At 36.4% G+C, this 288,358-nt stretch overlaps 1 protein-coding gene across 3 annotated transcripts; it reads right to left on the bottom strand.

The window, feature by feature from the left end:
- Positions 1-118,936: 118,936 nt before the first annotated feature.
- Positions 118,937-281,693, bottom strand: ADAMTS20 (ADAM metallopeptidase with thrombospondin type 1 motif 20). Of its 3 annotated transcripts, none has more exons than XM_072765508.1 (39): positions 281,477-281,693; positions 280,766-281,127; positions 268,779-268,941; positions 247,498-247,757; positions 233,929-234,012; positions 233,304-233,428; positions 231,898-231,938; positions 224,564-224,669; positions 222,396-222,542; positions 219,371-219,512; positions 217,877-217,981; positions 211,948-212,093; positions 210,667-210,785; positions 210,370-210,506; positions 208,061-208,178; positions 205,562-205,657; positions 201,439-201,605; positions 201,158-201,287; positions 195,161-195,287; positions 193,485-193,695; positions 193,187-193,351; positions 192,546-192,710; positions 191,222-191,341; positions 190,528-190,635; positions 189,374-189,538; positions 188,979-189,269; positions 188,126-188,287; positions 186,603-186,779; positions 160,353-160,520; positions 151,265-151,438; positions 151,020-151,190; positions 148,087-148,287; positions 147,365-147,494; positions 147,058-147,152; positions 146,878-146,972; positions 146,223-146,356; positions 140,014-140,105; positions 123,239-123,343; positions 118,937-120,486 (listed from the first exon to the last, which is right to left on the bottom strand). In XM_072765508.1, exons 1-39 carry the CDS (start codon positions 281,565-281,567, stop codon positions 120,397-120,399), a joined length of 5,685 nt encoding a protein of 1,894 aa, XP_072621609.1. In that variant the 5' UTR covers positions 281,568-281,693; the 3' UTR covers positions 118,937-120,396. The 3 variants fall into 3 exon arrangements, with proteins under 3 accessions (XP_072621609.1, XP_072621608.1, XP_072621610.1); XM_072765507.1 differs by having other exon boundaries at positions 210,604-210,785; positions 281,477-281,692; XM_072765509.1 differs by lacking the exon at positions 190,528-190,635 and having other exon boundaries at positions 210,604-210,785.
- Positions 281,694-288,358: the final 6,665 nt, after the last annotated feature.

Raw genomic sequence — 288,358 nt, 5'->3', positions numbered from 1 at the left:
GTTTTGTTTTAAAAAATCACAAAATGAAAAAAAAATAAAAATCACAAAATATTGTTTGGGTCAAGCAAAACACTGTTGTCTTGATTAACAGTTCCCAATGGGATCTCTGACTCAGAAGCTTTCTTATACCACTGCCTTGCATCCCTCCATTTTCTTTTCTTTTATTTTTTTTTTTAATGCCTCCCTACGATGAAAATGCTAAAACATGAACACTGGGCAGACTGGCACAGTCATTATCATGGTAGTTTACTTAACTGTCATATTAAACAAAAGCAAACAACAACTCATTATTCTTTGACAGCATGTAGTATGTGCCCAATGTTACATATTGCATATATGCAGATGCTTGGTCTTTTACTTTGGTTCTGATCATGAAGAAAAATTGGAGGATAGAAAAAAATAGAAAGAAAAAAGGAAAATATCACCAAGCTACCTTTGTCTGGCATCACATCTTTGGCTGGCAAATACAGTCCTAGTTTATCCAGTCTATTTTCCGTTGAGGATTTTATAAACTATCTCTTTATAGCCTTTACCAGATGTTTAAAACACTACATAAATCTAAAAAATTTATAAATTGTCTATGCTAAGAAAGTGAATAATGGGAAGAAAGAGTTAAAATGCATTTTAGATATTCCAAGATTTAAAGAGGAAAGTCTAAAATCTACATGATTCTCATTTTACTTAGGACAAGGACGCCCAAGAAATGTAATTTACTGTCAGAGGAAAGAACTATTTCTTCTTCCTTGCTTCTCTCTTCACACTGAGATCTTTTTTCAGTAGGAAATACTAGTTGAGCTCTAGCTGATGTATTGTGCTTAGAAAAGAAATGCAAAATGACTGTTATTACCTTCTTAAATACAGGCAACAGCTTCATATCTCCACTTACTATGAAAGAATAAACTGTTTTAACTGCCATTTTGATCTCATGATGTGTTTAATAAAAAGCATGTAACAGTAAATGGTAGTGTTTGGTTCATGTGTTGACATAAATCAATTTATAAACTCTAGGTTACATTTAATGAGTATTTTACATTTCGCAAATAGCACACTGAGAACAGTTCAAACATTACCGCTTTTTATTTCATCGCATTAATGTCAACAATGAACTTTGATGTTCTATGATGTTAAATCACCTCTAAGGCCTTAACTTATCATAGAACCATCTAGAAACCCACTTATATATAGAAGTTAAGCGAATAAATCTGAGAATGATTTATTGACTAGGCATTTCAACTTTGTAAAAAAAATGCAGAAGAATATAATAAGATTAACATGAAGTAGTTCATATATATATTTTAAACATAAATACATTTCTTTAGGAAGTAGAATTTTAAAGAATGATTTTATGTCTTAGAAAAGTGCAACTTTTCAAATAATTATATTTTAGGCAATATTTTTAATGTAAATGTGGAAGATGATATTGGAATAAGCATTTTAGTTTATTAATTTTTATGAGCTCCCTACACATGGTATCTAGACAATGAAAGGAGAATTTCAGGGATATGGGAGCTATATTACATGGCAAAAAGAAATTAGACAAGACTAGGACTTTAGATAATGGATTACTGAGTCTATATTTAATAAAGCATGAAGTTTAGATTATGCAATTTGAACATGTCTGAATTCAGTTCGCCTTTGCTATGCATTTGGTGTGTGACCTTCAACAAGACACACACTTATCTCAGACTCAACCGTTCTCACCTACAAAAGGAAGATAATACTATTTAGTTCACAGGGTTATTTTGAGCTTGACTGAAATAACAGTGTGATCAATTGGTACTTGGTTAGCACACAGTTAAAAACTAATCGATTGCTGTGGCTTAGTAATTTATCCAATAAGAAGTACGTAGAGTTTTCTTTTTGTGAAGGATGAATAGAATAAAGGCTTTTATTCTGAAGAGTTCAGAAGTGAAGGAGAGAAGATGTAAATAAATAATCACAGCAAAATATACAGAAATATGGACAAGGTAAGGGGCCATATAGGACACCAACCAGCCTTGAGTCATCAAAGCCATTTGAGGGAGCACCATTTATACCGGGGCCTTAAAAGAGATGAAGAGTTTGTCTGATACTTAAGAAAAGATGAAAACACTCATGTGGATCCAGAGGAGGTCGTGGGGGATCTTTCCAATGCGACAATATGTGGAGGGCTTAAACTCATAAGCCCTATGTAAAAGGTGAATAATAATTTTTTTAAAGATTTTATTTATTTATTCATGAGAGAGAGAGAGGCAGAGACACAGGCAGAGGGAGAAGCAGGCTCCATGCCAGGAGCCCAATGCGGTACTTCATCCCGGGTCTCTGGGATCACAACCTGGGCGGAAGGCGGGGCTAAACCACTGAGCCACCCAGGCTGCCCAAAAGGTGAATAATTCAAAAAATTAGGGCCTCCTGAGGTTAATCACTCCCAGGTCCCATTATTAAGTAGTATATTTCTTTTACAAAGCAGTAGTATAGGAATCAAGTCGGCATTTATCGAGCACCTACTATCTGAAGGCTATGATCTCAGAATACAATGATGAGCAAACCTTACAGTTCCTGCCCTTAGGAACCTTAAAGTATAGTAGGGGAAATCAATATCAATTTGAATGAAACAATTCTAACATCTTCAAAGAAGTGCTTGGTGCTAGAAGAATGACCTACATTGATTTGACCTAATAGAAGGTGCCATGGACCTGAGATCTAAAGTGTGAGTAATGGTTAAGCATAAAGGAGAGTCTATGGCAGATTGAGGTATAGAGGCCCTACTGAAGAAAGAACAGGTATGTAGGAACTGGTTGGAGTGAAAATTATGACAGACCATAATGGAAATAAACAAAGAACAACTACATGAGAACAAGCAAAGGCTATTTATTCCAAGCTTGCCATAGCAAGAGAGTTAGCTACTGTCATTGGGGTCTTGGCAGAGACTCAAAGGCAGGCACAGGAGAAAGCTTTATAATGGAAAAAAGGGAAGGCTTCAGGTGTGCCCTCATTGGGGTTTGATGACATGGGGAAGTTGGAGGCAGGCTAATTAGAAATGGAGTATCCTATGTGATTGATTAGGAATGTGTATTTGGCTTTCTTGGGTTGGTCCCAAGTTGGGAGTAGGGGCAAACATTAGGGAAATTAAATCAGTTATTAATTAAGTCCGGGCCATTTGGGGCCAATTGTTGCAGGGGTTATTGTTTGGCTTCCTGGACTAGTAGCTATAGATAATAATCCAATATTCTACAAGTCTGCCTTCTACTTGGGCTGGTTACAGTAGATAATGGATTAGTTTCCTGGGCTGATGACTGAAGATTGTGGGTCAGAGTTCTATTTTTATTTGTGATTTGGCCATTATCTGTATATTAAGTCTATTCTATCTATGCATATCAATATGGATATCATCTATGAACCAAATGAAGTAAATATGATACAATTAGCCTTGCTTGAGTATGTGACCTTACTGATATCGAGCAACTCAAAAACTCAAAACATCAGGAAACAAGGAAATCTTTTGAGTCCTATAGTTCCATCCTGACAAAACAGATCAAAAATGTAAGAACATATGGTACTTATTACCCAGGAAGAGCAAACATGCTTAAAACAAAAACACTTTATTTCTTTTGGTTACTCTGTTCCTTACAAATTACTTTAACAAAAAGTGGAGGAAAAACTTTTTTTTAAATACAGTATATAAGGGCCTGAGAAAAACATATAATTATCTCTCCTGCCCTAAATTTAATTCCATTTATAAAGTTTATTCCTACACAGAGTAATAATTTCTGAAATATTGTGTGCCTATTTTAAAGCTTACAACTTTGTTCCACACTCCTACTCCAGATCCAACAGCACAAAAATTTTTAGATTGCTGTTGAGTTCTAACACCTCTGGAATGAAAAAAATTAAACAGTAATTTTAGATATTTCTTTTGGATGGTTTTGTACCTTGAATTATTTCTTTCCCTCAGGGTAGGCTTTGTTGATGTCTCTCCTTTAGCCTTCCTCCTACCTTTTCTCCCTAAGGCTCTTCGATACCTGTTTTCCAGCATTGGGAGGGGCCCTCTAATCTCTTAGCGGTGGGGTTACATTCATGAGGAACTATCTGTCTCATGAATGGCTTCTTTCAGAAACCTCTTTTTTTAAAGAAAATTTGGGAGGTTCTATAAATTGGATTGTTTACTTTTTAATTTTTTTTCTTAAGAACTGAATATATTTGAAATTTTTAACAAGGACATTATTTGGATTTTAGCCAGCTAAAATGTAAATTCCATCCAAAAAGACTGAAATGATTAGCATGGAAAGATCATTACAAAACTCATACAAACATATAATTAAAAATGAAAATCGATTTTCTAACATTTATTATGAGTTTTGTCTCGTTGGGTGGTAATTGAAGAAATTCAGAGTTTCTCAAGCCTGAGCTATTTGAGGTACTTACTTTCTAATGATGTTCTTGCTGTTTCTGGGTGTGACACGTCATCACTACCATGGTAAGAATGAATTCCAGACCTACTCTAGGTTGGCACTAACATAATTAGGTTTGAGATCCACAAGGAACAATTCTCAGTGCCAGGTACATGAATTAGCATATGTACTATTCTTTCCTCAGCTCTAGAAAATGATTCTGTTTTCTCCCATTGGAAAAACTCCTAAAGAAACATGTTTTGTCTTTTTTGATTCTTTTCTCTGTAACAGCTTACAAAATTTATTCAAGGGCCACAAGTAGGCATCAAATCTAAGCTCCACCATGTAAATATTATATTTTTAGGACATAATTGGCAATTTCTTTCTTCTCCTCCCTGTCCTTCAACCTCACACCAGTTAAATCTATATACCCTCATGTGTCTTCACATTTTTTCAATTTTTCTTAAATAAAAGGAAGTTTTCCTTCTCTATTCAAAGGCCAACTCTTTACCATGTGAACAAGTTCCCACCACCTCTGTCATCAGGGACCTCACTTCATTGCTGATTTTTTTTTTCATTGCTGATTTTTAACTCATGCTTCCTCAACCTCTCCCTATAAAGGATCCTTTCCATGAGCACTTGAAAATGAGTGCTTCCCATATTTATTTATTTTTTTAAAATCAATCCTGGACCTACATCACTCCTACTTATTCTATTCCACTTCATAACCAAATTTTAAAAGGCATTTTTTTCATTCACTCAAATATAATTTTATTGAGTGTGTGCTTTGTACTAAGTACTATTTAATATTATGTGCCAGGTAATACTCAAAGACCTGTGAGAAAAACTCACAACAATAAAAAGGAAATGTTGAGAAATGCAACAAGGTGAATAGAGGACAGTAGTTGATAGTAGATTTCAACTGTAATTTAAATAGGGTGGTCTAGCAAAGCCTCATTGAAAGGAAATTTCTTACATTCTTATTTCTGTTTTGAGTTTTCTGTTTTCTAACATTTTGCTGAAACACAAGGGTTGAGAGTTCAATGATACATATTCCCCACTTTATGACATAATATCATTGGTGGTCCTTCCACTGCTCATGGTTTAATTTCATTTCATGTTCTTTTCAGCTACACTGAAAACAGATACTCTGATGTGTTTGGGATGTTTCCTTGGACATGTGTTTGTATGTATAGGTGGAGGGAAGGGGGGAGAAAAATAGGGGAGGGAAGAAGGGAGAATTAGTATACAGAATAGTTGCTTTGTGTTCTCATTTCAAATTTTGCTTTGGCATTCTATTTCTAAAATGTGTTGTAAATTATTGCATATTATATGTAAACATGTGTATAGTTTAAAGAATAACAACATAATGAATATCCATGAATCCACTATTTGGTTTAAGAAATAGAAAATTAGTAAGGAATTAGAAGTCCCTACATAGCTCTTCTCAGATTCATCCCTTTTCCCCTCAACAGAGGAATCCACTACTCTGCAGTTTATATCAATAAGTCTCTTACTTGTCTTTACAGACTTGGACAAACCTGTTAATATATGAAATATATTGTACAGTTTTGCCTGTTTTTGAAATTTAAGTGGAAACAAAGACATTAATCTTGTTTCACTTGCTTCTTTTGTGGTTCTAGTGTTTAAAGTAGTAAACCTTTTTTAAAAAAATATTTATTTATTTATTTATTTATTTATTTATTTATTTATTTATGATAGAGAGAGAAAGAGGCAGAGACACAGGAGGAGGGAGAAGCAGGCTCCATGCCGGGAACCTGACGCGGGACTGGATCCTGTGACTCCACGATCGTGTCCTGGGCCAAAGGTAGGTGCTAAACCGCTGAGCTACCCAGGGATCCCCAATAGTAAACTTTTTATCAATATTTTTACTTGGTTCTAGTACATAAAATTTTTATTTACATTTACTTATCATGTATTTTAACTTCCCTTGAGTTCTTTATAAGTATGTTTTAAAACTTTCCAAATGTATGGCGTTTTCCTAATTTTGGTTTCTGTGGTCATTGATTTCTTAATTATACTAAGATTAGAAAATAAGGTCTGTGCGATATTAATCTTTTAAAATTTGGTAATGCTATCTTAATAGCTAAACACAATTTTCATAAGTTCCGTATATTTGAAAATAATGAGCACACTGGAGCAACTAAATAAAGCAAATATTAATGGACATAAATAAATAAATTGAGAGTAATACAATAGTAGAGTACTTTAACACCCCACTTACATCAATGTATGGATCATCCAGACAGAAAATCAATAAGGAACCAATGCCTTTGAATGACACATTGGACCAGATGGATATGAAATATATACACAGAACATTCTATCCCAAAACAATACACATTTTTTTCAAGAACACATGGAACATTCTTCAGAACAGATCACATATTAGGCCATTAAAAAAAGACCTAAGTAATGTCGTAAATAAATTTATGACTGAAATCATACCATATATCATTTTCGATCACAATGGTATGAAACTAGAAATAAATTACAAGAAAAAAAACTAGAAAAAATGCAAACGTGGAGACTACACAATATGACACTAAACAACCATTGAGTCAAAAAATCAAAGAGGAAATTTAAAAAATACATGAAGACAAATGAAAATGAAAACACAGTGGTCCAAAATCTTTGGGACACAGCCAAAATAGTTCTATATTTCAATACAGGCTTACCTCAAGAAACAGGAAAAAAACTTAAAAAATAATCTAACCTCACATCTAAAGAAATTAGAAAAAGAAGAACAAACAAAGCCCAAGGTGAGTAGAGGAAAGGAAATAATAATGATCAGGACAGAAATAAATGACATAGAGAAAAAAAAAAGTAGAGAAAAATCAATGAAACCAAGAGCTGGTTGTTTGAAAAAATAAATAAATAAAATTGACAAACCCTTAGATTCATAAAAAAGATATATATAGAGAGAAAGAAAGGCCCCAAATAAAATTAAAAATGGGAGAGGAGAGGGATCCCTGGGTGGCGCAGTGGTTTGGCGCTTGCCTTTGGCCCAGGGCGCGATCCTGGAGACCCGGGATCGAATCCCACATCAGGCTCCCTGTGCATGGAGCCTGTTTCTCCCTCCGCCTATGTCTCTGCCTCTCTCTCTGTCTCTCTGTGACTATCATAAATAAATAAAAATAAAAATTAAAAAAAAATAGTTTAAAAAAAAAATGGGAGAGGAGAAATAAAAACTGACACCACAGAAATACGAAGGACTTTAAGATAATAGTAAAAAAATTAGATGCCAACAAACTGTACAACCTAGAAGAAATGGATAAATTCCTAGAAATGCACAATCTTTCAAAACTGAACCAGGAAGAAATAGAAAGTCTGAACAGACTCATTACAAGAAACTGAATCAGTAATTTCAAAACTACCAACAAATAAAGCCCAGGTCCAGGGGGATTTACAGGAGAATTTTATCAGATATTTACAGAAGAGTTAATAACTATTCTCCTCAAACTATTAAAAAAAAAAAAGGAAGAGAAAGAAAAGCTTCCAAATACATTCTACATCATTACATTAATACTGAAATCAGACAAAGATAGAACAAAAAAGAAAACCATAAGCCAATATCCCCAAAGAACATAGATGCAGAAATCTTCAACAAGATATTAGCAAACCACATACAACAATACAATAAGATGATTCACCACAGTCAGGTAGGATTTATTTCCGGGACGCAAGGATAAGGTCAATATTCACAAATCAACCTCATATACAACATCAACAAAACAAAGGATTAAAATCATATGATCATCTCAGTCAATAAGAAAGAGCATTTGACAAGATTCAACATCCATTCATGATGAAAACTCTCAACAAAATGGAGTTAGAGGGAACATACCTCAACATAATAAAGGCCATATGTAAAGAATTTGCATCTAACATCATCCTCAATGGTGAAAAACTGAGAGCTTTCCCTCTAAGGTCAGGAACAAGACAAAGATATCCACTCTTGCTACTTTTATTCAACATATTACTGGAAGTCCTAGCCATAGCAATAAAAGAAATAAGAGACAGCAATATTGGTACAGAAAAAGTGAAACTGTCACTATTTGCAGATGACATGATATTATACATAGAAAATCCTAAAGACTCCACCAAAAAACTATTGCTAAATTCAGTAAAGTGGTAAGATACAAAATTAATACCCAGAAATCAGTAGCATTTCTATATGCTAATAAAAAGGTAACAAAGAGAAATTTAAAAACCCCACTATTTATAATTGATTCAAAAAGAATAAAACATTTAAGAATAAACTAAGTCAAAGAGTTGAAAGATCTATACTCCAAAAACTATAAAACACTGATGAAAGAAATTGAAGATGATACTAACAAATGGAAAGATAATCCATGCTCATGGATTAGAAAAATTAATATTGTCAAAATGTCCATATTACCCAAAGCAATCTAAAGATCTATTAAAATACCAACTGCATGTTTCACAGAACTAAAACAAATAATACTAAAATTTATTTAGTCTTCTGGGAACCACAGAAAACCCCAAATAGCCAAAGCAATCCTGAAAAAGAACAAAGCTAGAGATATCACAATCTCAGATTTCAAGATCTACTACAAAGCTGTAGAAATCGAAACAGTATGGTACTGGCACAAAAATAGGCACATAAATCAAGAGAACAGAATGGAGACTCCAGAAATAATTATATGGTGAATTAATCTATGACAAAGGAGGCAAGAATATACAATGGGGAAAAGATAGGCTTTTCCATTAATGGTGCCAGGAAAACTGGACTACTTTCTAAGATCATACACAAAAATAAACTCAAAATGGATTAAAGACCTAAATGTGAGATCTGCAACCACAAGAGACATAGGCAGTAATTTCTCTAACATCAGCCATAGCAACATTTTTCTAGATAGGTCCCCTCAAGCAAGTGAAACAAAAGCAAAATTAAACTATTGGGACTACATCAAAATAAAAAGCTTTTGCATAGCAAAGGAAACCATCAACAAAACAGAAAGACAACCTACAGAATAGAAGATATTTGCAAATGAAAAATCCAATAAAGGATTAATACCCAAAATATGTAAAGAACCTATACAACTCAAATCAATAACAAGAACCATCTGATTTAAAAATAGACAAGGGACCTAAATAGACATTTTTCCAAAGAAGACATCCAGATGGCCAACAGACATGAAAAAATTCTTGATACCATTAATCATTATGGAAGTGAAAATCAAAACCACAATGAGATATCATCTTATACAGAGTGGGGTTAAAATAAAAATTACAAGAAATAACAAGTAGTTATGAGGATGTGAAGAAGGAACCCTTGTGCTCTGTTGGGGAAGAAGATAAATTTGTACAGCCACTATAGAAAGCAGTATCAAGATTCCTCACAGAGTTAAAAATAGAAATACCATATGATCCAGTAATTCCAGTAAATCCAATAATTCCAGATCAAAGAAAATGAAAACAGGAATTCAGAAAGACATATGTGCTATGTTTACTGCAGTGTTATTTACAATAGCCAAGGTATAGAAGCAACTTAAGTGTCCATCAATAGACAAAGAAAATGTCACACACACACACACTGCAATATTATGCAGCCATAAAAAAGGATGAGATTGTGCCATTTGAGACAACAAGGAAGGACCTAAGGTATAATGCTAATTGAAATTAATAAGATTGAGAAAGACAAATACCATATGATTCCACTCATAAGTAGAATTTACAAAAAAAAAAACCATGAATAAATAAACAAAATGCATTAGACCTATACATACAGAGAACAAATTGATGGTTACCAGATGAGAGGGAGTAGGGGACTGGGCAAAATGGGTGAGGAAAATAGGGAGATACAGGCCTCCGGTTATGGAGTGAATAAGTCACAGGAATAAAAGACACGACTCAAGGGATATGGTCAATGATCCTGTAATAGTGATGTAACAGGATAGAAGGCAGCTGCACTTGTGGTGCACATACCATAATACATAAACGTGTCAGATCACTAGGTCATACACCTGAAACTAACGTAACATTGCGTGTCAAGTATACTCAAAAAATAAAGTTGATTTTATAAAAAACAAAGAATGAGTGAATCCCAATTGTTAGCTTGTATCACCATCTTCCAAAGCTTTTCTTTCTATCCCGTTTCATTTTCCATAAATTATGCAGTATTACTATTCTTTTATGATTTACCTACATATTTACCAATATCTTTAGATTTTTTTTTTGCATTCCAATACATTATTTGGGATTTTCTTTTTTTGAGCTTGAACACCTCATTTATAATTGCTTTCATGAAAATCTGTTGGTTTTCATTAATGTGATTAAGAAGTTGGTGATCAATATAACTACCATTCTTTTATGACCTTGCCTTTTTTGTTTCAGTTTTACTATAATTTTTTATGAAATAAATTTACTTTTATTTTTATTATTCAGCCCAGTGAATAAAGTTTCACTGGGCTCCTGTGTTGCAGTGTTGATGACTTTCAACAATTCTGGAAAATCTTCAACCATTATCTGTACAGATATGACTACTGCTTCCTGTTATCTCATTCTGCATCTTCAATAAAATGTATGTTAACCTTGTTATTTTATTATCTTCAACTCTTAGGTTCTTGTAATTTTATATCAACATTTCTACTTGGTTTTATGAACAATTTCTTCAAGAATAATTTCCAATTTTCTATATCTAAATATAACTAGCTCTTCATTGGTCATTTTACTGTACCATTATATCTTCTCAATTCCTAGAATTTGGGGGGTTTTTTTGTTTGTTTTCTTTTTCTTTTTTGAGTCATCCTATCTTGCTTCTCTTTAATTTCTTCAAACAGATTAGGTAAATTTGTCTCTCATGATTTCAATATTTTATATTTGAGAGTCAGATATTCCTTGCCTTTTCATTGTCTTTCACTTAATGATTTCCATCTGTTTTATGATTTTTGAGTGTAAACTATTCATTTTCTTTAGAACTTCTTAAACTTTAGAAACAGCATTCCTCAAATAGATTTCACCTTTGCTTTGGCAAATTGGCTTTCAACTAAACCAAAAGGATTCTAAAGTGAATTTATATCCTCACCTCTCACAGACCCCATAGAAAGTATTAATTTCATTTGGGGAATATAAATAATAGTGAAAGGGAATATAAAGGAAGGGAAAAGAAATGTTGGGAAATATCAGAAGGGGAGACAGAACATAAAGACTCCTAACCCTGGGAAACGAACTAGGGGTGGTGGAAGGGGAGGAGGGCGGGGGGTGGGGGTAAATGGGTGACGGGCACTGAGGTGGACACTTGACGGGATGAGCACTGGGTGTTTTTCTGTATGTTGGTAAATTGAACACCAATAAAAATTAATTTAAAAAAAAGAAAGTATTAATTTAGGTTATCAGTTCATTAGAAGGCTGCCTTCTGGCCATGAATTCTCAAGGAGACTTTCTGTTATACTTTCTACAGCATATAAATCTGAAAATGATTTTCCTCACTCATCTTCTGCACAATTGGTTTATTTCTGATACTAAGTATTTTGTCCTTTTAGGCTCTACTTTTATGATGAGGTCTCCAGTTAGAATCCTAATCCCGGAAGGGCCTTAATCCTTATCATTTGTCCTTTTTCCTTTTCAGCTAACAAGCTGACTTAACATTCCTTGAGCTGAGCTGAAATGCTTAGAGCAAAATTAATCTTTGGTATTTACTCATCTTACTGAATATTTGCTTTTGCTTTATTTTTGGTTTCTGAAGAATTTTCTGCATGCTAATCAGCAATGCATTTAAAGAAAAACATTTTTAAAATATTTTTATTCAGCAGTTTTCCCTTTGGGAAGTTTAATCAGATAACTTATTCTATCATATGCTAGAAACTAAAGGTATTATTTGGATTGTTTTTTCTTATTTGAGTTAGTCATAATTTTTTAAAGACTTTTTATTTATTTATTCATGAGAGAGAAAGAGAGAGAGAGAGGCAGAGACACAGGCAGAGGGAGAAGCAGGGTCCATGCAGGGAGCCCAATGTGGGATTCGATCCCGGGTCTCCAGGATCACACCCTGTGCTGAAGGAGGTGCTAAATCACTGAGCTACCCGGGCTGCCCTAAGTTTTTAAGATCAATCCATGTTGCCACTTCTCTCCTAAATGTCTTCTGATTGGAGTATCTTCGACTGTGGGATGGAACATCTGGATACCCATATGGGGAAAAAATGTCTTTCATTATACACAAAAATTCACTAAAATTTGGTTATAGGTTTAGATGTAAAATCTAATAATATGAAACTTCAAGAAGAACATAAGGTATTATGTGGTACTTTGGGGTTAAAAAGATTTCTTAGGACACATAAAACACAAACCATAAAATTGAAAAAAATTATATGTAATCAAAAGAACTTGTGCTATTAAAAGATACTAATAAAAACCATAGCATTTTACCCTATTCATGTTTTTCCCCATGGAAATGAGCTGAGTTACCTGGGTAACTGATGACAAACATGGGTCAACATTTCTCACCTCGGTTGGACTAATTTATCTGAAGTCCTAGCACAGGGGATTTGGTCTTTTTTTCTTTCTTTCCATTATTCTCTCCAAGCAGGTCAGGTCAAACAACTGAGTCCATTTGTCTGCTTTACAGATTCAAATTTGTCTTCAGGTGGGACACAGAAAAGAGCAGGACCATTTGAGCCTCATATTAGGCTTTGTCTTATAACTCAGCTTTTATTAGTAATAAGGATGATATTTTGATCTTCCCTGTGACTCATTAATTTGTTTTGTTTTTTATTTGGTAGATTATTAGAGTGAGGCAGAGGATACTTTTTGGAGGGCATCCTTTAAAAATATATATTGTAGATTCTTATAAAGCAATAGAAAAGCATGAACTTGAGGGGTACCTGGGTGACTCAGGGTTTGAGTGTCTGCCTTTGGCTCAGGTCATGATCCTGGGGTCCTGGGATCAAATCCCACATCAGGCTCCTCGCAGGGAGCCTGCTTCTCCCTCTGCCTAGGTCTCTGCCTCTTTCTCTGTCTCTCTCATAAATAAACAAACAAACTTGAGATACACAGTAAAATAAATTTCAAAAATTCAATTATGAAAAAAGGAAAGGGTTACAAAACATTATAGTATAGTACTACTTATATAAAGTTTTAAAGCATGAAAACTCCTGTAAATTTTAGTGCATAATCATGTTGTAAAATTATGGAACTATATAATTATGGAACATGATAATGATAAACATTCACTTAATAATAGTTGTTTCTTTTTACAGAGGAAAATAGGACTACCCAGGAACTTCTATTTCATCAACAGTGGTTCATTTTTCTTTTAAGTTCTGATAGATCAAGATTTGACCAAAATGTTGCTGCATACATAAATGTTCATCATATAATTTCATATTCTTGTATGTTTGAAATATTTGAGTAAAGAATAAACTAGAACAAAACATAAATAGTATCAACCAATTCCCTTGCCCAAAACTTTAAAATACCTTTTCATTCCACTTCAGATAAAATCTAACACCAATGCTCAACTGGGTAGAAGTAATAATCAGACATGTCAAATAGGATGGCAATATAATAAATGCATTCTAGAGTATTAGAGGTGAGTGACATCTTAGGAACCATCAGAGTCAACATTTTCCCCATCTAAATAAATAATTACCCAAATCAGAATCTCCAGGCATTAGAGCCCCAGGAAACTGTTTGTGGTTTTTGTTATAACTAAATTTTTTGTTTGGTTTGGTCTTTAATTTCCCCCAGAAGTTTCTGATAACTTGCCAGGTTATAACTGTTGATTTCTTCCATTTTATAGGAAAGAAAGCTGAAGCTGAGAGTAAAATCATTCAGAGAAGAGGAGCAAATTCACATTTACTGAGCACCTATTATGAACTGTACTAGGGTCCTATATTTCATTAAACATAGATTTCCCTTAGCAACCATTAAAAGTAATTTTTTTCAGATTTCTTTCTTACTTTTGAAAATAATTATACTGAATTTTTAAAATATAATGCATGCTGTTTATAAAATGTTTAAAATTTTAAATATAGAAAAATATAAATTAGAATAGCTTGTATTGATTATTTTATATTCCTCACTCTAGATAAACACTTACAATTTTGAGCAAACACCTTTTGGCTATATATTTATACATATGTTCAGGTATAATTAAATTTGCAGAATTATTTTTCCTTGGGATCAGACTATGAATCCAGTACTCTAACATTTTATTTAAAAATGTGTTAAATAAAAAAAATGTGTTAAATATGTCAATAAACATATCATGGAATTGAATATAAGTGTCTTTACCACTCCCTACTGAATGGAAATTTGAAGTTTGGTGATTTTTTTGTTGTTGTTGTTTTAATGTATATAATCATCACCTTTGTGCATAATCTATAATTCAAAGTTCAACATGTGTCAAGTTTCATCTTAAGATCTAGACATAATTAATTCGATTTATATTCCACAAATTATGGGGAGTTCAGTGCCTCTCCAAGGATTTCTACATATTCAGGTAGGGTATTACTTTCATCATTAGTGGTAGGTTGAGTTCCTGCTTCCACTGACTTGGTTTAATGATCGTTTCATCATTGTTTGTGTTCTTTCTCTTCTGTTCAAATTCATCTTCCTAAATATCCTCCCAAAATATCCTACTAGCAAGTTACATTTGTGGGAGGCATAGAAGATTTGAGGAGATGAAAGGAACTGTATCATAACAAGTCAGACAAGTCCACATTTTATGTGTTCATGTTGTTAAAAATGGGTTGGCCATTCTTAAACTCAGATTTCAAAGTTCCATCACGCCACTTCTTCAATTCTTCTGAGTTTTATCTCACATTCCCATATTACTGTTGATTCCCACTGTTGACAGATGGCTTTCTCATTGTGACCTTACCTCCAACCCAACTAGAACAATTATGGTATTTTCTATCAGACAGCTCTTCCTAAAGGGTAGATTATTTTCAAAATTGGTAGGATTATGTCCTGTGGGTTAATTTTTACCCTAATATCCGCTTGTTTGGCTCTTGTATGCTTAACTTCTTAGAGCAATTTCTTAGAAATTTCTTATATAAATGGTATTCATTTAATCTTTTACATTTTGATACACATACCAAACTACCATTATGAAAATTTGTACCAATCCTTGTATTTTCAAGTGAGCTTCAATGAGTAGACTCTAATTACAGTGCTAGCGATTTAGTAGGTGGGACATTCAAACTCAGCCTCTTGCAGTTATATCCCTAAATAGTATTGAAATTTATGATCACCTTAGATGTTGTAAGGTTCAACTAGGGTAACATGTGAATGTAGAAGAACCTTAATATATATATCTAAGTACTAAATGAGAAATTATACATTGTCCACATTACTACTACAAATTGTGTGACAGCACTAGATTATTCTTATTTGTCCACTTTGATCTTGTAATGCAGAACTTCAGCATTCTTATACTACTTATTGCATCGAAATTAAACCATTCTAGACACGTGGATAAAACCTACCACATACTGTATGAGCTTTTTTGGGTCCTTTCCTAAAATCTATACATTTTTCCTTAACATCATGAAGATAAATTTGCAAGCAATTTACTTCAGTTCTCTATACACTGGTCCTGTATCAGTAAATGTGCAAATGTTTCTTCTATCTTACATTTGAAAAATCAATGAAAATAGCATCCCATTAGTGGAAAGAGCTCAGTCTTTATAGTTCAAACATATAAGGTTTGAGTTATTAGTCTCTAACTTATTAACTATATAATATGTGAAAGTAACTATGAACCTCATTCCTCATCTATAAAATAAGTAATGGTATCTGTAAGATTTTTGTGATGATTAGACAGGAAACAATAGGTCAAAACCAATGTGAATATCCTTGCCATTCAAAACACAACAATTTCCTCTCTTATCCTTTATGTTTACAATTAACTGCTTCTTTTAACAATGACTCAGTCCATTAAACATGGAAAAAAACCCATTTTAGAGACTTGATAAAATGATAGAGTAGAAATAGCATATGTTGAAGTCAAATATATCTTGGTTTGAATACATTGAATGTACTCTGCTACTTCTCAGCTCTGTAACTTTGAATAAATTATTTAACCTTTTTTAAAAGTCTGCTTCTGACAGAGCTGATAAACCTCACTCCTAGGGTTGTCATCAGACTTTAACTTAAAAATGGCCCAGAGAAAGTTACACATAGTTGACTCCTTACTCCAACTGAATGGATGGTGTAGATTGACCTCTGTTGTTTTTTAAAGCAGTTATCAACTCAGACCTAAAAATATCAAATTAGTCTGATCCATTAAAATATCAAGTATATAAACTATCTACTTTCAGTCTTGATCTGATTATAAATGTACCTCAGGAACAGAAGACAAAAATCCCACAAATGTTTTATTTCACAGTTAAGTCATCCATGTGCCAGTTACAGATAAGCCAATAAACAGTGACATCCACATTTTGGGGACCCGTCCTCTGACATATTGGTCAAAATATTATGCAATCCCTTACCTAAAGTAGTCAAGGCAACTGATTTGCAACCTGATTAAAAACAGGAAAGAATACAGTAAAATATTTGAAGAGAAAATTAATAGTGTAAATGTTCTTCTACTTTTTGTTGAAATAAAGCAAATTATTTCTAGTGGTGCCACATATGGAGTTCTCGTCACCATCTGCTCATTTGGGAGTCACATTCTTAAGGGACCAACAGAACTTTGCTTTTTATTTTTGTTAAGAGAGGCATAATTATTAAATGAGTAAGGCTAAAAATAATTAGTATATAGATAGCATTCCTTCATTGTTGAGCTGTTTTAAGAGGGGATATGTGTGTTTCATCTTTCCCTTGAAACTGCACTATCAAATACCACTCTCCATGAAAAACAACAATGTCTTCATCTCTGCCTTAGCCTTTGGGACTCTGTCTTGAATCCCCAAAGAGCCTATAAAGAGTGCCCGTCGTCTAGATGGATGGAGAGCAGGTGTGCAAGTGTTATTCTCATGGGCACTTTATCCTCCAGCTGAAAAGTGCTCAATCTGTTCTTATGTCACTGGTGCAAACCCATAAAATCTGAGAGTGGGGGTCCTATATGTTCATGGAAAATGATTTAAGCCAAGCAATTAGGTCTGGAATGATGACAATAGCCCAGATCTCCAAATCGGTATGCTATCAGTTTTGAGGTCCTCACAAAGTTGATACTCATTAATATCAACGATAGGTTTATGTTGACTACTTCCTCCCCTGCAATGACAGCAAACTAGTTCAGGCCTCAGTGAAAACAACAAAATGACCCTGGAAACAAGAGCATTAAAGCAGATGACAAGAAGAGCTACTATTTATTTCTAAGCAGTAGTCGAAGAAAAACTGCCAAGAATTTTCAGAAATGAGTAGCTTGTTTTGCTTACTCTCAGACCACCTACTGAAACAATGAACACATTTTAATTGCTAAATCGTAGAATTAATTTATTCTTATTTTTTGTTTCTTTTTTAATGAGGAACCCAAGACTTCCAGAAACCAGAAAAAGATGACTGATACATTATTTGTGAAATATAATTTAATAATTTTACTTTGAGTGGATTTATATCTTATCAGATATACTAAGATTATTTGACTTCAAAATTTACATGCCTTGTTTGTGACAAAGAAAAGATAAGTTGAACTATATAAATCCTTCTCCTTCTGAAGAATTTTTTTACTGTGAAGTACATCAGTACATAGAAAATAAGTGTCTCTACTAGAAAACTGGAAAATAACCCAAATACATTCTTTTGTGATTTAATTTTTAGGACATAGCATGTAAGAAAATATCTTTTGAACAAAGAGTTGTTATGCTTATTAGGGTCCTAAGACAACTATCAAAAATTGATTTAGCCCTGTTAAAGCAGCAAAAACAATTTCTGTGGGAGATTTTGAAAGATACTCCGAATCATGTGGAAGGCTAGAGAATGGAGCCCTCAAATCAAAGGGAGGCAGGATGGGTTGAACTCAAGGCAAATCAGGCCACACCACCACACACCAGCAGGATTATAAATTTGCACCATTGAGCACTGGAGGTTCAACTTGCTTCACTAGCACAAATGATGCTGAGCCCTGGACATCACCCCTGCAACTCTGAACACTCCTGTCACTTGACTCCTAGATACTGAACACTGCTTCCAACACCACTGCCCCCAAAGGAACTGGCCTCATCTCTGCACAGGGGCCTGCGAAAGTAAGCAGGGAGTTTGGTGGGTTTTTTGGTTTTTGTTTTTTTGTTTTGTTTTGTTTTTTTTTGTTTTATTTTGTTTTGTTTTAGATTATATGGCAGGAGACAATGAACTCTTCTTTCCCCCTAAAACCAACAACCAGCCACCTCAGTTCATCTTGGTACAATAATAAGATCATTGGTTTTTTCCTACTTGAAACCTTAAGAATGACTCCTTTGTAACAAAATGCAACATTGTTCATATAAATCCAAGCACTCTTACCCTCTCAACAAAGGAAGCACCTCAATTCCTCATTAGGAGGAGCTCAATTCCATGTTCAGAATTTGTCTGTTCCTCCCCTAGTTCCATCAAGATACTGATTAAATATTATACCAGCTATGGACAAAATTATAAAGTTAATAACTATCCCAATATGTATGCTATATACAATGACAACACAGGAAAAATTATGAAGGTATATGTATGCACACACACACACGTGTATAAACTGAAGTGCACACACAAGCACATGGATACATCTGCATGTATATGAATGCGTGTAAACATACACATATATAAGCATATAAGAAGTGACTATAACTTATTTCTACAGTTTGTCAAAAGTCTTAGCTGCATATTTAAGTTCTTTTTCTACTTTATAATCCAAGTTCCTTTAACTCTGATGTACACTTCAATTGGTTGGGATCTAATCTAATAGTAATCCTATTGTAGTATTCTTCAACATTTTGTATCAGATGTGGCAATAAAAGCAAGTATCCCCAGAGATTACCTGTGTTCCACCCACAGTCCTCTTCATCCTCACTGACTAGTAGCTACCCCATCTCTCTCTGACAGTAAAGATCAATTACCTAACCAACATCTTAAATCTGTTTTTGCCTATTCAGCCGATGGTGTGAAAAACCCCCAAATGATAGCTAGCAGTTTTATTTTCCAAGTCAATAGAGACATTGTGCGTCGTTTGGTTAAAAAAATAAAACAACAGAGCCAAGAATCTTGGGAATAGAAAATAAAAGACATTTTGTGAGTGAGTTATTGGTATGAGAGATTTACCACGTCCACCTTTTTATTCTCTGACTCCTATATCATGTCTACAGAAGAAACATGATAATTATGTTGGTCACTGGTTCAGAACATACCCTTGCCTGCAGGACAGCATCCCAACCTCACAAAGCATTGTTCCCAGATGGTGGAATATAGGAGTCTTTTATAAAGCACTCAGCCATTTCATAAGGCCAGCTGCTTATAGGAAATGGAGTCTTCCTAAGAACAGCAAATTTATGGGCTCAGCTCTAGGCTTTGAAACTTTAATTGTAAAATGAGGATAATACATGTGGTATGAAATATGATAATGGCAGATAAAGCATTAGTAAGTCCACTGATAATGGTGCTGGAAGCAAACTCACATTTAGAATAAGTATCTTCCAAGGAGAAGAAATTCAAATAAGTGCTTCCACCCATAAGGAAAGCAGTCCATTATAATCAACCAGCCATCGGGTAACTAACTAGTTGCTCTAAGACTATGGAATCTCTTGGTAGGTTGCTACTGCTTGTAAAGTGAGAAATCAGGGATGGCAGTACCTGAGTCAATCATAGTGAAAGCAAGTCATTTTGTTGAGTCCACGCAAGCCATTTATCCCTGAGAATATGACGCTTTCCATCAAGGCCCTCATCTACTCTGAGGCGATAATAGAGGAGTTTTTTTTGCATTTGAAGGCAACGTCTATTACACAAAGTTATAATACTTTATCTCTGATCAGAAAGGCTAGCACTTTTGATTATGTCCAGATCGAGAGAAGGAAAGGAGTTTTACTTAGCCTAGACTGCAATACATGAAGTTATTCCATTCAGAACTTCTGCTACTCTGCCATGAACCATTGGCAATGACTGAGAAATGAGGCTTAACAGCATCTACAGAACCTGTCAACAAGTGTGGGCTTTTTGGTGGGCACTCACACATTCTAGGATTATTCTAGGAATTTTATCTCCATACTCTTCCTAAAAATTCATGAGTCACAAACTTAAGATTTGTATGTATGCTTGATTTAGCTATCATCTCTACTTCCACCGAAAAATAAAAATGATGATGGTTACCAGAGGGAGGGCGGGTGGAAGGATGGGTGAAATAGGTGATGGGGATTAAGGAGTACACTTATAATGAGCATTGGATGATGATGATGTACAGAAGTATTGAATCACTAAATTGTACACCTGAAACTAATATTATGCTGTATGCTAACTGGAATTTAAATAAAAGCTTTTTAAAAAAAGAAAGAAAAAATATTTTACTTATTCTTACACTAGCCAAATATCCCTTCTTCATTATCATACTTAATGGGCTCTAATGCATCCACAGGCCATTTCCAGCTGGTGTCAGAACATAAAGCTGTATTTATAAAATAAATTATTTTTTCTCATCTTGGAGAATATGTCCATGAAACCATAAGTGGTGTTGAATATGGACTCACAAAGCAGCAGATATAGGAAGGCAAAAAGTAAGCACTTGGTTTATGCAATTTATTTTTTTTCTACAGGACCATTCCAGATCTAGGCCTATTTTTTTTTTCACTTGTACTTATTGATGAAATACTGCTTAGAATGTCTGACTGTTTGTCTATGCAGATTATAGAGCATTCAGTTCATGTTAGGAACCTTAGGTTGAATGGTCACTTAGGTGTTAAATGTGTACTAGATTAACACTGTTCAAAGGTAAACAGTTGCCACAGAATTTAAGGCTGGGTTCTGAAATCCGAGGGCCCTCCACTGGAGCACTTTTTCCACGGGTTCAATCAAAACTGGCCTTTTAGGCCAAAGGTAAAAAGCTTATATTTATACGTCAGTGCAATATACCTCACTTCCAAAATGCAAAGAAACTCACTGATTTCTCTTTCAGAGTAGCAACCTCCTAACTTTAAAGGGGACATCTTTACATGCCCTAACCATATAGATTAGGGATTGGCAAACTAGAGCCTACAGGTCGAATCTACCAAGCCTTTTTTTTTTTTTTTTTTTTTTTAAACAGCCTGTGAGCACTGCTTAAAGGGCTAATACTGTGAGCTACCGGTACCTACATCCTACTTGGCTCTCTAGTGAAGCTCTTATTGACAGCATATATTGGATCATGTGTTTTTATCCATCTGCCAATCTCCATGTTTTGATTGGAGAGATTAATCCATTTACATGTAATCTAATTATGAATATGGAAAGATTTACTCCTGTCATTGTGTTTCTTATATGTTTTAGTTTTGCCCTTCATTTCTCAGATTGTTTTTTGTGTTCAGTTGATTTTTTTGGTAGTAAATATTTAAGTTCCTTTCTCATTGCCCTTTGTGTATATTCTATAGCTCTTTTCTTTATGGTTGCCATGGAGACTTCATTGAACATCCTAAAGGTAGAACACTCTAATTTGAATTTATACCACCTTAACCTCAATAACATTCATAAGAAGCCTGTTTCTCTATAGCTCCATGTCCATCTCCATACAGCTTTGAGTCATTGTCTCATGTCCTTTCATTTAACTTTGCAGACTCCCTTCTGTATTTCTTGCAGGGCAGGTCTACGGGTCTTGAACTCTCTCAGCTTTGGTTTATCTGGGAATGTCTCAATTTCACTTTCACTTTTGAAGGACAGTTTTACTAGATATAGGATTCCTGGCTGACAGCCTGGGGTTTTTTTGTTTGTTTGTCTGTCTTGGTGTTTTGTTTTTTTGGGTTTTTTTTGTTTTGTTTTTTGTTTTTTTGTTTGTTTTTTTTTTTTTTTTTTAGCATTTTGAATATATTGTCCCACTGTCCGCTGTTCTCCAAAGTTTCTGATGAGGAATCTGTTGATATTATTGAAGCTAGTTTTTATGTGATGATTCACCTATCCTGCTGCTTTTAAGGTTCTTTGTATTTGGCTTTTGAAAATGTGATTTTATGTCTTGGTGTGGGTCTCTTAGCCCATCTTATTTGGAGTTCATTGAACTTCTTGGATGTATATGTTCATGCTTTTCATCAAATTTGGGGAGTTTTCATCCACTATTTTATTTTGATCAAATATGCTCTCTGTCCTTCTCTCTCCCTTCCTCTTCTGGGACTCCCAACATGCATATGTTGGACTAATTGATGGTATCTCTCAGATCCCTTAGGCTCTGTTAGCTTTTCTCAGTCTCTTTTTGGCTCTCAGCCTTGATAATTTCCATTGTCTTTTTTTCAAGGTGATGGATTCTTTTGCCTGCTCAAGTCTGTCTTTGAGTTGCTCCAGTGAATTTATTTCAGTCATTGCACTTTTTGGCTTTTCAAAATTGTTTAGGTTTTCTGGCTCTTTGATACTTCTATTTGTTCACACATTATTTTGATTTTCTTTATCTTTCTTTAGTTCTTTGAATGTCTTTTTAAAAAATGTTTAATAGTCTTTTTCTAGTATATCTGCCATTGGGTCTTCTTCAGGGACAGTTTCTGTTGATTTTTCTTCTGAATGAATGAACGTTTCCTGTTTTTTGTATGACTTGAGATTTCTTTGTTGACCACTGGACATTTGAACGTAATATCATGTTAACCCTAGAAACCAGACTCTCCCCTTCCCCTAGAGTTTGCTGGTTATTGTTTTTGTTTTTTATTGTTGCTGTATGGCATCTCCATGCCGAGGATCAGCCTGAGGTATAAATGTAAGGTCTTTTAAAGTCTTTTCTGAGCCTTCTCCTGAGTACATATGGTCACTTTCAAATTTTCCTTATATATGCAGTTTTTGAATGTTCTAATCTTCAGTGTCTGGCTCTTGAAAGGGAAAGAGAGAAAAAAGGAAAGGGAAAAAGTGCTGGCTGTTAAATTCCCTGGAAGTCCCTTCAGTGGGAGAGGGAGGAGGGAAAGGACTTACAACGTTGGTTGGGGGGAGGGGTACAATAACAATGGATGCCTCATTGTCTACACTTCCGTGACCTGATGCAGCAAACAGCAGTCAGAGCACAGATCCCTGCTATTTGGAGGATAGGGTCCTTCTTACCTTTCTTGGATCCCAGATGCTATTAACTTGCTACTCTGTGACATGTGCGCACAATTGCCTACCATGTGGCTGATGGGTAGCTGCTACTGTGCTAAGAGCTAAAATTGACCAAAATTAACTACAACCTACCATCCAAGCCTTCCATTAGAAGTTGCAACCCTTCAATAGACTGCAAAATTCCAAAATAATTACACCAGACAGATTTTGCCAGTGAGATTTTTGTCTAGAGGGGGAGACCATTTCTTGGTGCATCCTCTTGTCATCTTCATCTTGTAACGGTTTTGCATCCAGGTTTTAGTCAACCAGCTAAGTAAATTAGAACTACTTTTACATGTTTAAATAGCACATGGAATTTCTGATAAGTGCTCACAATGTGCAAACTCACCCTTAACTAAACAATGCTTCACTCTCATTTGTCTAGCGTTCTTTTAATTCATTTTTACAAATACGCTCCAGATATTTACTGATACAAATTAGCATTCTTTGTAGTTCTCTTTCAGCTTGATTTGTAATTTGCCTCCTTTGTTAATTGCCTCTTTTAGACAAGAGCTGTAGTATGAAGTCATGATAAAAAAAAAAAAAAAGATAGTCCACACCCTCAAGGAGTCTCTAGTTTGGTGGTATTTTTATTATTTAATCCACTTAAGTAAAATCCACACTGAAGGACTGAAATCTATTGGTCGAAAGCTGTTTTTTAATTGAGGAAGATTTTGTACACTGGGAGATATTTTATAAAGCCTGGAGCTATTTTTGGTTGTCACAATTGGAGGATGCTAATAGCATCTAGTGGGAAGAAACCAGAGACACTGCTAAATACCCCAAAATGCACAGGGTTGCTATTCTCTCCCAACAACAAAAACTCATCCAGCCACCAAATCAACACTGCTGAGAGACCTTGATATCCAGCTTACAATTAATTGACTGTTTTCACTCCCTTATCAAGAATATTTTATTATTTCTTAATTATCATTCAAAATATATCTGAGGATATCTGATTTATCTGACTCCTGATGACAAAAGTGCAAATGAAGACACTTAAACTATACTTTATGTAAGTTCCTCAGCAAATTTCTTGTATTTAGAGTCTATTGGATAGGAGTCAGTTTAAAAATAATCTGTTCAACCACAATGATATGCTTGACTTCAGGTGAGACAAGCATATTTTAAACTCATAAGGACAGATTGCTAACTAACCTAACAATTAGTCTTCTGTTGAAGCAAAACTTCCCTTGAAAAGTTAATAGTAGTCACTTATTACTTTTAACACTTATAATTTTGCATTCTGTATTTTCTTACAGCCATATAGAACCCCTACCTTGTGCATTATTTTACTTACCTAAGTGAAGGAAAGAATTATATTGTTGTTAATATTATTGCATCTCCATCAAAGGTGTTTACAAATTAATTACACTTGCACTTACACTAATACTCATCATCCCTACCTTCTGATTCTGACTTTCAAACTCATAACCTTTTTTAATATTTTTGTAGATATGCACAAATCAGATATATAGTTTCATCAAACTGCTGGATACAAATTATATATTTCAAACTCCATTTTATACCAGGCTTTAAAACCTCATTTCTTCATAAGATCTGTTAAGTCTTACAATAAAAAAAGATGATACTATATAACCTAAGGAATTTTCAAGATTAATTTCTAGTCAAATCCTTCTTAAAAGATTTATTTCCTCAAACAAATAAAGACAGAGCTTAAAAAACATGATGCTCTTTGGGAAAGCTTAGTGGTGAAAATGTGTTAATGGATTAATTGTTGCTCCAGGGGAAGGTGTAATTCACATTCTGAGAGGAGCAGCTGTTCCATGATAAATGTACCGGGAGTTACACTTCTGGTTTTTGAGATGACAGACCACCTGATCGACAGCTAGCAACTCTTGCTAGAGTTGATCAGATCAAGTTTTGGTGGGTTTTTGTTGTTGTTTGTTTCTTTCTATCCCCTGGAATATGGCTAGTTACATTAGCCTGAAGAGCCTGATCATTATGCCCTTCACGTAGCAGTGGTATTTCAGCTGGTATTAATTTTGTTGTCAAAGATACAGTTGTTGTAGGAAATATTTTGAATTTTTAGTACCATCTGGTGTGCTGAAGGAAGAAGTAGTGCTCTGAGCATTGGCATCAATCCACTTTCTAAGTGGGTAATACTAGTGCTTTGAAAAGGGGGCTATCAAGATGGGAGATGAGAGAGTCATTAATTTAAACTGTTTTCATGCTTGCATTGCACTACAAATACTGCAGTATACCAATTTAAAAAAATTTGTATGTGTGCATGTTAAAAATCCTTCAGAAGAGCTTATCATTTATATGTAACATTGGTATTCTTAGTAGTTCATGTCCAGAAACTTAGATATACAATAAAATAAAACTAAAATGGTAGCCATCACTGAGAAAAGGAAGATGTGTCAAGGTTGGACTATGCCTTATTGAGAGAGGCAATAATTTGGTATTTGGGGTTAAGTTGGTTTTCCCTTCCATCATTCTTTATTATCAGATATCTTATTGCAATGTTCACTGAACTCATATTTTCCCCCAAATAGATACTGAGTCAGTATAAACTAAAAACATGCAATTACTTATGACATAATTTCTTTTGCCTCAAAGAGTTAGGGATCTTTTTTGCAATTATTTTTTCAGCACCTCGAAGTTCCCCAGAGATCAAAATATAGTATAAATAAGATAGTCAGGCATCTGCTTAGGACACGAGTCTACACAGGGTACTAAAATGTCATGGGAGGGCAGCCTGGGTGGCTCAGTGTTTTAGCGCTGCCTTCAGCCTAGGGTATGGTCCTAGACACCCGGGATCCAGTCTCATGTCAGGATTCCCTGCATGGAGCCTGCTTCTCCCTCTGCCCGTGTCTCTGCCTCTCTCTGTGTCTGTCATGAATAAATAAATAAAATCTTTAAAAAATAAATATAAAAAAATAAAATGCCATGGGAGAATCATACATGCAATAAGATAAAGAAAATATGTATACCAGAAAACTTATAGAGAGAAGTATAGATGGTAGCAGGGATTCTTAATTAGGAAGTTTGGGTATAGGATGAGGAACACTCTCAAGGAGCATACTTAAATAACAGATTCCTATTCAAGTGATTTTTTTTGATAAGTGTATTGGCTTTATTTATGGAGTAAGATATGATTTAAGGGATCCATGGCTAAATTTTTATAGGGCACAGTTTCAATGATGATGGTTTACTTCTTTCCATTCTCCATGTAACACTTATGCTGTTCTCCAAATAAATGGTGAAAACTTACCTAAAGAGTATCTTTTTGAGCAAGCACAAAATGATTACCTTCCCAGAGCATTTACAGGTTTTATGATAACCCTTAGTCACAGAGATAATATATGAAATGTAAAGTCCTCATGCAAATCCCTATAGGCTAAGAGGTACCTCTGAGACTTAAAGTGCTATGAAATTTCCAAGGAAAATAGACTTTTTATTCAGTTGGTCTGAATTACAGAAATGGACTGAATTACGGAAAAAGCATCATAAAAGAACAGATACTTTAGCTCAAACTTCAGAAAGAAATATTTCAATCATGAGAAAAGATGTCTGGGCAGAAGGAAAATATGAGCTAAGACTCAGAAGAAAATGCAGAGTGTTTTTGAATAAGCTGATAGTCTAACGTTGAGGTATGAAGTTTTTGTAGGAGAATAGTGGAAAATAAAATCATAAGAGTTGGATATAAACAGGACATGAAATAGCTTAAGGGGTGGATTTGACTATTTATTGGAAAACTTCTAAAATGTTTGATATAGTATATAGCAACCTGGCTACAGGTAGAAGGATAGATGCTGGCAGGGGATAGAGAGAGAGTAAAAGTGGGTAACTCATTAAGTGGCTACTGCAATGATTTAAGTTGATGACGGTTTAAGAGTTGATAACTTGAATAAAAATAAATGAAAATGGAAATGCAGAGATAAACACAAGCAATACTTTGTAGTTAATGGCAGTAAGACTTAGCAACAGAACAGATACTGGAATTCTAGTGGGTTGGGGGAAATTGAAGAATGATGGAAAGTCTACATGGCAGATGGGAATAAAGCAATCAGGAAATGAAGTGGTCATGGAAAAAAAATGTCTAAATGGTGATATGATGAGTAGAGCTTGGTACATATTAAGTTGGTTTTCATAGGACTTAACATCGTTCTCTCCTTTGTAGCATATCATGATAGAGAGGCATCCTGGTGAAATTATAACTACCATTATTGAGCAGCCATTGTTCATCAGTTATAATGTAAGATGTTTTAAAGATGCATCCCTTCCTAACCTCAAAACAACTCCAGAATATAAATATTCACCCATTTCCATTTTAAGACGATGAAACTAAACTTCTGATAGGTTAAATTATTGAATCAAGGTGATGTTAATAAAAAGGAAATGTAGAATTTAAATCTATGTCTACATGACCTTATTAGACAGAAGAACTAAAATATGATGAGAAGAAGATAGTCCTGGGAGTCTATTAGAAGAGCATTACTTCAGATGGGGGATTTTATCTCCAAACTAGAAAAAAATAAGGAAGAAAGACTGAGAAATTCTCCTGAAAGATTTGTTCTATACAGTTAAGATAGCACATGACAGTCTTCTGATTGATGGCCAGTAAGTTGAAGTCTTCTGGTACTTTCAGGACACACCTGATGTCAGAAATATTAAATTCTGAAATAGGGATTTGAGAATTGAAACTATACTGCATCATACTATGTTTTATTAACTTATGAGGTTGGGCTATTATTTTAAGAATACCATCACTAAGAAGAAGACTCCGTCCCTTCCTAGCTTGATTAATTTTATCTATTTTGTTGTTTTTAAATAGGAGGAGATGTTGGATTAAATAATTTTATTATAGCTTTTAGATAAGCATATATTTATTATTTTCTTCTTTTAATTTCCCTTTTTTGCCATCACTTACAGTTAGTCAATCTACATGGGTTCCCCATTTTATCCCCCTAGATTATCTCCTAAAGCTTTCCATTTGTCTCAATCCCCCATACTATTGCCCTCTTCCATCTACTACTGGTCTTGAACACATTCTTGTTGTTTTACAAGCCAGTCTCTCCAATGCAGCCCTTGTGATTATTTAAAAGTGTAAACATCTCTTGCTTAAAACCCTTCAATAGATTCACAACATTTTTGATAAAGATCAAAATCCATAAAATGACCCAATGAAGTCTGTGGGACTTAAGTCAGTGGATATGTCAAAGAGTGATGCTGCCTTCTGGGGCTGTCTTTCCTATTCAGGATCATGAAGGTTGGGTATATCCATGACTACAAAAAGGACACAATTACTGTCAATTTCACTTGGATTTTTGACACATTGTTTTTCCATGCTTCTTGGGATTGATGCCAGTTTTGGTCTTTAATGTATGTATCCATGGACATTTTAACTGGAATTCAAGGGAAAGAGTTGACAGAGCTAGGAACCAGCATTTTAGATTTTCCATATTCAGCTAGCAATCCTCATTGCTGTTTCAAAGGACTGTAGTAGGTTTAAATCTTTGGTGAGCAGATGTTAAGTAAGAATCAAAAACAAGTAGTTGAGGTCATGATTCCAGGAGAGCTAACTTCCTTTTCTTTCCATATTTCTCTCTTCAGAGTTTGAGAGTCAGATTCAGGCCCTCAGGATATACAGATGGAAGGGAATCCTATTCTAGAAACAAGCCAACATAAACGCTTTGTTCAGCTAAAATCTGTGTGTCTGTATACAAAAAAAAACTTTAGAGCTCACAATTGTATAAGCAAGGGTGTTATATGTACAAGCTATTCTATTTTGTTACACAGTTTACATCAAACTTGAATTCAAAACATGAAAGCATCTCATTTTTTTTTATTTTTCCAATAAATAAAATATTTACCACCAAAAGACCTCTACTTTGTTCCATGCTCAAACTATTTCCTGAGGTTTAAAGTCACCAGAACATACAAATAAACTGTTACAGGAACATACTGAGAAATGAAAAGGAAGGTGGCAAGAGAATGGGCCTAGAACAACCTGACCAAATTTTAAACTTATTTTGGAGATAAAAACATTGAATGGAATTCACCACAACAAGGCTAGCAAAACACTTAATTTCTCTCAAGAAAGAGTGAGCAGGGCTCATGTTTTCTGTGTTGAGCAGGGCTTCTCCTTACAATACCCTTTCTTTGATCAAAACCCTTGCCATATACAAGGTATATGCCCTTGAGTAAATGGACATACAGTTTGGAGGGTCCAATAGCAAAATATTTCCCTACCCGGTCCAAAAAATTGGCTATTTAAGATGTTGCATGATTTTGGAAAGATGATGCAAATTTCCCCTCCTGCTGGCCCCAAATACATCAATCCTGGGGGTATAGCTCAGGGGAAGAGCATTTGACTGCAAATACATCAATCCTTTCCCCTACCCTCCTTTCCCAACTTTTTTGTGACTGAATCTCAAATTCTAGAACTGAAAGTTCATTAAATATGCCTTCTTTGCACTGAAAATTCAAGTTTTAAATTTGTAAACACCTAGGAAAAATGGCAAATTAGATTGCTAACAACAGAGTAGTAGTCTGAAGAAATTAGGTGTCTAGAAAAGGTTTGGGATATGTGGGACACAGCTCTGTTTTCCTCTCTGAAGTATTTCTCCTCAGCCTAAGCTTTGAGCCCAGTAGAAAATGAAATGTCCTTAGATCCTTGGATTCATCAGTGATCCTCAGAGAACAAAGAAGGTATAGGTGTAGGAGGTGGGGTGGTGGGGAGAGGTGCGAGGACGTGTACGAGGAGAAAAAAGAGGAATGTCAGAGCCTACACATTTGAATTTCTGCTATACACCAAGCCAAATCACTTTGCCTTTTAATACCACAGAAATAAGAGACACCTCTAGGCAGTCCACATAGAAGATCCTTGTAACAATATCTTAAGAAGCCTCAGACAGCACCCAGGGACAGAAAAATAAATATAAGAGTTTAAGCTCCGTCAGTTTCATGCAGGAACATCAACTCAGCAGGGACAAGACATGAAACAGACCTATGGTTCAAACATACCAGTGAGTATCTAGACTATTTCCTGAAATGAACTTCTTGGATATAAATAGCATAGTAATACAAATATACATACTTTTTACTAACCTAACTTTAAGATTTCCGGACTCCGCTTTGCAAAGAATCTGAAAATGCAATGCACTTGCTTAAGGAGAATTGCTTTTTGAACTTTAATGAACATTATGGCTAATGGAACCATGCTTTACAATTCTACTTAGAGACAAGGATAGTGAAAAATAATGTTTTTATTGATAATCCCTTTTCATTTGTATGTTACACATAGACAAATCCTTCGCAAATGAATGTAGTAAGAAACACGACAGCAACAGTTAATAATAATGTAATAATGTTACCATTATTAACTGATCAAACATTCACAGATGCATCATTACTTTATGATCATGAATGACTGTAGTGGTCTCTTGGACACTAGGAAATTCAGAAAATTTTTAGATGACATAAAGAGACAATTTTATTTTTTTAAAAAAGACTTTATTTATTCATTCATTCATTCATTCATGATAGGCACAGAGAGAAAGAGAGAGAGGGGCAGAGACACAGGCAGAAGGAGAAGCAGGCCCCATGTAGGGAGCCTGACGTGGGACTCGATTCCAGGATTCCAGGATCACGCCCTGGGATGAAGGCCGGCGCTTAAACCACTGAGCCACCCAGGCTGCCCAAGAGACAATTTTAAAAGCTTTTATTTTGCCACACAGAAATAAATATTTTAGCATTCTGATGTATTTTCTTCTAGCATTTTTCCTAGGAGATGGAGTGTGCAGTTGGTTTTCTGATTGCGAATCTAAATGAAAATAACATCTACAATCATCCTGATTTGAATAAATGTTTTGGTTCATAATCACTGAAAAGATATTTGATCACATTTAGTAAAAATTGTTAAGTTTTAAATGTGATAATGTTATTAAAATTATGTTTTAAAAGTAAAAAAGTAAATTTTAATAGTTGGAATGGTATGAGGACTTGGATTTCCTTTAAAATATTCCAGAGTGAAAAAAATAAAAAAATAAAAATAAATAAATAAATAAAAATAAAATATTCCAGAGTGGGGGGACGCCTGGGTGGCTCAGTGGATGAGAGTTTGCCTTTGGCTCAGGGTGTGATCCTGGTTCAGGGATCGAGTCCCACATCAGGATCCCTGTGAGGAGCCTGCTTCTCCTTCTGCCTATGTCTCTGCCTCTGTCTCTCATTAATAAATAAATAAAATCTTAAAAATACATAAATAAAATAAAATATTCCAGAGTGGGATGATGTGAAGATAACAATTGAAGAAGAAAAAAAAAATGAAGAAGAACCATGATACACGGAGGTTCACACACTATTTTTTAGTAGAAGGTTTAAAATATTTTAAGTTGCAGTCTAGGATTTGTGGTATATTTTACATACATTTATCAATACCTTTCACCTCACTAATTTCAACTTAATTTCTCTATTCATTTATTTCTATGCTGGCTTGACCTGCTAAAGCTGAAATAGGTGTGTAATGTTATTCAAACTACTGTGTGTTTGATTAAATTTTTTCCAAGATGTTTTTTGTTTTATCCTGAAAATTAGGTGATTTATTCTAATAAAATAGGTTATTGTTCTTTCTTCATTTATGTGTATACAATATTTTATTGACAGATCTCTAGTCCCACTTAATTTAAGCCTTACGTTTTAACTTCCACACTTATTTCTTCTGTTTTTGCTGGATAATTCTTGGGCATCTTTTTGTCATTCTGGTGGTTGTTTAATTTCCCTAACACTTTGTCTTTAGATTTTTCTACTTTAAAAAGTCTTTTCTAAGTAAACATGATTATTATTAAATTGAGTAAAACTGATTGTTTTCTTTTATTAATACTATATTTAAAATTCTAGTTTTCATCTTGAGTTTTATATTTTTCACTTACTAATACTCTATGTGGATGGATACACATATGTGTATGTACAAACATATGGACCAGTTTCATTTTCTTTTAAACTCTGCAGAAATTTGCTAGTTATATAAACTGCTTTTAGTTCTAATAATAATAAAATTTAAGTACTGTAAAACATTCCATAACCTTGTTTCTATAAATTTGAAATCCAGGAATGAAAAAGTGTAGCTTAACTTTATCCTATAGAACATTAGAAATTCAACATATTTTCATTTCCCTCTCCACATCCTGCCCATTTACCATTATTTGTTAATGTAACATAGGGTGTTGTTTCAAAATATTGTTATTAAATGGTTTATACATGAAATCTTCCCTTTCAGGTTATTTTGATTTATAATTCATTTATGTAGAATGCATAACAAAAGTATTTAGATAACATGTTTTATTAACTTTAATGCTTATCTGTACTTTTTACATTATGACATATCTTTTATATAAAACATTATGGTGTGTATATTGTAAAGCATTACAAGACACAGAACTTGAATCTCTCTTTGTATCATTAATTTCTAAATCTGTGGTACTAATAGAATTTATATGCTTCAAAGGATTCTATAAGAAACTCTAAGAGGGGGGAACTCTTCCCTACTCATTCTATGAGGCCAGAAATACTAAGATACCAAAACCACTCAAAGACATTACAAGAAAAGAAAGCTACCGACCAATATACTTTGTAAACTTAAGAATTTTGCATTTAAGAAAAGTTAGCAAATGGAATCCAGAAATAAGTTTTAGCAGATAAGTATATCAAGTAGAGTTCATTTCAGAGATTCAAGGTAATTATATCATTTGATAATAAATCAATACAGTTTACCATATTAACAAACAAGAGGGGAAAACCATATTTGCTCAGGAGACACAGAAAAATTGGTTGGAAAAATTTAACACTCGTTCATGATAAAAATAGTAAATCAGTAATACACAGGAACTTCTGCAACCCGATAAAGGCCATCTAACATAAACCCAGCAACATATTTAATAGTTTTCTACCGTAAAACAAGGAGGTTGGCTCTCATCCCTAGATAGACTGGGAAGGTAGAAATAAAACTATTTTTATTCATAGACAATATAATCACCTATGTATAAAATCCTAAAGAATTCACAAAAAAACTAGAAATGAGAGTCTAGCAAGTTCATAGGATATAAGATCAGGGATCCCTTGGTGGCGCAGCGGTTTGGCGCCTGCCTTTGGCCTAGGGCGCGATCCTGGAGACCCGGGATCGAATCCCACATCGGGCTCCCAGTGCATGGAGCCTGCTTCTCCCTCTGCCTATGTCTCTGCCTCTCTCTCTCTCTGTGACTATCATAAATAAATAAATAAATAAATAAATAATTAAAAAAAAAAGGATATAAGATCAACACCTTTTTCATTTCTAGGTACCAACAAAAATTAGAATTAAAAATTTTAAATATCATTTAGAGCAGCACCAATAAAATTAAATATGTAAGAATAATTTAACAAAATATGTGGAAGATCTATCTATTCATGATACACTAGAAAATATCAGTGAGACAAACTGAAGATCTAAGTAAGCAGAGTTAGATTACGTATATGGATTGGAAGACTTAACATTGTCGTGGTGTCGGTTCTCTCTCTCTTGATCTATAAATTCAGTGCAATTCCAACTAGAAGGCTATATTGTAGAATTTGAAAGATGCATCTAAAATACATGAGGAAGTGTGAGGAATACAGAATAGTCCAAACAAATTTGAAAAAAGAAAAACAAAGTTAGAGAATGTACCTTTCTGAGTTCAATATTTACTGTAAAGTTAGTAACTGGGACGATATGTGATTGGCATAAGAATAGTTATGGATGGAACAGAGATATCACAAATAGATGCACAAGTATTTGATAAAAGGATTTTCAACACATGTTCTAAGGTAGTGAGGAAAGGATAGTCCTTTCGTTGAATGATGCTGAGACAATAGACATCAATGTGGAGAAAAGAAGAAAGGTAGAGAGAAAGAGAGACAGAAACAAGGGAGGGAGAAACTGTGATCTTTACCTAACAACATACCTAAAAATTAAAATGGATCATAAATTTAAATGTAAAAGCAAAAACTATTAACTCTCTAGAAGAAACCAGGAGGAAGGCTTTGAATTTTAGAGTATGCAAAGATTTCTTAGCTCATAAAAAGTACAAACCATAAGCAAGAAAATTAATAGATTGAACTGCATTGAAATTAAAAACTTTTGTTCTTCAAATGGCACTTCATGAAAGACAATCCACCGGGTAAAAGAAAATGTATTCAAAATGCATGATAAAAGAGGGGATCCCTGGGTGGCTCAGTGGTTTAGCGCCCGCCTTTGGCCCGGGGTGTGATCCTGGAGTCCCAGGACCGAGTCCCACATCGTGCTCCCTGCATAGAGCCTGCTTCTCCTTCTGCCTGTATCTCTACCTCTCTCTCTACCTCTCTCTCTCTCTCTCTCTCTCTCCTCATGAATAAATAAAATCTTTAAAAAAAATACATGATAAATACATGATAAAATAAAATCTCAAAATTCAGTTATAAGACAAGTAACACAATATGAAAAATGGGTTTGAACACTTTTCCAAAGATCGATGAATGATAAATAAACATATGAAGCCATACTTAATATCTTTAGTTATTAGGAAAATGCAAATTAAACACAACTAAGTACCATTTCATGCTCATTAGAATGGCTGAAATGAAAAAGACTGATAATATTATATGCTGCCAGGGATGGGGAGCAAATGGGATTCTGATACATCGCTGATGGAGATGCAAAATGATGTAGTCACTTTGAAAAAAAGATTGGCAGTTTCTTAAAGCATTGAGTATTCACCTATAAAATGACCCAGTAATCCAACTCCTAGGTATTTGCCAAAGAGAAATGAAAACCTATGTTCACACAAAGATATACACCAATGTTCATAGCAGCTTATCATAAAAGCCAAAATGACAGATACCTATCAACTGCTGAACAAATCATGATTTATCCAGAAAATGAAATACTCAGCAATAAGAACTACTGATACAAGCAACAAGAATCAATCTCAAAAGCATTATGCTAAATCAAAGCATATACTGTATGATTTTACTTATATCACATTCTAGTGACAAAAGTAGATAAGTAGTTTCCAGAGGCCAGAACTGGAGGGAAGGAGTTGACTATAATAGGGGCATAAGGGATCTTTGTAGTGTTAGAAATCTGTATATATTTGTCCAAATATAATGAAATGTAGAGTTTAAACTGAATTTTATTGTATATAAATCAATGAAGCTGACTTCAAAGAAGTCTTCTAAAATAAGACATTTCAGACAAAAAAAAAAAAATCCAGCAAGTTACTATTACTCTAAGCACATCAAATTTGAGTCACTTTACATTATCCCGCAGCAATGAAGGCAGGACTAGGAGATGGAAAGAAACTAATGCATTTATTGATATCTTAATATATTCAAGTATTTACCGAGTAGCTATTATGTATATCTAACATTGTGCGAGATAAAGCAGATACAATAATTAATCATAGCATTGATCTTCCTGTGCCTCAAATTTTAGTTGAAAGATGGACCCAGGGCAGCCCCAGTGGCCCAGCAGTTTAGCGCCACCTTCAGCCTGGGGTGTGATCCTGGAGACCCAGGATCCAGTCCCAAGTCAGGCTCCCTGCATGGAGCCTGCTTCTCCCACTGCCTGTGTCTCTGTCTCTGTCTCTGTCTCTCTCTCTCTCTCTCTCTCTCTCTGGGTCTGTCATGAATAAATAAATAAAATCTAAAAAAAAAAAAAAAAAAAAGAAAGAAAAAGAAAGATGGGCCCATAAACATGTAATCATTTTACCACGAGGGCAAATGTTGAAAATATTTTGGAAGTGCACCATATGTATAGTGGGCAGAGTGGGGATTTGACATTAGCCCATTCCTCATTTTATTAGGTAACTCAATATATAGTGATCTGTTGATTCAGTTCAAGTGCTCTTGACAGAGCTGCGCCCTGTGCCTAGGACTGTCACTGTTGCTAAGAGGGCTGTGCTCCAGGAAGCACCCAGTTTTTGTAACTATTTCATCTTCACTGAAATTACTTGGAACTCAGATTTGAACAGGTCACCCTTACCTCTCCTTTAGTAGGACAAGAGAGTGAAAAAGGGAACAAGTCACATGATTGTCTTACTCTGGGACGTGAACATCTCAGTTAGCCTTGGCTGATCTAAGGCAGCAGCTGACCATTGTGATAATGTTCTGTTGACAGGATCACCCAGTCCAATCTCTTGGGGAGGGTTAGTATCGCCTCAGACTCCTCCTCCCTCCAGGATCCGGGGTTTTGGCAGTGGCCTTAGTGCTCTCCTTTGACCACAGCTCCCAATTCTCCCACTTGCTCCCCCTCCCTGGGCAAGTGTATTTTATCTACTGAGCATTTACTGTTGAGCCTGACAACCTTTTTTCCCTTCAAAGTATTAGTGCTTTTCCTTTCATGAAAAAACTTTCATAGATTAATTGCTTCCTCTTTTGTTATAAAATTTCTTGGAATGTCAAACGTATTGAGGAGCACAAGCTCTTTAACTCCCTTCTGTCTCAGGGAATTAAGATTCCCAGCAGACTGCAGGCTTCCTCCCTAGTATGCTCTCTGCTTTAGCAAAAAAATTAACACGTGGTTGAATGATGAGTCAGTGATTCTCATTCAAAGTAAGACTCCAATGTTCCAAAAATCCATATTTCAGTCATAAAATGTTTTTCATCTTCTTTACAAATATGAGAGAGTTTCAAAACTATCCTCTTCAAGTAAAATTATGAGTCATAAATAGAGTTTATTTGTATATTTCTCACTACTGGTAGCAAAAACACACACACTTATCCCCCATATGGATAGCTTCATACTCTTCTTAGTTACAAACACAATCACAGATCTTTTATTTATTTTTTTCTTTTATTTTTTAGATTTCTTTGATCCTTACATGCGACAGTAGCAGAAAGTCCCATTTCCTACCCACTTCTTGTCTAAAAACTCTAGGGGCTATTGAAAGGGCTCACTACATCTTATCTTTCCTTACTTGTTTTATTTTCTCAAATATCCTGACAGATAATATTTGTCCACTAATTGGAAGATTCCATTTCCTTGGTGATTTGGTAAAGAGTGCCCTACACATGCATGCGCTCCTGTGTGTCCAGCTTTAGGCACTCCTCTCTTTTAGTTCAAATTTCCCAGAAGAGGGATCCCTGGGTGGCGCAGCGGTTTGGCGCCTGCCTTTGGCCCAGGGCGCGATCCTGGAGACCCGGGATCGAATCCCACATCAGGCTCCCGGTGCATGGACCCTGCTTCTCCCTCTGCCTGTGTCTCTGCCTCTCTCTCTTTCTCTCTGTATGACTATCATAAATAAATAAAATTAAAAAAAAAAAAAAAACAAATTTCCCAGAAGCTCCCACTGCATAAACCTAGAAGCCTCAGACTCTATTTCTTTCTGGCAACCACATGCATTCCACTGGGGTCATTCTTCATACCCAGAACTATTAGAACTCCCCTTCAAAGGGACACTGCCTTCAGCAATCCCAAAGTGATTTCCTGTTCTCTGCACCTTGATATTACTGGTGATTTTTCTTGTTAAAAAAGAAACATACACATTTCTGGTGGGACAACGCTTTCCATGGGATATCTCATTTGCGAATGGGATGGTGTTGTATACACATGTATATAACATACTTATATGTATACATAACTATGTATATAAGTGTATGTGTTGGTTTGAGCTCATTAATTGACAAATGCCTGTTGAGTACCTATTATATACCAGCCACTAGATACAAAAGTTAGTAAGGAACAATCTCTAAAGGAATGTAGGAAATCATATAAGCAACTGTGATCCTATATGAAAAGTACTATTCCAAAAAAAGAAAAAAAGTACTGTTCCCAAGTTATACATGGAACATAGACACCTGGAACAACATGCAAGGATAAGTTTTACAACCAAGGGGCAAATTCAGTAGAATCCTGACACTATTGGCAGATTTTGCTTCATAATCATGCCACGAATAGGTCTTTTGATTTCCTTCTTATGTCTTAGATTCCAGAATACAGAGAATTATTTTGTTTTTAGTTTTTTGTTATCGTTTTATTTCAAGAGCACACATATTCTAGTTTAGTGCTTGCACCTTTATTTCTAGTTAAAGCATATGGAATAATCTAAATAAGAATATATTTTATAAAGCTTGAATAGAATGGACACATTGCATTTTGGGTAGTGATGATATAGGGGATCAGTATATGGTCTCTAAAAGTTTTTTTTTTTTAACCTCAATTTAGTTAAAACTTCTGGCACAATTTGGTACATTCAATAAGACCATTTGTCAAAACATGTGCTGACCATCACTTAAAAAATACGAAGCATTTTATAGATTCATAATAACAAGCACTGAGAAGTAAGCTTATTCTACTCTTTTTCATATTGGCATCTGTAATTCTATATAAGCACAGACAGTTGGCAACCATAACAAAAGATCCAAATAGTGTCAACCCCAAACACACGAAGACATGCAAGTTGTTTAACAAATTTTCATTATTGTTGTTCTATTTTGACACAATTTTTTAAATATTTTATTTATTTATTCATGAGCCACAGAAAGAGAGAGAGGCAGAGACACAGGCAGAGGGAGAAGCAGGCTCCATGCAGGGAGCCCAATGTGGGACTTGATCCCAGGTCTCCAGGATCACATCCTAGGCTTAAGGCAGCGCTAAACTGTTGAGCCACCCAGGCTGCCCAATTTTAACACAAAATTTTGATAAAGGTTAGAAATCTTGGTAGGTTTTTATTTTTCTTAGTAATGAAGGATTTATTGTTTTTAATATTCTATTTTGGATTTTTATTATGAACATTTACATCAACAGGGATGAAGAGAGAAATAAAACACTTCATAGCTTTAGTATATAAGGATTTGAAGATTTTTAGAGAGAAAGTACACGTGCATGTATAAGTGGGGGAAGGGGCACAGGGAGAGGGTAAGAAGAGAGAATCCCAAGCAGACTTGCACTGAGCACGGAGCCCCACGTGGAGCTGGATGCAGGACCCCAAGACCATGAACCGAGCCAAAATCAAGAGTCTTATGCTCAACCAATGGAGCCACCCAGGAGCCCTAGTATATAAGGATTATAATCTATTTTTTGTAACCGAAAGTTACTGACCTACTAAGTTCTGGGAACTTGATCAGATGCTGGGCAAGACCGGAAAAACCATGGAAGTGGTTTAGCCCCATTTTACTTGTATGCGATTGTGTGTACGTCTGAAACACTACATAAACAGGTCTCTACATAAAACTTCAATGACTACTTACTTGTTCCTTTAGCGGACTGAATAATTTTGAATGGAATAAATACTTTAATGAACTTCATCATCATTGCATGATGTCATCTGGGGTGGAGTCAGAGAAGAGTGTGGAAAGAGAGCAGGCTAATATTTACCTCTGTAATCCTTAACCCAATGTCTGAGTTTAATAACAATTTTCAAAATAGAGTAAGATGCTGTATTTTCCCTATTGTGATTCCACTTGAAAACTTCGGTTTGATGGGTACCTTTTTTGCCAGCCAGAACATTGCTGGGGAAACAATACTCCAGTCACAAGCACTAATAAAACGATTAGGTCAGAATGGACATGTGTAGGCAGTCTTGGGGGCATGTGTATGCACCTTGTTGGAAGAAGGGTTTTGGCAAGATGTTGGCAAGATGAGCATGTATTGGGCAACATGTTTATAGGATTTGCAACAGAGCCTCCAGGGAAACACCAACAGCAATATTTGCTCAACACTACTTTTAATTCTTTTAATGTTCTTTCTTCTAAGAAGAAGTAAATACAAAGCCTTTGGCATTTGTTTTGTTTGGTTTTAAAGTAACAGCTACCTTGTTAAACCTCAAGTTTGACGGTGTGCGCTTGTATGTCAGGTTATACTAGTTTAGCTTTGTCAACTTGTAAATGGGAATAATTCAAAGAAACTCCCTAAAGTAAAGCTCAAAGTGAAACCAACTTCCCCAAGTACCAGGAAATAGTCATCAGAAAAAATAAGACTGCAACATTTGGTAAAACTTATTTTTCCCATCCTCTTGAACCGTATTTGTTTTATTAGTATTAAAAATTACAGTTGTGTCAGTTCTGCAGCTGATAGCGGTTGGGTTCAAACCAGAGTCAGTGGCAGCTGCAAAAATAAGGAAACATCTCGTCTGCTGCCATGAGAGGATTAGAGTGTAACTCCCAGCAAGCCAGCTTCATGCAGACTATCTTGGGTTTATCATGTAAGAATCAAAGTCACATGTCCCTGCATGAGCCATGTTAGCTGAAAACCTTCCAGCCTAATAAGCAGAGAAACGTAACCACAAAAACCATGAGGCTTTCTACATTTCAAGGACAAATGAGTGAGGGAGGCATTCTCTTCATACAGAGCAGTTTCTACCCCAGAAACCTGTCCTGTCCCATTCCTGGAGCTCTTAATTGCCCCCTTACCTCTCTTCAAAGGTTCTCCAACCAGAAATTGGTTAGGTAGTTGCTTCCAATAATACAGGGCTCTCCTCCAAGAGAAAAGTAGAGTCTGCTCTTTGGCCTCTACTGCTAATTCATAACCCCGAGACTAGTGTTCAAATGCTTTTGAACCCATAAGCACAGCAAGAAATCCATTTTCATCCAGATCCAGTAAACATATAAAACTGTAGCAAGAGCTTCATGAAAAATATTTACCTTTACTACATGTGATGCACTCTGATAGTTTCCATTTTATTGTATTGCTTAATTTTTATATGGTTTTTGCAGACCACCAAATTGACTTCATTACATACAAATACATCATGACCCACAGTTTATAAAATACTGCCAAAGTTCATTACGTTTCACGTCCAGCTGTGCATCAAAATCACCTGGAGAGTGTTCTTAAAACAAGAAGCCAGGGCCGGAGAGGGGAGAATGGGGGAGTGACTGAACTGAAAGCAGCCAGACTGTTTCTCCCAATTATCTGCTGAGTGACCTTGGATAAGTTACCTAAGCTCTCTGAGTTTTAATTTTCTCACTTGCCAAGTGCTAATCTTTCGTACAGATTTGTTCTGTGTACGAAATGAATTACCAGCAAAATGCTTTGCTCCAAGTCTGAAACACGGTAAGGGGGCATTAATACTATTTTTAATAGTAGGCTGCATTACTGATGTCTAACAGGGATTTTTCATAACAGGCCCTAATCTGCCTTACACGCTGTGCCTTTCCTAGAGCCAAAAGTGGATTAGAACTCAGCCACCTCATTAATACTTTGCCTGGCTAGTAAATTGGAGGTGCCTAAATAAGGTAATAATGAGGTGACCAAGTCCTAACCTGATTTTGGCCCCCGCTAGAGGTATTAATGAGGTGACCAGGTTTTAACCTGTTCTTGGCCTCATATAGATGTTGGTTTTCAAAACAGGTGAGAACCTGTTTTGAAAAGGCTATTAAAAACATCAAATCATGAGCCTAGGGTTTTTTTTTTTTTTTAAGGGAACATGAATGAGAGATATAAAAGAAAGAACAAGAAAGTTCATTAGAGGCTCCTAATATTAATCTTTCATATTGCCCAGTACCAATTTTCCTAAAGGACTAACGTAGACGGCAATTCACATTAAGTAAATAGTTGGGCTTCTCCAGTGAATAGTTTTGTGTTTTGACTTTTTTTTTGGTTTTTTTGTTTTTTTTTTTTAAGATTTTATTTACTTATTTGAGAGGGAGAGAGATAGTGAGAAAGAGGACGAGCAGGGAGGAAAGGGAGAAGCAGGCTCCCTGCTCAGCAGGAATATGGGCCTCAATCCCAGAACCCTAGAATCATGACCTGAGCCAAGGGTAGACGCTTAACCGACTGAGCCACCCAGGCGCCCCGGTGAATAGTTTTTAATTTAGCACAATGTTCTAAATCCATAGGTCCTAAATTGAATCAAGTAGCAGGTATTTATTGGAAAAACCAACACTAACCACGCTAAATTAAGTGCTATGAGGATACTAAGAAATTGTGAAAGGTAGTCACTCCCCTCAAAATGCTTATAGTCCACTTGACAGAAACTGCTTTAAAAGATAGGGTATTAATAGAAATTTTGCAGCACAGTAAGACCAACAGATCAGGAGACAGTTGCCACTGAAAAAAGAGTTTGTTACTCACGGTTCCCAAGCAAAGGAGGGCATACACAGCATGAAGGCCCACTCCGAGAAGCATTTGTAAGGAGGCAGGGAAATAATGGGGCCAGGAGCTTTACCGCAGTTTCTACAGGAAGAAACAGGTGAGACTGGGTAAGCAGATGTTGGATTGGCTAGTTTGAATGATTTTAGCATATTTAAGATGTAAGAGCTCTCCCCAGGTGTCTGATACCTGGCCCAGGGGTATAGGTAGATGGTGCTCAGAGTGTAAAAGCGCAATGAAGGAATTGGTTGGTTTGTATTTGAAAAGCACTCTTGCAGGTGAGTATTTACCGCCTCTAGGAATTGGCTAAACCTAGGGAGGCAGTCTCTCCAGGGTCAGGAAAGCCTCAGATGTCAAAGCACCAGAACACAGAAAATAAAAGACATGGTTAACACAGAAACAACCCAAAACTGGGTAAATATTAACAACACAGTTTATCACTAATAGGTGTAACAAATACTGAAAGAAATTGAGGAATTTAGAGAGAGAGTTCTCAACCACGGCTACACATTGGAATCAGCCAGAGAATTGTAAAAATACTACTCACATCCCTATCCCAGATTCTGACTTAATTTGTCTTGGGTGCAGCTGGCTTCGGGAGCTTTAAGAATTCTCTAGGTGACTTTAATGTATAATCTAAGTTAAAAACCACTAATTTAGAGCAAATGTGAACAGGACATGTGGAGACTAGTATATTTGGACCTTTAATACTCTAAAGCTGGCCAGTTTATGCCTCATCTTTTGCAGTAGAGAGGAGGGAAAAGAGAGAAGGAAAATAATAGATATAATGGATCTAACATGTATTGGGTAACTGTTAGATGGCAGGTCCATTTTAGGGACTTCAAATACATTATCTAATTTTCTCCTAAAAGCATAAAAGAAAAATAAAAATTCTTCCATTTTACTGAAAGGAAACTGAAACTCAGAAAGAGTAAATGATTTGCCTATAATCTAAGCTAATATGTTGATTAGTACATATTTCTTCTCTTCCAAATTCAAATCTAGTTATTTTTTTAAAGAGGAAAGACTGTTTTCTTCCCAAGAAAACATTTGATAAACCAAACATAACTTTTTCCTTTCTATCCAATTTTAAATACTTCTTGCCTTGACCAAATACCAATTCGTTATTATTGCAGAGAAATCTGTAAACCTTGGGGCGCCTGGGTGGCTCAGTGGTTGAGCGGCTTGGCTCAGGTCATGATCCCAGGGCCTGGGATCGAGTCCCTCATTGAGCTCCCGACAGGGAGCCTGCTCCTGTCTCTGCTTCCGTCTGTGTATCTCTCATGAATAAATAAATAAAATCTTTTTTTTAAAAAAAGGGGAAATCTGTGAACCTTGATGCAGCCGCTATTTCTAATCTTTTTTCTGTCTAGCATCTCAATTGCTGTTAGGCTTTACCCTCCCCTTATCCTGTCTGGTTATGGCTAGCCTGGGAACAACTTAGTTGGGGATAAAACTGGGCTTCATCCAACCATGGTACTCCAATATTTTATCAATAATGATGAGGCTATGGGTTGATCACATGACCTAAGCTAAGCCAATCAGAGTATTTCCACGAGACTCCAACTGTAGATGTTGGAGAGTGTGTTTATTCCTTGAGGATTGTAGGCGGTAAGCACGGAGACCAGACCTTCCTTGATATCCTGTCTCAGGCATGAGAGAATGAGGCCAACAGGAAGAAAGATGAAAAAACAAATAGATGTTTGGATAGATCCAAGAGATGGATAAGCTGCTATTATTGTTTGAGCTTCTGGATTTAATCAGGCTTAAATGCAAACATCTCCACCCATGGACTTAACAATTGTATGAGCCAATAAATTTCCCTTTTACTTAAGATGTTTTGAATTGCTTTTCTGTCATTTGCAACTGTTACTTACACAATCAGATGTGTCCAGAAAAGTACACTTTATTTGGGGCAAAGCCCTATTCAATTTAATGAAGGGACTCAGTGAATGAGCTCAAGAACAGTTTGAACTAGAATGTGCTTTTCTTTTTACATAGACAACTTTTGCCTGCAGTTTGCAGGTTCTCCAGATCAAAGTGTAATATAAGACTGTACTGCAAGTCCAAAAATCAATGACATATTATTTTGGAATGGTCCTTTAGAAAAGAAGGCCTGAGATCCCGATGACAAATCAGCCAGTCAGTTAAAATCAATTACTAATCATCTGCTGTGTGTGTCAAGAAGTATGAATTGTACGGGGAGGCTCCAAAGATAAAGAAGCTCACTGCTTGTGGGAAAAATATAGACCCAAAATAACCAGTGCTATAAAATAATGAATACATGGTAAGTTGCCAAATAAGCAGTATGAAAATATTTTAGAGCTACATATGTTCAAAGGAATGAACAATAGCTGTAGGATGGAGGTGGTTAGGAACACTCTTTTTTTTTTTTTTTTTTTTTAAGAGGCTGTGTAAGCTGACCTATGCCTTGCAGAATGGGAAGATTTAGGAGAGAGATTATCTTTGCCTACAAAGAGAAAATTCCATATAACATAGTTGGGCTATATCTGAAGAATCTAATACTAGATTTTATTAGTTCAAGAATATAATACTAGACCAAAGGAAGTAGAATTTAATGTAGCATAAAAAAATCTCTTTACGTCTCCCCCATACCATTATTTCTTGGTTTTTATTCTTCAAAGTGAAGAAAAATCCCAGCTTTATTAAAAATATAAGTTACATAATGATCCAGACAGTTAGAATTCTTGCCCTTAGGTTTAAATCTATTTAAGAAATAATCAGGGAAGTAGAAAAGTCATTTTTAGTAATACCTCTAGTACAGGGCACCTAATTCAGATTAAGGAAAGTCCGAGTAGGATGCTTAGAAAAAACAGCATCTAAACTAAAATTTTGCTGAAGGCCAAGTAGGCATTAAAAGATTCTGAAATGAGATGTGACATTGTGAATCAAAGGAAGTTCAAAGTGGTGATAGCAAGGTACCTATAAGAGTAGAAGGGGTAATGAATGAATGGGTTTAAACTCTGTAGAGGAAATAAAAAAGGCATAAGGGTGCCATCAGCCAAGAGCATGGGCCTTTGGGGTGCCCCACATACTTTCGGGGAATCTGTGAAGTCAAATAATTTTTATAATAATGCTAGTACATTATTTGCCTATAAAGGCTCATTTTCTCATGAGTGTATAGTGGAGTTTTCTACTGTACATTTGGCAGATCTACATAAAAGAATGAACCAATATGTTCCAAATAACAAGTCATGATGTTATAAAAATCACTCGTGGATAAAAAACATATTCAAGGTGCAAGAGAGGCCAGTGTAACAGACTACCAAAAAAAAATTACGAATATGGTTTCAGATTCTATATGACAACTGACTTTTAAGAAACTCCCACTTTTTGAATTTTGATATAGTATGAAAGGATAGTCATAATTATCTAAAACGGCTATTAAAATACTCCTTCCTTTTCCAACTCTGTATGTGTGAGACCAGATTTTCTTCAAAATACTCCAACCAAAATAACAGATCACAACAGATTGAATGAAGAAGCAGATATGACAATCTAGCTAACTTTTGTTAAACCAGACCTTTAAAAGAGGTTCAAAGTATAAAGCAATTCTACTCTTACAAGTAATTGGGGGGGGGGGGGGGCAGAGGACTAGTTGTTTTGCATAAGAGAAGGGTTATTATCGGGATGCCTGGGTGACTCAGTGGTTGAGCATCTGCCTTTGGCCCAGGTCCTGATCCCCGGGGTCCTGGGATCAAGTCCTGCAATCAGGCTCCCCATGGGGAACCTGCTTCTCCCTCAGCCTATGTCTCTGCCCCTCTCTCTCTCTCTGTTTCTCATGAATAAATAAATAAATAAATAAATAAATAAATAAATAAATAATCTTTTTTTTAAAAAAAAAGTTATTACTGTTACTGTTTAAATAAATTAAATATTTCAATTTTTTTCCATTTTGATTTCTCATATAGTAAATATGGAGAGGTATAACCCACATAAGCTCTTTAGGGTCATCATAATTTTTAAGTGTAAAGAGATTCTGAGACTAAAAGTTTGAGAATGAGGGCCACAGGGGTTCTGTTTCATGTCTATTTGAGATCTCTTCTTTTTTTTTTTTTTTTTTTTTGACCCTGTGTGATTGAGGTGCACTCAGTAAGCCCATCAATAAATGTTGAGTCACTTCACTTCCCTTCACTCGCTGTTTCTAACTGCCCATTGTTGTATGCCTGAATGAATAAATGGATCTTGCTTTCACATCACTATCAGCTTCTGTTTGTCCTGAATCCTCATTTCCCATTGATAATGCGTCAAAAGTAACAGCTGCTATTATGACAATTTAAGAGAATCATGTAAGGATCAATAAACAAGATCAAATTCACAAATGCATCTGTATCTCTGCAGAGCACTCTGTCTTGATAAAAGCTGAAATTAACTGGGGAGACTGTGCTGTTCCCCTGCGGGTTTCAGTGTTTTACACTATAAGAGGCAAGACTAAGAACCTAAAAACATTAGAACATTTAAAGGTAGCAAAAGTTATGACTTGTTCTCCAACTCTGAACCAAATACTTGTGGAAAAGATTATAATGAATAATCCCTTATCTGTAGGGGGAAAAAATGCCTGATTTCTTTCTCTGCTTTGAAGCCTCTGATGATTTCTGGCTGTTTGCCCCACATTTTGATCTTTGGATAAGGATGCTGTCCTCCGGGCTCCTTTCCCTCTGAGGTCCACCAGGAATGTCTGTCTGAAGGCTTTTACTGGGATTTTATATTTAACACTTGGCGGGTAAATGATTTCAGGAAAAGTGTAAGCGTCCGCTCACATGCAAGCTCTGTGACCCTCTGAGAAAAGACCTGGACATGGGATAGAGTGGCACGGGGGGCAAGAAATGACATTTACAGCAAGGACTCAGAGCAGGCTCTGCTCCTCACCTCCCTCCTGGCCTGTGCCAGAAGGTTCCAGCAACCCTACAGTGGGCTGGTTCAAAGGCAGCATTAGGCTGCCCCTTGGAAAGGGTACAGTCCTCTCTTTGCAACTGAGTTGAGATGACCTCATTCTTTTCAGTTATAAATTTTGGCAAGTTTGATTCCATGTTATCAGTCAGAGGCCATCATTCCTTTTAAGTCCAAATGTAGCTTCTGCCAAATTTTGATCAAACAGAAGTCTTTCTCATTCTTTTCAAATAGTATTTTTTTAAGGCATGCTCATTTCAGATTGAATTAAAATCAAGCTTAGTAGCAAAAAATGTTTGTTTGTTCTTATTTGAATTTGTCAAAATCCCTTTAAAGTGACATATACAAAAAAAAAAAAAAAAAAAAAAAAAAAAGTGACATATACAGTAATCTTCCAAAAATTGTTTCTTCTTCTTGCTTTTATTTGTAAAAAATTGTATGTTTGTATCAATGTCATATATGAATGTTTCATTTTTTCCAAGCCTTTTTAAAATGTATTTTTAAAAATGCAATAAGGATGGTTAGTCAAGCCTTTAACAGCTGAAAAAAATTATGCACAATTATATATGAAATACATGAGTGCCCTCTCTTGTCCACTTCAAAGTAAAACAGTTTTAGTAATCAAAGAAATTTCTCTCTGTAGTGGCAGGAAACAAAATCAACCATGTCTAACATAAGCTATTTGTCTTCCTTCTTTGAAAATCTGTTACATAAAGGCATGGCATATTCCATTAAGAAAAGAGAAACTTATTAGCATAAAATGAATTTTAAGGTAAACACAACATTTTTAATAAGAAGTTAAAATGCTAGCCTGTGTCACACAGCATTGGCTCCAGTTTTAATTTTTCTTTTTTAAGTCTCAGGGGGTATGTTGAATTCAAGTAAACCTGGTTTTGAAAATGAGTTTAATTTTCATTTTGACTGAAGGATTGCACCATAAGCAAGTTCTAATTTCCCAGGATGTTAAACCTGAACAATAGAATTCTGATTTTCACTTTTTTTTTTTTTAACAATCGAATGAAAAGCAACAAATAAGCCTGTTGTTTGGAGCCAGTAATTTTTTTATATTGCTGCCCAGTAATGAAACTGCACAAAAGGATATGCTATAGTGCTATTAATGTTAAAGAATGTTTATTAACCATTTCTAGAACCCTCCTGTCTCCCCCAAGAAGTTAGTGAAGTGGACAAAATATACATAGGTTTTTGTGCCTGGTATGGAAGGCCGATCTCGGGTAGAGATTTCAGGATAAAAGGATCATAGATCAGAAGAAATTCAATGACCAGGACTGACATTCATTGTGCCTTCAATGAGGGTAGATGAGGATGCTCAGCTGCAGTTTCAAGAATCAAGCCATTTCCATTGCAGCTCCTTGAACGTTTTGAGTAAGTAAAGAGAATATTGGACCTTGCTCAGTTTTCTCCTAGAGCTGATGAAGTCGTTTTCATCATAAATTCTTCACATCTTATGAAACACGTTTCCTGAAGACATGGAGGGAAGTTGTATTTATCAGAAAGGGCTTTTGAAAGAGTAGCATGAGTTTCTAAAGATCTAAGGATCTAGACCCTTCTCGGCTCCCATCCCTCACCCCCTCTCCATGGTTTTATATTCTTGTCAAGTATGCTAGTTGCCAAATGAGGTATCGTAGTGCTACTACCACTGCAAAGGTTGTGAAGACTTCCAGCAGGTCATAGAAAACTCTGCTAAGGGTCATATCTCCCATACTGCATTGAAGAAGAGAGTCCCTTAGTGGCTGGCTGTAGTAGCTATTGGCAGAGTCCAGGATTACACGTTCAAAGGTGATGGGACATTCATGTCCTTCTAGGATATGGTGTTAGTGATGTTATTCAAATAATTTCAATCAAAATCCCACTTCATAAAGAAGGCCTGCAAAGTATGCTGAGAGTGGGATCACCAGCAGCAGAGGTGAGCCTACTGCAGTGCCTTTATCAGGAAAATCCACATAGTGACTAGGGTTATCTTCACAACAACCCTGGAAAGCGGAATCTGTTATCATTACCGTTTTACCCAGAGTAGTTAAGTAACTTCACCAGTGCACCTGCCAAACTCCGTTGGATGGAGCTAGAGTTTGATGTGAGCTGTCCGGCTCCAGAGTCATAGCTCTTCTCACCACACTGAGCTACTCTTTGGGGCTCTGTCCAAACCCCACATCCTCTCAGAAGCTTTCTCAGTCCTCTTAGCTGAGCATCATCTCTCTGTTCTGAACTCTCATAATACCATCTTTGGTTTTCCTCTAATGCCAGCTTTCGTCTGCTGGTTTCATTGTTTCTTTATTTAACACCTAATTTGTAAGGTCATCAGGGCAGTACCCATATGTAATTCATTTTTGTAAGAAAGGGGACTCAGAGAATTGGGCTGGTAATTCACAAAACAGCATCTTAAATAAAGTTATTGGACTTATAAGCTCTCACCAGTGTATTCATTCATTCTATTAATATTTATTAAGATCCAAAGATAGGGATCCCTGGGTGGCTCAGCGCTTTGGCCCTGCCTTTGGTCTAGGGCGTGATCCTGGAGTCCCAGGATCAAGTCCCACCTTGGGCTCCTTGCATGGAGCCTGTTTCTCCCTCTGCCTGTGTCTCTGCCTCTGTGTGTGTGTGTGTGTCTCTCATGAATAAATAAATAAAATCTTTAAAAAAAAAGATCCAAAGATATAGCAGACCTGTTTCTAAGCAGGGGGAGGGGAGAGGGGGGCAGTGATAAGTCAAACTGCAGATGAGCTTTAATGATATAACTAATGGATTAACCGTTCCAAGATTCAGGTCTTCCATTAATGCATCTTTTTAATTAATGGTTAGTTATTAATAGAAAAGTAATTTGCTGATCTACTTGACATCATTACCAACAGAGTAACTCAGAGATTGTCCATTGTATGTAAGAAGCTTCATGGGGAACATTTTAAGGTAAAATGTAGAGGACGTGTACACAGAAAAAGGAAAAAAAATCATTTATACAATAGCAGTGGACCAACAGTGCGAATAATACAGAAATTTTTGAAGTTAGGATATGGATAACCACTTGGAAATGAGCTTCAGATAATATTGTAGAAAACTATCAGAAAGTATGCAGAGATGTGGAGTTCTTAAGAAACAATGAACCGGGATCCAATTCTGTTTCCTTCATCCAGTAAATCAAATATCCTTCTCCTTGGGTTCAATTTGACTGGGAAAGGTGAAACTTATTTAACATTATTCCTTTCTGGGTGAAGTTTCCCCCCCCCCGCCCCCGCACCAAAGAAGTCTCTATAAGGTACTGTCCAGACCTGATCCTGTTTATCAGCTAAAATTAAACTGAAATAGTCTCAAGTTGTTTTGACTACTGATGGATGAGATTTGGAAAATGACAGTCTGGGGTCCATGAGAAATTGCAGTTATGCTGAATTGATGATGACTGTGTGTGGTACCCACTTTGATTTCTTCTGCTTGGCCCATCTCAATAGATAACTTCTAGCAATTTCATATTTGCAAAACAAAATAATCTGACAATTTGTAAGGGTGGGAAAGGATGTTGGTTCATTTCCCTAAAGATCTATCTCATAGAAAAGCCATATATATGAAAAAGAAATATAATTCAATGTTTCTCTGCCAGAAGAGGCAGCCAAATTTTTATATTGTTCCGGGAAGAAAATGATCTTTCTGCAATTTCCATTTACTCCTTCTTTACCGAGCCTAGAACTTTACTCTTTTGGAGATGGCAATGGTATTGCAACATTTTCAGGAAGTGAAGCTTTAAAGCGCAAAATTTATTGCACAACCCCCCAGCCTCCCTCATTTTTCTCAGTGGAGACCCATTGTTGTCTTTAGCTTCTCTGCTCTGGGTTTTGGCTTCCTGGTTACCTACATCCTCTGTCTCTGTCTTGAATGACCCTTCACCGCAACACTGTGGTATTCGCTGTAATAACAGGTGGGCCAAAATGAGCTCACGCTGATTAACACAGAGCATGTAATTTTGTAGGAATTTTATTATAATTGAGCAATAATTCTTGTACCTATTTTTTAAATTTATCTGGAAAGCAAATTATTGTATTTCCCCAAGGCTTCCAATAACATTATCTGTTTTTAGGAATTCTTTTTCATGCTGGTACTCTAAGCTAATGAGCTCAATAGTCTTGACAAGAAAAAAGATGAAAGAGGTAGAATGGTTTATTTTTAGTCCAAATCTGGGTTTATTACTGTAACAATGTGTCCCTATTGTGCTCCCTGAGAGCATCCAAAATAATCAGAGTGGAATAGGTAGGAAACTAAATTGAGAACCAATAATCTGCTAAATAGCACCATTATTTTACCCCACTAACCCTCCTTCTATCTTTAGGTACAGGAAGAATAAACATTAGTTCTCCCATTCAGAAGCTTACTATGGATTATTTCCTTGTTTATTTTGTCCTGGATAGGTTGCGAAAAGGGATGACTATCAGGAAAGGTCTCAGAGTGCAAAGGTGAAAAAAAAAATTGTTTCTGTATAGATATTAAAATATGCTTTAGGGATGCCTGGGTGGCTCAGTGGTTGAGTGACTGCCTTTGGCTCAGGTCATGATCCTGGGATCAAGTCCCACATTGGGCTCCCCACAGGGAGCCTGCTTCTCCTTCTGCCTATGTCTCTGCCACTCTCTGTGGGTCTCTAATGAATAAATAAGTAAAATCTTTGTTAAAAGAGTATGCTTGGGCAGCCCCAGGTGGCTCGCCGGTTTAGCGCCTGCCTTCAGCCCAGGGTGTGATCCTGGAGATCTGGGATCAAGTGCCACGTCGGGATCCCTGCATGGAGCCTGCTTCTCCCTCTGCCTGTGTCTCAGCCTCTCTCTCTGTCTCTGTGTCTCTCATAAATAAATAAATAAATATAAATAAAATCTTAAGAAAAAAAGAGTATGCTTTATACATATCCTCTCATTCAATGCTCATAACTTAGCCATGAGTCAGTTGATACTGCCTCTTATAAGTGAGCAAACAGTTTTCTAGAGGACAATGTATTCCAATCTACTATTAACAGTTTTTATCTGTTTATTTTTTTAATATTTTATTTATTTATTCATGAGAGCCACAAAGAGAGAGGCAGAGACACAGGCAGAGGGAGAAGCAGGATCCCTGCAGGAAGCCAGATGTGGAACTCGATCCCGGGACCCCGGGATCATGACCTGAGCCTATGGCAGATGCTCAACTGCTGAGCCACCCAGCCATCCCAGTTTTTATCTGTGTAAATGTTACAATTCCAAGCAGAGATTTATGCAAGAAAAACAGTTTTCTTCTCCACTCCTCCCTCTCCTCAGCTGCTCTCTCTCACACACACAAAGACATATGTGTGTGCATGCACACACTAGAAAAGTATAGACCTATACCACAAGGCTCAGGAAAGCCTAACATCCAAATGGAAATGCAGTTAAGCTTCTCAACCCCTAGTGGGATAGTTGAACTCTCAATAGGATTCACAATTAACTGCCCCAAAAGGTATTTCTTCACCCCCGCACACTAGGCGTTGTCTCTGTTGCTCCTCACGTTCCATGGAGCCATCCCTACCCCTCTCACATCACCAGTTGTCCCAGCCAGCTTTGATGATTTTCCTATGGATTCTAATAATAAGTCAAGTAGAGCATCTCCCTGGCCTTGGGGAGATGATTGCTAGCTCCCTCCACACAGTAGAAGCCCAGTCGATGACAGAACAGAACATTTGCCTTCTCTTCTTTGTTCATTTTGTTATTTCTCCAGCAATCCAATGACCTCTTTCTTTCCTAATTTGTTTTGTGCTCAGCGGCTTATCAACGTTGTCTCTTCCAAACTGCATAGATCAAACGATGCTAGATTCTTGTCATTTGGGGAGAAGGTAAAAATAGCTCTAACTAAATCTCTGCTGGGCTTTGGAGGAAGCTAAAATATGTTCATGTTTCTTTCAAATTAACTGGCTGGCTTCGTTCTTCGTGTCTGGCATGACAGTAACGCGCATCATTATTATTACTTTTTATCAACAGCGTGGCAGTGCTTAGATAAAGCAGGGCAACCCCACTCAAACTTTTCCTCTCCTGGACGAAGACAAACCAAACAGCATGTTTTTTGTCAGTATGGATTTTTCCCCATCAAGATAGTCCTCAGCTCAGTTCTATGTAAATGTTATTAAACTCCACATTAAACAGCGTGTGGGGGGGGGGGGGGGTACTGAGCCCAGAAGTGCTTGACAGCTAATGAATAAACATATACTTTATTTCTAGCAAGTCTTTTTTCAGAAAACGGTGCCCGAATACTTTTGGAAAAAGACCCATTTATTGTGTTTTAAAAAACACATATGCTAACATGGAAATGCAAGTAAACCAGACAGAGTGTCACTCCAGTTCTTGAGCATATAAGTAAACGTCTGATTATTTTGCCTGAAGAATGTCAAAGGGACTAAGTCCCGTTGAGTTCAGAGAAAATGCTGCTGCCACATTTCCTGCTCCAATCCCACCACTCGAGAGCCTAGTGTCACTTACCCATCTCAGGCACTCTCTAGAGTGCATATCTCTTTTTCAAAACACAAGGACTTGTGAATACAAAGTTCAAAGGGCTTTCCAAAGCAGAGCCAATTTAGCCCTTATTTGGAAAGAGAAACATGGTTTAAAAAAAAAAATCTAACAAAGACAGGAGGTATACCTAATATAGAGCTTTCATCCCTCCTCTGTCTGTGTATCTTGATTTGTCTTACTTGTTGGCTTACATTATTTTACTGCTTCACCAAACATATGTGCCTAGATTAAAGAGTTTACCTTCCTTTAGTGTCATGGTAGAATAAAGGATTACTTTTTTTTCTATCTCACTATTACTGAATTTATTCTCCACATGTCCATAATTTATCCAGGGGATCTCAGGCAGTCAATGGCCAAAAATATTAGCACAGAAAGCTACTTACTCTACATGTACAGCATTTGAATATACATTCAAGTGCTGAATGGGGAGCTAATAAAACTAGAATGGCAAGTGTGATATAAATATTATATCTATGCGGAATTTTCAAAAAGCAAGACTACTTCTAACACCATGGTTTTTCCTGGTTTACCAAAATAAGAGGCACTATTTTGGTAACAACTACTTTTATGGATGGCTGAAACTTACATCACCCGCCAAGTACAATGAAGCATTTGAGAGCTGAATCCCTGAAACGATGAGGACCTGCTCCAGAGGAAATCCAGGGCAGTCATGGCTGGTGAGTGTTTCGTGGACAATGTCCTGGGCTCATCTTTGCATCATCACCTTGGCCCTGAACCTGTGATTAACAACCGGTCAGCCTGGGACTGGGAGCCTCTTAATGAACTCTAAGCTTTAGAACAAAGCTATCATTCTAAGGAGTAGTTTAGTGTGTTATAATGAACTGAAGGAAGGCAGAAAGTAAAGGCAGGGAGACACAGGCACTCTGCTGGAAAGCAGAGTCATTAAAAATAATGAGCAGTCTTCCACTTCCTTCTTTTTATTAACTTTCTGAAAGGACAACCCGACACTTTATTATTTAGCACAGTCTCCACTTTTACTAATATCCGTTAGCAGATGGCTAAGAATTTTTCCACAACATGCTCCATAAGACTTAGAACCACCCTGGAAAACACTCACGGTCTTTTCCCTTTTTTGTTTTGTACATCTGAGAATTGCCTTTTCCAAGAAGTGCCTCTAAGCTAAACAAAAATTTGCCACCCGTCTCTCCTTCTAAAATACTCAAAGGTAGCATTTTAGGGGGAGAGTCGAAAACAGAAAGCAAGGACAAAGAAAAAGACTTCAAATGCTCATCCTAAAGTACTATTCATTCTGAATTTCTCCTTCTAGTCGCCCCTGCAAGGCTAATTTATGTCTAGGAATCTCTAGGAATGGTGTCGACACTTAATTGCTGGCACTGTTACGTATTCGGAATTCTGATAGGAGAAGAGAAGGCTGAATGAACCGGATGGTTGGTAAAAGGCCAGAATTTTAGTCTGGAAGAGATTTCTAGAATGAATTATGAAGCTAACTGCTCTGAGTTAGTACTTGGAGAACTGCTGCCTTAGTGCCAAATAGCAGAGCTGAACTCTGATCTTTTTCCCTTGTAGTTAATAACTTAAGCCAAGCTTTTGATCAAAGCAAAGGAAGCCCAACAGCTGAGACCCAGGGAAATTGTTGGCTTGACCAGAAGTCTTTGTGATTTGTGGATCCAAGCGACCTAGGCTTCTATACAGAAGCAGAGTGAGAAAGGAAGTACTATTTGAACACCTATTATATGCCGGGCACGTGCCAGGTATTTTATTTATGCTATTTCACTTAGCCCTCACACTTACCCCTAAGGAATTGGCTTTTTTATCCATGAGTGATATATAGAAAAGTTAGGATTCATCCATCCATCCATCCATCCATCCATTCAACAAATGTTTATTGCGCAATAACCATGTTCTAGGCGTCATGCTGGATGCTGGGGATACAATAAGTGAGACAGACACAGTGCTTTCCTTTACTGAGCTCAACAGTTTAATGGAGATGATGGGTATTGCATAAATATTCAGAAGCCCGATGAGCATTACAGAAAGGGCAGCAGGTGCTTGAGCAGGTACAGAAAATAGGTGATTTATTCAACTACTGAATACAGGATTATTGGAAGCCCACAAGAAGCACTAACTTTGAAGTTTACTGAAAATTTTTTTTATAAAGATTTTATATGTTTATTCATGAGAGACACAGAGAGAGAGAGGCAGAGACACAGGCAGAGGGAGAAGCAGGCTTCATGCAGGGAGCCTGACCTGGGACTCGATCCTAGGTCTCCAGGATCATCACACCCTGGGCTGAAGGCAGATGCTCAACCGCTAAGCCACCCAGGCATCCCAAGTTTACTGAAAACTTTTATCTTGCTTTTCTGGAAATGGTCTATAACACAGACCTATAGCTATCGAATTCCATGTAACTCAAGGACTGAATTTTTTTATTTTTTGAATTTTAATTGACTTAAAATTTAATTCTAATAGTGATAGAGGGTTAGTAGCTACCATATTTGACAGCATAAAATTCCCATGGGGCTGACAGTATTCTGAAACTTGTCTCCTCTACCATTGCCTTTGGAGAGATTTGGTGTGAATCAGTCTAGGAAGCCTAAGGAATTTGTTTCTACTATAGTTATATTGAGAACCCTCCAATTTACAGGAGCATTATATTTCTGGGTTGACTCCAAGGAAGATATAAGGTAACTCTAAGAAATCAACTCCATTATACGCTCCAATCAGATTCAACCGTGACTAGACCTGGATGAGTTCTTATACCAAAGTATTCTACTGGGGTTAGTCAATCTAGAGATAATTCAGTATTGGGTTATTTCACAATAACAGGGTCCCAGGTTACCCAGCAACCCCTCAGATATGGTGAGTCCTAAGCTCTGCTTTAACCCCGGTTAGAGGAGAAGATGAAAAGGCTGATTGGCCTCTGATTACCTCTGCGACGTAAGAGGGAAGAGGATTCAAGTCTTCTCCAAGGTCAGAGCAGTAACTGTAGGAAACATCATACACTTGCACAAAAACATAAATACAGGCACATGTATACTCACATGCAGGCACATACACACACTTGCCTTTGGATGTTGGTGTCTCTGAGTTAATGGTATATGCTGGACATGGTTATTTCATTGATAGTTCTAATCAGGAACTGAAGTAAAAAGGTGTTTTAACTCTAAATGGAAATGGAACTGAAAATGCTTTAGATCTTTTTGCCAAAGCACCTTATTATTTGAGCTTGTTTTATATTCAAAAGATGCTATCTATCAAGCAATAAATAAAATTAGTCCTGTCAGATACTTAATTATTTATGATAAAATTTACTACATTGCTGCTGACTTAGGCTCCCATATTTGATCAGTCTCTTAGCCTCAGAGACATATTCTCTTAGTTCCACACTATCTTTTATAATACCATACAGTCAGATATACTTTATTTTATATTTATATGAATTATTTTCTATTTTATACAACATTTTATATTGCCTCTTGGATGAAAACAACTATTTTTCTTTCTCGCTGCTTTGCATGGACTGAATGCTATCTACTTAGCCAGCCACTTGACCTCACGCTGCCCCCCACCCCCAACTATGAGGTGATGCACCGTGCTTCTGACATTACTACACCTTATTACTCACTCAGGCTGTTACTAACAGACTACCGCCTCCAGGCTTACCATGCAATCTGGCAGCCACATCAAGAAGGAACAGGAATCAGAGTCACAATTATCTCTTGCTTTATTCTTAAAGAAAGGAAAGGAGTCAGACCATTAAAAATGTGATACATATTGTATTTTAGTATGCTTGCTAGTTGCCAATTATCTTCTCAGAAATTGGTCTTATGCAAGCACTATTCAGCAACAAATTGGCTTGGTGCATGACTGACCTCAGATCATTTCATGAGATAGTGGCAATAAAAGCTTCCATTTATTGAAAGCCAATAATGTGCTAAGATATTTATTACACACATTCATCATTATATCAGTTTTCACAACAACCAGTAAAATAGAAACAATTATTCCGGTTTTTCAGGTGAAGAAACACAACATCCATGAGCCAACACTAGAGTAAGATCACACAGTTTGGAAGTCAGAAACTCATCTAATTCCTATCTAACTCCATGCTATTCCATTTCATCTTTCTCTCTTCCTGTGAGTAAGGTCCTTGGGAGGAGAGAGAAATGAAAGGGAAAGGAGCAGGTAAGAATGCCAAGTTATCCCATTTTATTTTTCATTTATTTATTTTTTTTAGTTATCCCATTTTAAAACGTCTTTCAGTATATGTCCCTTACCTTTGCTTAGCACAGTGAGGTAATTATTGAATGAAATACATTTTTAAAAATCTGTTCTCAATATTCATCTGAAATACATCTTTTGAGCATGTATTATATATAAGTGTTAAGTACTAGAATACTGGGGAGGACAAGAAAATAAAGGTCCTTGCCTTTGAGGGCTTATATCTTGGTAGAGAAAACAGAAAAAGCAAATCAATGAACAATATAATTCCAGGTGGTACTGAAAGATGTGAGGAAAGTAGAACAGAGTGACGTGATCTGATGCCCTGGAGTGACTGTGAGGGGCAGGAGTGCTAATTCAGATTGAGTGGTCAGGAACTGCTCACTGAGGAGATGGCCTTTGAGCTAAGAGCTGAATGCCAACAAAAAAACATCGAGATCTATGAGGCTCTTGATGTGCCAAGGAGAGTATGCCAAGCCAAGGGAGCGTCCTACCGCATGGACGGTAGGGGAGGGGAGGAATCAAAGATGCTGCCTGGAATTTGGTTCCAGCAACTGGCTAGGACATTGGCCATTCACTGAGACTGGAAGACTTGGAGGAAGTGAATGATGTAAGGGAAAAACGAGTTTTATTTAATTTCTAGAAGGCATTCCTGTAATGCTCACTTTTACCAGGTAGACTGAAAAAAGAAATCTTAATTCTAGTGATTTGATATGAAGATTTTACACATTTAGTGAACTCAGATATTTCCATTTGAAACAAACAAACAAACAAAAAACAAGGAATGCTTATAATTATTCTTTTATAATTATTTCTATTTTGAAGTTTGCCAAAAGGTACAAACTTGCAGTTTTAAATATATAAAGTCATTGGGATGGAATGTCCAGCATTGTGTTCGTAGTTAATAATTCTGTATTGCATATTTAAAAGTTGCTGAGTAGATTTTAAGTGTTTATCACAGGAAAAGAATTTGTAACTATATAAAGTAAAAGGTGTTAACTAGACTTATTGTGATGATCTTTCGCAATATAGACAGATATCGAATCATTCTGTGTACCCCTGAAAGTAATAAATTGTTACATATCAATTATAAGTCAATTACAAAAATTAGCTCTATTTTATCAGCTTTAACAAAAGAAAATATGGAAATGTCATTTTGACTTTTTCAGACTCGATCTAGAATATTTTTTTAACTACTCAATAGGATTCCTGAATATGTTTGGGGTTTTTTTTTAAGAGTTATTTATTTATTTGAGAAAATACAATGACTTAAAAAGACTGTTCTGGAAGACACAATATCATAGCTAGATTATTATAATGCAATAATTGCAACACAGATGGCAAGAAAGAGAATCATCTATCCTTTGTGGGGAAAGGAGTCAAACCTCTTAACCTAGTCTTGGAAGACAGTGTTTCCTTAGCAGCCAAATGTTGGGGTTGTGGGAAAGCCATTCTGGGCCAACACAGACACAATAGCTTGAATTTGAGGGAAACACAATCTGCCACATAATTAAACATTTTTCAGGAATATGCACCTTAAAAGAAAAATAATAACTTAAAAGGCTTGGGCTCTGATTTGTCTTGAAGTTTTGTTGAGTTTTATCTAATTTCCTTTTTTTTCCCTTATATTTAAGACTACTTGGGAACATCAAAAATGATAGTAGAATTTTAAAAGTAGATTGACTTTTCAAGTCATTACTTATTTCTTTAAAACTATTCCAAAGATATTATTTGACAATTATAAACTTTTCTACATATTTGGAGAACTATTCATTTGTCAGCATTCTGTTGTTTGTATAGACTGAATAACTGACAGTTGGCTGAAGTTTTTATTTATTTATTTTTTTTTTTAAGATTTTATTTACTTGTGAGAGAGAGAGATTGCACACAAGAGATAGGGGAGAGGGATGCCTGGGTGGCTCAGCGGTTAAAGCATCTGCCTTTGGCTCAGGTCATGATCCTGGAGACCTGGGATCAAGTCCCACATTGGGCTCCCTGCATGGAGCCTGCTTCTCCCTCTGTCTCTGCCTCTCTCTCTTTCTGTGTCTCTCATGAATAAATAAATAAAATCTTAAAAAAAAAAAAAAAAGAGGTAGGGGAGAGGAGAGGTGGGCAGAGGAAGAAGCAGACTCCCCACTGAGCACTGAGCAGGGAGGGAGCCTGGGATCAAGCCCTGAGCCAAGGCAGATGCTTGATGAAGTTTTTATTTTTTAATTAAATATTGTAGATTTGTGCACTACTCTCCTAACTATATCATTTTAATATAAATGCCTTGTCATTGTAACTTTTCATGTACTTTGGGATTCTATAAGTAAAAAACACATTCAGATAATTTGAATATAAAGTCTATCTTAACTAGTTTCTTGACCTAATGATTCCATCTCCCTAAGTTACTAGGAATACTGATTCTATTTAAAGATAATTATAAAATCTAAATAATTTAAAGCCTGTATGACTTGGTCAATTTCTGCTGGCTAGTAATTATAATAATTAATAATATATATTTGCTAATGACAGTGGTCTAGATAAATTCTAATTTCCCTTCTATACTTAGATTTAGCTGGTAGTCATTGTTTATAGTTTGATGATTTCTCCTGATCCTAATTGTGAAAGCAGTGGAGTATGCAAATTACCAGAAAAATCTCCTACTGATAAGCTATGCAAATGAAACACCAGGTGAGTAGATATATTCTTTTGTGTCATTAATCGGTTGATTAAACTCTCCTAAAATGCAAACTGACATGGCTGACCCCACCTTTTAAGCCTCCAAAGGATCATTTATGTTGCCAGAAATGTAGTCAAGACAATAAATGCATATTCTGTGTGTTTCTTTTTAAAAGCCCGAAGGCAAAAAAAATAAAAAATAAAATAAAATAAAATAAAATAAAAGCCCAAAGGCTTTTAGTTATCCCTGTGAAGACCCCATTCTATAGTCTATCTATAATAGTATTTATGATAATAGCATTCGAATCCCAAAGAAAAACCTGGGGCGAGTGAGCTGGCTGCACGACAGGCAACACAACAGTAGATGAGTTTTCCAGACAACAGTTCTGAGAAAGAAGACCTCTAGAAAAAGAAAGGGAAGGATTTCAAGCATTGTTTGTTTTCTTTTTTAACTTGGCTTTTCTACACTCCTTCTTCTAAGATGCCATTTGTACATACAAATCACTTCAGTTTATTTTTAAAACCCACACAGAGAGATATTGTTTTGTTGTGGTTACATCCTAGTCAGTAGAGGCCCAAAGCCTCCCATCGTGAGAGGAAATGAAACCTGGCTGAGTCTTTAAGAGGCCTCGGTATACATGTGGCTCCTTTCATCTCAGGCTTGTAATTGCTGTAATTCAGCCCCAAGCTTATTTCCAAAGGTAGCCTACTGAGAAAATCCTCAGTATCTAACCCAGGATACATTCAAGAAAGTCCCACAAATGAAGCAAAGATTGCACTTATGTTAACAAGCAAAAGGACAAAGTCCCTTTCCTCCCTCATCTGATGCTCCTTCAGTTATATCAGTAAGCTGAATTGCAGAAGTCATCGCCCTACTTGGAGAACCAGGGCACTTTGATAAAACACAACGAAACATCAACAGAGATCAGATCCCAAGGCTTCCAAATGAATTTTTTTTGGAGGTGCGCGTACCTGGAGAGGGTTGCGTCACAGATTATATTCTCTCTGTAATTCCTGCTGTGTGCCTGCATTGGCCTAGAATGCCCTTCCCACAATCCTAACACTTCCTGCTAACCAAATGCTTTTCTCCCAACATTGGATTAAGAGTATCCTCAAATTCGAGTCCCTTCTCCCAAAGGGTAGAGGATTGCCCTCCTTTTTACTACCTTTGCAGCAAGTGGTCATTATGGTGTGTTACTGTTTTTACAACCTGGCCTCCAGAGCAGATGAGACCGTAAATTCCCTGAGGGTGGTGGCATTCCTGTCATGTCTGTGTCCCTTGTGCACACCACACCCTAGACCTGAATCCATAAGTCATGAGCTGCGGAAGCATGGTCTATGTGTCCAAATTTAGATTCAGAAAACTGGATCCCTCTACTGCTGATTCTTAATGTCTTCAGATGAGGATACAGTTTCTGACAACACTATCGAGTGAGTACAAACGTGTCTCCCCCAAATGGGGCATTTAAGCGCTTCAGAACTGCGGGTGTTCCTCAGAAACAGAAGAGGAAACTAATAGTTAAATAAAGTGAACTGAGGAAGGAGGGGATTAAATTATTAAAAAAGAGTGATGTGAAAAATCTTTTTTTTTTAAGTTTTTTTTTGTTTTCAAGAGAGAGAACGCACCAGCAGCGGCTAGGAGCAGAGAAAAAGGGAGAAGTAGACCCCCCACTGAGCAGGAGCCAAACCCCAACCCTGACTCCCCAGCAGGGTGGTGTAGGGTGGGGGGTGGGCATCGATTCCAGGACCCTGAGATCATGACATGAGCCAAAGGCAGATGCTTAACCACTGAGCCACCCAGGTGCCCCTCATGTGAAAAATCTTTATGAACTATCAGCTCTTACGCTGTCATTTTTAGAACATCTGACAAGGCTAGCAGATTTCCCCACATCCCTTTATTCCTTTTTGGGCACTGCACCTGCAGATTGCCTAAAACAATGTTTTGGGTTATTTGGGAGAGATTATTCCATCCTTCTTTGTAGAAATGTATCTTAAGAACCTTTGTGGGACACTGCTACTCTTGTACCACAGTCTCTCTAATGCCTATAATCGCCTGTAATTAAACATATGTAACAACGGGAAATAAAAATTTAATATAGAAGCAATTGCTAAATCAAAAATATTTGAAATCTTTCTTATTTTGGGAATAAACCAAGATACAGATAACATAGAATTGCTCACTAAGCGATAGGAGTCATTGTGCGCATAGATCATCAAAGCATTCTAATAATTTCAAATCATTTGTTGAACTTTAGGAATTATTGGTGTGCTCTTTCATTTGATGCCATTGTCACTAGTTCAGAGATGCCACCATATGAACTAAAATTGGACAGAGGGAGCCTGATTTCTCCCCATTAAATTGGTAGTGTTAGGTTCCTGCTGATACTATAGTACTGCTGGTGAGAGGGGGGCACTGAATCTACATCCAGACACTTGACCCAACCAGCATCACTCACTTCTGTCTGTCTCGTTACATGCCTTGCCACTCTCATCAACTCTGGGCCACTCCAGAGCAAGAGATGAGTGACATGGATGTTGCTGTCATTGGCCATCTGCAGCTGCTGAGAGTCACCCTCACCTGCAGGCATTAAACACCTGGGCTCAGTATCCTAAATCATTTACCATCTGGTACGGAAGCCCTGAATTTCCATACTTGTGTGGCCGGTATGTTTGTAGAGGTGCTTACCAGCTGAACATCAGCACTGTCCAGAAGGTTCTGGTCTTCATAAGTAACTAAACGATGAAAGTCTAATTTTCTTAAATTAGCCAAGTAATCATCTAGAGCCTGCATAATAATTTCTAGAAACGTGGCTTTGACCCTCATGAACATGAAATGAGAAGGTGAAATAGACAACTACTTACATCATCCAATTTCCATGAATCAAATAAAAATGAGTGCTTAGTACAAATCAAGAACTAGCTATATTTGGACAGCCCAGGTGGCTCAGTGGTTTAGCTCCTGCCTTCAGCCCGGAGCATGATCCTGGAGATCTGGGATCAAGTCCCACATTGGGCTCCCTGCATGGAGCCTGCTTCTCCCTCTGCCTCTGTTTCTGCCTCTCTCTCTCTGTGTCTTTCATGAATAATAAAAATAATCTTTAAAAAAAAAAGAACTAGCTATATTTTATCTTGTTTAATCCTTATATCATCTCTGTTTTGAGATATTACAATCATTTATAGGTGGGAAAGCTATGAAATTGCCCAAGGACCAGCACTCTGGAGGTGGAAAAAACAGAACTAAAATCCTCGTGACCTGTCTTCAGAGTCTGTGCTTTTAACCACTGTGCTCTACTGTCTTCCTAGTAGGTAAAGTCATTTTCTCTAAATGATCAGCTGTGTGTGGTGAAATGCATAGAACTCTGGCTTGAGTTCTGGTCTCATCACTTACTCTTGGAACTTTTAGCAAAGTTATTGCATCACTGTAAACTTCAATTTTCTCATCTCTAAACTGAAAAGCATAAAACTTCACTTGAAACAGTTGTTGTAAGAACTAGGTAATATAATAAATAACATAACTCTATTGTGCCTGGAACATAAGAAATCTTTGATAAATATCAGTTCTGCAGGCTAAAAACAACACCTCTCGGGCTGCCCGGGTGGCTCAGCGGTTTAGCACCGCCTTCAGCCCAGGGCGTGATCCTGTAGACCCGGGATGGAGTCCCACATCAGGCTCCCTGCATGGAGCCTGCTTCTCCCTCTGCCTCTCTCTCTCACTCTCTCTCTCTCTCTCTCTCTTTCTGTGTCGCTCATGAATAAATAAATAAATAAATAAATAAATAAATAAATCTTAAAAAAATAAAAACAACACCTCTCAACACTGTCAAGCTATGGCCAGATCTGGGTTTTTGCCATAATTATAATGACAATCATTCTCTAACTACTACATATGCAAGCTTCATGACTTGACAGGCGCTGTTCTTCATCTTTCACTTACATTTGATTCATTCAATCTCACTCACCTTCAATATGCATGAGGTTTTATTATTATTTATTATTATTATCCCCATTGTACAGGTGAGGAAACAGGAGCAAGAAAATGAAGAAACTTGCCCCAGGTCACCCACAGAGAGTAAGTGGTGGGGCCTGGATTTTCATGCAGACAGCCTGGCTCCAAAGTCTGCGCTCTTAGCCACTATGTTCATTCTTAGCATTTACTAGGGTTTCAATAAATATTTGTAGAAAGAATGTATCATTCCTAAAATTGCACAATTATTGTTTCTCTTGTTAGCTTTAAGCCTTCCAATCCCTAAGTAATATGAATCCTAATGGTAGACTGCTATGATTTTTTGACTCGAACTCATGAATTCTTTTTTTGGTCCCATAAGGATGACAGATTTTGATAGAGAAAGAGAGAGAAAATTATAAGCAACAATAAATATGACTAACAAAGACCTATTTAAGAAGCTATATTAAAACATGAGATTCCAAAATTGGGTTCCAATTTTTCATCAAATGGATAAGATAAAACACAAATCTGAAAATAATTTTATTGCCATTCATCTTTTAGTCTGGATTGTCTCAAGATGAATCAAATTATTGTAAATAATTTTTAATGTCTTTGTGCATTTTACAAAAGGAAAATCTTCTTTGATAAAAAATATATTTTTTTAAAGATTTATTTATTTATTTATTTATTTCTTATAGACCTAGAGAGAAAGAGAAAGAGAGAGACAGACACAGGAAGAGGGAGAAGCAGGCTCCATGCCGGGAGCCCGATGTGGGATTCGATCCCGGGACTCCAGGATCGCGCCCTGGGCCAAAGGCAGGCACCAAACTGCTGAGCCACCCAGGGATCCCGATGAAAAAAAAATATTTTTGATTACTTCACCTAGATTGTCCTTCAACTGGCAGTTTAGAATTTGCTTATACACCGTTGTCCAAGTTAGCCATCTATTAGATACAAATACTAATAAACCTAGTCTTCCTAAACATAAAAACACATTGTTCACCATGGTTCTTTAATCTCTATTGGTGCTTTGGGGAACTTATACAAAAAAGTGTAAGCCCAAAACAAACTTCTGAATGTCTTCAACGATTTTTAAGAGATAAAGCTTTCCTGGTTAGATTTATTTTCTCTCATTTATTGACATTATCTATGAAATCATTCCATGCATTGAATTTTCCACTAAATTTGCTCAAATTTATTGCATTGGGAAACCATAAACCTGAGAAATGGAAATAGATTTTTAACTATATTATCCTTTATGGTGGTAAGAATTCCTTTTAGACCTGAGAGGTTGTCTAATTGACCAAAGTCACATAACTAGTCATTTCTGAAGCTAAGAGTCATCTCAAGGCCATCTCAACCCAAAGCTGCAGTTTTACGTACTCCACATGTGTCCAAATGTCAGACTATCCATAAAGTGTTCTGTGGAAAAGGATAGGATCTGAAGACTGTCAAGCCTCAACAAACTAATACCCATGTCAGTTTTTGAAGCAAAAGTTCTTCACGGGAGATCCAGACAATGCTCATGGCTCTAGGTTCAATTTTGAACCCTTGGGTAAAAAGCACCCATCTTGGGTTTGAGTGTTAACAAACGAGAAAGCAAGTACAACTTATTTTGAGCTTTAGAAGTGCTTTCAAGTGGAAAATTCAGAAGTCCGTTTAGAAAGGCAAACTATATACTGGTATAATCATGAATTCTGGAGTCAGACTGTCCTAGGATAAGCCTTGCCTCTATCTTTATTGAATCTCCTCTTAAATCGCTTCATCTTTAAGGGCTGCTGTAAAAATTAAATGAAGTAACACATGTACGTGCTGAAGACAGTGCCTGGCTGAAAAATCTCCAACCCTCCCCCAACTTCCCATCTGCCAGCTGTTTGATGTTGGGCAAACCAGATACTTCTCTATGCCTCAATTTCAATTCTTTTTATTTTTTTCTTTAAAGATTTTATTTACTTATTCATGAGAGACACAGAGAGAGAGAGAGGCAGAGACACAGGCAGAGGGAGAAGCAGGCTCCATGCAGGGACTGGATCTGGGTCTCTAGGATCATGCCCTTAGGCCAAAGGCAGGCCAAACCGCTGAGCCACCCAGGGATCCCCTCAATTTCAATTCTTATGTAAAAGTAGGAAATAGGATCCCTGGGTGGCTCAGTGGTTTAGCGCCTGCCTTCCACCAAGGGCGTGATCCTGGGGTCCCAGGATTGAGTCCCACATTGGACTCCTTGCATGGAGCCTGCTTCTCCCTCTGCCTGTGTCTCTGCCTCATTCTCTCTGTGTTTCTCATGAATAAATAAATAAAATCTTTAAAAAAATAAAAATAGGAAATAGAATACAAATTTTAAGGGTTTGTAATAAGAATTAGGAAACATACAAAATTTCTGACATTTAGGAGGTACTTAACAAACGGTAGTTGTGAGTACTAAGCAAGTCTCAATTCTGCAACATACACTGTGTATGTATATAGTGTCTTATGTTTAAATTTTACTCTACAACTTTTAAAAGAGCTCTTGCAAGGCTAAAACGCAGCAGGGAAAAGTAAACTTGTACCTAAGCAATGTCGATGTATATTTGAATGAGAAAAATAGTTAAACAAATTTGGTTATTTTAGCTTAAGTTTGTTCAGAAGCAGTTAAACCGCAGTCCTAGATTAGGAGCTGTTTTTAAAGATCAGTCATCCAAATGATTTTTTTAAAGGTATCTTTAAAAACTCAACATTATAGAAAAGTCACAAACTCCTCCTTTTGGGTTCTGAGTTAGTCAAGCAGAATCCTTTATAATTTGAAAAGTAATTTTCATATCTGTATGTTCTGGATGTTCCTTTTGATCCTTTTGAATTCCTTTTCTTGATTTTGGTCCCTTTGAGCTACAGTCAGTCTTGAAATGATTCATTCATGATTTTGTGCCAATAAAGGAGGACTTCTTGAAGTCTTTCTTGACTTTTCTTGGCTTTACTCCTGTTCAACACAGTACTGTTTCACAATGAGCACCACCTGAGCAAGAGAAACTATTTTTTTAAAGCTTGCTATTTTGTTGAACACTATAGAAAAATAATAAAAATTTGACTTATAAAAATATAAATACTATCTATACTCTCCCCAAACTTAAGAAAACAAAACATGCAAACTACAAGCTGATGCGGTTTCATTGTCGGACTCTATGTAGACACAAGATGGCTATAGCATATCCAGATCTTTCATATTTATCCCAGAAGAGTGATGCCAATGTACAAAGTCCCAGATCCATTTGGATCGGGTTTTCATTCATGGGTTTGAGTCACATGCTCATTCCTAAATTTATGCTAGAAGGATGGTCTTTGTTGATTGGTTTAGGCCTAGGTTACAAAACCTCCCGTAACTGGTCAATGGGGTCCATCAAACCACCTAGTCAGAGAGGGGAAAAAGAGTTGGATCCCTAAACCAAAATCAGAGGTGACTGCCAGATGAGTCAACAATCAATGCCTATCATTAGACATTCATACTATTTATAAAATCAGTTCAAGTTTCTTTCTCATGACCAGAAAGTATAGTTCCCATCCTAGCCCCTGACATGCAATAGGCATCAAAACAGTACACTTCTGCAAGCTTTATTCCCCTTTGGTTTCTTCTCAACACAGTAGGAAAGTGATCTTGTAAGGGTACAAATTAGATCTTGTCAATCCTAGTGTCTTTCCAATTCACACCAAGTAAAAGCTAAACTTACTGCAAATGACCCAAAAGGCACCCCACCCTGTTCTCCCCATTACTTCTCTGCCCTCATCTCCCATCTCTTTATCTGTGCTCTGCTTCAGCCAGTCTAACCCCACCACTGCTCCTCCAAAATGACAAGACAGCTTCTAGTGTCCCTTTGCCTGGATAGTTCTTCCCTGAGACACACATGAGGTTCACTCCTTCTCTTCAACTTCCCTTCAGTAAATCTTTCCTGGCCAGCCTCACTCTGTTCTATCTACTCCATAAACTCCCTTTCCTTCTTCCCTGCCTCATTGTTCTCCACAGCCTTTATCACCACCTGAAACACCTATTTATTTATTATTTTTTAAAAGATTTTATTTATGTGAGATAGAGAACGAGCAGGAGAGGGGCAGAGGGGGAGGGAAAAGAGCAGGAAGCCCGACGTGGGGCTTGATCCCAGGATCCCGAGATCATGACCTGAGCCCAAGGCAGACACTTAACCAACTGAGCCACCCAAGTATCCCTATTATTTTTGTTGTTCCCATCACCAGAACACAAGTGTTACGAGGTCAGGGGTTTCAGAGGTTGTACTTCATGACTCTATCCATTGAGTAAATATCCATTGAATGAATGGATGGTGTTCCACATCTTTCATTTATCCCTCAGGCCTAAGTTTGGGAAATGTCCCCGGGCACTCCATGCCCTGGGAAAAGTGAGACACTCCTAGCCTGTACTTCAATGGCACTTTCTCCATCATTCTGGTCTCTATAACATAGATGCTATTACCTTCACTGACTTGTATTCCCCTAATACCTAGCACAGAGATATGTAAATAATATGTAAATAAAGTTGAGTGAAGGGGATCCCTGGGTGGCTCAGCAGTTTAGGGCCTGCCTTTGGCCCAGGGCGCAATCCTGGAGTCCCAGGATCCAGTCCCACATGAGCCTACTTCTCCCTCCTCCTGTGTCTCTGCCTCTCTCTCTCTCTCTATGTCTATCATAAATAAATAAATAAATAAATAAATAAATAAATAAATAAATAATCTTTTTTTAAAAAAAAGTTGAGTGAATAAAAATGTTTTGGGTATGGCATTAACAATGAATGCTCAGAAAGATTTCAGGAAATCTTACATCACTGTCAGTTATCACAGAGAAAATAGTAAATTCACATGAAAGCAAGTTTTGTCACATGACTGTTTTGGCTATTGTATCATCTTGCTCATGAGAAGTTCAGTATATACCCTGATGAGCCTATTCTAAATCAAACCAAAGACTCAAACTTTTTCTAGCCATTCATGTTTTCTATTTTTCCTTCAATGCCCTTGCTCCAACGCACACAGACACACACACACACACACACACACACACAGAAACAGTATCATCGAATACAGCATATTACAGCAATACGTTCAATTAACATGAGTATAGTGACAGGAACCACAAAACTTCTAATTCTCTACTGCTTTCACAAAGTGTTCTGAAGAGTGGAATAGGAGGTATAAGTCTGATCTAACATAAGAGAGAGTGGGAGGGAGGAGGGAAAGGCCCAGAGGTGATGCAGCTACATAGACTCCAACTTTGGCCCAGTAAACTAGGCTGGTCTCCAGCATGACTCAATTTGAAGCCCCCTCTGAAGGCTTGGCTAACATTACTTCCTGCCCCAGTCAGACTTGGCTCAAGAACTGGAACAGGCCAAAACCTGCTAAAGAGCCCATTAGTAGATCCAACAGGAACTGGGGGAAGGGAAAGAGGAAATAAGGCAAGAACTGAAACCTTCTGTTAAAACAATATTAATTCCCCATAAATGTCATCTTTTATCAACAGAGCTCACATTGAAGACTTGTGAAAGGTCTGAAGTTCTAAAAAGGATTTTTTTTTGTGCTGGACACCCTTCCATGCCCACTATACCCAATATAAGACCCAGAATAATGTTAAGTTTCTAACTATTATAAACCTAAAAGTCTTAGAACACCAAAGTTCCCCCCAAAAAAACAGGATCCAAAATAATGTGACACAATTATTCTAGTCCATCAAGACTATATATGAGTAGTTTGTAGATATTTTGTAGGGACATTTGGCTACAGTTTTAAAGAAACAAATGCATTTATAAATGTCCAATGAATCAAGACAGAAGCCAGTTACATGTGGAATTGTGCTGAGAAACAAATATAAGTTGCTCAGAACATCAGCTTCCCATACTGTTTTTAAGACCTTCAAGGTAAACATTGACTTTTTTAAAAATTGCAGGGCTATATACCTAGGGTATTGGGAAACTTTTTGATTTTCTTGGATGATAGTAATATTATAATACTATACATCAAAAAAGATATTCTGAGATACTGAAGATGATTCATTTGATCCTTCTGACAGCTCTATGGTGTAGGCATGTTAACGTTACCCTGGTGTAGACAGCTGAGCAAACAGAGGCCCAGGGAATTTAAGTAGCTGTCCTCACACAGAGAGCAGCCTGCAGAGCCAGAACTTAAACCCACGCTGCCTGGCTCCTAAGATCACAACGTCAACATCTCACTGTACATCTTCTCAGTGAATAACAGCCATTTTTAGTAATCGCTGAATCCTTCTAACATCCAGACTAAGAGATTCTTAAACTGAAACCCAAAGATGCTGCTTAGACATTCAAGGTATATCCTCCGCCCTCTAAAAGGAGCTAAATCTCAGTAAGTTAACTGCCTTACAGTTGGGCCATCTGTATGTCCTTCCCAAATTCCCATTCTGTGATGATGTGCTACTTTTTGGTTGTTCTTCGCCTTGGTTCTTATTCATATTTCACACTATTACATGTGTTCAATTTGGCTCTTGCATCTTCCTATCATATCAGGGGGAAAAAATGATTTTGCTTCACACTTCTAATGTGACTTATCTCTCAGAATACACTTACGATCTGCTTTCCTCTGTTCTGCAGCTGGGATAAAACAGTCCGGAGGCCTAGAATCAATCTGAATATTGACAGTTCCATAAACAAATAAACAATATGCTAGAGTGTCTTATAGACACATTTCCCCCCGTGGGCCATGACCAAGAGTATTTATGTTTAGCAACACTCCAAATGAAGATTTTATAACAATTTCTCAAAATGACCGAACCCATCCTTAGGTTCTTCTCAGTCTTTTGAAATAGTTACAGTGCTGTACCAGGCATTTGCAACACACAACTTAGCTATCTTTTGGCTATTTAAGCTTAGTTGAACTAGGACTGGAGATTAATGCAGACCCATTGTCCTACATTGTTCTAAACCAATCAGTGCATTACTAGGGGAGATTTTTCGTGTGTGTGTGGGGCGGGGTGGGGGGGGACTAGGGGAGATTAAATAACCACCATTGTCAGCTTTCTTTCTGTCTCAACTATGATTTTATGAGCAGCAGCACCAAAAGTTATTGTAAGGGAGCTGGGATATCTCACTCATTGGTCTCTATCCAGACTTAGCTAAAACTTAAAAGGCAAAGATGATTTTGATTTTGGAATTAATTCAACAAATATCTGTTAAGTATAAATTATCCACAAAATAGTGTGGTAGGCTGTGGAGATACAAGAACAAACAATAATAATTAATAATAGTAATGGTTACTATTTTTACCTGTTTCTATGCTAAGCCCTGTGCTGAGCACTAAAAATTTATTTCATTTGATCCTCCTAACACTATGATAATTATATTATGATGATCCTAGTACACCATTTTTATAATGAGGAAACTGTGCCACAAGTTAAATAACTCATCAAAAGTTATACAGCTATTATGTGAAGGAGCTGGGTTATAATTCCGACTTTAGTCTGAATCCAGGGTCCTCACTTTGAACCACTCCATGGACACAGACATTTATAGGGTAGAGATGAAACAGATGTGCATATAAGTTATTTATTTATTTATTTATTAAATACTGTTTCTGCTTGTTCTTAGCCCACAGATTTAAAAATCTCTCTCTGGGTGTGCCTAAGTAGCTCAGTTGGTTAAACATCTGACTCTCGGTTTCGGCTGAGGTCATGTCAGTGTCATGAGATCCACCCCTCCATTGGGCCCCACACTTGGTAGGGAGTCTGCCTGAAGATTCTCTCCCTCTGCACCTCCCCCCGCCATGTGCACGTGCTCTCTCTCTTTCCATATCTCTCAAATAAATCAATCTTTAAAAAAATAAAAATATATATTAAAAAAAATCCATCTCTGGTAGACACTCTTAACCTCCATCAGTGTGGGTGGGGCTAAGGGTTCTGCGCCCCAGTGTCCAGAGTTCAGCCAAGCTTGTGTGGTAGCTCCACACTGAGTAGTATCAGAACCATTGCTTCCAGGCTATTATAAGGCAGCAGAATGATAGAAGCATCTTATCCATGACTACGTGGTGTTGGATCTTTTACTATCACTTCTGTTGACTAAGGCGACAGAAACAATGGCTGTTGTTTGTTGTTTGTATACCACTGCAAATGCTGGAGTGTAGTGTCACATACCATTTCCCCTGTCAACCAGTATTTTACCATTGGAGCTTCACAGTGGACTGTCATCCTGATTTAAAAAGATTTACCTAAAAGACAGGGGCTATAGACTCCTGGGAAATTCAGGTCTTCATGGGTAATGTTTTATTTCTTTTTAGTATTGGAGCTATTGGCTAGAGATTTAAAGCCTAGAATCATGGCCAGATAATAAAGTCTTCTAAGCCACACTAAAGAGTTTGGGATTTATAGCTTATATCATTTTATTCCAAATGCTAACACCCTAACATGGTTTCTTCCTACGATCTAGCCACACATTTATACTAACATTTGATAAAGTCTCTCTTTCCTTGATCGAACTTGAGTCAGACTCCTCAGAGTCCCTTTTTGATTAGGCCCATCCTTAGGCTCTGTCCTTGGCCTACTTAGGCCAGTCTTAGCAAAAATTCTACTCGGTCAGTTTAATGATGTCTTATCACTCTGGCTTACCTTCATCAAGAGTCCTGTCAGGTTACCCAGAACCCCCTTAGCTTTGGTATTCCCTCTTAGTGATTTTCTACCCACTGCCCCTTTCCCCATACTTTGGTTATAAATCTCTACTTATCCTTGTCTTATTCAGAGTTAAACCCAATCTCTCTTCCCTAATGCAAAACTCCCTTGAAAAAAAAATGTTTCCTACCATCTTTAGCAAGAAAAATTTTTCTTTAACACTTTTTAACGCCTTTCTTCTGTTTCATCAAAAATATCTTTTGGAATCAACTGCTTTTTGTGAATTTTTTATTAATTGTGACAGATTTGCCATTTGCTTCTGCAGAATTTTAAACTTCATATCATTAACTTTCCAAATCTTCACAGAACCAAAAGAAATTGATTTAAAAAAAAAAATATGGACTCAGTAGAATTATATCCAGTAAAGCTGCTTAGAATATTTTATAAATAAGGGTCTGAAATCTGTCAAGTCCCAGAATAAAGCTTGCAAATAAACCCATAATGATTTTCAGTTTTCTTTGATAAGGAAGTAATACTCAATAGTGTAAAACAAACAAAAAAATTTGGTCTGTAAGTAAGCTCAAAGTCAAGTAAAAGAGCTGAGCATCTTTAATTTGAAAAAGAAATAATAAATAAATGACAAGTAACTATTAAGGCTCAGATCAACTTGTAAAGTTACACCATTTTTCCTAAACATGACATTGTTGATAAAGTAGTTTTAAAATCTTTTAAAGGAATTTTCACATAATAAAGATGTTGTTTTGAAAACTGTATTTCAATCCAGAAAGTGGGACTTATTATAATTATACCAAAAAAAAAATTTCTTTCACTAGAATGGTTTTTCACATTTCCTTACTTACTTTCTGAAAATATGTATTGGTAGGTTACCATCGGATGGACCAAACCCAGAGAATGGAGAAGACCATTCCACTTTCCTGCCTTAATCTCCTTAATCTGATTGTTCAGGTCACTGGTACAAGGATCTAAACCACATTAAAATTACTACCTGGGGGGCATTTCTAACTACTAATGAGATAAACAGGATGTGTCGGTTGTAATTCTAAAAGGCTTGCATAACTCAGCTAGGGCCTCTGGCAGTTAGTTTTAAACTTCAAGATCTTCCTCTCCTCCTCTTCCTCCTCTAATGTTTCTTCAAGAACTTCAAGCAAGCATAGGAGCAGACTCATTCTATATAAACTCTACCTAAAGCCTACTTTTAATGATGGCAGGGGGTTGACAGACCCTTCGTGCAAGGATATTATTTTATGGGTGGCTCCAACTATTGCTATAGGGAGCTGCGAGTAGACTTTCTCTAGGGATGTGGAGGATGAGGAAGAAAAATTCCAAAAGATTTTGTTGTGCAAGTTCCTGAAACTATGATTGAATTTTCTATAATTATGAAAAAGATCAAGCATCAAATAGAAATAATAAATAACCAAGTACCCACAACTGACATTTATCACATGTTGGCATTTTTGCCTTAATGTTTTAAAATCTTTTTTTAAAAATAAAGTATTTCAGATTGTTGAAGCTTACCGTGTACCCTCTCCTCAGTTCTTTCCTTCCCAGATGTAACCACTGTCTTAAATTTGTAGCTAGTTATGTCCATAAATATTTTATATTTTCATCACAAATGATACATTCATTAACAATATGTTGTATCTTTTGTATGTTTTGAAAAATTCTATCCTGCACATAAAATCTTTGTATACTTAAAATTATATGCCATATATATATAATTCTGGTTGGTATGTTTTTAATGTTCCATATTGCTTTGTACCCATTTTCTCCTGCTGATGGACGTTTAGGTAGTTTCCAACTTTTTCCTATTATAATAATTCAACTTTGATGCTTTCAAACTGAACACAAACAATTTCGCAGAATGTCAACATCAAACATGGCCTTTCTGTGAGTGCAATAGATCAGAACACAAACTAGCAGTGCTTACTGTATTATCATGCCTAAATATAGACAAAAACATGGACACTGTTCAACAAAAATGACCAAAATCCCTTTCTAGCTAATATGACTGACAGCTTCTTCTTTACCAATCACAGCTTTAGATTCATTCTAGACTTCTGTCCTTCTAAATGAGATTTAATAAAATACGTGATCATTCATTTATCCCACTCTTGTACAATTCAGAGCAAAGCCACACTTCTTCAGCCCTAACACAAGGCTAAATCCATAAATTCTTTCTAGCCCCTCTTACTGAGCGCTTCCTGGTTCTCCAAAGTGAGCATCGTCCTTCATGCAACAAGAAACCCAAACTGTTCAACCTTAGGTATGTTCCTGGTGGCCTGTGGCTGAAGAGCATGGACACTAATGAGGTTGAACATCTTTTCGCACTTACATTGGTCAGAATAACCATCAGAGGCGCGAGTTGATTTTGTCTCCAAGATGATCAGATAAGCCAAAGCTCTCTAGGATCTCCTTGTTTTATTTTGCTTTTTCTGAATTGTCTGTTTATACCTTTTGACCATTTTTCTATTGCCTTATTTTTCACTTTGTTATATACATATTTTTTCTAGATATAAAAACCTTCGTAGATTGTACTTAAAATTTATATTTTTATTTAGTCATCCTTAATTATTTTTTAATGGTATGTGATCTTTGTGACCCAAGAAATTCCTCTTTATATAAATGCCATGAATATATTCTATTTTTCTTCTACTCCTAATACTAAAGTTTTGCTTTTCTTTTTTACAGTTTCACTACTAATCTTTTATAATTTATTCTTGTGTATGGTGAAAGGTAATAATATGATTTCATTTTTTCCCCAAGCTGAATAAAAAACTTTTTAAAAAAATTTTTTTAAATTTATTTATGATAGTCACACAGAGAGAGAGAGAGAGAGAGAGAGGCAGAGACACAGGCTGAGGGAGAAGCAGGCTCCATGCACCAGGAGCCCGACATGGGACTCAATCCCGGGTCTCCAGGATAGTGCCCTGGGCCAAAGGCAGGCGCTAAACCGCTGAGCCACCTAGGGATCCCCTGAATAAAAAACTTTTTAAAAGTAGGCTCCACATCCTGTGTGGGGCCCAATGCAGGGCCCAAACTCACAACCCTGAGATCAAAACCTGAGCTGAAATCAAGAAATAGATGATTAACCCACTGAGTCACCCAGGCACCCCTGAATGACAAACTATTCTGATAAAACAAACTGGAAAGTCCTTTCTCTATAGCTATACCTGACATTTATCAAGTTTCCAAAGATATATGAATCTGGTTCTTGATTCTACCTGTCTTATTGTTTTTTGTGTTTTTTTTTTTTTTTTGTCTTATTGTTTCATCTACTAAAGATCTATTTATTGGGGCACCTAGGTGGCTCAGTGGTTGAATGTTTTGGCTCAGGTCATAATCCTAGGGTCCTGGGATCAAGTCCCGCAGGAACTTGATCCGCAGGTTCTCAGCAGGAAGCCTGCTTCTCCCTCTACATGTCTCTGCCTCTCTCTGTGTGTGTGTCATTCATGAATAAATAAATATATGTGTGTGTGTGTGTGTGTGTATTTTATTTTATTTTTTTAAAAGATCTATTTGAGAAAATGATAGAGGCAGGTAGGGGCAGAGGAAGAGGAAGAGAGAGAATCTTAAGGCTCCACATCCAGCAGACAGCCTGATGCAGGGCTCAAACTCCCAACTCTAAGATCATGACCTGAGCTGAAATCAAGAGAGCACACTTAACCAACTGAGCCACCCAGGCACCCCATGTCTAGAGTATTAATATACATTAATATACACTGTTTTCACCATCATTGTGCCTTATTCTTTTCCTTCAAAATACTTATATTTTGTAATTAAATGTTTGTGTGTAATGTCTAACTTCCTCATCAGAGAGTAAGTTCTACATGGTAGACTCAGTATTTTGCATGGTGCCTGATACACAGTAGAGAAATATATATATATTCTCTACTACTATACTCTCTACTCTCTCTCTCTCTATATATATATATATAAATATATATATATATATATTTATATATATAAAATTTGTTGAATGGATGGATAAATGAGTGTAAGAATAAATTAATATTATAATAGAACCATAATATGAAGTCAAATGATCTGACCTTTATCTCCCTACAGCCTCCTGCTTGTCCAGTTCTCAACTCTTCTAATTTGGGCAGGTTATTTGACTCTACAGATGTCTTCTCAATTTACTTCTTCCTGTTTTTGCGGTTCCTCAGAAAGAGGAGTTCCAAGTTTGCTCTTATCACTTCATTTTTTATTTCATCTCACCTATATTTTATCAAACAGAGATACTTAAATTTTCACACAGTGTTTGCAACTTCTTCCTTCATTTCATAATAATAACCTTTGTACTAATAGAGTGAGTACTATGGGCCCAGGTCCGCTCTCTATATACTATAAGTATATGAGCTCATCTAATCCTCACAAATTAACCATGGGGCAAATGCTCTTTTATGGCTATTTAAAAAGGAGGGAACTAAGGGACAGAATTGAGGCAGCTTGCCTAAGGAAACCCAGCTACTGCATGGTTAAAACACAATGTGATCCCAAGCCATTCAGATGGAGGGAAGGAGAGAATTTAAAGTCTGTGTTTAGGGCAGCCCGGGTGGCTCAGTGGTTTAGTGCTGCCTTCAGCCCAGGGCCGGATCCTAGAGACCAGGGATCGAGTCCCATGTTGGGCTCCCTGCATGGAGCCTGCTTCTCCCTCTACCTGTGTCTGTGTCTCTGCCTCTGTGTGTGTGTGTGTGTGTGTGTGTGTGTGTGTCTCATGAATAAATAAATAAAATCTTAAATAAAATAAAGTCTGTGTTTATAACTTATTTTATATCGACATTGTTGATTCTATATTTTGAAATGTATTTCTAATCATATGACTTTTATAAAGGTAATTTATTACTCACATTATTCAGTGGTGGGTCTTGCACATTATTCAGTGGTGGGTCTTGCTTCATTCCTGCAAACTGTGGAGCTGACCTCTCCAAGCCTGCACAGCTATACTTAAAACCCTAAAGGAAGAAAGATCCTCTCTCTGTCAGAATCTCTATATTAAAAAATCTCTATATACACATGCACAGATACACATTACCGTCTCTTCTCTGAATTCCCTATTTCCTCTGGAGTCAGATGTTACGTTGAAAAACTGCCTTAGGCATTGCAGGGGCTGGGAGCTGGCAGGTGAAATCAGGAGGAGTCAGCAAGCACCACTAACCCCCCTTAACTAACTTGCCCTCCCCTGCACAGATTTTCACCTCTTCTAGGGAATATTTGTTGAGCCTACTCTTCAGGTCTTCGTATGCATTACAGTTGGGGTTAGAGTTTGTAGATTTAGTTTGTATTTAATAATTTATTGTTCTCAAGCAAGTTCCCATTGGTTTGTCTTTTTTTTTTTTTAAGATTTTATTTATTTACTCATGAGAGACACACACAGAGAGAGAGGCAGAGACACAGGCAGAGGGAGAAGCAGGCTCCATGTAGGGAGCCCAACACTGAAGGTGGCACTAAACCAGTGAGCCACCGGGGCTGCCCCTCCAGAAAGGTTTAAATCTCACACCTTTCAGTTGGGATCCCTCATCATCTCTGGGCCACTCATATCCCTGTGCTGTTTATAGACTTATTTTGTTTAGTGCATCTTTACTGTACTTTAAAGGGGTTGAGGAGGATGGTAAATTAAATACATGTGCTCTATCTGCCATCTCAAATTGGTGATCAGAATAGAAATAACTTATAAATCCTTGAAACAGATTTCAAATTTCCCTAGATGTGTCATTTGACTTTTAGAAGTATAGAAAAATTAATTTATAAATGAATACCCTAAATAAAATCATGGAGTAGGTAATATTTTGCAGGAGTTTTTCATGACTTCTCACTTGCTTGTAATACATTTTGCCACTTGCTTTCTTTTGCTCATTTCATTTTGGAATTACTTTTCCAGGGTAGTGCGATTTTTTTTTTCCAGAAAAGGTGAAACAAAGAATAAAATACTTTTCTAAAAATTTACTAAGATAGCAATGTATATTTTTAAAAATCTGTCTACAGCTTATAACACAGCTAGTTCAATCTATCAACTTCAAGCAAAGTATAGGAAATTACTTTTAATAACTTTTTTTTTTACTGATTACAAGTAGTTCATGTTCATTATAGAAAATTGTAGAACACGTATAAGCATAATGAATGAAATAAAAATAAAATTATCTCCTAATCCTATTATTAGAATGATGAATTTCTTGAATCTCTCCTTCCACGTGACTTCTCAAAGTGTTTAATAATGATACCAAGAGGGATGCCTGGGTGGCTCAGCGGTTGAGTATCTGCCTTCAGCTCAGGGTATGATCCCAAGTCCAAGGATCGAGTCCCACGTCGGGCTCCCCGCATGGAGCCTGCTTCTCCCTTTGCCTGTGTCTCTGCCTCTCTGTCTGTGTCTCTCATGAATAAATAAATAAAATCTTAAAAAAAAGTAATGATACCAAGAAATGTATCAAACATTTTGCTCATCTGGTCTTACTAATGCTCAGTCAGTAGGTTACTTTCTTATAATCATACAGAGATGTGCCCTAATGAAGACTTTAGAATTACTTTTCTTTTTCAAAGGCATAAGTTAAGCTCTAAAAGATTTGACAAATCATAATTTTTTTTTATACACACTCTCTCTCTCTCTCTCTCTCTCTCTCACTCTCTCTCTCTCTCTCTGTCAAAACAGGGATTCTTCAGCCATTTGGTACTAACCCTAAAAGTCAGCAATTCCAAACCTGGTTTGTCTGTATTTTTCCTCTTTTTGTTTGTTCAAGTAAGATTTGAAAAATGCATGTGGGTTTTGAAACTCCTGCTGCACCAGCCACGATTTCCCATAAAAGGGGGAACATTTATTTGTGTATATGAAGTCCTGGACAGCAGTACTTGGTCAGACGTGAGACAGATGTATGTGTGCACAGCTGTTTGTGTTTAAGGACAGAATACAGACATAAATAAGGTTAGATATCCTTGGTTTGATGCTAGAATATTTTCATACACCATATTCAAAGGAATATCTGTCATAACTGAAAACAAGGGGAAATTTATCAGAAACAGAGCACAGACCCTTTCCCCAGAGCCAGGATAAACAAAACCAATATGGGCCTATCAAGCTATGGTCTTGTAAAATAAACTTCATTGTACAAAAGAAAACCACCTTATTTATTCATAAAAATATTGTCAGATATTAAAGTCAGATAGTACTGTCTTCTATGAAATTAAAGAGTAGAGCTAGATTTTTCTGGCTTGTCTGTCAGGATCAAAATTGCCATTATGTTTAAACCTAATAACTCTAGAAAAGAATGCTTCATGAAAGAGTACCATTGCTGTTTTTGCCAGTAAGCGTTCCTAAGACAGACTAGCAACCTTTTTCTTTTCTATGAAAAAAAAAAAAAAATTTATATTGAAATCAAACTGCCACTTCTGTGGTATATTTCAATGCAAAATGATTCCCAGAAAGATGGTTCTCCCTGCATGATACAAAAAGCACAGAATAAAAATGACAAATCTGAGACCTAAGGTCACAAAGAATTTTAGAGAGTCTTAGAATTTGTTTTATGGCTATGATGACCCAAAAATTTGAGGAGAGCCTCAGAAAAAAAAGGCTAATGGGGAATTTTACTAATTCATTTATTTATTTAAATTCTCTTAGCCTAATCTGATTAAGAATCATTTACATTACATGCTAGCTGGAAAAATAACTTATTTGTAAAGCAGAATCCATTCAAATACGTTTTTCTAATGGATGGTCTAAATAATACTCATTTTCACACTATATCTGCCTAGATTTTCACATCTCAAGTCCTCTTTTCCCTCTCCCCAGGTCTTCCCTCCAGAAAAATCTCATTAAAAGTTCAGAGCAGGCCTTCAAAGTAACTGCATACTTTGTTTAGAAGGTACTCTTGTTTTGATGAAAATCCTAAAACAATTCCTTTAAAGGGTTTGTTTAAAAGAATCCAAGACACAGAGATATCCATAAGACTGAAATGCTATACTTTATTTACATAAGTTTGGACTTTGAAGAAGTGTTTTGTTTTGTTTTCTTGTCAACTCAATAAATCATATTGAGAATCATGGGTGACTTACAATGTTCAAGACCCAAAGAAGACAACTTAGTCTGTCCTTTTAACCTCACTCTGGTAACTTGGCCATTATTAGTTGAAGTCATATGATAAAAACAGAGGACTAAAAAATAGAATTTGCTGTTGCAATCTTTGCCTGGATAATCAAGGTATTTCACACTGTGTCTAAAGTGGATACTTGCTAAGCTTTTATAGGTCTTCAAAAATTGTAAAATTTCTTTAATATGTATAGGTAGCACTTGCATAGCATCATTTTTAGAAGTACATATTTTGTGTCATTATATGTACAGAGATATATAAGGGGGAATCAATGGAAAGGGAACAAAATTATGGAGCAATGAAAAGTCCTTTTTTTCCCCTTCTAAACTTGAAATTAATACGTGAAACGGTGTTAGTTAGAAAGAAGTTTATACTTTAAAATAAGATGCGCTTTTTATTGCCATAGATAAATGGTGGCATCATAATTTGGAGGGGGAAAAGCTTGCCTAAAGACTTAATATTTCCAAGAGGAAGCTTTTAAATGATATTTTGCATGAACATTTTTAGAGTGTTTGTTCATTTTCTGATTTGATTATTTTATTCTCAGTCTATTATTACTCAGAGTATTGTATTAACAATAAAGACAAAACCACTAGCAGAGAAAGAAAATTTGCAAACTGACAAGGTAAGACACGATTTCAAGTCAAAGGAAAAATCATGCAATCTATGGTGAGGTAAAGGATTCTTCTGACACCTTCTTAGTGCCATGCCCACCAGCATTACTCCTACAACACCTGATGACAATGGCTTCTTGGGTCATCTGTGCTTACCCCCACTGCATTTGTACCACGAGCTCCATGAAGAAAGACAAGACCTTCTCTTTTTTTTAAGATTTTATGTATTTTTTCATGAGAGATACAGAGAGAGAGAGAGAGGCAGAGACATAGGCAGAGGAGAAGCAGGCTCCATGCAGGGATCCCGATGTGGGACTCAATCCCAGGACCCCAGGATCATGACATGAGCCCAAGGCAGATACTCAACCACTGAGTCACCCAGGTGCCTGCCCCCAAGACCTTCTCTTAAGTCATCCTTTTTTTTTTTTAAAGATTTTATTTATTTATTTATGAAAGACAGGGAGAGAGGCATAGGGCGAAGCAGGCTCCATGCAGGGACCCCAAAGTGGGACTCGATCCCCGGTCTCCAGGATCACGGCCTGAGCCAAAGGCAGGCGCCAAACCGCTGAGCCACCCAAGGATCCCCTTAAGTCATCCTTTTATTCCACACGCAAGGACAATGTTAATTTTGCAGATGAAAGGAGCCAGTGCTCCCACATGGAAAATAAGAATATGTCACATTCCATCTGCGGGTGTCATCACTCCTGAGGATTCCACAGGGAGCCTCCTTCTTATCGCTGGATCATCACTCCATCCTGCTCCCACAGACATGTGTCATAAATAGACCCTCTTCTTCTTCAGTCCCTCCCCCTATGACCCTGTGCCAACACACACATGCATACACACACATACCACTTACTCTAAGATTCCTGAGTCACCCAGCAGAATAACTAGATCAGGCTCTGACTTCTTCCTGCTGGGCCTGGGCAGTCTCTCTGAAGCTCAGCCATTGGTGCATTTGACTGTAGAATGTTGTCAAGTGGCTGCTTCCCTACCATGACCCATCAGTGGCCTGCTTATCTAGCTCCTGGCCAATGAGATGCAACCAAGAACTGTGTCTACCTCATTTTAAATGAAATATCCCAAACATACAGAAAATTATGATAGAACAGATAACTGTGTGTAATCACCATCAGTCTTATTAAATCTCAATATTTTGCTATATTTTCTTCAGATCTCTTTCCTTTTTAAAACATAGTATATAGGGGCACCTGGGTGGCTCAGGTAGTTAAGCATCTGCTTTCGGCTCAGGTCATGATCCCAAAGTCCTGGGATGAAGCCCCACATCAGGTTCCCTGTTCAGTGGGGAGCCTGATTCTCCCTCCCCCTCTGCCTGCTGCTCCCCATGCTCTTTGTGCTCTCACTCTCTCTCTCTGTCAAATAAATAATTTAAAAAAATATTTAAAAAAATAAAACATATGGTTAAGCTCCTCATGCCACCCACCTAGAACCCATCTCACACCCCTGCCCATGACATATATGAAGGTCAACACTAATCCACATTTGGTGTGTATTATTCTCTTGCATGGCTTTGTACATTTACTAGAATTGAATGCATCTATAAACATTGTATAAGTACTGACTTTATTTTATTTGTTTATTTCATACAAATATGTAGGTTTCATATTTTACATTTAATTCCACAACTTTTCTTTCAACATGATGTTTGTGATTTATAGATGTTGATTTTGAGTAATCTCCATGTTTGTACTCAGAACTATATAAATTACTTAGGAAAAAAAAGAAGAAAAAAATAAATTACTTAGAACCTAAAATGTGCTCTTTATAATGTTTATGCATTCTGGAAGGAATACATTCGTTGTAAATAACTAAAATCTTTTTCTAAAATATAGCATATAACTACAAAAGCACTTCAAAAATATGTCTTGTTGTAAAACTGCCAAATTAAACTTCATATTTGCCCATTTTACTAGTAGACAAGCCATTATTCTGTAGGAAATTTCCCCAAGAATGAACAACTAGGTTGATATATGACACTGAATGGCATACTTATTCCTGACTTGTAAGATACCAAGATTCTGGATAGCTGCCAATATCCATCAGAATAATTTAGAAAAAAAAAGAGTTCTCTTCAACAAAAATATTTTTTAAGCAAACAAGAAAAAGAAAAAGTAAAAATATGCCCATATATTTATGCTATTAATATTTGGAGTAAAATACACTGACAATATTAATTTTAATTATTGAAATGCTATTTGATACTTGGAAAAATATAACTACTTTTCCTCAATTTGTATGAAAGAGTATGCCTAATATATTTTTTAAAAATAAGTAACAGGGCAGCCCTGGTGGCTCAGCGGTTTAGCGCCGCCTGCAGCCCAGGGCGTGATCCTGGAGACGCTGGATCGAGTCCCACGTCAGGTTCTCTGTATGATGCCTGCTTCTCCCTCTGCCTGTGTCTCTGCCTCTCTCTCTGTCTCTATGAATAAATAAATAAAATCTTTAAAAAAATAAAATAAAATAAGTAACATACTGCTTAGATTTCCTAAATCCGTTGTAAAACATAAAAACCATGAGAGAGCAGAAGTGAATGAAAAACCCACGGATTCACATTTTTTAATGAAAAGCCCACAGATTCACATTTTTATTCTTAAATTAGTGATGCAATGATAGTAAAGAACAAAATATAAGAAAGAAGTAATGGACAGAAGTTAGAATATAGAATCAGCTTTTTTATATGTTCCACTACACATTGTCTAAAAGCTTATATATTGTTGATTTTCAACCAACAATATTTATTAACTAGGCTTAGAAGCTCCCTTTGACTTGTAACATATTATTAGCATTGGCATTAACAACAAAAGTTACATCCTATTGAGTTTTTATTATATTCCAAACACAATATATAGTGTACATAGTATACACATAGTGTATATACACAGATAACATTATATAATAAATATTGCATAATTTTCTTGATAATCCAGTTAGAACGGTTTTCGTGGGATTTTTTTGGTTTGGTTTTTTATTTGGTTTGGTTTTTGTTGTTGTTGTAGGTGCTGCTTAATTTTATGGTTTGGGAAATTGAAGCTTAGAAAGGTGAAGAAAATTTTCCAAGATCAGCCCACTAATAAGTGGAAGATCCAAACCCAGACCTATATAATTCTAACATAAGGTTGCCAAATTTAACAAAATTGGATATAGGACAAACAGTTATTTTGAATTTCAGATAAATAATAATATTTTTAGTGTAAGTATGTCCCATGCAAGATTAGGGACATTTGTATGCTAATTGCATATAGTTTATCTGAATTCATATTTATCTGGGAATTCTATGTTTTAACTGGCAACCCTATTCTGAAGCTGATCCAGAGTCTTAACTCTCTGTTATTCTGACTCTGAAGAACTAGAAAGATTACCTTGGACAAAGAAGGAGACAACCATTATTTTGCTTTTCTAGAAAAGTGAAGGTCAGTTGTAATTGTCTAGTTGCCCCTTCAGCACTACCCAATAGTTCAATGGTTCTCAATTTTTAATGAATGTAAATATCACCTAAGGTGCTCATTGTAAATACATATTCTCGGCCAGAGTCTTTGGCTAAGCCTAGGAGTGTGTATTTTTAACAAGCACTCCAGATGTTTCTGATGTAGGCAGTCCTTGGCCTGTTGTCTGAGAAATAGCGAAATAGCTGGCCAAACTCAAGAGAAATGTAATGTCACTTGAAAATATGCTAGAAAAAGTAAAAATCATTTTAGGGGCCATGTGGGTAAAATCTGACTAAAATTATTAGAAATGCAATCTGGAAAAACATAAGTTGAAAAAAGATCTGATTGACCTTCATGTTGTCATGACACCCAAAGGTCAATAGCGTTTTTTAAAATGGGGTGACCAACTAAACCAATGCACATTTGATAGTCTACTATTGTTCTTCTGGTCACTGGCCATGGGAATTAAGGATGATGCCCTTGAACATGCTATAATACATCATATTTTAATATTTCCGCTCTTCTACTGCTAAGTAGCTCCTTTCCACACAATGCCTCTTCTAGCTATTAAAGTTGGCCATTAAAAAAATAAATAAATAAAGTTGGCCATCTGGGGCAGAGACAATTCAATCATTCTGATCTCCTTCCAGATTTTGAATTACTTACTGATCTTTAGAATCATCATACAGATTAATAAAATAAGAATCAATTTAAGTAAATTAGTGCAATTAAAGGTTTTTCTTTTTTCCAGAGAGTGGGAGAGGAGCAGAAGAAGAAGGAGGGAGAGAAGCTCAAGCAGTCTCCATGCCCAGGCATAGCTTGACTCGGGGCTTGACTTCACAACCTTGAGATCATGACCTGATTGGACACTTAACCAACTCAGCCACTCAGATGCCCCAAGCTAAATATTTTCCTATTAAATGCCATAAAGGAGTTCAAATCCCAAGAAATTTTAGAAAGATATAATCAAATTACTTTGTTTAAATTACTTTGAGATTTCACCTCTCCACATTCTTTCAAATGTTACCTGTGGACATTTTAGTATCCACATTCTTAAGCACTGAAATACACTTCCTTACTAAATGTACAGCTTACTTAAAAAAAAAATCTTATTTCAATAATTTGATAATAGTGAGGCCCGAAATTGGGGAAGCAGTGTTAGACATGGAAAGGAGAGACCAAATAATAAAGACATTTTGGTAGTAGAATCAATAGAACTTGGTAATGTATTAAATATGTGGAGTGAGTATAATATTAGTTTTTCTCTATTGTTATTATGATCATTTTATTACTAATTCTCCCTTGCTAAGTAGTATGATATGCATCGTTTTGGTATCTATTAGATTGTGAAGGATTCATTTTCTTTTTTCATTTAGTAAGATGATGGCTGGTGTGGGTCTTCTTTTAAATATTCACTCATAACCATAGTCACACTGCTCCTAATTTGCTGTTTTATCCCTCCTAGAAAGAGCTGAATGCCACCAGGAGACGATAGTTGATCAAAATCTTTAAATGAATGTTAATTTATATGCTACCCAAAGGATTTTCTCAAGTTATGTATCCTGAGAGACAACATGAAGTAGGTTTGAACCTGCCATAACTCTCAGAGCCATGGCCCCAGTAAATAGGCACAATGAGTCTCCAGAGACATTATTAGGTATAAATTATTTCCCAACCTATGTTTTTTTCAGGATTCTGTCCTGGACCTGATATTCCATCAATACACATGTACACACATTCTCACTTAGAATACTTTCCCCAGGGGCTCCTGGGTGGCTCAGTCAGTCAAGTGTCTGCCTTAGGCTCAGGTCATGATCCTAGCATTCTGGGATAGAGCCCGGTTCCCTGCCAGCAAGGGACTCTATTTCTCCCTTTCCATCTGCCCCACTCATGTGCTTTCTTTCTCTCTCAAATAAATACTTTTTTTTTAAGTACTTTACATAAAACAAAAACAAAACAAACAACAGTGATGAAATACTTTACGTTAACATATTCTGAACCAATGGTGGAAGAGAGGTTTCTCATTTCTTTTATATAACTTAAAGCAGGAGCATTGAGTAACCATTTTCTTCCTTCACAAAGTCATTTTGTTATATGTCATCTCCTTTTTCTAGATAGCCGAGTTGCTGGGTAAATGGGATGATGCTATTCTGTCCTTGCTCGGAATGATATATTCCCACCAGTAGAGAGCATGTGTAATCCCACCTACCTGGTGAATTCTGAGTCCTTTTCCCTTCCACATGAGTTTTTTTCTAATAGGTTTATTAACTGTTTTCAGAAATGCCTATTAGGACTTTAAATAGGATTGCATTGAATTTATAGATAGGGAAGATTGCCAAGTTAACGAAATTGAATCTTCCATTTCATAAAAATGGCCTTGTAATTCCTGAAACCATCTCTCCACTTGTTTAGGGCATCTTTATTTTATAAAGTTTCTTTTTCAGTCTAGGGTTTCCGTTTGGTTCTTTTTATGGTTACCTTTAAAAAAAAAAAAAACAGAATTTCCATTTCTCCATTGAGATGTTTACCCATTAAAAACATCTATCTTTCTTTCTTTCTTCTTTCTTTTTCTTTCTTTCTTTCTTTCTTTTTCTTTCTTTCTTTTCTTTTTTCTTCTTTCTTTCTTTCTTGTCTGCCTGGTTGTTGTTTTTTACTTTATTGAGGACAGTTATATTACTTTTAAAAAACTTTGTCCAATAGTATAACATGTAGTTCATCTTCATTCAAACTATTTTTTTTTTCCTCTTGAGAATGTGTTTCTTCTTCTTGGTTTTGTATATTTTGGGTATTTTGGGTAATCCTGGATTAAATCTGGATATTATAAATTTAAAGTTGTGGAGATTCTGGATTCTGCTTTCTCTGGTGAGCATTGCCTCTTCTGTTTAGCAAGTAATTGTCTCCACTGGGCTTGAACTTCAAACTCTTCTGGATTTCTTGAGTGGCCTCTCCAGTCCAGTTCGGACCTTCTGCTTTTAGTGGGCTGCTTTGCATCTACATGCATGATTCAGGGGGCAGCAATTTGGACAGAGAGAATTTAAGGATCCCATTTTTGGCCCTTACATGTGTGAGGTTTACCCACCCTCCAGGGGATCAGGTTTTTAGATGCATTCTTCTTCTTTTTTTTTTTTTATTATTATTTAACGATTTTATTTGAGAGAGAAAGCACAAAGCAGGGGTGGGGCAGGGTGGCCAGAGGAAGAGGGAAAAGCAGACTCTGCTCAGAAGCCTGACATGGGGTCCAACCCCAGAACCCTAGGACCATGACCTGAGCCGAAGGCAGAGGCTTAACCAATTGAGCCGACTAGGTGCTCCTGGGTACATGCTTCTAATTCAGCTGGCCAGGACTGGGTCTTTCCACATGGATTCCACTCCCTTCTCTGTATCCCCTGGATGGCTCTTAGTCCTGGAGAAAGGCTATCAAGAGAGGAATTCACTTAAAGAGAGCTCCCTGTATTCCCTCTTTTTTTTTTTTTTTTTAATTTTTATTTATTTATGATAGTCACAGAGAGAGAGAGAGAGGCAGAGACACAGGCAGAGGGAGAAGCAGGCTCCATGCACCAGGAGCCCGACGTGGGATTCGATCCCGGGTCTCCAGGATTGCGCCCTGGGCCAAAGGCAGGCGCCAAACTGCTGCGCCACCCAGGGATCCCCTGTATTCCCTCTTTTAAGGATTCTCTACCAGGTCTCTCTTCTGTTCACTACCCAGTACCTTCAGGTAATTATTTTATGTATTACTTCCAGATGTTACAATTACTCTCTATAGATTTTTTTTTCCTTTGGTAGAGTCTTAGTCTATTATTTTAAGAAATAGAACTCTCTACCTAAAAACTGATCTTCCCAATGACAAAGATATTATTGAATCTATGAATTCAACTTGGATTTACTTGAAATACTGTCTTTACCCCAGCTGAAACAAGTCCTTTAATTATTGGTGAGCCCAACACGACTAGACACTCAATTACTCAGTGTTGATCATTCGTGAACATCTAAATTCCAAGAATTCTTTATGTTTCCATTACACCATAGTTTTTCCTTTTCACTATGGCCATTGACCTACAACATCAACTAGTAAAGTTAGAAGTAATAAACTCCTGGTCATTGCTTTCAATAAAAACAAATAGGAGAGAAACTAGCCAGTTTTGACTATAGTGAGATTTAAGAAATTCCACAGGATCTGCTTTCCTTTGCTAACCTTGATCCCTGTCCCTGTTTGAGGTGTACAGCCTGCTCTTCCAAGTTTGTGCTTAAAACTACTTTTAACCTCTCTCTTTTTATTTGGTAGATTCACCAAATTATTCATTGCATATTTATTTTCTCAACTGTTACTTCTTCCCAATTGTATTTCTTCTCCACTATTTATCTCTATTTTCCATGTTTACTTCACTTTTAGTGGACCACCTACCAAGCCTATTTAGCCTACCCCAATAAAGTTTTTTTAATTGAGCAGTCCTAGTATTCTTCTTTCATTCTTAAATATCTATACATTTGTGGCAGAGAGGGTTACAAAACCCTAAATTTCTTTCCTTCTTGACATCATCCATTTTCTCCCAACCAACTTAGAGTAGTTCTTTTTTTTTTTTTTTTTTTTGAGTAGTTCTTGAAATAGTGTAAATATTTGCTTAGGATTTTATCCGAATACCCCACTCACTGAGACATCAGTGGTAAAGAAAACAGCAGGGACATGTCACAGGGAATTTTCTACATTCTACAACCTAATGACTAAAGGGAATCTTTATTTAATTAAAATTTTATATCTGTCTTATTTCCGCTCATAAACAACGCTGAATTTCTCAGGGCCCTTATTTGCATTTTCCATTTCCTTTACGTTAATGATGTCTTGAATTCTTGGTTAGACCTCATCAGAAAAGTAATTTTCCCTTGAGTATGAGGAGCAAATGAAGTATACCTCTTAGACAATACTCTAAATTTCCCAAAAGCTTCAGAATAAAGCAGGTCACTGCCAGGCCCATCATGAAGGGATGTCCAAAATCTCATAGGTCTAGACATTTAATCAGAGAGGTCAGAGAAGACAAATAAGCTGTCAATAATTATTTTTCTTAATGTTTTGGGTTTTTTAAATCTATACGTTAAAGATAATTTTCAGTTCTATATAAATCTAAAATAGTTCTTCAGCCATACTCTATGTGAGACACTATTTAATACTTTACAAATATTAGCCCAAGTGTGCTGGGTTCTATTAATATTCTCATTCCATTAAAGCTCAAAAATTTGTAAAATATCATACACCTACATTTGGCAGAGCTGGGGCTTGAATCCTAGTATTTGGCTTCAGAGGCTGTGCTCCCATACACTATACAACACTGTGCTATCTTAGTACGTGTCACTTATGTCCTAATAGAGAAGAGTACTCACCAACAAAGGACTCAAACCCAACAATAAATGAACTAAGAGATACTAAGATAAAGCGCTCAAAAAAATCTTGGAATATATAGTTAACTGTAAATGAGTGGTAATAAAGTAAATGGGAATGCATAATGTAAGGATCAGTTTGCATCACATGAAATTGCCGTTTTTATATGTCAAAATGTCTGAACAATAACAATTTCAAAGGGTTCAATCAAATATTAAGTCAGGATACTTGAAATAGATATTCAAAAGAAAAATGGGATAGTAGCTTGGAATTAAAAACATTCGTTGTTTTAGCACAATCTGGGAGTTAGTGAGATGTGGCTGGGTGAGAGGGCATAAGTGAATTATTCTTAAAAGGTCCCCCTGTCGACGAGGAAGCATGGGGAAGTAAAACTGTGCTCAGGTTTTAGCTTAGTGAGGAGACACACAGCGGGAACAAGAATACCTTAGTGTGGTAAGCAGTGGGTTGGTATCTTATTTTTGCAGAAGAGCAGAGAAATATGTGTTTGATTACAAGCATCAAAAAAGGAAGGGTGTTTCTGGGGAATTGACCTTCACTGCAAGCAGGTAGCCAGTGTCTGGAGAACAGGCAGGTCAGGAAGGGTGGTGGGTGTTGAGGACCCCACCCTTTGCAAAGCCTGTTGGGAATGGCAAAAAGGAATTTCTCACACCTGGTCAGAGCCTTACTCTCTGTGGGTGGTATCATCCCCAGCTGTACCTAATCTAAATATGCTAGTGTCTTTTATGAGCTGCCTCTGGTAGAACACAACAATGTAAAAATATTGTGACCTAAAGAAATTGCCCTACTTTGAACCCTAGGCAAAGTTGTAAACATTGCTGACATTTCTTGAGGGGGATTTGATTGTATTTTCTAGCATTCTTTCTTAATTGGTTTTGACTGGACCGAGACATACTAATGACTACAGAATTCTTAATAGTTTCTACAACTTTCCAAAAGTCTTCAAGAAACTAGAGCACACTACTAAAACTGCTTGAAATAAAAATTTAAGTATGACTTGAATGCTTATGACCATGAATAGTTAGAAGAGAATTTGAGATAAAATCAAAGAACTATATTTGTCTCTAATGTCCATTTGACTTCCCTTACTTATTGAACAGGATGCAGAGTTATCATGCATTCTATGCTTGTGTAGTATTTGGAATACCCTTGAAGAAATGGGGTTTCCTTTTTACTTTTTGTATAGAATTAGTATACTTAATAGAAACGACACACTTAGATCTAACTCCAGGATTATTAAAGAGGGAAATGGAAAATTCAGAAACAGGGAAAATACTAATTTGAACACACTGTTTGATATGTTTATTCTAGCATTGTATACCAAATATAATGCAAAGAGAAGTTAGTATGTTAATAAACTCATATTAAAACAGAGTGAAAATAGAAAGTTACTTAAGTAGTAATATGATTTATGACCTTCTGGGAAACGGGGGCTGGCTAATTGAAATCATTTGAGCCTGTCATAGGCCACATGTCCATAAGGATGCTTGAAAAAGACAAAAAAAATATAATGTATGCTAGCAAAAAAATCATACCTACTGCTGGGAGTCAAATGGTCAGTAATCTATTTCTACTAAAAATGGATGAGGTTCAGAGAAGATAAATCATTCCATTAATGACAATGATCAAAAACAGTTAACCCTTGAACAGCATGGGAATTGGGCCACCAACCCCAACACAGTCAAAAATCTCCATATAACTTTTAACACCCCAAAACCTTAACTACTAATAGCCCGTTATTGACTAGAAGCCTTATCGATAACATAGAGTTAATTCACACATATTTTGTTGTTATATGTATACTGTATCCTTACAATAAAGTAAGCTAGAGAAAAAATGTTAAGAAAATCATGAGGCGGGCAGCCCTGGTGGCTCAGTGGTTAGCGCCTGCCTTCGGCCCAGGGCGAGATCCTGGAGACCTGGGATCGAGAGTCCCACATCAGGCTCCCTGCATGGAGCCTACTTCTCCCTCTGCCTGTGTCTCTGCCTCCTTCTCTCTCTCTCTCTATGTCACTCATGAATACATAAATTTAAAAAAAAATAAAGAAAATCATGAGGAAGAAAAAGTACATTTATAGTACTGTATTATTGAAAACAATCCATACGTAAGTGAACCTATGCAGTTCAAACCCATATTGTTCAAGGGTCAACTGTACTTTGATATGTTTAAGTGATAAATTACAGCCTCCTTATACTCTGGCTGTGATGTGAAAAATACTAAGGAAACAACCCAAAAAAGAAAGAATGAAAAGAAAGAGATGATGAGGGCTGTTGAGTTGACACACTTTAGGTAATGGAAAGGGTAGCAGGAGCTGACTGCAGACAAACTAAAGCCTGAATCTGTTGAGAAATGCTCTGGGTTTTTGGGAAATTGATCTTTGTTTTACCCAATATCTCAGTAAACATTCTGGAATGTGCTAGAATTGTTTACATCAGCCACTTGCTTCTCAGGAGCCAGCCAGTTTTCAGAACAGCCAGATGTGAGGGAGATCAAGAAATAAAGCCTTTCATGAGAATTACAAAAGGAGCTTCTCTATCCAGTAGCATCCTCATTCCTTGTTAGTGATATTCACATTCCGTGTCCTTTGTCATTAAAAACATTTCGCCTCTTCCTCTGTTGGCACCTCTCCATCAATAACCCTATCACCTCATTGTAACAAGCATGATCAAGTTGAACTACAAGTAGAGTGGATGCCAGAATTAACTGCTAAATTAGCAAGTGGGAAAAAAATTTTAAATAGCAAAGTCAAAAAGGTCTCAAAAGTAACATCATACACATTCTTTGTGTCGGGGAGGAAGAACTTCCTCTGCCCCAGGGTCCTTCTAGCTGGACTTAGAATCAAATTGACATGAGACAAATAAACAGGAAAAAATGAAATTCAATAGGCTAATGTACAGGGAATCCTCAGAGACATGAGATTCCAAAGACAGTGAGGCAACATGAAGCATCTTTGGGCTACGGAGAGGGGCAGGGCCTGAAGACAGCCCTGAGCAGGAAGGTGAAAAGAGGTGTTGGGAAAAACAAAGGTTATCCTATTATGCAAATAAATCCCTTGGGTAGAGGGGAGCCGCTTCCTGGTACAGGCTCTCCTTTCCAATGTAAATTTAGGCTACTGAGGAAGAGGCAGAGAGCTTGTAGGCATCTGCTGGGTTTTAATTCCTCTTAACTCAAAATAGTCTTTATGACATAGTGGCACATTCTGGGTGTCTCATCCTGCACCCCTTCAACTGAAAAATGAAAAGTGATCAAGATGAATGTCTCTCCTTCCAGTTTTTAAATTTTACTGATAACAGATGAGAAGTCAATGATTTTGCAACAAAGGAAGCCTAGATGAAATTAAAAGAGTGGAGATTTTACAGATCATAAATCATAAATTTACTGATCATAAATCAATACGATGTAAAAAGGTAATGGGGAAACTTAATTACATAGAACTAGCTGGAAATTAAGAGCTATCTTTCTAAAGAAACTTTAAATCACAAGGAAAAAACTAAAATTTCAAAGCCATGTACAGTAAAAAGAGATAACATTATACCAAAATATAGGATAGAGCTAAAGCAAGAATACTTTCAAATTTAAAGAAGTTACACGGTGTAAAATTAGAAAAAGACCAGCAAAATTAACCAAGAGAAAATACATAAACAAAGTTAATAACAAAATTTAGAAAAGGAGAAATAGAAAACAAAATATTTAAGAAAGTATAGATAGACCCAAATTGCATTATTTGAAAAGGCCAACAAGAAAACAATTCCTAGCAAGATTGATGAAGGGGAAAATACAGAAAGAAAAATGCTGTAAGTTTAGAAATTAGGAGAAGATACAATTAAAGAAATTTAATAAAATAAAAAATAAAAAAAAGAAATGAGAAGATACGCGGTTGGTGATATACGAGTTATAAAAGAATGCCATCTACAAATTATGATGGGCATTTTCAAGACCCATAGGAAACTAATTAATTTGCAAAATATAAAAAATTTACTCAAGTAGGAGTAGCATGCTTACATAAACTGGTTATAAGACAATGGATTTACAATGTGTGGTAGGTTCCTCACAGTACGCACATCCCCACCCTGGTCATCCTGTATTTTTTCACCTCTTGACTTTAGGCTTGGCAGTGAGACTCTGTTTAACCATTTACTCAAACTATTTAGTTTCTTCACTGGTGGATACAGAGATCTTCAGGAAAGGCCTAGATGCCCCGCTGTAGGGAGCATTATCAGCAGATGGCCTCCCGCTGTCAGCTCCTTCGGTGTCAGCCTCAACTGCAGAGAAGCACTGCACCCAAGTCCTTCTGCCCTTCCTAGTGCCACATGCATCTGGTGGTGTTGTGCCCAAGATTGGGAATCCGAGAAACCACCAAGGAGCCGACATGATGCAAGCACACGAGGGTTTATTTACAAGCTCGAGCTTGGGTCCAAGTATGCTCCATACAGCAGAGCAGGGACTTGGACCCCGAAGTGGGTTACAGCTGGGTTTTTTATGGGCTGGTCTAGGGGATCTTCAGAAGGGGTGGAGGAATTTTTTCCATTCCAATATGGGGGAAAGGGTGGGGGAGTTTCTTAAGATCTGATATGGGATTCCCTGCCTAGGACATTCTGCAGTTTTTCCTGTAAAGTTCAGCTCTTATTCCCAGGGGCCTAAGATGGCTGTACTTGTGCTAATGCTAAACTTGAGGTGGAATGGCCTTAATTTTTCTTGGCCTCCACAGTGGTTGGGCAAGTTCTAAACGCCTGGACATTTCAATCCAACCTAGACAATTCTGTTGGCAATACCTGCTCCAGAGCCCCCTGCCAGTTGGCAGAGAACTTGATGGGCCTGAGTTTCAGTCACTCTCTCCCTCTGCCCCATTCACCTACCTCTGGGTCTCTCCTGCTCCTGAGCTGTGGCCTGTGATGGAAGCTCGACAGATCACTGTCACCTCAACCCTGTCTATCAGAGATCGAGCTCTGTTCCTCAGTTTCTAACCTCTGTGCAAAGGAGCTCAGATCTGTCAAAGGTTTTCAAAGGATGGTCCGTGGAATGCTTTGAAATAGGTCTGTGTTTCCTAAGAACCAAGATACCACAATACAGTTTTTCTGCCTATAAGGCCTGCAGGCTTAACTCCTGGCCGGTACATAGCGGAATCCAGCAAATCTGTGGTAAAGAAAACAACAACAGTGATTTGAGTCATCACACCAGACCCCTAAACCAATACAAGCTTTGCTCATTTCTATTCCCCCAGCAGAGATTCTTTCTGCTTAGGTAAACCCAACATTGGCCTGTGCCCACACTCAAAATCAGCAAAATCTCCAAGCGGGAAACAAAGAAAAGAGCAAGAGACTATTAGCTCACCTCAGGAAGATTCTTTCTCTGGAATTTTAGTTGCTCGAAGAATCTGTACTTATACAGCTGCCCCATGACTTTAAAAATAGGATTTTAAAAAATTATCCAGCTTCTCTAGTTGTTACAGTGGGAGTATTGGTTATGTGGGAGGTCACACATCCTACTCAAACCGGAAGTCCCGGTAATTGGTACATCTTATTATTATTTTCCTTCTTGATCCATTCCACTGCCAAGTCCTATTGATTCTATGACCCCAAGGTTGCAGGAATCTTGTTCTATCTTTTTCTTTCTGTGGCCACCACTTCAGTTTGATTATCCCAACTTTGTTAACAAGGACACCAGTTTCTCCTGCATACCTCCCTAGACTCCTCTATAGACTAATCATGGTTAAACACAGATTTAATGACTTTGATTACCAGCTAGAATTTTCCCATGGCTTTTGCCACAGTTTAATCAAAAATTTGCCCCAAGATATCTCTTGTTTTACGTTTCCTATTGCTCACGCTTCACTCGAACCAGGCTCGTTAGTGTTCCATTACCACGCTCCACAAATTGCCACTATTTGGCCTTTGTCCGTGCTACTCTCTCTGCTTGACAAGTTATATTTTATCACCTTCTTTCTAAACATCTGCTTATAGAAATCCTCCTCATGATTCAAGTCACTGTTTAAATGCTGCCTCTCCCATGAAATCTTCATTTAAGCACCAAGTTCTCCCAATTTTGCCTCCCTTTAAATCTGCCTTTTAAGTAGTTGTAATGTGTCTTCCTACTAAGTCTGTCCTACGTAATATTGGTGTATCTTGACTACTAATATGTAAAATTTCAAGATCAAGGATCTACTTGTACTATGCTGTTTAAAATACACATTAATTGGGTGTCTAGGTGGCTCTGTTGGTTAAGTGTCTGCCTTCGGCCCAGGTCATGATCCCTGAGTCCCAAGATGAAGCCTCCCTCCCCCCTCACTGGGCTTCCTGCTCAGTGGGGCGTCTGCTTCTCCTTCTCCCTCTGCCTGCTGCTCCCCTGCTTGTGCTTTCTGTCAAATAAATACATGAATAAAATCCTTTAAAAAATAAAATGCATGTTAATTAAGCACATTTTGCACAAGGACGAATAATCAGCATTTGTAAAGGAACACGAGAGTCACATGATTGATCAAAAATAAGCCGGTGTCTTATTAATTGTATAGACAAATTTTCTGATAGGGGAGTCCATTCTCTCCCTTTGTCACTTTGTTCTTCACCATATCTCTCCAACATTGGGTGTGGGAGGTATTCAGATTACCTGCAGTGGATGCTGGGACCAAGGTAAACCTGCTTGACTTTTCTGTTTTAGCTTGATCACCTTCAAGCCATTGTTGTAGAGAAGCGTGATTTGGTATAAGCACAAAATATTGCTCTAGGCAGAGTAGTACGTTTGTCGTAATTTACAAGTCAAAGTTTAAAAATTCAGTATCTGTCTGCAAAGTGCTTTCGGCACCTCAGAGGAGTAACATAATCCAAATACAAAGTACCATTATGTTGTTATCTTCAGCTTCCCAGTTTATGAGGTCATGCTTATTACTCATGAAGTTGGATACTTTACATTTCTACAAATCCTTCCCAGAAATAGTCCCACCCTACATAAAACTGTTCAAAGTGAAAATCCTTCGTTTTAAAGTAAAAATAAATAAATGATGAAACTGGGTACAATGATCTGTTAAACTCCACTTGGAACAAAGAGCATCGATGAGAAACTTTATAAATGAAGCAGAGAAACATTTATTTGTGCATCAGCTAACCTCTTTTCTCTATCGCCTGCAGACTATCAACTGTCATGTTCCATAAAACCATGAGTTATGAGTTGCCAACAAGTGCTTATCATTGCCCGTCATCAGCCTATGTGGACTTGGAGTTGGGGGAAATAAGCACAAGGGTCTCAAGCTTGAAATGATTAATAACCCAGTTGAGAGAGGTTGTAAGAGGAGAGTTCTTTCCTATCATTGCATACTCTGGTGTAAGTTATTTTGGTTGCATCTACATAAAAAAAAAAAAAGTAAAACCTACTTGGTTCAGTAACTTGGTTTAAAAATAGACAAATTAATAGATAATTGAAGCTGTGCAGCCTGTATTTAATAATGTAAATCATGCAAATAAAACAAGATGTATGGTTTCGTGACTTGTATAATTTTAAAGCAAGTACCTTTATCTTTAAACTCCAGGATTAAATTGAAAAGTAGCTGAGGGTGAGCAGAAGGGTCAAGAGTGTAAACCCTGAAACAAGACTGCCTAGGTTCAAATTCCCAGCTCAACAATTAGCTATGTAGCCTTAAGCAAGTTAATTAGAATCAAGGTTCCAATATACTGCTTACCCTGATTGGGGTGTTAGTTACTGGGTGTATATGTTTATTAAAACCCATTTAACTGAACACTTAAGATCTGTGGATTTTATTTTATGTAAATTTTATCTCAATAAAAAAGAAGTTAAAACTCAGCATTCCTGTAGGAAGGGAAAAATCACAGCAGTTATTACATGTATTTATATCTGAAATAAGATAACACACATCAAATGCCCCCAAATCATAACTAGTATCATAAGTGATCAAAATTTTGCAAGGTAAATATTCCTTCCCCCCCCCCCCCCCCCTTTAAACTAATGAGGAAACAGAGTCTCAGAAATGTGCACTACCTTGCCAAGGATTTGAAGTTGAGCTTTAAATCCTGATCTGTTAAATGCCAAAGTTTCCTCCAGTGTAAAAGAAAATTATTATGGACTTTTTAGAGGAAGTTTAGCTGGAATGCATGAACAGTTTGGTGCAGATCCTGTTCTTTCCTTGTAGCTTAATCCTGGGGAAAAGAGCTCCAATGATTAACATGTTTTCTTTAGAAATATTCTGTTCACAGAAAATTCAAATTCGAAAGTTGGCTATTGAAAACCTTATAATAGGGTACAATAGGGAGAGATAATAACATTCCGGAAGATGGAAACTTCAATCTTGCTTTCTGTTAGCTGCTAAGGGAATAGTTCATTGTTTCAAATATGTTTAGACTGGTAATTTTCAGACTGACAGACTAATGGATGATTCTACAAAAACAGATATACTTTATGTATGTCTTCCTTCAGCATGTGGTGAAATATATACATAAACATGAAATTGGCTGCAAACATGTTACTTACATGGTTTGAAAACCACCATGAACTATATGGTTTGCCTATGTGAACCTATTTCCAAGTGATATTTTGTAGGTTATAAGATATTCACCTAAACATTCCTGTATAAAATATTTCCCAAAACAATGTTCCCACATTTCTGCTAAATTACAGTTGAATTTAATTCTACTTTTTTAGCTCATCACCTTTGGCTATATGAATGTGACCTTGAGAATTAAATAATATTCTAAATAAGTCATCAGCTTGGATTCTCTATTGTAAACTCGTTCATATCTTACAATTCATTCTGATTTTTGAAATTCTGACATTTTAAAGAAATTATGTAAATGGTTTGACTGTTCTTTTGGAATCTCATTTAAAATACTTAGGTATCAGCATGTTCATATAAAAAAAATCAATGTGTTTTTTTTTAAGATTTTTATTTATTATTAATGAGAGTCACAAGGGGGGGGTGGTGCAAAGACACAGGCAGAGGGAGAAGCAGGCTCCATGTAGGGAGCCTGACGTGGGACTCAATCCTGGGTCTCCAGGATCAGGCCCTGGGCCAAAGGCAGTGATAAACCACTGAGCCACCCTCGCCGCCCCTCAATGTGTTTCCTTTATTCACTCATTAAAATAGGCTAACAATCACATTCAGAAAGAAAAGAACCTGCACTAAGTGTGGCTGGTGTGCCCAGGCATCCTTAAAGAACTGTCAATTTAGCAAAGGGAAAAAGAATTTATGCTGAAGTGACTATCATAGAAATCAGTATTTAAGGACATCATTTAACCCAAGAGCAGTGAGAACAAAGCAAGAAAGATACTTCTGAAAAGGCAGTTTATTCTACGTAGAGAAGGTTCAAATTTAAAAGTCATATATTTAATATAGATTTGACAGAGGGTAATGCAGTGAGAGGAACTAAAATAAGAAGAGACACAAGAACACAAGAGCAGAGGCTCAGAGTAGGAAAATACACAAAACACTCTTTCCTCAGAGTAGAAAATAAACAGGAAGATTTTTTTTTTTTTAGATTTTATATATTTATGCATGAGAGACATACACAGAAAGAGGCAGAGACACAGAGACACAGGCAAAGGGAGAAGCAGGCTCCATGCAGGGAGCCCGACATGGGACTCGATCCCAGGTCTCCAGGATCCCACCCCAAGCTGAAGGTGGCGCTAAACCGCTGAGCCACCGGGGCTGCCCAACAGGAAGATTTATAACAACTAGTCTACACCCTTCAGTTAATAGAAAAATGGGAGATAAGTATTAGGATGGTTGCAATCATATTGAGAAGGTCTGAGAATACTAATATACGGTTTGGACTTTTGATCTCCAGCCTGTGAAATCCTGGCCTTATCTTTGTTCTACACAGTGGTTCTCAAAGTGTGGTCTAGGGAACCCTAGGCCTCCATGAGACTTTCAGAGAATCCAATATGTCAAAATTATTTTCATTACAATGGTAAGACATTAATAGCCATTGTCACTCTCATTGTCTCGCAAGTTTACTGTGGACTTTTCACAATGTGTGACATCACAAAAGATTGAATACAGAAGCAGATGTAAGAATCTAGGTGTCTCTTCTTAAGCCAGATATTAAACAGATTTATAAAAACAGGGACGCCTGGGTGGCTCAGTGGTTGAGCATCTGCCTTTGGCTCAGGGTGTGATCCCTTGGTCCTGGGATCGAGTCCCACATCAGGCTCCCCACAGGGAGCCTGCTTCGCCCTCTGCCTATGTCTCTGCCTCTCTCTTTCTGTCTCTCATGAGAAAATAAGAAATAAAATCTTAAAAAAAAAAGATTTATGAAAACATAAACACATACCATTCTTCTCAATATGACTTTTTTGAAGAATATACTTATTTTTATAAAAACATGATACTAACATGTAGTGGTTTATTATAGTTGACAATATTTTTTAAGTTGTCACTTTTACTCCTAATAATATATATGTATCAGTAGCTATAAACGCATTAAACCTAAGCTGTTTGGAGTCTTCCCTGATTTTTAGGAGTTTAAAGAGATTAACCCAAAAGGTATGAGAACCATTGCTCAAATAGTACTTTGGCCTTGATATAGACTCAATCGTGACCCCTAGTGGATACATCCAGCAATTTGTGGGATAAACTTGGAATTTGATTCAATCACCAAAATAAAAGGATGTCATTCGTTATTCCACTGTCAATTCTTCCTGAGACTTCATTCAGAGATTTCTGTCAGGGGGGGCAAATGCAGTTTCAGCTGGACTGGCTAAGGCCAGGATCTCCCAAGACATCCCTGGACTGGACCTTGAGGACCACCTGTGAAGCAGCCTTCAGGGGAGGATTCCTGGGTCTGCCCCAGGACTCCCAGCCATCTCTTATGGCAGATCCCCTCTGTGTTCTGTCAAGAGTCCCACATTGTTCTCATGAACACTGCCGCTTGAGATTCTCATTTTAGTATATTTGTGGTGTGCTCAAGTTTACAAAAGGGCATCAGAAAATCGTCATTAAAACTCACATGATATCACATATTTCCACTCAGCTCGAATCTCAGTTGCCGCAGATGTAGGTGTTTTGCAACCAGTAGGTAATTGATCGTCAAGCAAAAATTGAGAACCCTGAAGTTTTTTGGGGGGGCTTTTTCAGGGAAAGACGAAGTACCTGTAACTAAGACCTTAATTCACCAAACACAGCTCTGCTCTCACGGATCAGGGAAGTGTGGATTAAACCTGAACTTCTAAATTTCCAATGTGCAAAGGAACCACCAGAGACTACAAAACCTAAACTACTTACTCTCGACCATTTACAGAAGTTTAGTGACTCCTGTTCTACATCAGTGCTTTTAACACCTCAACAAATTAATCTTCCAGAGATCTTGTTAAAACGTAGATTTGAGGGGCTCCTGGGTGGCTCATTCATTTGAGCACCAACTCTTGGTTTTGGTTCAGGTCATGATCTCAGGGTCTGAGATGGAGCCCCCCTGGTCAGACTCCAAGCTCTCTTAGGCTCAACAGGGAGGGGGAGGCTGCTTGAAGATTCTCTCCATCTGCCCCCACCTGTACTCACACATATCCCTTAAAAAGTTAATAAATAACTCTTTTTTTAAAAGCACTGATTCAGATTCAGTGGATCTGGGGTCAAGATTCTTATTTCTAACTAGCTCTCAGGAGATGCTGCTGGCTTGCTGGCCGCCAAAGAAAGGCTTTGAAATGCAGGGCCTCGGAGCCTACTGCAGTCCCACTAAACTGGAAGCTGCATTTCACCAGGATCCACAGATGATTTTCATGTTCATCGATGATGACACCAGAAGCACTGGGGTAGATTCTAGAAAAAGCATGGCTTTTGACTTCAGACAATGCTAAATTGGAATCTCAGTCTTCCCTACCAAGTGTGGGAATATTAGCATGCAATTCAAGCTCTCCATACCTCCTTTTCTTCATCTTTATTTTTTATTTTATTATTTTATTTTATTTTATTTTATTTTATATTTTTTCTTCATCTTTAAAGTAGGGACAAAAACACTTTCTCCACCCACTTTATAACTGTTATAAAAAATCAAATGAGACGACAGAAACAATTTAAATAATTTAAATAATACTACCACATACTGAGAGTTTTCTCCATGTTAGCCGTTATGGTGAATAATTTACAAACCAGTAGAAATTCTGAGAACAGAATTGTGCAAATTCTGAACAGAATTGTGCAAATTCTGTGAAGCTTTCTGAGAACAGAATTGTGCAAATTCTGAAACAACTTGTGCAAATTCACATAACAAGCTGGGGAAGGGGAGACCTGGTATCCAGTCCTGGCCAGGGGGCCCCAGCTCCTACATGCCTTAGAATCATAACTGTGCCACCTTGAGGGTCTTCCAGCCCAATTCAAAATCTTCATCGATGACTTCTCTTTTTCTTAAACTTATTCCAAGACACATCTCATTGTTCATAAAATCTGGGCCATGGGGCAAAATGCTGCAGACTATAGTACACACACTTGACCTTCCCCGAAAATCAAAAAACAGTGGAGTAAATTAAAAGTTGTCCTAACCCATGTTTGAACAACTTTGTTTAATTAAGTTCAAGCTTCCAAAAAAACAGGAATGGTCAACTCTTTTGGTAACTAAATCATATATTGAAGGAGATAGCAACGTGCAAGTACTTCAATTATATCGTTTCCTTGTCTTTAAAATCACCTTAGAGTATTATTCTCAGGACAGTTTTGGCACCAACATCTCCATCTGCTTATAATTTCCCTAGTGTTTTCATGGCTTTTTCAGTCCTTGCTGTTTTGTGCAGCAGGAAGTCAAATTGCATGAATCATTTTCACCAGGCAGTCCCCATCTCTGCAACTCACTTTCATTTTCCCTTCCTGCCCTTCCTAGAGGGTCACAGCCCCGGAAAGCTTTCTTTGAAAGGACTCTTTATAAAAGATGCAACAGCATCCTCTACTGACAGTGGCTCAAAGTGTCAAAGGGGCACAAATTCACTTTAGTATTTGGGTATATAGTTTGGGTCATTCCTTCTTTAGTGTATTTATTAGAGCTTTTAATTTTCTTATTTTATGAGCTTTTCGATTTCAAATGAAACATTAAACCACTTTACAGAGGTATGACTAATATACGAAAAGTTATGTATATTCAATGTATACAATTTGAGGTAAGTATACATCCAAGAGACTATCACTATTCTATGCCATAAACACACCCATCACACCCAAAACTTCATTCTGTTTTATTTATTATTGTTGTTGTTGTTGTTAAGAATACTTAACATAATAGCTGCCCTCTAACAAATTTTGAAGTGCACAATACTATATTGTGAAGTGTAGGCTCTATGCTGTACAGTAGAGCTCTAGGATTTATTCATCTTGCACACATAAAACTTTGTACTCTTTGACTATAGCACTTAACATAATGCTCTCCAATGCCCTCCAAATTTGTCCATATTGTTGCAAATGGCAGAACTTCCTTCTTTTTCAAGACTGAATAATATTCCGTTGTATTACATACCACATTTTCTTTATCCATTTATCTATTGATGTATATTGAGGTTGCTTCTACATTTTAGCTATTGTGAATAATGTTGTAACGAACCAGATGGCTAGTGTGTGTGAATTCTACAACATTTAAAGAAGAATAAATACTGATCCTTCTTATACTCTTTCGAAAAATAAGAGGAAACACTTCCAAATTCATTTTATGAAGCCAGTATCACCCTGATATCAGACCCAGAAAAAGACACCACTAAAAAACTACAGGCTAATAACCTTGGTGAACACAGGTGCAAAATTCCTTAAGGAAATACTGGCTAATTGAATTCAGCAGCCAATTAAAAGGATCAAACACGTGATCCAATGGGATTTATTTCTGGGATGCAAGAGTAGTACACAAATCAGTCTGAGATACCACATTAACAGAAAGGCTAAAAAAAAATTACTTGATCATTTCAATAGATGCAGAAAAAGCATCTGGCAAAATTCAACATGCTTTCATGAAATAAACTCTTAAAAAATTAAGTATAAAAGGAACTTAGCTCAACACAGTAAAATCCACATATGACAAACGCACAACTAACTTCATAATCAATGGTAAAACATTGACAACTTTTCTCCTAAGATCTGGAACGTGGCAAGGATGCCCACTCTCATCACTTTGATTCAGCATAGTACTGGAGGTCTTAGCAATCGTCAAGAAAATAAAAGATATCCAAATTGGAAAGGAAGGAGAAAGATTATCTCAGTTTGAAGATGACATTTTATATATAGAAACCCTAAAGACGTCACCAAGAAATTGCTAGAACTAATAAATGAATTCAGGAAAGTTGTAGGATACAAAAACCAACATAGAAAAAATTACTTTGCCAAACACCAACAACAAACTATCTGAAAAGGATAATTTACTTTTGAACAGTGCTTTTGAACTGCTTTTGAATGGTGAAATATCATGGTTTTCGGCAGAATAGCATACCAATGATTTTGAAAAGCATACAATTCTTCTCTCCAGATGGCATAGCCTTGCTTCGGAACCTCAGGGCCTTGCACTGATTCTTCCTCCAAGTCTTGTTGCAAAATTCACATATTTTCACCACCACCATTGATACCTCCAACTCTATACAGTCTGTTGGATCCATCTGGCCCAAGTGACAGGGTTACTTTTCCAGCTCCCTCTGCTCTGAGATCCATTCAGAGGTATCAGACTGTCACATAACCTGGTATAAGGGTCAGAGTAAACTCACAAAGCGCCTACAGCATAATAAGTATATAAGCAATGTTTCTTAGTGAGAGAATAGTTGAACAAATGACATGTTTTCAGGGTGGGAAGTCCTAGGTCTACTTCTGAAATTTTATTATAGTTTAGATATTTCCCAGACTTTCTTATTTAGGTGGGTAGAACAGAATCTCAATAAAATAGAACTCTGCCATGGTCAAATATATGCTTAACGTAATAAAGAGAAACTATTTATAAACTTAAGTAACAGTATAACTAATACTGTAGCACTTCGTGAGGAACATTTATATTGTATTTACAATGGATATGCATCCTCAAATGCAGCCACAGAATAGCTATCCTTGGAACTGACAAGATTGGCAGCAGATACGTCCCACTAAAAAAAAAAAACCTTTAATTAGATATTATGTTTTTATTTTTAAATCAGAGTCCATGTATTTTTAACTTTGCTCAAATCTCTTAGAGACTGAAGCTTTTTATCTCGCCTAATTGTGAAACTCGTATCTCTATCCTCAAATTTTATTTAAGAAAAAAATCTAAAAGACTCAATAAAACCATGATGACCAAGAAAACAAATTGAACTATTTTTGTGGATTATGATTTGACATCAGGTTAGAATTAGAAACAGAGCCCTTTCTCTCTATATTATTCAGAGAAAACCTCTAGCAACACTGAACACAGATTGATACTATGTCTGCATAGTAATCATTTTTTGTTTTGTTCCTCTTTGCTTCAGAAACTGATTCTGATTTTTTCAAGACAAATAAGGTGTATCTGATTGAAGCCAGGAAAAGGGGCTAGATTCACTCCAATAACTGATGTATTGAAGATATACCGTATGCTGATACAAACGTAACAGCAATGCACTGGTCTCCTTGGCTTCTTCTGCTGATATAGGATGCTGTCACTAGAGCTCCCACTGCTGCCTCTGGGCCTTGATGGTAGCCATCACCAGTATCACCATTTGTTACTAATCTGGATTCTGCACTGCCTCTACTTCTTAGAGTCACTAACATCTGACTAAAATCAGAGATAGTGCTCCTGATTGACAGAGTAAGAGTCATATGACTGTGTCTTAGCTGCAAGAAAAGTCAGGAAAGCAAATTATCTGATATTTTCAGGAATATCACAGGAAAACATGGTCCACCTGATAAAATGGCGTATTTGTGGAACATGGAAAAGTTAGTTTAGAGGCTATGCACCAAAATAAATGATGACTGTCCTTCAGAGTCTGTCTCTAGCAAAATTTTAAGATAAACTATCTTTGTTTTAGTTTCTGTGCAACTTTCCTTTTCAGTTTCTTTCTTTCACATCTCACCCCAAATTCCAAGTCTAGGATTTGCCCTGCCTATACTCTAAAGACACAATGCTTCATTTTTTTTTTTATGGCCAGTCCTAACTAAAACAAAAGGTAAACAGAAGAAAACAAACAAACAAAAAATCTCTACTATTTACCTTATTAGAAGGTTCTGAAAATCTATGTACCAAACTACATACTGTGTGATAGCAGGGACTGTGTCTACTTTCTCAGCCATTCTTAGTAGAGTGTCTGGGCCAGAGGTGGTCTCTATAAATATATGTATAATGGCTTTGGGAAATTTCTCTCTCCTTGATTAGACCACAAAGCTAAGTTCTGGAAAATTCAGTTCTTCTTGACTAGCTATACCTTATTTCAAGAGAGCAGAGAGCTATCCCATCATGTGGCAAATGTGATAAATTGGTAGGGGTTACCCATGGAATTATACCAAGGAGAATTTTGAGGATACATTTGGACTGATCGATCAGTAGAAATGTCTGGAATGATTAATGTTCACTCTGTGTACCAAATGGAACAGTGTTGGTGCATTTCCTGGTATCTGCCATCTCTGGCATAGATACAGAGAGATTATTATTATTTTATATTTTATTAGTTCAAAGCAAAATAGAGTTTCTTGAAAAGACCCCTTTTATAAAGTGATGGAAAGACAGAACCAAAAGGAAGAATGAATATGAACGTATGGGAGAGAGAAGTGTCTCCATATAAAGGCAGTCTTTATGCTAATGTGAAAGAAGTTGACTACTTTTTGGCATGGCTGGCACTTTAACAAACATCATACTGAGGTCATCCTTTTCTGTCATCCAGGTTTGATGAAGCTGCTGAGAAATCACTCAACATTACCTTCTAATTGGTATTATAATAGGTCACACTGCTCCATTTATGGTGTGATATATTGAAAGGGAATAAAAATTAGGCAAAGGAAAAGACCAGATGTATAGGAGAAAGCATAGAGTCAGAAGGGACAGAAATGGCAAATCCTAAGTGAGACCAATATTGAGAAATCTAATCTACAAACTGGATTGTGGTAATTATTTCCAAAGTGAGTGGTGGTACCTAATCTAGAACAGGTCAGGAATACAAGCAGTGGGGTTAAGTAGATGAAAGCATCAGATTTAAATGAGATTGCCCATGGAAAGCTAACAGGAAACAATGTATGAAAAATCAAAAAGCCTTTCTACTATCCCTGAGGCCTGAGGTAATCAAAGAAACACATCTCCCACTTCCCTACACATTTGTATATGAGCTAATTCTGATCACAGAGGTACAGAAAGAGGCAGCCAGCCATTGTTGCACACACCCCTATATACATGCCCATTGTTTGTTCTTAGGCAAAGCAACTTTCAGGAAGATTAAAAAGCCAATTCCCTTCTCCTTTTGGGAACCAGATATTAAAGAGCAGGACATTAAGAAAAACCCAAACAACTGCTTTTGAATTTACAAAGCTAATGTGCATGTTCAAGGAAAGGCACAGACTCAGAAAAAAACCTGAGAAGACTTCAAATTTATACCCAAGCTGATCTTCGGCACAGAGACATCCTATATCCATCAAGATCAAAACAGAAAAAAAAAAAACCAACAAACCCTGGGTAAAGGGGAGAATCTGATTACCAAAATTACCACATAATTCGAATGCCCAGGGATTTATTTTTAAATTTTATTTATTCATGAGAGACACAGAACATGAGAGACAGAGAGAGAGAGAGAGAGAGAGAGAGAGAGAGATAGGCAGAGGGAGAAGCAGGCTCCATGCAGGGAGCCAGACGTGGGACTCTATCCTGGGTCTCCAGGATCACAACCTGGGCTGAAGACGGCGCTAAACCGCTGAGCCACCCAGGCTGCCCCCCCGCCCCCCAGTTTTTAACAAGAACATTATAAGACACACAAAAAACACAGGATGATATGGACCATTCAGAGGAAAAAAATGTGCGAAACTGTCCCTGAAAAAGACCAGATGGTAGACCTACTTGATAAAGACTTTAGAACAGTTGTCTTAAAAATGCTCAAAGAACTAAAAGATGACATACAGAAAACAATGTATACACAAAATGGAGATATTAATAAAAAGAACACCTAAAAAGAAATCAAAAATAAATTCTAGAAATGAAAACTACAGTTTATAAAATACAAAATTCACTGGAGGGATTCAATGACAGATTCAACCAGGCAGAAGAATCTATGAACATGAAGATAGGACAATTACAATTATTAAGTCTGAAAAACAAAGAAAAAGAACTGAAAAAATGTTAATGGAACCTAAGGGACCATCAAGTGGATGAACATATAAATTGTGGGAACCCCAGAAGGAGAGGAGAAAGAGGCAGAGGAATAAGGGCAAAAAAAATTTAATGAAAGACATTAACAAAAACAACCAAGAAGCTCAATAAATTCCAAGATGAATTAAGAGAGATCCACGCTGACACACATTATAATCAAACTGTCCAAAGCCAAAAAAAGCAAAGAGATGATACCAAAAGTAGCAAGAGAGAAGTAATTCATAATGATCCTCAATAAGATTATGAGCAGATTTCTAATCAGAAGCTTTGGAAGCCAGAGGCAATGGGCTGATGTATTCAAAGAGCTGAAAGGAAAAAAAAAAAAAAAAGCCTAGAATCTTACATCTGGCAAAACTATCCTTCTAAAGTGAGGGACATCAAGACATTCCCAGACAAATGAAAACTGAGAGAGTTTGCTACCATCAGACCTACCCTGCAAAAAAATGCTAAAAGGACTTCTGAAAGTTGAAATGAGGAACACTAGCTAGTAACTCAAAGCCATAAGAAGAGATAAAGATTTTAGTAAAGATAAATGATATATTATAAAAACTAGTATTATTGTTAACAATGTTTTTTTTTTAAGATTTTATTTATTCATGAGATACAGAGAGAGAGAGAGAGAGAGAGAAAGAAGCAGAGACAAAAGCAGAGGAAGAAGCAGGTTCCATGCAGGAAGCCCAATGTGGGACTCCATACAAGGACCCCAGGATCACACTCTGAGCCAAAGGCAAATGCTCAACCACTGACCCCTAACAATGGTTTTTAACTCCACTTATTTTCTACCTGATTTAAGAGTCTATCACATTATAAAAACTAATTATCAGTTTATGTTCCAAGACACACAATGTATAAAGATGTAATCTTCTGACATCAATAACTGAAAGTAGTGGGAAGGAGCTGTAAAAGAACAGGTTTTTGAATGTTATTTGAAGTTAAGCTGATATAAGTTCAAATAAGAGTGTTATAACTTTAGGATGTTAAATGTAATCCTCACAGTAACTTCAAAGAAAATAGTAATAGAATACCACATACAAAAAAAAAAATGAGAAGAGAATTAATATGTTCATTACAAAAAAAAAAATCAACCGAACACAAAGACAATAGTAATATAGGAAATGAGGGACAAAAAAGCTATGAGGTATATATAAAAAATAGCAAATAAAAGAAGTCCTTATCAGTAGTTACTCTAAATGTAAGTGGATTAAACTCTCTAGTCAAAAGATGAGATTGGAAGAATTGATAATTAAAAAAATGTTATGTTTTCATGTCAACTGCTATCTACAGGAGACTCACTTTAGCTCCAAAGACACCAATAGGTTGAAAGTGAAATGTTGGAAACAGATATTTCATGCAAATAGCAATCAGAAAAGGACAGAAGGGGCCATACTAACATCAGATAAAATGACTTTTAAATCAAAAAGTATATGAGATAAACAATGACATTATACATTTAAAAGAGCTTCAAAATAGCAAAATATAATAATTAGAAACATGTTTGCACCTAATAACAGACCATCAATACACATAAAGCATAAATTGATAAAATTGAAAGGAGAAATAAACATTTCTACAATAGCTGGAGATTTTAATAATCCACTCTCAATAATGGATAGGAAAACCAGACAAAAGATAGTTACTTAAACAGAGGACTTAACGCAGTAAACCAACAAGATATATATATGAAAAATACATATGGAACACACTACCTAACAACAACAGAACAACAGAATATACATTATTCTCAAGTACACATAGGACATTTTCCAATGAGAACAATGTGTTAAACCACAAACTAAGTCTTAATAGGTTTTAGAAGACAGATATCATTCAAAGTATCTCCTCTGACTACAATGAAGATAAGAGTTAGAAATGAATAACAGAAGAAAAACTGGAAAATATACAAATTTGTGGAAATGGAACAATATACTATTAAACAACCAATGGAGCAAAGAACAAATCACAAGAGAAATTATAAAATAATTGGAGATAAGTGAATATGAAAATACAACATGTCAAAATTTGTGGAACATAGCAAAAGTAATGCTGAGAGGGAAATTTATAGCTAAAACACTTACATTAAAAAAGATCAACAACCTAACTTTACAACTTACAAAACTAGAAAGACTACAAATTAAAATCAAAGCTCACAGGAGGAATTAAATAATATAGATCAGAGAAGCAATACATGAAATCGATAGTAGAAAAACAGGAAAAAATCAATACAACCAAAAGTTGATTCTTCAAAAATATCACTGAAATTGAAAACCTTCAGCTAGATTAAGGGAAAAAAGAGAAAAGACTCCAATTATGAAAATCAGAGATGAAAATGGAGATATTACTACCAATTCTACAGAAATAAAAATTATTATAAGAGAAAAATATAAGAAATTCTTTGCCAAAAAGTTGGATAACCTAGATGAAGTGAACAAATTCTTAGAAACACAACACCTTTTTGAGATGGAGTCACAAAGATATAGAAAATCTGATTAGTAAGTAGATTGAATCAGCAATCAAAAAAAATTCAACAAAGAAAAGTTCTGGACCTGAAGACTTCCCTTGTGAATTCCAACAAACATCTAGAGAAGAAATAAAACCAATCCTTCTTACACTTACCCCCCAGAATTGGAGAGGGCACTTCCTGACTCCTAATTCCTCCTTTGAAACCAACACTGTTCTGATACTAAAGCCAGACAACAACACTACAAGAAAACTGCAGACCAATAGCCTTATGAACATTGATGCAGTCTATGAAGCGGGAGAAAATATTGGTAAATCATGTTTTTGATAAGGGACTAATATCCAGAATATATAGAGAATTCCTACAATTCAACAACAACAAAAAGCAAACAACCTAATTAAAATATGGGCAAAGTACTTGCATAGACATTTCTCCAAAGAAGATATACAAATGATCAACAATCACATGAAAAAAGATCCAAATTACTAATCCTTAGGAAAATGCAAATCAAAATGGCAATGAGAAACCACCTTATAGTCACTACTATCAAAAATAAATGATGATGAAGACATGGAGAAATTGGATCCCTTTTGCACTGTTGGTAGAATTATAGAATGCTGCAACCACTATGTGAAGGAATATGGTGGTTCCTCAAAAAATTAAACACAGGACTACCATATGATCCAATAATTCTACTTCTGGGTATACACTCAAAAGAAATCAAAGCTGGGTCTCAAAGAAATATTGGTACACCCATGTCCATAGCAGCATCATTCACAACCGCTAAAACATGGAAGTAACCTACGTATCCATCAACAGATGAGTGGATAAGCACAATGTGGTATATTCATGAAATGAAATATTATTAGCCTTAAAAGACGGAAGGCTACTCTGACATATGCTACAACGTGGATGAAACTTGAATAGAGCATTTTCATTTAATGGATAGTGTTTCTGTTCTACCAGATGTTCTGAAGATGGATGGTGACAATGGTTGCACAAATATAAATTACTGAATACCACTAAACTGTACATTTTTTAAAAAATGACTAAGGTGGTAAATATTATGTGTATTTTACCACAACAAAAATCTAAAGGAAAAAAAAAGAAACCAACTTAAGTGCATGACTTAACACCAATACTTTACAGATTAATATTTTCAGCAACAGAATGAGAAAGGTATTATTAATACCTCAAATTTGTAGCTGCAGCCATGAAATTTGGAAAGATTGAGTGACTTCTCCAATGTCACAGAGCGTACATAACCAGAGCTGGAGTGGAGACCCCAGCCCCCCGGGGCCTGCCTTCTATTCACTACAGTACTTCCAGAGCTATCTTCTCTATTTAAAATGAGACAGTGAAGCTAATTTAGTACTTTGTACTATTAAAAACATATTCACAAACAATATCTCATTTGATCTCATAATCTTTATGTTAGGAAGGTAAATAAGACAATTTTTCTTCTACCCATTTTACAATTCACAATATTGAGGTCTGGATCATGTGCTTTGTTCTGAGACCCCACAGCTAGAAAAGGGCAAAACATACCAAAAACTCAGGTCTTAACTATGAAACACTGGGTATTAAACTGTGAAAGGACCTTATCTTTGCTTTGTTTGCTAGTCTGAACACTTTCTGTGTAGTAAAAGTGAAAGAGTAGAGAGGTGATCTATCCTCTCACAGAACTGTGTTTTTTATTCACATTAAATACTAAATAGCTTTATTTATGTAACAAAGAGTAACTGCCAACTAATGTACCAGGCAAGCTTTTAGATCTGGAAAGCACCTTAGGAGCTATTTATTTCAAACCCCTTATTTTACAGCTGACCGAACAGACCTAAAGTTTAATGTTACACTAATTATTAATATTAGAGCGTGGTCTAGAAAGCTGGGGTATCTCTAAACTCTTGCTCCCATTTCAAGTTTCCTCTGTTTATACCATAAATCTTCTCAAAAAAAATACTGCATTCAAAACAACTTCTTTATCTGCTCTTAGAGGCTAAGGAAGGTTGTATGTTAATGTTCTTAGATTGGGGACACCTGGGTGGCTCAGGGGTTGAGCATCTGCCTTCCACTCAGGGCATGATCCCACAGTTCTGGGATCGAGTCCCGCATGGGGCTTCCTGTGAGGAGCCTGCTTCTCCCTCTGCCTATGTCTCTGCCTCTCTCTCTCTCTCTCTGTGTGTCTCTCATGAATAAATGAATAAAATCTTTAAAAAATAAATAAAATTAAAAATTAAAAAATTAAAAAAAAATTTTAAAAAGACTGTTTTCAGATTGAAGTAGTGAAAAGAATACATGCACATTTATATGACAAGGATATAACGGTGCCTGGGTGGCTCAGTTGGTTAAGCATCTGCCTTGGGCTCAAGTCATGATCTCAGGGTCCTGGAATCAAGTCCCACGTTGGGCCCTCTGCTCAACAGAGAGCCTGCTTCTCCCTCTGCTCCTCCCCCCTGCTTGTGCTCTCTCTCACTCACTCGCTCAGGCTCACTCTCTCTCAAATAAATCAAAACTTTAAAAAAAGACACAGATAGAGGTATCACTGTTAAATTGTGTTAAGAATAACTCAAAGACAGTTTGCCCAGTGCGTGGCAAGCAGTTGTTCCTCAAACTCTTCAGAAAACTGCAGAGGAAAATCCAGTTGACATTTTTTCTTTATTCCACTGAGAAATAGTTAAAAGTGGCCAGCAGATGCCACTGTTGTCAGTTGTAAATAATTTTTTACATTTCTATCTTTCTCTTCCCTTCTCTCTCTCTTGCTCTCAAAAAAAATCAATAAAATAAAATAAAATAAAATAAAATAAAATAAAATAAAATATCCCAGACAGAACAGTCCAGGAACTTTTATGGAGGTGGTCACACTGATTCTCATACTTGAGAGAGAATCAAGCATTTAAAGTGCAGAATAATGTAAAAGAATTTCATTTAAGATAAAGAGTAGACTATGAGAGAAGAACCAACAAAACATGGAACTCAACCCAATCCTCATTCCTATTAACAGATCCAAAATAGTGTGTTTTAAAATCTGTTTAGAAATTAAGTGGTGAAATTTCTGAACTTCATAACTGTATTATGGTTATGTTAGAGACTATCTGCTTTCTTAACAAATGCCTATTAAAGTATTATGGAATAAAAGGGTCATGAAATACTCAATCTACTCTCATCTTAATAAGAATAAATAATATGTGAATATGCACATACATAATACATATCTATATACATATATATACACTTACATATTTATATATGCATATATTAAAAGAAGAAGAATGATGGGACAAATGTGACAAAATGTTAAAAATTAGTGAATCCAGCTAAAGGACATATGGGAACTATTTGTGCTATTCTTGTAAGTATTTGTAAGTTTTAAATTATGTCAGCATTTATAGATGAAGTTTAAAACTATGAAGGTGAACTAAAGACATTCCGATAAATGAAAGCTGAATTTGTGCCAGCAGGCTCAAACTGTAAGAAATTATGGAGAAGTTTCTTCAGGCTGAGAAAAATTATAATAGAAAGGAACTCACATCTACAGGGAAGAATGAAGAGCAAGAGATAATAAATATATGGGTTTATATAAAGAATAATTTTATATTATCTTATTTATTTTATTTTATTTTTTTTTAATTAATTTTTATTGGTGTTCAATTTACCAACATACAGAAAAACACCCAGTGCTCATCCCGTCAAGTGTCCACCTCAGTGCCCGTCACCCATTCCCCTGCAACACCCGCCCTCCTCCCCCTCCACCACCCCTAGTTCGTTTCCCCGAGTTAGGAGTCTTTATGTTCTGTCTCCCTTCCTGATATTATCTTATTTATTTTAAAAGACATCTGACTAAAGCAAAAATTTATGTAAGATGTATTTTGGGTTTATAGCATTCAAAGTAGATTGTGATAGGTTAAGGATTTATATTGGAATCCCTAAAGCAAACACAAAGAAAAGAGGGGAGATAGATTAAAAAGAGAACATAAAATTGAGTATAAAAATAATCAATTAATTCAAAAGTAGGCAGGAAAGGAAGAATAATAGAAGAAAGAATGTATGGGACAAGTAGAATACAAATAAGAAAATGGTGAGCTTAAATCCAACTCTATTAGTAGTTGCATTAAATATCAAATATAAATGGCCTTATATTTTTAAATATAAAAAAACTCACAGATTTTCAAAGTGGATTTAAACATTTTAAAAGCACAGAACAATTATAAGCTATTTACAAGAGACATTTAAAGATATATATTGGTTAAAAATAAAGGATGGCAAGAAATGTATCATGCAATGCTAACTAAAAGAAAGATGATGTACTTATTTCACTAACAATGTAAACTTTAAGGGAAGGAGTATCCCTAGAGCTATACAGGAACATTTCATAAGGATAAGGGTGTCAATTCATCAAAAAGACATAACACTCAAGGGGTGCCTGGGTGGATCAGTGGTTAAACGTTTGCCTTTGGTTCAGGGCATGATCCCAGTCCCAGGATCCAGCCCTACATCAGGCTCACTGCAGGGAGCCTGCTTCTCCCTTTGCCTATGTCTCTGCCTCTCTCTCTGTGTCTCTCATGAATAAATAAATAAAATCTTTTAAAAAAAGACATAACACTCATAAGCATATAGATAGCTAATAACAGGACTTCTAAATTCATGACAAAATTTGGCAAAACTAAAGGGAGAAATAGACAAATCCACAATTATAGTTGAAGAATATAACATTACTATAATAGAATATCAATATCAGCATCATGTTAATATAATAATGATTATCAGTACTATAGTTAGAAGAGTAATCGATAGTACAATTGAGAAAAAATCTCAATACTATAATTGACACTATAATTTAAAAAACTGCATCTCCCAATAATTAACACTGCAATTAGAAAAATAATAATATAGAAAAGATTTGAACAATACAATAACTTAACAACATTATTTACTTACCTAAATCCACACAAAATTACTGCCAAAAACACATTATTTTCACGAGCGCAGGGAAAACGCACCCAGATAGAGCATACACTAGACCATTAAACAAATCATAGAATTTCATGGAACTTTCCCTGCCAAATGCTATTGAGAAATTAAACGGGGAAAGAAAAACCCAACTCGGAATATATCAATTGTGCTGGGCAACTAGGAGTTCATGGTGATTTTAGTGAAAGCAGTTTCAATAAAATATTGAAGGTTGGAAGTCATGGTATAAACGGACCAACTGAATGAAAGGTGAAGATGAAGAGACCATGAGGAGAGCAGTTTCTCTCAGAAAATAAGAGGAAGAACACTGAGTAGTGATGGGTGAAGGGGGAGACATCTTTTTGTTTTAAAATAGAAGAGGACCTAGAATATACTATGCTAAGTGAAATAATTCAGAGAAAGACAAATACCATATGATGTCACTTATATGTGGAATCTAAGAAACAGAACAAACAGAAACAGACTCATACATACAAAGAACAAACTGCTGGTCCCTAGAGGAGAAGGAAATGGCAGGGAGAGGGAGGGGATGGGCGAACTAGGTGGAGAGGATTAAGAGGCACAAATTTCTAATTATAAAATAAATAAGTCACAGAGTGAAAAGTATAGTTTAAGAAATACAATAATAGTGTAACAACATTATATGGTAACAGGTGGTGACTACACTTATTGTTGTGGAATCCTTATGGTGTTCACCGTAAGCTAATAAAACATTGTTAAGTCAACTACAATGAAATTTTTTAAAAACAAAATAAAATGGAGAGAATTGAAAACTTTTTTGGGGGTGGGAGGGGATGAAGAGAAGGAGCCAGCAGAGAGAGAAAGGAAAGAGAGGGAGAAATAATAATCTGTGGGAAAAGGTTCTGGAGAATTCGGAGTGAGAAGAAATATGAGAGCAGAGGTTGGGGGACTGGCCTTCACCAGGAGCAGGGAAATCTTTCTCCTTAAAGAGTGAGGGAAAATAGAAAAAATACTTGTACAGAATGCTTCGTCTTAAATGATAAACAAGTAGAGAAAATTACTATACACTGCATACTAATATTTGCAACTAATTTAAGGGAGAATCAAAAGCATGTTTTTTGATAAGAGATTCCCAAATGGTTTTGTTTTAAAGATTTTATTTATTTATTCAAGAGAGACACAGGGAGAGAGCCAGAGACACAGGCAGAGGGAGAAGCAGGCTCTCTGTGGGGAGCCCGATGTAGGACTTGATCCCACAGCCCAGGGATCACGACCTGAACAAAAGGAAGACACTCAACCACTGAGCCACTCAGGTGTCTCAACCAATTTTTTTTTTAAGATTTTATTTATTTATTCATGAGAGACACAGAGAAAGAGGCAGAGACATAGACAGAGGGAGAAGCAGGCTCCATGCAGGGAGCCTGACGTGGGACTCCATCCCAAGACCTCGGGATCACACCCTGAGCCTAAGGCAGATGCTCAACTGCTGAGCTACCCAGATGTCCCCAGACTCCCAAATATTTAAAACCCCATTCACATAAAATGCTATACTCCCTCGTGTTTGTTTCTTTTTGTTTTTAATGACATGAGGAGTAGGGTAGGTGTATGAGAAGATGGGAAAGATGGTGGAGAAGAGGAGCAAAGAGAATACAAAACGATCAAGCAATTCTCAGAGAGAAACCTAATGGCAAAATATATATAAAAGAATCCTCATTCAATATAGCAATCAGATGAATATAAATATTCAAACAATGAAATACTGTGCTATTCCCCAGCAGATCAGATTTTTTTTTTTAATTCATGTGCCATTGAGGATGTGGATTCTCTACAATTTTTACACGTGACCAGTAGTAATCTAAGTTGATTTAATTTGGATAACACTTTGACAATTTTGAGGGAAATTGAAGATGGATGGCTAAAGCATATTACTGTTTACAAGGATCTGTTCCTTCCTCTTAGGAGAGAATTCGAAGTCCTCACCCATTTCCCTGTGCCTAGCAATCCTCCCCTGTAGAAAGAGTATATTTCCCTGATCCAATGACTATGATTTGGTCACGTGATGTCATTTGGCTAATTGAATATGAGTATATATTCAATGACATGGGTATCCCTTGTATATACAGAAGCTTTTGTCAGTTTTTGTCAGCCTCCTGCTATATTCCCTCTGCCATGATAAGGGTGTATAGCAGACATGAACCATTTCCATTCCAACTGCAACAATTTGAATAAAAAGTTCTCTGAATTTCTAGAGTGGTCATAGGGTTATAAACCTTCTTGGTAAAGAAATATTTTTTTTACATGTAAGAAAAATGAAAGCAAAATGCTAACATATCACACAAATAAGTTTATTATTCACATGTATATAAGTTGTAAGATTTTATGAATGAAAACATTTCTAGAAAATGTTACACATTTTGTACTAATGATTGTAACTGGTTTGAGGCACATAGTGCAAAATACTTTATTTCTGATACAGAGATCCCTAAATGTTTATCTAACCACATTGGCACAAAATTGCTTTAGTACCTTATATGGGGGAAAGAAATGTTTGGAGAAAAAATAAATAATAATAAATGTTTGGGGGGAAAAACTTCGTGGGTAAAACTAGTACACTACTATTTACTGGCAAAAATCTATTAGTAGATTCATTTTTTGGTTTACAGAGTAAGTTGCCATAGAAAAATATTGTCTATGATTCTTTTAAAATCATATTATTATATAATACACAAATTATTCACCTGAAAAAAATCTCTTACTACCTGAGAATTTGCCCATGAATAGTTAATTTTTATACTATCTTTTATGTTTTGGCTTTGAGAAACCTCAGATGTAGAATAACTTGGACATCTCTAATAAAAATTTTGCACATATAAACATAATTTTGTCTACCAAAATAGGATTTTCAAAATTTCAATAATTCTCACTTCTCTACTTGATTAATAAAATACAGTACATAACTTTGAGAAAATAGATTTTTAAGAGTAAATATATACATATATGAGTTACAGAGACAGAATATAAACATTATAAAAACAATGTATTGCTCTTATAAGTACAATCAAATTAGAGGTAGGTGGTTTAGGTAAAATTCTACTATAGCATATCTTCTTCTGTTATATCCACAAATTTTCATATTTACTATTTAACCCAAGCATAGATTTTTAATATAAAAGTGTACTGCATTTTTAGGATTTTTTTTATTTGAAGCACCATAACCCACAATTTAAAATTAAAGGAAATATAAATCAAGGTATCTAAGCTGTATCAGTAGAAAGTATAATGGCTATGTACTTTTTTGATATGACTATGGGGATTTGCTGTTTACCTGACAGATTCAGTAATGTTCATAGGAGTTTTAAATAAATTCATTTTCCTAGTTTTTACTTGCTCCATTTTAACAAGTAGAATAAACATTCATTGTACAGTACAATACTGAGTAGAGATTTATATGTGCGTTCATAGGCATAATATCACCACGATCCAGTCCAAGATGTTTGTTAACAGCAACATTATCTTGGTAGAATTCATGCAAATATCTCTGAATATCATACCATAAATTATTATGTCCTTTAAAAGAGTTCCTAATTAGAGTCATATATTTGTTAAGTTTACTTTGAAGGCTTTGGAAAAATTAAGCAGTGATTTGATTCCCTGATGAGCACCCTGAAAAAAAAAAGGCACAGACATTTGGGACATGGAAATCTCAGGAAGAGAAAAGAAATGAGCACCGGTTATTTGCAGATATTCCAGGGAATATCTCCTCATACGTCCCACTTCTGAATGTTCATACTACTTGAATTGGGAGACCAGTAGTCATGTGAGGAACACACTTTCCACAGAACCCTCCACATCTGCCGTAGACTTTGGTTCCATCCTGAAAATAGGGAAAGGCAGAAATATAGGAGAATCGGACACAAACTGGTATCTTCGTGCATAGGCAGAAAAAGCAAATGCTTCGAATTATGTGGCTGAAATCATTAGCCAAAGTTTCCTATAACAATGACATCTGAGGTCAAAGATCATACCGTTTCAGGATCAGTTGAAACTGGTGGTCATTGGAATCAAATAACCTGAAATTCATATTAGCTCCTTGATGGTTATAAGCCACATTATAATTTAGACAATTCGTCTCAAGCCACATATTTTTCATCGAAGCGTCTATATGCTTCAGTGAAGTTGTTAAAACCTCTCCCAATTTGCTGTTCAATATTTACATGATTTTATATAAGATTCTCATGGGCTAAATAAGGAATATGCAAACCAGAACTGTATACGAGGCATATTCCCTCTCATTAACCTCAACCTCAGGGAAGCCTTAGAAACACAGCATGAAGAAAAGTATAGAATTTGTGATAAAATAGGGGGGAAACTGGAATGGAAGCAGTAATTATAATTAGAAAAGAAATAAGAAAGGAATTCTTTTTTTTAAAGAAAAGCAGAGCCCTTCACTGAGGACTAGGTTGACAGAAGCTGGTGAGAAGGGTGTGACAGTTGTTCTCTCTCAACAGTTTTCCATCCTTTGTTCAAAAGTCAAAAGACTGAAGTCATTTTGATAGGATGAGGCAAAACCAGTTTGAGCTTCTATATGAGTTTCTGGAGAAAGTAAGGGTGATTTTTTGGGGGTGGGGTTTCTTTTGAAGGTTTGTTTTGTTTATGATCAAAACAGGGAGGGCAGAGAAGGAAACTGAGTTCCTAGAACATTTTGGGATAAAGACTGTTTTGAGATCAGGGGCTTTTGAAGTTGCCTTTTCTTTGAGAAATTTTTTTAGCTCTCAAGAATCTAAGTAAACAGAGAAGATGGGAAAGGTAGTAAAAATTCTCATTTATGTACATCCCTATTACCAAATTATTTACATAAAAACCTAATCTTGATTAAATGTCTTGGCAAATGAAAAGACGTTTGCATTTCCACATGTAAACTCGGGTTCTACCTGTTGCAGCTTTACACCAGGTCACAGGCTTCAGGAAATACTTTCATGTGCAATATTTTTGATTGAGGTAGAAATTCTCAGTTGATTAAATAATTAATCTTTAGAATGGAACTTATATAGAACCACAGGAATGATCATACTAAAAATATTCATATCTACTGGTGACCTCTTTAAAATTAACCAAAAGATATCTAAAAGTTGAGTAAATAAGGTCAAAATATTTCATTGAGCTCTTTACACTGCTCAGAATATACTTTAGTTAGTTATTCCCATTATTTAGGATTAGACCTAAATATGCCATATGAAAATTTATAGTTGTTTGTTTTATTTTTTTAAAGGTTTTATTTATTTATTCATGAGAGACAGAGGGAGAGGCAGAGACACAGGCAGAGGGAGAAGCAGGCTCCATGCAAGGAGCCTGATGTGGGACTTGATCCTGGGACTCCAGGATCAGGACCTGAGCCAAAGGCAGATGCTTAACCACTGAGCCACCCAGGTGTCCCTATAGTTGTTTGTTTTAAAAGCCAATTTCTGGGGGTGCCTGGGTGGCTCAGCGGTTGGGCGTTTTCTGCCTTCGGCTTGGGTTGTGATCCTGGGGTCCTGGGATCGAGTCCCACACTGGGCTCCCTGCATGAAGCTTGCTTCTGCCCTTGCCTGTGTCTCTGCCTCTCTCTCTGTGTCTCTCATGAATAAATAAATAAAATCTTAAAAAAATAAAATAAAATAAAATAAAATAAAGCCAGTTTCTTACCCGAATGACAGAAATAATTCAAAAAAGTTAAATTCTTTGTTAATTAAAACTCAGTTTCATAGTCTTCAGAAATAGAATGTTAGAGACTATGAATATTGGAAAATTGAATTTCATTATAAATAATATTGATACAAGTGTAAAAAATAGTCACTTTTATCAAAAGAAAGAAAAAACACAAAACAGAATGAGCAAGGGCTGTTGATGGTGCTGACTGATGAGCAACAGAGGTGAGAACACTTATAAAATAGATCCTGATTTACTACAGATAGAGTCATGCTATCTGAGACACGGTCACTGTACGTAACAGGAGCCATCTCATAAAGTATCTTTGCCCGTACGCTATACCAGAAATGTGTTCTATCTGTAATACATATGCTATAGGTAAAAGCTAAGTACGATGTTATCTGGATAAAGGCAGAGGAAAATATTCATACAACCACAAAAATAGTCCTAATTCTTATAGTAACTATAAAGAGGTGTTAGATGAAAAATGGCTCTAACACCACCCCCATCACTAAATCAAAGCTGTGAGACAAATAAACCAAAAACCTACTCCTCAACTTTGAAATATTAAACCTACCAAATCTTTAATAATTAAAATATAACTAACAGCACTACTTCTTTTTGAAGTACATGCATTTCAAATCATTAGGCCCAAACTTGAGCCTTAGTACTTGATATTTTAGGTTCAGATATCTGTAGCCTATACATGAATTTATATACGTATAAAACAATATATGTACATTCATAAAAATGAACCCACTTTCATTATTTCATTAATATTATGCCCCATTATATGTAATATGCTTCATCTATGCAATAATTCATTAGTCATTAACTTTATAACTCATTAACTTTATAACTCAGTGAAAGTAGAGGACCTTTAATTCTAGTTCACAGCACTAAAGTATTTCAAAACGGTATTTGGGTCCAGCAGGACTTACTTGTGATCTGTGTATGATGACAGAGGCATAATTGCCCTGAGCAAGCCATTTTGCTGTGCTGGATATCTTCATCCCCGTTCCTGCCAAGTTAATGCTGAACTGCCCCTAGATCATAAACAAAACAAAATAGATGAAATTCATAAAATATTTAAGAATGCTCTTTAATAGAACACCTGAATTTCATTTATATAAGAAAGGTCTCAAATTGCTTTTCAAGGGTCTTCCTTTAAAAAATGAAAGGATATTTTTTTTTTTGAGAGAGAGGAAGAGAGAGACAGAAACAATGCACACACAAGACAGGGGCAGAGGGAGAGGGAGGATCTTAAGCAGGCTCCATACCCAGCACTGAACCCGAGGAGGGGCTCCATCTCCTGGCCCTGAGATTATGACCTGAGCTGAAAACAGGAGTCTGATGCTTAGCCTATTGAGCCACCCAGATGCTCCAAAATGAAAGAATATTGAAACAACTTTACTCTAAGGGAAATGAACCAGCTAAAGTTTTTTTTTTAATTGATTGAAAAAAAAAATAAAAGGGACGCCTGGGTGGTTCAGTGGTTTAGCACCTGCCTTTGGCCCAGGGTGTGATCCTGGAGTCCCGGGGTCAGGTCCTACATCAGGTTTCTAGCATGGAGCCTGCTTCTCCCTCTGCCTCTCTCTCTCTCTGTGTGTGTCTCTCATGAATAAATAAATAAAATATTTTTAAAAATAAAAAAAATAAAAAATTGATTGCAAATAAGTCTTCTCAATACAAGACATGTGAATCAACACCATTAATGTTATTTGTGAAAAAGTAACTCTGTCCAACCCTAGGATTCTAAGACTTGACAACTAGAGCTAATGCTCCCATAGCAATTGGAAAGTCAGGCCTCACAGAAGGTGTGTTCATTAGGGATTAAGCAAGACTTTAAAATTTCTCCAATTTCTATTTTTTACCTCTTTTTTCTAATTTCCTTGATAAATTATATTTATGTAATATATTTTCTAGAACCTCCCCTTAATGTGCTCTTCTCTGTTGCCATAAAAATATTACTTCTTAACCCCCCACACAAAAGTACGGAATGTAATATTATTGCCCCAGGTAAACAGCCTTTTAAAAGTGCCCAGAATTGTATGTGGGATGTGTGATGCCACATGATTTACACACGTGGTGTGTGAGCCCCCTAGTGGCTTTATGATCTAATTCTTTTCAAGACACGAGAATCATTTTCATGTCAAAATATTTCAGACTATCTCTTTAAAAAATTGAACCTTAAGTATATGTTAATTAAGAAAATGTGTGACTAAAATGGGTAAAATTCTGGCACATTTACATGATCTTTCAGTACAAAACTACACATTGAAAAATAGAATTAATTAATCCTAATTAAGCCTATTGTCAGTGTTCAAATACACATAGATTCAGAGTGATAATCTTAGATCACATCACTATATCCCATAGTCTATATCCCATATCCATAGTATATCCCACATCACTATGTCCCTCATGAATCTTGAGCAGGACTGTGATAAAATATTAGGGGTTACATTATGTGAATGAAAAAGTTATCTCATCATAAAAGCAAAAGTGAAGTAGATTTCAAATATATTTATAATGTAAATTATTACTATTGCTAAAGCAATTATATATCAATTTAGTTTATTGCTAAGAAGTCTAAGTTATTTCTTAATTAAAATAAAAGTAAATTCAAAGATATTTATAATACAATTTTAATAAATAATTTTCCCTATAAGAGAAACAATGTTTAGATAAACACCAAAGAAAATTTCTTATTATATACCATATTTAGTTATGAGTTTAGAATATGACCTACATGTTACATTGCTGTATTCTCATAGCCCAGAATAGGGTTTGGGTAATCACTTTTTTTGAATGAATTAAGTGCAGCATTACAAATATTAAATTTTAGCATTACATACACATAAGTAGACAAATACACCTCTAAACCTTTCACATGCCATGATAATGAGTGACATTAACACCAAACACATTGGTATTTTATATTGGTAAATACTTGAAAAATAACTAATTCTAACTACTTCTCTAATATTTGATACTTAGTCAACCTGATACAAGTTTTGCATTGAATATCATCATTATTAACTCATACTAGGTTTCTCACCAAATGAAGTCGCTTTAAAATAGAAATATATTCTGTGATGTAGATTTCCTTGACTTGCCACTTATTGAACACCCAAGTGGAGCCATACAGTGTTTTCAGAACCTAAATTCTATACTTTCACTAATTCTTTGCCTCTCTCCTCAAGATTGCTTTGGAAGCATTCAAATGTGTATGCACTGGAAGTGAAAGGGAAAGAAATCTGACTAGTGAGAGACTTAGACGGTCGTTAACACAATTGGTTGGACTAAAAATTATCTGTTGCTCCATTTCTCCAGAATAATTTCCATGAGCTTTACTTATGTCCTTAGTCGTCATTAAAAAGCAACATAATACAATCTCAAAGAAATGGTAAAATGATTCATCTGAAATTTGAGATAGTATTGATAGACATAAAAATACATTTCACTTACTCGTTCAAAATTAACTGAGCGACAGACATGGTGTCAACTACTGTGGCACTACAAAGACAGATCTCACTCTAAATATTTTAAGTGAAGAACAGATTGGTAGTTGCTGGGGAGGTTCAGGGGGATTAGGTCCTCACCCATGGTCAAAAGATATAAACTTCCAGTTATAAGATAAATTCTGGGAATGCAATGTGCAGCCAGATGATTATAGTTAAAATACTGTTCTGTGTATTTGAAAGTTGCTAAGAGTATAGTTCTTAAAAGTTCTCATCCCAAGAAAAAAAAATTGTAATTATGTGGGGTTACGGATGTGATTTTTTTTTTGATGGATGTTAATTACACTTTCTGTGGTGATCATTTTGCAATACATACATAAACAACTGACTATCTTGCATACCTTACACTAATTCAATGTTATAATGATAATTATATTTCACTAAAACTGGGGGAAAATAAATAAAAAAATATATATATATACACACACACACATATATATAAATGTTCATTTATATGGACATACTTTATGTCCATATAACATAAAAAGGTACTGGTACATTCCTATAGAACTTCAGAAGTAATAAATGATTGAATACATTATTTCAGTTCTATATTTCCTTTAAGATTAAAATGCAAACCAACTTAAAACCTAATCTTTAACTTAAAATTACTTCAATGTAGCTAATAAAATTTTATTTTTTTAAAAGTAGTATGAGGTTTACCACCTCTTCTACTCTCAACATTTTTTTAGACTAGGCAAAAACATAAGAAGTAAAATTCTAATAGCGAAATCACAAGTGGAAGGTGATTCAAAGATCCAATAATTCAACAAATTGAAATAGCTCTCCTTGAGTAATTTACTGCATCAAAAAAAAAAAAAAAGATATGAGAAGAACCATAGACATAGATACAAGTTCTTTTTTTCTTTTAAATACAAGTTCTAATGTTCTACTTCTCTTTTTGACTGGTTCATGTGTACTCATTACATCATCATATTTTATAATTTTAGAACATGTTGTACATATTTTATTATGAATGGGATCTATAATCTAATGCAATTCCAATAAAATTCCATTGGAGTTTTTGTAGCTCTAGAGAACTGATTTTTTAAAAGATTTTATTTTATTTTGTTTATTTATATTTTTATTTCTTAGAGAGAGAGAAGGGGAGAAAGAGCACAAGCAGGGAGAGTGACAGGCAGAGGGAGAGCGAGAAGCAGACTCCTCACTAAGCAGAGAGCCCAATGACATATGACATACGGGGCTTAATCCCAGGACCCTGGGGATCGTGACCTGAGCCAACTGAGCCACCCAGGCACCCCTAGAGAACTGATTTTAAAATTTATATGAAAAGACAAAATAGTTAATACCATTTTAAAAAAGAATAACCTTGAGGAGCCCACACTACCTTATTTTAATGCTCATTGTAAAGCTTTCATTACCAAGACACTACTGTAAAAGATAAGTAGATCAATGGAACAGAATAGTCCAGAAATACACCCACATAAATATGTCCACTTGGCTTCTGACAAAGATGGAAAGGTAATTAAATGGAGAAAATATTGTCTTTTCAACAAATGGTATTTGGACAACTGGATATCTACATGTAAAAACCATCAGATTTCACACAAAATTAATTCAAAATCAATCATATGTCTAGGTGTAAAACTATAAAACTATACAAATTTTTGAAGGAAATGAGAAAATCTTGGTAACTTAGAGTTAGTCAAAGAATTCTTCAATATGAAACTAAATACACAACCCATATAGGAAAAAATAATAAATTTGATTTCATTAACATTTAAAATTTTTGCTGTGTGAAAGACACTTAAAAGAAAGATACAGTTCAGACTAGGAAAAATATTTGCAAATGCCATACGTAACAAAGGACTTGCATCTATGATACGTAAAGGACTCTTAAAACTGAACAGTAGGAAATGAACAATCCAGTTTTTAAAATGGGCAAATGACTCGAACATACACTTCACCAAAGTGGATATGCAGATAACCAATAAACAGATGAAGGTTACTTAACATCTTTAACCATTAGTAAAATGCAAATTAAAACTACCTTGAAATTCCATAAGATATGGCGGGGGGGGGGGGGGGGCAAAAAACTTGACATTACTAAGTACTGATAGGGAAGCAAAGCAACTAGAACTTTAATTTTCACTAGTGGGAATACAAAATAGTATAGCTATTCTATAAATCAGTTTGGTATTTCTTATAAATTAAATATACACATACTATAGGACTCTATAATCCCATTCATAGGGTATTTATCTCAGAAAAATGAAAATATATGTTTACACAATACACAAATGTGCATATCAGCTCTATTCATAATCTTCCCAGACTGTAATCAAACCGTATTCTTCCAATGGATGAATAGGGCAACTGTATAGCATCGGTATGATGGGATAATATTCTTAGCAATAAAAAAGGAACAAATTACTGACACATGCAACAAAACAGGTGAATCTCAAAGGCATTATGCTGAGTGAAGAAAGTCAATCTTAAAAGGTTATATACCATATGACTCCATTTATATAGCATTTGTATGACATTCCAGAAAAGGCAAACCCATAGCAACAGAAAAGAGATCAGTGTTTACCAGGAGTTAGGTCCAAGGGAGAAATTGACTTCAGGAAAGGAATGTGAAGGAACTGTCCTATACACTAATTATGATGGTGGTAAAATGAATCTGTGCATATGTTAAAACTGCATATTAAAAAAGGTAATTTTCTGTATGTTATAAATTTTTAAAATGTGAATGGGTATAACATTTATTTAAAGAATAAAATCTTCAATTCACTTGCAAACAAAACCCAACAACATGTTATATGCAAGAGCTACTTAACATGATTCATAAAGGCTAAAATTCAAAAGATAAGCAAAAAAATATATACCAGGAAAATGATCATAAAAAAAGAAGGGCAGCAATCCTCAGGGACAAAGTAGAATTCATGTCTCAAATGAGGAAAATATGACCAATAAGTAGTATAAACCATAATCTACAATGAAGAAATAACACATAAATATCATGAATTGAATAACACAGCAACTTTTATGAAGCAAAATGACAAGAGATGCAAGTAGACATAGATCCGTAGAGATCTCCAATAGGAAATTTTAATATACTACTTTTAGTAACAAGGCAGACCAAAGAGACAAAGATAGAGAGATAATCTAAACAATATAATCAAAAAGGTAGACCTTATGGATATATATCAAAATCTATATCCTTGTAGTAAAAAAAATACATGTTCAAAATATTTAACTGGCCCTGAATATTCAAAATAGATGCTGGCCATGATCAATTGACATTGGCTCAATGTGGTTATTTCTCTTGCTCTTATGTGATCAGTATTAATTACAAAAGAGCTGAAGATATACGCATTAGGTTTTATTGTCAAATTTTTGTGGCTTTTTGAAAAGTACCAAACATTTTACTTTACTTCACTTTTGATATATGTATTCTAAAGTCATCACACTCCTTAATTTCATCTTATATTGCAATGTGGCAAAGTTTATTTTCCCTAAAAAGTGCCATATGTATCCATTCTCTTTTTAGCATTCATGTCCCAGAGTGCCCTGTCATATGCAAACACAGAGGATGTGGTTTTGATGAATCCCAAACAAAATAACTTCTTTCTGTGACATCAAACATCTGGAGAGTATTCATGCAAATGTTGTATAACTTAACACAGAATCTGGTTTATATATTTGACAGAATATCTCTAGGAACACAGGACATTTTGTATTTTTGGTAACAGAAACCTCAGTCAGTTGAATAGAGAATGAATATAGATAGGCAAAGTTTCTATCGACAGCACATACCTAATCTATGCCCAATAACATCTAATTTTGGAAATAAAACTTTGCATTCCAGAAATGTCTGGAGAATTACATGAGGGAGTCATCTCACCTTGATGAGCAGAGAGGAATATTTTTATTACTGTACTGGTTCTGCCTCTGATTTTCTCAAGGTTCTTGGGCAGGTTATTAATATAGTTTGTTCTCTCAACTATAAAGAGAGAAACTTGAGATACTACAGGGGACAAAAAGAGGCTACATTGAAATTGAATAAAAGGAGTTAGAAATTAATGGAAATAGCTATATTACCATTTGAAAACCTGATTGTGCTAACACCTCTTATTCAGGTTCCATGCTCATCAAGAAATATTCTGTTTATAATAATTAGCTTAATGGGGGATCCCTGGGTGGTGCAGCAGTTTGGCGCCTGCCTTTGGCCCAGGGCGCTATCCTGGAGACCCGGGATCGAATCCCACATCGGGCTCCCGGTGCATGGAGCCTGCTTCTCCCTCTGCCTGTGTCTCTGCCTCTCTCTCTCTCTCTCTCTCTGTGACTATAATACATAAATAATAAATTAAAAAAATTTAAAAAAAATAATTAGCTTAATGTTATTTCCCATTAGGAAAGTTAAATGAGATAAAAATTTTGATTCCACTCGACAGTTATACAATTTACTTGATATCAGCCCTCTTATGAATTTTGTTGATGTCTTATTGACCGGACCTCAGAGAGTCACATTCTGGAAAGTAGATCAATCATCTGATAGGTCAATATGAATGAAGTAGGAAAGGAGAAGAATGGGACAAAAGTAGAAGATACTTTTGTAGATAGATAAAGCTAACCAGCTTCAAAGAAATGAATGAGAGCATGAGCCTCCTCTACCAAGCTTTCTACCTTTAAAAATATAGCAAAAAGAGGAAACACTTCTAGCATGAAAACTTGAGGAGTCCTGTGGCCTCACTCTCCAGCAAAACCATCATAAATTTTTTATAACTAATCTTATAAAAATTATGAAATATAACATCCGTTTAAGGTCTCTGAAAATTATCTTAAGGTTAAACAACGAATGGAAAAAATTAATTCACAAAAATCTGTATCTAGGTAAGGACAAACATCTGTGACATTTGAACCATGACTTGCCCTTTCCTCCTCCTACTTCAGCAAAAATGACAGTTTTACTCTTGATGGGAACATTAAGACTCTATGTTCTCAGCTGCTTGTTAGGATTAAGTTTTCTCCCTAGGAGTGGCAAACCACCAGCAATTCTCATCTGACCCATCTCTGCACCACAGAAGCTCCATTATAGGCAAGAGTGGCCGAAGGTCTGAAGCTCCTGTCTATCACTCAGTTCCTACTCATAGAACAGAAGATCTACTCCAGGCACCCTAGGCTAAGAACACAAGGCTCAAATCACCCTCATTCAAAATTAATAGTAGGGCAGAGGTTCTATGCTGAGATGGGCAAGCCAAAAAGACCAGAAGCTACAGCTATTGCTCAGCATCCTGCTTCAAAAACTGGGATTGTTACTCTGAGAAGTTGTCCTATCCCTAGATCCACAGAATTGGTACAATGTTTCCTCCTTAGGAGAGAACCAAGATATAAGGACAAAAAGTTCCATAGCATTTTTTAAGAAGTATGAGCTTACTTGAGAGAGAACACGGGAGAATTTCAAGTCTAAAAATGCTACTGAAAACAAGACTTTCATGGTGTTCATCTAAGAGGAGGATGGTGATAGCTCAATGAGAGCAAGAAGCAAAATGGTAGATCAAATTGGAGTTTAAGAGAGAGAACCAAGCAAAGAGGCAGCTAAGAATGCTCCTTTTGAGGTCTGACTTGATCTCAAATCCCTGACCCATAATACCACCCTGGCCAAAGAGCTTAAGTTTAGTTGGATCATGGAGTAATTTACTCCTCCAGGATGTTACTGAAAGAATAGAGCAATCATCTAGCAATTAGTGGAGGCTAAGAGCCGAGTACGGTATCAGCAGATCAGACCAGTTTAAAAACTTAATTGGGAGTCAATAAAGAGACAGAGATCCCAGCTAAAAATACTATCATTCCAGGAGGATCAGAGTAACTATACATGTCCAAGGCTATGCCTTCCAAGGAATGACATCTGTGACTATCCACTACAGGGAAAAGAGATGTCACGGAAATAGTCCATCCAAAAAGCTAAGAAATAAGTAAGGAAGCAAACAATGTCCTAAAATAGTGGAGAGATTAATGCCCACAGTTACTTAAATACATTACCTAAAATGCCCAGTTTTCAACAAAAAACTGAGATATGTGAAGAAATTGGAAAAGATGACTCATATTCAGGAGAGAAGGGCAATAGAAACTGCCTTTGAGAGGTTTCAGATGTCTGGCTGAGTAGATAAAGACTTCAAAGCAGCTATTATAAATATGTTCAAAGAGCTAAAGAAAACCATGTTTTAAAGAAAGGTATGATAATGTCTCATCAAATAGAGAATATCTATACAAAGACAGAAGTTACATTTAGAAAAAGAGCAAAAGGGGGATGCCTGGGTGGTGCAGCGGTTCGGCGCCTGCCTTTGGCCCAGGGCGCGATCCTGGAGACCCAGGATCAAATCCCACATCGGGCTCCCGGTGCATGGAGCCTGCTTCTCCCTCTGCCTGTGTCTCTGCCTCTCTCTCTCTCTCTCTGTAACTATCATAAATAAATAATAAAAATTAAAAAAAAAAAGAAAAAGAGCAAAAGGACAATTCTGGAGTTGAAAGGTACAAAAACCAAAAATAAAAGCTTCACGAGAGGGGCTCAAACAGTAGATTGAAGGAGGCAGAAGAAAGAATTGAACAGATATCAACAGTGAATCTGAAGAAAGAAAAAAGAATTAAGAAAAATAAACAGAGCCTCAGAGATACAAGGGTACACCATTAAATGCACCAACATATGCATAATGGGAGTACCAGAAGGAAAGGAGAAAGGAGAAGAAAATATGTTTGAATAAATAATGTCTGAAAAAATTTCAAATTTGGTAAAATGCATCAACCTATACATCCAAGAAGCTCAACAGATTCCAAGTTTGGTAGATACATAGAGATCTACATCTAAATATGTGATACTAAAGTTGATAAAAGTCAAAGACAAAGAAAATCTGAAAACCATCAGGAGATAAATGACCTCATACATAAAAACCCCAAAAAGATAAATAGCTGACTTCCATGTTTTTATGTAGAAGCCAGAATAGAGTAGGATGACATATTTAAAGTGCTGAAATATAAAAACTGTAAGTTGAAAATTTTATAACAAGCAAATCAATCTTTCAAGAATGAAGACATTTCCAGATAAACAAAACAGAGAGGATTTGTCACTAGTAGACCTGTTTCATGAGACATGCTAAAGGAATTTCTTCAAGCTGAAACGAAGTAATACCAGACATTAATGCAAAACAACCAAAGAATCCTGGTAATGGTAATTGTGTAGTAATGGTAACTGTGCAAGCCACTGTAATTGCACATTTCTTTTCCTTTCTTCCCTTACTTATTTTAAAACAATTGTACAAACTAATAATATGATCATATCATTGACCTGTAATGTACAGAAATTTAATATATTTGATAATAATGACAAAAATGAGGCAAGTGGAAGCAAAGCTGTTTGGGAATAAGAAAATGACACCGGCTAATAACTCAAACCCACAGGAAGAAAAGAAGAAAACTAGAAATGCTAAATATAAAGGCTCACATAAAAATCTCTGTGAATATGTAATTCCTGTTATTACTTCTCTCATATTCTCTGGAAAACATAAATTTGTATAAAGTTATTATAAAAAGGTATTGCCAGTTTATTACATACGTAGATTGTATAACAAACATAACACCACAAAAGGGAAGAGCACATAAAGGAGTAATGTTTTTATATTTCACTGAAATTAGGTAGTATAAATCTGAAGTCGATACTGATGTGTATCATAAACTCTTAAATAGCAATTAAGAAAGAAATCTTAAAAATATGGTGAAAAAATTATTACGGAAATGAAAATTTTACATTCAAAACATTCAATTGATAAAAAAGAAAGCAGTAATGAAGGACTGGAGGAAAAAAACAACATAAGACATATAGAAAACAATAAGTAAAATGGCAAATATAAATCCAGAAATATCAATATCATTAAACAATTCAAATCAAAGGCACAGATTCAATAAAGTGCTCTGTATAGGAGACACTCTTAAGATCCAAAGATATAAATAGTTTAAAAGTAAATGGGATAAAATTACATATCATGCACTATCTGTGAACTGAGGGGCCATTCTAATGCCAGATAAATTAGGCCTTTAAAACAAACAAAAATGCTACTTCAGATAAAGAAGAATATTTGATAATGATAAGAGTATCAATATATCAGGAAATTATGACAATTTATAATCATAATCATATACAAAAAGGCAAAGTAAACTAACAAAATACAAAGTAAATAAAACAATAAGAATAAAGTAAGAAATAGACAATTCAATAATAATAATTGCAAACTTTTAGTGAATAGAACAGCTAGGCAGAAGGTCCACAAGGTAATGGAAAAGTTGAACCATACTTCAAACCAACTAGGCCTGACAAACATCTATAGAATATTTCACTGACAACAGAATACACATTCTTTCCAAGCACATATTGAACATTTTCCAGAATAGCCATATGCTATGTCATAAAACAAGACTCAATGCATTTAAGAGGTATTAAGAATATACAAAGTGCATTTTCTTTTCTTTTCTTTTTTTACAAAGTGTATTTTCCAATCACAGTGGAAAAAACTCAATAAGAGAAGGAAATTTGGGAAATTCACAAATATGTGGGCGTCAAACACTACACACTTAAAGAACCAATGAGTCATTGAAGACCTCACACATGATAATGGAAAATACTTTAAGATGAAAATGAACACACCACATACCAAAACTCATAGAATGCAGCAAAATAAACACATAAAGGGAAATTTAAATCTGGAAATGCTTATATTAAAAGAGAAAAAAGATATATCAAAAACCTAATTTTCCACCTTAAAACACTGGAAAAAGAGCAAATTGAAGCAAGCGGAAATAAAGAAATAATAAAGAAATAGTCTGAAAATTGATTAAATAAATAAAAAATAGAGAAAATCAATAAAATCAAGTGTTGTTCTCTTTGTTCCTACAAACATATAACCTATCAAAACTAAGGCAGGAAGAAATAGTATATTCGAACAGACCAATTACCAGCAATAAAGTGGAATTAATAATCAAAAAACTCCCCAAAAACAAAAGTCCAGGATCAGATAGCTTCACAGGTAAATTCTACCAAGTATTTAAAGAGTTAATAAGTATTCTCCTCCTCTCTCTCTCTGTCTCTCATGAATAAATAAATAAAATCTTAAAAAAAAATAAGTATTCTCCTCAAACTGTTCAAAAAAATACAAGAGAAAGGAAAGCTTCCAAGCTTATTCTATGATGGCAATATCATTCTGATACAAAAACCAGATGAGACACCACAAAAAAAAAGAAGTATAGGGATCCCTGGGTGGCACAGAGGTTTAGCGCCTGCCTTTGGCCCAGGGCGCGATCCTGGAGACCTGGGATCGAATCCCACTTCGGGCTCCCTGTGCATGGAGCCTGCTTCTCCCTCTGCCTGTGTCTCTGCCTCTCTCTCTCTCTCTCTGTGACTATCATAAATAAATAAAAATTAAAAAAAAGAAGTATAGGCCAATATCTCTGATGAACATAGATGCAAAAATCCTCAACCAAACACTAGCACACTGAATCCAACAATACATTAAAAAAATCATTCACAATGACCAAGTGGGATTTATTCCTGGGATGTAATGGTGGTTCAATATCCATAAAACAAATACGATACATCACATCAACAAGAGAAAGGATAAAAACAATATGTTTATTTCAATAGATGCATAAAAGCATTTGACAAAGTACCACATCCATTCATGTTAAAAAAGAAAACTCTCTGCAAAGCAAGTATAGTGGGAACATTCTTGAATATAATAAAGACCTTACATGAAAAATTCATAGCCAATATTATACTTAACAGTGAAAAACTGAGAGCTTTCCCCCTAAAACCAGGAACAAGACAAGGATGTCCACTCTCACCACTTTTATTCAATATAGCACTGGAAGTCCTAGCCACAGCACTCAGATAACAAAAAGAAATAAGCATCCAAATTGATAAGGAAGCAAAGCTCTCACTATTTACAGATGACATGAGATTGAATATAGGAACCCTAAATACTCCACCAAAAAACTACTAGAACTGATAAATGGGTTCAACGTACAGAAACTTGTTACATTCCCACATACTAATAATGAAGCAGCAAAAAGTGAAATTAAGAAAACAATCCCAATTATAATTATACCAAAAAGAATTTAAAAATCTAGGAATGAACTAAACCAAAGAAGTAAAAGACGTATACTCTGAAAACTATAAAACATTGATGAAAGAAATTGAAGACGATACAAAAAATGGACAGATATTCCATGCTCAAGGACTGGGAGAAGAAATATTGTATAAATGTCATACTACCCGAAACAATCCATAGATTGTTGGATTGGCTCAGTGGTTTGGTGCTGCCTTTGGCCCAGGGCCTGATCCTGGGGACCCGGGATTGAGTCCCACGTCGGGCTCCCTGCATGGAGCCTGCTTCTCCCTCTGCCTGTGTCTCTACCTCTCAGAGAGAAACCTCTCTGTGTCTCTCATGAATGAGTGAATAAAATCTTTTAAAAAAATAAAACAATTGCTATCAAAACACCAACAGTATTTTTCACAGAACTAGAACAAACCTAAAATTAGTATGGAATCACAAAAGATTTTGAATAACCAAGTGATCTTGAAAAAGAGTAACAAAACTGGAGTATCACAATTCCGACTTCACATTGTATTATAAACTGTAGCAATCAAAATAGTATGGTACTAACACAAAAATAGATGCATAGATCAATGGAATAGAATAGAAAACCCAGAAATAAACCCAAGATTATACATTCAATTAATTTTTGACAGAGGAGGAATGACTATGTAATGGGAAAAAGACGGTGTTTTCAACAACTGGTGTTGGGGAAACCGGACAGCTACATGCAAAAGAATGAAGATGGGCCACTTTCTTGTACCATACACAAAAATAAACTCAAAATGGATTAAATACCTAAATGTGATACCTGAAACCATAAAAATTCTGGAAGAGAGCCTAGGCAGTATTTTCTCTGACACTGGCCATAACAACATTTTTCTAGATATGTCTCCTGAGGCAAGAGAAACAAAAGCTAACAAACTATTGGGACTACATCAAAATAAAAAGCTTCTGCACTGCAAAGGAAACAATCAACAAAGCTAAAAGGAAACCTACTGAATGGGAGAAGGTATCTGCAAATGACATAATCCAATAAAGGATTAGTATCCAAAATATATAAAGAACTTATATAACTCAACACCAAAAACCCCCAAAAATCCAACTACAAAATGGGCAGAAGACATGAACAGATGTTTCTCCAAAGAAAACATACACGTGAAAAGATGTTCATCATCATTCATCACCAGGGAAATGCAAATCAAAACCACAATGACATATCACCTCATATCTGTCAGAATGGTTAAAATCCACACATGAAACAAGTGTTGGTGAAGATGTGGAGAAAAAGGAATCCTCATACACTGTTGTTGAAAAAGCAAACTGGTACAACCACTGTGGAAAACAGTATGGAGTTTCCTCAAAAAATTAAAAATAGAACTACCATATGATCCAGTTATTGCACTACCCCTGAAATACAAAAACACTAATTCGAAGTGATATGTGCACCCTTATGTTTGTTGCAGCATTATTTACAATAGTCAAGTTTTGGAAGCAGCCCAAACATTCATCAACAGATGAATAAAGAGGAGGTGGTGTGTTAAAAAAAAAAAAAAAAAAAAATATATATATATATATATATATATATATATATATATATATATATGACTATTACCCAGTCACAAATAAGAATGAAATCTTCTCATTTGCAACAACATGGATAGATCCAGAGAGTATAATGCTCAGTGAAATAAGTCATAAAGACACATGCATATAATTTCACTCATATGTGGAATTTAAGAAACAAAACAAAGGAAAAAAGAGACAAACAGAAAAAAAGGCTTTTAACTACAGAGAACTAACTGATGGTTACCAGAGGGGAGGTGGGTGAAATGGGTGAAATAGGGGAGTAGGATTAAAAATGCATTTATCATGATGAGCACTGAGTAATGTATAGAATCATTGAATCACTGTATTTATACAGCTGCAGTTTAACACTATATATCAACTATACTGGAATTAAAATTTGATAAAAAGAAAAAAGAGAATTAATTATTCACAAATTGTTTCAAAAAAGTAGAAGACGATGGAATACTTCCTAATTCACTTTACAAGGCTAGCATTTCCCTAATATCAAAACCAGATAAGGACCTCAAAAGAAAATTATTAGGCCAGTATCTCTTATGAAAATAGATGAGAAATTCTCAACAAATCAAATCAAATCTAGCAACATATAAAAAGAATTACACTCCATGGCCAAATGGGATTTCTCCCAGGAATGCAAGGTTGTTTCAACATAACGATAGTCAACCAGTGTGATACACCACAACACTGCAAGAATGGGCAACAACCATAGGATCACCTCAGTATGTGGAGAAGAAGCATTTCAAAAACTGACACTGTTTCATGATAAACCCATTTAAATTAGGAATAGAAGAGCACTTTCTCAACTTGACTGAAGGTATCTACAACACATTCACAGCTAACACACTTAACGATGGACTGAATGCTTTTCTCATAAAATCAGGAATAAGACAAGTATGTCTACTCTCATCACTTTTACTTAACGCTGCTATGGAAGTTTTAGACAGGGTAAGGAGGCAAGATAAAAAATAAATAGTATCCATATTGCCAAGGAAGAAGTAAAACTATGTTTATTTGTAGATGACATCACTGTGTATATAGAAAATCCCAAAGAATTCAGTAAAAAACTATTATAACTAAGAAATGAGTTCAGCAGGGTTGCAGGATATAATTTATAAAAACCGTAGGTAAAAATTAGTGATTTATTTGGGCCCCAGATCTGGGGGCTCTTTTTAGTAGACAAGTCTCTCTTGCCAGAAGCCTTCTTTATCTTGAGCTGGAATCCTCTCCTCTAGTTATGCCTCTTGGGATAACACACTGATCTTATTCCTCTTTCATGGAGCTCTTTAAATATTTAAAGATAGTTACCATAACTTCCCATTCTTTCCCTAGCTACTTTCATTTTCCTTATGTGACATGATTTAAACCCTCCTTTTTTTCCCCTGGGTTTTGCCTTCTATCTCTAGATATATTAATAATTTACCCTTTTCAGAAATTTAAAATCTTTAGAGGTCAATATTGTGTTTGGGTATTTCATGATTACATGGAATGGTTTAGAAATTACTCCATAATCTACATGAGTCATACTGAATTCATGGTGGTTGGATAAAATACCTAGGTCTTTTTCATGTGACTTCATTGGATTTTATTTGTATTTCTGGACCTAAAATCTATAAATTTGTTCCAGGTAAGTTTTTCTTATTAATTTGAGCCCATACTCCTAATGTATTTGCTCTCCTTTATGTGTCCTTCTATAGTATAGAAAATGCCCTCTCTTTTCAATATAAGCATACCTTCTCCATCATCTGATGAAAACAGTGAATTGGACATTCCAAGAAGAGAATGCTCTGGCAAATCAGTAGCTATTTCTCTTTAAAATATCAGTATTATAATCATTACTTTTTGTACATGATTTTTTCAGTTAGTTCCAAACCTACCTAACAATGCCATATTACTCTGGCTTACATTTCTCCATTTGATTATAACACTGTTTTTCACATAGACTACAAAATCTCTTGCTAAAAATGAGATGATGAATTTCTTCTAGAAAGCATACTCTATACTGGAAATCACAGAGGTGGCATAAAGGGTGTATGAAAAGAACTCTGGAAATAAAAAATAAAACAAGAATAAAGTCATGGAAATATACTATTTCACAAATAAAAGAAAATTACTCTGGGATTGGTACAGACCCAGAAAGCTAATATAACCAATGTTAGCAGCAGTATAGGAAGGTCACATGCTTGTGATCCATTCCTTCACTTTAGGTATATCCATTCATTTCCATTGGTTGGAAATGTTAAAAATGAAATGTATGATGAAAGGAGAAATAGGTTCTTAACAATTCGAAATCCTTGTTATTATACACCTTTCAAACAAACCTAAAATTGGCAACAATGTTTATCCTCCAAAATTTATCTCTAACCTTTGAAATAAAATTCATATAGGAAATTCACATTTCTCTATTTACCTATGTTTCTTGCAATATTCTGGTCAAGAAAACTAAGAGAAACAGTATCCATTTATTTTTTCATAGTGAGGGAAAAATAAACAAATATGAAATACCTGTGGGCATCTGGCAGCACTATAGCAATCTCCAGCTGTGGCAAATGGCACTGCTTTTCCAAATATTGTCTGAGCAAAAAGAAGATCTGTGGCTAAAAAAATAAATGAAACTTTTCAGCATTGAGGCATTGTATATTTTTCAAACTTCACTGCAAAACATACAGTCTTCATATTATATTCTTAAATATATTTATATAATTAGTTCAAAATTTTAAGCAAATGTGCTATGCAATTATAGTACACATGTCAGATTTTCAATAAAAAAATTTAATACAAAGATGTTTATCTCAAAAATTGCCCTAAAAATGGCAGGTACTTGTGTAATTAATCCAGAAGTTCTTTTTTTTTTAACTCAAAATGGATGAAACATCTAAATGTGCAACAAGATTCCATCAAAATCCTAGAGGAAAACACAGGCAACACCCTTTGAACTTGGCCACAGCAACTTCTTGCAAGATATATCTATGAAGCAAGGTAAAAGAAAAGCAAAAATGAACTATTGGGACTTAATCAAGATAAAAAGCTTCTGCACAGGGTAGCCCTAGTGGCAGAGCGGTTTAGCACCGCCTGCAGCCCGGGGTGTGATCCTGGAGACCCGGGATCGAGTCCCACGTCTGGCTTCCTGCATGGAGCCTGCTTTTCCCTCTGCCTGTGTCTCTGCCTCTCTCTCGCTCTCTCTGAATGAATAAATAAATAAATCTTAAAAAAAAGAAAAAAGCAAAGCTTCTGCACAGAAAAGAAATAGTCAACAAAACTAAAAGACAACCTACAGAATGGGAGAAGATATTTGTAAATGACCTATCAGATAAAGGGCTAATATCCAAGATCTAGAAAGAACTTATTAAACTCAACAACAAAGAAGCAAACAATCCAATCATGAAATGGGCAAAAGACATGAACAGAAATCTCACAGAGGAAGACACAGACATGGTAGTGGAAAGGGAGGTGGGCGGGGGATTGGGGTGACTGGGTGATGGACACTGAAGGGGGCACTTGTCGGGATGAGCACTGGGTGTTATGCTAAATGTTGGCAAATTGAACTCCAATAAAAGATCTTTTAAATAAATAAATAAAACTAAATGCCTTATTATATTTTACCTTATAGTGAATATCTAAAATAAAATGCAAGAGCAAATTATAGAAGAAAAAACATTAAAGGTTAATACATCATGACAAAGCCACACCTGAGTGCTTATAGACGATATATATGATGTATATCAATTCACTTAGGCAACTGAAATACAAAAACATCCAGCTAAAACATTTGCTTTTTTGATTTCTAATATTACTGCATTACATTATTATTTTCTTTTGAATCTGACTTTTGCTAACATTGTTAGTGTGTCTCTTCCCAACATCATGTCCAATGAGCTCAGGTTGGTCGTTCAAAGTTAGCATGGTGGGAATATATTTAACCATGAACGTTGGCAAATGCTATAAACCATTTTTTCCCTGGTTGTTAAACATTTATCCACACACCACTGCTTATCCTGGCACTTATGGGTTAGGCTGAGGCAGGCAGACACAACTTTCAAATCAAGCATCCTTTGATACTATCTCCCTCATCTTTGCCTGGACAACCCATAGATACCCATAGATAGCTCTAACTCAGCATGCCCAAACTAAATGCATTATCTTTTTCTCCAAACTTATTTCTTCTGCTATATTTCTCATCTCACTGAACTATATCACCATCCACCCTGGTATTTTGGAAATCTTTTTAAATATTCTATGTTGCAAATCCTCATATTCCTTCTGTCTGAAAGTTCTACAGAGTGTACCTCTTTAATACTTCACAAAGGCTCCCTATTCTTTTCTTTTTAAGATTTTATTTATTTATTCATGAGAAACAGAGAGGAGAGAGAGAGAGAGAGTGGGGGGGGCAGAGACACAGAGAGAAGGAGAAGCAGGCTCCATGCAGGGAGCCTGACGTGGGACTCGATCCCAGGTCTCCAGGATCACGCCCTGGGCTGAAGGCGGCGCTAAACTGCTGAGCCACCGGGGCTGCCCAAGGCCCCCTATTCTGAACCATGTCTTATTTTAAGCCTGCATCACTTTCTTTTTTTTTTTAAGATTTTTTATTTATTTATGAGAGATACAGAGAGAGGGGTAGAGACATAGGCAGAGAGAGAGAAGCAGGCTTCCTGCTGGGAGCCCAATGTAGGACTCGATCCCAGGACTCCAAGATCATGCCCTAAGCCAAAGGCAGACACTCAACCACTGAGCCACCTAGGCATCCCAAGCCTGCATCATTTTCTATCTGGATTATTAGATTAGCTTCTTACCTATTTTCATGGATACAATTTGTTCTCCAAGTTTTGTCCCTCTTGCTGAAACCATCCCCCAGTGGTTTCTCATAACTTTTAAAATTCAAATTTGTAGTTAGTATACATTGTTCTTTATGATCTGCTCTCTGGGAACTTCTCTAACCAGCTGCCATCCCCCAATTTCCACTTAATTTATTCTTAGAGAAAAATGGACTTTTTTATTCTTTAACAGAAACAATAGGTTCACCTTTCCAGGCTTCTGTTTATGCTGTTCCCTTCTCCTGAAACTCCTTTTCTCCACTTCAGTTAATTCAAATTTGTCTTCAAGGTTTCCTCAAGATGGCTTGTTGAGGAAAGTTAAAGACTTTTTATTCAACAAATACTTATTTAGAATCTATTATGTATTGGATATTATTTTAAGTACTCTAAGAACACATCAGTGGAGGAAACCGAGGCTGATGGAACCTGAGTCCTAACAGAGTGAGACAGGTAATAAAGTAAATATTACATTAGACTAGGGGTGATAACTGCTATAGAAAAAAACACAACAAATTCGTTTAAAAAAAGGAGAGAAGGGGATTTTAGGAGTACAGAGTGTTCCAGGATGACCTAATTGAGGAAGTGAAATTAAGCAGAAACCCAAAAGAAATAAAGGAGTAAACCATATAGGTAACTATACACAACTGTTCCAGGCAAATAGAACAAGGTGCAAAGGCCTTAAGATGAGAGCATCCTTGCTGTGTTGTAGGAACAGCAAAGAGACAAGTGTGTCCAGAGCAGAGTATGCAAGGAGGGAGCAGAGAGGTGATGGAGATGGGAGGTCATGTTGAATTTTGTTGACCATTGGAAGGAGTTTTCATTTTACTCTGAGTTACATGGGAAGTGTTTGGAGAGTTTTGATCAGAATTCATGTCTGTTAAAAAGATGAAGTATGATAATGTATAAAACATGACGTGGCTTGGGACACCTGGGTATCTCAGTGGTTGAGCATCTGCCTTTGGCTCAGGTTGTGATCCTGGAGTCCTGGGGTCGAGTCCCACATCAGGTTCCCTGCAGAAGCCCTGCTTCTCCCTCTGTCTATGTCTCTGCCTCTCCCTCTGTGTCTCTCATGAATAAACAAATAGAATCTTAAAAAAAAAAAAACCCATGACATGGCTTACGTTTTATAGGATCACTCTGTCTTGTCTGTTGAGAATGTAGGTCAGGAGGTGGGAGAATGGTACAATGCTGAAATAGGACTACTACAATTTTAGTAGGCATAATAATCCAGGTGGAAAATGGTGTGGACTGAGATGAAGGTGGTAGCAAATGAGGTAGTAAGAAAGTGATAGTGATATGTGCCTTAGCTCAAGCTACTTAACAAACCACCATGAACTGGGTGGCTGAACCACCATAAATCTATTTCTCTAAGATCTGGAGGCTGGAAGGTAGAGATCAGTGTGCCAGGATGGCATTCTGGTGAGGGCCCTCTTCCTGACTTGCAGATGGTCATCCTTCTTGCTGTGTCTTCATATGGCACAGAGAGAGTTCTAGTGTCTTTTCCTCTTTTTATATTGGCATTACTCCCATCATGAGCACCCTACCTTCATGACCTCATCTAAACCTAATTATCTCTCCATAACCAAATATCATCACATTAGGGATTAGGGCTTCATCATATGAATGTCGGGAGACACGATTCAGTCCATAGTAACATATATGTTAGAGATTCACCTGACAGAATTTGATGATGGATTGCCTGTAGGTGGAGAGAAAGGGAGGAGCTAAGATGTTGCTAGATTGTAGCTGGAGTAATTAGGAGATTATAGGTACAATTTCCTGAGATAAAAATTTGGGATAGAGTAGATGTGGGAGGAAATACTGAAAGTACAGTTTTGGATACATTGAGTTTGAGATGCCAATTAGACATTGACGTGGGTGTGCTGAGTCAAGAGCTGAATACTGGAGTTTAGGGAAATAGTACACATTGGAGGTATACATTTGGGGCCATCATTTAGAATCTATAAATAGGATGAGATTCCCAAAGGGATGACTGTGTCCCAAGGCTCTTCAAGATTCAGAGTTGTGGAAGATGAAGAGTAACCAGTCAAGCCGAGAAAGACAGGAGAAAGTGGCCAGGACAGGAATCCAGTAAGATGAAAAGCAAGAATTGTCACTGGATTTTGAGAAATGGAGGTAGAATTGGTAACTTAAAAGGGAAGGTAAAGTTTGCTGGGCAAATGTTCTCAAACAGGTACAAAGTCATGAGACTAGAGCACAAGAGAAGGTTGCCTTCGGTGGGAGTGGGGATAGTCCACCCACCGTGAGTAGGAGGGAAGGAAAAGTATGTAGGTAAAGATTTGGGTAGGTTCTAGATGGGGTGGTGGTAGATTGTGGAAATGCTCTTCTAGTTTAGTTTGTTTTTTCCTCAGTGACATCGGAAGCAAGATTATTGGCAATGAGCTAATAAAGCGGAAGTGTTGGAAATTTTAGAAATTTGAAGCTAGAGGAGATGCTAGTTGGGCATTTAGGGGGATGGGGGTGGGAATGAACTAGTGAAGGGCAACAGGATTACTCAAGCAGCATGTAGCTTGGTATCCATGCATTTAAGGTGAGATCAGTCAGAGGGGCAGTATATAAGGCGCCACACTCATGTTTTATTACAAGCGCAGCACAGAGGAAATGTTTAATCAAGACTAAGTTCCCCTAAAAAAAAAAAAAAAGACTAAGTTCCCCTTATGTACTTAGCAATGCTACAACATTTGTATTAAACAACAACCCGTATTTATTGAGCATTTACTATATACAAGGCAATTAGTAGGTACGTTACAAGTATTATCCTTTAATCCTCGCCAGAGAGGAAAACAGAAGGAAACAAGAAAGAAAGAAAAAAAAAAAACCCTGAGAGGCAGTTTTCACTTTACAGATGAGGGAATTTAAGCTTAAAGAGATATGTCCAAGGTCACGTAACTGGTAAATGGATTCAAAGAATTTACTCCCAGTCAACTCCAGAGTCATTAACAACAGTATAATGTTTCCCCAGTTCAGTAACAGTAGGTGTTCAGTAAATAGAGGCTATTATTACTAACAAGAAGAGTTCATCATCATGTGTCTGTGATTTAGAGATTTTTTACTCATGCAATCCCTGCCTCAATAATTTTTTTTTTGCTTCTTTCTTTCTATAGTGTCTGCACCATGCTAGGTACTGGTGATTCAACTGCAATTTAAAGTTCCTGCTCCCGAAATGAACTTCTTTGCCTTTTCTTGTAGGAATGCAAGTTCCAGAATGGCAGGTTGCGTCGTGTTCAGTGTATATTAGGTTCCATAAATATGTTTTGATTTTACTATACTCTGAACTACTTCCTAGAAAGGCAGCAGGAATAGAAGCTGGGATCTGTGGGTGGGACTTTATCTCTCAAGGCCAGTTACTAACTCTATGAATTGGGACAAGTCACTTAAGTTTTATAAGTGTGTCTTAATTTCATCACTTGCAACAATGTGATGCAATTCTGCTTTAACTAGTACAGAAAAAAAGATCAAAAAAAAAAAAAAAGAAAGAAAGAAAGAAAAGAAAAGAAAAAAAGATCCAATGAGACAATTTATGGGAAAATACTTGACAAATTGTGACCTGAAACTAATGTTAATTATTATTGTAAGCCCTACAAAAGGCTTATACAACTATGTTGAAGATATTAGCTTCCTTGTCTTTAATGTGATTGAGGATTTTAAGGTAAAGGGTTTTATCTTGGAAGGGCAGCATCTTATCACTGCTGTTACCACTGCATTTTTATTGAGTCCCCGTAGTCCACGTCATTGCAAGAGAATTATGTAGCTGATAACTTCTTTTTAAAAAAATTAAGTAATTATTGCACAATGCTGGGCCCTTCTCTATACCCTGGCTACCCACATATTAGAATTTCACTAGCAAATAGAGATCTTTCATTTTAGAGATTCAGCACTTACTTTTAATTTGCATGGAATTGAGATCAATTCTTATTTTGCTGAAAACAGTGCGTCCAGCAGCCAGGTAGTCATTTTTACATGCACAGTCTTGCCTCCTACTTCCATTAAAAGGACATTCATATGGATTTTGTAGTCTGAAACAACATTAGAATATTTTTAGTATTAGATGGTAATCCCATCACGGAGCTAAATGGTAAACTTTGGAAGTGGGAAGGTAAAAGATGCGCTCTTTAATATTATAATGTAATTTAAATGAGAAAGAAGTAAAAACTACTCAAGATTAACATATAATCCTCAATGGGAAGTTCAAGAATGGTGTATGGAAAATAATTCAGCTATAGTTCTCAGTTCTCCTCACCTTTATTACTGGTATTAATTTTGTTTCTATTAAAATACACTTAGCTCCTAAACTCTTTTTTGTTGTTCCACAGCTCCCCCTCGGTATTTTTCTTAGTCAATCTGTGAGCATGTGTTAGTACTCAAGTATTTGTTATTCAACAGGCAGGGACAACATCTGGCTTAGGTCCTAATATTTCCACCTGCTCCTAAATTACTTGTCCCGCTTGTGAGATACTCAAGTATCACTCTGAAAGCTGGAACTTCTAATACTCTTGATGGACCATTACAATGCACGGATAAGCCAAAAATCTCCTACCTAACACCATACACTTCAGAGAAGTTGTCTTCTTCACCTTTGACCAATGATATATATTCCTTGGGGTTCTCTGAGTGCATGCCTGCGCAATAGATCTGGAGGGAAAATGCAAACATCTAGAAAAGCCATTTCCAGTCAGTGGCCAATGTTAAAATCAAATACAAACTGCTTCCAAAATACCTTTATTATTCTTCCGTTAATGTTGAGATCATAGTCGCCATCCTTGGTAATGTTGTTTTTCACTTGGATTTCTTTGCAGCTGGTGAATGTTTTACCTTCAAGGACAAGTGAATGTAACTTGTTGACATTGAACCAGTTACAAACAATAGCATGAATTTAGCTCACTCATACAAATATTATACTTGGAAAAAATAGGCATTTTGTTTTGCAGAGCATATGAGCACTACAAATATTTATTTTCAAACTTTAATTGAAACTTCCTAGGAACACTTACATATTTGGTAGATTTTTAAAATCGATTACTTACAGTCATTGATGTAACACCTCTTTTGAGCATTTGGTTTTAAACGCTTTAAACATAAGTTACTGGGCCAACCGTGTTCAGCCATGCATTCTACTCTTCTCTCCATTGTCCCAGCTCCGCAAGTCACTGAGCACTGTGAACAGGGTACAGTTTAATGGATCCATTACAGTATAATGGATAAAAGGCCAGGAAACCCATATTTCCTTCTCTCACACTAGGCCCCTTTGGAACAAACTGACGATCAACTATTTTGTATAGTTATAGCAACAGAATATAGTAAATACTTGATATGCATTAATTAGTGATGGTTATTAAGACTACAGAGTTTTTCCCTCATTGTTATATGCTAGGGTTGCAAAGTAACATTTACTTGCTCTCTATCAAATTGGCAATGGGATATAGTACCAATGACTTTCATTATTCATATGTTAGATCTATTTACTTCTTCATTTGATCAATAAATATTTCAGAAGCATCGACTCAAAATGCAAGCCATGCGCAAGGCTCTCTGAAGAACGGAAATCCAAGTTATTAGTTATGGTCCCTCCTTATAAACAGATTATCGCAAGCATAGAGAAAGAGATATTTAGGTAAGTAATTGAAAGTGGTTTTTATAGACAGAGGGGTAGGAGACTAGATCTGAGATCTAGTTAGACATGCAGATTACCAGGCATCCTACACCTAGAAGATCTCAAAGGGCTTTCAATTCATAACTATATACTGACCTTGCTCCATTTCCCCACTTTCCAAGTGGCCATATGCAAACAGCTCCTAAAATTGCATTTGTAAACCTGAGGGGAAGGCAGCACAGGACATTCTCGATAGTCTATAGGCCAAAGTTGATGAAGCTTATATTTCTCAGTAGGCCAGATTGCAATGCAATATGTAATCCTTTGTCGGTGACTAAATCCACAGTTACCTGCACACTGAAAAATATACGATTTTAAAGGGAGAAAAAGATGCCTTTAAATTTAACGAGGGCCTACTACTTGCCAGGTGGTTAATACATATTAAGCTACATCATCTCCACAATAATCTTATTTAATAGCCTAACTTACAGATGAGTAAATAAATGTTCAGAGATATTAGGTAACATTTCCAGATGTGTGCCAATAAATGGGAAGGATGCAGACTCAGGCTAGACTATCTACTGGTACTGCCTATGTTCTTTGGTTTTGTTTTCCATTACACTGCTAAAAACAGTTTAATTGGATAAAGCTTTATCTCCTGATAGGCACAGCTTCAGATAAATGGAACATATTAGGGGTTCTTACCTGAAATAAAGAACAGTTATGATACCCACCATTTGCTTCAACGTGGATGGAACTGGAGGGTATTATGCTGAGTGAAATAAGTCAATTGGAGAAGGACAAACAGTGTATGTTCTCATTCATTTGGGGAATATAAATAATAGTGAAAGGGAATATAAAGGAAGGGAAAAGAAATGTTGGGAAATATCAGGAAGGGAGACAGAACATAAAGACTCCTAACTCGGGGAAACGAACTAGGGGTGGTGGAAGGGGAGGAGGGCGGGTGTTGGAGGGGCATGGGTGACGGGCACTGAGGTGGACACTTGACGGGATGAGCACTGGGTGTTTTTCTGTATGTTGGTAAATTGAACACCAATAAAAATTAATTAAAAAAAAAAAGAACAGTTATGATTAACTTACTAGTAACTATATATGTTAGCATACATTTATCTTAATACACATAATGTGATGTATAATACCATTTGACTAAAATAACTAAGTGATAGATATAAATTAAAGAGCAAAAAATGGGCAAATCAATTTCTGCTTCCAGCAATAATGGAGCAACAAGAAATAAGTTACCTTCTAATATAAAGCAACAAAAACATCTGGTGAAAAGATAACAAACAATGGCTTTTCAGACACTAGACGTTGGACAATAAAGTGATACATGGGAGACATAAATAAAACAAGTAATCCTACAACTGCTCTCATCTGCTACCTTGAGAGAGCTTCCAGGTCTTGGAACAAGAAAAGGAAACACAAAGGGACAGCAGAGTTCTGACCTGTGCACACATACATGTGAGGACATCAAGTAAGGCCAAAGAATGAACCAACCAAAAGATAGAAATTACTGTATATGGTACTCACATGGGATGAAATATCATGCTTATTTTCTCCAGCCAGACTGGAAAACTTTATCTTCATGGGACAATAGGTATATTACTCAAAAGGGTCTTGCCACAGAGGAGAGGAATAATGTACCTTAGACTAAATAATGCACTGGCCTGACCTAACAAATCTTAAGAGCAAGACAAGAAAGGATCCAACTGTCTCCAGACAGAGTAACTTCATTCCAGAGTGAAGCTCATAATATGTGCATAGGAATCAAAACTATCCAGTAGGCAAAAAGATAAAATTCATGTCTAACATGAAATCAGGAAAATTTACGGGCATGCAAAGAAGCAAGAAATTATAACCCACAATGAGGAGAAAAACCCAGCTTTCAAAGCAGACCAAGGGGGTGAATGAAAACAGCCAACTAAGGATCTTTGAAAATTCTCTCCTCCATAAAAACAATGAAAAGTTAACCAAAGGTTTACAGTGGTCTGGGAAGCATTTATTTCAAAACAAGGCTAAGTCTCAGGATGAAGAAGGAGCTTTGTGGTGTTTTGACTTACCCTATACCCATTCTCCCCTAACTCCATAGCAGCCTTCAAAATCAATAGTCCTGCAAACACGGTGAAAACCAGCAGCCTGGCAGCCATAAGAGAGGTGGAACTGGGTTGGACATCCTTCAAAACTTCCTTCCCATAGAACTGTCATAATTTGAACTGTTTGATGGTCTTCTAGAAGATCCCCCTTGCAAGGCTGTCTTTATTTGACTTGACTCAGAGCTTGCCCAGTGCTAAAAGCCATTTCCCTAGGGGCATTTGTTGAGCCCAATTAAAGGCCACTGTTTAACTTTACAGCTTCCAGAACAGGGATAACAGTTTAGAACAAAAAACAGGCTAGTCAAAAAAGCTTAAAAGGAAAATCTGGGAAATGAAATATAACAGCTTTGAAAACCTCCAATATATTCATAGGAATCTGGAAACCTGTGGACATGCATGAGGTTGTGCGCATGTTCAGGGCTGCACACATGCTCAGGAAGCACCTGGGAAGGGCCTACACTCTCATCTCTGGCTGACATCCAGGCTATGCACAAAATCAGGACATTAAGCTTAAGAAAGAGCTGTCAACTTCCTGGCTGGGTGTTAAAGGTGCCTACGCCTTTTATTCTATCTGCATTGCCATTACTCTATCTGCACCATCCAACTGTCAGTGGTTTCATTCCCGCGATTGATATGCATATTGTTATCTATCCCCTTAGTCAAAAATTTTAAATGATTTTATTTATTTATTTGAGAGAAAGAGAAAGAGAGAGAGAGAGTAGGAGCAGGGGGAGGGACAGAAGGAAAGAGAGAAGCAAACTCCCCGCTGCGCAGGGAGCCAGATGTGGGGCTCAATCCCAGGACCCCAGGATCATGACCTGAGCTGAAGGCAAACTCTTAACTGACTGAGCCACTCAGGTGCCCCCCCACCCACTGTATTCCAATTTAGTGACACAGTTTCAACTGTGTCAAGTTTGAGACTCAGTTGTTGAGACTCTTTCCAGGATCAAAACTTCTAAACTTTCTTTGTCTTACCTGTGATGAGTCTCCTGTTACCACAATATACCTGCAGGAAGGGTTCGGGCACTCTTTGATGGAAAGAGGCCTGGTGGAAGGATCACAGAAACTCTCATTCACTTGACTGTTTTGTGCATCAGTGCACTTGACTTGCCGATGTGTCTCTTTTTGGTTACATGAAGTTGAACACTAGAAGTGCAATGACAGAATGAATAACACATTCTTTCATGCAATTCTTTGAAATTTTACTTGTCAGTACTCACGTTCAGCCACTCTCCTGCCACCCACTGGTACTGTATGCAGTCCTGGTGCCAACATTGCCGCTGAGAATAAGGCCGAGTGGATTGAGCACACATTTCTTCAGCCACCCGACCAACGCCTCTGAGTCTACAGTACACATCTCTTTGCTGAACTCCAGAGCCACAGGTCACAGAGCACTACAGAGAAGCCCAAATGATTTGAGCAATTAGCTAACAAATATCAGATTTCAGAAAGATAGCAAAATAGTGCCATGGCCTGTTTTCTTATTTCTTTTAAACATAGCCTGATATTATCAGGCATTAAGTAGAAAATACATGCAATTAGTATTTTTAAGACTCTCATCTATACAAATAGGCAAATAAATTTTCTTTATTTTGTAGTACTCCCTTAAGCCTTATGGAAACTATGACAAGCTGTATGACAAGTTATGTCAGACACTCCATCCCAATTGACAGCTCTCTATTCTCACTTAAATGTTCTTGATATCTTTAAAACTCATTGCACAATGAAACTATTCTACTATATTGCTTTTTTTTTTCAAAAAAAGATTTTATTTATTCATGAGAGACACAGAGAGAGAGAGAGAGAGAGAGAGAGAGGCAGAGACCCAGGCAGAGGGAGAAGCAGGCTCCATGCAGGGAACCTGATGTGGGACTCGATTCCGGGGCCTCAGGATCACACCCTAGGCCAAAGGCAGGTGCTAAACCACTGAGCCACCCAGGGATCCCCAACTACATTGCTTTTAAACATCATTTAAATTCTTAGACTATATGCATCATCTCCCTCAAAGGAATAATAATTTCCAAAATTGCGTTATATATTCATTTTTATACTTGCAGCACCTACGGTAGTTTGGGGACCCAAGTATTTGCTAATCTGCTGATTCATGATTATCTTTCAATGGACAAGTGTTTGGGGAAGCTGGTTGTATAAACCATAATAAACTTGGACCATCTTATCTTAGCCACCCCAGGTCTCATTTCTCTTCTGTGCACAAAGGAGATTTTGTATTATTTGCAAAATTTCAAAGAACGTTTCCATACATTTATTCCTGGTAACAGTTCAACCTCTGACAAGCAGTGCTGAAGACCTGAGACTCAGAGATGATAAGTCACTTACTTGAGCTCCTGCCTCTAGTTAGCAAAATGAAGCTCAGTTCTTCCTGACTCTAGATGCTGAGGTGTTATTGCGATGCCTGTGGGGGATGGAGAAGGATCTGGTAACCTCTCAGAGCGCTTGCTCCTCTAAAATGCTAGGTTCTATTACAACAGAGCTTGACTACAACCAAGAGCTGTGGTACCCACATCAATAAACTATGGAGAATGCCCAGGGTATTTATTTAATTTGCAAGCTTGGTTTTTTTATACTCTTTGTTATTTCAGAAGGGATGAGAAGTCCTACTGAGGAATATCTGTGGTCTCATCACTGTTCCCAGTTTTGATATTGTAAGGGTAAAAAAATCACGTCCTTTGGGGCACCTGGATGGCTCAATTGGTTAAGCATCCCACTACTGATCTCTGCTTAGGTTATGAACTCAGGATCATAAGATGGAGCTCCATGATGGGTTTCATGCTCTGTGTGGAGTCTGCTTGGGATTCTCTCTGCCGCTCCCCTTGTTTGTGTGCAAAAATGCGCTCTCTCTCTCTGTCTCTCTTTGTCTCTCTCAAAAAAATAAATGAATAAATCTTTAAAACAAATCAGGTCCTTCACCAAGTTCTATGTTTCTGCAGGAGTCTCAGAGGGACAAACTTCTTTTTCCACAACAACAAATGTATATCTGCAGCATATGGGTTTACCATGAATGAAAAATTTTTAAGATCCCACAAAAGCTAAGAACTTGGCTCACTTGTAGACTTGAATCCCTCATACAAACTGTTGTAGCATTTTACTCTAAATGCATTTGACAATTTAGTTTTCTATTTTGTGGGTATAAGCAGTAACCACTGACTTGAAGAGAGTTTATATATATTTTTTAACCTATGAAGAACAGTCTTACCTACATAGCTTACATTTACCTTCATTGTATGCTTAGGCAGTTGAATTTTGCCCCCATTGAGTGTTTTCACAAAAAAACAGCTCCATTGCATGGAGACAACAATAATTTAGTGTGTGTTCTATGCTAGACACAATATTAAGTAGACTAAAATGTCTGGATGTAGTTTAGCTTATCTGAACCTCTTGTGAAAATATTTAGCCTATAAAATAAGGCTCCTGCAAACATTTTCCAGGGATAATTTCAGAAATATAAACTACATTTGGAAAACTTCCTACCTCTAAACCTGGAAAAATATAATTCACAAATCATAGCTTAGCAAGAAGTTCTAGCAGACAAATATAATTTTCTAAAATTCAATAAACCACAAGCGTTCACTGGTCCTTCTTTGGTCACAGCACATGTTTAGAAAAATCTTCTGTGACCATGGGTAACTACTATTACGGACCTCTTCCTTTCCCTTTCCCTATTATGGAAAAAAAAAAAAAAAAGGTCTACTACTTGGAAGAAAACAAGTAACTTCTTGTTTTACAGTTTTTTTAAAGATAAGAGTACAAAAAAGTAAACTGATGCAACTTTAGATTTGAACAGAAAAGATAATATATGGCTTAAATGAAATATTTCTTAACCCAATGACATCAATAACCTTAACTGCCAGATCCAACAAAAAGGTTTCAAATCTTTTTCTTAATCTCACCGACACATTCAGCAGCATTGATCACTTTCTGTTGAGCCACTCTGGCTTTTGTGATTGAAATCCCTTCAGGTTCTACTCTGCTTTTCTTAGATTGCTCCTTCTCAGAGTCCTTAACTGACTCTATTTTCTCAGTTAAGCCTTAAATGTTAGCATATCCCGGGATTCTGGTTTTTTTATTTTAAGATTTATTTATTTATTTGAGAGAGAGAGAGAGAGAGGCAGAAATGGTGAGAGAAAGCACAAGCGGGCAAGAGAGGGAGAAGCAGACTCCCCCACTGAGCAGGGACCCCATTGTGGGCTCCATCCCAGAACCCTGGGATCATAACCTGAGCCAAAGGCAGACACTTACCCAACTGAGCCACCCAGGCGCCCTTGGGATTCTGTTTATGACCTGCTTCTCTTTATACCCCCTGAGCACTCTAAGCAATTTCTTCAATTTTCTTTTCTTTTTTTTTTTTTTTTAAGATTTTATTTATTCATAGACACAGAGAGAGAGAGAGGCAGAGACACAGGCAGAAGGAGAAGCAGGCTCCATGCAGGGAGCCCGATGCGGAACTCGATCCCGGACCCCAGGATCACACCCCAGGCTGCAGGCAGCACCAAACCGCTGCGCCACTGGGGCTGCCCAATTTCTTCAATTTTCTAAATCTGTTCTCTCCAGCCTTGATCCTAATTCTGACCTTGGCATTTACATTTGCATGTGCTTACAAGAATGTTTTATGTATTTACAGAAATCTCATGTGTCTTCTATGTAGATATGTCAAAAGCACCTCAAAATGCAACATTTCCAAAGCAGAACCTTTGCCAGGCCAGGTCCCCTGCGGTGATGGATGCTGTGAAGATATGATTAACTCACTCTTCGGTTGAGTGACTTCTAGAATGAATTCTCAAGGTACACCTCTACCTCTAAAATATGCATCCTGATTTAAGAGCTTCATAGAACATACTTATAAGCATGTTATACATTAGCTTTTTTTAAAGTCCAGATATCTAATATGAAAACTATAATTACAACACAAACGACTGAATGCACTAACTCATCAACACTGCATAATTTAATTTAGACAGGAAAAATAAGCCAAATATCCTATTTATATGTGATATACTATAACATTGCATGGACTGGCACTTGAAAGACTTGACAGCGGAATTGGAGAAGGTGAACTTTAGCCAATCCATGGGTACTGTAGCTATTTTAGCTACTGTAGAGTGGGCTTAAAGAACCATTAGAATGTGCATTGCAAAAATAGGTTCATCAAACTGCTATTTCATAAATTATTTAAAATGCAAATAGTGAAGTCTTCTCTCTTGATGCATTATTTATTAGTTCTTATTAACAGATTTAGGTTTTGATTTCCTCATAGTTATTTGGAACTATGGTTTAATCCAAGTGAGTCAATAATGTAGCAGTAGTATTAGCAACAACAGAGCATTTGGAATTAGGAAATACTCTAGGAATATGTAACTTCAGTTTCTCTTCAATTTTGAAATTCCTTTTCACAGTTATAGTAAATGAATAGCCATCAAACCTACCCGTACTTACATACCTTTAATCTGGGTACATTTGACTACATCCTGAGAGCAGTCATTCCATTTCTGGGTGACTTTAAAGTTAGCAAATACCTATATTGAACTGAAATATTCTTATTTAAACATTTATCCATTGTCCAGAATCTGTCCCGCTTTCCAACACAAAACAAATACATATTCACTTTCATGTGAGAAAGTATGAAGCTGTAAGGGGTGACTATTTTATGAGCAATAGGAGTTGAGCAATAAAATCAAGAAATGCGAGTCCAGCACACTGACATTATAAAGCTGCTAAATCAAACTTAAAACCGGTGACCTAGTTTTGTTATGTAAAGAAGAAATATCTTTGAATTTAAGCCTCGAATCATCAGGGCTTTTCTTACTTGGAGTAGGACACAGTGGAACAGACATAGAATAGTTGAAACCATTTGATTATACTTCTCAGGGGATTTGGTAATTTGTCAAGACTTTTTTTTAAAGATTTTATTTATTTATTCATGAGAGACAGAGAGAGGCAGAGACACAGGCAGAGGGAGAAGCAGGCTCCATGCAGGGAGCCCGACGTGGGATTCGATCCCGAGTCTCCAGGATCACGCCCTGGGCCAAAGGCAGGCGCTAAACCGCTGCGCCACCCAGGGATCCCGCATACTTTTTTGACATAAGCTTGCAGTGAATTCAATACAACACAGAAATTACATTTCTGTTGAATGCATTACCATGGGATGCAGTGACAATCTACAATTGTTAACTTTGGGTGCCCTGGTAGGAGTGGCAATAAGTTGCTAAGGAAATATTAAAAAAAAAAAAAAAGGAAATATAAGGATAGGCTGATGTATAATGATAATAAGGAAATAATTATGACAGCAACTATTGTAAGGAGAGCTTAAGCACACCTGTGTTCAAATGCTTCCCCCCACCACCACTCACACAATTTTAGTCTGTGACCTGTATAAGCTACTTGGCCCCATAGCTGTTGCTTTCTCATCTCCGCACAAGGTCAGGAAGCAACTGTCCCTTATTGCTCCCCTCTTCTTCCCATTTCTTCACTTTTCTGGCAGAGATAAAGTTATGTCTGCCTTGAAACGTTTCTTGATACATGCCTTAAACCAGAGAGTTAGTCATCTCAGCCCACTCAAAGAAAGGCCATCGTAAGTATCAAGAAAGAGGAGAAACGAAGAGAGTGAACAGACAGCATAGAAATGTAAGAACAGAATTGTTGGCACCAGCCAGAAGGGATTGAGAAGCACAGTTTACTCAGCCCCAGAGCAAAAAAAGACATTCCCCCTGTCCTGTGGCTCCAGCCTCTCTTCACTGGTAGAAACATCACTTAGGAAGAGGATCTGGGCTCTTGGTCAGTGGCTGTGGAAACTCAATTAAGATTTACTATCTTTCTAGGTTATAAGTGATAATATATGTATATATCAGAAATTTCTGAAAATATATAAATATGGACTTATGTACTTTGAAAATACAGAAAATATGGAATTAGAGAAATACAAAATCACTTAAAATGCTAACAGCATCGAGTTTCAAAAATTTTTTTTTCGGGGGCTTTGGGAGAAGGGGACATTAGCTAATAGATTTGTGAGATTTTGGAACTTCTCTCACCTTTGGTTCCAGCTCTGATCTTAAACTTGTAGAAAGAAAATTATGGGTCTCAGAGAAGGGGAACGAGGCAAATGGTTGGTATCACATGACTCTAGATTCAACAGAGTTGAGTGAGATCCCTCAGGCTGTCTTTCTAAGTTGTCCAACAGAAGTGTCATGATCAAGAGGAGGCAAGAATGCAGGACTTTTTTTTTTTTCCCCTTGAGCATAAAAATTACATTTGGATGGTTCAGTAACCAAGTAGATGGAGCATGAGACAATGAGTACTTGAGCACCATTCTGGCCTTAAAAACTTGAATATACAAGTAAAGCTAGTATTCCCAAATAGGTAAAATTAAGTTTAAAAAAAAAAAAAAAGAAACAAACAAACAAAAAGCCTTTCTGGTTTCAGAAAGTGGAGGGAATTCTTTTTTAAATGATTCCAGTATTTACTTTGCCTCTAAAGATATACAGCTGGAGCCGGGGGATAAATGGCCCCATATACCAATGCTTGTTTCTGCTTAGCAGCAGTCACTGACATGCATTACTAAATCCTTTCATTGAAAAATGATATCAAATACCAAATGAAGAGCGCTACTTCAAAACTCATTTGAGCACCTCTGTGGTCACAATTTGCTAAATGAGTCTTTCCATTTGAGGTATAATGTAAAATAGTAATAAAATGAAATTATTTTATAGTGAGTGATTATACTAAAGCAATGTTACAATTTATACAGTCGGAACAACGTAGCAACCAGTGATTATCTCGTATCTGCCTCTGAAATTACACTTCTGTTGAATATATTATTATATGTAGTGCAGTGACAGCCTGCAATTGTTAACTTCATGTGGGTACTTTTTATAGAATAAATCAAAAGCCAACGACTTCACAAATGGTCATTTGTTTCTGGCAGAGATTTGAGGACTGTGTGGGTGTCTGAAGCTAATTTCTATGACAAGGAAAACCAATTCAAAGAGAAGAAAGCAGACTCTGTACAAAAGCATCTGTGTTTTTTAACAGTCCTTGAATATTCATATCTATGTCTTAGAAACCTCTTAAACATGCTCACTTAAGTGAGTCTTATATCATTTTATACTTGGTGGTAAGCCAAGGCCAATTTGTTAGCACTGATGATTGATTCACTGTTGTGGGGCTGGAGGTCAAGGATCAGAAAGCGTCCCTCGTGAAAACTGATCACAGCAGCTGCAGCAGCTGCATAGCAGCAAGGGGGGATCCTGGGGATCAACAGGAATCCTGGTGGCCAAGATGCAAAAATTCTCTCCCTCTTCCACACGCCGGATGGCCCCCGCCACACCGCCCCGTGGTCCCTGGATGATGTCAGATTTAAGAAGTCTCTGCCACAGGCTGGGTTCACTAACTTTACAGCATTTCAGCCTTATGGGAAAGGCACTTTGCCATAATTCGGGCACATCTGGACCCAGATAAAGTGAGGCAAACTCTGATTTTACTCAGCAAACCACAATATGACAAATATATAAATTAAGAGTTAGAAAGTATTTTGGGCAACTAAATTACAATATTCAAGTTAAGAAATACTTAACTAGATGCGAAGTTAGGTGCTTAGTGAACAAGTTACCCATTGTCCCTGAGATTCAGTGGCCTGAGACAAGGGTGAAGAAGTAGGCACGGGTTAGGTTGTAGACTTACCATGTAAAGACAATGGTCAATCACAGAAGATAATAAGAGACACAATGATATCTAAGTTATTTTAGAGCTCACACTTCATGCAAATAAATAATGGCAAAAAGACATAGAGGGAGGCCATTGTCCACCTGGGAAGAGGTGATGAACTAGACTGGAGTGTCTGCAAGGAGACTCAAGAGTTATTTTGAAGGAGAATTGGAAGAATTTGTTGAGTCACTGACTGCAGGGTCAAGAGAGAAAGAGACAGAAGGATCCAGTGTTTCCTTCAGAATGATCCAGTGTTTTTTTCTTAAACAACTTAGTATGTAGTGGTGGTACTTACGAAATAAAATAGGTTTGTGGGAAATCTTTGAAATCGTGGCCTGTGCTAAAGCATGAAAAATCATTTTATTACCTTACCAAAATTCAATGTCAAAGCAAATGCTCATGATATATGTTTGTGTGTGTGTGTGGGAGGAGGATGAAAACAAACATGTTTTCCCCCAGTTTTCAGTCAAATATTAAGCACTATTCTGAACCTATGAACACTTGACAGAGTCTGTCTCTTCTACAAAGAAACCTGAGATGCTCAACTTGGAAGCATTTTATTCAGGAACAATGACAGGCCAACAGTGCCACTCAGAAGTCGGTGCCCTGTACTGAGGCTCTAACCTCACAGAGTAAATGTGACTTAGGAACCCAGGGGGACCTCACTTCTTCTAGATCCTCTCTGAACCCCTATCTTTAATAGACATTCACTACAACATCACACAAAAGCAAGGAATCTGCATCAGCAGAGGAGAGGTTTTCCTTCCATTCTCAGAACTATGCCCTTTTAGAAATGGCTAAGCACCCTGAGGTACTGCTGAAAGCAGCCAGACAGCCTAACCCCACTGAAATCAGGCCCCCAGAAATTTTTCTAGTGACGTTTCCAACTTCATTCAGGGATTTTACCTCTTTGCTACTGCCCAAGCTGGTCTTTGCTTGACAGTCATGATCAAATGCATGCCACTCTCCATTTAGATTTTGAGCTTTTTTCCCTGAGTATGCCAGGGCACCTATCAATCACCCTCCTTTTATAAACTGAGTCCTCAGTCTGGATCTCATGTATATATCAGCTTCATTTTTTTTTTGCTGAGTCTTTCCAAGTGTGTCTACTCTAGCCTTAGACTAGCCCAGGCTACCTAGTTCTGACATGTCCCTAACTCTTAACTCCAATTATGATGCTGTTTAGAACTTACCAGTCCCTTCTCCAACATGTAACCTTAGCTCAAATCTAAGACTTTGGTGTGGAAATACGGCAGTTATTAAATATCTTATTATCTATACTTTACTTTTAGACTACCTGGAATAATATTATGATTATAAGTAGATCCCCACCCCCCTGGTATTCAGGAACAGAATTTCTTGTAAAGTTTACAGTCACAAAAAAAAAATCAACCAACGATTCATTATTTAACTATAGACTTAGCAATTGTGTTAACATTGTACATTAATTCAGAGCATGGTGCAAAAAAATGTGTAACAGAATAAAACACACTTTAGTGGAGTAAAGCTGTCATGATTATTGAGACAGAGAATGGAGATTTTCTTTGTAAGCACAAAAATACATTTATAATTATAAAATACATCACATACCTCCTTCCATCTATTGGCTTTCCATGAAGGGCATCTGACAGATCTACAAGCTTTGTGAGTTCGAGGTTTCTGTAGATGACTGCAGTATTTTTCTTCTAATTTCCCTTGGAACTGGTCAACGCAAAGCACCTCACGGTACTTTAAACCTTTACCACAAGAAGCTGAGCACTAGAAAATAAACATGAATGCACTTGATTAATTTTATCTTGACTAATTTATCTTCAAAATGTAGATTTAAAAAGCAATCAAAACATCATTGCTTTGATGTTTTCATTAAGATATACTTTGATATTTTTAACTAGAGAGAATTTATAATTTGTCTTTCTGCCCTGGACTACCAGAAGATGTTGATGCCATAAGGTATCCATTAATTCCACAAAAAGTACTGATTGTCTACAGTATACCAAGCATTTTTCTGGTACATAAATGTTTTAGATCTTTTAAGGTTAAAGCTAACTCCTGTTATCACACATAATCATTTAATTTTAATTTTATATGATCACAACCTATTCTATTTTTAATCCCATGTTTCCCTTACTTCAAAGTACATGTTGGATGTTTAAAAAAATGCAATGATTTCTCAATACAGGGATTGAGAAAGGAAAAAAATTATTTTTTTAAGTCCAATTCAGTTCAGCCTTGTTTTTTTTCATCAATCTGGGGAAATATCTCTCTGTACCATCAACCCTCCAATATATTCAGTAAGAAAAAAATATATGTATAATCTCTGTAAAGATATAAGTGAAATAATAATATGACTTCATTTTTCAGCCAGTTGCCATTTAATAAGTAAGGCCAGTGCAATGTAGTGGAAAGAGCTTGGGCTCTGGTATTGAAAACCAGATCTACCTCTTACTACTTGGGTGATTCTAGGCAGATATCATCATCTGTCCAAGATTCTGTTTCTGCATGTACAAATGGAGATAATAACACCAATATTACAGGTTCATTATGAAGATGAGATAAAGAATATGAAAGGTCTAATCTGGACCTATTAAATGTGGTGCATCCTCACTAAATATTAGCTTCCTCTTCTACTGTTGTCATTTATGTAGTCTCAGGATGTTGGCAATTTTCAGCATGATATATGTACCAGAGAAAAGTTAAGCAAAGACATGGATTCCAGACAACTCCTCTCATACCTCTAAGACAGCTGTTCACATATGGTTTCATTTAGAAACATATACTGAGTTCAGAGAACATCAGATAATATATTATACATTTTATCTACTAGTTCAAAGGCTGTTAGACTTTCTAATACAGACTATTAGATGCTTAAAATATTTTAAATCAAAAAATAATTGGGAGATAATTTATCTTTTTATATTATCTGCAATATTATATCTCATTCGTGTAGCCAATTAATTTAATACAGGGCCTTGATTATTAGGATTTATTACCATATCCAAAATGTTATCTTTAACACAGCTTTACATGTCACTTAGAACATACTTTATTCTGTGAAAATCTCTAAGGGATCTTTGTAACTTGTACTGAGTATACATTCTTTCCTACTGACCTTCTCTTTTGGATCTACCTATATGCTCTATTCTCCTGACTTGATACTTTTCTGTTTCTTGACTTCCCTGTCTATTTTTCAAAGAGTAAGGCATGTTTTACACCAAAGACATCACTTATTATTGAGTATCAAGCATATATTCATCAAGAAATATATATACATATTCACACAAGGAAAAAATGGTATTCTCCTTAGGTATACATTATTTTTTCTAACCTTCATGATCTTTAAAACAGAAGAATATTCATTACTCTTCTTTGTAGCCCTTTTTAAAAAATAAGCATTACTGTGAATATTTAAGCTCAACACAGTTGGTCTTATGGAAGATGTAAAAATATTTAGTATCTTATTCATTCTGTGAATATTATTGCATTTCTACCATAAACCAAGAGTTGCAGACACAGACTCATTAAACATCTCATGCTTTTGCCCTTGATTTATTCTCAAAGTGCTTATAATCTATAATTTTCCAGCATGTGCCATTGATTAAATGAACAATACCAAAGTGGATCTTAGATAATATTAAGCCCAATAAGATCATGAAAAACACAAGACATAAAGGCCATGAAAATAATACAATAAAAATTATGGATTTAAGAAATTCTGAAAAGTAGCCATTCCTTTCTGGGATGTTTGATAAGTTCTCAAGGAGAAAGTGATATTTAAACTCAGTTTTGAAGAAGAAGGCTTGTTGATGGAAAAGATGGACAGTCATATATTTGTTTAATATCCTTATTTGGACATTGCCCACATGTCTGTTTTGTAAAATTCTCAGGTTCTGACAGTGCCAAGAATCAAGAGTCCAAGAATCACACCATAACTATGCAGTAAATTATTGATATTTCTGATAAGAATGACCAATTCACTTACAAAACTATGTAATATAAGAGGGGATACTGAAGATTCTTCTTTAGATTCAGCAATATATTTCTGCTATGAGCAGTTATCTACAAATGGAATGTAAACTCATACATTGATAGTGTACTTGCAGTATACTATCAAAGTCAAGATTATTTTTCACAAGATTGAATAGTGTCTCCTACTCTAACTCAAGATCATCTTTCTTTCTCTTCTTTATTATTCTAATCTTTAACCAAAACTATTATTAAATGTAATTTTAAATATTTTTTCTCAAAAAATGACAATAGCTGGGGCATCTGGGTGGCTGAGTGGTTGAGCATCTGCTCAGGATCCTGGAGACCCAGGATTGAGTCTCACATCGGGCTCCCTGCACGGAGCCTGCTTCTCCCTCTGCCTGTGTCTCTACCTCTCTTTGTGTGTCTCATGAATAAATAAAATTGTTTAAAAAAATAACAATAGCTCTTATCTTCAAAAATAGTCAGAATTTATATTCTTGTTTTTTTGAGCCACTAAATTTCAGTCAACATACTTTTCTGACCTTATATTCTGTTACTTTTCAACATGCAGCTTTGTTCCACTTAGGCATAATGTATTCACTCAACAAGAGTGCCTAATTCATGTTATTTCCTTTTACCTCAACCAATCACTTCCCCTGGTGCTTTCTAAATGTGACTTATCCTTAAAGCTTTAAGTCAGTCCCATGTCTAAGGTAAATACATATCAATCTTTCACTCCTCTGAACTCTTCTGAATCTCACTGGTTTTTAGCACTTCATCATTTTCTGCTTTTGTCACATGCTTTATCTACCCAGACTTCTGGAGGTCAAGGACCTTTTAGAGATTACTCATATCACCCACAAAATGGCAGGGACAATAAATATTGGCTGATTAATTGATGTTGATACTTAGTGTAAGCAATTCTTATTTGTTTTTGTTAAACTCGAAAGTAATTTATTAAAACATTTTAAATTCCTTGAAATATATTTATTGGCTTATAAACACAAGGCTTCTCTAGGAAAGATAGACAAAAAGTGCAAAATTACAGAACTGGAAAATAAATTGTGCTTGGTCACACTTGTAAAGTAGAGCTTTCATTCCTCAAACTTTGAAGAGGAGTAAAAACATTATCTTATGTCTGATGAATTCCATGTGAGGATTTAAGTAAAAGAGAACATGCAAAGAATTATGTTTTAGCTGGAATGAGGTAGTCATAAAGTAAATAACCAGTGAAATCCTACCCTCTTTCTCTCAAACCACAATACGTGCTGAGTTGTAAAGATACTACAAAATAGCTCACTTGATAGGGTACTCAAACATTACAATTCTTTTTTCTGGTATCCCAGCGATTTTGTTTGTTTTTTTCTCTATTTTATATTCCTGATGCCATCCAACTCCCGTGAGATTTTATTAACTCTGTATATTTTCCAGCATTCTTGTCAAAAGAATTCTTAAAAATCACCACTATTGTCCTTAGTTGACATAGTCTTAAATTCTGAGATGTATTTTCACGAGTACCATGGAACAGTAGATAGAGGATACAATCTACTTCAGAAGTAGTGACATTAAATACAACTAACCTGAACTGACTATTCCTGTAAATTAGGTGAGGACAAATGTCTACTTAAGGAAAAGAGAACATTTGAAACAAATGTAGAATTCCCAAGCCTTAGAAATGCAACAGAATCTCAAGAATTGTGCAGGTTGGATGGCACTTTCAATTCCAAGATGGAATTTTGGAGTTAATCATTCTAATATGCTTAACTTTGGAACAAGTCTATTCTTGTTTTTAAAGTTGTACATAATTCCAGAATAAGATTACTATCGATATTTAAGGTGTGGATTATTAGTTTCTCAAAGATATTACAGAAGAATGAATGGACAGTTTGTGAAAAATGTTGATTCTGGACACTTAAATTTTTAAGCAAAATAGGGCAATGAAGTTTATTTAGCTCCAGTCCTAGGAAATGGAAAACATCACCATCCAGTGCATGAAAAGGTGCTCAACATCACTAATCATCTGGGAAATGCAAATCAAAGCCACAATGAGATATCACATCACACCTGTCAGGATTACCATCATCAAAAAATTGAGATAATTAATGCTGGTGATGATGTGGAGAAAGGGAACTCTTTTGCACTGCTGGTGAGATTGTAAACTGATACAACCACTATGGAAAATAGTACAGAGGATTCTTAAAAAATTAAAAATAAAACTACCTTATGGCCCAGCCATTTCTCCTGAGAATTGATCCAAAGGAAATGAAATCAAAATTTGAAAAGATATCTGCATACCTACATTCATAGCAGCAATACTAAAAAAGCCAAGACATAGAAACAACCTAGGTTCTCAATGGATAAATGGATAAAGAAGCTGCAGTATATAAATATATAATGGAATATTATTCTGCCATAAAATTGCAGAAAATCCTGCTATTTGCAACAATGGATGAAACTTGGAGCACTATGATAAGTGAAATAAGTCAGAGAAAGATAAATACTGTATGCTCTCACTTATATGTGGAGTCTTAAAAACAATAACAACAATGAACTCAAGAGATTATATTACTGGTTACCAGAGGTGGGGGAGGTTAAGAGGGAATTGGAGAAAGGTGATCAAAGGTACAAACTTCATAAGGACTAGGGATGGAATATATAGCATGATGACTATAGTTCACATTGTCATAATATATTTAGGAAATTATTGAGAGTAAGTTCTAAAAGATCATAATGAATTTTGTTTTTTTATTTATATGAGAGGATGGATGCTAACCAAACTTACAGCAATGATCATTTCCTAGTATAAGTCAAACCATTATGCTGTATACCTTATACAGTGCTGTATGTCAATTATATTTCAAAACTGGAAAAAATTAGGTGAAGTGAATTTTTTCTTTATTTCTAGATATCACATCATCTGTTAGTTATCTGCTGAAAATGTAAAAATTCACAACCATATGGCTGGTTGTCATATCTATTCAATTGTTCATTGTATGTCAGGTTATTAACTAATTTCCTCAGACAACCAAGGAAAGCTTACTACCAGGTGACAAAAGTGTTCACACAGTCTTTTTAAGAAGAGCTAGACACAGAAATGCAATCATTACACATTAAAAATCTAAATCCAAATATGCTTTATTACAAATTAGGAAATCACTTCCATCAAGTGCAACTGAAGAAGCATCAAATTATAATGTATTAAATGGAGTGGTTTTGATTTAAACTCAATAATAGCTAAAATATAATCAGGTATTGGAGTGTCTCTTGAAATAATTTGAGAGAATTAGCTGTGTTTTCCTTAGCCTCAAGTGACAATTCCAAAAGAATCAATGAACTTCTCAACATAGGGACATGTATTACTTATCTTTGTTTCGATCTTTTTTTCAAAACTGACTATATTATGGTTCTGTAGTAAAGTGAATTTTTTAAAAGATTTTATTATTTTTATTATTATTTATTATTTATTAAAATAATAAATTTATTTTTATTGGTGTTCAATCTGTCAACATACAGAATAACACCCAGTGCTCACCCCTTCAAGTGACCCCCTCAGTGCCCGTCACCCATTCACCCCCACCCCCCGCCCTCCTCCCCTTCTACCACCCCTAGTTCGTTTCCCAGAGTTAGGAGCCTTTATGTTCTGTCTCCCTTTCTGATATTTCTTACCCATTTCTTCTCCCTTCCCTTCTATTCCCTTTCACTATTACTTATATTCCCCATATAAATGAGAACATATGTTTGTCCTTCTACGATTGACTTATTTAAAGTGAATTTTTTTAAATAAAAAGTTTAACCAAGCTATTTTGCAAGAGAATTTCTTTTAATGTTTTGGTGATCATATGCTAAATGTCTTTATAACACTATCACTAAACAAGATTTATCTATGAAATGATATAATAAAGAAATTATAGAGCTTAAGATCAAGATAGACCATAAATTAGATATTTCGTGGAATAAAATACTTGTGTGTATGCATTCATGCATGTATGTTTTATCTATTCTTTTTGATTTTTAAGAAGTCTGTAACATTCTCTAAATAAAATAAAGAGGCTACATCTTGAACCCCAGGAACAGCATGGTTTTTGAAATCTTCAGCAAGCCAGTAACATCTACATATCTAGGAGAAGAACCCAATTACAGTAAAATCTTAGATATGAGTTTTATACAATTACTCTGTAATTAGCGGCATTCCTCACATTGGTGGAACACTTTTAAATTGACTTCTCCTCAGTTATTAAAGAAGTAAAACATTAACATAGAATAAATAGGCCGACTATCCTAGAATAGGATATTCCTGCATTTAAACAAAAAATGACGAAATATGCATATTAAGAGTAAGATGTCAACTCTGCAAAATAGTACTGCTACTGTTCCTTTAATTCAATGCATATGTGCACTAAAAAGTAAGATACTAAATCTATCAACAGGGACCCTTTTCATAGTATTTCCTGAAAGATTATACTTAGAGTTTTAAAGTTAAATGGGGTTTGAAAATTCTTTTTAACCTGTTATAGTCTTTGACTATGCAGCTTTAATAAACCAAGACAGCATTTGGTATTAAAAATAATCACTACTGAAATACTTCATACTCTGTTGCATTTCCTCTAATTTAAAATTTACAACTTCAGACATTTAAAATTTTTTAAGTCAGATTCATTTGCAAAAATGTTTTGAGTCCCAACTTAAAAGACAAAGAAATATATTATTAGCAAACATACCTAGCGAACTTTCATTATATTCAAGTCATTGTGCTAATTATAATATTTTAATTTCTACTTCATGTTCTAAAATGTTACTTCTAAATATATAGTCTATATGTATATATATTTATGTACACCATGAATTATAGTTCTAAACTAATAGGATTATCTCACATGTAAATAATTAAGCTAATTCAATTGGAAATACTATTTAAAGATAATTTGTTATATTTGTTAATATTTTCTAAATTAAAACTTTGGAAAAATTTTGTGATATTTTCACTTTCAAATATAAAACCTGAAGCAAAGTTGCAATAATTAATGCAAGTTCTTTACAGAAATTTTCACTTGTCACACAAAATTATTTTCTACACATAAAATATTAGAAAATCAGAAGGAAAAATCACACCTGTGAAAGATAAGTAAAATATTCAATTATTGGATTAGTTTTCTTCAATAGTAAGATTTGATGAACAATCATTACAAACTCGCCAATGTCACTGAACTCAGGTTAATTTGCTATATGAAATAGTATATGTAATTCCAATTAAAAATGTTAACATTATCTGTAGCAAAAAAAAATAGGAAAAACTATTAGTTTAAGTCTTGTAATTTATCTTAGCTTTCTAATAGGATAGCTTATATGTAGTATAAAGGGGTAATTAACATTTTCAGTTTTTTTATAAAATCTGTTTAGCAAGTGGAACTCATCTAAAGAGTTCCTGTTTAGAATTTTTATCGACTCATTGAGTAAAATAAATCTTTGCAATTATAGGGCAACAGGAAAAAAATGTTATCGTCAATATAAAAATAATATATATTTTCTCTTGGGGCCATTATTGTATGTTTACTTTTTCTTAATGTCTTTATACAAATCACAACAACTGGGACATAGTTACTTTTGTAAGACCATATGGCACATTCCCTGATGAAAACCCCACTCTTGTCCCCTGGGAGCCTACATCCAGAATCATGAGCATCTGCCTCCTGGATGGAACAAAGTAGAAAACTATTCAGTGTGGGCAGACCATAAAAAGGTAAAAAGATCAGAAAATAACTAAAGCATACCTTTTAAAAAAATATTGAATTTTAAGGCATTACTACGGTAACATTTACAAAATTCTTAAAATCAAGTGCCAGCAGAATAACAGGATTTACCATTTCAAGTTTCTACAAATGTTTTTGTACTAGCTGTGGGAGTTAACAGAAATAAAGCCAAGAAGTTTGCTTTCAAGTAGGGTTATAAAGGTCTGAAAAGGAATATGCACAGAGAAGTCTCAGATGAGAAATAAAAAATGAGATCTATGAATGCTTTGATAAGACAAAGTCAGAGTTGAAATAAAAAAAATTTCCATTGAATACATTTATGTCTATTTATCATACGTAATAAGTTATGAAGCAAATATTGTAGGGATTAATTTCAATGACTTTAAGCTAATTTCATATTTAATTATATTAAAAAAGAATTCTTTCTGTTAGAATTTCAGGTGGGGTTTAATGTCTTCCACTATTGGAAATAGAAAATAAAAGGGCTTGGGATTTAAAATCGGACACGGATATTTGAATCTCCATGGTCAGTGGCTGAGCAACCTTGGGCTAGATGCTTAACCCTGCTGAGCTTCAGTTTTCTTGGCAGAAGGTGGCAATAATAATACCTACCTCAGGGTAGTTGTGAGATTAAAGGATAACATATGAATAACCTAAAACAGTGCTTGACTAATTCTCTAAATGCATATTAATCTTCCATCCCCCTTTCTCTTTCTTCCTTTCCTAATCCTGAGGAAATATAAAATGGTGAAAATACAATCAATGACACGGATTTCTCTATGAAACACTTGAATAGAACATGGGGATTGTTCAAGGCTCACACATTTAGAATTCATTTAATGATAAGACTGAAGGATAATCACCCCAATGGAATTCCAGTAAGAGTTATCCTGTTCTTCCTGAAAAAAAAAAAAAAAAAAAAAACCCTGCTTACCTAGACACTGATAAACACATCAGATATACCTTAAGTTATTGTCACAGTGGGCATAAAGAAAAGAAACTGAAAGCAAAGGCAAATAGATATCTGGTTAAAAAAATTAACCAGTTTCAGTTAAAAATGGTGGTGTGACCATATGTATTCATTTCCCTTTCCCCAAGTTTCTTCATCAAACAAAGTCAGAGTGAATCAAATAGATTTCAATAATTTCTTATGAAGAAGACCAACACAAAGGAAGACAAACTTGTACCTGAAGAACCAAGAGGCTCAGCACCAGATGCAAGGAGGGGTGCTCTTACTCTCCCACTCTTCATTAGCCAGTTCAGAGGCTACTTCTCTGCAGAAATTAAATGTGTGTGTTTGGGGGGCAAGGGAGCTGCTGAATTGGGGACAATGAAGGAAAAACAATGGATTTCCACACATAGAACTCTTGACCCTTACTTCGTCTTTCTGTTCATAGCATTCTTGCTTGCAGACAGCGCATTAGAGGATCCTTCTCCAAGAAAGGAATAGATCTTCAAATATTGACTTACATGGAAAATCAGTTACTAAACTTTACTAAACTAAACCCCAATGCAGAGTTTCCAATCAATTCTCTAGTGCCTTATTTTTAAATAATAATGAGCTGCAGGAAATCATCAACTTTTGAAGAAAATCTTCAATAGGAAAAGCAGAAAACCATTCCCACCATCACCTTAAATAAAGGGTATGAAGATTAAAGAGATAATCAAGAATCACTCCTCCAAAAACTCTCATGAAAAAGAGTAGCTATTGTATAGATGAAATAAGAATAGGTTACTATGACCTCAAAACAATCAGGATGCAGGAAAAAAAACTTCTAGTAATTAAAAACACAACTAAAATAATTCAAGAGATGGTTTAGATATTGACAGTTTCCCATTGAGTAAAACCAAAGGACAATGATAGGAGAATATAAAGGAATTAGAGGATCAATTCAAGAATCCCAGTATCAAACTATAGTTTAGTAAAGAAAACCATTGCATAGAAGTTATATTTAAAAAAACAAATTTTAAAAAGATTTTATTTATTTTATTTATTTATTTATTTGAGAGAGAGAGAGAGAGAGAGAGACAGAGATAGCAAGAGAGAACACAAGTGAGGAGAGGGAGAAGCAGGCTCCTGGGGAGCAGAAAGCCTGCTGCGGGACTTGATCTCAGGATCACCATCTAAGCCAAGTGCAGCCACTTAACCAACTGAGCCATCCAGGTGCCTTTGGACATAAGTCTCCTTAATGAAAGGGACTATAAAATGAATAGTAAACTGAATTTTAAAAACACATCATAAATTATTAGAATGACAGGGATAAAGATACCAAAGGCTTCAGCAGCATAGAAAGAAGGGCACATGGGACAGATTAGAATTCAGAAACATCAGGCTTCTCAATAAATAGGACAGATTGCTGGAAGATAATATCTTAAAAATTCTAAGGGAAATTTTTTTCACTCATATGTGGAATTCAAGAAAACAAAACAAAGAAAAAAGATAAAATGATAAAAAAAAAAAAAAAACCCACACCAGACTTTTAACTTTACAGAACAAAATAGTGGTTGCCAGAGGGAAAGCGGGTAGGAGGCGATGGGTGAAAGAGACAAAGGGAATTAAAAGGTAAAAACTTCCAGTTGCAAAATACATAAGTTGCAGAGAAGCACAGTACATTAATTTGAAACAATATATGCACCCCTGTTGATTGCAGCATTATTTACAATAGCCAAGATATGGAAGCAACCCAAGTGTCCATCCATCAATGAATGGATAAGGATGTTGTGTATACATAGAATGGAATGTTACTCAGCTATAAAAATGAATGAGATCTTGCATTTGCAGCAACATGGATGAACTTAGAGAGTGTAATGCTAAGTGCAATAAGTCAGACACAGAAAGACAAATACCATATGATTTCACTCATATATGGAATTTCTGACCAAAAAGAAAGCAGACCAAAAAACCGCGCTCAAATACAGAGAATTGGTGGTTGCTAGAGGAGCAGTGGGTAGGAGGATGAGTGAAATAGATAAGAAGGTTAAGAATACACTTATTGTTATGAGCACTGAGTAATGTATAGAATTATTGAATTATATTGCCCACCCAAAACTAATATAGTGCTGTATGTTAATTATACTTCAATAAAGAATATAGAAAACATTGAAGAAAATTATTCTCAAACTAGAATTCTATAACCATCCAAATTATTAATCAAATATGAAAATTGATTAAAGATCTTTTCAGGTTTACAAGTTGGAAAAATGTTCTCTCGCTTTTCTTTTTTAGGAAGATGCACTGAAGTTTTTTAGAGAGAGGAAATTTTTATTTTTATTTTATTTTTTTTAATTTTATTTATTTATGATAGGCACACAGTGAGAGAGAGAGAAGCAGAGACACAGGCAGAGGGAGAAGCAGGCTCCATGCACCGGGAGCCCGACGTGGGACTCGATCCCGGGTCTCCAGGATCGCGCCCTGGGCCAAAGGCAGGCGCCAAACCGCTGCGCCACCCAGGGATCCCGAGAGAGGAAATTTTTAAAAAATGAAAATGAAAGTCATCAAACTTGAAGATGAGTAAAAGACTTTCATAGGATGAGAGATCGGTACAACTGGGTTAAGTTCATCCAGGCCAGATGAGAGGAGGAAGATTTTATTTTGGAAGGCGGGGGCGGTGTCTGTCTGCAAGGAGTCTAGGAAAGAGGAAATATCTGGGCATTTAAGAAAAAATGTTCATGGATATTTTACATACCTCTTCAGGCACTTGAGAGAAAAACTAGTGGTTGGACATTTAAAGAACTAAGGAAATTGTTTTTTAAGATTTATTTATTTATGATAGAGAGAGAGAGAGAGAGAGAGAGAGAGAGAGAGAGGCAGAGACACAGGAGGAGGGAGAAGCAGGCTCCATGCCGGGAGCCCGACGTGGGACTGGATCCCAGGACTCTAGGATCGCACCTGGACCAAAGGCAGGCGCTAAACTGCTGATCCACCCAGGGACCCCCAGAAGTAAAGAAATTTTTAAACAAAGCTACTATTAGCTCCAGGAAAATTAGAGTTGGATAAGTGCACCACAGTGTAGACAATGGCATAAAGAGAACTATTAACTGAAATTTATTTGGAAGATAGGATTAATGGCCTGAGTTAAAATCTCAACCTCTATTAATTTATGTTTTTTGATGCATATCAAGAAATAGCAGAAAAAGGCAATTAATTAGAAATATGGAGGCAAATAACAGAAAACAGAAGGAATTACAGATTATTTCTGGGTTAGGAAAGACTGCAACAGGAGATAGCTTTCTTTATCAACATTTTAGCACCATTTCTTAACTATGTACCTGTGTCATATAAGTAAGATTATTCAAAACTATAATCAATCATATTTGGTTCATTAATGGAGATTAAGGTCAAACTGGAGAGTTGTCTCTAGAGGTATGTTCTAGAGCTCTAAACCTGTCAGGGAGGATGCTATTAGCTACTTTATGAAGATAAGCACGCTTCCTGATTTACCTCTGACATAAAGTTGAGAGAACTTTTTTAAATTTATTTTTTATTTAAAAGTCAGATATGAGATTTCAAAAAAAGTTGAAACTAAGAAAAAAAGTCAAATATGAGAATTAAAAAGCAAATGAATTGAGACCAGAATAAAAATAAATAGAATAAAACTTCTACATACACCTTGACTTAAAAATATTATCTACTGCTAAGATTAATAAAATGACTAATGACAGTATCATAGGCTATACATACGGTTTATACTAATGTAAGAGAAATATAAGAAAATTGGGTGACTATTAAAAACAAATTTGACACAATATTGAATATACTGGATGCTGCCTTCACAGCAAGGGGGCAATATTCTTCACAACTATTCTTTATAGTTTGACCATTTTGCTAATAAATGAAATTCTAAATGCCACATTTTGAGAGTAATAAAGGAGATTGGGGTAAAGAGTTAAAATAGATATATTTAGCCATACACAGAAGAACAGGTGTCTTCAGATATTTTTCCTGTGGAGGAGGAACTTAACACATTTTTCAGTGTGCAGAATGAGCATAACAGTTAAATATTTCATACATATAATTTTCAGCTCAAAATGAAGAATCATATATTTCCCTGAAAATAAGTAAGCTATACTGTGTTGTGGTATGGCCTCCAACTTTAAAAGATTCGCTAGACATAGAAACTGCATATACTTCAGTTTAGAAGATTGAATTTAGGCTTTGTGTAGGAGAATAATGAATTCTCTCCCAATTTTAAAATGTGATACCAAAAAAAAAAAAAAACCACCAGTATTTTTCAAGTATTTAAAGAATCACAATTTAACTCTTTAGATGTATATTTAATGGGTTGATTTAAAAAAGTGGGGGGGAAATCCCTGGGTGGCTCAGAGGTTTAGCGTCTGCCTTTGGCTCAGGGTGTGATCCCGGAGTCCCAGGAGCGAGTCCCACATCGGGCTCCCTGCATGGAGCCTGCTTCTCCCTCTGCCTGTGTCTCTGCCTCTCTCTCTGTGTCTCTCATGAATAAATAAATAAAATCTTAAAAAAATAAAACTACTTAAAAATAGTTTTTTAACTATTTATATAGTTTAAGTGACAAATTCGAAGACAATATTTAATTTCATAAAACACAAAAATCTCCAAAGCTCTCAATATAAAGCATAATCTTAAATGGTCTACTCCATGAATACCTTAATACAACAAAATTGGATATTAGGTGATTTTCACATATAAATCATGTGTCAGCAGAACAGCTAGACTTTCTACCAAAATATACCCACACATTAAAGATGTTGAAGAATTATGAGAATTCTAAACTTAAGAACAGAAACCACATCCAAGTTTACTGAATAAATGCCATATGGAAACAAACATAAGGAAATATATACAAAGATCTTTTAAATATGCAATCTATTTTATATGGAGATAGAGTTGAATTTTATTCTACAAAAATAACACAGAAAGGAAAGCTTCGTGTAATAGAGCTCCTTCTTCAAAATTTTTGTTGTTGTTCTGATGCTATGGGGTGCCCTATGGATCAACAGAGATAAGGGCCTCCTCCTGGTTTCCTCTAAAACTGAGATCCTGCCAATTTCAGCAAAGAAATGCTGGCATGGAGACAGGAGCCTGTATGAGCTACTTTGAGCCTGTTCTCCTACCCTGAAGAAATGCCCAGAAGTGTGGAAGCAGCGATGCCTGATTATCTTCCAATACTACTAGATGTGAAAATCCTCCCAAAGCCTAGGAATCAACACTACAGAACTTTCTCTCAGATGGAAGAACGAGGACTCTCTCTGGTTGCAGGATAGGGGGCCATTTTTTTATTAATGTGGTAGTATAAATTGACTTTTACTCTTCCATTCTACTAAAAATACATTACCACTTAACAGAGCATAATTTGCATTTTAATTTTTTTTAAAGATTTTATTTTTTTGACACAGAGAGAGCACAAGCAGGGGAGTAGCAGGCAGAGGGAGAGGGAGAAGCAGGCTCCCTGCTGAGCAAGGAGCACAGTGGAGTGTCCCAGCCCAGGACCCTGAGATCATGACCTGAGCTGAAGGCAGACACTTAACTGACTGAGCCACCCAGGCACCCCTGCGTTTTAATTCTTGCACTATATTTAAAGGTATCCCAAACAGAATGTTTAATTATTAATCATAGAAAAATGCTTTCTGGTTCTACCTATCAAATATTGTATTTGGGTTTATGATAGATAAAATCTACTCTAATGGAAAAAAACTTCCATAAATATGTTTATACCCAGAAAAAAATTACAAGCTATAATAGAAATGATTCTGTGGACAAACCTTCTTCTGACAATTTTAATGACTGCAACAAAGTTATATTCCACAGAAATCTAACTGCCTGATACAATATTTTCAATTATTTATTTTTTGGAATGAGTGTATAGTAATTATTAAATTATTTATAAAAATTAAAATTATTTAAATAAAAAATAAAATTTATAAAATTTAAAAATTAAAAAAATAAAATGAATATTTGTCTCAAAAATAAATTATGACAATTATCTCTACTTTTTGTGGTTGAGCGCTGGATGTTATAAATGATGAATCACTAAATTTTACACCTGAAACTTATATTACCTTGTACATTAACTGGAATTCAAATAAAAATTTGGGAAGGAAAAAATAAAAATATTTATAGCTTTAAAAACAAAAGGCATTTGTATGTGGCCAACTTTTCAGCCTTCTGTAAAATTCTTACATGTGACTCAAAGATTTTTATCTGATAAAATATTTTTAATTTATAATTCTCATAAGGCTTGTTTCATGTTTAGTTTACATAATTACTAATTATTAATATAATGCATTTATGCTTCAAATCTTCATATTAATAACCAATATCAATATTTATCATAAAATAATTTCAACTTGCTTCAGTATTCATTTTTTTCATTGCTTTTTCTTATACTTGGTTCTTTCATACTCTGTCATTAAAATCTTTTCCAGATAGTAAGCAATAGCAGTCCATCTGTCAGCATACTGAACAGCAAGTCACAAGGTATATAAAGTGAATGCCTTAAAACCAATGAAAAAATGAAAGAAACTATCCACCTTCCAACTCAAGGCACAGAGTATTATGTCCAAAGCCTTCCATATCCTTCTCACAATAGCACCCTTCCCTCCTTTTTCAGGGCCTACTGCAACCCCTAATTTTTGTTAATTATATCCTTACTTTTATATCTAGTTCTAAAATTGTTGTATCTTTAAGGTTTTAAACTTGAAAGGAAAACCACTATGAATACTATGGAACATGAGTTGTATTATATGAATTAGTCCTTACACAATCGTGGGAGGGGATGAAGGAGAAGTCCAAAAAGGATCAGAAAAAATAAACATGCCTGGTATTATTATGTCAGACCTGGCAGGATGCTAGGCATATCCAGCGACTAGAGTGGAAGTACAAAAAGACTTGATGGACTCAAGGGAAAGTTATTGGCTCTTGGGGCTATTGCCTCATATGTAATATGCATGTAAATTTCCTCCCATATCTTCTATGGTCTGATAACTCACTTCTTTTAGTGAATAATATTCCATTGCCTGGATGTACCACAATTTATCCATTCCACTAAAGGCCATTTTCGATGCTTCCAATTTTTGGCAACTGTAAACAAAGCTGCTGTAAACACCAAAAATGTATTTTTTAGTTCTACTAGCTGCAATATATTTTTTAATATGTAACCTATTATCTCAATCCTATTGTTCTCCCCCATACCAAGTGATTTGTAAATATCACTCATACACAGTAACTGCTATGTAAAAATCTACTGAACAAGTTTAATAGAAATTCATGAAGATTATAAAATTAAAAAGTCTGATAATATTAAGTGTTAAGAAGGATATGAAACAATTGGAATTCTCATTCAACCATTCTCAGAAAACTGATATTTACTAAGCCCAAACCTGTGCATACGCTGATTCAACTCCTATCTACATACCCCAAAGATCTGCAAACCTATGCTCACCAAAAAATACATGTGAGAAACGTTAACAGCATTATTCCTAAATCTCGAATTTAAAATAATCCCAAATGCTTGCCAACTGGAGAATAATCATATAAATCATATTTATTTGTAAGTCACACAATGATATATTCCTACTAGATTTCAATGACAAACTACAACATGAATCTCATAGATGTAATATTGTGAATCTCAAATTATCTAAATTCTATTTATGTAAGTTCAAAGGCAGGCAAACTTCTCTATGATATTTGATGTCTGAATCGTGTTTACCCTTGTGAAGGAATACAATGGGGTACATGGGGGAATTTCTAGGGTGTTGATATCCTTGGTTTCAGTGCTGATTACACAGATGTGTTCACTTTGGAAAATTCACTGAACTGTACTTTTGATATTTTGCTGGATAGATTTCCATAAAAGTTTACTTATAGAAACTCCAGTCCAAATTGATTTCTCTTACACTAGATCATAACTTGCTTCAGCAAATCTTGTTTCAGACTGTTTAGGGTGTTATCAGCCTTATATACTATTTGAGTTTTTAGCTCCTTGAAGAGAATTATTAGCTAAGTGTTAATTAGCAAAATACATTGAGCCTCTGTGGAACAGGCTCGAATGCCTACCACCCTACCTGCTGTTCCATTTAGATAGTCACTGTTTTTAAATGAAAGTTTACATTTCTCTTGGTGAAATCAAGATTATACTCCCTTATGTGAGACTAACAGAAAACCAGTTTATGCATCATCAATCTGCAGTTTGCAATCCTAATACTCCAGATTCACTTGATTCATTGCTCAAACTTAATCTTGAAAGCTTCCATCATGACTTTGCACAACTCTTGACAGGATGGTCTCTTGTATATATTTTCCTTCCATCTCCAAATGCCACCTCACCTTTTGACCAAAAATGGTCCCATCACTATCTCTCCTGGCTGCTTCTACTCCACAATTTAAGTGTTAAAACAATAAGTGTGAATAACTGGTCCCTAAATCATCACCCTTGAGAAAAGCCCCCTCTTGGACTCTCCATTCGTAGTCTGTCATTTTCAACATGCTTATATGAGAATTGCTTAATAATTTTCCTAAAAACATAGCTTTCATATCTGCTCCAAAAAGTTTGATGGTTAATATTCAGAATTTTTAAATTTTTAAAAATATAAGCATGATCTTTATTAATCCTCCTCGATATAACCCTGTCATAATTTTTTCTTCAAGTTATTTAAATTTCAGTTAACATATACTGTAATGTTAATTTCAGGTATAGAATTTAGTGATTCAACACCTCCCCCACCCCCAGCACAAGTACACTTCCTTAATCCTTATCACCTATTTAACCCATCTCCCACCCCTCTCCCCTCTGGGAAACCATCAGTTCTCTATAGTTAAGAGTTTGTTTCCTGGTTTTCCTCTTTCTTCCCCCACCCCACCATGTTCATTTGTTTCTTAAATTCCACACGAGTGAAATCATATGGTATTTTTCTTTGCCCAACTCATATTTCTATGCTCACTCTGTATCCTCACAAATCAATTTGTATTAGTCAAGATGAGCCACTTTTTCTGGCCTCTGATTTTGCTACGGAATGGCCTTCCACCCCAGTAAGTTCTATCCACCAAGGCCAAGGCCTTCTCCACAAGTCCTTTCAAGTTCATGCAACTGAAGTCATACCTTCTCTGACTTTCTATGACATGTTTCTGCCTTGTTACTTGTGTATTTAATTGCCCCTTAACCCTGAGTCCTTTGAGGAGAATATGTCATTCTTATCTTTAGCTTTGTACAGTTCCTAGCCCAGTGCCTGATATAGGCAGGCTTTTAATGATCTCAAATGTATTGGTGATTTTCTTTTTCTTTTTTTCTTTTTTTTTGGCAGTTCACTGGCCACTGTTGCCTTCCTTCATAGTTACTTCCAAAGTCTGTTTCCCCCGGTCACAACTGCAAAATATCAAAAGTCCGGGAAAATAAAAAAATAGTTCAGAATGGTCTTAGAGGTTCATTTTAGAAGTCAGTTAACTGGTAAAGAAGGATTTACGTGGTTTACCAAAAACTGCCATATTTCATTTAATTCTTACAAATATATGTGTATCATAATATAGGAAGACTGAATACAGAGGTCATATTATACTATGATGTGATAAAGTACCTTCCTAAACATATCCTACTAGATTTAGGATTGAGTAAATTGGTGCAGCAGTTTAAGAACAATCTTTACTTTCTCGACAACTAGGAAGCAGATTGTATCTAGGAGAATAAGTTAGGTAATTCCAATCTCAACTGTAGTTTAAGGTTTTAGAGAGGTTACTAAACTTTTATGCCTCATAGAAATCTGAGGGATCTAAGTCACAGCCTTTCAAAAGTCTCTCTCAGAGATGGCAAGGTGATTCAATGGAGTACCAACAAAATTTCTTACAAGAATTTGTTTATATTTACCTAAAATAAACTTTACCATATGGGTTTATATGCTAACCTGACACATACCATACTCCAGGTATCCTGACAGAGATCATTACTCTGCCCTTCCACTTCGTGTACCAACTGCAATTCATGCATGCCCCCTTAGGAAGATAAATGGATAATATCTACAAACTCAGTACTCTAGGGAGTGACAGGACAAACTTTAGCTTTAAGCTGTTTTGCTGGTTGTGTTCAAATTACCAAATGGGCTCATAAAGATAAATTGCTAATTTTTCCATTACAAAAAAAGAGGCTTGTTCAAATTTGGTTTTTTCTATAATGAGTGTAACACCTAATACTTAAAAAAAAAAAAAAAAAAGACCCATAAAGTTCTTGTTTAAGGGGACACTTAAGAGTGGAATGGTTTTTGGAAACTACTACTTCTTAGAACATTTTTAAACATTTGGAAGTATTTCTAGTATTATGCGATTGTTACCATAAATATGTGTTTATCAAAACTATCAAACTTTCAAGTGTGTATTTTTAAAGCTTTGAAGCAAAATTTTGCTTAAATGGCTTCCAAATCTTTCAAAATCTCTTTGAGTTTTAAGGCTATTTGTTAAAATATAAAGTTACACATCAAAAAAACAAATAATCTAATGAGCAGAGGACCTGAATAGACATTTTTCCAAAGATGACACACATAGGTGACCAACAGGCACATGAAAAGATGTCTACTATCATTAAAAACCACCATATCACCTCATACTTATCAAAATGACTAGTATCAAAAGAGAAGAAATAAGTGTTGGCAGGGATATGGAGAAAAAGCAACTCTCATGCACTGCTGGTGGGAATGTAAACTGATGCAGCCACTGTGGAGAACAGTATGGAGGATCCTCAAAAAATTAAAACGAGAACTACCATATGATTTGGTTATTCCACTACTGATATATCCCCCCAAATGAAAACACTAATGTGAAAGGCTATATGCACCCCTATCTTTGTTGCAGCATTATTAACAATAACCAGTATATAGAAGCAACATAAGTGTCCATTGATAGATGAATGAATAAGGAAGTGATACACACACACACTATGGAATAGTACTCAGCCATAACAAGGAGATCTTGCCATTTTTCACAACACAGAAGGATTCAGAGGGTATCACACTAAGTGAAATAAGTCAAAGACAAATATGACTTCATATTTGTGGAATCCTAAAAGCAAAACAAGCAGAAACAGACCCAAAAATACAGAGGACACACTGGGGGTTCCCTGAGGAAGGGCAAAATGGGTTAATGAAAGTGGGTATAGGCTTCTAGGTATGGAATGAATAAGTCATGGGGATAATAAGCACAGAATAAGGAACACAGTCAATAGTACTGTAATAGCACTGTATGCTGACAGATGGTAGCTACACTTTTGGTGAGCATAGTGCATAAAGCTGTAGAATCACTATGTTGCACATCTGAAATTAAGGTAATACTGTGTGTCAACTATACTGCAACAAAAAAATTACAAACCTGAAAATATATAATTCACTCTAGTAATTTTTTAAGAACTGAATGACATCATGGAAAATGGAAATTTGTCATACAAATTTCAATAATTTTGCTTAATTGGTAATTGAACTTAAAATCAGTTACTAACACACAACAGAAACACCCAGTGATAAACTTTTCTATATGAAGATATATATTTTTGTGAGTCCATTTTTTCAGCTATGGAAGCTACTGAAGTGACATAATGGAGATAAACCAGATTTTTAAAACTGCCATGACAGTGTTGAACCAAAATTTTCAAAACTAATGAAACACCATATTACTTTAAAAATTTTTAATTTTAGTCTGGTTAACAGTGTTGTTAGTTTCACGTGTACGATATAATGATTCAACACTCCCACACCTCACCCAGTTCTCATCGCCACACATGCACTCCTCAATCCCCATCATCCTACACTTTTTAAAAATGAGATTACCATCACAGTTCAGTAAGTTATTCATTAAAATTACTTATTCTAATTCATGTTTCATAAATCATTTATATATTAGCTTATAATGTCTAAATTTAAAAAGGGGACATGCTCAAAAGATGTTACTGAGAAATGTTATCTATGATTAAAAACTCAGAAACTATCTATCTAGAAAATGTCAAAGAGATGCTTTATGATATTAATGCCAAATATTGTTCCTGTAATTATATGGGAACTAAGATGGTTTTCTCAAACGACTGAAAGGTGACAGGAAAATTTGATTATTTAAATGAATATAACTGCCTATATATCTACATAAATAGGATCAAGTACAGAGAATATGTGGTGATAAAATATCTAAAAATCTATATCCAGATATTCTTAAAACATTCTCAAGCATTATATCTGGGAAAAAAGCATTACCACAGAAATACGTCCATTTTAATATAGATGCGTTAAAGAAAAACATGGCATATCACCATTTCATGTTGAGATTTTTTTCTAGATTTAACATTCTAACTTCATTCAATATAATACAGTCACAAGTCTCTTTTATGATCTCATCAGTATATTTACTTAAATTTTTCCTAGGTTTTACATATCAAACCTGCAAGGCCCATTTGTATCTCCAAAATTATTTTCATACCATCATATACCTTGCTTGGTCCATTTTCTTTTTGGTAAGGCATGAAATCCATTTAAATGACGAAGATGCTGCAATTATACAAAATCTACTCTAGCAGAGAGACTTAGGACACCACTCATCTCTTTCCGGGTTACAATGGAATATTTCCTATTAGTTCAAGCTTTCTAAAAAAATCTACAGGCAGGATTATTGTGTTGTCAAGGACCATACTCATTATTAATTCTTGGATGATTACAACCTATTAAGGTCCCAGTATTAGGAGTCCTCAATATTACAAATCACATAAGTTACTGAAATCAGGGAGGAATCCCATTCTGCATTCTGACCATCTATTTAGTACATTCATCACTTAGCTGCAAACTTCTTGTACACAGGGATCGTGCCTGATTTATCCAGTGCACAATGCCTAACATGTAGGGGATGCTCATCTTTGGGAGAGTCAATGAATGTACTGTAGAAAGATATAGTAACAAATTAATGGAGACATTAGTTCAATACTAATAAGGTACATGAGAAACTATGATAAATTTGAAGTAAAATAGATTTCCAGCTTTTTCCTGTGGTTATATATCTTTTCCAAATTTAAAAGAACAACTGATTACTATAAACAGTTTTACTGAGTTCTACATGCTACAAAGAATTGATAGTTTCTTGAAACCATTTCCCTACACATTACCTTTCCCCTGGCTGCTACTGGCCTTATAAGCAACAGAGGCAGTTACAAGTTTCTTCCGGAGAGCATTTCATCCTGAGTGAGAGATACAGTGGAAGGAGCCTCCTAACATCTGCAGTCAGACCCTTTGGTTTTTTGTTTGTTTTCACAGAAAACTATGAATTTGGCAAACTGCACATTTACTGGGTATATGCTGCTACCACATGCTCATTGCTAAAAGTGCTTCTGTTTGTTGCATTCCATCGTATCACATTAGCAATTTAGTATTGCCTATCTATATATATTTTAAAAAGAAACATTTTAGGGGAAAGCACTAGAATCTAGAAAATTCAACTATCAAAGCTTTCATTTTTTAAAATGAATTTTCTTATTTTTGGAAGGGAAAAAAAAAACAATCCTTAATGGAAAAACTATGCTCGTTAGTTCTCTTGGATCATCATTAATCCCAGAACACAATGGAATACACATTTTCTTACCAAGCATGATTTCATTCTAGGTAGAGAATAAAAGCATTCTAGGAAAATGAATCAGCTAAATGAGACTTAATGGGAAAATAGATAAATTATTATAAATTTACTTAAAGAGCATTTGCTAGAATAGTTTGATTACAGTGCAATGTCCCTTAGTATATACAAAAGAGAAGAGAAAAAACTTTTACTCACCTTTTAAAGACTGTCTTAGTCATGAGCACATGTATTTTTAACTTATTAAATAAATAAGTTTATATCATAAATTTTTATTGTTTATAAAAATATAAAAATTTCTAGTATTTAAGATAGCTAAACAATAGATCTTATGTTTTTAAACACCAATGTTAGTTTCTAATGGATTTAAAATATAATAGCTTAAATATTTAAATTATGAAAACATACACTATTCAGCAAATAATGTTTAATAAGAAATTAATGTTTGTTAATTTAAGAAAAACAGCACCAAGAGAAAAGGAGGCATTCATTACAATACAGGATCTGTTCAGGGACTTAAAACATTTTAGGTATTGATCTAAGCAGTAAAAATACAACATACATATGAATTATGCAAAGCACAAAGCCACAACACAAGTCATTAATAAACAAGGGTTAAAATACAATCATTTCACATTGACTAATCACAAAAATACAGTCATTAAATTAAGACATAGGTTAAGGTTTATTTCCTTAATCATGCTTATAAATTATTACAAGATTTTCCACAAGATGGAGAACATTTAAATGTAGATTTACAACTTTCTTCCCAGTTATATTTTAATGATTTAACACTTTATAATTCTGCTTAAAATGAAATGTTTGAGATTTCATATTGTTCATATATGCATAATACATATACACACATTTGTAGTTTTCTAACCTAGTGAATAGGATCTGAAATTAAAATTACCCCTGAATGATTATTCATCTGTTAATAAGAGGTATTCTGAAGTTTGGGTAATATGTAGCAAAACAAAGAGGTAAAAGGTTATATCTAGTTTTAACAATAAAAACTTCAGATCCCTTAAACCCTTTTAATATAAAAGGCTAATTTAAGGAATAAAATTCTTCATATAATAAAAGAAATCCAGGCACTTTAATATATATGTACTTTATACCTATAAAAAGTGAATAAATACGTTTGTAAAAACTCTCATATAAACACTGTGATTTTTAAAATTTCACCTTCAATTTATGAAAAAAAAAAAGGCATTACAGTTCTTCACTAGTGCAAAGACTGAATTATCCAATGAGCTCCTTTTGGAACAGGCTTGTAGTAAACAATGAAGAATTACGTACTTCTAAGTTACTATTTGGTAACTGTGGTTATTTTCTTGGTTATTAGTTTTTGTGAGAATAAAAAAGTTATCTATGCACAGAGCTTTACTGAACATGCAGGCTTTTTCACTTACAATATAATTTAATACAAATGCCATGACACAGTATATTGGAACATAGTACTAGACACCTTCCAATACAATATATAAACATTGTGTGACACTGCGTGTATATATATCACAATGTTATATAACAATCATATCTCAAAATAGGGAAATAATTGTCTAAATGCCATAGAAATATGTAGAGAAGGTTGATAAACCTTGTAAGATGTTTTAAAATATTAAAAACATGTAAAACTGACCCCAAGGAATAACTGTACTTAAAGTTATAGAATATGAGAATTACATTTTATGCTAAATTTAAAAAGGATCATGTTTATTAAATAGAACAGGGGTCAGCAAACATTTCCTGAAAGAGCTAGATAAAAAATATTTCAGGCTTTAAAAGCCAGTCTCTATTGCAATAATTGTATACCAAAAGCAGCCATAGTAATACATTAAAAAAATGAGGATGACTATGTTCCAATGAAACTTATTTACAAAAATAGGCAGGAGGTCAGATTTAGTCCATGTGCCATAGTCTGCTAACCACTTAAATAGAAAGTATGAAACAATTTTAGGTATTTCAATACCTAGCACAAAGCAGTAGGTAGAAGCAAATGTTTAAGGCTTTGTGAATTAATAAATTGATGAATGATTAGAAAAATAAAACTTCTGTGCTCAGAAACCAATGCCATTATAATTCAATCCTCTAAGTGGTCTGGAGCCTGCTTTCCTAACTGGGACAAAACCTGAAGAAAGCAATCCATAGCCTTATTAGGAACTAGGTTTGCAAACTAAAGCCAAAAAAACCCGAAAGACAATGTAACAGATCTAGGAAAGAAAAAGTGAATTTCCAATGTAAGACAGCTAACAGAAAAGGGTATCTTTTTATATTTGAGTTCCTACATTATTTCAAATCTCTCCACCTAGACTATAAAGTCCACAGGAGTAAGAAATAGGTTTTTTTAAAAAAAAAAAATATCTGTAGCAAGCACAGTGTCTATGATATAGATGGTCAATATTTTATTAAGTAAATATGTGAATGTTTTCTATGGCAAAATATGTTTTTGTTAGTTCCAACAAAGTGATGCTGCAATTTAAGATCTTCCTATAAAGTTAAATTTTCCTTTTGTTTTATAGCAGTCACACTAACTATCCAGATGCATTTCAGCCTGAACTAGAACTTGACTTATTCATTAAATGGCATGAGTTTGAAACTTGGGTTTCTCACAATGTAAAGTTTTGACTTGGGAAAAGCAAACTGAGTGCAGGCACCAGTGTTGGTTATAAAGCCAGAGTTATAATTATTTTTTAAAAAAGAACTGTATAACTTTACAAATTATAAAGAGGCTCACATCAGTTTTTCATCTGGAAGAAGTGTACTTGGTTGTTCAGGATTTAAAATATCAAAAGTGACCAAAATGCTAATTTCAACATATTTATATATTAATTATTCTTCAAAGCCTGGATATTTGAAATATACTAAATAAACCAGTCATGAACAATACTTATGAATTTTGTCTATGGCTCCAAAAAAATAAATTAAAACATTCCCAAAACACAGTAACTCCACACAGTGAAGAAATATTTAGATAAATTACTATATAAATATCTTTCCATGATGTATGTAATAAACTGTAAACAATTCACTTTAAATTTCTCTATCTTTTAATATTTTCACATTTCCAAACAAAATACTAAGTTTAACAATGATTTAAAAAAAAAAGTTTTAAAGAATGTTATTTGCTTTTGGATCAGTTACTAGACATTGACAGACAAAAGCCACATACAGTTATACACTTAAACAAGACACAGCTTAATTTGCCATTGTAACAAGCACAATGTTAACATTATATACAAATGTATATAGTAAAACATTTACAATTAGGAGACAAGCCAAAGATGTACCGTAGGAAAATATTTCCATTAGAATAGTGCTATGGTTCAAAATTACTTATAAAAAATAAATACATATAAAACTATTATATATATTACAGTACTTGAAATTGAATGGATTTTTTTCCAAACTATCAAATTTAATAACACAAGCCAAGATGGCCAGTAATCTGCTTAAAATAAAAAATCAGAAGATATAGCATGTACCATAATTTATAAACAAGCAATTAAAGAAATGGGGGCATGATAAAACAAAACAAAACAGACAAAAATAAGATTATTATCGTACCGATTTCCATGGTCCCCGATGCCATGTTGCATCATCAGGGCAAGCATGCACATGACATTGCACCACACTAGGTGGCTTGTTTAAGATTTCACAGTTTTGCTCTTGTGACATTTGGCCATTGGGAAATTGACATATAACGAATCTTGATTTTATTCCTCCTCCACATGTTTGTGTACACTAAAAATAAGAAAATTCAAAACTATGTGGTTTTAAAGACAGTATTATATTGCTTTATTCAATGTTTAATACATAAGTATTAATGCTAGAGTTTTCTTCCTAGGTAAAAAAGTTTTAGTTCTATAATAAAGAAAAAAAGTTGACAAAATTTTGAGAATTAGTACCATAAGATGGTTCAATATCAAGGACCTATAAAATAGACAAGTCAAATAAAACTGATTTACTTAAGTAATAAATATTAACTACATAACTTATGATATCCCATCAATAGATTACTGGGTAACCATGAGAGCTAGTAAGATCTAAACTTATAAACAGGGAAAGATGTTCGGGTATATGTTACATGAAAATAGTAGGTGGCAGCTTGTGTAATATGAATCTATTTGTGGAATCCACACAAGACCAAAGTCTGGAAGGAAATGTATCAATATTAAAAGTTCTCATCTCCTCATAATTTTCCCTATCATCTGAATTTTTACAAAGAGCATGCCTAAATCAGGAGTAAAAATGTTATTTTCATTTTGGAAATTGTAAAAGAACATTTTTAAAATGTACTTGATATTTATTAGCGGCTGGTCAGAAGTGGATCTTTAAACAATGATTTCAAAATGCTCTATGAGAAACAAAGGGTTGCGGAAGGGGAGGTGGATGGGAGTATGGGGTAACTGGGTGACAGCACTAAGGAGGGCACTTGATGGGATGAGCCCTGGGTGTTATAGTATATGTTGGCAAATTTTTAATTTATTTTTTTAATTTAAATTCAAAAGAAATGCTCTATGAGAAAATATATACTAAAAGTCATTAAGTATATTTGACTAATTAGGTGATTTTGTTCATCCAAAGCCAATATAAGTCTTTCTTACTCTTTCTCCTGAATACAGGTGGAATTTGTATTCATCAAAACTATTTTAAAAATTATCTTCATATCCCCAGTGTCTAGAAGAATGCCAGGACATGAAGTGCTCGATAATTGACAACTATCTCCTTAGAAAATTCACCACGTGAATGGTTCAGTAATAGGATAAAAGCATGGCCTATGTATATATCATTTAATTTTCTATCTTTATAGCAACGAAATTTTCTAAGAATACACTAATTTTAGAAAGGCATTAGTGATTCACAGACATATTGGCTAGCATAATAGATTCTGCTAAAAAATGTGGAGCATTTCCTATCACGAAGGAGTGATTTATACCATGACAGTCTATTAAAAGAACAAGATTTTCCTAAAAATAAAACCTTTCTGTGTAGTATGGTGAAGGAAGATTATCCCGCAGTAACAGCGTGAGGTACTTAACTTTCAGAGAGTCACCATCTCCAAAATTTGAGAAAACATTCAGACTTACTTCTCCCCAGCTGCCGTAGCTCCACCGTGGACAAGGGCCTGAATGGCAGTGCTGGGCCTCTGGGGGCCTGGAGGCTGCATCACAGGAAGTGGCACTCTGTCCGTCTTCATCCTGGCAGACCACAACTCTGCGCTGAACACCTCGAGCACAGCTGCTGGAGCACTGGCGAGGATAAAACACAAACTGTGGATGCCACATCGTGAAATTACATGGGGATAAATCAACATTTGGACTCAGGTTCAAACTCTCCCTTCTAAAATCCCCCTCTCGGGAAAATCTGAGTGGAGAAATCTGCCAAAAACATGAGTGTCTGTTAGAATTTGTTGATGGAAGGAGAAAAGGTAAAGTCTGCAATAGCGAATCCAGGCCCATACTAAGTGTTAAGTAGAAAGGAATTAAAAAAAGAAAGTCACTAAGCTTTGATATTGTTTTTCTTTGTCTCAACTTTTATGTAAAATATGAACTACAATTGTACCTTTGGTAGGTTTGTGGTTTTACACCCACTTACTGCACACTGCTATTGCAGTAATTTCTAGGTTTGATTTTTTTTCATAAACATTTGCAGACTTAACCTCTTAAAAGATTCTTTTGTTTTTATCATAATGGACTCTAATCAGATTGTTTTTAAGTGCATTCCTCTGTAATCATAATATCACATTAGTGTATAGTTCAATAAGGACTCTGGGGATTTGCAATCTGCATCAAAAATCATTTAATCCTTTTAAGATTCAAACTATTGATCTTCAGATAAATTTAGCATTAAAAGTATCTGATGTCATTGCATACATATCTGTTAAAAGGCTATAATATAACAAAATTATAGAATTAATATAACTCAATAAAGACAACTTACTGATCCCCATGGTCCTGTTCTCCATTGGTTTCCTCTGATTGATGGGTAGACCCCCTGATTTTGATTATCCTCTGGTTTGTGAGTTAATGGAAAATTCCTGCCTGGAAAATGGCTTGGCTGCTCAGAGGAACTTGGAAAGTGACTGTACATGGGTGGGCAGGCTGCCAGGTTACATTCTTGTTCTATCAAAGGGCGAACTGCAGGGTCACAGTAATTCTCATTAATTGGCTGATGGTAGTTGATGCATAAAACTTGTCGAGTTGTTTTTCCATGGCCACAGGAAGCTGAACACTGATCACAAATTTACCCACATTTATAATGTAATAAATCACATTATTATACTGTCAATTATATTTGAACTTTTCATTTTATTTTTTCTTGTAAAAAATACTTACAGGTGACCAATTCCCAGTTTGCCACTCCCCACAAGGGTTAAAACAAACAGATATTTCAGCAGGTCGGGGTAAATGGGCACAATAGGATTCATCTGCTATTCCATCATAAGCATCACGACAGCTTACATAACGGGCTTGATTACCTTGTCCACAAGACACAGAACACTTAAAAAAAAAAAAAAAGATTGTACCAAGGTGTTATAACAGTACATCTCTTAGGTAGCTTTCGCTCCAATTTCTAAAACATGAAATTTCTTTACAAAATTATAAATAATATCACTTGGCATCACTTCTGAGTAAAATGAAGACAGGGCAATGAATACCCTACTCCTTGGTTCAGATCATAAATTTACAAATGAGATATTCGCAGTAAGAATAAGATACTACTCAATTTCTTAGAATACAGATTATTATTTGCTAAAAAGATAAAGAAAACATTTTATAAAACAATCTTATTTTAAATATCTTTAAACATCTAATAGTCGATATAATCCCACAGTTAAAATATTCAGAGAATCTTTGAAGTTTACAAATATAGCTTCTATAAAAGATTAAAGCAAAGCATATATTCCAAGTAAAGTTTTCAGTTTAGAAAAACATGATGATGTTGATGGCTTAAACAAAGGATGATAAAAAGCCTAATTTCATGTCTGCTCTGCATAACCATCTATGAGACAAATATTATCATCCCCATTTGGTAGATGAGAAAAAAGACCTAGAAAACTTTAATTTTTACTCAGAGACATAGAGCTCTTGGTAAGAACAGTATTTAGTCATTAAATTATCCATCTCTGAACCCTACCCCCACCTTCTACACCATCAAGGTACCTGAAAATGAATGCATAACATTAATTTGGCTAATCTGAAGCAACCATTTTGCTGATGTGTAAAAGACTCCATAATACAAACACTATAGTTCTTTTTTTTTTTTTTTTTTTTAAGATTTTATTTATTTGAGAGACAGAGCACTAGCAGGGAGGGTGGGCAGAGGGAGAGGCAGAGGGCTAAGCAGATTCCCTTGATTACATGGGAGCTCAACAGAGGGTTTGATTCCAGGACTCCAAGATCATGACTTGAGCTGAAGTCAGACAGCCTAACCATCTGAGCCACCCAGGAACCCCCAAACACTGTACTTCTTAAAGGAATTCACTTACTGGGGTCCAAGAACCATGTCGCCACTGGGCTATCTTTCCTATGGGAACAGCTGGCAATGAAGTGGCCCCAATTTTAGGGATAACTGGGCAAGGTATGACTATACAGTCCTGTTTAAAAGAAAAATGCATCTCAAAACATCAATGAATTAATCACTCTGATCTATATTAAATTCTATACTTCATTTCTTCCACATGTCTAATTCAGGAACAGCTGCATAATGACAAATTGATGATGTAAAAGTTTTTAATCTTTCAGAAGTACAAAGTACTATTCAAGGGCTACAAGTGAATAGTACAGATCTGAATCCCAAGGTTTGGATCATTCTATCTGATGACTGAAAAGAAAAATAGCAATAGTCCTTCAAAAATACCGCTAAGCTGAAACATCCTGAGTGAACATAGACCATCACTCTCAAAAAGCGTAACACACTTTAGAACTTCATCATATTCACAATAGATACTACCCTTCTGCCATGCAAAGAATTAAAATACCTAAATGAGTGATTCAATGGCAGATAAAGAGTAAAAAAATAAAGCTATAAAGCTGGCAACACCTTAAAAAATAAATTCTCCAACATACATGTGCACAAACATGTTTTCAAGGGCTATTAGGAAAAATATATGAAATAAGTTTAACACATTAATTTTCCTGTGACAAATCTTGTTTTACAATCTATGAAGAAGTATCCTTTACCTGCCTGTCACTTGGGCGACTGGCTCCATGGCACACTCTGTCATCTAACACTGCACTGAGCAGCTCATTGACACATTTAACAGCGCGCATCTGATACCCACGTCCGCATGTGGCCGTGCACTGGAAGGATACAAACACATATCCAACAATATTATTCAAAAATTGTATAAGCTTAATTTTCTTAATGCAGTTAATATCCTTTCAGATCTTTTTATTAGTCCTTTACATCAGATTCCATACAAAATTGGCAAATGTAATCAATATACATCTATTCGAATTTAGACAGCTAATAAAATATTGAAGTTAAAATGGAAAACTGTTATTGTATTTTTTTTTGAAGAGAGATTATACATTTTTTTATTGGAGTTCAAGTTGCCAACATATAGCATAACACCCAGTGCTCATCCTATCAAATGCCCCCCTCAGAGCCCATCACCCACCCAGTCACTCCAACCCCCCAGCCACCTCCCCTTCCACCACCCCTTGTTCATTTCCCAGAGTTAGGAGTCTCTTATGTTTTGTCACCCTCACTGATATTTTCACTCCTTTTTCCTTTATTTCCTTTCACTATTTTTTATATTCCCCAAATGAATGAGATCATATAATGTTTGTCCTTTTCCAATTGACTTACTTCACTCAGCATAATACCCTCCAGTTCCATCCACGTCAAAGCAAATGGTGGGTATTTGTCGTTTCTAATGGCTGAGTAATAGCCCATTGTATTGTATCTTTAAAAAGTTACATCAAAATGTCAATAGTCTTGACATTTTGGGGGTAGAGTTAATACAATTTAGGGGAACTAGATACTCTTCAAAATCTACCTGAGGTATGTCTTCTAATATGCTAAATAAATTTCAAAGAGATGAAGAAGGAAGAGCATAAAGTTAAACGGAAGGTGAAACAAGGTTTCCCATCCAGAGTGGCAGCCACCAGGAGTTAATAGGCCACCCATCATCCAGCATGACCACTGCTCATCCTACAAATTCCTAGCTCCCTGTTTCACAAAACTTCTAAAGAATGCCTACTCTCAAGGCAGTAAAGCTAATTTAGACACAGAAAACAAAAATATTTATAATTTAAACAAAGCTGAAGAATAAATTTGCAGCATTTTGGTTAACAAGTGAATTCAAAAGCAAAGCTGAACTGTTTACCACAGCAAAATTAGCAGCACTGATACAACTGTGTAGATAAGAGTTTACATTTCAAGGATTTTTTTTTTTTTTAACCCACATTTAGTTGCCTCCAGTAAGAGAATGAATACACCACAATTTCGGTGCTATTCTATAAAGATCAATTAAATCAGGAAAGCCATTCTTATACTCACAGAACCCCATGGTCCTACTTGCCAGGAAGCACATGTATGAAGCTCACATGGTCTCAAAGATTCAGGTTTGGTACCTGGATTACAGAGACCATCATTCAAATGATCTTCATTCAGCTGGCACCACACTTGCCTTTGTTTTGTTCCTTTTCCACATGTAACAAGACACTGAAAGAATACAAATGATTATTCTCAATATTAGTCAACATAAATGCCTTAAAAAAATGACACCATGACAAGTTACACATTAAAATGCATGTGAAAGACCATTCCTGGCACATTTTTCCCTTCATTCCTCCAGAGATATTCACCAGGTAAAATCAGCCACACCAAACTCACCGCCCAAATCTCAGTATAGCATTCATCTGTCCTAGAAACAAAGGTAAAAAACTAACTTTAAGTATTTATCTCAGGCTACTGTGAACACTGGGACTTCCTTATGAATATGGTTAGTGATTAAACACCAATCAATGTTATTGTTAGCTGGACAGTATGGTTTAAGAACAAACCATTAACTTGTAATTGCTTTGATGCAGTTATTTATAAAGTAAGATTAATTCTTTTTTACAACTTTGAAGCCTTAAATTGCAAAGCTTTCCTACAAGATATTATAACAGTTCTTAGCCTCATCTGTTCAATGTTACCTCACTCCACTCACTAGTAGCCCAACTGGGACAGGAAAATTCATTGCAATTCTCCGTTGTCACTCGGGGAAGCTCTTGGCATTCTCTGCTGGCAACATGGTGGCCAAAGTTATTTATACAGTACGATTCTCGAGACCTTTCCCCTCCTCCACAACTCCTGGAACACTGATTTAAATGACAAAAACAAAAACAAAGTGACAAATGAAAAAAGATTTGACCAAAAATATACTTTAGAGTAATAAATATTAAAAAAAATATATATAGGCAACTTTTCTTAAGCACTACTGGTTATTTGTACCTGGGACCATTCTGAATAATGCCATCTTGTTAAGACACAGTCACCATGGCAGGGTTCTCGTGTGGGAGGTTTAAGTTGGTCACCACAGTAGTGGTCATCTACTGGAACAGTCTGTCCTTTATGAATGGAGTACTTCATGCAGTGGACATCCAGTGATCTATATCCTTGACCACAATGGGATGAACATTCACTTTTGCTAATGATGTGCCACCTAGAAAAAAAGGATGTTATTATACTTAGGGATGCCAATTAATGCAATTTTAAAAAATGGATTCAGAGAAATTCATGCATAGGATTCAATTTTGAAAATTCTGTTAGAATTGATTGACAAGCTGCCTGGATATATATCATTAGATGAAAAATTCTGAGGTAAGCCCAAACTTTCATTTTTATAGATGAGAAAATGAGGCCCAGAGGTAGAAATTATTTTACCCCCAAAAGAAAATCTATCTTGTCCCCCAAATATATAAAAATGATGGTGGTCTGGCTAAAGCTAAAGAAAGGGAACCAGCACTATATCTAGTGATGTCAGTCTGGCATTTGGTGGTGGCTTTGTAGGTTCAAGGAACCCCAAGCTTTCCCAAAAGCCTTCGAAAACAACTGGTTTAGATCACGATTACCTAATTACTTAGTGGTAGATTTAAGACTGAATATATCTGACTCACAAACAGGTAGTATGTCTCTATGCAATCACACTAAAGTATTTCATGATTGGGAAATATCTTACTAGACCAGTAAGACAAAGCCTTTAAACATTGGCAAACTAGGTTTTTATAAGGCATATTATATTTTCTAATTCTTGTAAACTATTTTTTAGACATGTTTTCAGAGAAAACATTTTTTTCTGCAAGTAATCTGCTTGTTTTAGCCAAATTACCACAATTATAGCCTAGCGATCTATCAGACAAGATGAGTGCAACAGTAAAACAGAGCACAGAATTCACAAAGTTTGTTTCAATTCCCAATAGCATCTCAGGGATTTCACTGTGCTTCACTCCACAGCAATAAGTGGATGAGATTTATTCAAGCAACTCTTCTACTATGCTTTCAAACAATAACATAAATATATAAAAATGATCATCCTTGCTGACTGAGAGATTGGGGCCATGCCTCAATGTTAATGGTCACTCACTAGATAGGGTTGTTCTTAACTTTGCTCTAAGACCAATTCCAGTCACCATCACCCTCACCAAAAGACAGGTAAAATTTAGAAGTGGATACTTCCCTGTCCCATAATCTAGGATCATGTTTCTTAATGTTTAATGGACAAAATACTGATAAGATCAAGAAATCACTCTACTGATTCTTTAATCCTCAAACTTAAAAAGTTTATTCATAGGTTCAAAGGGAATTATACAATCATTCTCCAAAATTTATGGTTTCAGATCTTTAAACTATGGATTTTAAGATTAGAGTTTACCTATATCTTACAAATTTGTTTCCAATCCTTACACAAAATTGAGACCTATATACTGGTATTCATCAAATACTATGAATAAACATTCAAATCAGTTGCCAAGTTTCACAATAAACTAGTGAACCTGACATTTTATACTAGCAGGGACACAGGATAGACATTAATTACAGGTCCATCCGAGCAGGCACTGTGCTAGATGCTTTACATCATATCTCACTTATTGATTTTACCCTGGTTACATAACACATTATTGCTTTACCTTAGTTCACAGTCTGTATTACACCTTTCAGTCACAAACAATGGAAGTGGCAAATGGTCACATCTTTGGTCGGACACTACCATGTGATCACTCTTCCGAATGCAGGTAATTTTTCTTCTGTGAAGACCTTGGTGAAAGTCAAATGACAATTAAATGGAAAGTTCTCTTAAGTAGATGTTCTAGAAGTATTTAATTCTGCTAATAGCCTAAGCAATTCAGTGAAGTAAAAAAAAAAAAAAAAAGAAAATTCCAACACAAGATACAGTATAGACTAGCACATTAATTTAGTCAAAAATGACTTTCTGGAGTAAGCAAGCTGAATCCTGACTGAGAAGTTTGCTTAGTAAAGCGACACACGGAGGGTGGGCCAGATAGAGAGTAGAAAGAAATTCATGAGAGCTGGCTAGAGGGGTCAGAGTTGACACTGATGCTCTGTAGTCCACTACTGTTTCCCATTATTTGCTTGCCTCTTCCCCAGAGAAGTATTGCATACCTTCACTTGCTACATGTTACTCCAACTTCCTAAGAGAGGTATATACCTCCATGTTCATTAACTTTGGGCTTATGCCAACCAACTGCAAAAGAATATGACCCTTTTCCACTTCTAAGCAGAAGCTCTAAAAGCTACTATATACTTCTGTCCAGCTCACTTTCCCTTTCCCCTCTGTCTCTAAAGTAGCCTTTCCCAGATAAGGTTGATCTTTCAGATTGGAATTGTGAATGGAAAAGACACAAACAATAAAAAGATCATTGGCTATCAGTTTGACAGGGTATGGAGGGAGGGATTCTTAGCGCAGGGAAAGTATTCTGCATGATGCTGTAATATGTATACGTGCAATTAAACATTTGTTAAAATCCATTGGATGTATAACACAGCGAACTGTAAACTATGGGTTGTAGTTAATAACACATCAATTGTAACAAATGTGTCTCACTAATTCAAGAAGCTATAGCGGAATGGGAGGGAGGAGGTGAAAAACAATGTGTAAATTTTCTGTACCTTCTGCCTCAATTTTTCTATCAACCAAAACTGCTCTAAAAATAATCTTTTTTTTGGATGCCTGGGTGGCTCAGCGGTTGAGTGTCTGCCTTTGGTTCAGGGCATGACCCTGGGGTCCTGGAATCCAGTCCCACATCGGGGCTCCCTGCATGGAGCTGAGATTTGCTGGTTGGTTGTACACAGCATCACCACAGTGAAAGCAAAGCTAAGAAGTGATTATAATGGGCCAGAATAGACAGATCTTTACACTTTCTGCAATGAGGAGACAGGAAAAAGTTTAGGCAGAGACATGATCAAGTTTCTATTTCATCAAAGTTCAACTGCATACTTTCAGTTAGCTAAACATGAACATGCATGTTTATCTTTGCTCTGTCCTAAATACCATCTGAAAAAAACATAAGGAATTTTGAAAAGGAATAAACCTAACAGAACAAAAAGAATAAAAAAAGGAAGCACAGTAGGCAAGGAAAGAAATTCTGAATATGAAAAGGGGATGGAAATAACTAACAGAGCCCAGGAAGCTGAAACTTAAGCCTGTAGAGGGACCAAGTGAATAAGAAACAATACATTCATGCTAAAGAATCCAAGAAAATCCCAGGAATTGAAAACACCAGGTTCTGTTGAAGAGGCCCGAAAAAAATGGAAGAGTGATTGAAAAGTACTGATGAAGAATAGTTGGACTCCTACTCTTCTAGTTGAGAGCAGCATTGTCCAATAAAAATAGAATGTGAGCCATGTATGTAATTTCATATTTTCTAGTTGTCACGTTAATAATAATAAAAAAAAGACATAGGTGAAATTGATATTTGGTACGTCTAACCTCAAGTACCTAAAATATCATTTTAGCTATATTTTACTTTTTTTTTTTCCCACACTGAGTTCTCAAAATTCATTGTGCATTTCACGCTTATACCACATTTCAATCGGTTAGCTACATTTGGCCAGTGGCTACCATACTGGACAGCAAAGCTCCAGAGAAAGTGAACCTGGGGAGATAGACAGCTTAAGGAAGTTGGGGGAAGTACTGTACCAAAAATAAGAGAATTAAGAAAAAGTCTCCATATTGAATGATGAGAACCAGGCCTACTGGATTCTCTTTCCATTCCCCTCTGGCTCCAAGCCGACTTTTATGGTTCTCTCGTCTGCAGGCTGACCATTAGAAGATTCCCCACTTGAGAGGCTCTTTAACCCCCAAGAAGATTAACTGACAATGACATGTGGGGTTTCTCCTCCAATGACACATGAAAGGGCTATTTAGTGATCCAATTACTCTATAATGAGGTCCTACTTCACTTATCTGACCAACACAGAACTCTCAATCTGCATTTTAGTCTTAAATATGAACAAATAGCCAAGGATCAGCAGACATTTCAGGAAATTCACTGACACACAAGAGACCAAAATAAACAAAAACAAAGTAAAACTAAAATGAAACAGATTATGTCAGATAGAAGAAAATCTAAAGACTATGATTAATACTGTCAGAGATACAGATATTACACGTCTATGAAACAAAAGCAAGATGTTATGACTAAGAATGTTAACAATGTAAATTCAGAAAAGAAATTAGCAAATAGTGATTGGTTCAGGAGGTTGAATGTCTGAAATGTATAAACATCAGAAAGATTTAAGAGAAAATTCAATGTAAGGAAATCATTAAATCATACAGTAAAATTTCTCAAGTCAAAGAACCTGTTTCCAAATGTGAGTGGCATCCTAATGACCCAGGAAAACAGATGAAAGAAACACCAACATCAAGGCAAATTGTCCTGAAATTTCACACCACTAGAATTCAAGAGAGGAGCCACAAAACTTCCACAATGGAAAGTGTCAGAGAAACACAGGAAACCAGAGAACAAGACTTTCAACCTTCTAAAGTACAAAATCTTAGCGTTTATTCCAAACTACTGAGCAAACATGAGAATAATGCCATTTTCATATAGAAAAGGTTTCAACAAACTACCTTTTTCAGGAATATTATTGAGGGATATGTTTCATCAGTGGGGGAAATAAAAAGAGGAATTCATGGGATTTAGAAAACAGGGAACATAGAAGAGAATCCCCCAAAAAATAACGAAGGGAAAGTTCACGAGGACAGTCATGTAAAAGGACCAAAAGCAACAAAACCAAATTAGAGCAAGAGAAAAGAGGGCCACAGTAACAGTAGACTGATTCAAAAAGTAAAGGAGAATTGAAACTGCCAGATTAAGTAACGTACTTGAAAATATTCAGATAAAATTTCTAAGCTCTCACAAAGTTTGGGAACTCATTACATTCAGTACACAGAGTAACAAAACTGAGGGAATTTCAATCTTAATTTTTTAAAAAGAACGTATATGTGTGTGTATGTGTTTATTTAGCTAGCAGGTCCAGGAGAGGGGGTGGGCAGAGGGAGCCGCAGATTCCCCACTGAGCTGGGAGCCTGACATGGGGCTCAACGCTACGACTCTGGGACCATGGCCCGAGCAGAAGGCAGACGCTGAACTGAGCCACTCAGGCACCTCTCTTTTTTTTTTTTTTTTTTTTTTTTTGAAGAGAACGTGCACATGTGTGCACGCACTCATGGTGCGGAGAGGGGCAAAAGGAGAGTGAGAATCTTAGGCTGGTTCCATGCCCAGAGCAGAGCCTGATGCAAGGGCTCAATCTCACAACCCTGAGATCTTGACCCAAGTGGAAATAAAGAGTTGGACATTTAACCAACTGAGCCACCAGGCCCCCCTATGGGAATTTCCTTTTAGAAAAACTAAAAAGTTACAAAGAGCGAATATAACCATCGTATACTATGTGGCAACTAACAGTTTTTTCCCTACATCTCAAAATTGTTGAAGAGATATCACTGAACAATCAAAATTGTTCAGACTCCCAAACCACTGCATCAGGTCTGGATGAACCTTTTATTTGGATCTTGCTCTTTTTTACTCGATACATTCTCCACATTTTCACACATTCCCTCACTCACTTGATGTTTGGATTTGTTCCTAGCTCCCCATATCCACTGCCACAGACCGGGGTACCCATTCAGTGCTGGAATGCTGTTCCCTGTTCTCAAAACCTCCATTTCCTTTTGTAAGGCCCATCTAGGGTCCTTCTGTCTCCTCCTCTGTACCAAAACTTTGTTCCTCCTTCCGCATTTATGCCAGTCATTTACTATCTACGGCAGTCTCCCTCCACAGACATCGTCCCAATGAAAACATCTGTTCCCATGCAATCAATCTGAGCACCACAATCCCAACATCACAGGACCAAGTCTGTGTGTGTGTGTGTGTGTGTGTGTGTGTGTGTTTTCAGAACAGGACATCACAATTTCTTTGGCACCTTGAGGTCAGTTTGTTAGTCTGTTCCTCACATTCCCCTCATCTACGGTCACTGCCTCTGGCTACCCACCTCATTTCAGCTCATTTCCATTTGGTTCTGAGTAACGTCTCCTCTGAACCACTGCTCCCCTAATTTCCAAAACCTTTCTCCAGTCCCCATGAGAACTACTTTCCACTGCATCAGACTTCCCTGTGCCTTCAATATTGAATCTCCTCACACACTGCTCCATCTTTTTTGCACTTCTCTGGGCACATCTGTAGCACTGCATTTACTTAGACCAAGAAAATCTATTCATGCTGGTTTCATCCACTAGAAATTAAAACTCGGATGCAGAATTGAGGTCTTAATTTGAAACAAAGTAAAGCAGCCCCTCAAAGTTACTGATTTGAGAAGTATTACACAATTAAGTATCCATAACTACACATTTCCCAAAGATTACAGTCTCTTCACATATTCTTTCTCGACCGTAAACGTCCCTGCTTTTCCATTTCCTGGTACGCTCTTTTCACTTATTCATGCCAACACCACAAATGTACTTTCTTGTGGTCATGGAAAGAAAATAAAAGAATGCAAGGATGTTGGGTACCCCAACACCGAACAGAAGAGATTGGTTACTAGGAAAGTGTATGGAGGTGAGTGCGTGAGAGAACACTTATTTCACTGGGAAAGAGTATCCATCAGTTCCCCTTCATCTGTGGTCTCAGTACTGCAGTCAACCACGGGCCAAAGATGATCCACTTTTTAATGCACCACCTGAAGATCAATAGAGCCTAGAGCCTAACAGAATTCACCACACTTCATCTCATCACGTGAGCATTTTATCACCTCACATCATCACAAGAAGGGTGAGTACAGTACAATAAATTTTGAGAGAGACCACATTCACAGAAATTTTATTAGGTACAGGTGATCCTTCAACAACATGGGTTTGAACTATGCAGGTCCACTCACACATGTTTTTTTGATAAATACCATAGATGTATCTTGGCTTCTGGTTTTGTTAACATTTTTTTTTCTCTAGCTTGCTTTATTGTAAAACGACAGTAATTAATAAATATAACATACAAAACATGTGTTAAGTGCTTGTTATCGATAAGATTTCCAGTCAACTGTAGGCTAATAGTAGTTAAGTTCTTGGGGAGTCAAAAGTTTCACGTGAATTCTTAACTCCATGGAGGTTGGTACTCCTAACCCTTGTACTGTTCAAGAGTCAACTATATAGTGTTATAATTGTTTGATTTTATTACCAATCTCTTACTAATTTATAAACTTTATCATAGTAACTATATACAGGAAAAGACAAAGTATGTATGAGATTCGATGCTCTCTATAGTTTCAGGCACGGAATCCTGAGGGGTACATGGAATGGATCCCTCCTCCAAAAAGCACAGTGGATTACTGTACAAGTTAGAGAAACTGCTTGCAACTCCAAGAAAGAATGAGAAAAAAAGCAGTAATAGAGAATGTTGGAAAGGGGAGAGACAGATGAGGCTGTTAAGTATCAGAAACCATGAATGGGGAGAAAAGTAGGAGGAAAAAAGGTAGGAAACCCTTGTTATGTTCGTGCAGTGATGTGTGTCTGTGTAGACATTTGGGGGACTCTGTAGGCAGACAGCCCCGAAAGTACTCCATACCAGCATGCACAGGCAAGCTTCTGTCTCTTTCACTCAACACCAGTGTACCTTGACACATCTTGGTGCAGTCTTGCCATGGTCCATACGGATCCCATGTGACTAGGTCGTTCTTCTCTTCCACGGGGATATTGAAGGAATATCGTACATCAGGGTTGTATAAATTACCCACACATAAAACCTCAATAGAAATACACAGGAGCACACAATTAATTCATAAAAAGATATTCCTGAAAGACATCATTTTTATGTTTAATAAATACAAAGCCCTTAACCATCAGTTTATGGATAGGATTAAAAAGGAGTCTTATCAAGGACGCCTGAGAATTTACCTGCAAAACAACTTCTTCTTCCAGCCGATCAGTACTATTAATTCTTTCAATTGAGCTGTTTGAACCACTGTATTCAAAAATAGCTCCTTGTATGTTGATTTCCTTTTTTGACATACTTACAACAAAATTCCCATTCAAAAGAAAATTCCCTTGAGTGTCAGATAATGCTGTAAAAGAACAGTACTCATGAAATAGTAAAACAGTTCAGTCAATAATACAAGAAATATTTAACTTTTAAAATTCAAATCCTTTTCTGAAATTAACATAAATGTAAATTAATTTTGGGAAATAAATATTTGACTATAACATGTTATCTAACCCATACAAAGAGAAACTCCAGCATATCAGCTAAAGATACTAAATTTACCCTATACTTTTCTGAGAATGTCCTCCCTCTACCAGACATACAGCTTCAGGAAGGACATGTAGGAAGAGGAAAAACAGAAGTTATAGACTCAGGAGATACATCAGCTAAATCAGTCCTGGTCATCAATGGTGAAGAAACAACGACCACTCAGACTGCTATAATATTTCATTTATGCTCTTCTCAGAAACAAAGGTACAAAGCTATAAAATTCTAGGGGTCAATATTTTTTTTAGTATTTTATTTATTCATGAGAGACACAGAGAGAGAGGCGGAGACATAGGCAGGGAGAGAAGCAGGCTCCCCACAGGGAGCCTGATGTGGGACTCAATCCTGGGACTCTGGGATCACACCTCATGCCAAAGGCAGCCACTCAACCACTGGGCCACTCAGGTGTCCCTAGGGGTCAATATTCTAAGAGCCATCCGATGACCATACTATTCTTTATATAAATGTCTGGATCTTTTTCATGGAGAGGCACTCTGACGCTGTTGACATACATGTGAATGACTGCTACTACCTCTCTGTTCCTGCAACTTGTTCTCAGTCCCAGTGATGTGTTAGTACAAGCCTGTCTAATACGTATTTGTGTATATTTATAGGCTATATAAAATACATATGTATAAATTTTTATGTATATAAATATGTAAAATAATATCGTATGCATTCACAGTTTCTTTTAAAATATAAAACTGCATGGTGTTCACAGTAACTGAGTAATAAAATGAAACAAATTGGTATTAGAATAATGGGTTTAAATTCAAGTTGTTCCAATTAATTCCTATGTGAGTTTGGACAAACCACTTGCTTAGTTTCCTAACTGTACCAGGCATAGAAATTCCTACTTTTAAATCAGCCTTTTAAATCAGGATCAAATTTGGAAAACGTTTGTAAAAAGTGTGTAAGTTGTAAAGCTCTGTGCATTTTTAACTTTTAAGAGAACGTATAATATTTGTTAGACTAATATAAGCTCTGTACTAATCAAATACTATTTTGCTTCCTTTACTTACATATTATTCAGTGGAGCAATAACCTTTTTAGTAAATGTTTGTTTGACCTTCCAGGAAACTCCACACCCAAAGTGCACAAGTTACCCAGAACTAAGCTTTGTAATAAATACTACACTCCTGGAAAAAGCAACCCTGAAGGAATTACTGCTAAATAAATTTGGCATTTCTGTGTCTGTATGAACTGTCTTTTTATATTACACTAAATTCCATGAAAAACCAGTAAAATTCTCTACGTATCCTATAAAATGAAAATTCCTCTAAAGAATCTGTACTTTATCAAAAGTGAATAGGTCTACTTAAGGAACTATCAGTTATATTATAATTAAGAGAAATAAAACTTTACTTAGAAAAAGTCTGTACATTTCACTACTTTTGGTTACCAAAGCCAATTTCATAAATATAAATGTTTATAAACCCCTTCTAATAATTTCACATATTTGCTCAAGTTAGACTTTGATTGTTCCATTACTACCTCTTTTACAGAGTATACTAATACCTCATTGGTAAACATCTTTTTAAAAGATTTTTTTAAAATTTATTTATTGATGAAGGACAAAGAGAGAGAAAGAGAGGCAGAGACACAGGCAGAGGGAGAAGCAGGCTCCATGCAGGGAGCCTGACATGGGACTCGATCCCGGGTCTCCAGGATCACAACCCAGGCTGCAGGTGGCGCTAAACTGCTGTGCCACCGGAGCTGCCCCTGGTAAACATTTCTAATTTTTAAACTGGTTGTCCATTCCTAGGTAAACACAAATATCTACATTTGGAACCTAAGAGCAACATGTTAAATATCTACAATATGGTTACATCTATTGATATATATGTACCAAGGTAATATTTTTAGCAAAAGAAAAATAATTGCAACAAAATATAAAAGGAAAATATATCAAAATATTTACACTTGATTTGAGAAATTTTTTTTTTATAAAAGGGAAATTGACAAAATTAACCATTTAAAAGTGAACAATTCAATGGCATTTAGTATATTCATGTTATACAACCACTACTTCTAACTAGTTCTAAAACTTTTCATCATCTCAAAAGAAAATTTGTATCCCTGAAGCACTTATTCCCTTTGCATTTAACTTTCTAATGTCAGCTTCAAGTCTTGTGATAAGCTTCATGATAGATTCAGACTCCTCACTTAGTAGCATTGATAACTTGGGCCAATATTTCACTTTAATGTGAACCAGGTACTTGCAATATCTGCTCTATACCATCCCCTATTCCAGCTTGGTGAGTTGCTGAAAAGTCAATACTAAGGTATTTCCCAGACAGAAGGAAAAGGTTTGTAAAGAATTCTTTTCATCTTTGGGCCTAACTGAAATTCCTTAAGGCTAAAAACTAATTTCTAAAAATAAATATAAACGAAGAAGCCTATACCCTAGATGTAGCTAAAGGACAATACACTGTGGCTATCTTCATTAACATTTAAAAATCTGAAATCAATTCTCTGTCTTGCTTTAACATAAGTGTTCCATAATGGAATACTAAGCCATTCAAAAAATGAAATCTTGTCATTTACAACTACATGGGTAGAACTAGAGAGTTATTATGCTAAGCAAAATAAGTCAATCAGAGAGACAATTATGTTATTTCATTCATATGTGGAATTTAAAAAAATAGAATCATAAGGGAAGGGAGGGGAAAAATAAAAGATGCTATCAGAGAGGGAGACAAACCATAAGAGACTCAATCATAGGAACAAACTGAGGGTTGCTGGAGAGGAGGCAGGGGATGGGGTAACTGGGTGATGCACATTAAGGCGGGCACATGACGTGACAATCACTGAGTGTTATATACAACTGATGAATCACTGAACTTTACTTCTAAAACTAATAATACACTATATGTTAATTAAATTTAAAAAATTTTAAATAAGTGTTTTGTTTCAAGTTTTTATTTAAATTCTAGTTAGTTAACATATACTGTATACTGTAATATTGACTTCAGGAACAGAATTTAGTGATTCATCATTTACATATAATACCCAGTGCTCAGCACAGTGCTCTTCTTAATCTCCATCCCACTCGCCTCTAGCAACTCTCAGTTTGTTCTCTATAGGTAAATTTCTTATGATTTGCTTCCCTTTTTTTCTCCTTCCCCAATGTTCATCTCTTCTGTTTTTTAATTTCCACGTATGAGTGAAACCATTTAATGTTTTTTAAAGTTTATATTTAAGTCCTTTTGATACATTAAAAAAACAGTTAATAAATTCTTTAAAGAACATTTAACCACAAAAAAAGTCTATAATTAATTTTGGATAAAAAGAAAATAATTTCATTCTAAATAAACACGCAACTCTGAATATAATCTTTGGTTATTTAAAACACTATGTGGTAAAAGCAAATTTTTCAGAATTTTACTCAGTGTTTTTATTTTTATTTTTTAAAGATTTTACTTACTTATTCATGAGACACACAGAGAGAGAGGCACAGACATAGGCAGAGGGAGAAGCAGGCTTCCTGCAGGATGCAGGACCTGATCTTAGGACTCAGGATCATGACCTGAGCAGAAGGCAGATGCTCAACGACTGAGCCACTCAGGTGTCTTGTTCAGTGTTTTAGAAATAAGTATATAACTCAAGAGGAAAATATGTATAGGAAGTCAGATGACTTAAGCTCAGTATGAAATGAAAATGCGTGTTTGTTCAAGTGGCTCTTCTTGCCTTCTAAGAATTTACATCAACCGCAGACCTCCATGAAACTGAACACAAATCACATATTGGCTGTTTACTAGAAATGTTTACCAAGGTAATTGTCATCTTCTGGTTTTCCAGAATAGCTATGCTGAAGAATATCAATGTTTGTTGCTCCTGCTGGAATCTTGACAACAACATTATAACCTGCAATATAATTTGATACATGTTAACTTTCACAAGCTGATGGCCCAGAGGCTATTACAGCTGGATGATTAAAAAAAAAAAAAACTGAATAGCACAGACAATTTCATTTTATCTTTGAAAAATGATACAGTACTTATTCTTTTTTAATCAATGCATTACACAATTACTAAGGATTGAGAAAAAAATGGTTGTCTACAAATATACAGTTTGGGATCCTTAAAGTACTTCCTATTTTCTTTTCTAAAATTCTGAACACAGAATGAGAAAGGAGTTAAAATTATAGTTCCTGAGATAATTAGAACACATATTCATTCTCAAATTTGACTAATACTTTTAGACTTTATACTTCCCAATGGAAAAAAATAGAGGATTTCAATGTTATTCATCAATCCAAAAAGTATCAAAATAGTTGGTGATTGCTCTGTGTTTACACAGAGATTTGGTGACAGGCAAAAACAACAAGTTAACATTTTTTAAGCTTTTGGGTTTCTAGTGTAACCAAGAAGTCTATAGCTACTCCCAAAATTTTACATTATTTTCAAAAGTCTAACAAATTGTCATGAGAGAAGTAAAATGTTTATTTGAGGGAAATCAAAGTAATATTTCTATTTTATGAGACCAAATTCAACAGTACTGGCACTGCTCAAAAGATGAGGAAATACTACATAGTAAACAAAAAATGTTTTCCCTACACCACACTCATTACATAGTTCTCCAAATACTCTCAGATTCTGTCAGCAACTAATTTTCCTCTAGTGATTATTCTAAGTTGTTCCTTTGCCTTATTAGTTTTTCCTTGTATTTAATACACGAGTAAAACGAGTTGTATGAGTTTTTCTCATACACTAACTTTTAAAAAAGATTAAATTTACAGCCCTGACATGAGAATACCTCGCATGTTTTAGTGTTCTAATTTATATTCCTTAAAGACATCACATTTTAAATATAAGGTGATAAATGGTCTGCTGACTCTGCATACATTATATGCATATTGGTTGTAAATCATCAGCCTACAAGAATAATTTTAACTTATTATTTTTCCACTATAAGATATTCCTACTACCTCCTATTTACATCTTTCCAGTTTTTTAAGAAAGCAATTCCCAGGCATTACAAATGTGAAAGACAAAGGCTACCACCAGAGGGCAGAAATGTGACAAATGTTACACTACAAAGGAGTTTAATATCTTTTTCCATTCGCAAACTGATTAATTCATAATACAATTTTGGCAGAGTTGTATATTTTATCCTAATTTAATACACGTGGTTTTGTGTGGGGAAAAAAATGTTTTCTAGTGGGTAGAGACCGATTTCTGGTAAATGTATCACTGGTTTAAACAAAAGATCAAATGTGTGTGGCTCACATGAACTAATGAATCTTACCTACAAAAATAATGTCATATCTAGTAACTAAGATTCATAAGCATTACCAGAGTATAAATGTTACTATATTTTTACTATGGATAAAAATATAAATTTTGCATTTTAAATCATATTACTTTAATTGAGGCAATTCATACTAACTTAACTGTGTTTAAACACATGTGAACATAATTTAAGGTTGACAATAAAACTATAAAAAATACATTTTTCATTTTGCAAGGAAATTTGGTACCATAAAAAGGAAAAGGTTTTCCTAGAAAAGTCTCAGAAGAGAAAATATCTCATACTCTCATAACAATTTTAAAGAAAAATGAAATCATGGCCAAATAGGATTTATATATGTAATCTAGATACTTCCTGAAAAATCAAATATAATAATCCCAAATCAACACTTAAATTAATGGTTTCATCCTTCACTCATTTTAATATAGTGGTTCAAATGATGAAAAGTAATTGAAAGCAATTCTCCTGGGAAAATCATAAATATATACATTTCAGACTACAGGAACAGCAATAAAGACCCTATTAATTGGAGGACTATTCAAACATCACTGGCAAGTAGCACTGGATTTACTCTAATAAATACACCTACTGTATTTTCAAGAATCTGATTTGCCTTGAGCAAATGAATTCATTAATCCAAGGATACATCTGGTATATTTTTCTATATTTAGGAATATTTTACATTTTTATATTTAGGAAATTTTTACTAATCATTTTTTTAAAATTTTATTTATGATAGTCACACACAGAGAGAGAGAGAGAGGCAGAGACATAGGCAGAGGGAGAAGCAGGCTCCATGCACCGGGAGCCCGACATGGGATTCGATCCCGGGTCTCCAGGATCGCGCCCTGGGCCAAAGGCAGGCGCTAAACCGCTGCGCCACCCAGGGATCCCCTTACTAATCATTTTGAACTAAAGGTACAGAGTGGGCAAAACAATAAACCATTATTATGCCTTGATTATATACTCTCATTATATCAAATAAAAGGGAAAATTAACAACAAATATATAGCTTACCATAATGAGCACTGTTGAAGACACCTGTCATTGTCCTGCATGAAGAGTTATCCCCACCACACACTCCACATTTGTCTCTCCTGGCCTTGGAGTTTAACACATGATCACAGCCAGCTTGCTTCAAAATAACAATAATTATAATCAGTATTATAAAAGTGACTGTTATAAGCATGGTGTTTTATAAAATTTTCACAAATATTCTTGCAATTAATGGGAGATTCGGTACAACAGGATTTTTCAGAGTATCTACTGTATCTACTGGTTTTGTTGTGCCAAAGTATCTACTGGTTTTGTTGTTTAATATTTCACACACCTTTTCATCACATGGTTGAAAAAACAGTGCTTTTCAAAGGGTTGTCCACCTACCTCCCGCATCAAAATCACATGGGATGGCATTTAAAAAGGTAGATTCCCGATTTTCTAAATTAAAAAAATCCTTGGAGGTAAGAACTAGGACTCTGCATTGTAACAAACATGGACAATAATTACTTTGTCCACTGTCTAAGCCATTCTTTAAAAAAATATAATTCAAAGAGACAAAAAAGCATGATTATGTAAGAACACATTTAAAATAACTTCAAAGAGATGACTTTCATGATTTTTTAAACTCATGGATCTTAGAACTCCAGGAATAAATGGAGTACATTTGAAAAATTTATTTCTTCAAAATTAATAACCATCTTATTAAGTTGTGTTTATGTAAAGAGTGAATAATTGGACAAAGGTTGAAAGTGAATGGTTTCATTCAGGACTTTAAAAGAGTAAGTGCAGTTCTCCATGCAGATACTGTCCTCTGCATGCACTGTCCTAACTCTTAGTTCCTTAGAGTACTCCTCCAAAATTTCATGATAAGAAAATTTCATAAGCCTCATTCTTTTATACACAAGGTGAATTATTTCCAAAATGAATGTCAACCAGATGTTTCCTGAAAGGAACATGCATCTGTAAGTTCAGATAATCATTGTTTTTCATGGTATAGGATTTTGTGCTAATTCAGATAAAACTTAAATTTTTCAGGCCACCGAGTACCCGTTTTCTAGTCTGTTTCCTTTGTTTTGAACATCTCATTAGACCTTCGAGTGCAAAGCATTTTATCACTAGGCAACTGGTAATAGATGTTTGGCTAAGGAGAAAATTGGTACCTTAACCCAAGGAATGAATTCATAATATTACCCTTGTATTCTTTAGACAGAATTCATTATCCTAGTTCTCAAACTCACCATTTTTAAGACCTCATTCTGCAGTGTGGCTGCTTTAATTCAGAATCTCATCTGCTTCTCACCTAGAATCCGAAGTGGCTATCTCCAATCTTCTCCCAACCCCATATATTTTTGAAGATTCTAACATGCAGATCAAATAACATCTCTCACTCAACTCCAAATTCTCCTAAGGGACCTCCAGGACCTCAGAAAAAAAAAGTGAATTTAAAGCTAGTCCCTATGTCCAATCAGTCCTTTACCTCCTCACCTTTCTAAATCCTATTCATCCTCAATAATTAGCTCAAGCCTCACATTCTCATGAGCATTTTCTGAACCATTTACATACTTCCCCACAAAACACTCCTTTCTCGATATCCCTATGCCACTGTGCTGATGACCCCATAGCCCTGCATTGGAATTATTCACATGCCTATCTGTGACCACCTTGGGGTTTATGGTTCTGTTTCAGTCTTTCATCCTGGTGACTAGAACAGTATCTAACATTTAGTAGGTACCCAGCGAATGTCATTGAATACACCCAGGAAGTAAAACACAAGGATGAAAAGAGGAAGGGGCAAGGGTGCCTGGGTGGCTCAGTCCCCTGTTAAGCACTTGACTCTTGGTTTCAGCTTAGCTCACGATCTCAGGGTCATGCAATGAAGCTCCACATCAAGCTCCATATGCATCTACTTAGGTTTCTCTCTCCTTCTACCTGCCCCCCCTCCCAAATAAATAGATCTTAAAAAAAAAAAAAAGAGGGAGGGAGGGGGAAATAGCATCACTAACCAACAAGGAGGGGGTCACAAGAGTTCACATTTGAAGTAGCCAAAGGACTCTACAACCCTGCGTCCTAGTATTTTCTTTTTAAGAAGTCAATTCTCACAACTCATTTTGATCTTGAGTACCATAAGCAAAACAAAATCAGCAAACTTAATGTTTCATGAGTCACTCTTGATGACAGAGAACTGCCTAGTAACAAAGTCTCCTGACCATACTTCTAAAGATAGAATGGTATCATTGAAGGGTGCTGCACTGGAATTCGTGAAAATGTATTCTGAGGTAGAGAAAAAGAATATTATGAAATATAAGTTTAAATATAAGTTTACTTACCCGACAGAGGCCTTGAACACAGATATCATTAGTTTCAGTTCCACAAGGAGTACCATCAGCAACCCTATCCTTCAACTGGTAGAAGTTAGTGGTTCCGGCAACCCGACAATACAGTTTACAGCGATCTTTTATGGCAACTGTAAGAAAAAGTTACATTTTTGGTGTACAATAATATGGCTGTATGGTCCTAGGTCTCAAGAAATTTTTACATCAAAAAATATTCTAACTACTTACTCCCACTGTATTTTGGAAGCCACCTCACATTAGGGGAAAGACCATTGATGTTGAAATGTTTACCATCAAAATCAGAGCACTGCTTCTCTCGAAAGTCTTGCTTGCCTTTTGGACATGAATCAGTATTACATGATCGAAATTTCATCCTGCGGCCCACACAGTACTTTCCTCCGTTTCTTGGCCTAGTCAAATTCATTACATTTTAAAGCACATCAGTATAATATTCTTTCTGCCATTTACTTCTAAAACTGTTCCACTCTGTCCCAGGATCTGGAAAACCACTTATGTCCCACTAACACTTTTTAACAGGAGTACGTTACATGGTTTTTAAGCAATTCAGTGGCTAACAAATTGTAAAAATACTCATCTTAGGATAGATACTGTGGGCTAGAAGGCAGCACTGATCACTTATTCATGACTTGGTCAACTCACAAGGAACTAATGACAGGAATTTGTTTTAAAATGTCAAAATAGGGTTTGTTCACTTTGAGGGGTTAAGAAAAAAAGACCTAGTGAACCAAAGATGATACCATGTTAAAGAAATATACAGGCATCTTTGTTGCATATATACTACTTATCACTCACTTCAAAGAGTTTTGTGGTATTAATCTATATCCATCCATCTCTTTATTTCAACTTATGCTGGAAAATAAAAACTCTTTTTGTCAGCATTTTTTAAACATAAAAACTTCTAGCATAATTTAAATACCATGAAATTCAAATGAACTAAGTCATTTTGCTCAAAGTCCTAACTACACATAAAGAATTCTTTATTGCTTACCAATTTATATATCATAACAGACACATTTAGAAATCTTTATGGAATCTCTACATTCTTTTAAATATTTTGATGAGGGGGAAAATATGCTTCAGTACTTATTCAACCTAAAGACACTGATGCATCTATAATATGAGAAGCAGAGAAAGAAAATAGGACATGTCAAATTACACAAAACAGTAAAAAACAGGTAATGAAAATACATATTTTATGCAGAAGAGCCAAGAGACAATTTTAAAGGAGCCAGGAATTTCAATGGAAACACAGTAAATGTAAAAACTTCATTACATTACTGTCATTTTTACAACTACTTCGCAAATTTACACTAAATCAGAAAAAATCAAGGATCCTATCTTAACTCATAGTCTAAAGATTAAGCTAGTTAATATATTTTTTTAAAGGTTTGAATCTACCAAGATAAGGTAATATGGCTTAAAGTATTCCAGAAGTTTTCTAAATCTCAGAAATTTACAGACTGACCTCCAGTTTAGAAGTGAATGAAACTGATGTCTACTTTCTGGTGCCTTGAGATAATCTTAATTTACAGGGACATAAAAAAGACATACTCAGGGCGATTACAGAGCCTGGTTGTGCTTTTGATTCCACCTCCACATGTTCTTGAACAAGAGCTGTAAGGTCCCCATGGTCCCCATTCACCATCTACCGGACGTGTTTCCATTTCTTTGTTTACACATAGCCCATGATGGCAATGCTTAAAAAAAAAAAACACACACACACACACATACACACACCACAATGAAATGATTCATACATACAAAATTAGAATATCAGTAATTATAATAGCATAAATATCAATAAAGAAAATGTATACAACTTAAAGCAAAATATTAATTCAGAAATGTGATTACATTTGGCACTCAAATATTTCTGATTATCTGCTAAGTAACTGTAAAAAGATCTGTGGAATGAAGAAAGAATAGGAAATTTCCCTTGCCTTTGAGATTTTGAGTCTCACTGAGGGAGGGAAGACCTGCTGTATGGGGAAAGTGTAGTAAAATGAAAATTTAAGTGAGTAATGCATATCTGTGATTCTGGTTTTCTATGCAAAGATATGTATCACTCTTCCACTCTTCTAGCTAACTTTTTACTTCATCTCATTCAAAGTCTCAATGCTCACTTTCTTACTTTCACCAAAAAAATGGAAATGTACAAAAGAATCTGCTCACAATCTCCTACTCCTTTTACCCACCTAACTGCCCCGGGGCTCAGTGCTCAGCCTTCCCGTCTGTTAGTGTACATGAAAATTCCAGGATCCTAGGGAAAGTCAACCCCTCTACCTGTGTACTTAATCTCAAACCCTCACCGCAACAGTTCTCCCATCTCTCCTACATCATGGTTCTAGTCTCTGCTATAACAAAAAGATGGTCCATGCAACTGTTGCCACCCTGTCAACTAGTCACTGCAAGGAGTACAGAAATCGAAAGTTAGCATTTAGAAACATTTATAGGATTTTGACATAATGTCATGTTTACCAAAGTTAATTAATTAATTTTTAAAATTAAATTAGTTAAAAGCTGGCTTATATTTGTTTTCACTGTGGCAAAATACACACCATAAAATTTACCATCTTAACCATTTTTAAGTGTACAGTTCAGTGGTATTAAAATGCATTCACAGTGTTGTGCAATCATCACCATCAATCCACATAACTCTCTATCTTCCCACTCTGAGACTATACCCTTGAAACAATTAACTCCCCCTTCTCTCCTCTCCCAAGCCCCCGGCAATCTTCATTCTACTGTGTTTGTATGTATTTGGCTACTCTTGTGTATCTCATATAATTAAAATCGTGCATCTTTTTGTGACTGGCTCATTTCACTTAGCATAGTGTTGTCAAAACTCATCCATGTTGTAGCATGTGTCAGAATTTCCTTCCTTTTAAGGCTGAATAATATTCCACTGCATGTGTAGATTACATTTTGTTTATTCATTCATCCCCTGATGGCCACTTGGGTTACTTCCATCTCTGGCTACTGTGGATAATGCTGATATGAACAGGAGTGTGTAAGAGATCTCTTCAAGACTCTATTTTCAGTTCTCTGGGATATACACCCATAAGTGGTGATGCTAGATCAGATAATTCATTTTTAATTTGAAGACTGGCCACACTGTTTTCCACAGAAAAATTTGGCTTACATTTTGAATGTCTTTTTTCATTTTGTTGTTCTAATCGTTTCTATCATTTTGTAAAAGTATCAGTTTAAATTATCAGAAATTTGTAAAAAGACTGGTCTTTTAACTAGAGATGATTTTGGAAATATTCCACTAAGATAATTCTCAATATACAAATATACTATGTCCCCTCTTTATCTTTTAAAGATTTATTTATTTGGAGAGAGAGCACATACACAATCAGGGGGAGGGGCAGAGGAAAAGGGAAAAATATCCTCAAGCAGACTCCCCGATGAGCACAGAGCATGAGGTGGGCTCCATCCCAGGACACTGAGATATGACCTGACACAAAATCAAGAGCTAGATGCTCAACCAATTGAGCCACCCAAGTGCCCCTATTTCCAGTCTTTAAAAACAAAACTTAGATCTCACTTTCCTCACCAGCTACTGTCCTGTTTCTCACTGAAAGAGCTGTCCATGTGCATTGTCTAACGCTCGATGCCTATGCTCTCCTGGTTCTACCATCCATGTCTCTGCTCATGCATACTCAACCAATGATCAGTTCTCTTTCTTGATTTAGCAGTATATTTGGTTTTTTTTTCTCTTGGTTTCTAGGGATCCACTTAATGCTAGAAAGTCTTGGGCTCAGATCTCGGTCCTTTATTCTTCCCTATCAATAATCACTGCCAGCCCAAATCCCCCTCCTGAACTCCAGACTCATGTACACAGGCTGCTTACGCTTCTTCACTGTAATGTCTAATAAACATTTCAGACATCATACCTAAAACTGAACCGCTGACCCCTCAAAATTCTGCTGAGTTGATTAGCTAAAAACAGTCATCCTACCTCTAACAGTTCACATTTAATATTTTGGTAAATGATCTTGTAGTTTCTTCAAGACCAAACAAAAAAAAAAATTGACTTTTAATTATCACCCCAGTGATCCCAACTCTGGTGTAAGCTATCATCTCTCATCTCTTTTTTATTTTTTTAAGATTTTATTTTATTTATTCAGAGAGACACACAGAGAGGCAGACACACCGGCAGAGGGAGAAGCAGACTCCATGCAGGGAGCCCGACGTGGGACTCGATCCTGGGTCTCTAGGATCACGCTCTGGGCTGAAGGCGGCGCTAAACCGCTGGGCCACGGGGGCTGCCCTCATCTCTCATCTCTATCGCTGCCATACCTAAGTAGATATGTTTCCAACTCTTGCCCCCTATAAGTTCAGTCTCAACAGTGAGCAGAATGGTCCTTTTCAACTTATTTCAAAAAAATCCTTCAATTATTTCATTTTGAATAAATGCAAAGTTCTCCCAACAGCTCACAGGGCCCTACATAATATTCTTCCAGTTACTTCCTCTCCATCTCTCTTCATCCCAGCCACAAGGTCAAGCTTACCTGTTTCACTTTGCCTGGAGCTCACTTCTCCACCATATCCTCCATAGCTAATTCTCTCACTTTAAGACAGCTCATTAGGCAACTTCCTGTAAGATCTACTTTGATCACTACATTTTAAATTGCAATCTGCCCTCTTATAACACAAAACTTCCAGTCCTTTTCTTGCTCTAATTTTCTTGGCACTTATTAGCTTTATGGTAGTATTATATTGTTTATAATATTGTAGTCTCCCCCTAGAATGTAAGCTCCCTGAGGGCAGGGATCTTCTCTCTTTTGTTCACTGGTGTACTCTAAGCACCTCGAATAGTGCCTGACAGATAGTGGGCCCTTGACAAGTCTTTGTTGAATGAATGAATCCTATAACCAAGTTTATTAGCAAGAAAAAAGCCTTGTGCCCCCCATTAGAACAACAAATCATTCAAAATGAGAAAGTCATATTAGAAGTGAACAAAAATCTCAGAATAGAATGTTCTATGTGCTTCCTCCAGAAACATTTCAAATAATCCTTGAGGGACTATTTCTGATAAATCCAAGAATGAAGAAGATAGAATATTATATTTTTCACCATGTCCTAAATTAAGTCATTGTCAGGTGAGTCCTACCGTATTTTCACACAAATGGATTTATTACCACTTTAAGTACTAAAAAGATAGTCTTACATGTAAGATAGTCACAAGATAAGGGACTAGGAATGTTAAGGCAAAACACAGGACATCTATTTAAAATTTCTCTTGGGGATCCCTGGGTGGCGCAGCGGTTTAGCGCCTGCCTTTGGCCCATGGCGCGATCCTGGCGACCCGGGATCGAATCCCACGTCGGGCTCCCTGCATGGAGCCTGCTTCTCCCTCTGCCTGTCTCTTTGCCTCTCTCTCTCTCTGTGTGACTATCATAAATCAATTTAAAAAAATTAAAAATAAATACATTTCTCTTGAATAAAAGGTCTACTGAATACTGAAAATGGCTAATGCATAGGAGCTCATTTGTTTTAATTAAAAAAAACAAGTTTACAGCTATCATGATCCACATGTTGCTACCCCAAATGGCATTTCTGCTTTTAACCCACACAAGCTTTAACATAGGACCCAGTATCTCAACATGTTTGCCTTGAATTCCAACAAACCTACCCTTCAAACCACCTCGTTGGGAAATTATTCAAATAGCTAGTGAGCACATGAAAAGATGCTCAATATTGACAATAATCAGGATAATACAAACTAAAACCACAATGATACCTCATTTTGTACCTAAAATGGCTATCATCTTGTTAAAAAATTAATAATATCAAAAATTGGCAAGAAATGCAGAGCAACTGGAACTTTCACACGTTGCTTGCAAGAGTTTAAAATGATTACACATATTAAAGATCAAACTGCAAAATTTAGTTCTAGCTCCAAACCATGATCTGAAGAATTCCACTAGAATTTTGGTCCTAAAATAATTGGGGTGCTCAACCATTTCACAGAGTACTTCAGCTACTACAGAAACTGCTGGCACTGGTGGGGATTTACCCCAAAGATACAGATATAGTGAAACTCTGGCACACCTGCACCCTGATGTTTAGAGCAGCAATGTCCACAATAGCCAAACTGTGGAAGGAGCCTCAGTGTCCATCGAAAGATAAATGGATAAAAGGTGTGGTCTATATATACAATGGAATATTACTCAGCCATTAGAAACGATGAATACCCACCATTTGCTTTAATACCCACCATGTGCTTTAATGTGGAACTGGAAGGTATTATGCTGAGTGAAGTAAGTCAATCGGAGAAAGACAATCATATGGTTTCACTCATACGGGCAATATAAAAAATAGTGACAGGAATTATAGGGGAAAGGAGAGAAAATGAGCGGGAAAAATCAAAGAGGATGACAAAACATGAGAGACTCCTCCTAACTCTGGGAAATGAACAAGGGGTAGTGGAAGGGGAGGTAGGCGGGGGGATGGGGTGACTGGGTGACGGGCACTGAGGGGAGCACTTGATGGCATGAGCACTGGGTTGTTATACTATATGCTGGCAAATTGAACTCCAATAAAAAAATACATATATAAAAAAATAAACTGCTGAAGTTCCAAATACAATGTTAATATTCAATTCATTTGTGATACAAGTTATATTCATGGAAAACACATGCCTTTTGATGGAAGGCATCAGAGAGAAGGGCAGTAGCTGGTATAAACTTTCAGTAAGCAACAGCTGATAAAGCACAAGGTCAGCTACTCAACCCATCCCAAAAGTTTCTACTTGCGCCCAGTGTGAAGTTAACAAAAGCAGCAGCACTGGCCAACCTATCACTAAGCCAAGTGCTCCATTTGTGCTGTGGTACCTCAGAGAAGCCGTGAACAGACTAAAACTTCCTCAGTGCAGACAACATTGGCTACCAAGGCCAAAGAAGCGTGCCTTCATCTTGAAGCACCAAGAACAACCTGACTTCATCCTTACATGTCTATTTTGGTGAACCCTGTCACTCAGCATCACGTGTGCAGATGTAGATTAGTTTATGATGTTAGAATGGTAAAAATGTAGGATGTTTACGCAATTTTAGAGATATATTTTAAGATATTTACAACCAATAAGTATCTGAAGCAGCCACTTAAAATGTTTAATCATACTTAATTGAACTTTATGGGAGAAAATGTATACAATGGTAGCATCCTTGAATTTGGGGAGATTGCTGAAATATTAGGACTTTTATGTTATACTCGTTAACAAGTCTATAACATAGATAACAATCCATGTAGTTACCTATATGATTTTAACATTCATCTGCTAGATCTTGGGAGGGGGGGAAGGGTAAAATTAAAAATTTAATTCACTTGACTATGTACTACATCAAACTAACATGGCAACACTGCTCCACTAGCAGAGCAAAAGCTGAGGAATAATGAAGAGTGTGGAAATTGCAGAGCCATCACATCCTAGGATAATCTCTTGACACAAGATTCACCCTCCGAGGAAACCTACCATCCCAGGACCACAGTGTGTTCCATCTGCCAGGGGCATGTGTTGAGTGCGACAGCCCTTGTGTACTCCTTCTGCACTAGTGCACCAGAGACGCCTGCACTGCTTCTGCATGGTAACATAAAGCAGACAAACAAGAGTAAACCAACACTATGACCGCCGGATCAATCTAGTGTAATGCATTGGTTTCTACATTGATCTTACATATGTCACAGTTTCATGGTCAGAGGTAGAAATAATCAGCAAAAAAAAAATCTTTACTAAGTTCTAGTCATCAATTTACCTTTAAATATATAAAATGGCAAGGTTTAGTTTTAGATTTTCATCATACATTGAACAACGAGAGAGAGAAATTAGAGTGGAAATATTCAAAATTATGGGAAACATTTCTCTTTGCAAGATATTTTTCTAAAGGACTTTTTGTTGTAAAATGTTATTCACAAGGAGTTTCCAAAAGCCTCTTTTGATACGATGATAGAATGTATGAATAATGTGCATAGAAATACTGTATAATGTATACTGGTTTCCTACTTTGTGAATATAATGCATACTTTCAACTTTTGAACAAAGGGTTCTCAAGTTTTCACAAGAAATAAAATCCACAGAGGTTCACAGGAGCTATACCCAAGATAATTCTCTTCTTTTTCTGAATTTAAATTCAAAGTTTATTTAGTGTATAAATCAGGTAAAAAAGAAATGTATCTTGAACAAAAAAATTAAATCTTCCCCTCCTCCTTAGTGGATTTTTAAAAGCTTATTAACATTTTTTATTCAAAGATTTTAAAAACAATATTACTATGTGGAATAAATATGCTTTGCCTATCTTTGCACTCACTGTTATCTTTCTTTCTTCCTTTCTTTCTTTCATTCATTCATTCATTCGAGATTTAGTTTATGACAGATCCTGAATAGAACACTGGGGATATATATTTCAATGAGTGAATGAAGTTGCATTCCTGGTGCAATGATCCTCACAACCTAGGAGTGTATCTAACCTATGAAATATCCTCAAAGTTATAGAGTTTAATGATAACAACAGGCCCTAAATTTCATTTCTTTGGATTCAAATCTACGTAAATTAAAATGTAGTCTATTTGGATTCCTGGGGCTTTTAATATAACTCATTATCAAGACATTTCAATTTTATCACCCACCCCAAAAAATAGCATTTGAACATAAATATTTGAATGCTTTTCATTTTCAATAACCTCTCAGTGTCTATTTTCTAAATGGGGAGTACTTCACATAGGATTTTGTGAGAGTTAATGAAAATAATTAAGTACTTAACACAGTACATAGCACATAATAAGTACTCACTAAATTTTAGTTTCCCTTTTTTTTAACCGCTTTCTGGCAAACGGTCAAATTTCTCTAAGACTTACTAACTCTAAAATACACTTGAACCTTCTGTTCAAGAGAATAAATGTATATTTTTGAAACATATTCTAACTGTAACTTTATGGTAGTCTTAAAAAAAATGGATAGAATTTTTCTTACCAAGTATGGACACACTTGTGATCCAGGACCAAACATAAGTTCACACTGCTTGTTTACATCATACATTAATCCAGGAGGTTGTGAAGATAGATCATATATTCTTCCATTTGGTCTGTCAAGGAGGCATTCCCCATGACCAGTACTGTGCCAATGACCGAAAATATCATTAACAGATGTGGATGCCTAAGATTCTTTATCACATTTTCTGTGTTCTACACTTTCAAAAAGAATATCAGTATTTTTTTTTCATAATTTAAAAACCAATGCATATCAAAGTCAGGAAGAAAACCTTACAATTCACAAAGGACTTTTAACGTGTTTGTTCTCATTTGAATACTACAACAGCTTTGAAGATACAATTTTTAAAAAGAACAATGACAAACTAATCAGAATATAATTTTATGAAACTTATTCATAAAATCACACTACACTTTTGATCTATTTTGTTGCCCAATAGGAATGCCTTATATTTAATGCCCAAATTGTCAAGATGTTAAAAAGTTTTCAAATCATTTGAGAAAGTACATTTACAGTTCTATATAACAAAACAAGGGAATTTCAGAAATCGTTATGTTGTTTCCACTTTAAAGGGCTAGAGTTTGCTTTTTGGTTCTACTGCTTCCCAGGATGCATGGCTGTGGACAACTTCCCTGAGTCTCTTCACCTATGGTAACAGTGACATTATTCACCTTACAAGTTTCTATTAAACTGTGTGTGTATACACATATACACACACACACTTTATATAGAAACATACACACACACACACACTTATATAGACACACATTAATATATACATTAATATATAATGTATTATATATAATATATCATATATATAATATATACATATATACATTATATATGTATATGTATATACAATGTATATATAATGTATACATATGTATATGTATATACATGTATATATATGTATATATAATGTATATATACATTATATATAATATAATATACATGTATATACATTATATATAATATATAATGTATAAACACACATTTATATAGACACACATTAATATATAATTTATATATTAATATAAATATAAATTAATATAAATATCAATATATAAATATTAATATAAATATAATTTAATGTTTAATAATTTAATAAATTAATATTATAATTTAATATTTAATTAATTTAATAAATTAATTAAATATTAATATAAATATAATTTAATATTAATATTGAATATTAATATATGAATATATAAATATATGTGTATGCACACACATAACGATTTCTGAAATATATATATATTTATATTATATATATTATAATATTATTATATATATATATATATAAAGGACTTAGAAAAGTAGTAAACAGCTGGGGAAATGAGTGTTTATTACTCTTAGTTTGTAATGCAGTATCTAGTGTACAGGAAACTGAAAATGTTCAATCATTCCAATTGGGTTAAAAACATTTTGTTTTCAAAAAAAAAAAATAGAAATGAGGGACGCCTAGATGACTCAGTGGTTGGGAGTCTGCCTTTGGCTCAGGGCATGATCCTGCGGTCCCGGGATCGAGTCCCACATCGGGCTCCCTGCATGGAGCGTGCTTCTCCCTCTGCCTCTCTCTCTCTGTCGCTCATGAATAAAATCTTAAAAAAAAAAATAGAAACGATCGTTCCATTGCCATAATTTAGAAATCTACAATTTTTTACTGGCTAGAAAGACATTAAATTTTGTCCAAAACTGAACATATAAACTTTTGGGAAAAAAATGAGCACATATATATGTATTTTTAATTCCCATGGAGAGAATCCCATTACCCCCTTTCAAAAATAAGGACATTTACTGGTATTTTTAATCAGCATCTCAGTTGGCCATTGAACAAAGCTATATGCAATCACATATAGATCAGCAACTCTCTATTATGCTTTTAAATCAACTCTCCAAACAAGGATCACTGATAACTTTGTGATAAAGTTATGATAGAGTTAAAGTTGTGATAAAGTTATCACTGATAACTTTGGATTATATTTATGAACATATAATCCAAAGCATGCTTTCATTTATTCTTATAGTTCTCATAAAGAGAGGTAACTAGAAAATGCATAGATTGGGGATTAGAATATGTAGAAAAAAAAGAATACTTCATTTATACCAAAAAAAATTACTTGGAAAGAGTTTGGCCTTACCTTTTAGCAACTGTCAATAAATAGGACAGAAACACCACTTGGATAAAAGTGGGAATTAAGAAGCCTAGTGGAAGGTGGAGAGATGAGACAAGAAAAATCTGGATCCACCTCTTCTCTTCAAACCTAGGAAAATCTTCCAAAAGAACATGTAAACATATAGATGCCAGACCTCTCTGGTTGTACTAAGCTACTTCAAAGATTCATAGTTTGACATCAGCTATTGTCTGTCCTTCAAAGGCACCTCAAACATGAGCCACTCAAACTCCTCTCAAAATATTATTCAGTAGCTTCTGAAAAAATTGAAACACACACACACACAAGGAAGTGTAAATCTTAGTAGGGCTCTCCTTGAAAAGTTTTCCTAATAGAGCACCTAAACTGTTAAAAAAAAAAAAAAAAAGTGGAAGGGAGAGAAAGAGAGAGAGAGAAATAGAGAAAGAAAAAGAAAGGCAAAGCTAGCCTCTGTCTGACCTGCCCCCTCCCTAAATATTTTATTTTTTAAAAAGATTTTATTTATTTATTCATGAGAGACACAGAAAGAGAGAGAGAGAGAGAGACAGGCAGAGGGAGAAGCAGGCTCCATGCAGGGAGCCTGACGTGGGACTCGATCCCGGGTCTCTAGAATCACACCCTGGGCTGAAAGCAGCGCTAAACCACTGAGCCACTGGGGCTGCCCCCAAAATATTTTAGAAGTATGTATGTATATACAACCCTTTTCTTATTTTCAAAAATGCATTTGTATAAAGAACACTCTTAAACAGAAAAACTAAACAGAAATTGAACCACTTTAAAAGAACATATGAATTTCAAATTCTATAGTCTATTAAATGTTTCATTTAACTAAAGGAATATAATTTCAGACTTACTCTAGGAATTCGGTGATATATTTCTGACTACATTTTGACCAGGTCCAAGGACTTGTGTGGTAATTTAAAGTTGGAGCCATTACATGATATTGATGTTTACTTCCAGTTTCCTTACATTTAAAACTATCATCATGTGGAACATTAAATCTAAAAATGAAAATAAACACTTAAAAAAAGAATATGAAAATACGAATACAACATTAGTAACAGATCTCTTATAAGGTAAAAGACAAATAAATCCAATCATATTAAAACTTATACTTTTTTTTTTAATTAATTTTTATTGGTGTTCAATTTACCAACATACAGAAAAACACCCAGTGCTCATCCCGTCAAGTGTCCACCTCAGTGCCCGTCACCCATTCCCCTCCAACACCCGCCCTCCTCCCCCCTTCCACCACCCCTAGTTCATTTCCCCGAGTTAGGAGTCTTTATGTTCTGTAAAACTTATACTCTTGATCTCTCCTTTGAGCACTGTAAAACCAGGGCTATCTTCATGTTTAGAAGCACATGATCTGAGAAACACTAGATTATAACTTTGATCAGCAGCACGGTCTGTTGACTTGGTAGCTTGAGTCTAAAGAATCAAAATACATTGACTCTGGCTCACCTCATCACAATATAGATATAACATTCACATAAATACTTGCAGGTTTCAGCATGCATATCCTAAGAGGTGTGTAGGTAGATTACATAAAAGCGATACCACACTCATTTGTAGATCACTGACTATTTACTACAGTATCAAAATTTCTTGATAGAAAAGAACCCCTAATTCTTTATCATTCTATAGCATCCATCTGTTTTACACGAAACAGCCTACGTACTGTTTCCAGTCTATACTCAGTGATTATTGATAGAACTGGAATAACAAAAACCTTCCTAAAGGGCAACCAATTCTTTGTAAGATCAAGGATTTTAAATAATTAGCTGGCCAGCAGCAGAGCCTATGCATTCTTTTGAGGACCTAAGTATGAACTTGCATTTAGAAGGAACACTGAATCCACCTAACTCAGCTCTTTGCCTGCTGAGATTTGTACTTAAAAATCAGTCTTTCAATTAAGCTACCTACCCATATTCTAAAGACACCCAAAGAGTTTTTCAGGAAGAAAATAAATGTCTAAGATGGCAGTCTCTGCGAGAACAGTTTTCCATTAGTTAGTAGCCTTGGAAATCAGCTAACAGTACTTTCCAGATGTTACTACAATGCATCTACGGCCCTCAGGTAAGCTCCTGATCCCATCCCCCCCTCACTCAAACAATTGGAGTGTACACCTTGCTGATAATGCTGAAACATAACGGTGCTAAAAGGGAACTGAAGAGGCACTGTTCAATAAAAATGATTTCCACTTGAAATTATTCCTGTTGGATACCCTAATGATGTAAGGCATGACCAGGGAAAGAAAATGTAGTGAAACTAAAAGAGGCAACTCTAGCCTCAATTCCTTATTAGCTTATAAACAAGAAATCCCAAGAATGCTGGGGGTACACATATGGAACCCTTTCAGAGGATGAGTTTGTAGGGGTTTCTGACTTTCCATGGGAGCTCCGAGGCTATCATGGGGAATCATGGCCTGCATTCTTAGAGCATAGAACCCCAGTAGAATTTTTAATAATGCAGGAACAGATAGAACCCTTCATTTGTACAAACAAAAAACAAAAAAACAAAACCAAAAAACAACTATGAAGCTAGAGAAATAACTAAAAAAAATCTCTTAATGATTAAGAAATTCCCACATGCCACATTCTCTGCTGGGGCTCTGAGCTATAAGAGCAACAAGTGAGTTGGTATTACAAATATTATTGATTGGGAGTTCCCCAGAACCAGAAGCCCCTGCAGGCCCTCCCATAAGATGGAAGAGGACAGTACCTGGTCATGTATGGGATAACAAGGGATAGAGGCCAGAAGTGCTGGTCATGTAATCCAATACAGTAAATGAAATAAAAATTCCCAAGTTCTAGTTCTTTGCTTAGTCTGTTGATCTGTGCAGCCTGTCTGACCTAACAGATCACAAAAGAGCCAGAGTTAGCATTTCAGGGATGAAAATTACACTAACAATATTTTTAAAGACATAAAGCTGCTAATTAATCAATTGAAGATGGAATTGTAGGCATTCTGTGCAATGATTAATAGAAAGCACATCACTGAGGTAGCAGAAGGTACTTACACATGCCCGAGCTCGTGGGCGATGGTAAAGGCAGCGCTGAGTCCATTTTCTTCACTAATAGAGCAGCTCCGTAAAGGATCACATAGGGTACCTAACTCTGCTAAACCTGAAAAATTTCATGTTTGTATTTCAAAATGGGAAGTATCAAATTATAAAGAACTAAATTTTAAAGCTTTTACTATTGGCAATACTACTTAGAAACGGATACAGAGTTGGCTATTAATATTACAAATATTTTATAAGGTGAAGGAAACAAGAATAGAATGATTTATCTGCAGCTGAAATCTTTTTAAGCCAATTCTTGGATTCTTTTACTGAAGAAAATAACCCAAAATATGGGGTGAACAATTCCTTAAAAAAAAAAAAAAAGGAAGAGGATGTTCGCAAATTGAATTTAAATAACAAAAATTTTTTAAAAAGAGTAAAAAAAGTTTGTTATAGGAAGGATGAGGTTTTAGGCAACATTAGCGTAGAGACTAGACAAATCAATGAAAGTTGGTAAAAGAACTAATATAGAAGATACCACAGAACACTATAAATTAATGAATTTGCTTTACTATTTAAAGTTTTGAGGCAGCATACAATTATTCAGCTATAATTAAATGAGTGATTATATGTTAAGTGCATAGAATAGGACCTGGCATCTAAAATGTGTTAAATAAAATATTAAAGGTACCCAATAATTTTATAAATGTTTAGAAAATGTATCCTATTAAGATCTATTCACTCTTTAATATGAAGAATATCACACAATGCCAACTTGCTGCTGAAAGATAGAGCTGATATAATCCAGAATAAGAAATTGAAAATAAGTGTTCCTTACAACAATCCATAGTCCGTCAACTCAGCTGGCATTTATTTACCGTGATGGCATAGTTTTTGCTACTATTATCCTTCAGAATTTTATTGTAAGTTATCTGCTCTCTTAAGGACAATCCCTTTCATAAAAAAGCAGAATTTTTCATATATAACCAGTTGCTTACTGGAAAGTTTTTGCATTTAGAAAGTTTTTAATACAGAGTAGACTTGTATTAACTACTGTGCTTTAGATCTATACTCCTCTGTATTCTTTCATTTATAAAACTTAAAAGCATGCACATTTTCCTAGCATTATGGTAATTTCCGAAAAATGAGAAATGTTTTGTTGTGCTTTAAAAAACGCTGAACGAAAAAAAATAAAAAATAAAAAATAAAAACACACTGAACTGAGGAATCTAAAAATGCCAGAAAAATCCAGATGAACATGTTCAATTACCAATACTTCTTTCCTTAATAAACAAAAGTATTTGCTCTCTTTCTGAAACCACAGCCAAAGGCATTGCTTGGACAAAGATTCCCCGCCCCCCCCCAATACCATTTTCTTAGTTAGAATCAAAGTAAAAAATGAGCAAGGAAAAAAAACAAGATTATTTAACAGTCTGCTCTCCCAAGTATGCAAAAATTATTGTTTTACTAAAGTATGACTTCCTACTTTATGTGCCATTTTTTAGACAATTTTGGTCAATTTTATATTTCTCCTTTACTAGAGGTTAAAACTAAACACATTTTTATTGAATATCTTGCTATTCCTGCGCCTTCTTTAGTATTTTAAATCTGTTAAGTGGCTCAATTTCCATATATTCATTTCTAAGACTACATAGATATTTCAAACAAAATATTGACTATTATCAAATTTTATGTTTCATGCTTAAAGATGAATATATTCCAAGCTAACCTGTCCTGTTCTATTGACTATGTGTCTTTTTGTGTCAGTGCCATACTCTTTTGATTACTGTAGTTTTGTAGTATAATTTGAAATCTGGGATTATGAAACCTCCAGCTTTGTTCTTCCATATCTGAAAGCTTTAAAAAATATTTTATTTTTTTAGGAAGAGGAGGAGGAAGAGGAGGAGAAAGGGAGGGAAAGGTAGGGAGGGGTAGAGGGAGACAGAAAATCTTAAGCAGGCTCCATGCCCAGAGTGGAGCCCAACATGGGGCTCAATCTCAGAACCCTGAGAATATGACCTGAGCCAAAATCAAAGTCAGATGCTTAACTGAGCCACCCAGGTGCCCCATACCTCTGGTCTTTTTGACGACCATTATTCTAACAGGTGTGGAGTGTGATTTTGATTTACACTTCCCTAATTAGTGATTTTGTGCATTTTTCATATATTTGTTCCATTTGTATGTCTTCTTTTGAGATTCGTATCCATAGTAACATTGTCATGTCTGTTAGTAATATGTGATCCTAATGAGTAATTTAACTTTTTGAAATTAGTTGGATACTTAAACTGAGCCATCTAGGTGCCCCTGAAATCATTTATTAGTGTAATGATAATGAGAGCTGACCTGGGTGCTTACTATGTATCTTATACTATTGTAAGGTTTTATGTGATAGAGCTCATTTATTCTTCATAGCAAATCTATGAAGCTAAGAGTAACTTTCAGTTTCATAGAAGAGTATAAGTCATGTGCCCAAGGCTGTACAATTTGTATTAACACAAGGATTAGTATTTTATTTTGTCATCTAAAACATGTGGAAAAATCACTAAGTATTCTGCTATATATTATCTTTTGTAGATATCATTGCCCAGTCTTTGAACCTTTTTTGCAAAGCATGTTGAAAATGGTTTTCCCTCTTTATATTTTTTAAGAGTTTATTTATTTATTCATGAGAGACAGAGAGAGAGGCAGAGACACAGGCAGAGGAAGAAGGAGGCTCCACGCAGGGACCCTGACGTGGGACTCGATCCCGGGTTTCCAGGATCACACCCTAGGCTGAAGACAGTGCTAAACCGCTGAGACACCCGGGCTGTCCGGTTTTCCTTCTTTAATATGGCTAGATTGGGTGACTCTGTGCAGCTTCTTGAACTTCTAAAAATAGGGAGGCCTGTATCAGATTTGGGCCCAAGCTACCTTATTCTATCTCTGACCACTTTTATAGAACCCCATATTAGCTTGAGTGAATTTAGGTACAAACCATCAATTAGCTGCTTGGTGCCATGATGTTATATATTCACTTTGATTTGTTTTTGTTCTTGCCTGTTTATGGGCATATTTTGAGTTGGGTCTTTAATCATATACAAAACATATTTCCATGGATCTGTATGTGATTAACATGGTTAGCTTGTTGGTGGGAATGTAAATTGGTGCACCACTATGGAAGACAGTATGGAATGGTTCCCTCAAAAAACTAAAAATAGAAAGATTATGTGATCCAGCAATTCCGTTTTTGGCTATTTACCTGAAAACAAAAACACTAATTTGAAAAGATATATGCATTCCTATGTTCACTGCAACATTTACAATAGCCAAGATATGGAAACTACCTAATTGCTAAGATTACTGATAGATGAATGGATAAAGAAGATGTGATATATAAGTATACAATAGAACATTATTCAACCATAAAAAAAGAATGAAATCTTGCCATTTGTGGTAACACAGATGGATTTAGAGTATTTATGCTAAGTAAGGTAAGTCAGAGAAATACAAACACCATTTAATTTTACTTATATGTGAAATCTACAAAACAAATCAACCAACCAACCAGTTTGATCAATACAGAGAACAAACTGGTAGTTGCCATGGAGGGTAGGGAGTGGGTGAAAAAGGTGAGGGGGATTAAAAAGAACAAACTTCCATTTATAAAATAAATCACAGAAATATAAAGCACAGCATAGGGAATAAGCCAATAACAATACTATAATAACTGTGGTGATATATAATAGCTTATCACAGTAAGCATTTCACAATGTGTATGTAAATGTTGACTAACTATAAGGTACAAGTTAAACCAATATTGTGTGATAATTATACTAAAATTAGAAAAAGGAAGTAAACATGCTTTTTAGGACTCAATACTTAGGATTAAATTTTTTGCCAAGAACCTATGACAAATATTCTTAACAGTGTAACTTTATTAGTATTCCCTAAAGAAAAAATTATTGAAAAGTAAGGATAATTGCCATAATTCACAAATGACTGTCCATGAGATTTTGAGTGATGAATCAGTGGCTAGAATTAAAATCAATAAACCAAATAGTCTATTGCATTTCTATTAATCAGTATTCTGTGCTCTTTACAATAAAAAAGTCTAACAAAATTTGTGCATGACTAGCATGAAAGAAAACATGTATTACTGAAAGACATTTAAAAAGATCTACATAAATGGACAGATGATGTTTTATAATGAGTTGAAACGCAGATCTAAAATTTTTACGGAAAAACAAAGTCTAAGAATAGCCAAAATACTGTTGCCAAAAATAAGGTAAAGTTATATACCCTGCCAATTAGTAGGATTTATTACAGGGCTACAAAAATTAAAATACAATTGATTCTTGAACAGCATGGGAATTAGGGACACCAACCCTGTGCAGTGAAAAAGCATATAACTTTTGACTCCCAAAAACGTAATGGCCAACAGCTGACCAGAAGCCTTACAATAAGAGAATTACTGACACATGTTTTGTGTATGAATTATACATTGTATTCTTACAATAAAGCTAAAGAAAATCATAAGTAAAATACATTTACAATACTGTGCTGAAACAATCTATGTGTTAGTCTCTGTATAATTTGACTGGCTCAGCTCAAACTATGTTGTTCAAAGGTCAACTGGTAGAGTAGAATTGGTACATAAACTAGGAAAGTAATTAATGGAATGGAGGAATGATTTGCAGACACTCATGCAAATACAAAATTTTTAGGAGACTGCAGTTACTAAGTAAAGGAAGTGAACTATTCGATGTATGGTCTGAGGAAATTGACTATCTAAATAGAAAAGGAACAAAACTAGGTCTGTATCTAGTTTTATCCCAAATGGTTTAGAAATTTAAACATGAAAGGACCAATTTTTAAATGTTTATAAGAAAAAAGGATATGTTTAGACTTTGAGTTACAGAAGGTTTTTTTTTTTTTTTTTTAAAGATTTTATTTTTTTTTATTCATGAGAGACACAGAGAAGGAGGCAGAGACATAGGCAGAGGTTGAAGTAGGTTCCTTGCAGGGAGCCCGATGTGCGAATCCTACCAGGACCCCAGAATCACGACCTGAGCCAAAGGCAGATGCTTAACCACTGAGCCACCCAGGCATAACAAATATAAAATTGCTATAAATTCAGAGTTTACACCTTTTCGCAAACACATAGAAACAAAAACTAAGCAACAAATTATTGAAGGGTTTCTGTGATACACAGAAGCCAAAATGGATTTAGTATCACAAAGTTATAAATAACATCTAAAAAGCAGTAAGACAGTCCAATTTGCTGGCATATAGTTTTTCATAATATTCTCTTATAATTGTATTTCTGTGGTGTTGTTATTTCTCTCCTCTCGTTTGTGATTTATTTTGAGTCCTTTTTCTTTTTGATAAGTTCAGCTAGGAGTTTATCAAATTTATTAATTTTTTCAAAGAAAGAGCTCCTGGTTTCATTGATCTGTTCTATTGTTTTCTTAGTTTCTGTGCCATTTATTTCTGTTTCTAATCTTGATTATTTCCCTTCTGTGTTCTATGAACACTGATTCTAGGCTTTGTTTTTCTAGCTCCTTTATGTGTAAAGTTAGATTTATTTAAGATTTTTCTTATCAAAACTACAAGGAGCTATCCCCTCACACCTGTCAGAATGGCTGAAACTAATAACTCAGGAAACAACAGGTGTTGGCAAGGACACAGAGAAAAGGAAACCCTTTTGCACCATTGGTGGGAACACGAACTGGTGAGCCACTCTGGAAAACAGCATGGAGGTTCCTCAAAAAGTTAAAAATAGAACTACCCTATGATCCAGCAATTGCCTTACTAGTTATTTACCTAAAAGATATAAAAATACTGATTCTAAGGGATACATGTACCCCGACATTTATAGCAGCATTATCCACAATAGTTAAGTTATAGAAAGAGCCCAAATGTCTATTGAATGATGAGTGGATAAAAAAATTGTGGGGTGTTTGTTTGTGTGTGTGTGTGTGTGTGTGTGTGTCATATGATCTTACTCATGTGGAATTTAAGAAACAAAACAATCATGGAGGGGTAGGAAAAGCAGGAAACAACAGACTCCTGGCTATAGAAAACAAACTGATGGTTACCAGAGGAGAGGTGGGGAGGGCGAGCTGGGATGGGTTAAACAGGTGATAGGGATTATGAAGGGCACTTGCTATGATGAGCACTGGGTGTGGTATGGAGTATGGAGGTGCTGAATCACTAAAGTCTATATTCGCAATTAATACTACCCTGCATGTAACTGGAATTTAAATGAAAACTTGGGAAAGAATTTAGTAAAAATAAAAATAAATAAAAAGCAGAAGAAAATGACAAACACCACAGTGGGAAAATGAAAATCTTTTCATATCTAATGGCTATTTATATTTCCTTTACTCTGAGGAATGAAAGAAATATGACAAACTCAATTATGGAACTGAAAATTACTACTATAATGAAATATATTACATTTAGATTGGCAAAATGAGAAATCTGAAGATACCTTGGGTTGAGAAGGACATAATGAAAAGAAATGTTTATACACTATCGATAAAGAGATCAAGTGGTAAAATCACTTTAAGATATACCAAAGTGGAACATGAGCACATTTAAATGCATAGCATTTTAATTGTAGGAATATACCCTAGATTTTAAGGTTAAGTTCATAATGAAAACCTGGAACTGGCCCAAATATCATGATAGCATGTAAACTGAGGATGAATTATTATACAGGAGTGAAAATTCATGAACTACAACTACAATGCTCAAAAAAGAACCAAAACCAAACAATTCCTTTTATGAACACAGATATATAGAACTATGTTTCAATATGGATGAAAGGAAATAGAACATATAAAATTCATGGTATTAGCTACCTCTTAGAGACATGCAAAGGGATAGAATAAGGACTTAGCGCGGGCCATATGATTGTATTAAGTTTGGCTCTTAAATTTGGTGGTAGATTTATGACTATTCATCTTATTATTTTGCTTTAAATTTACAAATAGTTTATATGTATGTAGTAACTGGCACAGTATCAGTTCCTATTCTTTAATACGTACTGAAGCAGAAGCTAAGAATGACAATCAGTAATGAAGACAATCAAAATGATTACAATGTAAAATAAAAGGAAAACATTTTAAACAATTCAGTAAACAATTATAGAAATTCTATTTATTAAAGATTTTTTTATTTGAAAAAGAGGGAGAACATGCAAGCTGTGCGGAGGGGTAAACAAAGTCTTAAGCCGACTCCGTGCTGAGCACCGGGCTCGATCTCATGACCTGAGAGCATAACCTGAGCCAAAACCAAGAGTCAGATGCTTAACCAACTGTGCCACCCAGGCACCTAAGTTATATGTAATTTGTAAAGTAACTTACCCAATGTGTCACATTTCTCTCTAGCTCCACAAATGTCTTCCCTTAAAACAAAAAATTTTGAAGCATTTTCAGAAAGTATTTTTCAACAAGTCAAAACAAAAAAGAAGCTTGAACTATATGATGTGACTATTAGCACTAACTCACTTCCAAATTCAGTCCTATTAAGTTCTCAATAATTTAAACCTAGGGCAATACAACATTTGTATATACCAATAAGCAACAGGTGCTACATAAAAGTGACTACTAAAAAGAGCTGAAGTTTAACCACATTCAGCAATAAGCTCTGTATCTTTCACCTCTCTGCCTTTACTTACACTGTGTGATGTAGTTTTTGCTTTTCTAGATGTTCCAACTCATTATGAGCTTCAGCTATTATACTCCACCACAAATAATGTTCTCAGACATTACCAAATTGCTTAGTTTTTTTTTTTCTTCTGCATTACTTAGTCTGTAAGCATTCAATTTGACAGTTCTCTTGTCTTTCCTTATGGTCTTCCCTATTCTAGCCTTTTTTCTAACTCCCATCTTGTAATTCATTATCTCCAATTTTTGTTGCTTGGCCTCTAACTATAATCCAGGGAAGAACCATGGACTGATGATATAATATGGTGGATAAAATTAAGTCAATTCTGCTTTAGTTCTGAAAAGAGATAAAGCACACAGACTACACGTCACCTATTTTACATTGACCAAGTGTTTCATTTCAGAGTTTTCGAAAGTAGAGATTGCAGAGTTTGACCTCTAAGTGGAACAATTATTTCCTTTTGTCTACCAACCAATCCTAAGATCTAAATATCCCAGTAAAAATAAATAAATAAATAAATAAATAAATAAATAAATATCCCAGTAGCCACCAGTGTTGCTGAAGCAAAGGCATGAATTAACAATGTATAGTGGTGCTTGTAAAATGGACAATCGTTTTTATAATAGCAGAAGTAAGCAAGTTGAGAAAGACCCTCATAAATGCAGCCTAGGAATTAAGATACATATTGAACACCAAAACGAGGAACAGATTATTTTTAAACTACAAGAAGTCCAAAAGGTGGACAACCAATTAAATCCTAAAGCTCTTTCCAAGTGATTGAGGATCAAGGGGGGAATGAACATAACCTGTATCCAGTTCCATAACTAAGTTCATTTGTAATTATTTTTCATAATTCTGTCACTAAAAAGAAATTATTTGGGTCAATCCATTACTCAGCAACCTAACGTTGCTAATTTCCTAAGGAATCAACTAGCATTGCAAGAACAAGATTTCCATACAATAATATCTTTTGCCATACAAGTTCTCAAGAACACTTCTGTACATTATCAATAAAGCATTACGGTAACAAGAAGTATCAGTGATCATGCACAAGAGAAAGGGTAAACAACTGCAGCTGGATAAGTTATTTCTGAAACTGTACCTAGTGATAAGAACAGCAGTGTCATGGTGAGAAGGGTGAGCATCATCAAGAACATTCTGAGTTTGCTGCCACAAACAGAAGTTGCGCAATGTGGTAGCTGCGTTGTAACTGATGACTGGTCCTTCCTACGGGGGGAAAAAAAAGAGCAATTCATTATTACACAAAATATCCGCAAGCCTCTTTTCTCTCCAAGCTTGTCAGCATCCTTGCAGTTTACCAAATAGCATTTTTAGAGGCAAATGAAGTGGCATTTCTCCCTCATATTTATTCAAAAATATTTTAGCAATACTTAAGACTTGATGATCAAAAGGAAATCTAGTGAGACCTTTTCAATGTAACCATCCAATTTTTAGGATCAAAAGATTTCTAAAAACTGTATTTTAAAACCTTCAATTTCAAAAGGGAATACATCATTGCTTTTAAACCTTAAGTTTTTAAGTTGTTATTACTTCCTTTGAAAAGTTTATTTCCATTACAACATAAAAAGTTAATCTCACTCCTTTTTAAATCAAGTTTTTAAATGTAGATTTTAGAAATATCTCATTTCTAATAACTTTGTGATTTACATGTATTGTTACTAGGAGCCTCTACAATTAAGATGACTAACTTTAGGCCGGTTTCTTACCTGTTCATTATGAATTACAACTAATTTTACAATTACTATGTTGATGAGATTTCCAATACTTGAGTCCTTGTAGATTGCTGCAACCTGCAAGGAAGAAATTGTAGGATTATCTGCATTGTGGAAGATTAACCAGCATTAGAGTTCTAGTTCTCAACAGAACTGCACTTAATTAATATTGACCTTTCAAGGGCTGTGATATAATGAAGCTATGTACTATCTTAGTGTTAAAATCTTATTATGTATACTTTAGGATTTTCCAAGACACTTCTTTAAATGTTGTAAATGTAAATTTTGATGTAGTAACTGCCAAAAAAACTATACTGAACATGTTTTATTTAAAACACTCATTTAGATGCCTAAGTGAGTGATTTCTTCTCAAACATAAATTGAAACCAGTCCTAGAACATCATATCTCTGATTTAGCTGCACACTGGAATTTCCTATGGACCTTTTCACAAATCCAGATGCCCAGGCCACATCCCTTACAAATTAAATCAAAATCTATAGGGTTGAGACCGAAGCATCAGTATCTTTTAAATTTCCCCTTTATTTTTTTTAATATTTTATGTATTTATTCATGAGAGACAGAGAGAGAGAGAGAGAGAGAGGGAAAGAGAGAGGCAAAGACACAGGCAGTGGGAGAAGCAGGCTCCATGCAGAAGCCCGACGTGGAACTCGATCCCAGGACTCCAGGATCATGCCTCAGGCTGAGGGCAGGCACTAAACCGCTGAGCCCCCCAGGGATCCCCTCTAAGTCTCCCCTTTTAATGATTCCAATGTGAACCTGAGTTTGAGAACCTGTATCCTTAAACCTACTCCTGAGATTAGTCCATAGATCAGCAGCATATGTATCACCTAGAGCTGATCAGAAATGCAGAAATGTAGGCCCCACCCTGGACTAGTGAATCAATTTGTATTTGAACAAAATCCTCGAGTAATCTGATCACTCAGAGCCTGGAAAATATTTTAGATGATTCAGCAGGAATTTTACTTCATTCTGTGTCACAATTCATAATTTACATAAGTATTATTTAGATATATAAGTTTTAACTATTTTTCTAGTTTTAACTAATATTTTCCACAGTGGCTGCAAATTTCCAATTCTGAGTATGCCTATAATTTTTTTAGATTTTTTTTTTTTTTTTATTGATGAGGGGGGGCGGCGCAGAGATGGAGGCAGAGGGAGAAGCAGGCTCCATGCAGGGAGCATGATGCAGGACTCGATCCCAGGACCCCAGGATCACTCCCCAGGCTGAAGGCAGGCACAAACCACTGAGGCACCCAGGAATCCCTAGAATTTTTAATGGTTAGGCACTACTAGAATCCATGGAAACAGATTCATCCAAAATCCTTTAAGGAATCATAGGAGAAGTCACAGGTCACAACCTGGTCTTTAATTCTCCAAGACAGAAAAATGCAATTCTATGAGGCACTCTACATGGGCTCAGTTTGTGATTCCTGGTTAAGGTGTTAATTCACTAGATTCATCTCCTCTTCTTGTAGCCATCATATAGGTTTCCAATGCAGTAATGGTTTCTTCCACATCCAATGCCTCTGTCTTGCACTCCTTCAGAGACCCAGTCCTCTTGAGCCCTGGATCACCTGTGCAATGAAAATTGTTTCCAAAGACAGGCAGTAGCCTCTTTGACAATGCCCTTAGTAACCTCTTTTTAGATAGGTCTCGGGCATGGGGAAAAAAGCAAACTAAACTACTAAGACTATACCAAAATAAAAAGCTTTTGTACAACAAGGACATCATCATCAAAATTAAAGGCAATCTACTACATATTTGCAAACGATATATCCAATAGGGATTAGTATCAAAAATATATAAAGAACTTAAAAACAAATTAAAATAGAGCAAACGACCCGAATAGACATCCTTCCAAAGATGACATACACATTGCCAAAAGACACGTGAAAAGTTGCTTAATATCACTGACCAAGGAAATGCAAACCAAAACCACAAGATAACACCTTATACCTATCACGAATGGTTAGTATCAAAAAGATAAGAATTAAGTGTTGGTTAAGATGTGGAAAAAAAGGAAACCCTGTGCACCATGGATGAGAATGTAAAGTGGTTGCAACCACTGTAGAAAACTGCATAAAGGTTCTTCAAACAATAAAAATAGGAATAACAGTAATTCCACCACGGCTATTTACCCAAAGAAAACCCTAATTCAAAAAGATAGATAACCTTTATTTATGCTTATTACAACAGCATTATTTCTACTAGCCAATATACAGAAGCAATCTAAGTGTCCACTGATAGATGAATGGTTAAAACATGATGTATATATACATAACAGAATATTACTCAGCCATACGAATGAGATGTTGCCATTTGTGAAAACATGGAGGAACCTAGAGAGTATAATGCTAAGTGAAATAAGTCAGACAAAAAAAAAGACAAATACATGTAATTTCACTTATATATGAAATCTAGAAAGCAAAACATTAGTAGACCCATAAATACAGAAGGCAAACTGGTGGTTGCAAGAGCAGAGGGGATGGGGAATGGGCAAAATGAGTGAAAGAGTAGGAGGTACAGGTTTCCAGTTATGAAATAAGTCATGGGGATGAAGGGTACTACATAAGGAATAGTCAATGATATTGTAATAGCAGTGACAATGATAGCTAATGGTGAGCGCAGCGTAACAGGAAGAGTTGTTTTATCACTCAAATCACTGTTGTACATTTTGTTAACTATACCTCATTAAAAAAAAAAAAAATTTCTGAAACCAGGATCATCATCTCCTGGACCACTACCAAAGCAACATAGCAATTGCTTCAGGAGGTATTACTATTCTTATCTTTTTGAAATGTTCAGTATCTACACTCTGCTTTGTTGGCTAGCAAACCAGAGATAAGGAAGACATGGACCCTGGCCTTCTGGAGCTTAGAATTTACTGGAAGTACTAATAGTGGAGCCCTCATTCCATCAGCCAAAGCTGTTTCAAAATAATGAATCACCTACATGACTGCTGCTGCTGTTTCTTTTGCTACGTGGAGTACAATCAAAACCAGAGCCAAAAGCATCTCTGGAAATACTGACACTGTAGGGTCAGCATGGAATTCAATATACATTCCTGCACCTCTCCTATTGTTTTAGCTGCACAGCCACAAATATTTACAGGTTGGTCTACCAACAGTGGTGCCTTCAGCTTTAGCAAGAGCTTTTTTTTTTTTTTTTTTGGGTGGGGGGGGCAAAAGTGGTCTTGTAGAGTTGAGAGTAAGTTAAGACAGTACAATCAAATGACTGGCAATTTCAAGCAGGTCTGTTAACACAGCAGTATTGCTCGCTTGAAAATGGGAGCTGTGGAAATTTGTAGCTAATTGATATTTTCCATGTAACTTTATTTTTTTTTAAGATTTTATTTATTTATTCATAGACACAGAGAGAGAGAGGCAGAGACACAGGCAGAGGGAGAAGCAGGCTCCATGCAGGGAGCCCAATATGGGACTCGATCCCGGGTCTCCAGGATCACACCCCAGGCTGCAGGCAGCGCCAAACTGCTGCGCCACCAGGGCTGCCCTCCATATAACTTTAAACAATACTTATCTCCCACAGAAAACAAAGTATACCCATACTTGTAACTATAGGGTTATCCTTTGATCCAGTGAGTTTATTTTTTTATTTTTTTTTTATTTATTTATGATAGTCATAGAGAGAGAGAGAGAGGCAGAGACACAGGCGGAGGGAGAAGCAGGCTCCATGTACCGGGAGCCTGATGTGGGATTCGATCCCGGGTCTCCAGGATCGCGCCCTGGGCCAAAGGCAGGCGCCAAACCGCTGCGCCACCCAGGGATCCCTGATCCAGTGAGTTTAAAACTGGATGCTTTTCTAAGTCAAATTACAAAATAAATAATACACCTCAAAGGTATGCACAAAGGCTCTTTTCCCCCTTAAAAATGAACAGTTGTGAAGACTTCTATGTCACAGGAGAGCAGGCATTCCCAGTTACCCCATATAGAAAAGAGCTTAAGTACTATGAAGTACCTACACGGCTAATTTCTCCACTCACTGCCCCAAAGATATTGACCAAAAATGACAATCTGGATGTTTTAGTGTCAGCTACAAAATATACAGTCATAAAAATTTGAGTTTCAGAAAGAAACATATTGCCCCTTTATTGAAAAATAACAGTTCTATAAGGAAGATGTAGTATATATATCTACTATGGAGTACTACTCAGCCATACAGAAGAATGAAATCTTGCCATTTGCAATGACAAGGATGGAGCTACAGAGTATTATGCTAAGTGAAATAAATTAATCATATACAAATACAATACAATTTCATGCAAATATGAAATTTAAGAAACAAAACAAATCTATATTTGAGGGGAGGGGGAAGAGGCACACCTGGAAATAAACTAGAGAGAACTGATGGTTACCAGAAGAGAGGTGGGTGGGGGGAAATGGATGAAATAGGTGATGGGGACTAATAAGCACACTTGCTATAATGAATTCCAAGTGATGTATGGAAGGTTGAATCACTCAGTTGTACACCTGAAACTAATATTATACTATATGTTAACTGGAACTTAAATAAAAACTTAAAAACTCACTGATACGAAAATAGAGGGCTCAACTTAATTCTTCATATACACTTCTCCCCCAAAACACCCTCAGATTGATATTTTGCTTTTATACTAAAATGGCATCATGAAGTAAACTAAATTAAGGTCATCCTATTTAAATGTAGGCATTTCCCATTGTATGTGATGACCTTCATCATCTATGTGCTCATATTCAATATATATATATATACACACACCTCTTATGTTCAGATATTTATAGGTGCCATTTATAAATATTCAATTAAATGGAATTGTGAAGCAGGCAGATGAATGATGACAAGGCCCATTTCATTACTCAGAGGCTTTTCTAACTGGCATGTACAACATGCTTCTCTCATCCCCAAACTACCACCCCATATTAGATTGCCATGATGGTAGAGTACCATGTTTGCTACTGCTTCATCAATATATTAATAAGTGTATTGGCTGTAGTTCTAACTATTGTATCTATCTTAGGGAATTTCAGCATTCCACCCAAAGTCCTTCTAATCAGCTGTTGGTACAAACATTTCTTTCAGAACCCTTATGTGTTTCATGACATTGAAACAAGTTGCTATTGTCAACTTGACCATGGCCTCAGAGAAGTCCTACGTAGTCAGGAGACCTTGGTTTTAGTTCTAGCTTTATTACTAGTTAGAAGGAAGTTTCTCAACTCTGGAAACGGGTCTATCTACTTTTTGTCTCAATATCTGCAACCATATTGAGGCACTGAGTACTGGGTCACAATGCCCTAGCAAATTAAATTAGTATTTACCAGATGCTGTTGAGGGAGGAGTATGAAGGACTTTTGTCTTAAAGGACAAAATTATTCCCTAGTATGAGAAATGTTGAATAAAAAAGCAGGTATTTTCAGAGTCTCAAATAGGCTAACATATATACATATAATCTATGAGAGGTATTATTTCACATAAATGCTTGAACATTTTTTTCCCTTCTTCCTATGGAACATGTCACAAGACTATTAACCCATTCCATAGATTACACCTTAGAAAATATTAGATCAGATTTCTAAGGCAACCTCTTGTTCTAAAGAGCCATGCAATACTGATATATAGAACTATAATCACCACATATTAGAGTTCTGCATTTTAGAATTTTTATTGATCTAATTGAAATGTATTGAAACTTTTACTCTTTAAGTATTTCTTTCCCTGGCATATCAGGTTTCTTTGTAGGTCTCATAGAACAGTAATTCATAAACATTTAACTAAAAAGGTAGAGATGAAAATGGTATAAATTGTTATTTAAATATTTTAAGAAAATTCTAGGCAAAATACACTTTATGCAAATCATGAAGTTACTAGCACCATTGACCATACACTTTATGCAAATCATGAAGTTACTAACACCATTAACTGGCCAACTATTTTGAAATAATTCATACACAGAGTTTCAGCAAATGTACATATATGATATACCTAGAGGCTATCTTCATTTTTATCATTTTAGTTATTTTTAAGATAACTGACATATTAGTTTTAGATATATATACAATGATGTATGTATATATTGTGAAATGATAACTACAATAACAACCATCACCACAGTTATTTTTTTCTTGTGATGAGAACTTTTCAGATCTATTCTAAGCAAACTTGCAAACAAAATAATCACCATGTCAACTATTCACTATGCTGTGCATTACACTCCTAGGACTTCTAATTGTAAGTTTGTACCTTTTGACCACCTTCACCTTCAAAATCACCTATATAGGGGCAGCCCAGGTGGCTCAGCGGTTTAGCACTGCCTTTGGCCCAGGGCGTGATCCTGGAGACCCGGGATCGAGTCCCACGTCAGGCTACCTGCATGGAGCCTGCTTCTCCCTCTGCCTGTGTCTCTGCCTCTCTCTCTCTCTCTCTGTCTCTCATGAATAAATAAATAAATAAAATCTTGTTTAAAAAAAAAACAAAAATCACCTATATAAAACTGATTTTAACAAGGAGATTTTGTTTACAAAGATCACTACTCTTGTCAGATCTTTTTGCTCAAATTTAGAAAATGACATTCCACCACAAAGTAAATGTGTGCAGAAAATTAAACTGAAATACTGTATGTCAACTTTATTTCAATTTTAAAAGTTAAAATTAAAAAATAACCAGAACATGGAGATGAAGAAAGGAAAAAAAAACATTAATGGTCATACCTGAAGTATGAAAGTATATGGTCTTTATTTTAATGTGACTAAAAATTCTCTACCCTGAATAACATGACTGAATGCAATATTAAGTTAGTGTAGTGCAAGTTAGGGTTTTAGTCTATAAATGCCTCTAACAGTAACTATATTTTAATAAACAGGGCTAATGCCTGATGATCACATGGTACTCCTTAAATTTACATTGTTAAATCTATAAGAAAGTGAATATCATAAAGCCAAACCTTTGTAAACACAATGGAGTATAGAAGTCTGACTTATGGTAAATATTGTCAAGGTTTATTAAATAACTCACTGAAAACACCAAAGTAAGTCTGTTGCCGAAAGTAACTCCTCTAGTTGACAAATACTTTGGTAGTTTAATTTCAGTAAATGCCATTTTAGCCAAATATTGTCACCCAAATTCTCTAAAGATAAAAGCTTTGGTATAGAAAACAGTTGATCATCTCTGACCATTTAACACAAACTCATTTCATTAGATACACTATACACAATTCTGTTCATCCTTATTTTAATGTTACCAGAAATACTTTGAATAAGAGATCTCTACGCTATTTGTACACAGCATTCAAGTGAATTAAATCACACATTTCTGTATCACATTATGCAGATACTGTTAAACTGTTGAAAGTAAGGAAAAGTTTAAGACACCATAAATGTTTCCTTTCTGCAGATAATCCTCTCTCTAAATGGTGTATATAATCCAGCTGGTCAGTGTTGAAGCATTTAGTTGTTTCCCCTATTTTATCTAGAGTCAATAAACAAAAACTTCTTCATGACTCTGAACTTTTCTTTAAATGGTTCATAATTATACTTCAAGTCTAAATCATATTTTCCTGTTTTTCCTAAATTTACATTACCAATACCTTGTGTGTGTTTGAATAAATGCAGTTAATGCCTTCTTAAAAAGGAGGACAGAATGTGCAAAATCGGTTCCTTTCTCAACCGGAAACATCTGTGGACACTTAGATGGACAGCATTTCTCTTACCTCTTTAATTTTGGAAATGGTATTCATGAGTAGAGATAAAACAAGCTGAACTAGATTTGACCATCTCTACAAGGTGTGCCCAACTGTCCTGTTTACTTAGGACAAAGGGGTTTCCAAGGACATGAGTCTTAACACTAAAACTAGGAAAGTCCCAGGCAAAACAAGGAGAGTCTGTCACTCTTGCTCAGTTTCCTTTTGCATGGTTTATATCTGCAAATATAGTTGTGATCATGGCTTTTCACTAACAATAATATATATGCAGAACCATAAAGTCTGCTGGCCATCCTGTATCTTTATCTGAACATTCTCTTTTTATGTAAATCCCAGTTAGTTAACATACAGTGTAATATTAGCTTCAAAAGTACCACATAGTGGTTCAACACTTCCATATAATACCTAGTGCTCATCACAAATACCCTCCTTAATCCCCATCACCTATTTCACTCATCTCCCCACCTACCTCCCCTCTAGTAATCTCATTAGTTAGTTCTCTATAGTTAAGAGTTCTCCTTGATTTGCCTCTTTTTCCCTGTCCTCATTGTTTCTTAAATTCCACACTTTCTTTTAATGAAAAAGAACGGAGAAAGCATTAAACCCAGGTAATTTATAAATCACCTGCAATTTGACGTCTGAAAAGGAAAGGAAGCATGTATCAAACCCAAACCACCTCAAAAGACAGACTCTCGATTTTTCCTCCTACCTACCTACACTTGGAATGCTTCCCCTCTTCCTTAAACCCACTGCGGTCTGTCTCCTTATCGATGAAAGCTCAACACAACTGGTTGACTAGATCTACAAACATCTAATCTTCAACTGAAACTGGCTCTCCTAGTGGAACTAAGAGCCTGGAACATGATACACGCTCACATTGGGCTACTGTGTCAAGCAATCTGAGCAGCTGATTTACTTTCTATGAAGTCAAAAGGTCTATTTCGCCCTTGATGAACTGTGGTTTAAAACTCCCATAGAAGGGAAGGGAGAAGAAATGGGTAGGAAATATCAGAAAGGGAGACAGAACATAAAGACTCCTAACTCTGGGAAATGAACTAGGGGTGGTGGAAGGGGAGGAGGGCGGCGGGTGGGGGTGAATGGGTGACGGGCACTGAGGGGGGCACTTGACGGGATGAGCACTGGGTGTTATTCTGTATGTTGGAAAATTGAACACCAATAAAAAATATATTATTAAAAAATAATAATAATAAAAAAATAAAACTCCCATAGACAACTTCAAGAATCTCCAGGTTATGCCACAGTATCTTCCAAACAGTGATTATATTGATTCTTATGTGAAATACAGGTAACAAAACTCTTCTGAGGATGCCATTATCACCAAAACTGCATGTAAGCTATTTCAATTTTTTTTTTCCCAATCAATATTCCCCTTGTGCTCCTTCCCTCCTTCTAGTCCATATTTCTGTGGCACAGATATCAAAGTTGCCTATCATTAAACAGGCTTCACAATCTGTTGCATTTACAAAATTGAATATTTTCCTTTGGTATCTCTACCCTCCTCCCCACAATTTTCTTAATGAATATCTCCTTTAACCATTTAAAATTATAAAGTTCATCCTATACTGTTCCAGATAATTGATTCAATTTCCTACATTATCAATGACTACCTCTGTGTCACTGCTCTTATTAAAATCCCCTCATAATGAGCATGCCACACCCACATGTAGATAATTACATATCTAGATAATTATACATCTAGTTTCTTCAGGTTCAGAAGTAAAAACATGTTAGCCAGATAAATTTCTATGTATAGCTCTGTTTTCATTTTAGAAAGTCAAGTCAACAAGTCTCCATTTTTTATACTTCTAGAAGTTATTTTGAATCATCTGTTTTTGGTCTATTATAACATCATGCATTCTGAAACAAAATATTAATCGCTTATTCATTATTTCTTTCATAAACTATTGCATGCCCACCTTGTACCACATACTGTGATTAGGCAACAATGGCTATATATTCTTAGCACATATAATCATAAGAATTTAAGATAAAATGTTATACATAAGGAAATAATTATATGCTAACAAATTGGGACACCCTAAAAGAAATGAATTCCTAGAAACATATAACCTATCAAAACTGAAGCTGGAAGAAATAGAAACTTTGAACAGACCAATAACCAGCAATGAAATTGAATAAGTAATCGAAGAACTCCCTACAAACAAAAGTCCAGGACCAGATGGCTTCACAGATGAATTCCAAATATTTATTATTTTTTAAAGATTTTATTTACTTATTCATGAGAGACAGAGAGAGAGGCAGAGACACAGGCAGAGGCAGAAGCAGGCTCTCCATGGGGAGCCCCATGCGGGACTCGATCTCAGGACCCTGGGATCACACCCTGAGCTGAAGGCCAGTGCTCAACCGGTGAGCCAACCAGGTGCCCCTAATTCCAAATATTTAAAGAAGCATTAATACCTATTCTCCTCAAACTATTCCAAAAACTAGAAGAGAAAGGAAAACTTCCGAATTCATCCTGAGGCTAGCATTACTCAGATATCAAAACTAGATAAAGATATGACACAAAAAGAGAACCACAGGCCAGTATCTCTGATGAACATGGGTACAAAAATCCTTAACAAAATAGTAGCAAAATGAATCCAATAATATGTTTAAAAAAAAATCATTCACCACTATCAAGTAGAATTTATTCCCAGGATGCAAGAGTAGTTCAATATTCACAAATCAATGTGATACATCACATCAATAAGGATAAAAACCATATGATCATATGAATAGATGCAGAAAAAGCATTTGACAAAGTAAAAACATCTATTCATGATAAAAACCCTTAAAGTAGGTTTAGAGAGAACATACCTCAACATAATAAAGGCCTTCTCTGAAAAACCCACAGCTGGGTCACCTAGGTGGCTCAGGTCATGATCTCAGGGTCCTGGGATGCAGACTCATGTTGGGCTTCCCCACTCAACAAGGGGTCTTATTGTTTCTTTCCCTCTGCCCTACTCCCTGCTTGTGTGCTCTCACTTTAAAAAAAAAAAAAAAAAGGGAAAGGAAAGGAAAAAGGAAAGGAAAGGAAAGGAAAGGAAAGGAAAGGAAAGGAAAGGAAAGGAAAGGAAAGGAAAGGAAAGGAAAGGAAAGGAAAGGAAAGGAAAGAAAAACCCACAGCCAACATCACACTCAATGGGGGAAAAACAGAGCCTTTCCTCTAAGATCGGGAACAGGACAAGGGTGCCCACTCTCTCATTACTTCATTCAACATAGTACTGGAAGTCCTAGCCACAGTATTAGGAAACAAACAAAATAATAGGCAACCAAACTGTTAACAAGTAAAACTTTCACTATTTGCAAATGGGGTAATACTACATATAGAAAACCCTAAAGATCCAAACTACTACTAGAACTGATAAATGAATTCAGTAAAGTTGCAGGATACAAAATCAATGATCAATGTATAGAAACTGTACCAAGAATAAAGCAACAGAAAGAGAAAGAAAAGAATTCCATTTACAACTGTCCTAAAAATAAAATATCTAGGAAGCTTAACCAAAGAGGTGAAAGGCCTATACTTTAAAAACTATAAAATACTGATGAAAAAAGTCCAAGAAGACCCAAAGAAATGGCAAAGCATTCCATGCTCATGGATTAGAAGAACAAATACTGTTGAAATGTCTATGCCACACAAAGCAATCTACACTTATATAATGCAATCCCTATCAAAATACCAACAGCATTTCTCACAGAGCTAGAACAATCCTAAAATTTGTATGGAACCACAAAAGACCCTGAATAGCCAAAGCAATCTTGAAAAATTCCATACTTCAAGTTATACTACAAAGTTCTAGTAATTTCTTTTTAAAGATTTTATTTATTCATGAGAGACACACACAGAGAGAGGGATAGAGAGAGGCAGAGACAGGCAGAGGGAGAAGCAGGCTCCACGCAGGGAGCCTGATGCAGGACTCGATCCCGGGGCTCCAGGATCATGCCCGAAGGCAGGTGCCAAACCGCTGAGCCACCCAGGGATCCCCAAAGCTCTAGCAATTAAAACAGTATGGTACTGGCATAAAAACAGACGCATAGATCATCAGAAGAGAAAACCCAAAATACATCCACAACGATACGGTCAATTAATTTTCAACAAAGAGGGAAACAATAACCAAGGAGAAAAAGAATCTCTTCAACAAAGAGCGTAGGGAAAACTGGATAGTTACACACAAAAGAAGGAAACCTGATCACTTTTTCATGCCATGCACAAAAATAAACTCAAAATGGATTAAAGACCAAATATGAGACCTGAAACCAAGAAGATCCTAGAAGAGAGAACGGGCAACAATTTCTCTGACATCAGCCATAGCAACAGTTTAGAGAGGTCTCCTAAAGCAAGGGAAATAAAAAATAGTAATAATCTGTTGAGACTACATCAAAATACAAAGCTTCTAAAATAAAAATTACAAAGCTTCTGCATAGCAAAGGAAACAAGATTAAGAAGCAACCTATGGAACAGGAGAAGCTATTTGCAAATGGTATAGCCAATAAAGGGTAAGATCCAAAATATATAAAGAACTGATACAACTCAACACCCTAAAAACTAATCAAATTAAAAAATGAGCAGAAGACATGAACTGACATTTCTCCAAAGACATCCAGATAGCCAACACATGAAAAGATCCTCAACATCACTCATCATCAGGGAAATGCAAATCAAAACCACAATGAGGTATCACCTCATACCTATCAGAATAGCTAAAATAAAAAAGACACAAGAAACAAGTGTTGGTGAGGATGTGGAAAATAAGGAATCCTCTTTCACTATTCATGGGAAGGCAAACTGGTGTAGCCACTGTGGAAAATAGTGTGGAGTTTCTTCGACAAGTTAATGGTATTACCCTATAATCAGTAATCACACTACTGGATATTTGCCCCAAAATACAAATTCAACATGATACACACTCCCGTATGTTTACTGAAGCATTATTTACGACAGCCAAATTATGCAAGCAGCCCAAGTGTCCACTGATAATATGAATGGATAAAGAAGAGGTGGTATATACACAACAGAATATTACTAAGCCATAAAAAATGAAACCTTGCCATTTGCAACAACATGGATGGAGCTAGAGAATATAATGCTAAGCAAAATAAGCCACAGAAAGACAAATATGTGATCTCACTCACATGTGAAATTAAAAAAAAAAGAAAGAAACCAAGAAACAGACTCTTAACTACAGAGAACTGATGGTTACCAGGGGGGGAGGTGGGTGAAATAGGTGACGGGAGATTAAAGAGTACATTTATCATGATGAGCACTGAATAGTGCTTAGGATGGTTGAATCACTATATTTATTCATCTGTAACCAATATAACACTAGGTTAATAAAAAATATTATTTGCCCTAATTTCTGATTTGGCAAGTGTAGCAACAGCAAAATAGGATTTCCTTCCTTCTGTGAAGAAATAAAAGGGTTGAAAAACAAGATTCATGGGATGCCCAAGTGGCTCAGTGGTTGAGCATCTGCCTTCGGCCCAGGGTGTGATCCTGGAGTTCCGGATAAAGTCCCACGTCGGGCTCCCTGCAGAGAGCCTGCTTCTCCCTCTGCCTAGGTCTCTGCCTTTCTCTTCCTATGTCTCCCATAAATAAATAAAATCTTTAAAACAAAAAATCAGATTCAAGGCCCAAAAGCTCAGAGCTACCAGGATCTTCCCTGTCACCAAGGGGTAGAAAGCATTCATGTGATAAAGAATAATTTAAGCATTTTCTATAAGTGTTCTCAGAGATTTTCAAGTGCTTTAAAAAGTTGCTCAAGTAACTTTTAAGTTAAATGTAAAGAAAACATTAAGCATCTTAGAAAGTTTAAATAAGTTTACTTACAATTGACATTAGAGTTAGTACATAGTGCTGCAGATTCTGTCCATGATGATGAACCATTTTAGCATCAGCTGTAACCATGACTTCCACGTATCTTGGATAAGATAAGAAACGTTTTTTCCTGGAATGTAATTGACTTCTTTCATCTTCCAAGGATTTATTTTTTGAAGGGTGCCCTAAAACCATTTCCTTCTTTACATTAGGATCTTCGTTCATGTTGCTGTAGTTGTGAAGGGGTAAAGTGGTTTGCTTTATTTGACTTTCTGGGGGGAAAAATATAATGCAGAGCCATTAAATTAGATGTGACTAAAAATAATGCACAAAATAGTCAAAAATTTAATACATACACATCTGATTCCAATGTGAAATACAAGGATAAAAAGGAAATTAAGCAATGTTGTGCAGCAGTATCATGAAGATTACCATTCCTAGTAATAAGATGTTCATTTTCATAGATTGCCTGAAGAAAAACCAAACTCTTAAGTATTTTTTTAAACAGTTATGACTGTTCAAGTCCATTTATTAACTACTGGGTTAATAAAAAATCAGAGAGTCCCCATTTCTCTCAGCAGGTAAACTGGGTCCTCAAGCCAATGGTATTTCAACTCATTACAGAGTAATCATATTTTGTATAAGATACAGAACAAAAGCTTCGGTTAAACAATATGTGAAGATCACCACAGACAGAAAAATTAAACCGTATAATGGTGGCTTTTTGAATCCAGAAAATCAAATGTAGACATAAACTTCATAATATTTGGTTATATAAAATACCTGACAACTTATGTTTGCTTATGTTTAAATGCAGCATTCAAATTATTCAACATTAGAGATTTTTAAGAGGCCACATCTAAGCCCTATGCATTTATAGGACCTGTGCATATTAAGATTGGCATATAAATCAATGGAATAGAATACAAAGCCCAGAAGGAAACACTCATATGTATGGTCAATGATCTTCAACAAGGATGGCAAGACCTCTCTATGGGAAAAGAATGGTCTCAAAGAAGAGGTGATGGAACAACTGGACATTCACATGCAGAAGAATGAAATTAGAGACTTATAAAAACTAAAAAACACATTAAAACCTCTGTTTTTTAGATTAAAACCTTAAAAGACACCAACACTGAAAGTCCTAAAAGAGAACATGATAGAAAAGCTTCATGACATTGGATTTGGCAAGGATTTCTTAAGATACCAAAGCACAGTTAACAAAATAGACAAATGGGACAACCAAATTTTTCAATTGCACCAAAAGACATAACAGAGTGAAAAGGCAACCTATTGAATGAGAGAAAAGATCTACAAATCTTTTTTTCCTTAAGAGAAGAGTCAAAAATGTATTGTTTTAAGTGCTTTTAGTTCAAAGTAATCCTTATGCCAAAGTGGTATATCTTGGATTGGCATATATCTGCCACTCATCAGAGGACCAAAAGGTTTTCAAGGAATAAATTAGATAATCCAAAAAAGCTATTAGATCAGTACTAAGTAAATGGGAGTTATTACTTTTGTTATTACTAATTATATTAAATTAGTATGTGCTGTTGACAGACACACTCTTCAAATTAGCTTTTAAAAAATTGACTATAAAAAATTTAAAAATTAAAAAAATGAAATAAAAAATAATTGACTATAACTGCTATGTTGTTTAGGAAAAACAGTTGGCTGCTTTGTTGCTAGGTTTTATAAAGCTAAAAATGCCTATTCATAGAGTTGTGCTGTGATGCTGCCGAAATTCTTGAGGCAGGAGCTATATGTGATTTTTTGGCAATCACAGTGATTACCCAAGCCTGTGGCAAAAGAACGAAAAAGTTTTTCATTCTCAAGACTTTTGGGGAGTGATTTACAAGTGCATAACCATTCTTATAGCAGAGTTGAGTGTACCCTAACTCCCTCATTTTAAAAATACTTTTCAGATAAATCTTATGAAACATGTAGCCTTAGTTTTAGGGTGATGGTGATAAATAACAGCAGCTGCTTTGTATTTTGGGGTTTTTCATTGTCATTACTGAAGACAAATAGACTTCCAAAGCTATTGAGTGTGTTTCTATGCTTCTTATAAATCTTAACGATGTGCCAGGTTCTGGAGTATTTGCTTAGCTGATGCTTTGGGAAGCCTGAGGGAAAAGCACTGATTAGGCTCTTTCAGGCTAAGAGCCACATTCAGCTACTTAGCTGGCAGGAAAGGCCTCATATTTTTCCATTAGGGAAACTAGTGGTAGCAGGATCTTGTCTAGCAATACTGAGTAGTCATAAGCACTGTCCACTGTCTACCTGTGAATACTGTTGGTAAGCAAAGGAATGTGCTTGAATCTGCCTAAAATTTTTTAAATGGATCTCTGTCAATACTTACTAAAGTTCATGAGGTTTTCTGTGTATTTGCTAGAATAAATCATTCTGTGACATACTCCTGAAACTCCGCTGAATGTACTGTAATCTGATTTGAAAATATCATAGAAAAATTTTTCCACCTTTTTTTTATTGATGAGTATCAATTCAATAGATGTGTGCTGTGAACCAGTGCTATAACAACTTGATAGAAAAAAAAAAAACTTGATAGACTACAATGATTGTGGTCATAAGTGCCAATCACTCAAACATCACATGAAAAAAAAAGGATCAGAACTATAATGAAATGCAGGATGTGGTTTTATTTATTTATTTATGAACTGAAAAATGTCAGTTCCATTAACCCACTATTCTTTTTCTTTTTTCTTTCCCTGAGCAAGATAATTTCATTCTAGTGGAAATACAGGAATACAACTTCCTAAACAAGTGGAATCGTGCATATAAATGTACACAATGTTTTTAAAAGACTCCTACAACTCCACACACACAAAAAGCCCTATTCAAACATGAGCAAAGGATGTGAATAGACATTTCAGCCAAGATAATAAATACCTAACAAGCATGTGACAAGATACTCAAACTTCCTAATTAGAAAAACTCAAATCAAAACTACAGTGAGCTATCACTCCACACCCATTAGGATGGCTATTATAATAATTTAAGTGTTGGCAAAAATGTGGAGAGGTTGGAATCGCTGCACACTATTGGTGGAATTATGAAATGATGCAATTGCTACAGAAAATATAAAGGTGCCTAAGAAAATTACAAATAGAACTACCATATGATCCAGCAACTCTGAGTATATATTCAAAAATATCAAAAACAGGGTCATAAAGAAACATCCATGTTCATTGCAGCATTATTCACAACACCAAAAGGTATTATCCAATAGCCAAATGTCCATCAATGGATAAATGAATAATGAAGTGTGGTGTGTGTGTATGGATTATTCAGCCTTAAAGGGAAATTCTGTTACATGTTACAATATAGATGAACCTTGAAGATGTTATGCTAAGTAAAATGAGCCAGTCACGAAAGAAAAAAAAAAAAAAAAAAAGAATGCTGTAGGATTTCACTTACATGAGGTGTCTAAAACAATCAAGTTCATATAAAGTTGAATGGGTGGTTACAAAGGCCTGTCAATAGCTCACTGCCTAAGAAATCACCCAAAGTCTGCCCAGCTTGGGTGCTAAGAAATCAAATATTTCTCTGGCTTGCAATAGTAGGTAAAATGAGAACACAATCCAATTAAGGAAGCACTGTGGTCTGACGTAGACTGACAAAGTTAGAATAGATGGCTCTGTGTAGGCTGAAGTAACAAATAAGATCTCCAAATTGGAACGAAAACAGTAAAAGGATAGAGCAGTTAATAGGAAATGCAAAAATAGGAAAAAAATAGGATAATTGGGGGGGGGGGAATCCTTAGAACAAAATTACCCAATTTCAAATCTAAAGACTGTATTCTTAACAGCACCATAGGAGATAGGTATTGTTAATTCCATATTACAGATGAAGAATCTGCAATATGGAAATTAAAAAACTCACAACCACAGTTGATCACCAATGGAGATGCAAATAAAAACAGAAGGAACAAAACTAAATAGGCCATTTATCATAATAACAGTGAACAGTTTAGATGTGCCTATCAAAAACAAAAGTTTCATATAATTGAGTTAATAAAATCCAGTCGTATGTTAAATAGCACATCTGGGATTTAAATTCTGGGAATCTGGCTCAAGTCAGTGGTTTTAACCACTAAAGATACTGTTTGACAATGAAGGTTAAAGGAAAAAAAGAACCAGAATCTAAGAAACACAGTATTAGAGATCTCAAAAGCTTAATTTCTATAGCAAATAAAATGGGAATGTTCTACATAACTGTCAAAATAATTGAATTCAAAAGAAGTATTTCATGCTCCAACTTGTAATAGTATGAATGCATCTTGTCACTAAGTTTAAAAATTGAGAAAGGTAAAATAAAGCCTATTTCTTGGTGGTTTATAAACTAAATACACACTTTTACCAACACGTATGGAACATAAAAAGCAAGAGGACGACCTACGTGGGACTTAACATGATGGATGCCTCAGGTGAGAGGATTATTGGGACAAATGGGAGGACAAAATGGGAAGGTGGGTAGGAGTGGAATTATGTAGCTACATATGAGTTGCTGTTCGAGTCCTGCATTTCATAATGAATCATATTCAGGATATGTATTATTTTATTAAATTCTTAATAATATACCAAACTAATAACTATTAAAATATGACCACTCTCGCTACTATCATGTACTATTGTTTTGGTAATGCTACCTAATGCAGTAAGACAATAAAATGAAACATACAATATGAGTATCAGGAAGAAAGTTTTGATTTTGCAGATAAATGTCCTTATAACTTAAAATCCCAATAGACTCAATTTAAGACTTTCCAAACTAACAACCTTAACACAGGAATAACTGAGTAATGAAATATTATTCAGTTGTTAAGAAATGAATTAAGTCTGTGTGTCTGATATGAAAGGATGACCATGTGTTTTTTAGTAAAAAATGTGTCAGTAATATGTGTAGTATCTTATTTTTGTAAAAACTTCCACAGAATATACAAGTATTTGGCAATAAAAATTTATATAAAATGAGCCAAAAAGGTAAGTATACATGTCAAACTTTTAACATTGGTGGTGCTGGATGTGTGTGACTAGAAGGTGGACAGAACTATTTAATTCAATATCCCTAAGTCCATTAAGCCATTACAAATAACTTGTTTTATCATGATTTTTTTTTTTAGTTACCCATGTTTTTAAAAACAGCATCTGTAACTTTTTACAAGCTTAAACATTTAATCTCATTGTTTCGATATTCATAATTAAGCAGTTTAACAGATGATAAAGTGACCTTTCCAAATATTCAAATGGGCATTATTCAAAATTCATTGGTCAGTTACATCATCTTCATGAAACGCTGGTCTTTTTTTTTTTTTTTAATTTTTATTTATTTATGATAGTCACATAGAGAGAGAGAGAGAGGCAGAGACACAGGCAGAGGGAGAAGCAGGCTCCATGCACCGGGAGCCCGACGTGGGATTTGATCCTGGGTCTCCAGGATCGCGCCCTCGGCCAAAGGCAGGCGCCAAACCGCTGCACCACCGAGGGATCCCTGAAACGCTGGTCTTTATTTATGTTCCAAGTCAAATGCTAAAATGAAGTGCCATCCTTTATTAATAGCAAGTGTATTATGACCCAAAAATAATTTAGAGCAAACCATTCCCATCAAATCAGGAACATCATGCAATGGATTAACTGCCCACTAAAACATAAAATAATTACATCTGTAAATAAAACCTTTTTAACAGTATATTGTAGAATGCAAGGAGACCGTTGAAAATAATACCTAACATTACACTATAAAATTTACTAAATTTCACTAAAAAAATTTACTGGTAAACAGTGTAATTAGAAACCCATAATTCTACATGAATGCCCTACTCACACTTCGAATTATACAAAATTGAATTCATCTTCTTTTCCTATTCCCATGTATGTTCTATTAATGAGTAATAACTTCCTAATATGCAAAACTCATGCTAAACCATGCACTACCAGGGAGCTCTTCTTTTTACCCTTTGTATCTGGTTACCAAGTTCTGCCATTTCTTTCAAATTTTTACTTGTTTTGTTCCTATGGTCAACAGTGGCCTTATGTCTCCCAACTCTTTCAGGTCCTCTCACCTTTAGAAATATTAGAATCACGAATGCAAAATTAAACACAGTCTCCAAAGTGACCCCATCATCTTCAATCCCTGACCCCCATTCATCCTTCATTCATGTCCAAAAAAATTCATTTCCAAGAGCATCCCTTTTACCTCAAGAAATTACCACTGATGCACACAGACCACAAGCCCAAGCTATTCCCCAAAGCCCACGACTAAACAGTGTTGTCATACTAGCACTACCAGGCAAGCTATAAACTCTTTAAATACTAAGAATGGGGGCACCTGGGTGGCTCAGTGGTTGAGCATCTGCCTTTGGCTTAGGTTGTGACCCTAGGGTCCTGGGATCAAGTCCTGCATTAGGCACCCCGCAGAGAGCCTGCCTCGCCTTCTGCCTCTCTCTGTGTCTCTCATGAATAAATAAAATATAAAAATAAAAGAAAAAAAAATTAAGAACAATGCTGGGCAACGTGTTATGCCCCCTATAAGTGTTCAACAAATGTTCATGGAGGAAGGAAAAAAAAAAAAACAGGAAAACAGATGGACGAACATTGGGAGAGAAAGGAAAGAAAGGAATACACTGAGGGACAAAAGGTTTATGAGCCCAGAAATTCACAGTAGGAGTAACTAATTGTGATGTACAACAGCAGCAATTCAAAGATGGAGAGATTGCTTTCGATTTTCCTGATAGCAAGTAAAACACTCACTCTGGCCTCTACCTAGGTCAGAACTGACAATAATGCTCTGTATTTGATCACGTGAACAAATTTTATGCTTCTCCAATAGCATGAGTATAAAATCAAATGAAGCTTATTCTGGATCATCACCTTTTTTTTTTTTTTTTTTTTAGATTGTATCTATGTGACAGAGTACAAGTAGGGGAAAGGCAGGCAGAGGGAGAGGGAGAGGGAGAAGCAGACTCCCCACTGAGCAGGGAGCCTGAGGCAGGGCTCAATCCTAGGACCCTGGAATCATAACCTGAGCTGAAGGCAGACACGTAGCCAACTGAGCCACCCAGGTGCCCTGGATCATTAGCATTTTAAACCGCTTGTTAAGTAGCCAACAGGGCTCCCAATTCAAAGAACTGTATGTGCCTTGAAATAGTGATCATATCAGATATTATAAAATCTAACTTATTTCCTCAGGATTTAGGTTTTCTGGTTTCTATGTCCTATTATGTCAGGCTACTGAGTTTTGTTATTGATGCTACTATGGACACTAATAAACCTAATAAACACTTAGTAATTTACCATGGACTGGTATACTTCACCTAAGTTATCTCCTTTATTATTAATTCTGTAAAGTAGGTACTTTTAATATCCTCATTTTATGTGAAAAGGGGAAACAGGAAGGTTAAAGTCAACTATCCAGGTAATAAAATAATTCTGGAACTTTTTTTTTTTTTAAACATTAGTATTCAATACAAAGACTTATGAAAATCTATAGTCTCCATGATTTTTCAATATTAAAAATCACCACCACCCTTTTAGAATTATGGTACATAGCTTCTAAAGTATTTTACAAAGTTGTATTTCAAAGAGGTTCCCCCGTTAATTAGAAGCCTACCTACTAGTCATAAGTGTGCAGATTATGGACTTGCCTGTGACTGGCCAAAACTTGAAACATAAAAGAATCATTACATCACTAGTCCTCATTGCATCCCTGAATCAGTTTCTATTATAGTACACATTTTAAAACAGACATGTGACACAGGTTACACGCGATTTCAACAGCCACCAACTGAGTAAGTGGCATAACAAGGAAATGAATTCAGATTTCCTCAGTATCAATTATTAGAATTCCAGATCACATGACTCTTCTAAAGGTCATATGTAGTAAGACATGTAGAATGTTAAGAATTTAGTTAACCAGGGTCATAATGGAAAATGCTGTCTCCTACAAAACCAAAAGAGGAACTAACTAGTCATATTCATATTCATATTCATATTCATGAGAATATGGGGTCTAGTCCTTCTTGAATTTCAGAATCAGAGCTGAGCCAAGATTTAGACATAAAGTCATTTAGCTCCACTGTGCATGGGCTTGAGACAGTTTCAGTACCATCCTTTCACTCTAGAGGCCCCGAAACAAACAAACCCCCCCCCCAAAAAAAAACCACTGGAAACCCCCAAAGTATTCCCATTAATCCTATATGTAGCAAGAAATTCTAATTCCTTCTGCTATGAAGGCTGACAGGACAAAGAACACACATGTCAAGCATTACAGTAAATAAAATACCCTTTCTTCACCTACCTTTTCAAGAAGCCGCCCCGTGAGTTCACTCTAAAGATGCAGAAGACAGGTCTCCCTAACAAGCTGAATCAATCCTTACACAGGAGTTGAAAACAGGCACACGTTCATTCATAAGTTCAAAACCTTAGGATGATTTTTGGTAGAAAGGAACATGCACTGGCTTTCTCTTGAGCTTTTGGCAGCCCAATCATTACACCCAAATGGTACAGAAGACAAATTGCATAATCTTTTGCATTTTACGAAGTGCTTTTTACCCACAACTTCAAATCCTATCCCTTATCACCAATTCTAAGCAAAAGGAGACTAAGATAAATTAGTCAACTGACACAAGTGTTAAGACTTCTGAGGGACAACCATACACATGCCAATAGGATATTCTAAACTCCTACTCTATGGCTTCTTGAAGAGACGTCTGAAAGTCATAGGAGTTAAATTTACATCTGAGCATCTGAAAATACAAATGAAACGTGACATTTCATTCTTTACGGAAAAATCACTTATTCAGAACTCATGTTGAACAATGATCTCTAGGTGGGTTTATTTTGCAAGTGTGGCTGAAAATATAGCAGAACATGAATAAAACTGACAACAGTACAGAATTCTACTTTATTCATCTTATCTTCCTACCTTCAGATGAGCCATCATGACAATCCAATTCTAACTCATATCCACTTAGCATGATTTTTTTTAAACAATAGAGAGGCCACTTGAGTTGGGAATGGTGAGAGGGAGAGAAGAAACCCAAGAAGGCCCCACACTCAGAATGGAGCCCGACTCGGGGCTTGAAGTCATGACCCTGAGATCATGACCTGAGCTGAAATCAAGAGTCAGATGCTTAACAGACTGAGCCACCCAGGCGCTCCACCACTTACTAAGAATTAACACCTAACCTATTAACTGTTGCCCAAATTTCAGAGGAGTTGCTCCGGAACTACAAGATTTCCCACAGAGGACAGTCGGCCTCATGCCTGTGGAATCATTCCAAAAACACAGTTAGGTCATTTTAAGTACTGAGTATTCTAATACCTCCCAAAATGCAGTTAGATAAAAGCAGGCATTTGTAAATATTATGACCTCTATTTGCTCTATCACAATTCAAGTGTTGGTGTTATATTATTTTTCCACCCTAGGACTAACTTGTTAAAAATACTAGTATGGGTATTTCCTATTAGTTTGTCTTGAGTGGTTTTTTTTTTGGAAAATAAGGTTATAACTCCTAAGAATCTAAAAATGAATCTAACCTTATACTTCAACTCATTCTTGCCTAATGCTACTCTGGCCATTCTAATTTCTCCTAGACCTGGCATTCTGAAATAGCTTTTGACTGAAAATAGAATGCTCGTGTGAAATATTCTTCTACTCTTTGATATTTGCTTGAGAGGTTTTTTTTTTTTAAAATATGGTATTAATGTTAAGAAACTTAGGTCTAATTAAAGGCCATCATAATATAAAATGTTAAAACGAAAACTCTGAAATCATAGTACTTAATGTCTGTATCATGGAATTAACTTTTATTCACATTGCTTTTGTCAGCTTTTATGAAGTCCACTGATTTTGATTTGAGATACGTGGGAAAAAAAGAAATCAAACTTTGAAGTCATTGATAAACTTAATTCTTATTTTCAAATAGATACTCATTTTATGGTACATCTCAGAATGTCATAGATCACCATGATTTAAAAAAGAGCGTTTTTGTCAATCTTAACATCAGGATATTAATCTAATCTAACATCTAGGCACAGTTATGCATATGCAAAGAAAGTTGTAGACTGCAGACTAACAGGTCACAATGAGGGAGTTTTATCCTCTTCAGTTTTCTGGCTCTCTTCCAAGATAGAAAAGCCCAAGAAAGCAGCCTTCTTGGGGTAGGTCCAAAGGTCTGGATATTCTCCACATGAAACAGTGTATCTGTCGCCTGACCTGGCAAGGGGCCCAACTCTTACTCCAGCAGTAATGATCTTCACAAAGAGTAGAACACAGGCGGGGACCAGCCAAGAGCATGGACCATGCTTGTGCAGTTTCCCCTGCATTTGTACTCATTGTGAGAGCAGCCCAATCTCATGTCTCCAGGTCTTTAAATAGGGCAGCAATACTGAATCAGATTCTAATTGCAAATAATTAAAGTCTTTACTTCCTTTTCAGGAGGAATTATCACATGGGTAAGCAGTAGAGAGCCAAAGATTAAAATTTACTTCACTAAGCATTTGCAATTAAGTTGTGGTTGGTAGACCAAAGGAAAACTGTAGAATGAGCCATATGGTTGATTAACAATCTAAAACTATAGGTAGAAAAATTTATGTTTACTGCTCCCTACAAATCTATTAAGTTATTTTCACTTCTTTGGTCTATAGACTCGGGATCGAGTCCCATGTTGGGCCCTCTGCATGGAGCCTGCTTCTCCCTCTGCCTGTGTCTCTGCCTCGCTCTCTCAACTGTGTCCCCCTCATGGATAAATAAGATCTTTAAAAAAATATATGTGGGAAATAAATAAATGGAGGATATGCCATATTGATGGGTTAGAAGACACTATAAAGATACCATCTCACTAGATTGAGCTCTTGATTAATAAAATCCATTTTTTTTCTTTTTGCAGAAACCAACAACCTGATTCCTAGATTTATATGTAAATGCAAAGGGTAAAGAATAACCAAGACAATCTTGCGAAGTCAAGGGCTTCTTCCACCACATTTCATAACTTATAGAGCTATTTTTTAAATACAATACACAATTTTTTAAAGTACAGTAGCACAATGAATAGACCAACAGAAATCCCAAATAGATCCACATATAGGGACACTTTTCTGAATAAATGTGATACATTTTTAAAATTCTTATGAAATATCTGTTAACTTTAACAAAATAAAGTTTTATTTACTATTGCTTTGGATGGTTTTTTTAAGTCCATTTTGGGGATTTTGACAAGAGTAATGTGTTTAAAATTGACAGACTGAGCTCTTATTTTCAGATAGGTTTTTTATTTAATGCTATATCCCAAAGTTTAACATAGGACTTTTTAAATGAAGCTTTTCACAACAGGATTAGTTCCTAACAAAGGCAGCCTAAAAATAATTCATCTGAGTCTCTTCACAATACTAAAGTTTTATTCATGCCAAGATTCTTGAACCCATTTCAATTAGCACATCTGAGGTCACCAATCATCCCTAACTTAGCAAAATTCAGTAATCAGTTCCAAATCTTCATATTCTTTGAATTCCTATCATTTAGCCAATTAATCTATCCTACGCTTCTGAGAAGTCTTCACATGGCTTTGGGGCACACATTCCGGTCCCTTTACTACCTTCCTGGCTTCTTAAACTTTCCTAGTTTAATCCTCACCTTTTCAAGTGTTAAACACTGGCATTGCACACAGTTCAGTTGTCTTCTGTATTCTGATCTATTCTCCATGCAACTTCATACAGCCTTAGATGTAGGATATAGGATATGCTACTCTAATTCCTGTTATTTCAAGCCCAGACGCTCTTACTGACCTTCCAATTTATTTTCTATTGCCTACTTGGCTTGTCTCCCTCTGGATATCTAGTTGGCAGCTCAAACCCAAAATATCTAAGGAGAAAAAACAAAAACAAAAACAAAAACTCCTGATGTTCCTCCCTAAACCTGTGGTTCCCATAGCCTTCCCCATTCTCAGTAAATGAAAACTCCATCCTTCCATTTTTTCAGGCAAAAATTAAACACACTATTTAGGATAACCTGACCACTCTTACTCTCAACATTCAACTCCCAACACTTGTCAGCTTGACCATCAAAACACATATGGTTTTGCAGGTGGCTACTTCTAACTTTATGGCTACACTCTAACTCCAGACCTCATCATTGCTCAGCCTGATTACTGCAGTACCCTCCTAATTCTCCTTGCTTTTCCCTTGTTCTGCTGGTCTTTTCTGCATGTAATGATCTGTATGATCTCTTTAAAACGTAGGCTGATCTAGGTCTCTCTCCTGTTCAAAATCCTTCTAATATTGGAGCCAAAATCCTTATTATGATTTACAATACCCTATGTGTTGGGGTAGATTCACCATGAACCAAAAGCTACTTAAACTTCTGGTCTCTCACTTATAAAAATCCCTTTTCCAGGCCTTAAAAAGAATCCTAGAGATTTTGCATTAATTTTTCTTAAAGCACCCTCCCTTTAATCTGTTTAGTCTTCAGGCCCCACAACCTGGATCCACCCATTAACAACTCAATCTAGCCTCCCACTACCACTGTGACTTCATCTCCTACTACCCACCCTCCCTCCCTCTACTTGTACAGGCTGGTTATGGGACATGTTAAACAGGCCCCAGCACCTTTGTAGCTTCAGCGAAGGAGGCACTCAATAAATATTTTACAAATGAAGGAACAAATGAATAAACAAATCCATGTTGGGGCAAGGTTGAGACCTTAGCCTCCAGAGTTATTAATGCAGAACAAGAACAAGAATCTCCCCTTAGCAGCTTTTTTCTTCACTTAATCACATGGAACAGGAAAAACCCCTACGTGTCTTACCACTGCACTCATCTTGCTTACCTTCTCCTTCCTTCTCCCAGCCCACCATGAGGTGAGAAACAAAGGGCAGACTACTGACCCAGCACCATAAATTTTCTCTTTCCAGCTGAATGCTATGAACAGAAGCCTCCAGGACTAGTAGTGAATATACTAAAAAGAATTCAGAAATTTCTATTTGCTGTTGCAAAATCAGATTTTGAAAATCAAAACCTGAATATTACCTTTGGACTTCCACTTTGTACTTTCCCCATCCCCCAAATAAGATGCTGAGGAATATGTCTAGAAAGCCAAGTGAGTAATCCCAATTTGCTAAAATATATACAAAATTATTAGATATAGCAGTAGAAAAGTGAATTAACCTAAAACTCTACACCAAACGTACTACTGGTCCTTTTACATAGCCTGTATGTTACTAATATCTCAGCCCTCTATCCACTCTATCTCTCGGCAGGTTTACCTACTAATCTATTGATGTCAAAAACATCCTTCATTCTGAATTTCTCACCAGTTTTGGGCTTTTCATTTTGTAGTGCTTAAAGTATCTCAATTCCAACACTAATCACAACTGTTCACCTGTTTGTACACATTCTCATTTTCTCTACCTAGCATCTATTCCTCCAACAGTCCCCAGTTTCAACTTGGGTACCTATCCCAGCAACCCCAGTGCTGTCTATGATTCCAGTTGTATTGTCCTAACCCACAAGCAGGGTTGGTCTGTCTGACTACAGCTCTCTCACCAATAACAGCAATTTGTTTCAGGCCAAGTCAGATCCCACAAAATAATCAGACCCTATGCTAGGACCTTAGTTTGAACTACTGAGGCGATGTAGTTCCCAATATCCCCTGGATTGGTGTGGTTAAAGTCCATATCCCTTCACCAGGCTTACCCATACCTTCATTAGCTTGCTCCTCCTTACTTCTCCAGCATCACATCATCCTGGCATCTTCTGGCACCCCACGCTTTACTTTTGGTTTCCTAAGTGGTTTAAGCACTGACTCCTCCCCAGGCATTTGCACATGCTGTCGCTTCTATCTGGAATACTTTTTGCCCTCTCCCTTTCTCCTGACCAATCCTGCTCATCTTTTGAGCTTCGGATAAGGAGTTATTTTTTCAAGTAAGCCTTCTGACTTTCCCATCTGAGCTACATCTTCCTATGAGGCCCCAAAACATCTTCCGAATTAACCTTGTCTTACACACCTGACGGAGCAGAAAGGTTATTTTGGTACTAATAATTCTCATTCATCCGCCAAGCAGTTATTATATACATAATTAGTATTAGTTGCTGTGAAGAATGTAAAAAAAAAAAAAGTGGAATAAAATGCTACCATTTCCTTTAAAGAACATAAACAAAATCTTAAAATCAACAGGTGGGACAGAAGTATAACAAATTTAAGAACAATGCAAGACAGTGTTAATTACATGAACAATATAGCCCCTAAATTTTGGGACATTCCATAGCTCAAAATTCCAGAGACCACATTCTTAACCTTAAAAAACTGTAAGCAGGTATATGAACCAGAAGAAAATAATTAAGATGCTAATTATAAAACAATTTAATAGCAATTTTTAGTAAAGCAAGAAATTAAGAATGTACAATCAGTGAAAGACCTGAAAATGAATGATTCCAATCACATTTAATATTTTTTTGTTTGTACAAATGAAGACCATCTTAGGTATTTACATCAACTCCTATTTAGAGTAAAGGTTTGTTTTACACAAATTTGAGATGGAAAAGATCAAGGAAAATTGTGTAAGGCTGACTAAATATGAAACAAGCCAAAGGAAATACAAGATAGTAGATAACTGAAGAGCAAGCACTACTATGAGGCTAAATGGAAATGTATTCAATTCCAGCAAAGGAGGCTTACACTGCTGTCAAGTGAAAACTCACAGGAATTTTACCAAGTTGCAAAGGGACTAAAAACCTTATACACGAATTTCAAAAACACAAAGTGCACCAACCTAAAGCAAAGATGAAAAGTTCTTAATGGAGGTACAACAGAAAAACAAACGTGTATTTCAATGGGTTAATAGTCTCAGTCCCTCCTCAACCGATTTGATAATTACGTGAACCAAAACAAGTTGACAAGAGTAAAAAAAAATTAATTAATTAATTAAAACTCCTAACACATGAGAAGCTCTAATTTTACAGCCATGGAAGGAAATAAAATTGTAATGGATTTAAAGTAGTTTGACACCATTATATTCAAGACACTAGCAGATCTTACTCTCCAATCAAGGGCTATGATTAGGATAGCTTCTCTTACACCTTAAGACTCGTAATCCTCTCCTAATTCATTTCCAAGTTAGCAGAGAGGTTATCAAGGGGAAAACAACCTTGCCTTCAAAACTGAGAATAAATCAGTATTTCTAATCTAATGATACAGTATAAATAACCCTTGTATAAAGAAGAGATTTAGAAAAACTCAATTCTTAGGAGTAGACAGGTAGACAAAAAGAACTGTTACTGCACCTAAAATGTAAGAGATTAAAGTTACTTTCCATGTTCGGTTTTCAAAATGCTCCCAACTCTGGTTCCTAAGATATTGGTTCCCTTCCTCACTACTCATTTCACATAACTTAATCGAGGTAGGAATTAGCCACTTATTAGCAACCCTTGACAGTATAAGATTTCAGGCAAAACAGAACTTCAAAGCTCTGGGACATGGTCACAGACTTAACACAAAATAAGCATCATATATGGGAGATGAATTCTTCTGTTTGGAATACACTATTACATGCAAATTTCATTATACAAGCAGAGCATTCAACTGGCAAAATAGGTCCGCTAATAAGAACCCTGTATGCATGGAACAACAGTCACACCACTACTAGGTTCCTACCCTTCCCTTCAGAGGACACATCTATAAGATGACCATGAAGAGCACGCTTCACAATCCACGTCAGGCAGCCATACTGCAGAGGATTCACAATCTCAAAACCTTAATAGATCAAATTTCACTATTTAGGATTTTTCCTTGGGGACAAAATTTAACTTCAAAACATTACTAATAAGACTGATGAGGGCAGCCCAGGTGGCTCAGCGGTTTAGTGCCACCTTCAGCCCAGGGTGTGATCCTGGAGACCGGGGATCGAGTCCCACGTCAGGCTCCCTGCATGGAGCCTGCTTCTCCCTCTGCCTGTGTCTCTGCCTCTCTCTGTGTGTCTCTCATGAATAAATAAATAAAATTTAAAAAAAAAAAGACTGATGAGTAACTACTTAAAATATTCTAAAGGACATGAAAGTTAAAGCAAAAAGGGAGATCTGAAAAGCTGAGGCAGATGATCTGTCATTCAAATACACATCTTCTCTAGGTAATTACTTTTCAAAAGTAATACTTGCTAAATTTCCATTGTATAGCAAGCATTTGATTTAGATAGACTTGGCCCTCCCCACCACCAAAAAAGGCTTCTTTGGTGACTGGTAGAGATGGAGAGGGAGGTAGAGGAGAGTGGTGGCTTCAAGATTTAGATGCACTGGATCCAAGTGCCACTGAGACACCCAACAAAACACAAGTAGCAGACAACCGTAGGCCTGAGATTTAACCTTAACAAACTAGAGTTAACATTTAGAGGGTATATCCTTTAATTAGGAAAGTAGGAAAAAAAAAATCACACAGACTATTTAAAAATGGTCTAAAACGGTGGCCACAAAAAGCACTTAAAAAAAACTTAGAATATGGATGGGAGAGCAGTAACCAGCAGGGAGAGAAATGGGATGAATGGTAAAAAAGAGGTCAAAGTGGAAACAAATTAGTTCAGAGAAACCAAAGGCGTAGGACGACAATTACATTAAAGTCAAGCAACAGGGGCGCCTGGGTGGCTCAGTCAGTTGAGTGACTCAATTTTGGCTCAGGTCACCTCAGGGTTGTGAGACTGAGCCCCACATCGGCTCTATGCCAGCTGGGAATCTGCATGAAGATTCTCTCCCACTGCCCTTCCCCCTCACCCAGGCACTCTCTCAAACAAATCTAAAAAAAAAAAAAAAAGTCACTCCATACTGAGAAATACCCCCTAAAAATGAGTTAGTGGTGAGAGGTTATTGCTTTTGGCAAGTAGGTCACAAGTGATCTTGAGAGTAGTTTTAGTAAAGGGTGGGCAGATGAGTGAGTTCTCTGTAGCTTTTTCTATATGTATTTAGAAGCTTGAATTGACTCTTAAATGCACCATTAACAAGTTTATTAGCTCAAAATATTGGCCATGGTCAGGGATCTTGGAAAGTTTTAGGATTTGTAAACAGGTAGCTAACCAGCCAAATGCAGCTCTTTTGTTTCTTCCCCATCCCCACCCCCATCCCCTACACAAAAATATGAGATTTTCAAATCATAAAATACAAATGATCCGGTAATACTGGTCTCCCATTCGCTGTGTGCCCTTTGCCAGAAGCATGCCTGTGTCCTGGTGGATACCTCTGTGTCTTTTTTTTTTTTTTTTTTTTGATACCTCTGTGTCTTAATGGCACCTCACTTTACTCATTTCCTACGACTTCCTGGTCCCCAAAGCTGTGAAGTACTGAAGCTGGAAACCTGGAAACTTGACCTTTACTGAAATAAACACTAGCCATTTACTGTCTACTCTAGGTTAAGACCGAGAAAGGTAAAGTCTCAAAGCCAGAAGAACTCTTCCTGACTCCTGGCTTAAGTCAACTGTGGTCCCTGCTGACACTAAAGACATCCAGCTTTCCCCAAAGTGATGCTGATTTAATCTTTAAAAGGGAAATCATCCGTGTGTGAAGGAAATTTGCAAGAATTTTCATGCATTCACAGGAATATTATCCACATGGCTTACACACAGAACAAGCTTTACCACCTCAAAGCGGAGGAAAAAGCTTTAAGGAAATTATCTTCCATGTACCGTCTTACGTGCACTTCACTGGACATTCCAATCCTTTGTCAACAACAGAGCTGCTTCGGTTCAGTACCCTGGCCTTCAGTCTCTTCTCATTCAAACCCAAAACTATCTCTAAAAAATAAATACTGGGCAGCCCAGGTGGCTCAGCGGTTTAGCGCCGCCTTCAGTCCGGGGCCTGATCCTGGAGACCCAGGATTGAGTCCCACGTCCAGCTCCCTGCATGGAGCCTGCTTCTCCCTCTGCCTGTGTCTCTGCCTCCCTCTCTCTCTCTCTCTCTCTCGAATAAATAAATATTTTTAAAAAATAAATACTGCCAAATGAGTAACACCTTCAAAAGATCATAGGATGTCTCAGCTTTAAACGGTTTCCTCAAAGCCTATGGAATAACCCACAAATCCTACACTCCTTTCAGATCTGCATCTGTACCTTCAGAATCCCATTTCCCCTACCTTCCCATACTCTTCGTGCACGTCAGGCCTCTGAACATACCAATACTATTCCCTCTTCTCTACAGACCTCTTCAAACTCCTACGGATTAATTCATGATTTGACATTCAGCCACAGAATCAAACTGTTATATGCTTATGTCTGCCAGCACAGCCCAGCTTTCACAGGCACATTAAAGTCCTTAAAAGCCCTCAACCTACAAACCCCAGTACTGAGTTTACTTTCTGCCCAAAAGAGCTCTCTCCACCTAACAACCTCCCAACAGTGTAGTAATAAAGCCTTTTGCCCATACTCTCTCCCACACTTCCCCGCCTCCTGACCAACCCAGATGCTTCCCCACATGGCTTATCATGGGCCATGTCCCCGTCTCTTGAAAATTTTAAGAGATTTCTTTTAAAGGCAGTATCTCCATGTCTGTCACTTTACCATGCTTTATCCAAAACTTTTGAATGCAAGTCCTCCTCTACTACCACCCTTTTTATTTTGCTTAGAAAATGCTTATGAATCCTTCACAATGGAGATTAAGTGGTTTAAATATTACCACCTTGGTAAAACCCAAAGCAGTTATTCTCAGCTCCTTCAGCTGCATAAAATATCGCTCCTAACCCAGGGCAGCCTTGGTTGTTTTGTGATTTCTGTTCTTGTGTTCTTTTACACCCACTGGGCTTTGAGAACCTGAATGAAGAGAATCATGCAAGTCTTACCCAGTACAATCCTTTGTACATATTAGGGACTCAAAGACTAAGAAAGAAGAAACTTAGAAAAAACTAGAAAAAATCATAGAAACTTTAAAGCTGGCTAACATCATCTAAAATCTACTGAAAGACATTTAATTTTCACTCACATCAAGTTCTGTTTAATAGAACAAATGTTTTAAGCTCCTAACCCCGTAACACGGAGAGAAGAGGGACAGAGTAGCAGCGGAAGAAAGGGAGCAGGGCTTGCCAAATCTGAGAAACCTATCAGTTCTGCTCTGCCTTGGATGATAAGCAATAGAACCTCACTTAAGATCCAGAAGATTTTTCATTCCTGTCAACCTTTTCAGAGCTTCCCCCATTCTGAGGTTTTAGTTTTGTTAGGGTAGATGGTGGTAGTATTGTGGGGGGCTAAGGGGAAACATTTGCTCATTTTGAGGGTTTTTCTGTGTTTTGTTATTTCTACTCAATTTTACTTCCATCTGATGCCTACCTGGGAGCCTGGTATCCACAACAGGTAGGTTTGGCTACCAAATATAATTTGAATGGCCTTAAGATACATGGTGAACTCTGATGTTGAAAACAACCTAATTCATCAAGGCTGAAACTGCTATGAATTGCAACATTTTTGAGTCACAATGAATTAAGACCATGAACAGAGGTGTGAAAAAATGAGTTTTCCACTTAACATTTTTGGTTCATATGCTAAATATCTTTAAGCCAACCTATTTGAAGAGGTTCTCATGAATGCTCACCTACAGAATATAAGATCCTCCAAGTATTTCTGAATAATGTGTGAATTGAGGAAGAAAAAGCCTTTGATAACATTTTAGTAATTACATTCCCAACTCTCCATTTTTACTAACAAAATGATGATTAGCAGCTAATTATTTAGGCCATTAATTGATTGCTTTGTGATTAAAACTATGTATGTTAACTGTACTTAAAAACGGAGGTACTTTAAGAATGGGTATTGCCTTCCATGTTTTAGTAATTAAATGTTGTGGAAAAGTACATTGTGATTAGAAAACAAAATACCATAGCTTTTTCTATTTTTGTGGGTTTTTTTATAATAAATCTTCAGTCTAAAAATTTTTTTAAACAAAAGCCTCTGGCTTTTCTTGTACCATTCTCTTTCTGATAATGAACACTGAGTGTGAATGCAAAACCCTGCATATCATTATGTGAAACATTTATGCATTCAGAGTGTCTACTTGGTGGTTTTCTTCTTAAGAAGCTAAACAATTCATTAAACAAGCTGCTCCTGAATGGTAGATCAGAACAAGCATAAGCTGCCTTCTGTAGAATTCTATTGTGAAGCTGTACCCATTTGTGTTTTCTTTGAAGCCATAAAAATGAAACCCTTATGCTCATATTAAAAGCATAAGAAAGACATCTATTATGTCAATAGATTTAAAACACGGCCTTAGACACAGTGAGAACCACTCCAAAATGGCACTCTTATAATAGCAAAGGTTAAGAAGTGCATTCCCAGAGAAAACCTTCAAAGGCCTACATATCATTATATCCCAAAACAGATGGCATTGCAGTGTTTGGAACTATAGTTTATGGACACCTACAATCTCAAATAAATCCTTTCTAATCCCACTCTTTTGTCTAGATTTTGTACTTTGATGATAACTGCAGGTGCCTTTCTCCATTCTTCAGAGAATGACAAGGATATGAAGATTCATGTACACACATGGACACAACTCTTACTAGGACTTTAATGCACAAATATTTTACTAGCATCAGATTTATACTTTATAGATACCTAGGATTCCTACCTTCTAATCCATTATAAATCTTCAGCCTGAATTTTGTAGGAAAATCAAACATATACGTCATCCTGGTGGAAGTATAAACTCATGAAAATCATTTTACAAACAATATGAATTCTCTACAATTTGTGTGTATACTCAGGAGAATCTCAACACAGCAGATGGAAACAAGAAAATTCACAGCAGCACCATTTATAAGAATGACAAAATGCACATAGCCCAGCCCAAAAGTTTATCAATAGGAAAATGAACAAATGGACTGTAATATACTCAATATTGCATAGCAATGAAGAATGAACCTCTGCACACACCAATATAAACCTCAAAAGCAATGTTGAGCAAGAGTGAGAAAACTATGAGTGTTTCCTTTACATATAAAGTTGAAAGGGTACAAGATTGAGCAACAAATTATTGTTCCTTAGCTTATTCAATTAACTAAAACTCTTAAGGAAAAGCACACTAGTGTGACTGATTGCAGCATAAAGTTTATGATTATTTGTTACAGATCTCAAACTGAATGCTTCTTTGGATCTTAGTTTACAAAATTGCCTGCAGACACTAAATTCTAATGGGTCCTTACGGGCCAAGAAAATTTGTTTAAAATATATTTCAATATTTAAGGAAAATGTCAATTCTAACCGATAAAGATATTTAAGTAGTATAATTGTACCAAAAGAGTTTTACTTCACAATTTACCTGAAACTTCACAAGGCTTGTGAGATTGCAGAAAATAGTTGCTCTTTATTTCCTGTCTGTATATAAGATGTGGTTTGTTATGATCATCTTCATGCTCGCTCCCATCTGCCTTCATTATAGGTTCTAAGAAATATTCACCATCATGTGCTTTAAATGTTCCCATCTGAAAACAAACAAAAGAATTAACTTGGTCACTAAGGGAAAGCATGCAGTGCCACAGGTGAAAGGGAGCACCAGAAAGCAGGACATCCAGAATTCTGTTCACTAAATGTCATCCACTGACTGACTAGAACATTTTCTTTCCATGGTTCCCTTCATTCTCATATATTGAGTCATGAAGACTGGATAGTGTTCTCATAGGCAGAGTTGAGATGACTGGCATCCCAGGTGTAAACAGTGGTACAGGTGATGACATCAAAATGGAAAAAAAAAAAATCTAGCACATTCTAGTAATAAGAAAGCCTGTTTGGCTTGGTCTATAGCAGGCAGTGAGAGACAAGACAAGGTTGTCTGGGGTCAGATTAGAGATCTTCAAAGGTGATGCTAGCAATTTAGAATTTGTAAGCAATGCAGAGCCACTGAAGAGTTTTCACGAAGGTCTACCTTCTAAATTCCAGAATCCACTAACTTGCCTTTACATAACTAGTAGCATTTTCAACTTGAACCTGCCCAAAGCCAAACTTGATTTGCAGTCCAAACCTGTCCTTTCTTCAATGGCCCCTATGTCAGTAAATGGCAACCGTATCATTCCAATAATTCAGGCCAAAAGTTTTTAAAGAAATCAAGGATGGGCTCTTGTGTCCACACAGACATCCCACATTCAATTCATCTGCAAATCCTGATGGCTCAACCTTCAAAGCATAACTGAAATCCAACCACTTCTGCCAAATTTTACTACCGCATCCATGATCTAACCTCACGCTTGGTTTCCTCTGTAAACCAACTGCCCTCCAGTCTCTATGGAATAGTCACAGTAATTCCTCAAGTCTAGATCATGTCACTCAAAAAACAAACATGACCAAGTCATTCAGTAAGATCCAAACTCCTTACAATAGTCTACAATGTCCTGATGTCCCCACCCTTTCCCCCACTGTCCCTCCAAGCACACGACCAATTGTGATTTCTCCCACTTCCACCTTGGCTCATTCTACAGCTCTACTCCTGGCACCTCTGTTATTCCTCAAATATGACGAGGAAATGCCTACCTCAGGACCTTTGCTAAAACTTCTGTTTCAAACGCTTCTCCCAGCTAGCTCCTCTAGCACTTGTTTCAGGTTTCTGCTTGACACTTAACACCCTCTAAGAAATGTCACCCCACCTCCTAGATCCACTCCTTTTATCCAGTTTCAGTTCACTTATCACTACCTCATTTTGTTTGATGCCCACTACAATATAAGCTCCATAGCAGTAGAACTTTTGCCTATACTCTTCTCCGCATGCCTCTCATGCCTGCAACATACCAGACATCGGTGTATAAGTAACATTAAATTAATGAAAAAGACTAAAAGTCAACTATTTTTAAGAAGACTATAGGGATGAAGTTTAATTTAGCACTTTTGTGTGTTATAGATGGTGGCAAAAAAAACAAAACACATTAGCAGTTCTAAGATAAAGGCTACAAAACCCTAAAAAGAGGTAACAGAACCTGATTTATAGTGACAGCAATGGTATGAGTTGGAAGAGAAAGACTACAAGATGCGAATGCCTGAGGAAAGAAAAAAAAAAAAAATTAAATAGAGACCGCGAGGGAGAATTTATGATAGAGATACTTTTCTGATGAAATAGGATTTACCAAAAGGACTCCAGAAATGTTGAAACTCCAAACAGACCCCATACAGATCCAATTCAAAGACCACTGACCACCTCTATTTACATAAACTATGGTACAGCCATACAGTGGAATATCCTGTGGTTACAAAGAATAAACATTTCGTGTAGTGTTACAGAAAGACCTCCGATTATTTCTTGGATACTCTTTTTTTTTTTTCCCTTACTCTTCTAGTGGCCTATGCTCTAGCATCTCTAATACTACCAGTGCCCGTTTTCCAACCACAAATCACTTATTTTCAATATATAAGAAAAATCCAGCTCTCTATGGCTTCCCTGAAAATATAATTTCAGTTTCTACTTATGCAAATTTCAATTTTACTTATGCTTATAAGTAACAGACTAATTTTGACACCTGAGTAAATGAACCCATAGAAATAATGCTTTCTGCCTTTTTAAAAAGGCATGCTAAAGAAGGGAAGTGTGATAGTATCTTGGTAAAAGATACCAATAGATTATGAGGTGGCTTATTACATATCTCAATGCACGCACCCACAAAACTACTTTGAATACAAAACTACTTCTCCCAAGCTATACTGAAGATCTACCTTGGAAGTTTTTATACTCTTTTTGGATCAAAATCCGACAATAAGGTATTTCTATCATAATGTTCCAGTCAGACTGCACAGGAGTCAAACCTGAATTCCCACATGAGAAGTGAGAATAGCTCTAACCAGAGTCCATAAGAACCTCCTTTTAAGTTGTGCTAGAACACTGTAGCCTGCTAAGAATATGTGAGTGTTAGAACTCAAAGGCTTTTCTTCAACAAGGACTTTATGTTTTAGAATACTTGAAGAATAATTTGTCCTCAAAGTGAGACTCTTTTGTATTTATCAATGAGGAACTTATAAACAGATTACTTCCATCATTTTTTTTCTATAATCCACCCCACTGCAGAGGACTTTCTGTTCAAATAAAAGTATTAGAGCTTTGCCTAAAATCTCTTAAGAAAGGGGGTTTTTTTTGTTGTTGTTGGTTTTGTGTATGCAGTTTGTGTGTCTGTGTGTGTTTTTTAACTTGGAAAGAAACCTGGTAAGATATTGACGGACTTAAAACAGGTGGTTCATAGAATTATATTTAGATCATGCCATATTTTTAGCAACCTGCCTATCTGCAGAGGGCCACTGCAATTTGATTCATGAGAAATGCCAATCAAATTCCAAACACTTTCTTTGGAACACTATTAAAAGCAACAAAACTAGTTTTCACTTGGGAAAGGGTTTCCCACTTATTGGAGCAATGATCTTCTATTTGCCAAGCTGTACTGAAAGGCAGTAAGTGATTATACATACAACTGGTTCCAATTTAGTCTCATAGGTCAAAATTTTTATGTTTAGAGTATTTTTTATAATATGTAATTGTTTTTCCAAAATGTTACTTCATATTGTGGCATTTATACATACTTTTTTCCAAATACATGGCAAACACATGTACTGTAGCCACAACCAATAATGTACTCAGATTTCATTAAAGAGTAAAAACAAGTAGAATATATAAACCATTTGGACGCTTTTCCCAAATCGTTTACAGTTATCACATTAGTATTGGCAACTACAGAACATTCAAAATAAGATCCAATTGAGTAAGTCAATTAGAGGCTCTACTGAATTTTAGCAACAAATTACTCTCAACGATTAATAAAATTGGATTTTAATTCCAGGGGTGGATCACAAGTAATTACGTATTTCAGTCTTTGTGGTGGTAGTTATTCATAAGTCATAATGAGACTCAGTTTAATGCTATTTACAATAAGAGCCTGAATAGGAGTTCTGTGTTTATACTTACAGAAACTTGGGCAAGTCACTTCATATCTGATCCTCAGTTCCACGACTTGTAGAGTAGAACTAAAACTACCTAATTTCTTGAGAAAGGCAATATGTTAAAATGTCAATGATTTTGAAATGGGATGAAAAATTCTCCACTAAAAACACAGATGTTACCGCCACCCTTTTTCCTCTGGGCAGAGTTTAATCGTTATGTAGTGAAAGATCATGAAGATGAACTCAGATTCGTTGTTACTTTTGGATCCTCCATTAGGTGCAGAAGGTTTTTTTTCTCCCCAACAGTTCATGATAACACCACTGATCAAGCCTAAGAAATAGAGTATTATACATAAGCATGCACTGAATGAATCAGCAATATGAAGAAAATCAGTTGTCTCCAGGCACCTGAAGTAGAAAATTCTAAGGTTTTCAAGAAGGGTCTTTCTTTCCTCTAACAACATTCTTTATTCCCCATTCCATGGACAACTCCAGATCTCCAGTATAAAAGTGAGAGGAAGCTATAGAGAGGAAGTGTATTGCCTATACTTCCCCTGAAAAGAGACCACTCTCACCAATCCTTGCTCATAAGGATCAAGAAAAGGACTCTGGACTCATCCACCTAAGCCTTAGATAACCAAATGAGTCTGATCCAAGTAGTATCCCAGCAACATTAGTAACAAGGAATAAATTCCGCAGTACTCCTCTTTCTTCTAGGCACAGAGGTGTTTTTGAAGTTATGGGAATGCACTAAAAGCAGAACGGTCAAGGGGGACTAGAGAGTGTTTCTCAGGAGTCTCCCAACTTCCTGAAATATCTAGAGACATAAAAACTAAAGTCATAACAATTAATTTGTTAGTTACTCAAAACTGCTTGGAGATGTGTAACGGAAAGATCTTCATGATCTATTGTTGAAATGTTATAAGCCAAGGTTGCTTGAAAATATGTAACATCTAGAAGGACACATGCCATACACCTGCCAGACCATTGGTCATATTAATAGCATGTTTTTTTTTCCTAGTTTCTTATGATTTACAATTAACATATGTACTCTTCAATTATTTAGAGAAATAGTTTTCATTTTCAGGCCTCCCATTCTATTTTTCCCTGAAGTTTACAACATATTGTAGTTTTGTTCTACTTTAGTACAGCTGGACTTCTATTGAGTTCATCATTGAGGTGAGAATCCAGTATTTTGCTTTTCCTTAGGAGATCTCCTCAGCATTCAGATTGCACATCAATGCCTTTTAGACTGTGGCAACTGTCACAGAAAACTCGAAGCAATTACCAAAACTCGATCTGCCATCAGAAGTCAACTAAGTTTTTGAGGTATTTAAGTTGTCAAAGAACCATGGGCCTAGACTAAAGAAGCCTTGACTGCTTTAGTTGTAACATAATCCATAGACCCTTAATTACTTCAGCATTCCTGAAAAGTGTCCCCACCCCCACCACCTGACAGCATCCTCCTAGCAGCTTAGATATGGCCATGGAAGACGACAGGCAAGACCCTCCCGGAAAGCAGAACCAGGGGCCTTGTTAACTGGACTTCCCAGAAAGAAGAATCAAGGAAGGTAATCAAGGAACTCTCTTACCAAAGGAGTAGGCAAACTCTCCACAGCCCCTCTGTAGAAGTCCAACATTGCTATAAATCAGTTACTAATGGGTACCTCTTTCTATAGGAAGTTTAAGGTTAGGGTTGTAATCATGCTGTATATAGGGTTGAGAATAGAAGACAGTGTCCCTCTGAAGTTGTCTCCCTGTAGACAAGATGACAATGACATGTAGGAAGGAAGAACAAAGGGACACTTGGTGAACGGAAGAAGAGCCTATAGTAAAGACCGGTGGTGAGCACAGTATCTATTCTCTCTTCTTCCTGGTCGTATTACTTGCCCCTCACTTTTCAGCCCTTTGCAGCTCAGTAGAGCCAGGCATCAGCAGAATGCAAACAGAAGTAGTGTGTCACTTTTAGACTAAGATAATCAAGAGCCGGTAAGCCTTCATGCTATTACTATGGTAATAAGGCATTCATGTAGCTCATGAACAATTGAATATTCTTGTAATGACATACTATACCACTAGTATATAACAGTGACCAGTACACAACAAATGACTTCTAAGTATTTGTTGAAAAAATTTCTTCCCCCAAATATTAATATGAATTAAACAGCTTAAGTATATTTCATAGAAACAGGAAGTATGAGCAAAACAAAGCCTCAGGTAACAAGGTACAACATAACCCCATATGAATGGTACTACTCAGAGATCTCAGATTTAAGCTATGCACAGTTTGATGTCCAAGTACCTCAACTAAAATCACTAAAATTAATTTTCCTGCATTGCAAGAGTGATATAAAGAACTAGCCTAATTACTTAGCACATTAAAAGTGGCTTTAGCTCACTCATCCACCTATGTATTGAGCATTTCCATGTTCTGTATCGGTTGTTACAATCATCCCCGCACTTAAAACCTATAAATAAGATAGAAGTGTGAACAACCGCAATTCAATAAATGGTGTATAAAGAGTCACCCAGTAGTGGAACAAAGGCAGGCCTGTCAGCTCTGTCTAGAGAAAATCAGGGATAAGGAAAGGTTTAAAATTGATCTGAAGGATGAAGAGTTTAGGAGAAAGGACTTTCTAGACAAAGTAAATAGAAATTAAAAGTATTATAAGTAATATATAAACCTATTCTGGAACCAAACACGTGTTTCTAGAATTCTCTTCCTTGCCACCTGTTTGTCAATATCTTTCTTGGTTAATGGTCACAGGATCATGCAGTCATTTAAGTAAGTCAAGATTATTTTGATCTCCTTTTAGGGTCCAAAATTCTAGTCTGTTTCCTACAAGGCTGTTCAACTTCAGCACTGACATTTTGATAGTTACTTGTAGAAGAGGCTGTTCTGTGCATTGGGGGAAGTTTAGCAACATCCTTGTCTTCTAGCCACTAGATGCTAAGAGCATCTGCTTTACCGCCCCCGCCACCCCAATTGTAACTGGTAAAATGGTTTCCAAACATCATCGAGAACGTGCCCCCAGTTGAGAACCACTAGTCTACATTAGCACACCTTCCATAGGCACCCACTCTTCCCTTCACTGCCGCAATCGCTTTACTTCAAGGGGCTCTTTTTCCTGCTCCATGGTAGACTAAGAGTGGTCCTTTCAATGACTTGCTGCCTCCCCTAGACCCTGCACAAAACCACATGAGGGGAGGCCCCTCCTAACACATCACACCAACCCACCATCCCAGCTCAAGCCTCACTCTCTCGCAGCGAGTCCAGGCCTCCCCCCACTCTCAACCCACTCCCTTTTCTGGCTGCACAAGGCCATGAGCTTGACTTTCCATATCCACATGGAGTCATCCTGCAAAGTGTAGTTGAGGGTCTTATTTCCACTACAAGTCTCAATGCTCTTACTCTTTCCTCCAAGTTCACACAACACTCTCCACAGTCCTCTCAAGAGCCTAAAACAGACTTCCAGTGTTTGTGTGCCTGGGGTCTGTATAAGGTGGCCCTTAGAATGCTGAGCATAATTGGCCAAGGGCCCCAGCTACTGGGGTTTGAAATCCATCGTTGTCTGCAGACCAGCCATCTCTCTCAAATGCTACTCCCATTTAGTAACGGAGTGTGACAATACTAAGGGTATACTCATCCTCAGGCAGGAGACTCTTCTCCCAGCCCAATCTGGCTTGGAGCAGGCTTTACTGAACCTTGCTTAGATTCCCAGCAGCCTTGGATTCCTCTACCCAACAGTCCCATCCTCCCTGTTTCAAATTTCACCACTCTATTTTCTGACACAGGCACTTCCCCCTAAAAGAAAAAAAAAAAAAATGCTTGCATACACAATCCCACCTTGTCATCATCTTCTTGGAGAATCTAAACTAAGATTAGAATGTTAAGTGGCATAAGAAATTCTCCGTGGTATTGGAGTACTTAATAGAGTATGTGAATAACCAAGAGGTCCTTATGAATTTTTTCCACCAAAAAAAGTATATATATGAATGCAGAATGGCATATGTCATGATGTGAGGCTATGTCAGTCATGGACAAATAGGAAGTTTAGAAAACTTTCCTTGAATAGACAAAAACCAGTAAAAAGACAGATAAGAAATGACCATATGGAAAGTGAACAAGAAGTCACTAAAGCAACTCAATAATCAGAGCATTAGTGCCTGACATGCTGCAGAATGGTTATGAGAAACTTCAAAAAAGTACACAGCGCCACTGCAAGTTACTGCAGGAGAACACTGTATAAGCCAGATGCAATGTCTGGTTTTATGACATCTGGAAACGGTTTCTTTCAACCAAAGAGACTGCACTGCTTCAAATCCCACCAAGAAATAGTGAAGTTAACAGTCTAGGCAGTCGGGTTAGTCCCTGAGGGCCTTTGGAAGAAGGGAACCCACTGGGTAATATGAGAAGAGGGCTAGTAGAGACAGACGTTGCTGCAAGAAGCCTCTGTATAATCTATACATGCCATCCTGACAAGTCTACACCCAAAATTCAGCTCATTAAAATACTGACCTCTACTACTTTGGCAACAGTGCTAACATTACGAGAAGATAGAGAACAGGACCATGAAAACGAAGCTTAAAGTGGAATAGAGGGGTATTAAGGCCTGATAACTATGCATTCTGTGACAGCTTATCAGTGGACTAAAAAAGTTTGACTAGCCATTAGGACTTACAGGTAGCTTTAGTAGTTTCATTTTCATATCTACCGTAGATTTTAGAAATGAATTAATCTGTTTAGATATGTTTGAATTATGTTATACTTATGAGAAATTAAACAGAAAAGCAAAAGTTATACACACATGAAATAAGACTGCTGGCAGATCCTTAGCCCCTTCTGGTTCTTGGGCCCAAAACACTAGTACTAGTCACAGTTCAGTGATTTAGTGAAATATGTAAATACGGAGACTCCAAAAATGGAAAGAAATGGACCATATAGAAATTAAAGTTCACATGTTTAAAGTTAATGCCACACTAGCGCTCTACTTAATTCACGTTGGAGTATTTTTTTTTTTTTTTAATGGTTGCACAGAAATATTTTGAAGACTTTCTGGCTTTCATTCCCTTCCTCTAGAATAGATAGTTCTCAGTAGCCACCAGAGAAAGGTGGGAAGATGGAAGGGGAACTGGTCAAGTAAACGAGATGTGAAGGGGGAACTTCGTTGGATTCCAGGAAGAAAGGATGACAGGAGACGAGGAGATGACAAGATGTACACATGGCAACTTCTCCACCAAGGATTAAGATCCTAGAGAGAGAAGACATATTAGTTTAAGGGAATTGCCAAGATAAGTGGTTCAACATGCTGAGTAGGATTCAGGGAAAGGATGTCTCAAAGAGATCCCTCCCCCCCCCACATGCCCCCACTACATGGGAAGTGTAGCAGAATTTGGTAAACGGAAGAACGAAGTCCCCCTTGACGTTCAAATGCCACGGAGTATTTCAGACCCTTAGAGGGCTCTACAAGGCTACCAACAGCAACACTAAGCCACCTTACATGGTGAAGGTACAGCAGCGGAAGCAGTGATTGAGAAGGGCTGCACAATGCAGCAGCCAGACAGATTAGGTAGTGTGGCAGTCAGACCTTGTAGGGACAGGCAGCACCAGTGACATCCAGGGGGGACGTCCAGGAGCCTCAACTGGCCAAAGGAGGCCACAAGTTCTCAAGCCTAGATTTGAGCTGCTGGTGCAAGATGCCAAGATGCCCAGCAACTAAGGTACAAAAGACACCAGAAACTAGAGGAACTGGGGGATCATCCTTCCTCCCCAACAACGACTTTAGGACAAACAGTATGGCCTCGTATGGGGTCAATTTTCATCAGTCGTCAATGTATGCTTGAATCTAGCAACATAGGGGACAATACACATTAATAGAGAAAAAAAAAATCACATTCATTTCAATATACTCAGGAACACACATCCATTTATAATTAAATGCAAACGTAAAGCAAAAAAATAAAGAAACTAGAAAAAAAGAACCCCTCTAAATTTTAAGTCTGGCTCTAACAATCCTTCAGTAAACTTCAATGTTAGTGTTTAACGGACTGGCAGAGGTCAAAGCTAGATCAGAGTCACATACACAAAGTCAAACACCAGTCCGGGAGCAAGAAGGAGCAGGGCCAGAAGATTAGCATTAGTAACTTCATAGGCATTGTAGCGAGGTTGATCTGCAAACAATCCAGCTGGTCCAGGTTGTGGGTACAACAATTTTATCCAAATCTAAAGACTAATCTGAGAGTAAGGAGGATTGCATATAATGACAAATGCACTGTAGAATCTACCAGAAGTTCAGCTATTTGAGGACACCACTGTTGTCAAAGTAGTTAATGACTGAGTCAGGGTACAAAGAAGACACACAGCCAAAAATACATAACTAATACTGGTTCTGGTAAAAAGAGAAGTGGGAAAGTCAAAGAACAGTCATTAATCCCAATAATTTAGACTTTGAATTGGTCATGATCACACCATTAAAGACACTTAGAATATTTCCAGTAATACAGCGAATACCAGGATCCAGCTCTACCATGACTGGGGTATCCTCAATGCAGCCTCACAAATAAATTAAAACGCATTAGATACAAAGTAAGTTTTTTAAATGTTAAGTCTGATAAGGTCAACAAATCTCTCAAAAGCAGAGTGCATACATAAGTCAGACTAATAATGTATAATTTAGACAGCTATATCCAAATTGGCACAGTAACAGGCGAGAAGAACTCCAGTCAAGACCTAAAAACATTTCCGTTTCTTGATTTCAAAAAGGGGATATTGAATAATTTGATCTACACCAGCATTATGAATCAACACGAGCAGAAACCTCACTCTTAATAATGCTTCCCATCTGGAATACTTTTCCATGCTGTGAAACACTAAATCAAGAAAACATTAACCATGACAAATTGTGGTAGTAAATCTAGAATTTTCCAGATGAGCTAGCCATTCTGAAAGGCTCTAGAAAATAATATTTTTCTTTCCTTTGATATATAGGTGGCTGTATAAATATTAGCGCCTCTGCCAATCTGGTGTTGCAAGCTTCTTACATTTAACACAGCAAAAAGGAAGGAAATTGTTCGAGGCATTCTATGTAAATACAGCTCAAAGTAGCAGGAAAAAGAGCAAGACCTTCCAAATTTACTTAGTGATGACCAACACTCAAACCCAGGAAGACGGCTTACATCAATTAACCTAAGAGGAAGCACTGCATTTGAATTCGAGAATCCAGTAACCAAATTCTTAGTTGTTTCTTCCTGAACAGGTCTTCCATCAGGAGTTAATGAAGCATCTATTTTAACAGATCAAAACCTGGGGTTTCAGAAACTTGAATGGGAAAGTGTTAGACCTATTTTTCTGATACTTAACATTTCCTTTAATTAGGATTGTAGGTGAAACCACAGACATTGTGACTTTGTTATCAAAAAGATACCTGTTATCAAAAAGTTGGTGTAGCTGGTTTACACTCATGATCACCGCCATAGCAAACAGACCCCTCCCCAATAGACTGCTTAGGGCATTAATGAAGTATATTATGAAACCGTAAATTGTAGTCTTTCTACCATTTTGACTACTGTTAACCCTTAAAAGGAAGCCAGTTAACATTTTACACATTAAAAGTATGTTGAGAAAAGGTCCTAAGTTTCCTCAGACTGATGTTCATGGTTAAAGGGAAGGGAGGAGGGGGAGGATTAGAACCTCTGCCTTCAAGCGAAGGGAACAAAACACAAAGAACCCGCTATTTTATTTCATTTCCTTTCTCTGGAGTTTTCCTTCACCAAAATTACCATTTTTTACTCCTGTCACTCTAAGGATCGCTTCTCACTTGCTGGTACCAGGTCTTTGTAGACACTGTCAAACTGTAGTACATTTTGAACAGGGGCAGGTGCAGCCTCTATGGCTAGACCCGTGCGTGCTATCAAGAAAGCCAACTTCTCTTGAGACTTTGCATTTGACGTATATTCGTTTCCTCCTAAACTCAAGGAGCAGATTTAATTCAGGGGAGTCCACCTAATTCAGGGGACCCTGCCTCCCTAAAGGCTCCAAAAACGTTGGTGTGTCAGTGAAGTCCATTTGCCCTCCTGCTGGAAAAGATCTTCCACGTGCGGCACAGGCCCCAAAGAACCACCCCCTGACTCGCACGCTCAAGAGCTGACACTTCCAGAAGTCTCCAGGCTTTGCACACGGGGGGAGGGGGTCAGTTTTGCCAGCAGGGAGACTACGGAGCCCCCAACACCCTGTCCCCGTGCAAGAGACAGCGGCCTTGGGCTTGGGCTCCTCGGTGCGTTGCTCCCTCTGACCTCCGGGGTCCCCCAGCCCCCAACCTGGAAAATGTTGGCCAACGGCCCCCCGAACACAGCCCCTAACCGGATCCCAGGGGACCCGCCGAGGGCCCCGAGGGCACTCACCAGGCCTCCGCAGAGGCTGAAGACCGCCGTGTGCTCCCGGCGAGCGTTGACCTGGCCGCGGTAGAAGCAGTGGCGCAGGTCCGGGGGCGCCCCGCCGAGCCCCTCCGCCCCGCGCGCGGGGGCGCCCAGGTGCACCTCGGTGTAGCCGGCGGCCAGGAAGGCCGCGTCCGCGCTCAGGTTCAGCTGGAAGAGCTGCCCGTAGGCGCGGATCCGGTAGTGCGTCCTGGCGGGCGGCGGCCCCGGCGCCCCGGAGCTGCGCTTCCTCCGGCTGAAGTGGTGGCTCTGCGGGAGCACTTCGCCCAACTCATTGACCCGCGCGGGCGTCACCACCTCGTAGGAGACCAGCGTCCTCACCAGGGCTTCTGCAACCGCGGAGACAGGCCACTGAGCCCCCCGCCCCCCGCCCGCTGCACACACCCCCATCCCCATCCCCATCCCCATCCCCGCCGCCGCCCGGGCCCCGGCGCCCCCGGGTCACGCCGCAGGCGCACCGCCGGCGGGAGCGCGCGCGCGCACACGCGCACACACGTGCTCCGCTGTCCCACACCCCCGGCCCGCCCCGCCCCGACCCCCACCCCCGCGGCCCTGCGGGGCGAGTCCTCCAAGCCCGGCTCAGCCTCGCCCCCGCGGGATGCTCGGGGCCGGCGGACCCGGGGGGCCCCGCGAGCGCCCCTGCAGGGCCGGGGAGCAGGGGCCCCGCCGCGACCTCACCTTGCCGGGGGTGCAAGTGAATTTCCCAGGACCTGGCGATGAAGAGCGAGAGCTGACAGAGCAGCCCCGTCAGCCACTCGGCCACCCGCATGGTCGCGCCGGGGCCGGCCCGGGCCGCCCGCCGCGCAGCCCGGCTCCCCCGCGCCCCGCCGCGCTCCGCCGCTCCTCTCCGCCGCCCGCCGCGCTGCACGCCGACCCCGCGGCGCCCGCCTCAGCAGCCCCTGGAGCAGCAGTCCCGGCCCCGGGCCGGGCCGTGAAGCCGCGCCGCCAGCCTCCGCGCCCCGAGCCGCTGCTGCATCGCACCGCAGCCCCCCGGCCCCCCGCTCCCCGCGCCCGCGCCGCGTCGCCCTCGGACGCCTTCCCGGGGCCCGAGCGACGCGGGCAGGCGAGCCGCGCCGGCAGGCTCGGGGCCAATATAGCCCCCGCGGGCCGGGCGAGCGCGGGGAGAGCCCGCCCCCGGGGCCGCGCGGGGCCAATCAGCGGCGGGCGCGGCCGGGCTCGTGCTCCCGCGCGGGGCCCGCCCCCGCCCCCGCCCCGCCCCCCGCCGCCCGCGCCCCCGCCCCCGCCGCCCCGCGAGCGCCGTCCGTGCGGCGGGTGCGCGCAGCCCCGCACCTGGAGCGCCCGGGGCCGCGCACGCCGAAGTGTCAGGCAAAGCGTCCGCCGGAGGGTCTGTGCCCCTTACGGGTCGCGGGGATCCGAGGCTTCTCCGGATCCCGCGCGACGTGCTGCGGCCGAGGGGTGACCCCGGTGCAGCCTGGTGGCCGGTCCCGCGGCGAGGGCCCCTCTGTGTTCCCGGAGCCGCCGGAGCTGAAGGGCGCTCGAGGTGCAGAGGGCGACGCGAGCTTGCAGGCGGCCGGCGTCTCTGGGGCTCATCTGCCGGCGGCACGACCTCAGTCTCCACAGTTCCTGCACTTGCGGGGTTTTCCCCCCTTTTACTATTCATTTTTGTGCTTCATTTTGTTTAAGCCTCCCCCCCCCCCCGCCGCCGCCCCGCCTCCAGGGGCGCCTGAGTGGCTCAGTAGGTTAAGTGGCTGCCTTAGGCTCAGGTCATGACCTCGGGCTCCTGGGATGGAGCCCTGCATCCTGCATCCTGCATCCTGCATCCCGCATCCTGCTCAGCAGGGAGCCTGCTTCTCCTTCTCTGTTCCTCTCCCCGTCTTGTGCGCGCTCTCTCTCTCTCTCAAATAAATAAAAATAAAATATTTTTAAAGGGGCCCCCAAATTACTGAGACATCAAGCCCCATGGCTCAGGTCATGACCTCAGGCTCCAGGGATGGAGCCCTGCATCCTGCATCCTGCTCAACAGGGAGCATGGATAAAGAAGATGTGGTCTATGTATACAACGGAATATTACTCAGCAATTAGAAACGACAAATACCCACCATTTGCTTCAACGTGGATGGACCTGGAGGGTATTATGCTGAGTGAAGTAAGTCAATCGGAGAAGGACAAGCAGTGTATGTTCTCATTCATTTGGGGAATATGAATAATAGTGAAAGGGAATATAAAGGAAGGGAGAAGAAATGTTGGGAAATATCAGGAAGGGAGACAGAACATAAAGACTCCTAACTCGGGGAAACGAACTAGGGGTGGTGGAAGGGGAGGAGGGCGGGTGTTGGAGGGGAATGGGTGACGGGCACTGAGGTGGACACTTGACGGGATGAGCACTGGGTGTGTTTCTGTATGTTGGTAAATTGAACACCAATAAAAATTAATTTAAAAAAATAAATAAATAAAAACAAAAAACAAAAAACAAAACAAAAAAAAACAGGGAGCGTGCTTCTCCCTCCCTGTTCCTCTCTCATCTTGTGCTCTCTCTCTCTCTCTCTCTCTCTCTCTCGAATAAATAAAAATAAAATATTTTTAAAGGGGCCCCCAAATTACTGAAACATCAAGCCCCGCAAAACTTGTGTCGGCCCCTGCCATTGTATCTCTGGGTCATTTTATGAGCCTTTCTTCAGGTAGTTTCACAGTATTAATCCGTCCTTTCTTTATGATATCCAAACGACCCCAGGCATCTACAATTAGCTTCATCATCCTCAACAACTATTGTAGCTCTGGATCCAGTTGTCACCTGATGTCTGTTAAATTCTACAAACCTCAATAGCCACAGAAAGCAATGATTATTTCGGAACTAAAATGCACCTGTTTGATTTGCAGGCTCCATATTACTTCTCTCTGTCACCTGTATGAAAATAAAAGCGGAGTAAGGGGTCAGATGGTCTTGAAATCCAACCAAGGGAGAGAAAAAATGTGAAGGTAAAGGTAGAGGAATAATTGAGTAAATCTTCACAAACACAAAGGAAGACACTCTCAGTTTAGTTCCTGGCAAGCCTTCCTCCCCTGAACTCTCAACAATAAAAATTCTGTTCACTTGCAATTGGCCTCTCATGGCAGGCCTCCTCACCTTCATATCCTACGCTTGGCCCATCTGGTGTTCGCCACGGATGTGAACGAATCTTGTTTGAGGAAGGAGATTAATTTTGCTTTTACCAAGGAAATGACCCACCTCGGTGATGGCGATTCTTCCACAATTAGTCCCCCTTCTTTTGTACCCCTTCCTCACAAGTGTCGTTTCATCCATCACAGAATTACAGACATCTAATTTTTTCCCCCTAAAGTAAGCATCCTGTCACTTTAAACAAAACAAAAACAGACTTTTCCCACACCTGTCTCTATAGTGGTTATCTTCAGTACATTGTAATTTAGAGTCATTTAATTACATTGCAGCCCTAAATGTATCTTTACATCAAGAACCATGCCTCCTCTCATAGAAACAACAGAGAATAGAACTGCGCCTATGTAATTGGCTATCTGCTTAATGAAGGCAAAATAAATATTTCCTTTCCATTACTGAAGGTGTGCCACTCAAAGTGGGTTTTGCAATGGAATATTTGATTTTCAGTCTGTTCTGATTTTTTGGAAATGCTCTTTCTAAAATAGAACTCTTTTACCTTTTATTAGAGAAGTGGGGAAGGGGGCAGCCCCTGTGGCCCAGCGGTTTAGCGCCACCCTCAGCCCAGGTGTGATCCTGGCGACCCAGGATCGAGACCCACATTGTGCCCCTTGCATGGAGCCTGCTTCTCCCTCTCCCTGTCTCTGCCTCTCTCTCTCTCTGTCTCTCATGAATAAATAAATAAAATCTTTTTTTAAAAAAAAGAGAAATGGGAAGCTGTATGGGATGTGTATTCCATGTTACTATAATCTTTACTATGTTCAGTAAAGAGCATTATTTCCCTCATTTTATAGAAGATAAATGTTACTTTTCACACGGCATCTAAGTAACGAAGCCAGGTTTCCACAAATCCTTTCTGGCTTCAATGCCTTCTCATTACATTAGGCTTAACTATTATTATATTCATATTGTCTGTCTCTCTTCCTTTCTCCTTCTCTGCCAATGAAAATGCCAGGAAGAAACTAATCTATGCCATATCAATCAAACAATTTCTTCACATTGATAATTATAGCTACCACTTGTGGAATTTTTCTTTGACATGTAGATGCTGCATGTCAAAGAAATATGGCCTCATTTAATTTACACAAACACACACACACACACACACCCGGCAGAACTCAGAAATTAAGTAATTTACCCAGATCACATATCAAGTTAGACTCAGATCTCTTTGGTGTCAAATTCTGTATTTTTATAAGAAAATTATACTCTTCATACCAGCTCAAATCTAATATAGTGCAGTTGTAACCAGCAACAAATCAGAAAATGAAAGCCATCGTTAAATGTAATTTTGTTGGATTTGTAATTGTGACAATCATCATTATAAATATAAGCTACGCTATGAGGTTGGCACAGTGTAGAGAAAATGTTTTTAATCTTGCAAGCAGGAATATGCTCACTGTACATGGATATATCTTGTTTTTATAACTAAGTCTACCCTAACCAGCTGTGTAAAGTTCAACAATTTACCTAAACTCTATACGCCAATTGTAAAATGGAAGTAATAATAATCTCATGCAATTGTTAAGGTGCTTAAAAGAGATAATATAGGTAACATATTTGGCATAATATTGGCCAAAATGTACTCAACGCATGTTCATGCTGATTATGATTTTTATTACATTATAATATGGGACTGATGTTCATACCAAAAGGAACAACTGTTTGAATAGAGACTGCTTTTCTAATATTATAATATTATTTTCTAATATTGTCAAGTAAGGTGATCAATCTTCACTGTATACATGAGACTAGGGAGTCTCCTGAGATGCAGGACTTTCAGTACTAAAACTTGAGAAGTCCTGGGCAGACTCAGATGAATTGGTCACACAAGTTTAGGGGTTCTCAACTGAGGCAGTACTGAGTTTTGGGACTAGGTGAGGGGGAGGGGAGCTGCCCTGTTCAACATAGAATGTGTAGCAGCATCCCTGGCCTCACTCGATGCCAGTAGCCCTCCACCCGTGTTGCGACAACCTCAAATATTTCCAGACATCGTCAAATGTCCCCTGGGAGTAAAACTGGCCCCAGTTGAGAACCACTGACCTAACAGGGGGATAGGATTGGAAAATGATAAATGCACAGAAATGGGTTTGGCAGGAAATCCCACAGATGCTGCTCCATCCCTAATTACAAATGGCCAATTGCTAAGTAGAAACGTTATATATTGCAGCAGGTATGGGAAGTTATCCATCATTATAATTAAAACAGTATAAGCTGTGGTCATTATGTCAATTTTTAAAGCATTATTATTTCTAGGTATGCAGAGAAGAATCAAACTCCTCTGCCCAAGCAATTATTACACTCTGTTCTAATTTTTTACTTACTTGTCTGCATTCAATACCAGACGGTTAGGGTCACATGAGTAAGAACTATAGACAGGCTGAGGCAGTATTCCCAGCACTAAATGTTGTGTCCTCTTGGAACAGAAAAAAAAAACTAATATTCATTGTGTAAATACGTACTCATATTAAAATTTATATAACCTAGAAGAATAGGCAAATTAGCAGCCAATCTTAGCATCTGCTTTTAATTAGGATATTTATACCATTTAAATTTAATATAATAATTAATATATTTGCCTTCAAGTCTATCATCTTGCTATTCATTTTCTAATTGTCCTGTTCTTTTGTTTCTGCCTTCTTTCAGATTAACTATATGTGTTCTATCATCCCATTTAATCTGTGTTATCTATAACTCTGTCATTATTTAGGTGGTTACCCTAGGATTTATAGCATACATCTAACTTCTCTCTACCTTCAAGCATGCTATGCAAATTCAATTTCATCCCTCCCAACATTTGTGCTGTTGTTGTTGTCATACGTTCAGCCTTTGCATTTGTTACAAATCCCACTTTGCATTGATGTTATTTTTATTTAAACAGCTATTTCCATCTCATATCATTTTTGTTCTGCCTGAAAGGCTTTCTTTAACATTTCTTGGAGTGCAGGTTCTACTGGAGATGAGTTCTCTTTTTTTTTCTGAACACACTTCTTTTCTTTAAGTTTTTAAAATTCTTTTTGTATTTTTTTAATTTAAATTCAATTAACACTTGGTGTATTGTGAGTTTCAGACCTAGAGTTCAGTGATTCATCAGTCTTATATAATACCCAGTGTTCACTATACATCACATGCTCTCCTTCATATCGATCACTCAGTTACCCCACCCCACCACCACCCTATTTCAAGTTTATTTTTGCGATCAATTTTTCCTGGGTATAGAATTCTAGTTTGAAAGGGTTTTTTTTCTTTTTAGTTATTGAAAGCTGTTGATTACTGTCTTTCACATTTTTTATAACAAGAAATCAGTCCTCATCTTCTGTACATAAGGTATCTTTTTGTTGTGGCTGCTTTTAAGATTTTCTCTTTATCACTAGTTTTGTTTGATTTATTTGCAGTGTACCTTGATGTGATTCTTTTTCATGTTTCTTATGCTTAGACTCCATTGAGTTTTGGGAGACAATGAGTTTATTATTCTCATCAAATATGCAAAATTTGGGGTCATTATTTTTTCTTTTTTTCAGATTTTATTTAAATTCTAGTTAGTTAACATACAATGCATTATTTTTTCAAATATAAGTTTTTGTTCCCTCTCCCTGTTCTCCCTCAAGGACTCCAATTATGTGTATATGGAGACTGCACACAATTGTCCCACAACTCTCTAAAGCAGTGTTGTTTTAAATTCTCTTCTTCCTGTGTCTCTAATGGATAATTTTTATACTGTCTTCAAGTTCACTCTTCTTTTCTTCTACAATGTCTAATTTATAATTAATTGTATTCACCGTATCTTTCATCTTACATACTATCATTTTTTCCTCTAAAACTTTAGTTTGGGCCTCTTTCTGTATCTTACATGCCTCTACTTAACTTTTTGAACATATGGAATGAAGTTATAATCATTCTTTGGATGTCCATTCTAAAATATGGGTCAGTTCTTGGTCGGTTTTGAGTAATTGATTTTTCCCCTCAGTATTGGTCATACCTTCCTACACTTTAAAGCCTGATAATTTTACATTGAATGAATTTTACCTTTGTGGGTGCTGGATATATTTGTGTTCCTACAAATCTTGAGTTTTATGCTGGGACACAATTAGATGTCTTGGAAATAGATCTTTCCTGATCTTTCTTTTAGAATGTATTAAGCAAGAATGAAGCAATGGTGACTCTAAGCATAATTTATTCCCCACTACGGAAGCCAGACCATTCTATGTACTTTACCCAATATTCATTATTCAAGAGATTTTCCAGTCTGGTTACTGGAAATGGGCACTATTCCCATCCCTGGAAGAGTGTTACTTCTAATTCTGTTGGGTCAATTTTTCCCTATTCTTGTGGGATTGTTTTCACATGTACATGCACTAATTTTAAGACTGAACTATTTCATGTTGTTTGAGAATAGATACTCAAAAGGTGAATATTGCTACACACAT

The sequence above is a fragment of the Vulpes vulpes genome, chromosome 8 (genome assembly GCF_048418805.1).
Source record: "Vulpes vulpes isolate BD-2025 chromosome 8, VulVul3, whole genome shotgun sequence".
Classification (NCBI taxonomy): Eukaryota; Metazoa; Chordata; class Mammalia; order Carnivora; family Canidae; genus Vulpes; species Vulpes vulpes.
The sequence above is the reverse complement of the archived record's forward strand: the minus strand, read 5'-3'. Positions and strand labels throughout refer to the sequence as shown.

Coding starts and splice junctions, on each gene's coding strand:
- ADAMTS20 (XM_072765507.1), bottom strand. CDS start 281,567: ATGCGGGTGGCCGAGTGGCTGACGGGGCTGCTCTGTCAGCTCTCGCTC. Junction 201,288..201,438: donor AAGAAGAAGTTGTTTTGCAG/GTAAATTCTCAG, acceptor ATTTCTATTGAG/GTTTTATGTGTGGGTAATTT. Junction 195,288..201,157: donor CTGCACCAAGATGTGTCAAG/GTACACTGGTGT, acceptor ACTTTCACCAAG/GTCTTCACAGAAGAAAAATT.